At 59.1% G+C, this 209,254-nt stretch overlaps 67 protein-coding genes and 4 non-coding genes across 71 annotated transcripts; 32 read left to right on the forward strand and 39 right to left on the reverse strand.

The window, feature by feature from the left end:
- Positions 1-2,343: 2,343 nt before the first annotated feature.
- PLICBS_005556 (uncharacterized protein) lies at positions 2,344-3,696 on the forward strand (the record flags this gene model as incomplete). The annotated part of the gene is made up of 1 exon (XM_065600750.1): positions 2,344-3,696. One exon carries the CDS (start codon positions 2,344-2,346, stop codon positions 3,694-3,696), a length of 1,353 nt encoding a protein of 450 aa, XP_065456822.1.
- Positions 3,697-4,527: 831 nt separating this feature from the next.
- PLICBS_005557 (uncharacterized protein) lies at positions 4,528-6,090 on the forward strand (the record flags this gene model as incomplete). Its single annotated transcript, XM_018319243.2, has 2 exons — positions 4,528-5,118; positions 5,182-6,090. The coding sequence occupies 2 exons, from the start codon at positions 4,528-4,530 to the stop codon at positions 6,088-6,090; spliced, it is 1,500 nt and encodes a 499-aa protein (XP_018181717.2).
- Positions 6,091-6,311: 221 nt separating this feature from the next.
- On the reverse strand, positions 6,312-7,755 carry PLICBS_005558 (uncharacterized protein; the record flags this gene model as incomplete). The annotated part of the gene is made up of 4 exons (XM_065600751.1): positions 6,312-6,550; positions 6,655-6,761; positions 6,836-7,596; positions 7,669-7,755. The coding sequence occupies 4 exons, from the start codon at positions 7,753-7,755 to the stop codon at positions 6,312-6,314; spliced, it is 1,194 nt and encodes a 397-aa protein (XP_065456823.1).
- Positions 7,756-9,298: 1,543 nt separating this feature from the next.
- PLICBS_005559 (uncharacterized protein) lies at positions 9,299-12,424 on the forward strand (the record flags this gene model as incomplete). Its single annotated transcript, XM_065600752.1, has 7 exons — positions 9,299-9,520; positions 9,596-9,700; positions 10,579-10,916; positions 10,975-11,060; positions 11,122-11,132; positions 11,237-11,791; positions 11,855-12,424. 7 exons carry the CDS (start codon positions 9,299-9,301, stop codon positions 12,422-12,424), a joined length of 1,887 nt encoding a protein of 628 aa, XP_065456824.1.
- Positions 12,425-14,501: 2,077 nt separating this feature from the next.
- On the reverse strand, positions 14,502-14,600 carry PLICBS_005560. Its single transcript has one exon. It is a non-coding gene; the product is annotated as a tRNA-Ala (tRNA).
- A 703-nt stretch (positions 14,601-15,303) lies between these two features.
- On the forward strand, positions 15,304-16,478 carry PLICBS_005561 (uncharacterized protein; the record flags this gene model as incomplete). Its single annotated transcript, XM_018319246.2, has 3 exons — positions 15,304-15,347; positions 15,400-15,691; positions 15,750-16,478. The coding sequence occupies 3 exons, from the start codon at positions 15,304-15,306 to the stop codon at positions 16,476-16,478; spliced, it is 1,065 nt and encodes a 354-aa protein (XP_018181720.2).
- A 2,665-nt stretch (positions 16,479-19,143) lies between these two features.
- PLICBS_005562 (uncharacterized protein) lies at positions 19,144-19,647 on the reverse strand (the record flags this gene model as incomplete). The annotated part of the gene is made up of 2 exons (XM_065600753.1): positions 19,144-19,509; positions 19,576-19,647. 2 exons carry the CDS (start codon positions 19,645-19,647, stop codon positions 19,144-19,146), a joined length of 438 nt encoding a protein of 145 aa, XP_065456825.1.
- A 1,457-nt stretch (positions 19,648-21,104) lies between these two features.
- PLICBS_005563 (uncharacterized protein) lies at positions 21,105-23,000 on the forward strand (the record flags this gene model as incomplete). Its single annotated transcript, XM_018319248.2, has 2 exons — positions 21,105-22,597; positions 22,652-23,000. The coding sequence occupies 2 exons, from the start codon at positions 21,105-21,107 to the stop codon at positions 22,998-23,000; spliced, it is 1,842 nt and encodes a 613-aa protein (XP_018181722.1).
- Positions 23,001-26,411: 3,411 nt separating this feature from the next.
- Positions 26,412-28,833, forward strand: PLICBS_005564 (uncharacterized protein; the record flags this gene model as incomplete). The annotated part of the gene is made up of 3 exons (XM_065600754.1): positions 26,412-28,365; positions 28,420-28,663; positions 28,821-28,833. The coding sequence occupies 3 exons, from the start codon at positions 26,412-26,414 to the stop codon at positions 28,831-28,833; spliced, it is 2,211 nt and encodes a 736-aa protein (XP_065456826.1).
- A 26-nt stretch (positions 28,834-28,859) lies between these two features.
- PLICBS_005565 (uncharacterized protein) lies at positions 28,860-29,970 on the reverse strand (the record flags this gene model as incomplete). Its single annotated transcript, XM_065600755.1, has 2 exons — positions 28,860-29,561; positions 29,593-29,970. 2 exons carry the CDS (start codon positions 29,968-29,970, stop codon positions 28,860-28,862), a joined length of 1,080 nt encoding a protein of 359 aa, XP_065456827.1.
- A 3,933-nt stretch (positions 29,971-33,903) lies between these two features.
- Positions 33,904-34,777, forward strand: PLICBS_005566 (uncharacterized protein; the record flags this gene model as incomplete). Its single annotated transcript, XM_018319252.1, has 2 exons — positions 33,904-34,136; positions 34,195-34,777. 2 exons carry the CDS (start codon positions 33,904-33,906, stop codon positions 34,775-34,777), a joined length of 816 nt encoding a protein of 271 aa, XP_018181726.1.
- A 368-nt stretch (positions 34,778-35,145) lies between these two features.
- PLICBS_005567 (uncharacterized protein) lies at positions 35,146-35,669 on the reverse strand (the record flags this gene model as incomplete). The annotated part of the gene is made up of 2 exons (XM_018319253.2): positions 35,146-35,324; positions 35,438-35,669. 2 exons carry the CDS (start codon positions 35,667-35,669, stop codon positions 35,146-35,148), a joined length of 411 nt encoding a protein of 136 aa, XP_018181727.2.
- Positions 35,670-37,310: 1,641 nt separating this feature from the next.
- PLICBS_005568 (uncharacterized protein) lies at positions 37,311-39,143 on the reverse strand (the record flags this gene model as incomplete). Its single annotated transcript, XM_018319254.2, has 1 exon — positions 37,311-39,143. The coding sequence occupies one exon, from the start codon at positions 39,141-39,143 to the stop codon at positions 37,311-37,313; it is 1,833 nt and encodes a 610-aa protein (XP_018181728.2).
- A 1,169-nt stretch (positions 39,144-40,312) lies between these two features.
- PLICBS_005569 (uncharacterized protein) lies at positions 40,313-42,164 on the forward strand (the record flags this gene model as incomplete). The annotated part of the gene is made up of 2 exons (XM_018319255.2): positions 40,313-41,540; positions 41,596-42,164. 2 exons carry the CDS (start codon positions 40,313-40,315, stop codon positions 42,162-42,164), a joined length of 1,797 nt encoding a protein of 598 aa, XP_018181729.2.
- A 391-nt stretch (positions 42,165-42,555) lies between these two features.
- On the reverse strand, positions 42,556-43,206 carry PLICBS_005570 (uncharacterized protein; the record flags this gene model as incomplete). The annotated part of the gene is made up of 1 exon (XM_018319256.2): positions 42,556-43,206. The coding sequence occupies one exon, from the start codon at positions 43,204-43,206 to the stop codon at positions 42,556-42,558; it is 651 nt and encodes a 216-aa protein (XP_018181730.1).
- A 968-nt stretch (positions 43,207-44,174) lies between these two features.
- Positions 44,175-45,227, forward strand: PLICBS_005571 (uncharacterized protein; the record flags this gene model as incomplete). Its single annotated transcript, XM_018319258.2, has 2 exons — positions 44,175-44,566; positions 44,639-45,227. 2 exons carry the CDS (start codon positions 44,175-44,177, stop codon positions 45,225-45,227), a joined length of 981 nt encoding a protein of 326 aa, XP_018181732.2.
- Positions 45,228-45,533: 306 nt separating this feature from the next.
- Positions 45,534-49,516, reverse strand: PLICBS_005572 (ubiquitin-specific protease ubp2; the record flags this gene model as incomplete). The annotated part of the gene is made up of 4 exons (XM_018319259.2): positions 45,534-47,341; positions 47,392-47,764; positions 47,830-49,313; positions 49,375-49,516. The coding sequence occupies 4 exons, from the start codon at positions 49,514-49,516 to the stop codon at positions 45,534-45,536; spliced, it is 3,807 nt and encodes a 1,268-aa protein (XP_018181733.2).
- A 1,250-nt stretch (positions 49,517-50,766) lies between these two features.
- PLICBS_005573 (uncharacterized protein) lies at positions 50,767-53,816 on the forward strand (the record flags this gene model as incomplete). Its single annotated transcript, XM_065600756.1, has 2 exons — positions 50,767-52,308; positions 52,362-53,816. 2 exons carry the CDS (start codon positions 50,767-50,769, stop codon positions 53,814-53,816), a joined length of 2,997 nt encoding a protein of 998 aa, XP_065456828.1.
- Positions 53,817-54,222: 406 nt separating this feature from the next.
- Positions 54,223-56,271, forward strand: PLICBS_005574 (uncharacterized protein; the record flags this gene model as incomplete). Its single annotated transcript, XM_018319262.2, has 1 exon — positions 54,223-56,271. One exon carries the CDS (start codon positions 54,223-54,225, stop codon positions 56,269-56,271), a length of 2,049 nt encoding a protein of 682 aa, XP_018181736.2.
- Positions 56,272-56,948: 677 nt separating this feature from the next.
- On the reverse strand, positions 56,949-59,267 carry PLICBS_005575 (uncharacterized protein; the record flags this gene model as incomplete). Its single annotated transcript, XM_018319263.2, has 1 exon — positions 56,949-59,267. The coding sequence occupies one exon, from the start codon at positions 59,265-59,267 to the stop codon at positions 56,949-56,951; it is 2,319 nt and encodes a 772-aa protein (XP_018181737.2).
- Positions 59,268-60,084: 817 nt separating this feature from the next.
- PLICBS_005576 (uncharacterized protein) lies at positions 60,085-62,932 on the reverse strand (the record flags this gene model as incomplete). The annotated part of the gene is made up of 13 exons (XM_065600757.1): positions 60,085-60,688; positions 60,740-60,804; positions 60,852-60,937; positions 60,990-61,166; positions 61,222-61,287; positions 61,341-61,364; positions 61,421-61,637; positions 61,698-61,929; positions 61,988-62,081; positions 62,137-62,204; positions 62,256-62,433; positions 62,504-62,788; positions 62,839-62,932. The coding sequence occupies 13 exons, from the start codon at positions 62,930-62,932 to the stop codon at positions 60,085-60,087; spliced, it is 2,190 nt and encodes a 729-aa protein (XP_065456829.1).
- A 2,145-nt stretch (positions 62,933-65,077) lies between these two features.
- Positions 65,078-69,392, forward strand: PLICBS_005577 (superkiller protein 3; the record flags this gene model as incomplete). Its single annotated transcript, XM_018319265.2, has 2 exons — positions 65,078-65,196; positions 65,249-69,392. The coding sequence occupies 2 exons, from the start codon at positions 65,078-65,080 to the stop codon at positions 69,390-69,392; spliced, it is 4,263 nt and encodes a 1,420-aa protein (XP_018181739.2).
- Positions 69,393-69,508: 116 nt separating this feature from the next.
- On the reverse strand, positions 69,509-70,357 carry PLICBS_005578 (uncharacterized protein; the record flags this gene model as incomplete). Its single annotated transcript, XM_018319266.2, has 1 exon — positions 69,509-70,357. One exon carries the CDS (start codon positions 70,355-70,357, stop codon positions 69,509-69,511), a length of 849 nt encoding a protein of 282 aa, XP_018181740.2.
- A 645-nt stretch (positions 70,358-71,002) lies between these two features.
- PLICBS_005579 (uncharacterized protein) lies at positions 71,003-72,018 on the forward strand (the record flags this gene model as incomplete). Its single annotated transcript, XM_018319267.2, has 2 exons — positions 71,003-71,521; positions 71,614-72,018. The coding sequence occupies 2 exons, from the start codon at positions 71,003-71,005 to the stop codon at positions 72,016-72,018; spliced, it is 924 nt and encodes a 307-aa protein (XP_018181741.1).
- A 95-nt stretch (positions 72,019-72,113) lies between these two features.
- Positions 72,114-73,197, reverse strand: PLICBS_005580 (uncharacterized protein; the record flags this gene model as incomplete). The annotated part of the gene is made up of 3 exons (XM_018319268.2): positions 72,114-72,775; positions 72,838-73,001; positions 73,106-73,197. 3 exons carry the CDS (start codon positions 73,195-73,197, stop codon positions 72,114-72,116), a joined length of 918 nt encoding a protein of 305 aa, XP_018181742.2.
- Positions 73,198-75,449: 2,252 nt separating this feature from the next.
- PLICBS_005581 (uncharacterized protein) lies at positions 75,450-76,003 on the forward strand (the record flags this gene model as incomplete). The annotated part of the gene is made up of 2 exons (XM_018319269.1): positions 75,450-75,534; positions 75,753-76,003. 2 exons carry the CDS (start codon positions 75,450-75,452, stop codon positions 76,001-76,003), a joined length of 336 nt encoding a protein of 111 aa, XP_018181743.1.
- Positions 76,004-76,399: 396 nt separating this feature from the next.
- Positions 76,400-78,917, reverse strand: PLICBS_005582 (beta-adaptin; the record flags this gene model as incomplete). Its single annotated transcript, XM_065600758.1, has 5 exons — positions 76,400-77,035; positions 77,095-77,262; positions 77,313-77,881; positions 77,937-78,574; positions 78,688-78,917. The coding sequence occupies 5 exons, from the start codon at positions 78,915-78,917 to the stop codon at positions 76,400-76,402; spliced, it is 2,241 nt and encodes a 746-aa protein (XP_065456830.1).
- Positions 78,918-79,800: 883 nt separating this feature from the next.
- PLICBS_005583 (uncharacterized protein) lies at positions 79,801-82,542 on the reverse strand (the record flags this gene model as incomplete). The annotated part of the gene is made up of 3 exons (XM_065600759.1): positions 79,801-81,420; positions 81,471-81,833; positions 81,880-82,542. The coding sequence occupies 3 exons, from the start codon at positions 82,540-82,542 to the stop codon at positions 79,801-79,803; spliced, it is 2,646 nt and encodes an 881-aa protein (XP_065456831.1).
- Positions 82,543-82,950: 408 nt separating this feature from the next.
- Positions 82,951-83,851, forward strand: PLICBS_005584 (uncharacterized protein; the record flags this gene model as incomplete). The annotated part of the gene is made up of 2 exons (XM_018319270.1): positions 82,951-83,114; positions 83,317-83,851. 2 exons carry the CDS (start codon positions 82,951-82,953, stop codon positions 83,849-83,851), a joined length of 699 nt encoding a protein of 232 aa, XP_018181744.1.
- A 323-nt stretch (positions 83,852-84,174) lies between these two features.
- PLICBS_005585 (uncharacterized protein) lies at positions 84,175-85,544 on the reverse strand (the record flags this gene model as incomplete). The annotated part of the gene is made up of 2 exons (XM_065600760.1): positions 84,175-85,350; positions 85,425-85,544. 2 exons carry the CDS (start codon positions 85,542-85,544, stop codon positions 84,175-84,177), a joined length of 1,296 nt encoding a protein of 431 aa, XP_065456832.1.
- Positions 85,545-85,798: 254 nt separating this feature from the next.
- Positions 85,799-87,673, reverse strand: PLICBS_005586 (T-complex protein 1 subunit zeta; the record flags this gene model as incomplete). Its single annotated transcript, XM_018319271.2, has 5 exons — positions 85,799-86,043; positions 86,095-87,331; positions 87,398-87,419; positions 87,473-87,567; positions 87,632-87,673. 5 exons carry the CDS (start codon positions 87,671-87,673, stop codon positions 85,799-85,801), a joined length of 1,641 nt encoding a protein of 546 aa, XP_018181745.2.
- A 1,083-nt stretch (positions 87,674-88,756) lies between these two features.
- PLICBS_005587 (uncharacterized protein) lies at positions 88,757-92,466 on the reverse strand (the record flags this gene model as incomplete). Its single annotated transcript, XM_018319272.2, has 3 exons — positions 88,757-92,133; positions 92,186-92,236; positions 92,295-92,466. The coding sequence occupies 3 exons, from the start codon at positions 92,464-92,466 to the stop codon at positions 88,757-88,759; spliced, it is 3,600 nt and encodes a 1,199-aa protein (XP_018181746.2).
- An 854-nt stretch (positions 92,467-93,320) lies between these two features.
- PLICBS_005588 (metallothionein expression activator) lies at positions 93,321-95,511 on the reverse strand (the record flags this gene model as incomplete). The annotated part of the gene is made up of 2 exons (XM_018319273.2): positions 93,321-94,951; positions 95,004-95,511. The coding sequence occupies 2 exons, from the start codon at positions 95,509-95,511 to the stop codon at positions 93,321-93,323; spliced, it is 2,139 nt and encodes a 712-aa protein (XP_018181747.2).
- Positions 95,512-98,299: 2,788 nt separating this feature from the next.
- PLICBS_005589 (uncharacterized protein) lies at positions 98,300-100,438 on the forward strand (the record flags this gene model as incomplete). The annotated part of the gene is made up of 3 exons (XM_018319274.2): positions 98,300-98,473; positions 98,538-99,411; positions 99,468-100,438. 3 exons carry the CDS (start codon positions 98,300-98,302, stop codon positions 100,436-100,438), a joined length of 2,019 nt encoding a protein of 672 aa, XP_018181748.2.
- A 378-nt stretch (positions 100,439-100,816) lies between these two features.
- On the forward strand, positions 100,817-102,303 carry PLICBS_005590 (37S ribosomal protein, mitochondrial; the record flags this gene model as incomplete). Its single annotated transcript, XM_065600761.1, has 3 exons — positions 100,817-100,834; positions 100,936-101,825; positions 101,877-102,303. 3 exons carry the CDS (start codon positions 100,817-100,819, stop codon positions 102,301-102,303), a joined length of 1,335 nt encoding a protein of 444 aa, XP_065456833.1.
- A 913-nt stretch (positions 102,304-103,216) lies between these two features.
- Positions 103,217-105,346, forward strand: PLICBS_005591 (uncharacterized protein; the record flags this gene model as incomplete). The annotated part of the gene is made up of 1 exon (XM_018319276.2): positions 103,217-105,346. The coding sequence occupies one exon, from the start codon at positions 103,217-103,219 to the stop codon at positions 105,344-105,346; it is 2,130 nt and encodes a 709-aa protein (XP_018181750.2).
- Positions 105,347-105,748: 402 nt separating this feature from the next.
- On the reverse strand, positions 105,749-107,669 carry PLICBS_005592 (T-complex protein 1 subunit eta; the record flags this gene model as incomplete). The annotated part of the gene is made up of 4 exons (XM_018319277.2): positions 105,749-106,884; positions 106,957-107,278; positions 107,369-107,535; positions 107,624-107,669. 4 exons carry the CDS (start codon positions 107,667-107,669, stop codon positions 105,749-105,751), a joined length of 1,671 nt encoding a protein of 556 aa, XP_018181751.2.
- Positions 107,670-108,305: 636 nt separating this feature from the next.
- On the reverse strand, positions 108,306-108,716 carry PLICBS_005593 (uncharacterized protein; the record flags this gene model as incomplete). The annotated part of the gene is made up of 1 exon (XM_065600762.1): positions 108,306-108,716. One exon carries the CDS (start codon positions 108,714-108,716, stop codon positions 108,306-108,308), a length of 411 nt encoding a protein of 136 aa, XP_065456834.1.
- A 1,511-nt stretch (positions 108,717-110,227) lies between these two features.
- PLICBS_005594 (uncharacterized protein) lies at positions 110,228-110,853 on the reverse strand (the record flags this gene model as incomplete). The annotated part of the gene is made up of 3 exons (XM_018319278.1): positions 110,228-110,383; positions 110,475-110,615; positions 110,701-110,853. 3 exons carry the CDS (start codon positions 110,851-110,853, stop codon positions 110,228-110,230), a joined length of 450 nt encoding a protein of 149 aa, XP_018181752.1.
- Positions 110,854-114,057: 3,204 nt separating this feature from the next.
- On the forward strand, positions 114,058-116,587 carry PLICBS_005595 (uncharacterized protein; the record flags this gene model as incomplete). Its single annotated transcript, XM_018319279.2, has 2 exons — positions 114,058-115,602; positions 115,670-116,587. 2 exons carry the CDS (start codon positions 114,058-114,060, stop codon positions 116,585-116,587), a joined length of 2,463 nt encoding a protein of 820 aa, XP_018181753.2.
- A 1,524-nt stretch (positions 116,588-118,111) lies between these two features.
- Positions 118,112-119,316, forward strand: PLICBS_005596 (uncharacterized protein; the record flags this gene model as incomplete). The annotated part of the gene is made up of 3 exons (XM_018319280.2): positions 118,112-118,138; positions 118,190-118,597; positions 118,675-119,316. 3 exons carry the CDS (start codon positions 118,112-118,114, stop codon positions 119,314-119,316), a joined length of 1,077 nt encoding a protein of 358 aa, XP_018181754.2.
- A 1,868-nt stretch (positions 119,317-121,184) lies between these two features.
- PLICBS_005597 (uncharacterized protein) lies at positions 121,185-121,901 on the reverse strand (the record flags this gene model as incomplete). The annotated part of the gene is made up of 1 exon (XM_065600763.1): positions 121,185-121,901. One exon carries the CDS (start codon positions 121,899-121,901, stop codon positions 121,185-121,187), a length of 717 nt encoding a protein of 238 aa, XP_065456835.1.
- A 589-nt stretch (positions 121,902-122,490) lies between these two features.
- PLICBS_005598 (uncharacterized protein) lies at positions 122,491-124,079 on the reverse strand (the record flags this gene model as incomplete). Its single annotated transcript, XM_018319281.2, has 2 exons — positions 122,491-122,917; positions 122,989-124,079. The coding sequence occupies 2 exons, from the start codon at positions 124,077-124,079 to the stop codon at positions 122,491-122,493; spliced, it is 1,518 nt and encodes a 505-aa protein (XP_018181755.1).
- A 2,782-nt stretch (positions 124,080-126,861) lies between these two features.
- PLICBS_005599 (altered inheritance of mitochondria protein 24, mitochondrial) lies at positions 126,862-128,147 on the reverse strand (the record flags this gene model as incomplete). Its single annotated transcript, XM_018319284.2, has 3 exons — positions 126,862-127,728; positions 127,783-127,901; positions 127,970-128,147. The coding sequence occupies 3 exons, from the start codon at positions 128,145-128,147 to the stop codon at positions 126,862-126,864; spliced, it is 1,164 nt and encodes a 387-aa protein (XP_018181758.2).
- A 607-nt stretch (positions 128,148-128,754) lies between these two features.
- PLICBS_005600 (uncharacterized protein) lies at positions 128,755-130,966 on the forward strand (the record flags this gene model as incomplete). Its single annotated transcript, XM_018319285.2, has 2 exons — positions 128,755-128,965; positions 129,030-130,966. The coding sequence occupies 2 exons, from the start codon at positions 128,755-128,757 to the stop codon at positions 130,964-130,966; spliced, it is 2,148 nt and encodes a 715-aa protein (XP_018181759.2).
- A 2,398-nt stretch (positions 130,967-133,364) lies between these two features.
- Positions 133,365-133,766, reverse strand: PLICBS_005601 (uncharacterized protein; the record flags this gene model as incomplete). The annotated part of the gene is made up of 1 exon (XM_065600764.1): positions 133,365-133,766. The coding sequence occupies one exon, from the start codon at positions 133,764-133,766 to the stop codon at positions 133,365-133,367; it is 402 nt and encodes a 133-aa protein (XP_065456836.1).
- A 6,949-nt stretch (positions 133,767-140,715) lies between these two features.
- On the reverse strand, positions 140,716-142,014 carry PLICBS_005602 (uncharacterized protein; the record flags this gene model as incomplete). Its single annotated transcript, XM_065600765.1, has 2 exons — positions 140,716-141,830; positions 141,867-142,014. The coding sequence occupies 2 exons, from the start codon at positions 142,012-142,014 to the stop codon at positions 140,716-140,718; spliced, it is 1,263 nt and encodes a 420-aa protein (XP_065456837.1).
- Positions 142,015-143,163: 1,149 nt separating this feature from the next.
- On the reverse strand, positions 143,164-145,108 carry PLICBS_005603 (uncharacterized protein; the record flags this gene model as incomplete). The annotated part of the gene is made up of 4 exons (XM_018319288.1): positions 143,164-144,099; positions 144,195-144,256; positions 144,340-144,760; positions 144,917-145,108. The coding sequence occupies 4 exons, from the start codon at positions 145,106-145,108 to the stop codon at positions 143,164-143,166; spliced, it is 1,611 nt and encodes a 536-aa protein (XP_018181762.1).
- A 2,329-nt stretch (positions 145,109-147,437) lies between these two features.
- PLICBS_005604 (uncharacterized protein) lies at positions 147,438-149,305 on the reverse strand (the record flags this gene model as incomplete). The annotated part of the gene is made up of 3 exons (XM_018319289.2): positions 147,438-147,555; positions 147,647-149,139; positions 149,189-149,305. The coding sequence occupies 3 exons, from the start codon at positions 149,303-149,305 to the stop codon at positions 147,438-147,440; spliced, it is 1,728 nt and encodes a 575-aa protein (XP_018181763.2).
- An 888-nt stretch (positions 149,306-150,193) lies between these two features.
- On the reverse strand, positions 150,194-152,112 carry PLICBS_005605 (uncharacterized protein; the record flags this gene model as incomplete). Its single annotated transcript, XM_018319290.1, has 7 exons — positions 150,194-150,780; positions 150,842-151,094; positions 151,165-151,277; positions 151,343-151,467; positions 151,578-151,733; positions 151,801-151,905; positions 151,958-152,112. The coding sequence occupies 7 exons, from the start codon at positions 152,110-152,112 to the stop codon at positions 150,194-150,196; spliced, it is 1,494 nt and encodes a 497-aa protein (XP_018181764.1).
- A 2,257-nt stretch (positions 152,113-154,369) lies between these two features.
- PLICBS_005606 (MutS-like protein) lies at positions 154,370-157,265 on the forward strand (the record flags this gene model as incomplete). The annotated part of the gene is made up of 3 exons (XM_018319291.1): positions 154,370-154,393; positions 154,450-154,581; positions 154,644-157,265. 3 exons carry the CDS (start codon positions 154,370-154,372, stop codon positions 157,263-157,265), a joined length of 2,778 nt encoding a protein of 925 aa, XP_018181765.1.
- Positions 157,266-157,648: 383 nt separating this feature from the next.
- On the reverse strand, positions 157,649-158,568 carry PLICBS_005607 (uncharacterized protein; the record flags this gene model as incomplete). Its single annotated transcript, XM_018319292.1, has 4 exons — positions 157,649-157,752; positions 157,837-158,025; positions 158,098-158,217; positions 158,358-158,568. The coding sequence occupies 4 exons, from the start codon at positions 158,566-158,568 to the stop codon at positions 157,649-157,651; spliced, it is 624 nt and encodes a 207-aa protein (XP_018181766.1).
- Positions 158,569-159,105: 537 nt separating this feature from the next.
- On the forward strand, positions 159,106-160,386 carry PLICBS_005608 (tRNA (guanine(9)-N(1))-methyltransferase; the record flags this gene model as incomplete). The annotated part of the gene is made up of 1 exon (XM_018319293.2): positions 159,106-160,386. The coding sequence occupies one exon, from the start codon at positions 159,106-159,108 to the stop codon at positions 160,384-160,386; it is 1,281 nt and encodes a 426-aa protein (XP_018181767.2).
- Positions 160,387-160,515: 129 nt separating this feature from the next.
- PLICBS_005609 (uncharacterized protein) lies at positions 160,516-162,238 on the reverse strand (the record flags this gene model as incomplete). Its single annotated transcript, XM_018319294.2, has 4 exons — positions 160,516-161,140; positions 161,194-161,640; positions 161,705-161,899; positions 161,964-162,238. The coding sequence occupies 4 exons, from the start codon at positions 162,236-162,238 to the stop codon at positions 160,516-160,518; spliced, it is 1,542 nt and encodes a 513-aa protein (XP_018181768.2).
- Positions 162,239-166,138: 3,900 nt separating this feature from the next.
- On the reverse strand, positions 166,139-168,247 carry PLICBS_005610 (kinase-regulated stress-responsive transcription factor skn7; the record flags this gene model as incomplete). The annotated part of the gene is made up of 7 exons (XM_018319296.2): positions 166,139-166,530; positions 166,586-166,784; positions 166,846-167,703; positions 167,773-167,913; positions 167,973-168,045; positions 168,103-168,119; positions 168,191-168,247. The coding sequence occupies 7 exons, from the start codon at positions 168,245-168,247 to the stop codon at positions 166,139-166,141; spliced, it is 1,737 nt and encodes a 578-aa protein (XP_018181770.2).
- Positions 168,248-172,639: 4,392 nt separating this feature from the next.
- PLICBS_005611 (uncharacterized protein) lies at positions 172,640-174,980 on the forward strand (the record flags this gene model as incomplete). Its single annotated transcript, XM_018319297.2, has 3 exons — positions 172,640-172,738; positions 172,803-172,859; positions 172,923-174,980. 3 exons carry the CDS (start codon positions 172,640-172,642, stop codon positions 174,978-174,980), a joined length of 2,214 nt encoding a protein of 737 aa, XP_018181771.2.
- Positions 174,981-175,424: 444 nt separating this feature from the next.
- PLICBS_005612 (uncharacterized protein) lies at positions 175,425-177,238 on the reverse strand (the record flags this gene model as incomplete). Its single annotated transcript, XM_018319298.2, has 3 exons — positions 175,425-176,956; positions 177,028-177,075; positions 177,139-177,238. The coding sequence occupies 3 exons, from the start codon at positions 177,236-177,238 to the stop codon at positions 175,425-175,427; spliced, it is 1,680 nt and encodes a 559-aa protein (XP_018181772.2).
- An 835-nt stretch (positions 177,239-178,073) lies between these two features.
- On the forward strand, positions 178,074-178,454 carry PLICBS_005613 (uncharacterized protein; the record flags this gene model as incomplete). Its single annotated transcript, XM_065600766.1, has 1 exon — positions 178,074-178,454. One exon carries the CDS (start codon positions 178,074-178,076, stop codon positions 178,452-178,454), a length of 381 nt encoding a protein of 126 aa, XP_065456838.1.
- A 241-nt stretch (positions 178,455-178,695) lies between these two features.
- Positions 178,696-179,460, forward strand: PLICBS_005614 (uncharacterized protein; the record flags this gene model as incomplete). The annotated part of the gene is made up of 1 exon (XM_018319299.2): positions 178,696-179,460. One exon carries the CDS (start codon positions 178,696-178,698, stop codon positions 179,458-179,460), a length of 765 nt encoding a protein of 254 aa, XP_018181773.2.
- Positions 179,461-180,085: 625 nt separating this feature from the next.
- PLICBS_005615 lies at positions 180,086-180,157 on the forward strand. Its single transcript has one exon. It is a non-coding gene; the product is annotated as a tRNA-Thr (tRNA).
- A 600-nt stretch (positions 180,158-180,757) lies between these two features.
- Positions 180,758-181,867, reverse strand: PLICBS_005616 (uncharacterized protein; the record flags this gene model as incomplete). Its single annotated transcript, XM_065600767.1, has 2 exons — positions 180,758-180,860; positions 180,933-181,867. 2 exons carry the CDS (start codon positions 181,865-181,867, stop codon positions 180,758-180,760), a joined length of 1,038 nt encoding a protein of 345 aa, XP_065456839.1.
- A 1,380-nt stretch (positions 181,868-183,247) lies between these two features.
- Positions 183,248-184,315, reverse strand: PLICBS_005617 (uncharacterized protein; the record flags this gene model as incomplete). The annotated part of the gene is made up of 2 exons (XM_065600768.1): positions 183,248-183,675; positions 183,766-184,315. The coding sequence occupies 2 exons, from the start codon at positions 184,313-184,315 to the stop codon at positions 183,248-183,250; spliced, it is 978 nt and encodes a 325-aa protein (XP_065456840.1).
- A 1,191-nt stretch (positions 184,316-185,506) lies between these two features.
- On the forward strand, positions 185,507-186,322 carry PLICBS_005618 (uncharacterized protein; the record flags this gene model as incomplete). Its single annotated transcript, XM_065600769.1, has 1 exon — positions 185,507-186,322. The coding sequence occupies one exon, from the start codon at positions 185,507-185,509 to the stop codon at positions 186,320-186,322; it is 816 nt and encodes a 271-aa protein (XP_065456841.1).
- Positions 186,323-186,461: 139 nt separating this feature from the next.
- PLICBS_005619 (uncharacterized protein) lies at positions 186,462-187,668 on the reverse strand (the record flags this gene model as incomplete). The annotated part of the gene is made up of 3 exons (XM_018319302.2): positions 186,462-186,709; positions 186,778-187,535; positions 187,625-187,668. The coding sequence occupies 3 exons, from the start codon at positions 187,666-187,668 to the stop codon at positions 186,462-186,464; spliced, it is 1,050 nt and encodes a 349-aa protein (XP_018181776.1).
- Positions 187,669-189,224: 1,556 nt separating this feature from the next.
- PLICBS_005620 (uncharacterized protein) lies at positions 189,225-189,682 on the forward strand (the record flags this gene model as incomplete). The annotated part of the gene is made up of 3 exons (XM_018319304.2): positions 189,225-189,240; positions 189,301-189,435; positions 189,513-189,682. 3 exons carry the CDS (start codon positions 189,225-189,227, stop codon positions 189,680-189,682), a joined length of 321 nt encoding a protein of 106 aa, XP_018181778.1.
- A 1,998-nt stretch (positions 189,683-191,680) lies between these two features.
- Positions 191,681-193,863, reverse strand: PLICBS_005621 (uncharacterized protein; the record flags this gene model as incomplete). Its single annotated transcript, XM_018319306.1, has 7 exons — positions 191,681-192,157; positions 192,221-192,664; positions 192,730-193,019; positions 193,083-193,453; positions 193,542-193,657; positions 193,737-193,760; positions 193,831-193,863. 7 exons carry the CDS (start codon positions 193,861-193,863, stop codon positions 191,681-191,683), a joined length of 1,755 nt encoding a protein of 584 aa, XP_018181780.1.
- A 989-nt stretch (positions 193,864-194,852) lies between these two features.
- Positions 194,853-199,580, forward strand: PLICBS_005622 (uncharacterized protein; the record flags this gene model as incomplete). The annotated part of the gene is made up of 6 exons (XM_018319307.2): positions 194,853-195,926; positions 196,001-197,542; positions 197,597-198,529; positions 198,589-198,822; positions 198,883-199,112; positions 199,166-199,580. The coding sequence occupies 6 exons, from the start codon at positions 194,853-194,855 to the stop codon at positions 199,578-199,580; spliced, it is 4,428 nt and encodes a 1,475-aa protein (XP_018181781.2).
- A 425-nt stretch (positions 199,581-200,005) lies between these two features.
- On the reverse strand, positions 200,006-200,871 carry PLICBS_005623 (uncharacterized protein; the record flags this gene model as incomplete). The annotated part of the gene is made up of 3 exons (XM_018319308.1): positions 200,006-200,269; positions 200,331-200,681; positions 200,737-200,871. 3 exons carry the CDS (start codon positions 200,869-200,871, stop codon positions 200,006-200,008), a joined length of 750 nt encoding a protein of 249 aa, XP_018181782.1.
- Positions 200,872-202,242: 1,371 nt separating this feature from the next.
- PLICBS_r0011 lies at positions 202,243-202,362 on the forward strand. Its single transcript, XR_010602342.1, has one exon. It is a non-coding gene; the product is annotated as a 5S ribosomal RNA (ribosomal RNA).
- Positions 202,363-202,448: 86 nt separating this feature from the next.
- On the forward strand, positions 202,449-202,568 carry PLICBS_r0012. The gene has a single exon (XR_010602343.1). It is a non-coding gene; the product is annotated as a 5S ribosomal RNA (ribosomal RNA).
- Positions 202,569-203,262: 694 nt separating this feature from the next.
- Positions 203,263-204,074, reverse strand: PLICBS_005624 (uncharacterized protein; the record flags this gene model as incomplete). Its single annotated transcript, XM_018319309.2, has 2 exons — positions 203,263-203,831; positions 203,918-204,074. 2 exons carry the CDS (start codon positions 204,072-204,074, stop codon positions 203,263-203,265), a joined length of 726 nt encoding a protein of 241 aa, XP_018181783.2.
- Between the last annotated feature and the right edge of the window lie 5,180 nt (positions 204,075-209,254).

The raw sequence follows: 209,254 nt of genomic DNA on the forward strand, positions 1-209,254 counted from the left end.
CGTGCTGTGGCTGCTTCAGCGAAAACCTTCCCCGCAATCTGCGGCCGGTGCAAACGGTTTTGCCCGCTACGAAGCTATTCGCTCGGATCTAGGTAATTGAGAATTTGTGTAAACAGACGTTTAAAACTCATACACACGTCCGCTCTTGCGGCCAAGAAATATTGTACAGTGCATTCCTGAATTTATTCTGATAGTCGAAATCTTCAATTGCAATGGACCCCGCCGTGAGCCATACCAAGAACGAGGACAGTTGCATGCATTTGGAGCTGCAAACTGATTCAACTCACGATGCGACCATGGTCGCCGGAGAAAGCCCGTTTCCAGATGGGGGAACCAAGGCTTGGATGACGGTTCTTGGTGGCCTGATTGCATTTACCACGAGCATCGGCTATCTCAGCAGCTTCTCCATTTTCCAGGGCTACTACAGCATCGTGACGCTTCCCGACTATAGTGCGGATCAGATATCGTGGATTGGCAGCCTTCAACTCTGGGGCTGCTTCTTCTTTGGCATTTTGTCGGGTGGGATGTCTGATGCCTTTGGACCAAGAGTACCCGTCGCGCTGGGCGGGTTTCTGTTGGTGCTGGGAACCATGATGTCCTCGATATCAACCAGGTACTACCAATTTATGCTCTCGCAAGGGCTATGCACAGCAATAGGACTCGGACTCATCTTCACGCCCGCTTTATCAATTCAATCACAGTGGTTCGAAAAACGACGCGGACTGGCTGTCGGCATAGTCATGTCAGGCCAGAGCCTTGGAGGTGCGTTCATGACCGGCTCTGACCCAGGAATCATGTACTGACAACTATGGGACTTTGCAGGTGTCATCTGGCCGATAGTCGCGGATCGACTGCTTAACCTTCACGGGATTTCACTTGGGTGGATGTTTCGGGTCTTCGGCTTCGTGCAGCTTTTTCTTATGACGAGCTCGGTTCTTCTCCTTCAACGCCGTTTAGCTCGCGACACAAAAGCCGCGAAGTTCGAGATGAAGGGCTACTTCACGAATAAAAGTATGGTCATTTTTACAGCTGCCAACTTCTTCTTCTTCTTAGTACTATTTATACCCTATGTAAGTGCGCCATCTCCATGCCTGACCAGGGATGTTTCTCTAATGATGCACTCTTTTACCCTCCAGTTCTTCATTTCCCTGTACGGCTTGCAGTATGGGGCTTCTGATCACGAGGCGTTCTACCTCACAGCTATTCTCAACGGATCAGCTTTCTTGGGATGCCTTGTCCTAGGCGTCGTGGCCGATCGCAGCGTTGGTTTCTTCAACACCATCACAGCTGTTGCATTCGCATGCACGATTACAGCGGCTGCCTGGGTTGCTGCACAGAGCTTTTCAGGTGTAGTTACGTGGACCGTGGTCTACGGGTTCCTGGCTGGAGGGATCCAAGCGATCTTTTCGCCGTGTATAGCTTTGCTGGTGCCCGATCCAGAGCTTATTGGTACATGGAACGGTAAGATCTTGCATCCGGTATATCCACAGTTGTGCACGGCATTAACGACTCTGTAGGCATCAGTATGTTTGTGCTGTCTTTTCCTGTTCTCGCCAGCGGACCAGTTGCCGGGCGGATGCTTGCAAACACGGGAGGGACGGATTATGTGCCTATGCAAGCTTTCACGGGGGCATGTCTGGGCACTGCCAGTATCTTGTATCTGGTGACTCGCTACGTTGTTTCTCATAAACCCAGTGCCTAGCTGCGTCGGAGCGGGTATGGAACTCCCTGGTGCTGCTCATCACGATCATGGGTAGCTTCAGTTTGCAACAACCGAACGAGGAGACTTGATAAGCACTTCCCGGGCTAGATGAATTGTTTGCTAAACCTTGCGAGTGTCCCAATGCCTGTGAACTGCGCATCTATACTTTAATCGCCAGGGCGGTCACTCCGGACAGCCCGCCGGAGTTTGCGACGCTGGCTAACCATTCAATGTTGTGAATTGCTGGCCGCGAGACATAGGCAAGCACCGAGTTGTAGTCGATAAGCTGCGGCCCCGTGTCGCCCCGAAGCTGCCCTCTACCTATTGACTTGCCATTGTAATTCTCTTGTCTGAGCCGACGAGAGTCTAATGGCGGCGGAACTCGGTCCCGCGTGGCTCGGAACCGAGGCCACTCCGGCCTAACCCCCAAACACATCTACCTGCCTTCTAGGATCCGCCTCCGCTAGGCCGTTACATCCATTGCTTGCTCAGCAGCTGGTTAGAGCTGCGCGATATCAATGAGCGGGCTGCCGACCCCTTGGCTCATCATTGTGTGATCATATAAAGGTAGCATTCTGGCTTCCCTCGGAACAACGCGCATCATTTTTCGCTGTACGGAAATCCTGAACCTGATCATCGTCATGCAAAACTCCAAGCCAGTTATATTTATCGGGGCTGGCGACGCAATATGCGGCGAAGCGATCCGGATCTTTGCTAAAGCGAGCACCATCCCCATTGTCCTCGCAGACACTGATGAGGACGCACTTTATCGAGTTGCTGCCAGCCTTTTGCCCGATCGCCATGTCACCACAAGAAAGGTGGACCTCTTCGACCCTAATGCGCTGCGCAGCGTCATTGCCGACGCTGCCCTTGTCATTCAGGGAGCACAGCCGTACTATCGCACTTCAACGCCTGTTCTGACGGCATGCATCGACGCCAAGGTTCCTTATCTCGACTACTCCGACGACGTGCATAGCACACAAGAGTCTCTCGCTTTGCATGAGCGGGCGAAGAAGGAAGGTGTGCCTTGCTACATCAACTGCGGTTCCTCGCCTGGCATGTCCAACCTGTTGGCCCTTGAAGTTGCCAAGGAGCTCGACACCCTCCATACTTTGGACATTTGTTGGCTCGTCAGCGAAGAAGGCGGACAATTGGGCAGAGAGGTTCTGGAACACCTCGTCCATATCACCGGCGGGCCATGCTTGACCTGGGACGACGGAAAGCCAACGGTCCACGAGAACTGGGTTGAAACGGCTTATGCTCCCGTGTTGGCCGGCTCTGAGGTTCTTTTCCATGAGAGTGTTCATCCAGAGCCAGTTACTCTACCGCGCCGGTTCCCCAATGTCACTCGAATTCGGACCCTCGGTGCGCTCAACCCTGCACCATACAACGGCTTTGCACGAGGAATCGGGGCTGGTGTCCACTCCGGCGCTCTCACTATGGACGCTGCCGTCGATTTCCTCGAGCAAATGCAGAGAACTCCGTCTGCAAGCTGGAGTGAAACCTTTGGCTCAATTACTGAGGGACTCCAGGGCGGAAATGTTACGCTCAACCAGCTGCACCAGATGGCTTCTGATGGCGTTCGGTCTCTGAAACCGTGGCGTCTTGCGCTCTGGGGCATGATCGAGCAGATCAAAAATGGAGAGTGCACAACAGGCGAGGTTCTGCGCTTTTTGATCAACTCCGCGCGAGGGAAACAAGCACCCCGTCGCTCTGGTATGCTGGTCCGGGGTATTGGCACCCGCAATGGACGCCCTGCCGTGGCCATCAGGCGCACCCCACAGGGTGTAAAAGACTCACCCCTAGGTATGAGCATGGCAACGATTATAGGAGCATGCAACGCAGCCTTCGCGCTCATGGTGCTTGACATGGGGTCTCAGCAGCATCCTGGCGTATATTGCCCAGAAGATTGGGCTGGGCCGGAGCGCTTTTTTGCGTGTATGGAGAGACTCGGCTTTCCGCGGGATCAAGTTGTTGAATCGATTAAAGAATAGATACAGGGAAAGTAGTATAGAGTACCTTTCTAATGAAATGGGGTTGGCAGATGTTCTCAGACTGACGTTGCAGTCTATATCGCTGCACGCACAAAACATGTATCGACATTGACTTACCATAGCATCTGCTTAATCGCCCGCTTAATTGCTTGTTGCCAAGCACAACTAGAGCCTGTCTTCAGACCCAAAATAGCCTCAGATTCTATGAGATGCCTAGGTGGAAGAGAGTGTCGCGGCATCAACCTGCAATGAGCTTCGCACACGGGGCCCGCTTCCAGCCAGCTTAGGGTCATCGCGGAATCACGTCCCAAACACGAAGTAAAGGGCTCGGAGATTTGACCTGCTGGTGGGAATATCACTCAATGATGTTGATTCCCTTTGTGGTAGAGGTGCATCCCGAGAGCCGACCGGATCCGCTGCGCCAGCAGCAGCACTCAACTCAACCGCGGGGTAGCTTGGCTCAAAGCCACGTACCGATCCGCCACACCCATCTGTTTGCGGGCCGTTTAGCCTTGTGTACCTGGCAAACCATGGCGGCGATGGTGATTCAATGAAACGTTGCTAGAGTGCCGACGCTGCTCGGACCCGCGGTGCCGCTCGATACCGACTTCGTGGCCGATTCACATCAGTTGATCAGGAAGCTCCCCGGAACCGAAGTATTCTCCGCGTCTATCGATGCCTGATATTATGGTTGTTTTGCGTTATGAACGCTTATGGGTATCGTGAGAACATAAAAGCCATGGCACGGATCTTAGAGGACGTAACAGCCGTGGATCACACTTCGAAGTCGAACTGAATCGAACGCAACACCAACCTTACTCAAAAGCAAAGATGGCCGTCCCTGAACTTCCTCAGGCTTTGCTGGCTAAATTGGCCGGCCAAGTCGTCCAGGATCCGGGCGTTCCTCCACCGAACCCAACTGTCTCGGCCTGGCAAGAGCCGCCACATCCTTTCGCTAAGGTCCAGTCAAAAGAGTTGCCTCAGTACACGGATTTCGCCATAATTGGCTCCGGCATCACCGGCTGCAGCGCTGCAAAGACCATCCTTGAGTGCGAACTGAGCGGTGCCAAGTCCGTCACCATGTTCGAAGCTCGTTCTTTGACAACCGGCGCAACGAGCCGTAATGGAGGCTTCCTGTTGAGCCACGTTCCTCAATTCTACGGACGCTTTGTCGCTGGTTTTGGAGCAGAGGCTGCAAAGCAGATTGCCTTGTTCTGTGACCTCACATTGGATGAGATTGTAAAAGTCGCAATCGCCGAGGAGCTTGATCAAGTTAGCGAGATACGCGACGTCACGACGGTCTCCGCCTTCACAGATCAAGAAGGCTTTGAAGAAGCCAGTCGATCTGTTCGCATGTACGAAGAGGCCGTCCATGGCTCAGAACAGAAATATGCAATCGTGGACGGCGGAGCCGCAGAAAAGGTAATTTTCAGTATCGATGCGACCACACTAGATGCGCGAGCGTGCCCTGACGTTGTCCGATAGGAGTATAACTTTAGGCACTGCAAAGGAGCGTTGGTCGTTCAATCTCGCGTCTTTTGGCCTTACAAGCTTGTCACAAACTTGCTGCAGCGGCTCCTTGAGCGGTACCACGAGCGATTCTCCATCGAAACAAAGACTCCAGTGACTTCCATCACTGTCTCGCATGCTTCTGACAACGCATACCCCTACACTGTGGTCACCCCTCGCGGGACTGTGAGAGCCGCAAAGATCTTTCACTGCGTTAACGGGTTCACCGGTCATCTTCTTCCCAAGCTCAGGGGAGCTCTTTTCCCCTGCCGACTGTCTATGTCGACACAAAAGCAAGGTCCTCAATGGGGTAACCGTGCCTACTCTTGGCTGTTTCATTCGAAGCAGTCTTGGGATCCTAGCACCACTGTGGTCGAGCAAGGTCTATACTGGATGCAGCAAAACGCCAAGACCGGCGATCTCTTTGTAGGGGGAGATTTGCAGAGGTTGGATGACTTTTTGTCTTCAGATGACTCTGTCATCAGCGGTGACTCGGCGCGCAACCTCACGACCTTGCTCTCGCAGAAGCTGTTCAGTAAAGGATGGACCAATCCGATAACGAACGACACGCTATCCTCCACGCCTGCGCTTCATCGGCTTTGGTCTGGGATTCTAGGCATGACGGCTGACCAAGTCCCGATTGTGGGTGAACTGCCTGCGAGTGTAAGCGGCAGAAAACATGAGGGCGGAGAGTGGGTGGCTGCAGGCTTCAACGGATATGGCATGTGTCAGGCGTGGCTGTGTGGTCAAGCTATTGCTCGCATGGCGCTGGGAGAGTCAAAGCCCGAGTGGCTCCCAGACGTCTACCTAAGCACCGAGCAGCGCTTGACAGACGAAGCGCACATGGGCCCAGATGCAGCGCTGACGTCCTTCTTCCTCAGATAGCGCAACACATGGCCGTTCCTAACAGCCTAAAGCAGAGGACCAGGATCTTGATCGTTCAAGGAGCATGTGATATTCGCTCGTCTAGTGAAAGCAGATGATGACAAGCTTAAGTACACCATTGATACATGTACAAGCGTGACCGTGCTTCCGGAAGAGTTCCTCGCATAGCGGCTTCATGGACCGTATGAGCTCTGCTTGCTCATAAAATGGTCCACACAGCATCAAGACCGGTCTTTCTGCGCCGTCGCGAGCTCGGAGTTCAGCTCTTCACGGAAAGAACTATTCTGCAGAATATCCAACCCAGTTGCCGCCATGACTTTGGCAAAGTCGAGAGCAATAGTAAAGGAAGGCTTTGTGCCTGCTGTCTCCGCGAACTTGGGATGGTGTGGGCCGATCGATGGGTCCTCTACGTCGAGGAGGAAAATTGGGTGGATGCTTGGAACCTCGTAGCTGACATTTCCTATGCGTCAAACCCATTAGTATTCTTGTAGGGCCAAGTAATGGTACCGTGGAGATGAACTAATGTTGAGCATCTGTACTTGCCTTGGTCCGTCGAAGCGCCACTTCCTGTTGGTGCCTTTGCCATCCACGTTCGACCCTGTAGGCCGGCGTTCTTCTCAAACGTGTTCTCAATGAGGCCGCTGCATTGGAGATCTTTGTAGTGGTGATCCCTGAATAGTTTCGATCAGTGCCCGTTCATTGTTGGTCGTTCGACGAGGCAGTTGCAAGGCAAGGGGAAGTATACCACTTGAAGTCCACGGTACAACCTGTGGCGGTCGCAGCACCTTCGCAGCATGATGCAATTCGCGGGCGAGTGGCCTCCAGGTCGGCGTTAGTGGACGCTCGGACAAGAATCCTCATCTCCGTCTTGTGAGGAATGACATTTGCCCGATCGCCACCATGACTGATCACTGCATGTACTCTCTGCTCTGGAGACATCTGCTGCCGCAGCATAGAGATGTTGTTGTAAGCGCCAACGGCAGCGTCCAATGCGTTCTTTCCAAGCCAAGGCGCATTACCAGCATGGGCATTGACGCCGTTGAAGGTGACTGTAACTCCGGCGACGGCCAAGAATGGGACGTGTATGACACCATCGACAGGTGCGAGGCGAGGCCCGGGGTGTCCCATAAGGCATGCATCGACACCTTGGTAGGCCCCGGCGTCCAGCAAAGCCACCTTGCCTCCGCCTTCCTCCTCTCCGGGAGTGCCGAGAAGACGCACCCGGCCGCTGATGCTGTTTGCCTTCAGAGCCTCTGCAGTGGCCAGGAATGCCGCAATGGAGGAAGTGGCAATCAGGTTGTGTCCGCAAGCATGACCAATGCCTGGCAGGGCATCGTACTCGGCGTTGTATACTATGACTCCGCCGCCGGTGCCAGCCTCGACTTCGAATGCCGTCTTGAGGTTGTGAGCATGGCGCGTGACGTTGTAGCCAAGTGCTTCCAGCATTCCGCAGACCGTGTCGTGCGCATGTGTTTCCTCGAATGCCAGCTCTGGGTGGCTGTGAATCTGTGCCCTTGGGTTAGCTTGGAGCGTCAATGACTGGGGGCGAGAAGGTGTTGAATGTCATCGTTGACGAACCTCTTGATTCACCCTCCATAGCTCTTCTTCGTGCTTGGCCACCGTCTCAGCCAGCTGCTTGGCAATTGTCTCTTGCGTCGTCGCCATTTTCGTAGTCAGTTCCAGATTGGTATGTATTGGACACATGCAGTCACTCCTGTTCTCGATCACCCCTTCTCTCTCTCTCGCTGAAACCACGAACCGACCTCCTCGTATTTGAGCAATCACTCATGGTGGCTTATACGGCAGCTACTTGGCAAGACGGCTCCGGACTTCCGATAACCCCAACCTCTAGTTTGGCAAGTGGAGACAATTGTTGTCCTACTTTCTAGCGTTGGCGCTGCAGCCAATTGTGAGGCGAATGTCGCTAATATTCGAGCCAACCATAAGAAGCCGCCGTCGGTCCCTAGACCCCTATCCATCCCAAATCCCCTCCCCCTCCTTATCCTCCTGCAACTACGATCAATCTCGAAGCTTTCTTACTGCACGGTCACAGGATCCTGTGGAGAAGAAGCGACGAACTCTCGCGGCTCACCTTACTCACCCGTCCGATGCCAGAAGGTTCGGCTCAGCCTGGTGGCCGACCAGGCGAGAGCTTGACCCCCGGCACTGCCGAGGCGAACCCTTCGCCGCTGTCGGAGTCCATGTCGGACACTTCCTCTGATACCAAGAACACCCGGACGCGGTCCAGAACAGGTTCGTCCAATTTTGCCACGATTTTGCCCGTTTATCTCACGCAAGGTACCCCAAGGATGCTCAACCTGTCGGACCCGCAAACTCAAATGCGACGAAGCGCGGCCAGTCTGTAACCGATGTCAAGGGGCGCGGTTGCCATGCGAATGGCTTGCAGTCGCTCGTCGCCAGCCCCGGAAGCAAGCACCCGGGAGCCCGAAGAATCGTGACGGCCCGGTACATTGTCGCCTTCTACTTCCGAGGGAGCGTGACGCCCCCAATCCGATCCCCAAGCTCGCTATCCCCGACTTGAGACTACTCAGCTCCACAGGGCTTTCGTCGAAAGACCTTGAGTACCTTTCCTTTTTTCCGCACACGCTATTGATACGAGTACTGGGGAAGTCGTGGAGATGGTCCTCGTTGCACTACCTGCGTGGCCGCGTGGCATCAGGCTCCCCCGCAGCGATGAGAATGATCCTAGCCATCTCGGCCAGCGAGCTAGAGATGATGCGTTGCGCGCAGCAGCTGAAACCGAGGCCCACGCATGCCCTGCCTCGGCATGATGGCGTTGCGTACTACAGACGGGCTCTTGAAGAGTTCAGAGTCATTCTGCGTGAGCTTGACTATCGGTCGGCCAAGTGCCTGGATGAAGTCTTGGCGATTTTCTTTCTCATGGTGGTGTACGAACAGCAATTCGGCCGGCACGCATCCGGAATGGAGGCGCATTTACGGGGACTGTATGCGTTTCTGGCGACAATGTTTGCGACAAAACAGGATTTATCCTTGGCCGGGCTTCCGCTACTCGGCCAGCAGCTGCTCTTGTTCACAATGTTGGTGACCTCTGAGCCCAACTGGACAGCGTTTAGTTCTGACAAGATGACCCAGGTACATCAACTTGAACCTCAATGTTCCGATACACCAGGGTTCTCTACCAAGGCTGTGGCGCGAAGCCGGGCACAAGGAGTCGTGCGTCTCAGTAATGGATCAGCTGTTCCACAACACTCGGGATGCGCTGCGCAACATGTGGATGCCGGGATATCCGACAGAGGAGCTAGTCGATGACATCTCTGTTTCTCGACCACTACAGTTCTACCACGAGTGCTGCCTGCTCAAAGGCAAGCTCCTTGTCGCCCAGCATGACCAGTCCAATGGTGCAGGAGATGGAACTACTTGGCAGCGCGAGCTCGATCAGATTGGCAAGGTAAGCCACTTCTTATCTGCTACAGTTGTACACGGCTTCAACTTTTTCATGTGACTGACCGCGCGCATCTATCAGCGTTTCCAAGACCTCTTGGCAGTTGGCCGGAGATTTGACGTGCCTATGCGGAAGCATGAGCTGCAGGCAATTCAGTTTGCCGTGGCCGAGTATCGGAGTCTGGCGGTATACACACACAGACTCTTCTGTTCACGGCGATGCCATCGCGAGAACACGTGCTGCCAGGATCTGCTTAAAGAGACACTGACTACATTGCGTCTGGTGATCCATGACGATAAGGAGATGGCCGTACGAGTTCAGTGGCCTCTGCTTGTCTTGCGGAGATATATGGAATCGGAGGCGCATCAACTGCTACTTGGAGAAAACATCAACCAAGTGCTGGGTTCGAGAGGCCTGTTCCACCATCTGGGACACCTTTGGGATTCACGCGTTGCTTGAAGTGGGTTGGGCATCATGCATTTGGCTCAGCCTCGACCAGGCCCCGCATTATGCGACGGCAATCAGCCCCTCTTGTTGGAGATTCTTCAGTAATCGCTACAGGAATGATACAGCATCGCGAAAGGATCAACCTTCTTGATCCAAACCCCGCCCTCCACAATCTGGTGCGGCTACGCTACTTTGGCATTTTGCGGGGGTCATCTTGTTAGTGTGTCTCTTAATCTGGAACTATCCGGCCGGGGATGGAAGTTTGCCGACACAGCCAATCATAAAGCTGCGTTTGCCGGCGCAGCCAATCATCTTTCACGAGAACATGGAATGCCCGGAGTCCGGGGCCGGCCGTGATGCACCTGGATTGGGCTGGGCCAACAACTCCAGGGGAAGGCAGTCTATCGTCACGCGGGGAGCTCAAGGACAGCGGTGGCGTCCGAGGCACGAGCTTTCGATTGGCACTGGGTGGAGTGCTTTAGTCGGTGCGAGGGAGCCCTCCATGCGCAGTCGCCTCTGCACTTCGCATAATACATAAGAAGGCCTCACGACTGAACGAGTACGCGTGATGGCCCAAAGGTAACCGCGTTTCGAGCAAGCCATATCAGACAACTCAGACCTGCCGAGCCTGGAAGTTCCAGCGCGCAAACACAATGCATGTGGAGAAGCCTTCCGACTTGAACGCGGAGCACCGGCAACCCGATGAATCCGACTTTCCTTCCGATGGCAAGCCGGGCACGGGTTCGCATTTCAAGGGGGATGTCGCTCTTCAGCTCGTGGACACCTTGGTCGCTGGTGATGTCTCTCCGGAAGAGCAAAGACAGACCCTCCGACGCATAGACTGCGTCCTGATGCCTGTCATGTTCATCACATACGCTCTGCAGTACATGGACAAGTCATGCCTGACGGGAGCTGCTCTCTTCGGTATCTTGACTGACCTGGACCTGATAAAGCTGTGAGTGCTCGCGTCCGAACACCCTACAAGTAGCCTTCGATGCTAAAACCGAGTCTAGCGGCTATCAAGGGGACAAAATCGTCGTCGACTCTTCCAGATACTCCTACTGCTCTCTAATCTTCTATTGGGGATATCTCGTTGGACGTGAGTGGCCCCATAACTCCGATACCACTTTTCTTGTACATCTAAACAGAAATTTATACAGTTCTTCCGGGTGTATACTTGAGTCAGAAATTTCCGCTTGGTAGATATACTTCTGTTATTGTAAGTTACACTACTAGCCCATGTTTTGGGCAAAGTGGTAAAGCTGACACTTCAAGGTGTTTGTCTGGGGCTGTGTCACCACTTGCACGGTTGCCGTCAAGTCTTACGAGGGCCTACTTGCGCAGCGTTTCTTCCTTGGAGTCGCCGAAGCCGGCCTCGCACCCGCATTCTCCCTCATTACGGTCATGTGGTATCGACGCCGCGAGCAGCCACTTCGATACGCAATATGGTACTCAGCATCGGGAATGGGTGTGCTAATCGGCGCATTGCTCTTATATGCCATTGGCCAGATCAAGGGGCCGTTAGAGCCTTGGCGATATCAGTTCACCATCATCGGATGCGTCACGGCTGTTTGGGGCATTCTGCTCTTTTTCATACTCCCCGATAGCCCCGTCACTGCACGCTTCCTTCCCCAGAGGCTCAAGGTTGTCGCCATCGAGCGACTACGGTACGAGCAAATCGGAATCGAAAACAAGACGATCAAGCGCGAGCAAATTCGCGAGGCTTTTACCGACCCCAAGACGTATTTCTACATGGTCATGGTCTTTGCTCTCAGCCTGACCAACGGCGCCTCTACTGGCTTTGGATCGATCATCGTTCAGTCCTTTGGCGTAAGCTCTGCTCATTGACGCAGTATTGTCACTAGAGACGTTGGCTGACTCATGAATGTTTAGTATCCTCCCCTGAAGACTGTTCTCCTCCTTGGAGGAGCTGGCGCCACACTCTTTGTGTCCCTCCTCCTGTGTGGCACAGGAGCAGTCTACATCCCTCACAGCCGCTCCATATTCGGCATGGTAAGCTGTCTCCCAGTCATTGCAGGCTCCGTCATGGTATGGAAATCCGACTGGAGCACCAAGATGACACCCCTCTGGGGCTTCTACTTGACGTCGATTTTCGCCACCACCGTGGTCATGGTCCTCACACTGATGGCAGCCAACACGGCTGGTCACACCAAGAAAGCCGTCACATCGGGTCTCGTCTGGGCATCCTACTGCGCGTCCAATGGCATCGCACCGTTGACTGTGCGGACCCAGGAGAAAGATGACCATTATCCGACGGCTTGGAAGATTATTCTCTCCATGACGTCGTTGAGCTTTGTTTTGTTGGCCGTCTTCCGCTGGTACCTCCTCCATCTGAACAAGAAGAAGGACCAGGTGAAGCTTGTGAACCACGAAGAGGCTGCGCGAACCGCATTCATGGATATGACTGACCGCGCGAATGAGAATTTTCGGTACGAGGCTTGAGTACTGACGGGTGGTGTTTGGCGATCATGAAATGGAAATACAGAATCTGAAGATGTGAACATAGCAAATGAAGCATAGATATAAGACTTCGCATCCTGATGAGCCTGATGTTGAACACCCTTAAAAGCGTACATGTAGTCAAAGTGTGAGAACCACGCAATCAGCCATCGCCAGCGATAGCCAGCTCGGCCCAATCCCAAGCTAACCGAACAGCCACCCTTCTGTCGTATAGCAGGATCCCAGCATGTCAAATAACAGCGTGGAATCTAGGAATGCGAACGGAATGTCGCATCGTCGGGGGAAAGGAGACGGCTCCTCGATTGATCCTTTGGAGGATAAGCTTGGGGTCGTGGCGCCGGCACTATCGCCTCAATATCACTCCATGAATTCACCAAGCGGAGTAATCGGGCGATAGCTAATTGACCCGGATATTGCTGTCACAAGCTGTCGATTTATCCCCTTCCCGAGGCTTGTGGCAACGAACGGCGGGGGTTTGCACTCTGTCCGTCTACATAAGCCCGCCGTGGTCGACCTCCGCCCTTCCCCCTTTTCCGCAGCACATAACCTGTCATCTTTCACCTCTTCCTTGCATATCAGCCGGCACTTGCCAAACCGCACCTCATTACGACTTAGAAGGTTTTATCATCCCTTCTTGGGTACTTTCCAAAGAAGCTATGAAGCCATTTGCTGTCGCCACGCTCCTCCTGGCCCCTTGGGTCGCCGCTCAATCGCGCAGCGATATCCCGGACTGCGCCTGGCCCTGCCTGGACGCGTCCATCAAGAAAAACACCAGCTGCGCCACGGATGACTTTGCTTGCATCTGCAAGAAATTTGATACCATTCGGGGCGATTCAACGAATACGGGCTGCATCCTCAAGTCCTGCGGTCAGGATGTTGCGCTTAGTACGTGCTCGAGGCCCATTGACTTCATCACCTTGCAAGCGCTTTGAAGAGGTACTGACAAGCGCTAGACAAGGTTCTTCCCGCTACCCAGAAGCTCTGCGAGCAAGGTGGAAGTGGCGGCGGAACGGTCTCCTCCAGTCCCTCTAGCACTGCCGAGTCGGGCTCTGCCTCTCCTTCGCCTACCACGGCCGCTCAGTCCTCTACAACGGCTAGAGCCACCGCTGGAGCTGCAGGTCTCGAACGCGTCAGCGGTCCTATGTTGTTGGCTCTTGGGGCACTGATTGTCTGAGCCGCTCGACTTACCGGAGGAAACCAGGCCATGAGCACACAAGCAGAATGTTACCCTTTCTTGTCGCGCTCAGGTCGCGTCGAAGCCGCGTTTCGTTCGCATCTTGAGAAAAACACATCTTTTCTTACTCTTCGCGATGCTCCTTCCACAGCGGCTCGCTTGAGACTCCGCCAGGGGACATGAATGCACCACACATCCATCAAGTTCAAATTGTGGCACGACGTGATTGCAGGGCAAATTGGCGACGCTATGTACTCATGTGAAGAGGAGCCTGCGTGGACTTTAGAAGGGATATATGCTTTGACCACCCTGAAATTCTCAACGACGTGGAAGTCTGTTGTGAAAGGACCGTTGTCAATCGTGCGTTGTGTGTGCTAAAAGGTGTCGTAAGTCGGCCGATCCCAGCGACGTGTTCAACTTTTGTGATCACTCCGATGGAAACGATCATGAATTCGGCACGTCCACGCTAGCCGACATAAAACGACGCGGTAGTGCCTTAGCGGTAATGAAAATAGCGTCCAAGCATCAAGTGGAACGACGATGGTGCCTTGCGAAGGTATATTGATGCACGGCAGGTGCTAATTAATGTTTGTTATTCTTGATGAACTGTGTAGGGCAGGGGCCTTCCGGTTAAGAAAAAAAGGCAAGTCGTGGAGATTTCGGCGTCCCCTTATCAGCATCCTGTTGGAGTCTCCGGCCCTCGGACAGCTCATCTATGGCTCGCCATCTAGTGGCGGAGAAGCACCTAGGACGGGAGAGGAAAAAAAAATTGACCAACTGAGTGCCAAGTCAAAAATAAATGTAGCGATATACATGTACGGACCTGCCTCTAAAGGAGGATGTCGATACAAGCGACAAAAGAGAAGGTTCCGAAGAACCTATCACTGGACGAACGGGGAATCGAACCCCGGACCTCTCCCAGATGTGGCGCTTCATTAGGAATGAAGATGCTAAGGGAGAATTATACCACTAAACCATCCGCCCTGTGGTTGTTGAAAGAGCTTGCGTTATTTTTCTCTATTTGCTGCGAGAGTTGTGACTGGCTCCACAACTTCCAAGTCCCACTAGAAACCCCCTGTCCACCCCAACCCCAAAGCGGTGGTGAAGACTTGCTGGGAGGCACCCTGCTCAGTGACGAAAACCAATATGGGCTGGTATGGAGCGTTTTGCTTCTGCTCTGAACCCGCACGTGGCCATTGGCGAGACGTCGGATGTTCTCCAAAAGCGTTCGTTCGTGTCAAAGTGCCTTGAGTAAGAGAATCGACAGCCAAGACAAATAAAGGATCTCAGCAGTCACTGCTTTGTAATTGACCCGCCGAGACATCTCCGACGCTGGCGCACACTAGCTGAACGCCTGTCGTCGTGGTGATCAATCTGAACACTTCCCCCCCCGCTCGTCTCGCCCGGCAGTGTGGCACGGATCGACCAAGGTGCCGGCTGAGGAAATAACGTCAGAGCGAGGCGTGCTTGTTCCCGCGGCTTGCTTGCCGGGGGCAATTTGTAATCTTCAGCTCCAAAGTCAATTATTAATTTCTGAAAGCGTCTCGACGAGCGCGGCGGTCATGGCTTGTAACTTAAAAGATGGCTGGATCCTGACGCTCGCTTGGAGGAGCGATCCGTCGGGACCAGCATTTTCACTCCAATTGAAGCAATCTCATCGGCATTTCACCAGCTCTCGATCGGAACAATGGGCTCGACAAAGCTTCTCATCACTGGCGCGACCGGGTACATGTATGTCTCACAGCCGGCTATTGACGTTTCATGGCTGCTAACAGCGCTCCAGCGGCGGGTCGGTGCTCTCAACGCTGCTCGCGTCGTCTAACCCGCAAATCAAGGACCTGAGCATCTCGGCCCTCGTCCGCAAGCCGGAGCACGCCGAACTGCTCAAGAAAAAGGGCGTCAATGGAATCGTCTTCCCTGGGCTTGATGATTCCGAGGCCGTGAGGAAGGCGGCCAGCCAGCATGACATTGTCATTAACTCGGCGCTCGCCTTCCACCCCAAGGCGGCCGAGGCTATCATCGAAGGGCTGGCGGAGCGGCAGAAGGAGACGGGGAAGCCGGCGTACCTCATTCACGTACGTATATCCATGCGCGATGATCTGCCGGATGATACTGACGTGAACTCGGACACAGACCTCAGGAACGTCGAGCCTGGGAGACCGGCCCATCACGGGCACATACACAGAGACACACGTCTTCTCCGACGAGGCCGACGACATATATGCCTACGAGCGGCGGCGCGAGGACCTCGAAAAGTACCCGCAGCGCACGACGGACCTGGTCGTCCTCGAAAAGGGCGAGGCGGCGGGCGTCAAGACCTACATCCTCATGTCGCCGACCATCTACGGCATCGGTAGCGGGCTCTTCAACCGCACGTCAATCCAGATCGACGCCATTATGCGAGCGGCCAAGCGACAAGGCTTCACGTCGGTCATGGGCCCCGGCAAGGCTCAGTGGGACCATGTGCACATCGAGGACCTGACGCAGCTGTACGAGCTGGTGTTGGCCAAGCTGCTGCGCGGCGGCGACGAAGCGGCGGCGCTGCCGTCCAACAAGAAGGGTGTCTACTTCAACGAGACGGGCCATCATACGTGGCGCGAGGTGTCGGAGCGCGTCGCTCGCTCGGGCCGCGAGGCGGGCTTCCTGCCGACCGACGAGGTGAGAGAGCAGTCGCTGGCCGTCGCGGCCGAGGCGTTTGGCGGCAAGACGCTGCCGGCTGAGTTTGCGGAGCTGGGGTTCGCGTCGCATTCGCGGACGAGGGCGGACCTGGCGCGCAAGATTGGCTGGGCGCCAACCAAGACACGCAGGGACTTTGAGGAGAGCTTTGCCGAGGAGTGGAAGGTCATTGGCAACGAGCTGTAAAGGTGGCAACAGTCCCGTGTGGTGCCCTAGGAGGCAAAAGTGAAATGGCGAAGCGCCAGACCTGAGAAAAGCAGCTCACTACGTTCATTGCGCAAGTGAGACACAGCCCTTTGAACGCTTGCTAAGATAAATTATACACTCTGAACACGAATCCTCATGGCTTTTCGTGCACAATGCTGCTCTGGCCGCCATCCAGTTCCGAAATAATTGTGCTGCGTTTGTCCATTCCGCCAAACCCCTGAGAGTCCTGTCCTTCCAACCCTAGTACCGGACCTGATTCTTGCTGCGACGGCTCTTCTAATCGCGGCTGTTGTTGCCAATTCTCAGCTGTGCTGTTCGCTTCCCGTCGGCTCTTCCTGCGCCGCCACCACATGAAGCCCAAGCCACCCAATACGAGTATGCATCCCAACGTCACACCCACGCCAATGCCTGCCGCAGCTCCGTGTGAGAGACCAGAACTCGCCGGCTCGCTGGTCGCAGAAGGCGTAGTTGTGCTGCTTGGTACCGCAGTCGTTCCAGAGAGGGTCGTGGTCGTAGTCGTGGTAGGGAATGCGCTTGAGGCGGACGTTGGAGAGGTCGCCTGGGGTGGAAGTGACACATTGAAGTAGCTCGATGAGAACTTGACTGAACCAGAATTCACAAGCATCAGCAGCAGGTAACAAATGGCGTCTGAACCGCTTGGCACTAGGCCCTCCTCCCCGAGCACGGTCGCGTTCCAAGTAAATGTGGTCGTCGAGCTCGGTATTGAAGCTGTGCGTGATCAGAAAACATTGAAATAAAACACGCCACGACAGAGTGCCCTCAGACTGCAGGATGGCACAGCGCCATGACAGGGCAAATTGCGGATCCAGTAGGGGAGCCGTTTCATCTCATTGAAACTTACTTTTAACAAAATACAGAGCGTCATGATTCGGATCAGAGAGTTTGCGAGGGTAGTATAAGCCAAATACAAGGTCTGAGTCGTCGCCCGAAGAATCTTTCCACTCGACGGCAACATTTGAACCCCACACATATCGTGGATTGTCTTGTAATGGGTTTTGCAAGTCTGGGATCCATGGTGGTGGGTGAACAAATTCGGCTGCGGTGCGCTTTGTCCCGACGACGCCCATCAGGATGGCGACCAGAATTGCCAGGAGATTTGTCACCATGGCATCCAGTGACGGCAGCTGCTGCGCCCAATGTTTAGCAACGACAGACGGGCGAGAAACGTAAACAGGAGAATATAGGAGAATCTCATGCGATCGAATCGAGGAGGAATCGGGGTAGTCTGGCGGACATCGGAGAGTTGCGCGGTCGTCAGCGCCTCATGGGCAGATCAACGAAGCCGCGGAGAACAAAGAAAGAGAGTTTCGCAGGTGGAGGGGAGAAGACTTTCCCTCCCAAATCACATCCTCCCCCCCCTTCACAGTTACGTGAGCCATGAGGCGGCGGCAAGGTGTTAGGCTGTTGGTTCCAGGATGTTTTACTTGCAGAAGCTGGACATGGGCCATTGCCAGGTCTTTTGCATGTAGTTCCATCGGTAACCAATCATACTCAGCACTGGGCAGGGCCGCGAGCGGGAAGTTGACTCCGCTAAGACACCGGCTGCTGGGGTCTCGAGGCTAAATCTACTGAGAACGGATTAGATGTATTGACGAAACATTATAATCCCTGTCCCTGACCCTTTCCTCGGCCGACTTTTCTAGTTGTTGTCGGCCGCAAACATGAAGGGCCAATCAATCATTCTGGTTACAAGGACGGAGTGGCAAGCGCCCTGGTCGCTCCGGCGCGCCGGGCCACCCGCGCGACCTCAGGTGAGCCGATTCGCTGTGCGGCTGTGGTCGCGCAGCCAGGTGAGCCAGGTGTCTCGAGAAGTACCTCATACGGCACATTACTCCGAAGGCTAGGACCGCTGGGCCGTGTCGCTCGTGACATCCATCAATGATCGTACTTAAATAGTGACGCCGAATATTTGGCAACTGCAACGCGGAGTGCCTGGAAAATGAGTCTTACAGTTGAAAGGACTTGATCCATACCAGAATGATGAGGCCAGTGCAGCCTGCATGCATAGAAAACACCAGCCGCCCTCTGCATGTGGGATGGTCCTGGGTATTCACTCTAATTGACCTCAGAAGGACGAGACAAAGAACATGATGAGCTTGATGGCACACGGATGTGACCGCCCCGCTACAATGGTGTCAAAAGATTGCATTGCATGGTCAAGTAGAGCATGTGGCCAAGCATGCTTGCTGCGCATAGGAGGTATTGCATTGGATTTATCATGTTGGAGGCAATCCCCAAGTGGTTCCCACAGGAAGGCTACGATTAATGCCACGTCTGCTCGCGCAAGTGCTAACTCAGGTTCCCTCAAGTACGCGGTCCGCCTCGCCACGCAACAATAGCATCCCTAGCGGCCTAGCCTAAACATCACAAGTAGGAAATGGCATGTCGTTTCTCGTATTCCATGCCCCTTCGTCGGAAACACAAACAGAGGCTGATGAACGGCCAGCCCTGCACAATCACACCTATGGCCCTTCAAATCTTCGTCCGACCATATTATTCGCTGCCCCAAACCGTTCTCCTCCGAATCGGTCTTTAGGTTCCGTCGTGCGCCCCGGTGGACGCTGGGCTTTGCGTCGCAGGCAATGCAGCGCTCGCGTCAGTGTGCCCAGTGCCAGGCCTCTCTTTAGTCGCCGCCGACGCTTCTGCGGGTGCGCCGCTCGTACGAGTCAGAACAAACAAAGCACCCTCCAGCATCAGATCGAGTAATTGGAACCAGCTGCATCGACGCCGTTAGCAATTCGACCATCGAAGACAGGGATACATACAAGGCAATAAATGTAAAGGCCTCGACCGTCTTCTTCTTTGAACAACTAGCCGTGCTTGGCTGCTCGTTTGCACAAGCGGCGCCGCTCCAGACCTGCGAGGAGAAGACGAAGGCGGTGATCCACAAGTACGTGAAGATCCAGCTGACGGGGGCCATATAGCCGCGATACGACCTGGACATCGGGAAGAATATAGCGAACAGGTAGATGAACACGGTGAAGACGGACTACGTAGATAGTCAGGTTAGAGAGCCCGCAACAGCCGCATCAGTAGGACACTGGAGAGAACCTACAATGACCTCTAGGTACACAACTCTGTAACCCCGGAACGGCGACCGGTCAATGAATGACGAAACGAGGCCCATGACGATGACGGCTGACGCGAAAATTATGAAGTGGCAGAAGATAGCCCCTGCTCGCAGGGTTCCGCGGGCTTTCATCTTTGCCTGTCTCTTTGTTTCACCGTGGGCAACGGTTTCAATTATTGTCTCTGGCGTACATCCCAATGGACGATATTTTCCTCTTCGACCCGAACCACAGGAGACCGCATCGCTCCCCGCATGCTTTATAGTTACCACCATGGGTATTGAGCAAGCAGAAATGATGTAACATTGTCGTAATTGGCGGCAGGCACGGCATGCACAGCTGCTGTGTCTAGAACCGAGTCGCAGCTGAACTTCGTCGGCTTGCTCGGTGGAAAGTTTGTTTGTTGCGCCATTAGCTCAGAGCCGCCAACGGTACGTACTTGGTATGTCAAGCCAACGAGGTCGCAGCCTATCGCGGTATTCAGCCTCTCACGCGGTCCGGGTGTTCCTGAGGAACCAGGGAATTGAGGGGGTCCGTAGCCAAGCGGACCTCCAGCCTGCGACGTGGGCGTATGCATAGGCCTCAGAACTGTCTTTCTTCACAGCTTCATGCAAGGTTCGTCATTTCATATCATGCGGCAGCGACACGTGTTAGGGGCATCAATGAAATCGCGGCGGCAAGTCCACACCTTTGCTGGTATGAGCTATTGATGTTCGGTAGGGGTAGCTAACAACCCCTTGGAGCGGCTTGGGGCTGGCTTGGGCGGGCCATCAACCCGGCGCAGCCGAGTGTGGGGAGTGTTGACGGTTGATCAAGCCAAGATGTCGACAATCCACAGGTATGGAGCGGTTCGACCCGCACCCTCATCAGTGTCTTCCAGAGGCCAATTGCGACCTTGACCCAAGCGCCACAACTAGGGCATTGGCGAACGCACGCTCGGCTTAAGCCAAAGAAAGCAGAGTGAGAGCAGTGCAGCGAATAGTGTCCATTGCGAAGTCTCGCGAGTTTCATCCCGGCCGGATTTGATGATGTCCGTTGGGTCCATGGCGGACTCACATGCAGCCTCCAGTGATTCCACATGCAGCACGTCGTGCTGTCCTGGCTAAGAGCGCAGCACTCACTCTCAGAGCAACTCACCGCCTCCTTTCGTTTATTACTTCCCCAGGCAGCAGTAGCGCTGGTGCCTGTAGTAACCTTGGTTCCCTGGCACTTAGGTATCCCATCTTTGACAGTCTCCGCGTCAATTCAAGGCTCCAGCCCCCCCAATGAGGAAACCGCCGGTCGGCGGTGCCATATAAGTAGCTTCAGGAACAATGGCACTAAGAGGCACCGCAAACGCCCTTCTGGGAAACGCTGAGCCGATTCGATTCGCCACCGTAGCCCACTCGTTAGCCCCTGTCGCAACAGTAGTTGTGCGCAAACACCACGAAGCTGTCGTCGCGCGTCGTAAATCTCAATTATGTCTGGAGAACCACCACCACGGCGCGGCGATACCGAATCCCAGCAGCAGCCCGCCATGAATCCCTCACAGCTCCTCCTCCAGCTCGACCTGCTGCTCAGCAGGAACGGCACCCACATGTCCGACGAGCTGCGCCAGAACCGCATCGCTCGCAGCAACACCCCCTCGGGCGCCACGGACCACATCATGAACCTCTGCGCCTCCAAGGCCGAGGTTGACGCGAAGCTGTGGATTGTGGACCGCATCCTTGAGCCCCAGACCATTCCGCACTTCATCGAGGCCAGCATCGGGGGCCGGCTGCCGAGCGGCAGGCCGTCCGCGCTCCCGCCCCTGGACCCTGAGGTCCTCATGCTCATGCAGCAGCCCTTCAGCGAGTGGGCGCTCCCACCCCTCGACGCCAGCCATGATGTCCTCGTCACACAGGTCATGATCCGCATCGGCTCGTTCGAGGACCCGGACCGCCTCGTGAGCATCTCCAAAGAGCTGCATGCCATGAAGTCGCGCATCTGGGAAGGCATCATGCCCATCTCCGAGCGTCGCTGGCATGACCTGCGCCTCGACGACGCGGAAAACTTTCACGAGGCCTGCCAGTACATTGCTGCTGTCACAAACGTCTTTCACTACTTCAATATGCCGCCTATCAAAGCTGCCCTGCGCGAGACGTACAACCTCATCTGGGACCACCTCGACGCCTTCGAAAAGGCAGTCAATGCCAAACGCGCCATCGAGGACAAGGAGCCCGTGCTGCTCACTTCGCGATGGCATGAATTCATTTCAGATCACTTCCAGAGCATCTCCAATCGCTCCCACCATTGGGCCATCAGCCACGTCGAGCGCCTTCGCGGACCGATCCTTGAGGACCTTGCCAACCAGGCGCCCGCGCAATCGTTCATGCTATTCCCAACGTATGATGACCAAATGTGGGACCTCACAAACAAGATTCACGATTTGGTCGAGAACGCCGCCCAGGCAGACACCGCCATCTTCATCCCCATGGACGGGTACAAGGGCGGTGATCTGCCGTCGCAGGACGATGTCCCTGGGCCTGACATGAGCAATCCTTACCGCGAGGAGCCGATTCACTTCGCCGCAAACACTATGGTACGCAAAGCGGACTACTACTGTCGGCTCAAGTACCTCTCGCGGGTGGAGACGTGGACGGAGCGCAGCGACGGCGATGATCCGTTGGGAAGCAAAGAGGGACCGGCTGAATCAGCCCGCAGCCAGGTCAGGGCGCAGAACAAGGCGAGGATAGAGCTGCGAGGAAAGGCCGCGGATGAGCTCCCTGGGGAGGAGCTTTGGGTCACGAGTGCGCAGCGCGTTCTGTCCATGCCTAAGCATGAATGGGAATGGGCATACGTGGGCTACCGTCTCTCGCACGACCATACCGACGAGGAATGGGACGCATTCAAGAACAAGTTTGAGTTGGATATCTCGAACTGGGGCGCGGAGCTGGAAGGCGTCGACAAGATAAAGGGGCGTTCCAAGGTCGAGTGGCGGGACGCGAGGGACTTGGGCATCCCGGACGGCGACGTTGCCGCCGCTAGAGAGTACGTTGCGCTGCATCGTACGTGCACGCTCATCTGAGGCTAACGACTCAACAGGCACTTCCAGTCGCTGAGAGACTCCGACGCCGTCAAGGGCGCTCGCACCGATATCCTCCTGGCCGCCGACAAGGCCGTCATCGACTCCTACCTTGCCCCTCCGTCCGACCAGGGAGGCTTCGTGCTTGCCATTGACGTGGATTACGATCCAAAGGACAACGACCCCCAACGGGCTGAGGAGTCTCCGGGCTACGAGGGGACGCTGCGCATTCTTGGGAGCCTGCTTTGGGACGACGTGGGTGCGATGCTGCAGACGCAGACGCAGCACCTCGCGGACCTGTGGCCGCTGGCCATGAACGACAAGAGACGGGTGTATCAAGGGCCACTGCCCAAAGCTTCGGAAGATTAGCCTCCAAAGGCGTGCGCGTGTTCGATTGTAAGAGTATCGTTTTCTGGGGCACTGACAGGCCACCCCTATTTGACATGACCCATAATCACCCTGCCAAGCTGCGAGTTGTCGTAGCGCAACATCTGTGATGTAATAGAGTCCCCCGTAGTTGCCAACAATAGCCGTCAGAGACCTGTGTCACTAACAGGACTGCTCCCTCTCCAAACAAAGTTCTTCCTTCCTGGAACAAGCTCTCCTCCTCGCCGTTCCAGTCAAGTCAGGATGCTAACACCGCAGTCCACGGTATGACGAGCAGCCCCTTGGTCACTGACACACCTGTCCGGGTTGGCCACATCAGACGGCGCGCTTTTTGCCAAAGGTGAGCGCCCATGATATGCCAGCCGGCTTCTTTCGGGGTGCGGCGCTGGACTGTGAGGGCGCTTTATTTGCGCCGACGTTGGCGATGCTGCCGGGCATGTTCGCCTGAGGTGTTGGAAGAGCGGCGGTGGTGGCTGCGAGGAGTACGAACAGCAAAGTTCCTCGCATGTTCACAGATGTGCTGTATGGTAGGGATAAAACGAGTGTGGTCGAGATTAGAAACGAGTGAACGTGAGCCTGTAGGCTAGACTGGACTAAGGAAGCAATACAGTCAAGCTTCCGAGCGAGGGTGCAGACACGTATTTGTATCAAAATCCGCCTAGAGGACCACCAAGCGCTAGATTCCGAGATAATGCCTGTGCCTGACTCGGGAGACTGCATATGCACATGCATGCGAATACCTCAACTCCGCAGCCAAAGCTCATGTCGCCGCAGGCACGCGCACAGACTGAGGGAACTCAACCTTGGCATTTGCATTGTATTGATGGTCCGCCGGGAAAGGCCGGGAAAGGCCGGGAAACCCACGTCTAGGTCTGTCCGTCTGCCTATGATGCAGGTGTTGCTGCCGTGAGACCGCCGTGTGGAGTTTGACCTGCATGCCGGCGACTTGACTGGAGCCGCCCGACGGTCGGTGCGGGCGCGCACCGACTAGGCAGCCGGACGTCAGTTTCCCCTAGTGAGTTTTGAATAGTTGCTCAGTATATTGACCATGGCCGTACTGGAGCTCATGCTCTGCTCTGTGCTTGTCGAAATTGTCAGTGCTTGCGCGTAGCACTGAGCGCAGCGTAATGAAGTTAACATTAGACATAGCGTAGCCCCCGAACCTAGCCCAACGCCAGGGTCCCGAGGATGGTAATCAGTGGGACATCTTCCAAGTCGGCCCGACCCTCTTGTTCATTATTTTTGTGTTAGCAATGAATTGTAGTTGTCTATCTGTCAATTGCAGTTGTCTCTCTGTCATTTGGGCTGGCGGAGCTTTGCCTGGTCGTGGACTGGTGGTTCAACACAGAGAGACTGATCCTTTGACGCGCTGCCAGCAGCGACTTGCAGCACTTACATTGTTCTTGCGCCGAGGCGATGATTGAAGCATGGGTAGATTAACATGAGCAAATGTTAAAGTACAGGTCATGGTATTTTGTCCAGGCGCTTGGACATGCGAACACAGGACCACAACAAGAGTTGGGAGCGCGAATGTGGAGCATGGGTCGGGTTAGCTAGAGGAGGTCGAGTCGGGTTAGCTAGAGGAGGTCGGGTCAGGTTAACTTCTGCGCATTTTAAGCCGATCAATCAGAAGGGCCAGCGCCCTGAAACAACGACTTCACGCTGTGGAGCATGGCAAGCGGTCGACAGAAAAAGCGGCACCGCGAAACACCTTGCCCGCTCTACCACGCCTAAATTTACAGGCAAAGAATAACGAAGAAGAGGTAAATAAAGTCTTTAGAGGGACTTTATCACTCTTCTTCGAAAAGAACGTAAAGTCCTAACGAGTTTCTCGTTATTTCCGTTGCGGAATTCCCCTACGCTTCGCCTGTCTTGCCCGTAGAGCGCCATTGCGGTGCCGCTTATTCTGTCGACCGCTTGCATGGGTCGGGTTAGCTTTGAGCAAACATGAAACGTGGACGCGCTACAATGGCATTCCAAGTGACTTGGGTTTTCTGGAACCCTTTGCTCTGAACGTATCGTCTGGTCCAATTACCAGGCAGCGCAGAGGTCGACTGACAAGTCCACTATCAAGTACACGACGGTCGCCCAGCATCTTCATTTTTGCGGACAGTGATTTGCGACACCATAAGAGGTCAGGCATGATTGAAGCTCCATACCCGTGCGATGAGTTTGAGAAACCGCAGTCGCCTGGCACCGGGGCCGGCGCCTTTCCTTTCGGTCTTGGGCGACCGCGCCAGACGGTATATATTTTGGGGCGAGGCATCTACGAGCTGTGAACTGGACAATTGATGAGCCACAACCAATTCGAATTTGAATTGCCATAGCTTTGGGCCTGATGACGAGCTCGAAACACTGAACGCAATCAAGCTGGATGAAAACACCTGTTTGGACATGTCGGGCTCGTCGTCGTCGTCGTCGCGGCTTGCATTGGGCTCTACCATCAAAGCCCTAAGTTGAGAGCTGCAAGCGCATGCACCTATCCACGGCAACCGCAGCCGGCAACATTGAGCCGCAGAATCTGGCGTCGCACGGAAATGCGGCTCCGATCCAGGCCCAAGCCCTGAACCAAACAGTGGCGTGCCCAGCTGAGACATGGGGCCGGCCGGCAGCATCATCGTCACCACCTTAAAACCATCGCTGCAGATGACGACGTCGAATCAGAACATGGAACCCGCCGCCCGCCCTGGCAACGTGAACACCACGGCAGGTGACCAAGCCGCCCTGCGCGGGCATCCACGCCCGCCTCATCCGTTGGGCCAAGACGACTTTACCCGCAGATGATCACAAAACTGCCTGCATGCATGCTGGCCGGGCGGGCTTGGCCTTGTTGCGGGCACCCTTGTCCCTGTCTGGGAAACGCGCGACCCCACCACTGCAGCTTCAGTCGGTGACGATCCCACCGCTGCAAGGGTTGTTGCCGGGCGTTGCGTTGGCGGAGGGTTGGTTCGTCGTTGTCAGCACTTCAATGCTTGGCGCGCGGACCATTCTGCTTTTGCTCTCTTCCTCTGTCTCTCTCCGTCACTCTCTCTCTTCTCGTTTTTTCCCCTTCCCTCCCCGCTGCCTCCACCTCTGTTCCTTTGTTCACCAGGCAGCGTTTCTGGCTGTTTGGGCGGGCATTGGCTGTTGTGGCTGTTTCTCCTTTGTAGTAGACAACGACGACGAGCCTTGGGAGAACTCAAAGGCGTCCGTTGACGAGAATGCATCCACGCCGCGGCTCGCTGACGTTGCCCGCCCCGAAGCGTTGTCCTTCCCCTCCCCCGCCGCCGCCGCCGCACCGGCCGTTGCTCTTCCGCCCGATCCCGCTGCCGGCGCCGGCGCCACGGAGCAGCCGCAGCTCACCGACGAGGCACGGCCGCGCATCGTGATCCGCCCGGACGGAAGGGGAGCGCAATGTCCGTGGGCAGCGCCGTCCCTCCCGCGCTGACCGCCATCACCGCCTCCCTCGCCGTCGCCGCCGCGGCAGCCTCTTCCTCCTCGTCCACCGCCTCCACGTCCACCTCCTCCGCCGCGCCGCCGGCCCTCACCGTCAGCTTCCTGTCGCCCGAGGTCGGCGGCGCCACGCGCTTCTACCCGTTCCACGACCTGGAGCTGCTCGCCAGCGGGCAGGACACGACGCTCTCCAAGGCGCAGCTCATCGCCACGGGGCTCGACGGCGACCAAAACGTGCTGCTCTTCCCGACGGGCTGCCAGGTGGACGTGGACGACCCCGCGAGCGCGATCGACTGCACGCGCGCGTGCCGCAACGCCTCGTCGCTCTTCAGCTCCCTCGACACGTTTTACAACTGCGCCGCCCTCGCCAGCATCGCCTACTGGAGCCGCGACGGCAGCGGTAATGGCAACGGCAATGGAGATAGCGGCGGCGGAGGCGGACAAGGTGACCGGCACAGCGCCCGCTTCTACATCCCCGAGCAGGCCGAGCGCAACGCCAGCGCCCTCATGGGCCCCGGCGGCTCGCTCGCCGCCTTCGACGAGCGGCCCGTGCTGTCGGCGTTTGTGGCCTGCGCGCAGGCGGCCTGCGGCGAGGACGGCATCCGCACGCCCTGCAACGACTCGGTCAAGGCGCTGACGCAGCAGTCGCTCCCGGGGGACGTGTTTGACGCCCTCAACACGTTTTGCCCGGACATTGCTGCCGAGATCAACCCGGATATCTTTGGGCCCGGTGTAAGTCGAACTCACTCCCCACCCCACTCCTATCTCGTGAACAAGGACAGCAAGCTCACCGTGGGCTGTCGGCAGGTCCTCATCTCGTATGTCCTCCAGGTCTGCTTCTCCAGCATGCTGTACCTGGCCACCAGGTTCTTCACGCTGTACGTCTCCTTCTCGGAGCGCGGCCGGCTCAAGGAGGAGGAGCAGCGGCAGCAGTTGGAGGCGCAGCAACGGGAACGGCAGCAGCAGCAGTCGCAGAAGCGGCAACAGGGACGAGGAGGTGGAGGAGCAGTAGGAGCAGCAGCAGGAGGTGGAGGAGCGTTAGCACCAGCCCCTTCATCGTCTCTGCGTCTCCAGCGGCGGCTCACACGCATCGAGACGCTCATCTGGCGCGACTCGTCGGCCCTGTCGCGCACCAGCATCGCCATCGCCACCACGCTCGTCGAGTTCCAGGAGGCGCAGTGCTGGTTCGTCTTCGCCATCCAGATCGCCTCCATCCTCGCCATCGTCGTCAACTCGCAGGAGGGCACCTTCTGGGGCGAGATCATGGTCAACGCCGCCGTCGCCTTCCACGTCAGCCAGAACGGCGTGCTGCCCATGTTCCTCGTCCAGATCTGCCTGCACAACGAGGGCATCCGCAACTGGCACACGTTCCTGGGCTTCGTCGTCGAGTACCTCCTCGCCATCGTCGCCACCACCCAAAAGGTCTACTTCCGCGACGCCTTCAACCTCTTCCGCAAGGAGACTCGCATTGATGCCTGCGGCGGGAACCCGAGTCCGCGGAGCTACTGCGCTGCCATGCATGGCGTCGATGGCATCAACCTCGGCTTCTTCCCGCGCCCGCTGCTTTACAAGATGGTCTTTCTCGTGCTCGACACCTTTGCCATGGTTGTTCTCGTCGTAGATCAGATGAGCTGGACGCTGCGCACCCACCGCTGGACCAGCCACCTTCGCATCGGCCGCTACCGTGCCGGCCGCGGGCCCGCGGGACGCTACAAGGTCGCCTGGCTGCGCGCCAAGCGCTGGGTCTGGCGCCTCCTTGAGCTGGCCTACCTCGTCATCAACATCCTCTACATGGTCTCCCTCATCAAGGTCTTCAACTCGGACAGCTTCGAGGCGAGCAAGTGGTCCTACGGCCAAATCATTGCCATGACGGTCTGGGGACCCGTCATCGTCAAGCTCTTTGACTTGGTTCTATGTAAGTGACCTTGACCTCAAACGCGATTTTCTTTGTGTGCTAATGGAAAGACAGCCGGCCCGCCCAAGAACGGCACCAGCCTCAACTCGGGTCCCCCGCGCCTGCGCATCGACAACGTCATCAACCGCCGGATCGGCACGTCGGCCGACGAGGAGCTCGAGGCCAGCGGCTACGTGCCGGGCCTCGGCCGCAAGATCCCCGGGCCGCCGCCCGAGCTGGACCTCGGCCAAGCCCGCAGCCGGACGCGCGACACGGGGGACACGACCGACGACGGTCTGAGCACGGAAGTCAAGAATGTGTAAGCCGGTACAACGACGCGACGACAGCATTTATTCCTCATGATACTCATGATGTGACGCCTTACGAAACGCCTTACGAACGTCTGCATATAGCGAGCATATAGATGGAGATGCGCAAGTTTTAATCTAGACGGATATTGCTTATGCTTCAAACAGAGAGTACGAGTAGAGTATGTTCATGTGTCATGCATCGTGTTATCGCGGCACCTCCCCAGAGTGCTCGTCCGAGTCGTGCCGGCTGGGCACGTAGTCGTAGGATACGTTCTCCCTCTCGCGGAGGAACGAGTCGACTCGCTCGTCCTTGGACCTGCCTGCGGCGGCCATGCTCTCCTTCATCATCTGCCGGCCGATGGCGGCGTTGCGCTCTTGCGTGAACTCGACGAACTGGGTGCCTGACGACTCGGCACGGTTGGCCTGCGCCATGGCGCCGACCATGCACATCATGACGACGAGAGTCGCGAAAAGGCCGTTGCTCATGTACATGGGCTCGCGGCGGTGGCCCTGGCGCGCCTCGTGCCAGCGCTCCCAGTCCTCCCAGGTGGCGTTGTTGGCTGCGTTGCCGGGCTGGTGTCGCCACGCGCGGTCGGCCTCACGCAGGCTCGGGGCGCGGTGGCCGTCGGTCCAGCCGATGCCGTGGGAGTCGTATAGGCGGCGCTTGTCCGGGTCGCTGAGCAGGTTGTTGGCGGCGACGACGAGGCGGTAGCGCTCGAGGCGGGTGGCGTTGGAGAGGCTCGACGAGCCCGCAGGCGTCGACTCGCTGTGATGGTAGTGGTCGTGTGTGTCGGGGTGGTACAGCTTGACGAGCTGATAGAAGCGCCGCTTCGTGTAGGGAGACGATCGATGGATGTCGAAGATCTCGTAGGGCGTCGGGTTCGGCGAGCGCGGCCAAGCGGGGATCTCATGGTCTGCGCCATTTTGCGTCGCGTACCTCCTCAGACATCTCAAGCCAGTTTTTGGAGGTTGCAGCGTTGTGCGGCGGCGTTGTGTGAGGACCGGCGCCGCGGTCCATGTCGGCGTCGATGTTGATATCGATGACGATGCTGAGGCGGCTAGCGAGGGGGCCGCGCACGTGGTGCACAGCACGGCGGCGGAGGATTTCAACATGATGCGGTGATGCGCGGCGGGACTGACGGCGGATGATGCCTGGCGTCGAGAGGGCCGTCACATGTTTCTGAATGCGCTGTAGCCGCACGGGCGTGGATGGGGCGGATGTCGCGTGCGTGAGATGAGGCTGAATGATGATTGCGCTGGATGGAGACTGGAAGTCGAGAATGGGCGGCTCTGCGGGGCGGCGAGTTCGGCTCATGGCGGCAACAATTGCGGGGCGCTCGGGTCCGAGTTGCAGCGGGGTGGAGGATCCATGGACGGTGTTTTTTAGTGCTGGCATCTCACTGGAGCCCGGATTTACGACGGCCCCCGGGGGGTTCTGTTGGTAGCTGGTGCACAGGGCACATCTATCGGGGACGTCAGTGCAGCGAGCGCACCAGCACAGAGGCCGACATTCAGTTACAACAAATGCTAGAGATACATTGAAACTTATTGGCTTCACCAAGCCATGTTTAGTCCAGGCGTTTTAAGGTTGGCAACGGCCGTCAGGCGGCCCAATAGACTACTTTGCAATGCTATCCAGGGTAAAAGGGCCTCTTCGGCCAATACTGAAAGGGCTGTCCCCCAAAGAGTAGCGGGTTGTAGATGGCAACAAACGCTTGCTGAGAATCAAACCACCACTCAACACTTCCTTGAGTTGGTACGCATGTCCAACCTTCTCCATCATGTACATGGTCGGTGGTATCTGAAAACCTGACCTTGACCTTTCTTTCCTGTCTAATCCCCGACAGGCAGAAGCCGGACGGGCACTCTTTGGTGAGGACCTGATCCACTCCGAGCCGGCACTGTCCTAGCGCCCGGTAGGAACCGTCCTTATACTGCAGAAGAACTCCCCGTACAAACTCGGAGTCTTCTTCATAGAACGTGGTAGCCTCGGTCACTCCATCTAGACTCCCAGATGAGAATAGAGCCTTGGCAAAGGGTGGAGTGCTCAAAGGCTGTGGCGCCGAAGGTGACGGGAACTCGGTCTGTATCTGTCTTGGATACGCTCCCGCAAGGCCCAAACTTTGCATAGACACACGATTAAATCCGAAAATGAGACCATGTGGATCCTTACTCAACCATATGTCCCTCTGGGATCCAGGTCGATCAAAGGGGCCCACGATGATGTCCCCGGCTTTGGACATTCGAAACTAATGAGGCCCAATTCGGTCAGTACATGTAAATTATTTTGCACCAACCCCAGCCGACTCACCAAGAGGCATAAGCATGAAATGTCCAAGTGCTTGTCGTTGTGAGAGTTATCCCCTCCTTTGCGCAGCACCCGTAGCCCAAATTCTGCAATGTGGTCCGTGGCCGGTAGAGGGATGTAAGCCCACGCACTTTTGCGTGCATAATGACGCGATGCCAAGCGGTCAACAGTGTCCTGCGCACACGGCTCCGATGCCGTGTGAAGATGTATTGCATCCAGGCTGTAGCCAGACATGAAGAACGTGATGCCGTTGAAGGAGCCGACACGAGCAACTTTCAGAGCCGCCAGTTCCTTAGGCCAGCCTTGACGATCCGGGAATATACCAATCTGCCTCGGGTCTGGGGGGCAACGCGTATTCCATATCTTGATTCGCTGATGTTCTTTCTCTTGTGGGAATTCCAAACGAGCAGAGTTGGACTGTTTCGCCAGGTCAACTTTCAAGCACAGCCATATTGGTGAACTGGCACCCCCAGGACGGCAGCGTGCATACCTGAAACTTGACCATGACTCCGGAGAGGCTCGCGGCGTCTTCGACGACATACGCCAGGCTGTTTCCAGGCTCGTGACGCGCCTGCTCATCTGGCCAACTTTCTAACCCCTTGATCTCTCTACACCCCAGAGCGTCTATGGTGAGCTGAATAAATGGACACGATGTCGCAGGCTTGCCCAACTTGACGGGGCCGCCTCGCTTCCAGGAAAGTACATCTCTAAGGGTGCAAGATGAAGAGGGTGGGCGGCTGGTGCTTCCGTGGTGCACGTTGCCGTCTTTCAAGCTGGTGCAAAACTCGAGCGCGTTGTAATACCTGGCAAAGAGGCTGGTTTTACAATATTTCCATATGATGCCTGCAATCTCGGGTGGCAATGGAAACGTCCGGTGTGCTTTGAGAAGGGCGGTTGTCGCTAACCCGATAGCATTGACTAGGTTCACCGGGACCTCCAGGTCTAGCGGATCATGTCCTCGCCACAGAGATCGATGGATAGCCGTCTCCCAGCAGGAGTAAAGAGGAGTTTCAACATGCGTCGCGCCGTGTAAAAGAATCTGTAAGCAGTCGTTGTGCACCGTGACACTTTCCCGCGATTCCTCACACCAGCGACAATATTGGTTCAGGCAGAAGTCATACGTGTATATATCTTTCGGGAATGTGTCGACGTCACAAACCCACAATGATCCTGACTTTTGATCGCCGCCAACTATAGTGTGGGACACAAAACCAGTCATTATGCTGTCAAGAAAACAAAGACAGAAAGGGACAGATGGACGCAGCAGAGCACCAGCAAGGAGTAAAACGCATCACCTACGTGCTGTAATTGCTTCTCCAACCTGAAACCAGGCACAGCAGATGCCGCAACGATCATGGACTCGGATGTGGTCGGGGTATTTGATCTCAAGGCTCATTTTCCGTACTCTCCGGAGGCGAGAACCCACGTGGGCTTGAGAATCAATGAGCGAAGGGAAATTGAAGCCGCGCGTAATGATCCTGGCTGCCGACCCCAGCGATGGGCTCGGCCACGTGACTCGCCTGGTTGGAGGGGTAAAAGGAGCCGTTCCTTACCGGAGCTAAATCGACATCTTCCACCGAGTCAAGGGGAGCTCCGGGGACCGCATGAGGCGTGCCAGTTCGAGGCTGGTACGAAAGCTGGCAGGTAGACTTTCTCCACGGGTACTTCTTTCAGGGATGGGAATTTTACTCTGCAAGTCTCATTGCCTTGAGATCTCCGTCTGGGACATGGACTAGATCCATGTGGGAGCCTGGCGTCGTTGCCTGGCCGGCGCGTCCCGTGTCACGAAAGGGAAGGAGCATCGCCATCCCGGAAAGGAAGGGAGGCCAGAGGAGCAACGTCTCGTGATCTTTCCAGTCTCGGCCGGATGGTGTTGCTTGCTCGCTTCGACCAAAAATCTCGGGGTACCGGTCTCTGATTCTGTCTGCGACATGTGTGAGCGTCTCGATCCCTTGCCTCGATCTGCGACCGGCTTGGCTTCCACGCTTCCAAGGCTGTCTCGTCCAGCCAGGTCGCACAAATTGCCTGTCTCATTCGTGCGTCTCGGACGCCCGCTGCGCCGCCCACGTTTGCGTGCAGCCTGGCTGACGACCGAGAGCGACGACGACGACGGCTACCGCGACGGCGACAACAACGGCAACAGTAGCGGCAGCGATGCCATCGAGCAGCGGCGCTGTGGACGCAGCACCACGCAGCAGATGGATCGTCCACCCCGACCTACATGGGGGGCAATCACGCACTCCAGCATGCGCACGCCCACCATCATTCGCACATCATGCCCGCCCGCTGCCCGTCGCCGTCGTCAAGTGGCGGGGTCCGCCCCCGGCGTCATTGGCGCGCGCCGTTGACGCCGGCACTTGACGAAAACCGGGGGAAGCTTGCCCGGAGCTGTTCCCATGCCGGCAGTGGCTTGCACCAGAAACGACGTCGAAAGCTTCGTGGGTGGGTAGCCGCATCGAATCACGAAGCTACCCACGCTGCCACCCGCACGTCCGTCCATGCGCATTCGCCGGACCCCTCGGAGTCACACGCCTTCGCCGATGCCCATCTCTCCCCCGCAAACATGACATGACATGGCCCTAGTACCCTGTCTTGTGTGCTGCGCCCGTGCTGCTCGCACCAGGTAGTGGTGGTTTTACCAGGTAGCGTCGCGCGTGTGCTACACCGCGGCAAGGGAGGGCCAAGAAAGCCAATGGCCCATCGGGCAATGAGTGACAAGCCATCGGTGCTCTGCTGCTCGCCTCGATGGGATGGGATGGACGGCTAGCCTTGATCCCGCTCGAGCGGCATTGTTTTCCCGGGCTCGCACGTATAAGAGGGGGCTCGCCTCGTCTCGTCTCGACCCCTGGCGCCCAGACTCTGGCACCCGTCCCCTCGTCGCACAACATCTTTCACTGACACCATCTCCCTACCTGCTCCAGCGCCTCAACCGCATAAGCAATGGCTTCCAACGCTCCTCCTGCCACCTCGGTGGATCAGCAGGCCTACGAGAATGGCCATGCGCCCCAGGAACACGACCACGCCGCCCACGCTCCGGGTCTCAGGCCTCGACAGCTCACCGTGTCCCAGGTGTACGACCCGCAGTTCTTCAACATTGCCAACCCTGGTCCCCTCGGCCTCATCAGCTTTGCGTTGACCACTTTTGTGCTTGGCTTGTACCAATGCGGCGCAGGGTGAGTGAAGCTCCGCGAACCGTTACGAGAGGCCATGTTGCTAACGGTGACGATACAGACTTCCAAACTCAAATCCTCTCGGCAATGTCGGTCCTGACCAGGCCGTCTTCGGCCTCGCCATCTTCTTCGGCGGCGCTGCCCAGTTCATCGCCGGCATCATGCAGTTCCGCGTCGGCAACACCTTTGGTACCACGGTCCACTGCTCCTATGGCGCCTTCTGGCTCGCCTTTGCCATGTTTCTCGTGCCCTCGCTCGGCATCAAGGAGGCGTACGCCGGCAACGAGCGCGCGTACACGTTTGCACTGGGCATCTTTCTCATCCTGTGGTGCTTCCTGACGCTCATCTTCTTCATCGCCGCGCTGCGCACCAACATTGCCATCCTCGTCGTCCTCGGCTTCCTTTTCCTGTCTTTCTTCTTCCTCAGCATCGCCCAGTTCATCGCGACCTCGCATGCCACCAACGCCGTCCGCGTAAACCGCGCCGGAGGAGTGTTTGCCGTCTTTAGCGCTCTCGCTGCGTTTTATGCGGGCAGCGCGGGCCTCATGACGCCGGCCACAACCTGGGTCCGATTCCCGCTCGGCGAGTTCGACCACAAGCCAGCGACGGCGCCGACGAACGAGAAGGCCACGCACCAGGCTTGAATGCGTCAAAGACGTTGCTGTTCGGTGAGGTGATAAAAATGATTTCGGGGGTGAGGACTGTGGAGTGTGGACGTTGCTGAGGCAGCGGAGTTGCCCGCTCACTTGATACCCAACTTGCTGCTATGTTCGATTTGCGACTATTGACGCCTGCATAATATGAGTGCGGTGGCACAAAATGCGTCTGATAATTTACGATGCGGAGGATCTTTAGCATGATAGCAGTGAGAAAGTAATGCAAAGTAAGTGTCTGAATTGATCGAAATGCTCCAATACTCCATTGAATGCGTACTTTTTACATGAGAATGATGCGTGAATCATACAGTGACCTACTCCAACACAAGCTTCTTATAGCCCAACATGAGAAGCTATTACAACTTCCCCTTCACTTCCTCGGCAGCACCCTTGGCCTTGCCGGCCGCCTCATTGAAAGCGCCTTTGGCCTGACCCTTGAGCTCTTGCGCCTCACCCTTAGCCTGGCCCTTGAGCTCCTCGGCCTTGCCCTTGGCCTCGCCCGTGGTCATGTTTTGCGCAGCTTCCTTGGCCTTGGCTGTGAACGAATGCCGTCAGCGTTTGTTGCATTCCCGTGTAAGTGGGCGCGGGGTGTACAGGGCGGGGGGAAACCCGAAGCGACGCGCAGGATCACAGGGCTCAATCACGTACCAGCAGCGTCCAGGCCAGGGACGAGAATATTGTCGCTCACAGCGCGGTCCGCCTTTTTGAGGCCCTCCTTGGCGGCCTCGGTGGGCGTTTTCCTCGCGGGTGAGGTGGTGGAAAACGGGGCGGCCCGCGCGGTGCGTGAAGCCGTTGTTGTCGTCGTTCTTGACGCGGTGGCGAGGGCGACGCGCGAGGCGGGCGTGGCGATGCGGAGGAAGCGCTCGGTGAGGAAGGACATATTGACTGAAATTGACGAGTTGTTCCTTCAAGGTGGGTGAATTGAGGATTGAACGTTGACTTCTGGGGTTCGATGGTATTGTGGCAAGGGGTTTTGTGTGAGTTCGAGTAATATGTAGAACGCTTTAGATCGACGGGCACACCCAAACGATGCCGTTTTATTGTAGAAGGGGTCGATCGCTGCGGCCACAGCATGTGTCAGTATCTGAGAGAGTGTGTGTGTGTGTGTGTGTGGTGCGGTGACGCTGCTACGGCGCATGATGTCATGCCCACGACATGGTTGCATGCCCGCGGGGAGAATGCTCCTAGGGGTCCAAGCTAACCGCTTCATACATAACGGAGCCATTGCAGATGGGACGATGATGATGATGACACCGTCCCCGATCGGGCCTCTTGGCGGGGTGGCAATCGAGATCGAAAATAAGCCTGGTTTTTCTATACACACATTACTCTCCCCCCCTCCGACTCGTGCGTTGACATGACGCCTTGGTGCGAACGCGCGGGCGGGCTGGCGGGCGGGCTCGTGTCCCTCAACGATGCGTTCCATTCTCTAGCCGTGGTTTGGTGCTGGCTGGCTGGCCATTGTGGTGCCGGGGGACTTTTGACTGCCTACAGATGGTCCTGAGTCCTGAAGTCGAGTGAGGGGTGGAAGGGTTGCGCTCAATGCTTCGTCGCAATGCAACCTGCCCAGGGGAGCTTGGCCGGCGAGCGCCAGTTAGCAGTGAGGGCCGCCGGACCGACACTTGTTGCACGGCTGCGACGTTGACGGGGTGAAGGTGCTACAGTAAGAGCCCATCATGATGGCAAACGAAAACCCTTTCACTGTCGGCATACTAATCGTCTCTCATGCCGGCCGAGCCATCACATCCCGTCCAACCCACACGAACGTTCCAGCCGGGTCAAGGCCGAGGGGCATATGGCCGTGCCGCAGATCCTGTATTCCACACGCGGCTCAAGACCAAACCCGCGCGAAAACGGTAACTGATTACTCACTTTACGCAACGCAGGAATAAAGCATAGCTGCCCTGTCTAGGTTGTGTAGAGATAGAAAAATCAGCCAGACCTCCTGGAGCAGGTCCCGACAATCAAGCGTAGGGTGGCGGCCTTCCGCCCTTCCGCCAAACTCTACTTGCCTAAATAGGCAATTTTGTTCAGGGAGGCCCGGAGGTGTAGCCCCGCGATATCAGGAATGCTGGCCTCGAACGCAAGCACGGGATACAGATGATGGGATGCCATTGATTGACGTGGATTGATCAGAGTTGGATATTAGTATTCCCCCCGAAACCTGTCCAATTCGCTTGCTCCATCTACAACGCCGGGCAGAAAGCCTATGTCTCGATGCGACACCCTGACCGTCAACCTCTAGGTAAAACACCAAGCTGAAGGGAACGACACGCACAGCGTGGCATGTTCAATACATATTGTACAAGGCAGCACGTCTCCTCTACGCCAAGTGCAGTCTCACCAGGAATACATCTCCTTCGCCTCGCAAGCATGAGCTCTGAGGCTCGCAGTGCCGTGGAGCGAAACGCGCAGCAAGGTGCAGGGTAACGATTCCGCCCATTCCGGCTCGTGTGATTCAACCGCCCATGCCCGGAGGCGAAAGGCAAACATTGATTGGCGTCGGGTCCAAAGCCCACGTCTATGTCGCCCGCAGCTGCGCGACGCGGGCTCTCATTGCACTCTCGGCAGTCGCCGGGTCGATGCGCTCCGTCGGGCCGAGGCGCATCATCTTGCCCACCAACCACATCAGCTTGCCCTCGGGAAAGCGCTTGTAGTCGACAAACTCCTGCAGCACCTTGTCCTCTCCCGCAATGGCTTCTTCCACGAGGGCAGAGTACTCGTCCCGCGAAATCTCCTTGAACCAAAGGTCGTTGGCGTCGATTGCTTCGAGGACTCCGCCCTCCAGCTCGCCGAGATAGATGGCTAGGAGCAGCTCCTTGGCCACCTTGCCCGTGATGTGCTTGCAGTAGAGGTGGTACAGGAGCTGCGACAGCGCTGCGCCTGGCACCTGGGCGCACTCGCCATCCGCCGTGAACGAAAGCTCTCCAGATGCGAGCGGTCCCGCCTTGTACGTCGTCAGGCGGCCCAGCTCGTGGATGATCCAATTGCCGGCAAGCGTCGAGTAGCTCTTGAAGTCGGGCATCGTGCTCGCGGCAAACTCGGCCGCAATCATCTTCTGGATGCTGTCCAAGACCTTGTAAAAGTACTGGACGCGAGCTCCGTTATCCAGCGTGATGAGAGACAGGGCATCCTTTGCCGTCAGGCCATAGTCGTCGATGAGCTTGTCAAGTTCCGTGTCGGGCAAAACAGAAAGTGACTTTTGCAGTTGTTGGACGAGGTCATTGCCAAGCACCAGCGGGCCGATGTCAGGGTCCGGCATGTAGCGGTAGTCGACCTCGCCCTCTTTGCCGCGGAGCCGCCGCGTCTCCTTGGAGCCCAAGGTCCAGCCTCGCGTCTCGCCTGCGATGACGCCACCGGCCTCGAGCTCTCGGATCTGGCGGTCCCTTTCGGCAATGATGGCATCCTCGACGGCTTTGATGGTGCTCAAGTTTTTGATCTCAGTCCTCGTCCCCAGCCGTTGCGTTGGGTCGTCTGTCCTTCGCACGGAAACATTGACGTCGGCGCGAAGCCCGCCGGTCTCCATGCCAGAGACACAGGCGTCAACGGTGTTGAGCAGGAGCTGAATCTTGCGGACGAGAACTGCAGCCGTACGCGGATGGTGCAAGTCCGGGTCCGTGATGATTTCAATCAGAGGCACGCCGACGCGGTTAAAGTCAAGCCACGACACATTGCCCGTCTGTGCCAGCGTCTTGGCCGTGTCCTGCTCCAACTGGACCTGCTTGATGCCCACGGTGACACTCTCGCCGTCCTCTGCGGCGATGCCATCTCTTGCATACAGAGTCATGTGCCCATCTTTGGCGAGCGGTTCGTAGTACTGGGTGATTTGATACCCAGAGGGCTGGTCCCACCAAAAGTAATGTTTCCGGTCGAATCGGCTGACGCGCTGGACGTCGCAATTCAGGGCGAGAGCCGCTCGGAGGGCCGGGAGCAGGACTTCTTTTTGTACGAGCGGTTGGCTGCCGGGCATGGCCACGTCGAAGAGGGCAACATGACTGTTGGGTTCGTCATTGAACGATGTGGTGGCGGGTGAGAAGAGCTTGCGCGAGGTGTTGAGCTGGGCGTGAATTTCGATGCCGACCGTGAGCTCCCAGCCATCGACGGTCTGGGAGTCGCCCTTGGACTTTTTCTTGCCCTGCTTCTTGGCAAGCTTTGCCTCCTCCTTCAATTGCTTGCGGAGAGGCACAGCAGGGGTCTGCGAGCTCGTCGGGGCGCCGTTGGTCGCGGCGTGGAGGGCTCGAGCTGGACTGGCGCTTCGCAGCAGGTGCCCAACAGGGGCAGGCCGCGCCAGGGCCAGTCGAGCTCCGAGGCAGCCCCTATGCGATAGGCGTCCGTCGAGCAGATATTTGCTCATGGCTGCGACTGATATGCGGGCCATCTTTGCTTGGGACATGCGCGATGCAGGGGCGCGCAGGCAGCCGCATGCACGACAAGGTTCGATGGAAGGACCGGCCCGAACAGTTTCGAGTTGAAAATCGCTCACGATGTCGCAACGCGGCCGCCTCGAGTGGAACTGGAGGGTAGCCGATACTAGAGTTTGGTCGCGTGAAGGGTCGTGTGTCGGCGATGCGCGTGAAACTTGGATCGGCAGCTGCGGTCGGTCTAGCTGCGTTGAAGGGATGGAGGGCAATGTGCTTGTCGCGGCTCGGTAATTGGGGGTCAAGGCGCCATCATGTCTCTGTGCGGCAACAGCGTCCTCGGCCTGGGACCGTCAACTTCACTGAATTCGTAGGATCAGAGGTTGGACGGAAGGCCTCGAGAGTCGAGCCAGCGCGTCGTGCACTGGAAACCGGTTTGGCGCCGGCCGGCCCGCCAGAAAACCCGGGGCCGGAGGAAATCCACCAGCAGGGACCCTCAAGTCGCACTCGCAGGCCGCCCAGCACAAAACACACCACCGCCAGTGCATGCCAAGTCACCCAGACGTTGCTTTGGACCTCAGGTCATCACATCGCATTGCATCACACACGGTTGCCTCATCCACGGACGCGGGCGGCATTTCGTACACGACTTCAGCAAGACCCTGGGCGCAGGATGCACGCCGCACACCCCTCGCACGCTGTTAGTAGTCATCCCAGCACCGCGAGCCATGCGTCGGGCACCAACCTCGGCCTACCACGTCTCTCGTTGTGCCACTCGTCCGTCAGCCTGTTTCGACGGCATGCAGCTCGCCGCAGTCCCAGCGTCACCCTTCGCAGGCCGTCACGTTGGGGCAGCCAATGGGGCCCGGTGCGGACGTGGCATGTATCGGAGGCGCCTGGTACGCCTGTCTCCGGCCTGACCACAAATTCGGTTGCCTGACTTTGTAACGATGCCTATCCTGTGACACTTATTTCCTTTGACGCCCTGTGTTCCCAGTCGTGCAAGTCGACCTCGTGTGCGACGAGCAACAGCGCCGCCGTATAGTGCAACCATGTCGCAGCGTACGTCCGCGTCTTGCATCTGAGCTACTCTCCTGACCTCGACATTCTGTCGCCACGGCGTTGCCGCGTATTTTCAAGCGAGGGACACCATTTGGCGGTCGACATGACAAGCAACGTCGACCAGGCTGGGCCAGACGCTGGGCCGTCGCCAGAGGAAAAGAGGCAAGCTTCCGAAGAGTCTCTGCCACCGGACGAGGGTGCTACCCACACGGAGGACAGTGAAGTCGAGGCGAGTGCATCCCAAGAAGCCGAGCCTGCAGCCACTGCGCAGCCAGACGAGGAGTCGCCGGCCGGCCAAGACGAGAATCTCGGAGCAGGCGGCGTTCCAATATCGCCAAGTCTTTCGCCGTGGCCACTTTCTGACGAGCGAGGAGATGCTGCCCAAGGCTCGGCCGTGGAAGATGGCCCCGAAGAGAGCGACAGTTTGGCAGGTCAAGAGCGGCCGTCGTCTTCGCCCTCTGCTCCCTCCTGGGCATCCACACTCACGCCACCAACAACGTCGCAGAGCGTCAGACGGCCCGTCAAGAGCGGCGTTGCTTCTACGCCAACAAAACATGCCACGAACGGCCGAGGCGATATCCCGAGCTTTAGACGCCGGGATGACGAGCAGAGCGCCGTTTTTCACGCTCCTCGCCCGCGCCGACGACCGAGTGCGCTCGACTATCTAGTCGCCGACTCTCCGACGGGAATACCGAGAGCGGCCCTCGAAACCAAGTATCGCAGACTCGAAATGCTGGCTCATGACACGCCGGGGACCAAAAGCGCTCCGGCGCCGTCAGTCTTTCACGGACGCAGCGATAGTCTGCCGCCTCTTCCTCCGCATCCAGCGGACACGCCATCGCATGAGTACGGGTCGAGTTTCTCGTCCCTTGGGGAGCCTCTGACACCTCCAGGAGCCTATCGCCAGCCGGTGCAGGCGCTCCCTCCCGCGTTTGGGTCGCCGCCCATGACACACGGGGCGGCTGCAATGCCAGATGGCCCGCCTCAGCATGTGCGTCCTGGCATGTTCCAGCCAAACTACAGCGGCGACAAGACTCCCATGAGCGGCTACGAACTCCTCGCGGCCAAACTGGTCGGTGGTTTGGGGGGTCCACCGGTGTCGCCCATCTACCGGCGGTTCGAGGCGTTGAACCACCGGCTGTTGCTGTATCTGCAAGCCGACTTGGTTGACCTCGAGGCCGAGCTGGGCTCCCTGGACAGGAAGGATACCGTGGACCGCGGCTGCGGACTCATTCCCGCGTCGCGACGACACGAGCGCTGGTCCAACACGGCCGTGTCGCAGCAGAGGACGGAGATTCTTGGTCAGATTGGCTATAAGCTGAGCCAGTACAGTAAGCGGCAGACACGTGACGAATATCGAGGATTGTATGCTGATGGTTCACACAGACAAGCTGATCACGTCGTTTCGGCGTGTTCAGGACCTTCCTGCGGCCAATCTGGATGAGACGCAGAGCTACAGGTCCTGGCTGAACCGCAACAGGCTTATAGTTGAGGACGAGACCAAGTTCCTCGACCTCGGCGACGATCTTGTGTGCCTTATGAGAGACGGCGCCGCCGGAGATGATGGCGCACTGGATGATGGTGTGACGCCCATGCCTCGAACGGCAGAAGAACTTGCATTTCCCACCAGCGACCGCAAACCTCCCGTGTCCGACGCGGGCAGTTTTGCTTTCGACGTCAAGAGCGACCGCGGACTGCATCAGGGCGTGTTGAGGTCCAGCGTGTCGCAACTCGTGCTCTCCATTTTCATCGCGCTGTTCGTGCCCATCGCGACATTCACGGTCGTACCCACGTTCGCAGGACGTGTCGTCGTCGTGGTGCTGACGGGGACGACGGTCGCGACGGTGGAGGGCCAGTCTCTTGCGCCGTTGCTGGATGTTCGGCCATGGGACTGGGTGCTCTGCGGCGGAATCTACTGCGGCGCCATGATGCTGGTGGCGGCGGTGCTGGGGTGAGGATGGGCCTGTTTGGAGATGAAATGTATGAAGTGCTGTAGTGTAGGGACGTATGTGATGGTTTGTGGGTGATGTCGTGGCGGGCGAGTTGAGTTGGTAAGAGTGAAGCAAAAGGCATGTTCAAAAGCGGAATCGCGTTTTCTGCCCCGACTTTATGAGGAAGGTCGATCCATGATATGAATTGAGTATTCAAGTGGGATGGTGGTTCATGGCTCTCTTTACAATGGCGAACTCTGTGACAACAAGCAGCCCGCTATACCTAGGTACGTGTTGACCCTCCAACTATGCCGCCCAAAGGCAGGGATATCATGGCGAACATGTTGCTTGAAAGACATGTCCTTCAGTATCCACGACCAGACACCCTCAATGGCCATCCATTAGAGCACCAGCATCAGCACACAATCATACACATCGCGACGACGGCCGCCGCGCCAGCCATCCACGCCCCCGGCCGCACCGCCACCGCCGCCCCCTCCTTCCTTCCCACCTCATCGTCAAACTCCCCGATGACATTCCCGCGCGGCCAATACTCGCACACGAGATACCACCCACGCTCGCCACACAGCCTCCTTCCACACCCCACATCCGTAGTATTCTTCCACACCAGCTGCGTAAAGTGGCCCGTATCCTCATGGAAGCCCTGCTTGCTGAAGTCATACTCGTCGCGCTCCTCGCCCCACGCCTCGACGCTCGCCGTCGCGTTGGCGTACCCCATGGCCAGGTTCTCGCCGTAGGGCCCGCCCGAGTGCGCGAACTTGCACCCGCCCTGGCTCCCGTCGGAGGCGGGCGAGGACAGGTAGTCGGCGGCGAAGTCGGCGAGCGTGTCGTTCCATGATACGGCGCTGGCGTTGTGCTGCGCGCGGTAGAGGTTGGTGCTGTTGAGGATGGCGGACGTGAAGAGGTGCGTTGTCTTGAATTGCGGCTCGTCGGAGGGGATGGCGGGCGCGGCGGTGACGGTGACGGTCGCGGCCGTGGAGGAGCCGGCGAGGAGGAGGAGGACGACGAAGAGGACGAGGGGGAGGGAAACAGATGGAGCTTGCATGTTGATTTGGTTTCAAAGACCAACTCAGTGTCGTCGTGTGTTATCGAGATGCTTCACGCGCCAGCATGCGAAAGCCTCGCGCCTGAGACGGGAATCGCATCGACAAAGCGCTTGTCAAAATTCCAACGTCTTTCAGGAACAACAATTGCACTTGAACAAAAGAATTGGCACCCAAGGCCAGTGCGGCGCAGACGCGCCTTTGGCACACATACACGCCATGCTATGCTGTCGGCGCGTGCAAAGCAGGATTCACTGACCTGGGCGCTTATCATGACGTATGTGGTGCTGCGCCCACGAGGGCGGCCAGACATCGCGGGCGGAAGCGCGCAGGGGGTCATTAGGCGTTTCGCATGGAGGGCGAGAGGGCTGCGAGAGTGGCTGCAGAGCAGAGCGAGGCAAAGCAGGCGATGTTTGTATAAGCTAGCGCTCCATCGAATTATTTCAATATGCTCAGACGCGACCGGCTGTAGATCTTAATGGACTGTAAGGCACGTAGGGACCCTTCAATTCTTTGAGCCCCGGTTGTCGTCCATGGCATGCGAAGGTGGCCTTAATGGAAAAAGCTCACCCGGCCACAACCGTGCATGGAGGAGATGGTAAAAAGTCTGACAAAGATAGCTAGTCGAGTACCTCTCATCAATTCTCATAGTTTGGAAAAGCCCATGGACCGAAAAGCCTGGACAATGTCCACTTCCCCAAGCGGTACGTTGTACAGAGGAGCGCAGGATTTCCTAATTGGGAAATCACTGTCGACGAAACCCGGGGTGGACCGACTCAAGCCGAGAACCCCAGAACGTCACTCTTGCAGTTGAGCCGAGCAGCTCCAGCTCCAGCGCCGGCACAACCACCACCAACAACCCTTCACCCGCAAACCCGGCGCATACCTCCCCAAATTCCATTCCTTCATCCGTCACCACCACGAAATCCTCACACGCGCAACCGCCTCCCCAATCGCACGCACGCCCATCATGGCCGCCTCCCCCCGCGTGCTGCGCCTCGCCTCCTCCCGCGCCGCCGCCGCCCGGCCGTCCTTCCTACGGCGCTGCTACTCCTCCTCGACGGAGCCGCTTATCCGCGTCACCAACCTCCCCGCCGCCGGCTCCGGCCACATCCGCGTCCTCGAGCTCAACCGCCCCTCGGCCCGCAACGCCATCTCCAAGGCCCTGCTCGCCTCCCTGCGCGCAGAGGTCGACGACGTCCACGCCCAGTACGACGCCGCCTCGGGGAATGAGCTCGCCGGCAAGCACGGCGCCGGCGCGCAGCTCGGCCCTACGCGCGCCATGGTCCTCGCCAGCGCGGTAGATACCTGCTTCTGCGCGGGCGCGGACCTCAAGGAGCGCCGGGGCTTTACACCGCAAGAGTAAGTTGAGCTGTTCTCAAAACCATTGGCCTTGCGCAAGATGTGCGCGTGCTGATACAATTGTTCCCGTAGGACCGCCGAGTTCCTCACCAACCTCAACGCGACCTTCACCTCGCTCGCCGACCTCCCCATCCCCACCATCTCCGCCATCTCCTCCCTCGCCCTCGGCGGCGGCCTCGAGCTCGCCCTCTCCACGCACTTCCGCGTCCTCACCTCCAACGCCACCGTCGGCCTCCCCGAGACGCGCCTCGGCATCCTCCCCGGCGCCGGCGGCACCTACCGCCTGCCCGCCCTCGTGGGCCTCTCCCGCGCCCGCGACCTCGTCCTCACCGGCCGCCGCGTCGCCGCCCCCGAGGCCTACTTCCTCGGCATCGCGGACCGCCTCGTCGAGGTTGTCCCCGAGGACGAGCGTGACGGCGCAGGTGCAGCAGAGAATATCCTCCAGGTCGCGCGCAAGGCCGCTCTGTCCGAGGGCGTGCGCCTCGCGCAGGAAATTTGCGAAGGCGGGCCAGTGGCCATCAGGGCGGCGCTGCAGGCTGTTGCGTGGGCCCGGCCCGAGAAGGAGGCCGAGATGTACCAGCGCGTCGTCAACACCGAGGACAGGAACGAGGCCCTCAAGGCGTTCCAGGAGAAGCGCAAGCCCGTCTTCAAGGGCAGGTAGACTCGTGACAGAAACCAAATAAATATTAATGCTCGAAAGCCGTGGCCGACAACGTATGTGATGTGCAAGGAATGCACCATGGTACTTGGTTGATCGTCTACTCGCGAATTTCTATTGTTTCTGCCCCTTAAACTCCGACTCGCCATCATCATATTCATACATGCTGTCCATGGTTTACGCCCAACGAGCCCGCTCGCTCAAAGTCCCTGATGCAGTACTGAACGCATGCGTGCAAACATTTCTCGCCGAATCCTCCCTTCGCGAACCCCGCAACTCAATCCGGCACCCTCGTATCGCATCTTGTCTTTACTCGATCCTGTATTGTGGCGACGGCGTTCGCTCAGCCTCACTCCCGTCTTGTGCGCCTGCCTTTTCCGTGCCGTCAACGTTGACGTCGCCGTCCATGTCTGTGGCCGCCAGTCCTGACTGAGGCGTGTCCTCTTCGACAGATGTCGGCGTCGGCACGTGTCGTTTGGGCACGTCGACGTACTCTTCCTTGTCTTCGTCGCGGACGTAGCAAAGGTAGTAGGGCTCGCCGCTCGTGCTCAGCTTATGCAACACGTCGGCCGTATCCTTGTTTTCCTGCACAGACTCGTCGTTGTAGAACCGCCACACGCGGTCCTCGAAGTCGCAGATCCACACCCAGTAGTGCCCAGACATGAGCTGGCCCCGATGGCAGATGACAGCATGCAGGCGGTATGGGATGCTCCGCATGCTGTCCAGCCTCTCCCCTAGCACCTTCTCAAGTTGCGCCAGCTCCGACTCCATCATCTGCCGCACGGCGCCATCGGTCGCCCGGGCATCGAACGGAGTGGCTCGCTCCTTCGGGGCTGTTGTAGGCAGGTCGGTGCTGTGGGCATTGGTACGCGATACAAGCAGGAAGTCATCCTCGACCGGGCCGTCAAAGTCCCACGTCTCCTCTGTCTTGGCAACTTCGAGTTCTCCCTCATTAACCACTTTCTCTTCCAAAGTGGCACTGACATTTGCCGCATCGTCTCCGTTGACAACGCTGTTGAGAAAGTTCATGTATGTCGGGTTGGCATCGATGCCCTCAATTTGCGCCTTCAAATCCGCGATGCGGTCCGTGATTGCCCAGTCCTCGACTCGGCGCCGGAACGTGGGCGAGTCGTGCGGCGCATCCATGTACCGGTCTAGATACAGAGTCTCGGGAATGACGACGGGGTTCCCGTTCTTCCGGCCCGTCGACTGCGTTCGCTGGATGAGGACGTGCAGCACAGGCGGCAACGTCTTGATGGCGGTGTATCTCGACAGCCTGCTCTCCTCAAGTATCTGCTGGTCAAAGTTGCGGCCGAGGGCATCGTACAGCGAACATGGTCCGTCGGGGGCCGGGAACGCAGTGATGGATCGGTCGAAGCTAATCTCGTGCTGATAAGACTTGTCGTCGAATTTCTTGGTGTAGTTGACCGTGGTGACGAAAAATGTCTCCATAATCTTCTCCAGTTGGATGCCCGTCTTGGCGTCTACCGAGCTTGGGCGGATGGCAGCTTGGAGTCGGTTGATGATGCTACCCATGACCTCTTCAACGTCCTGCTGGTCGGTGCCAGATGATCGCGACTGGTGCTCCAAGGCGTTGAGCACCTTTTGATCGACCGTTTCTGGCTCGCCAGCGTCGGCCATGACGACGTCGCCGTTGTTAGTAGGCGTGTCGCCGTTAGTTTGCGAAGAGTGCCCCGCCTGTTCGTTGTTGTCGACCATCTTGACATCCTCGCTTTCTGAGACTTCGACGGCACTGTCGGCTTGATCGGCAGCTGCCGGCTCCACTCTTTCAAAGGAAAGGTCAGATCGGGCATCCTCCTGGTCAACCAACGTTCGTGAACTCGAGATGCTAGCAGTTTCCGTCGCGTCTGGCACGGTCGTCACCGTGCAAGTGACCATGTCGACATCAGGCGCCTGGCCGGTGGGGGCGGCCGGCGAGGGCCGCGCAGGCAGAGGTGGAGGCTGAGGTCCAACCTCCGGCTTCGTAGCAGACTTTTCGCTGTGTAGCAAGGTATGCGTGGACAGCAGCACAGCGTTGGCAAGTCGCTGGGATGGCCTGGTGGCAGCTTGATCCGAGGACTGTAGGTTCTGGAATAGAGTGGCCAGCTCCTGCGCGACTATGCAACTTGTCAACAACCGAAATGGAGACGGGGCTTGTGCAACTCACAAGCTTGCGCAACGACTGCCTCTCCACGGTCCATCTGCATCTTGTTCCCGCCAAGCAGGCGAGCCTTGATGCTCTCGTCGGTGAGATCAAGCCGCAGCTGATCGTAGTTGAGGACCACGTCCCGGATGGGCTTTACGGTAAAGAGGTATTGCAGGAGACTGTTGAGGTAGCAAGTGTTGCCAATGTTGTGGAGGCCAACTGGTAATGACAGGTCAGCTGGCTCTTTCGATGAGCCGCCGTAGTTCATGATGCCGCTGGAGTTGCGCATTTCCAACACTGCCTGTTTCAAAGTCGGAGAGTTGGTGTGGTCTGCTACTGCCTCCAGGGCATCCAGCACGACCTCCTTTTCTTCAGAGCTCTTGCTGTTCTCCAGCTGCGTCCAGGGTTAGCGTGAGCAAAACGGGAACAGCAAAGGCCAGAGAGTGGTCGAGGGCGTACCTTCTTCTTGGCCGCTTCAGCAGCTGTTTGCCACGGCACGTCGGCGCCTCCCAGGCCCAGGATCGCTCGGGCAGTGTCGAGTGACATCTTCGCATCAGATTCCATGAGCAACGACGCTTGGTAGATGTCGTCTGTCGACGCGCGTGCAATAATCATCAACATGGATCTCGCGTTGACAGCCTCTCCGGGATCTTGGGCAAGTTTCTGCCGGAAAGCGTCGATGATGGAGTCTGCTGAGTAGTTGTTTGGCGGCTGCAGGCCGAGGAAGTTGAGGGCCTGCGTCAATACACCGTCCTCGTCGCTTGTGCCTTGCCGCTGTAGCTGGCTCTCGAACACAGATGACTGAGTCATTGCGTAGTCCGAGAGCATCTCGTCACCGGTGTCGTTGGCCACCGCCGTCAGACCATCCACCAAAGCTCGTCGCCGGCTGGGCAGCAACTCCCACTGGCGCTTGTAGGCGTTGACAATCACTTCGCGAGTCTGACCTGGCAGAATGCCCAGTAACTTGTACCGGTCCAACTTGACCAAGGCGTTGTCGTTGACGTTGGGCACCTCGGTGCACTGAAGATCCTGGTGCAAAACGGGCGTGCAGTACGTCGGCTTCTCGGCGGCCTGTCCCGCCTTGTGAATGAGGCACTGTACCTCGGCTCTGACGTCCTCCAAGTATGCGCGGTATGTGCCGATCTCTGTCGTACCAGAGGGACCACCCGACGGCGCTGGCGGCGTGGGAGTGAACGAGCCTTCGTCTAACCCGTCACGGTCTATCACCTGCTCCGTAAACTCCAAGCGCCGAAAAATCGAGAAGCAGCGAGGCCCAAACAAAACGGCGAACCTCTTGTTACGCTTCGAGATGCTTCTGACATCCTCCGGGGTGGACTCGAGGAGATTCTTAAGGTACGTGTTGAGGTTCAGCGGAGCCTGGTTCGCCCAGTCGTCAGTGGCGCCTTCGTAGCGGCTTGGCTCGTGCTCTCTCGCCGCTCGCAGCTGCTCGCAGATGGCATCGCGATCCAGCAGGAGCTTAACCCACCATGTGCCCATCCGAGGCTCCGAGACTTCTAGCGTCATCTGGAACGTGCAAGGCGGAGCTGAGCACACAAAATACTCGCGCGCAAGGAGCGGATAGTATTTGTTCTGATCGCTCGTGATATCGGCATCCGAGGCAGAGCCAGCCCACACGAGATGGTGCCAGGGGAAGTTGTTGTCTCGCAAGGGCCATCGCGACTGGGAGCTGTGGCACAGCGAGTCGACATGGGCTGCGTCCCAAGCCATCTTGAAGACGAAATGGAAATGACAGTCTAAGCAGATGGCCGACAAAACTCGAGTCGAGGATGTCGCAAAGCTCTGGTTCCCGTTTATGACGAGCTTGTGATGGTGCTCCCAGCCATACGTACTCTCCAACTCGGCGTGCCTAGCTCTAAGGAAAACGTCGCATGCGGTAAAGTCGTTGTTGGTTAGTTCGTATATCCAGCGGCTCGGGTGGCAACCTGCATCGAAGCCGTCAGTATGGACTGCGGTCCTGTGGTCTGCCAGAGGGGCACGACGTACCAGGCACCTCCTTGCCAGGAGTAAGACGCGACTTCATCGGTGTCATGTTGTGTTGAACGAACTCGGTCTGCGCCGTGCCGGGCAGAGCGGCGTAGGAGCCCGCATCCTGGTCCTGCGTCCTCAGATCGTATCGGGCGGTCATGTTGGAGGCCGGCGGGGTGCAGTCACTGCTTCGCTCGGTATGTCGGCTGCACCAGTCGATGCCTGCGTCCCAGCACTGGCTGGTTGGCGCTCAGGGCCACTGCGAAACGATAGACGTTGTTTCTATTCGCGAGTCGCTCAGTAATGTTCGCGTCTGCTGTGCCCGGGTCGAGACGTCTCGGGAGAGCTTCGTTTGATAGGGATCGATATGTGATCTGGCCGTTGGCAGGATGCTCGGGTGTCGAATGCGTTCGAACAGAGCGGTTCTAGTCGAGTGAAAGTTGCATACCAACCGCCCTGTCTCGCTAATCACTGCTCCGATGCTCTTGGTGTCGCCGCTTGTTCACATGCTTATGCCTCGGGCGGCGAGACGTAAGATGATTGCGTAAGGAGAAGCCGCCGCGGCACGGTCGAGGGCGTGTGTGGTGGTCGTCGTGTGCCTGCGGTGGCGATGTTGCTGGGAGGGTGACGCAGCCTTGTCAGAGCTTCGAGGTTCGTCATCTGCTGCGGGTCAGCGTTGAGCGCTTGGAGGAGCTACCCTGGTTGACTGCCTAGGCAGGTCCACTCCACTGTATTACCGTCCCAGCGCTGCGTTGGCGTCACTCGTAGGCGCCCACCCACTGCCCCGGCCGTTTCATGCCGGGCGCCTGGCGTGCTCTCCTCACGGTGGTTTGCTGGGCTTACTCAGCGATCTTCTGCGCCCTGAATCTGTCCCAGCGGTTGAACTTTATTCGACGAGGTATCTACTGCCAAAACAACATCTTTTTTTGCATTCTGCCACGTTGGCCTCGTTCTTCCCGGTCGTCGCTGTATTGAGCTTATGACATGGCTTATCTCGCCGGGGCCTTATACGCCCGATTAGGTGTGAAAAGGCGGACAGTGACCGACCGTCGTCGAAGAACCAAGCCACGCTGGGAGAACTCCGACGCGTCAACGCTTTCACGACATCACTTGCAATGCTGTACACACAGGTAGATGGTTGCTGAAAAACGGCGAAGAATCGTGTGTTTCAAAGGGAGCGGATGCTCAAGCGTGGCATCAGCTGAAGCCCCTTTGAATCACACCATCGTCCGCCGCTGTTCGACGACGGATAGGCCCGCTCGGATACCGAGATCATCACCCCGCTTCCTCTCGGCCCAGGATCTAAGCTGGAGTCCTACCATCTTGAACTTGCATCTCCTCTGCTACCCACCCCTCTATCGTCCGCTCGACTATCACGTGAATCAACCCAGGATGTGTGCTGTTGAGAACATGAGACGCCTCCGGATTGGAGTCGATGTTGGCGGTACCAACACCGACGGCGTCATCCTCGATCCAGAGGCGTCATCGTCACTGGACAAGGGCATCTTGGCGTGGCACAAGGCTCCGACGACCACGAACCCAAGCGTCGGCATCAATAATGCCATCACGGCCATGTTCGAGTCGGCCAAGATCAAGCCGGAGCACGTCGCCAGTGTCACGATTGGCACGACACATTTCGTCAACGCCGTCGTCGAAAGAGACGCGTCTCGTCTATCTCCCGTAGCCGTCATCCGCCTCTGCGGCCCATTTTCCAAGCATGCGCCTCCGTGCGTGGACTGGCCGGATGACATGAGGCAGCTGATACTGGCCCATTTCGCGCTGCTAAAAGGCGGCCTGGAAGTGGACGGCACGCTCATCTCGGACATAGACGAGACAGAAATCAAGGCAGAGTGCGCAAAGATCCGCGAAAAGGGCATCCGAAGCATCGTCCTGAACGGCGTCTTCAGCCCAATCGACACTGTTGAGCGGCAGGAGGAGCGGGCGGCAGACATCATCAAGGCCGAGCTCCCTGGCTGCGACGTAGTCTGCTCCAAGGACATTGCAAACCTCGGCTTCTTGGAGCGCGAGAACGCATCTATACTCAACGCCTCTATTCTGTCGTTTGCGAGGAAGACCATCAGATCTTTCCAGGAGCCCGTCAAGAAGCTGGGCCTTGATTGCCCCGTCTTCGTAACGCAAAACGACGGCACCGTGCTTGCAGGGGAGACAGCTGCACGCCTTCCAATCCGGACCTTCTCGAGCGGCCCGACAAACAGCATGAGGGGTGCGGCGTTCCTGGCCCAGGGCGAACTGTCTGAAGCAATCATGGTCGTGGATATCGGAGGTACAACGACCGACGTCGGGCTCCTCCAGGCCAACGGTTTTCCGCGGCAACAGGCTGCGTACAGCGACCTTGCGGGCATTCGCATGAACTTTTCGTGCCCCGACGTCAAAAGCATCGGCTTGGGCGGCGGCTCCATTATCAGGACCGAGAACGGCCTCACCGTCGGCCCGGACAGTGTGGGCTACAAGCTGCAAGAGGATGCACTCGTCTTTGGCGGAAAAGTCCTCACCGCTACAGATTGTACGATTCTTGCTGATCCCAGCCTCGATATTGGGAACTCGGAGCTCGTGAAGGGGGCTCTGCTACAGGATCAGCTCGACACGTTCAAAGACATTGTCCGCGCAAAGCTGGAGAAGATTGTTGACAAAATGAAGACGTCTCCCGGAGACGTGCCCGTGTTGTTGGTCGGAGGAGGTGCAGTCATTGCTCCAGATGAGCTGACGGGGGCAAGCAGAGTACTGAAGCCCAAGTGGTCTCAGGTGGCCAACGCCATCGGTGCCGCCATTGCCCGAGTCAGCGCCGTTGTCGACATTGTCAAATCCACGGAGAACAAGTCCACGAGCGATTTGCTGCAGGAAGTGAGCCAGCAGGCAATACAAAAGACCATTGCCGCTGGCGCGCTTCCATCCTCGGTGGAGGTTGTTGAACAGGATACACTTCCGCTACAGGTAAGTCGACGACGCAACCAGCGGACCCCAAGATAATGCTGACGGGATGAAAGTATATTGCCCACAAGACTAGATTTATTGTTCGTGCAGCTGGTGACTTCGACCTGTCACAGAGTGGGATTGCCACCGTGCCACAGGAGGACCCATCTGATAACGCCCAAGACATGAGCGAATACGATAGACAGGCGAGCGGTCAACAGTCAAAGAAGAGCACCAAGGCTGATGAAGAGATAGATATTGCAGCATACAGACCTAAAGTCAAGGATCGTGTGTGGTATGTATCCGAAACTGACCTCGACTGGATCACCATCGGATGCTACATCCTCGGCACCGGAGGAGGCGGGTCGCCATATTCTCATATGGTGCGGCTTCGGTCGGACCTTCGCAAGGGCGCTATAGTCCGCGTCGTGAATCCACACGACTTGAAAGACGATGATCAGGTCGGGTGTGGTGGCGGCGTCGGCAGCCCGACGGTGGGCATCGAAAAGCTCGCTGCGGACGAGCTTATGGAGGCTCAGACGGAGCTCTATAAGGTCCACGATCGCCCGGCAACTCACATGATTGCCATCGAAATTGGCGGCGGCAACGGCCTGCAGGGCATGCAACTCGGAGCGAGCAACTACATGAATCTTCCGGCCGTCGATGGAGACTGGATGGGCCGCGCATATCCGACCAAGTGGCAGACCACCCCCGTTGTCTTCAACGAGCGAAGCCCAATCTGGTCCCCGATTGCCATGTCCGACGGAAACGGCAACGTGGTGTTGATGCCAAAGGCCAGCTCCGACCTGCAAGTAGAGCGAATCTTGCGGGCTGCACTCAGCCAAATGGGCTCGCATACAGGCTGCGCCGAGTCGCCCGTGACCGGAGCAGAGACGAAACGATGGGTCGTCGAGCACACGATATCGCAGGCGTGGAGAATCGGCCGTGGCGTCGCTCGTGCACGAAAGGAGAATCGCGTCGACAATGTGGCCGAGACGATTATCGAAGAATGCGGTGGCAAGGGCGCGGGTAAAGTGCTTTGGAAGGGGAAGATTGTCGGCATCGAGCGGAGACTCAGAGGCGGCTACGTCTACGGCGAGTGCTTCATCGAGGGTGCCAACGTCCGTGACGAAGAGGGCGTCGTGTCCACCGACGACCGCAAGGCCGCAGGCGCGTTTCGAGGCACCATAAAGATTCCGTTTAAGAACGAGAACATTGCGGCCCTCCGGGTGCGGGACGATGGGGCTGAGGAGAAGCAGGAAGATGTGCTTGCCATCGTGCCGGACCTGATCACCGTCATCGACGCGCAGAGTGGCGAAGCTATCGGAACCCCTGAGTATCGCTACGGACTGTTTGTCGTCGTGCTCGGACTTGCGGCGAGCGACAAATGGACCGGCACGGAGCGAGGCGTCAAGATAGGGGGCCCGGAGGGCTTCGGCTTCGACCATCTCACCTACACTCCCCTTGGAAAGTTCGTCAAGCCGCGGAGCGTGATAGACGAGTTTGACGAAGGACCAGGGTCGGCATGATCATGGAGAAATGTGTAGGGCAGCAGACTCCAGCACCAAGGGTACGAGTGCCTTGGTGGCGGCCCGAGCAACCAGTATATGGCACCTTCCTTGTCCGGGCAACAGTAATTCGAGGTGCAAACGTCGCGATGCCTCGACAACGGCAAGTGCGAACACAACTATCGCTGTTCTCCTTTCGTCCCTTTTTCCACATGTTCACAACGGGACCTGCCTGGCGCACTCTCGATTGATTTCGCAACTGTAAAATATCGCCTTGAGAGCGCCCTCTACCCCGACTTGTGCTGCCGCATTCCTCGCGCACCATCCGTCACTCCATCCCGTGGATAATACTTTCACAGTCACATCAGCCCTCCATCTTACATTCCCGCTGTCTCTCTTTCGCCCCCTTCAAGAAATCTCGGCCACCATGGCCCAGACTGCAAACGCCAGGAAGCGCCCGCCGTCGCGGCTCGTCACCCTCCCCTGCGAGATCAAGCTGTTCATCATGGACCCCTTGTCGCTGGCCGAGGTGGGCAGGTTATGCCGCGCCCATACGAGCTGGCGTGATATTGCTCAGTGCTGCATGTACAAAAAAGACGTCGCAGAAGATACCTCGACCGCAATACTCTGGGCAGCACTGGGTGGCCAAGACGACCCGACAGGACGCTACGAAATGCAGTGCTCTGTGCTGAAGCGATTCATGCAATGGGGCCAGGCGCGATACCACAACGATGCCGACAAGAGAGCGATTGCGCAGGCCAAGGTGAACGCCAGGTATGTCGGTGACGACGGCACATTCGCCACAGCCCTACATTTCGCCGCGGCCAAGGGTCGGCTGCCGGTGGTGAAGCAGTTGCTGGGCCACGGCGCCAGTCTCAGCGCCAAATGCTCTGGGTTTCAAGCGTTTGAAAGTAGAGGCATTCCGACGATCGATGTAACAGAGCATGAGGGCCATGGACGCTGCCGCTTTGGAAGCCTAATGCACACGGCAATTCGAAGAGCAGAGTGGCTGCCGCTCATGGCGCCGCTCCTGCTCAGACACTACGAGGTCGTCAAAGCCCTCGTGTTCTGCAAGGCGCCGGCGATACTCACCGAGCCGCCCATTACAGTCTTTCACTACGTAGCAGCCATGGGCTCCAAGGAGTTCAATGCCGAACGCGTTGAAACGGAACCGGCCCCGAGGCGACGCAGGAAGCGCAAAGCAGAAGAGGAAAGCCAAAGCCAGAACTTCACCAGTCCTATGGAGGTGCATTTGAGCTTCTTCAAGGCGTACCCGGACTATCTGGACGTTCCCTTTTCCAGAAACCAGGCCTCGGCTCTCCATATTGCGATTCAACGAGACAATGAGGAGGCCTTCAACCAACTCATCGACCACGGCGCCGACGTCAATGCTCTCACGATCCTGGATTGCTCGCCCCTCCACGAGGCTGTCAAGCGAAGCTGCGCCGCCTTTCTATCGCTCCCTCGCCCCCCGCTGCGCGCGTACATCAGCCGTCTCCTCGAGCGCGGCGCGGACCCCAACGCCGTGACAAATACCTCGCCCCCGGAGACGCCCATGATGTGCATACTGCCCGTCGACAGCATCTCCTGGGGCGCTCGCCACGCCAAGGACATGGAAGCGATCCTAGACGCCTTGATCAGGGGCGGTGCGCGGGTCGACGAGGGCCTTCATGAGGGCAGGACGATGATGCACTACATAAACGACAGGGTTCTCGACAACTTGTCGTGTGCGGGGCTGGGGTATGACGCTTGCTTTGAGAAGCTTCTCTTTTTCCTCCACGACCATCATGAAGCGAAAGTCAACGCGCGGATCCAACCTGGAAATCGCACGATCCTGGGCGAGCTGATACGCAGGATCGCACGCGACCAGCTCGACATGGCTGACACCTGGACCCCTACCAAAGCGTACTTCAAGAAACTCCTCAACATTGGGGCCCACGTCAGCGCGAGCGAGGCCGACGAGGCGTTCCGGCACTGGCTTGCCCGTCCAGCCCTGCGATCCCTCTACTCCAACATCGTCGACCACTGCAAGGGCTCCCTCTCACAGCCAGTCATCGACGAAGCCTTCACCCGCAGCATCGAGGACATTGACCTCAAGCTGTGGAAGGCCATCTGCGAACACCTCGGCCCCCCGACCAACGCATCTCAACTCGTCGCGGCGGCCTTTGATTGGCCTTTCGACTCCTTTTGGCAGCAAGTCCGCGACACGCTGCGCTTCGATGGGAAGTACGTGAGCCCGCTCGGGGAGACGTACCTCCACATGCTCGTCCGGAGGCTCAAGAGGGGTGGGTACTCGCGCACGAGGCTCGCCCTTGAGGAGGCGCACATCTTCGTGGAGAAAGGCGTGAAGATCTCGGTGCTCGACGCGAACGGCAAGATGGCGGTTCAATACCTCCGCAAAGAGGGACTGGACTTTTCCACGGAGCTGCGGGCCTATCTCATGGATGAGAGGAATAGAGAGCTGAACCTGTTCTAAGTTGCTGAGGGCTTCTCATCTTGGTCACTGATCAGAACGGGGGTAAAGAGTTGGCGCGTGTCTCGTTGCGCGCCCTGCTCACAAGAGGGTGGGTAGCCTCCAGCACATGAAGCTCTACCCGGGAAAGTAGTCTGGGAGGGCCAATTGCATGGTCTTCCAGCAGACGATTGAAAAGGAAGAAAAATCAGAATGGCAACGGAGTTTGGGGAACGGTCTACGCGGGCTTCCACCAGACGGTTGTAAGTCATTCAAAATGGCGAAGGCGTAGGGGGGAAAGAAGACGAAAACGGACAGGTTGTAAATACTGTCCGGCGATGGACAGACAGACAAAGGGGCGAAAAAATCAGGCGTGTATCTCGAGGAGTTAGACATCTGTTGAGCAGCTCACGTCTAGTGAAGAGACCTCGAACAGCCACTTCCTATCAAAATAATTGCCAACTACGAGGTATAGATGGTGCTTTTATGCAAGCTTGCTATGTTCGATGGCCCTTGCTTGGGCCCTACTGTCAATGCTTCAAACAGGAAAGATGACCACATCGCCCAAAACGCCATACATCAAGAATCCCACGGGCAGACAGACCTTCACGAACCCAAATGCTGGCAAAAGATCCACACACAACCGCCTCTGCTCTCCCAGATGTCGAAACGAGGCGAGGGAAGGAGGGGAAGAGAGCGCCTCACATGACGGAGCAGCTCCCAAAGTTGAACCCGTACCCCTCCTGACACTGCTCCAGGTACCCGGCCTCCTCGGCCGAGCCCTCAGGGACGTTGTGCTTCCTAACCACGCCGCGCACCGTGAGCGTGTGCTCGCCCTCCGGGTGCCACCAGCGGAGCCACTGCAGCAGGGGGCCGTCGTCCTCTTCGGTACTGAGCTCCCACTTGCCCGCCGAGACGGTCACTTCGGCCTGGTCCTTGGGGAAGTGGAACTCGGGCAGGAAGACGACGGTGGGGGCGTCATCGCCGGCGGGTTTCGCGGCCTTGACCTTGAGGTTGTAGGTGCACCTGCGCAGGTCGAAGCCCGTGGCTGCGACGTCTCCGGCGACGACCGTGGGGGTGGGTCGGATGAATGCTTCGGCGGCGCGGTAGCCGGGCGCGTTGGTCAGCTCGGGGTCCTTGAGCGAGGGCGTGGAGCTGATGGATGGGTTTGTGAGCGTCCGCTGGAGGTTTCCGGGTGTGACGGCCTCATCGTCGCCGCCAGGGCCACCGCCTTCCCTATTCATGGTGGAGAGCTTCAGGAGGCTCGTGGCCGACTGGTTAGGTAGAGAGGTCTTGGGGAGGGGTGACAGCGGCGGAAGCTTATCGTCTAGTGAGAAGATGGACAGGTCCTCGCCGTTCCACTGGTCGCCGCGCTCATGGTCGTTGTTCGTGCTGTATAGCCACAGGCAGTGTCCTTCTATTTGCGAGCCCTCGACGCCAAAGTAGTTGGCATCGAGCGCCGCTGACTGACTCGTGTAATCGCCCGATTTATATGCCTTCTTGTCGTCCATGTCGTAAGGAATGCCAAACTCTGTCAAGATGCACGGATGCTTGCCAATCCGATCGAGACCCTCTTGTCGCAATGTAGCCAGCTGGTCCCTGAGACAGTTGCGAATGGCCGTCTCGCCTATCTTGATGGCAAACGCTGGATGCAGGTACTTTCCTCGGAGCACGCCGACGACGTCGACGTTCCACGTGCTGTTCCAATGCTTCGTCATGAGAGTGATGCCGTCATAAAAGTGCGGCGTGAACGCCATCAGCGGGTCGTCGTCTTCGGTGCCCTTGATCTGGGGCGGCAGCTCCAGAGTCGGGTACTGCATCAACATGATGCAATCCTTGTGGTGCTTGCGACACGTGTCGCGGTACTTTCGCCAAAAGTCCATGAAGTACGTGTTGGTGAATTCAGGGTAGTCGATGGCCTTCCCGGTACGCGGGTTCCTTTGGAAGTAGTCCTTCTTGAGTAGTGTATCTGTCTCGGGATCCCAGACGCCGTGTTGCGCCCAGATGCACTCTCCGAGCCTCCAGCTGGGGTCGCGCTTCCAGCCATACTTGGAGTCGTCGTAGCCCTCCGGGAGCCACGCAATCTCGCCGTGGGGGTCGACGAGCGTGGTGCCGGTCTTGTACGGTCCGAGACCACCCATGTCCCAAGTGTCGACTTCGCAAGCTCTGCCCATGCCGGTGAGGAATGTCTGCCACATGGTCGGGCAGGTGCCCTTCTTGAGCGGGTGCTCCTTGGGGATGACCGTCAGATCGACGTAGCCGGTCATGCCGCGGTTCGGCTCGTTCATGCTCTCCCATCCCATGACGACGACGTCTTCGAGGTCGCCGGCTTCGTGTATGCGCTTGGCGAGCTGGCCGCACGCGTTGATGAAGTGGTTCTGGAGGTAGTCCTGGATGTTGACGCCGTCAATGATGCAATTGGGCGCGAAGTCTTTGCCGGCAAAGAACATTGTAAATATGGTACCGGCGGCGAGACGGTAGTAATTCGTCGACCAGATCATCTTGGGGAACGTATCGGGGTCGGGGTATGTGTTCTGGACGATGGCGGCCTCGGTGGCGGCGAAGCTCTGGGGGTTCAGGCCGCAGGCGTAAATGGTCCACATGGGGGCGCCGGAGCCGCCGGTGAAGCGCGACCAGACATCCTGGTGCGGATCCATGAAGACGTAGAAGCCATAGGACCTTGCGACGCGCAGGATCTCAATGGTGTGCTGAATCCACGTCTCGTCGTAGATTCCCGGGCCGGCGGCCTCGATGGCCTCCCAGGTGAAGACATAGCGGATGGTATTGAAGCCGTAACGGCGCAGCCTCGCAAAGTGCGTGGGCGCATCGTCCTTGGAGAAGGGCCGCTGGTGGAATGTGACGTTGTCGCCGTCGAAGAAGTCGTCGCCGACGTGGGATGGCTGGTCGGGCTCGCTGGGCAGCTTGGCGTCGCCGGCGACGTTGATGCCGCGCAGGACGACCTGGCGGCCGTGGCCGTCGCGGAACTGGCCGTCCTCGATGGTCAGGCGGAAGGACGCCATGGTGTGTCGTCGTCTATGGGCCGGCCCGGCGACTTCGCGGCGTGAGGGAGAGGGGCCGGAGGTGACAGAGGTGATGGACAGGCCGGACGTTGGAGGTTGGAGGTAGGAGGTTGAGGGGGGGACGGTCCTCCAAGTTGGCGGTCGGAGCTTAAGGGGACCCCCGTTAACGTCAAAACGGGACTGCAGCCGCTCTTTGTCGTTAGTGACGTACTAAACCTATGACGCAGTGGCCGCCTCGGGTCCCTAAATTATCGACGGCTACACCCCACAGAGCAGAGGGTAGCAGAGCGTTCCATCCCAAGTTGTGCTCCCCGGTCTGAATAAATAAATGGTCATTGATGTTTCATCCGTCTCCTGTCCACCTTTTTATACCCAGGTGACAAGGCCAGTCAACCGCTTACACCGTCTCCCAACTGGCCGCCGGCAGCGACAGTCTCGGGCTGCTGCTACCGCAGATCACGGGCCACCATCAAGCGATGCATGCACGCAGGGGGGCTAGCTGCACCTTCTCTGCGCAAAGACAGCCATCCATCAACCGATCAGCTGGGGTACAACGATGAAAGCCTCGCCGCCCCCGCGCGCGCTGCGCACCGCGACTCCACCTCGCCCTTCGCCCAGAAAGGAATCATCATGCGTCGCGACGCGCGGGATTGGCCAGCGTGGTTCGACCGCAGCTTCACCTGCGATACGCAGTCGTGCTATTCCAAGGATATATACGCCTCGCGTTACGTGTACAATGGGGCCCGACCTCATCCACCGATTACGACTTTGAGCCTCCTTCTTTTCCCTTCCTTCTCCTTCCCGTCCCGTCACTCCGTCACTCTTGCTTGCGGTAGTCGTATTTCACATCGTCGTACTGCACTTCCGGGCTGTCCGTCGGCGTATTAGGCCCCTCTTCGTTCTGGTAGCTGGGCGGGTGGCTCCCGAGCGGCGACTCGGAGCTGGCCATGGGCCTGCTGTCGCCAATCTCCACGGCGTTGGGGTTCCGCCCAACAAGACCGATCTCGTCGGTCGAGACGGGCGTGATAGGGCTCATGGCGAAGGCGATGTGAGACGGCCCGCCCTCGCTCCACGGCGACTGCGCGACCGAGTAGGACCGCACCGTCTCCACGCCGTCCAGCTCGTCCATAATGCGCGACCGGGTGTCGCCCTCGCCGCCGTACGAGCCCCAGATCAGATCCTTGTACAGCTGCGGCCGCTTGGTTCTGTTCCGTAGAAACGTCTTTCCGAGGAACCACGGTAGAATCTCCGTCATCTGGAACCGCATAAAGTCCCGCTTCGACACCGCAAAGATGTGGTCGAGGTCTTCCAAGCTGCGCCGCTTCGTCTCCTCGACCAGCAGGAACACAAGCACCAGCGCCAAGACGTTGAGCGCGGCGAACAGTCCGAGAGAGCCTGTTTGTCCGATGGCGGAATTGACGCTGTCACGTTGTCAGCTGAATGCAAAATCCCGGGCGCATGTGTTTACTCACCTTGGGAAGAACAAGGACAGAATGGCAGCAAAGAAAAAGTTGATGGAAATGGCCCACGAGGTGCCCTACAGTCATCAGCAACATGTCTAACAACCCAAGACAGGTCACCTACCGCTTCTCGATGAGACAGTGGAAAACTCTCGGAAGCGAGCGTAAACGGGATCGGACCTAGACCTGGCGAATATGCCATGGCAAACACTGTCCCGTCAGCACTTCATGCAAGGAGCCTGCGCGAGTCCTCTAGACTTACAGAACAGGAACAGAGCCGTGATCCCGACGCGCAACTTTTGGTCCTCGATAAACCCGGCCAACCCAGCCCCGAGCATGGTTATGGCCATGCACGGTAACGTCATCAACAGTAGCTTCCTTCGGCCGAGCGTATCGATATGCTTAATCGCGGGTAGCGCAAAGAGCCAGTTGATTGCACCTTGAATATTCAAGTCAGCAATGCTGCATGGTGGCAGAATACGGCAAGTACTGACCAAATCCAAGACTGTATGCCATTTCGATAAGGATGGACTGGTTTCCGACACGGCTGAACAGAGTTCCTGCTGGTCATTAGTGCGTGCAGCTTTTCAGTCCCAGGCGAGCGACGACAAACCAGAGTAGAAGGCGCACACGTTGACTGCCGACCGTTAGCTTGCTGAGACGAGTCTCGGAGCTGTCAGCTAATCCACTCACCTCCACAAAGTTGCTGTGCCAGATTGACAGTTCCCGTTGAAATCACCGCGTTGTACAACCGGCGTTGCTGGAACAGCTGCTTGTACTGCGTGAAGAAGTCCCTGATTACCCAAAAGAATCCCGGCGACAGCGCCGCGTTCTCGTCCAAGTCGCCGAAGCCGACATTTTCGAGGTCGAGCGCCTTGTGCACCACGTACAGGTCTCGTAGCGCTTGCAACTGGAAGCAGTGTCAGTCTCCATCCCAGCGACTTCGTGCCGAGATCCTCCGACCACGTACCTCAGTATTTCGAACGCGCTGCAAAATGCGATACGCCTTCTCGACGTTGTAGTTGGGTCCCTTCATGAGATGGTAGCGGGGCGACTCGGGGCAGACCCAGATGGCGATGATGAACAGGGCCAAGCTGGGCACCATGGGCGCGCCGTTGATGAGGGCAAAGACGGTGTGAGGGCTCGGTGCGGTCGTGAAAATCATGTTGAAGCCGAAGCTGGTCATGATGCCGAATGCGACCCTGCGCGACAAGGGTCGTCAGTTCGTGCGACTCGCCACCAAGATCATACATCACTCACCAGAGTTGCCATGCGAGAATCGCAGAGCCGCGCCAGAAGCCGACAGCAGTCTCAGATGCCAGAATCGGCGTGCTGACAGCCTTGATTCCCATCCCTACGCTGGTTAGTGAATGGGCTTCTCAAGCAGTCTTGGACACGACCCGACTCACCCAGCCCATTGATGATGCGAACGCACATCAAGTCAATCCACGTCTTCGCAAACACAGCCCCAACAGAGCTGCAGAATATCAATGCCGCTGCAACGGCGATTCCGCCTCTCCTGCCGTACCAATAGTTGATGGGCAGGGACAGGGGACAGCCGATGAGGGCGGCGACAAACCAAGGCGAGGCATTGGCCGCCCCGAGGCGCCAATCGTCAGATTCGCTCCGTTGGTCTGCCTCCGTCGTTGTGAGTCCCCACTGATTGTCATATAACGCGGCGCCGTTCCAAGAGGATTGGACGAAACCTAGAGTTGAATCGCTCGGTCAGGATCGGGGCATGTCCACGCAACATACAACAGCGCAACGAAGACTTACCCTGCAGCAGGGCTGCCAAGGAGACTGTGGCAATGACGGTCCACATTCCCCGTTCGCTAAAGGTGACATCTCGTTCTCTTCGCAGGGCGGTCTTCTCGTCTTCGGTAAGGGTGACTGGGAGGTGGTGGCGACTGTCAAAGCCCGGCCGTCGCGCGATTTCATCGTACATGCGGATATCCTTGGCCACCCTTGCGGCGCGCAAGATTTGCTCGTACGGAACGACGGGCAGTTTCTTCTGTGCGAATTCTTTGACATCTTCCTCCAACTCCTTGTCCGTCATGTACGCTACCCCGTGTTAGCGAAGGACTCTCGCGCGTTTTGTCGCAAGTACGTACCCAAGGGGTTCTCGATGACGGCGCCATCGTTGGTCTTCCTGGTCTGGATCTGGGCGGCGAGCCGATCCTGGAACCTGCGGTGCACGAGTGGCATTATGAGCTCTACGGTTGCATGGAGGGAGGAGACATAAGCGGCCGTCGCACGACATGAACAGCGGGGGCCAGCAACTAAAGGGCGAGAAAGAGATGCAAAGGATTGAAACGTGACAACGGGTCTGTGTACATTCTCCACAAGTCTGGGGTCGGTGGCAGTGTTATAGCCTCTCTCCGCGGCAAACCTCCTACGTGCTGTGTATACAGTATGACCGGCGAGCTTCTTTCAAAGTCTTTGTGGATTCGAACCAACATGCAGCACGGGACTCTTTGGACGCCACCGCCATCGCCGACGCGGCTTGGCTGGACCGGCATCTTCCACCGACAGAGGCACTCTTGTCTGGAAAGCAAAGAAAGCGGTTACCTGGGCAAGGCAGTCGCCATCTCAGCCCGACGTGGTGAGAATCCTGGCGTCCAGCCAGGCACACACATGCGGGCGCCGTGTGACATACCCGGAGTAGGGGGCGACGCCCGGATGAGGGCGGTGGCCAGCCGAGCCTCACGGCGTCACACAACAGACGCGCACATGGGCGCACAGCACAATACAGCACTTGCTTGTCTCTGTATGGCCGCGATGATCCCCCAAGTTCGACGACTCGACAAGCGCGGTGGTGTTGGGTGGTTAGGATGCCGGGGAGGCGTGGGGTCCTTTCAAGCCACGCAGGCAAACGCCATGCCCGGCATTCATTGGCGCTACCAGCCATCAACCCCCGGTGCTATTGTCGCGAGGAACCAACGGGCTGGGCGGATATTCATTCACCTTGTAAGTGCCGGTGACGGGCGACGGCAGCGCCTGGTCGGCAAGTCAGCGGGCGTAAGCGACAGCTCGGGGGAAGCAAGTTGACAGAGTAACGCCATGCAGCTTATAGCCCTGTCGGTATTGGATCCGTGCAGGCAGCCGTGGGCTCGCTGCAGAGCTGACGGCTGGCTAACCGGCAAGCACACGTTATCACACCCGAGAGAGCTTGGAGCTGAGGCCAGGCGCAGGCCCGACCGATGGCGCCGCGGCGCTGCCCAGGGCGGACAATGCGATCTGGTGGACTATTGAGTCATTGACGAGCAGACGGCGTCGCTTTGTTGGTCCGTGTGGCGACTCCCGCCATGAGGCGGGCTGGCCAGCGCGACGAACCGAGTGGTGGTGGTGCTTGTGGCGCTGGCAACCCGCACGCACCGATGGCGTCCTTTTTTTGTGGCGGCTGTTGGCTTCCGACGTCCCTCGTGGCCGCCATCGAGTCTGGATGCGAGGCTTCGTGCCGTCGGGCTGCGGAAGTGGTGTGCTGGATGTTGTCGCGATCCTTCAGCGCCTAGATCTCCGCTGTAGAATGGTCAAATGACTGGGACAATCAAGCCGCGGGGGGGTCGTCAAAGAGCCCTCAATGATGCGGCCTGTCGTCGAGGCAAACATGGTTGGCGCAAGGGGGCCAAGGATCGAGGCCTCCACGCGTGGCTGGCCAGAATGCGAGCTGTCGAGGGGGCGCCTCTGCTGGACGCGGCTGCGGGCTGATAGAGACATACTGCGGCGAAATGCGGCCCTCAGCCCAAAGATTGATTCGAGAAGAATGGGCGAGGTGAGCGCGAGTCTTTGACATGAATGCTGCGATGTGGAGAGGCGACGGATCGATCCGTCGGCTTGGGGATATTGGATGGAACTGGTGGCGCCAGCCCGTCACGTCCGCAATCCATGCGAGGGGTTGGCCTCCTCCATTCTAGCGCACTTGCCTACTGTGCAGGTGGGGTGAGAGCTGGAGCAGGCGGTGCTGTTGAGTTGGGCGGTGCCCTGCAGATAGGCGCCGGCCAATCCTCGGCTCAACGGCGCCCACGTCGAGAGAGCTCAGGGCACGCCGCTGCACGCATAAGCCCCGGCGCTAGAGGTACCTTACCCATTGGTGCATGACGCTGGAAAGGTGCACGACGTAACGTAGCTCAACTCAGTGACGCAGCAAACTTCCACGAGCCATCGACGTGACTCCAAGTCCCAACGTACGGCGCCGTGTACGACCACCTGGGAACCAACGAGGCCGCGTACCATTTTCGGCCATGACAGTGACCCTCACAGCTCCACGAACCCTCGCACTGTCCATTCATCTGCGTGTCGGACTGTCAGCCTCCAACTGAGTCCGGCCCTCGCCGTCACTGTCGAGCAGCCATGTCAAGCTCCAAGGCGCTGCTCAAGTCCATCAACGATGCGATTCGGCAGCAGAAGTTTGACGACGCCATCGACCAGGCTCAGGGCTACCTGAAAAAGGACCCCAAGAGCTACCAAGCGTGAGTTGCCCCCATCTCGGCTTAAGGGGCGGGCCCGACTGACCGCACCCAGCCTCATCTTCCTGGCCTTTGCCTTGGACAAGTCAAACCGCCTAGATGAGGCCGAGACCGTCTACCAAGATGCCACCGCGCTCCGCCCACAGGACGCGCAGGCCTACCAGGGCCTCATCAAGATCTATGAGAAGCAGGGCACCAAGAAGCTGGCCGAGTACCAGCGTGCCGTCGTCAGCCTGGCACACGTGTTCCGCGACGCCGACGACATGTTCAAGTGCCAGGAGGTTGTCGACAAGTTTGTCGACTTTGCCAGAGTACAGGGCGACAAACTTCAGTACGCTGATGCCCTCTGGATCCAGCTCCCGGAGAGCCCCCTCTACCCCGTCCTGGAAGGCCGCTTTCCCCATCCCGCAAGGACCTACGAAACTATTGCCCTTATCCTTGAAGAGTTTGAGAAGAAGCGCATCAACACGCTCATAGGAGAACGACGCACCCGCCTGGGCGCCACGTTGACTGATGTCACAATCGAAGTCAAGCGGGAGGTGTTCGCACTTAGCAAGCTGGAGCACGTCTATCGGCAGCTGATCAACTGGACCAGCGACGACGACGTGAGGAGGACTTACGAAGAAAAGCTCCTTCAACATTGCTACGACCGCCTGCTAGTCTCTCCTACTGCCGCGAAAGCGGAGGAGCAAGCAAAGGTGCGGGGTCTCGCAAACGACATGGTCATCATCAAGCACCCCTTCAAGCTGGCGTGGGACATTGCCATCAACTGGCAAGACCACAACGATATCAAGGACTGGGATGTGACCGTCCTGAGAGAGTACTGCGGCTTCTTCCCTGACAGCGATCTTTACAAAGTCATCACCGGCTACTTGACGAGTGTCATATCACCGTTCCCTCCGCCAGCCGAGACCGAGAAAAAGGCCGCGTCGATGGCTGGGTCTGAGGAAAGCGAGGATGACGATGAAGACGGCGGTGTTCCCACATCATTTGTCCCTCTGACAGACGACGACCGCCTCATCATGATCACAGAAGGCATAGCAGGCACCGAGTCCACGTTTGCGTACCGACTGGTCGGCCATTACTTCCTTCACTTCGGCGAGTATGAGAGCACAGTCGAGTTTATGCGCAAAGCGCAGCAGTTCACCGTCAAGGAGCGCACAAAGACGGGCCTCTCCTTTCGCAACACATATGACGCATACTCATTGTCTCTGGGCACAGCGCTGGTCTACTACCAGTCGCCGAGACACCACCAGGAAGCCAAGAATCTGTTCGACAAGGTGCTAGAGCATGACGAAACATCGACACCGGCCATGATAGGCGTAGGGCTTATCTTTGAGGAAGAGGAAGAGTATGATGAGGCCATCGACTACCTAAGCCGTGCCCTCGAGCGTGACCCATCGAACATCCGCGTCAGGTCTGAAGCGGCCTGGGTCAAGGCTTTGAAAGGGGACTGGCAGACTGCAAGGGCCGAGCTCTTGGACTGCGTCAAGCAGCTGGAGCAAAAGGGAGCCAACGACAAGGACCTACTGGCCGACACTCAATATCGTATTGGCTCCTGCATTTGGAATCTGGACTCGAGTCGGCAAGCGAGAAAGCAGCGAAAGGGCGATAGTGCATACGCATATTGGCTGGCCGCTCTCAACAACGACTTGAACCACGCTCCCACGTACACCAGCCTTGGAATATTCTACAACGACTACGCCAAAGATCGAAAGAGAGCGCGCCGGTGCTTCCAGAAGGCTCTCGAGCTCTCTTCCGCAGAAGTTGTTGCCGCGGAGCGGTTGGCCCGATCTTTTGCAGAAGACGGCGACTGGGATCGTGTGGAGCTCGTTGCGCAGCGCGTGGTAGACTCAGGCAAAGTTAAACCGCCGCCTGGGTCGAAGAGAAAGGGCATCAGCTGGCCGTTTGCCGCGCTAGGCGTGGCCGAGCTAAACAAGCAAGACGTCCACAAGGCGATTGTTTCGTTCCAGGCTGCACTCAGGCTGTCGCCCGGAGACTATCATTCCTGGGTTGGCTTGGGCGAGAGTTACCACAGCTCCGGACGGTACATTGCCGCCACAAAGGCGATACTGAACGCGCAGAGCCTTGAGACGGAGAGCAACGGCGACATATCCAGCGACAGGTGGTTCACGAAGTACATGCTTGCCAATATCAAACGAGAACTAGGCGAGTATGACGAGTCGATCACCTTGTACCAGGCCGTGTTGCAAACCCATGGTGGAGAAGAGGGTGTTATCATTGCTCTCATGCAGACTCTGGTAGACAACGCTCTGGCGTCCGTGGAAAAGGGGTTGTTTGGAAAAGCTGTCCAGCTTGCCATGGACACTATCAACTTTGCAGCCACCACGAGTGGGAGTGTTCGAGACACGTTCAACTTTTGGAAGAGCCTGGCGGACGCTTGCTCCGTGTTCTCATCTGTCCAGAGCCGTGTCGCGGACTTTCCTGTGCAGACTATCAAATCGCTTCTGGAGAGTGGAAACCAGCAGGCTTTTGAGATCTTTGGTGGCGTGGACAAGGTTGGGACTGACGTTGTGTACGCCCCCGGCACCAGCGTCAATGGAGATGGCCTAGGCGGCGGCATTACCCGATGCCTGCACGCAACTATTCTGTGCCACAAGCTGGCCATTGACGTTTCCTCGGGAGACATTCACGCCCAAGCCGTCGCACACTACAACCTGGGCTGGGCTGAGTTCCGCGCACACTCATGCCTACCGGATCAGCAGCGCAAGAAGTCGAGCAACTACATCAAGGCTGCAGTGAGGGCTTTCAAGAGAGCCATCGAGCTGGAAAGTGGCAACTCCGAGTTTTGGAACGCACTCGGAGTGGTGACGAGCGACATCAACCCGCCCGTTGCGCAGCACGCGTTCGTCAGGAGTCTGCACTTGAACGAGCGCAGCCCCGTAGCGTGGACCAACTTGGGGGCCTTGGCCTTGCTGTCTGGTGATACAAGGGTGGCAAACGAGGCATTCACTCGAGCACAGTCGGCAGACCCGGACTACGCGCACGCCTGGCTGGGGCAGGGATTTGTTGCGCTGCTTGTTGGCAATGCAAAGGAAGCCCGGGGGCTCTTCACACACGCCATGGAGATTTCTGAAGCCTCATCCGTTCCCACACGGCGGCACTACTCTGCATCCACGTTCGACCACATCCTCACTGCTCCGCCGAACATGACCGTGGCTTCTCTCATCCAACCGCTGTTTGCACTCAACCAGTTGCAAAGCCTGCGCCCGCAAGATCTGGCGTTTGGCCACTTGTCGACCATGCTCCAGGAGCGGACGAGGGAGCATGCCCCTGCTGTGCAGACGCTGGAGAAGATTTGCGATGACATCGAGGCCGACTATGAGGCCACTGAGTCTGCCGAGAGCCTTGCCAGGTTCACATTGGCAAAGACCGACTTGGCCCGGGCATATCTCGCCGCAAGGTCGTACGACCAGGCTGTGGAGTGCGGCGACATGGCCCTCGGTCTGAGTAGCGACGAGAGCGAGAGCGAGCTGACGGGCGAGCAACGGAAAAAGGCCCGGCTGTCCGCACACCTGACGGTAGGCTTGGGACAGTACTATCTGGAGCAGTACGACGAGGCGCAAAGGTGTTTCGAGGCCGCGCTGGGAGAATCAGACAACAACCCCGATGCGACCTGTCTCTTGGCACAGGTTCTCTGGGCGCAGGGCTCGGAAGACTCGCGGGATAAGGCCCGCTCGGCCCTGTTCGAGGTCATCGAGAGGCAGCCAGATCACGTCCAAAGCGTCCTTCTCCTCGGCGTCATTGCGCTCCTGGATCAGGACGAAGACAGCCTGGAGGCCGTTGTGGAGGAGCTCCAGAAGCTGCGCACAAACGAAAGCGTCACGACGACGGAGCAGTCGCACATTGGCGAAGTGCTCCGGGCCATTGCCGGCTTGGGCGACGGCCGCACGGAGCAGGACATGTTGACGCAGGTCCAGGAGGACGTGATGCTGTACCCGCATCTCCCCCATGGTTGGGCGTCCCTCGCGGAGGCGACAGGCGACCCGTACGCGTCCCAGATGGCCTTGAAGGTGGCTGTCAGGGGCATCCCGCCGCGCGGCGTGTTGGAGGCTCAGGACCTCGCCAACGCATATGCCGGAACGGGCAAGGCTGCGGACGCTCAGAGAGCTGCCATGATTGCACCTTGGGAAAAGCATGGGTGGAAGGCCCTGGAGGTGGCTACCGCAGGCGTGTAAACAGGTATTGCAGGGACACGGAGATGGGCGTGGTCGAAAAAGTGCATCATGGTCATGGCGGGGTATCTTGATAGAACTGGAAGAGCATAATGAATACAATGTGGATAAACATCGCATCAGCGAGGCCTATCGCCTCCCACTGCCTCTTTCAACCTCGCCAGGCGGCCCTGAATCCACGCCTCGTGCCACGCCTCAACCTTGCCGCCCAATATCGTGCACGTCTCCGGCGTAAGCAGCACGCTCCCTCGCGAAATCACCGTCCCCGCCCGCAGCACCATCTTCTCCCCAATGTTGGTCTTGCCCACGGCAATGCGGTCCACGCGCCGCAGCTCCACGGCGTAGATGCGGTTGCCCTGGTGGTCCTGCAGCACGAGGCGGTGCGTCGCGTTCGGTCCTGCGGCAACCGCTGGAGTCACCGCGCCGCCGCCCCCTGCGTTGGCAGTCCTGGCCTGTGCCATCGCCGTGGTCTGCGTCTGTGTCTGGCTCGCGGCTGTGCCGTCCACGACACCGTTGCTGTTGTTGTCGTCGTCGTCGTCGGCCGTCACGCGCACGACCTGCCTCCCGCGGGTGCGCTCCCCCCTCGCCACGGCCTCGAGCTCCTCGACCTGCTCCCAGCGGCTGGCGCTGAGGTTCTCGACGTCGAGGACCTGGACGTGGACGTCGCGCGGGATCCTGACCTCTTTTGCTGACGCCGCTGAGGGGTTGTTGGTGTTGTTGGTGTTGTTGTTGGTGGTGGTGTTGGTGGTGGTGGAGGAGGAGGCGGGCAGGGTGGCGAGCATCGCGCGGTCGATGGAGGTGCTGGACGTGAGGTCGCAGGCGAGGAGGCGGGCTTTGGCGGTGGCGAGCAGGGAGGGGAGCGGGGGAGGGGGCGAGCGCGTGGTGAGGAGGGAGGTGAGGAAGGGGGTGGAGGGAGGGGGGAAGGATTGCGCGAGGAGGGAGGCGCGGAGCTGGGCGGTGAGATCCATGATGTGGAGTTGGAGGAAGGTGAGATGTCGAGGTGAGGTAGTTGAGATAGGCAGACCCCGTAGTGAGTGCTTGGGCGAAAGGATGAGTGAGTGAATGAGTGGACGGCTGCTGGGTGAAGCTATCACGACGGGGTGCCTTGATGTCTGGCGTGGACCAGCCCGCTGCCTGCTACCGTCCGTCCGGGCACGGCTAAGCTGCTGGCTGTAGGTTCTGACTTCTGAGGACCCCTTATGAGGTCCTTTTGTTGAGTGATGAGCCCTTCCCCGTTCCCTCGCTAGCCGATATGTGCAGGAGACGCGTCGTAGAAACTGTACTGTTGTAGTGAAGGGAATGGAGCTTTGGAGGTTTTAACATGATCGTGGAGCCCTCCAAAGCAGCCGTCTAGAAGGCTTCCCGGCCCGGCTTAGCGCATCCGCCAGCAGACCCAAATCCACTGGCCGGAGCTACGCAACCCCTGGAGCTCCCCGCAATTTCTCCCGTCACCTTAACTCCAAGCCTGTCGACCTGTGTGACACTCCTCCATCCACGTAAACCTCATTGTCAAGTGCCCTCCCCCAAACGCCGTGCCTGCGTACGACACACATCACCACCACCCACCCGCGCGTGCCCCCATTTCGACCCCGGGCGCACGCCAACCCGAAGCCATGTCGACAATCGCCTCTCCGCGCGACTCCTCCGCCGCCCCGGGCCTGCGCCGCCTCCCCTCCGCCTCCGGCACGCCCACCTCCTCCGGCCGGCCGTCCCTCGAAGCCGCCCGCTCGGCCGTCACCTCGCCCGTCAACAACGCCAACCCCACAGCCGCCGCCGGCACCGCCAGCGCCACCTCAACAACAGCAGGAGCAGCAACGGCGGCCGCCAAGCGCTCCAACCGCGCCGCCCTCCGCGAGTACTACAACTTGCGCGCTGCTGCCGCAGCCGCCGCCGCGACGACGACACCGCGCATCGAGATACCGGATTCGGAGGTGCCGGCCAGCGACCTCGACGCGGCAGACTTCAACGCCGATGAGTACGTGGCCAGGGTCGTCGCGGAGAGCGGGCTAGAGGACCTGCTGCGGCTATACGCGCAGGTGGTGGGTGAGGTGCGGGCGCTGGACGCGGAGAAGAAGGCGCTCGTGTACGACAACTACAGCAAGCTCATTACGGCAACGGAGACGATACGAAAGGTGCGTTTTCCCTGGCGTCACATACTCTTAAGCATTCTTGCCCGAAGCTTCTGAATACGTGTGCATGTGAGGGTAAGCTGACGGGAATCTAGATGCGTGCAAACATGGACCCTCTGAATCCCATGGCCTCGACGCTCGACCCGGCCATTGCCCAAATCTACAGCCAAGCCTCGTCAATACGAGAGGCCGCGCGCGCCTCGGTACCAGCGCCAGACACGGAGCAGGGCCAGAAGAGGGAAGCGGACGCACGCAGGAGACGTACTAAGGAGCTCGCGGCGGAGGCGCTAGCCATGCCCTCGCGGCTGCAGGCCTTGGCGAGAGAGGGCAAAATGGAGGAGGCAAGGAGGAAATGGGAGCTGCCGCGGAAGCTGCTTGTGTCATGGAAAGAAAAGGGCGTCGGGGGCGATGATGTGCAGGCGCTCATTGACGAGGGCGACGCGATAGTGAGGCCGAAGAGGGAACCCCCGTCAGCCCGGACATCCACAGCCAGCCGATAAGAGCGGGAGAAGCTACGACAAAGCATCGGCTATTCAGAACCTGTTGTCATCTACTTTACAGGACCCCCGTTCAACGCCTCGCTCCCCGACACAACTCACGACAACTCGTTGAGATCCAAGATCCTGAACGGGTCCTTGTCGTTCTGACTCAATACCACCTCCGCCTCCGGCACCGTCGCACGCAGCTCCGCCTCGAGCTGCGGCCGCAGGACCTCGTTGAGGTAGCCGCGCTCCGAGTTGCTGTGGAACACCTGCACCAGCGTCCGGCCCTGCTGAATAGCCCGCAGCGCCGAGTGGTGGCTCGTCTCGCCCGTCACCAGCAGATCCACGTCGGCGTTCTTCAGCACGTCGTACCCGCTGCCTGCGCACACGCCAAAGCTGCGCACTTCGGTGGTCTTGACGTCCGCGCCGACGGGGCTCGCGATCATGATGTGCCGCAGGCCGCCCAGCTTCTCGGCCAGGCGCTTCAGGATCTCTGTCAAGGGGACGGGCTTCTGCGGATCGAAACGGCCGATAGCACCGTAGCCCGCCGGCGAGTGCGACTCCGGGGCCGCGGCGCAGGGAATGGCGACGGAGCGCTCGCTCTGGTGCGGGCCCGAGACGATGTCGGCGAGCCACGTGTTGAGGCCCTTGGGTGCCGCGTCGACGGCGGTGTGAGGGCAGTACACGGCGATGCCAGCCTGGACGAGGCGCAGGAGGGTGGTCTGCTGCGGGTCCTTGTTCGTGATGGACTTGAGGCCAGAGAAGATGAAGGGGTCTGGGGTTGTTAGAGGGAACATGCGCATATAGAGAAGAAGAAGAAGCGAGCCGGCGACGTACGATAGCTGACGATGACGGCAACGTCTTGCTCAATGGCATCCATGGCGACTTGATACGTGAGGTCGTTGGTCACGAGGACCTTTTGCTTCGAGTTTGCTCCCTCTGCATTGCCAACAAGCAAGCCGACGTTGTCCCACGAGCGATCCGCGAGCTCCTCGGGATACCTGTTAAAAGACGTCCATCAGACGCTGCACATGCCTTTACTCCCGTGAACCAATGCAGCGGGGCAGCTGAACCCCCAAGTCCTCGCGAGCGAATAACAACTTACAGCTTCTTCATGGCGTCGACGACGCGCTGCGTAAACCGCGACGGCTGGACCTGCCACGCGCCCCAGGCGCCCGATCCCGCTTCACCGGCCATCGTGCCGTTGACGTCGTGGTCGTCTGCTGGTCGTCGATGGGGAGTACACGTGCTGAACGCCTGCCGCTGCTGCCTGCGGAGATGGGACACGGCGTAGGGGTGTGATGGGCGCGCGGTGAGGGCGGGGGATTGAGGTCGAGCGGTGATGATCTGGGATGCTGCCCGAAGTTGGGAGGTGAGGAAGCGGTAGTGCGGCGGCGAGGCGTGCAGACGGATGGGCGGGAGGCGGAGACCAATTGACCTCATGTCAGGGTGTGAGGTTCTCAGATGATGCGGGTTGTCGAGCAATGCACGCGAAATAAGTGGCGGGACGTCGTGGGAGGCCGAATCACTGAGGTGATGCGCGACTGGAGTTTGTAGCGACGGAGGTGAGATGAGGTGAAGCTCTCTCTGACGGTGGAGGTGTGAAGTGGAGCTGGAACTTGGAAGCTCCCTCTCCACAGTGAGCTCATACCGTGTCGGGCCGCACTGTAACGTCAACTAACAGTGCTGTAAAATGCATGGAGCCTTCACTATGCGGCTCTGGCACACGTATATCACTGACACTGAGCGTGAAATGGAGGCGTGGAGTACGAGTGCAATGCAGCTCTTCAGTTGCCGCCCATACACATTTTCGAAAACTCCGGTCTATAAGGTTTTTTCGTCCCAAGGTTGAGGAGGCACAGTCGACTCCTCGCTGCTCGTCTGAGCTCAACGCTGGCACCCGCCCACATCGCCAATTGAACCCTTGCGCAAAGGCGCACCTATTTCCCCCCTCAACTGCACCGGACGAGGTCGAATTTTCCTGGTTCCAGTAGCATGGCGCGCCGTCCACGGGACACTTTTCCGCAACGAGGTTTTGTCGTTAGCGCATACGCTTTGGACGTCTGGGATAAGATACTTGGGGAACATAACACGCAGCAACGACAGGCAAAGTAGAGAGTCGATGTGAACCTGGCCCATACATGCGTGCTGCACACGTACCGGAAATCTCGTATCGCAAGTCATGGAGTGCCAAGCCCCCTTGTATGCCGGCTTGCCAGTGGTGGTTTGCCCGATCTTTTCGGGGACCCAGAGGCGGCACCTGTGAGAGACGCAATTCTAGTCGGTTTGGCAAACTGTCAGCGAGGCCATTGATGATAATCTGTCCAGAACGAGCAAGCCCCGCGATCAAGCACTTACACCTCTGAGGGTGGAGGGATTCTCCTCTCCCTCCAGCTGCTGCTGTTGCTGCTAGTGGCCACCGCAGGCGGCCAGAGGAGCCAAGAGCAGCAACGCGAGCCCAATGTTTATGGTGGGAGTGGGATGGATGTGTAGTCGGTCGGGGCGTTGTTGTCGCTGCTTCTACGTGACTTGAACCAGAGGGAAAATGACGGGCACAAAAACCTTTGTTGTACGAGAGAAGACTGCGGCGCTTATGTATCCCCAGGTTACGGCGAAGACATTTTTATCATTGAATGCCTCCGTGCTTGTTACGTGGGAACTATCTCGTAACGATATCTCGCAGAAGATAGCACTCGGCGAATATTGCGTCAAACACACATACAAAACAAGCATTATCGGAGAAATGACTACGGAGTATGAAAAGAGCCTGGGCTTCGTGCTGACATACTGCATTCCCACATAATGGATGCAGTATCAATCCCGACTCGCGCGTGCCCATGAAACCTGGCATGCGTCGTATCTGTCTGTGGCCCTTTCCATAGTGAGCACCGACCCGCGAGATTTAACGTTGGCTAAAGGTTTTCCGGGGCTGCATAGATTCATAGACGTTGATAACATTAGTTCCGTCCCCTAATCTGGAGCGATTTTCTTTTCTAGGACCCTTCACTCTGTGATGCTCAATAACACGGCAATTGCTCCAAGTTTGTCACTTACAGCCAAAAGACGGACTGCGTGAGTTCGGGACGTAGACTTCCTATTCTTGGGCTTTAGAAAATAAATGTATCAGAGGGCAGTCGGTTTGGTTCCAAGTAAACGCCACATGATGCGGTGTAACGAGCTTCTCCGGCACGTACGGGTCGAGATGGTATTTGCCCTGTTGGGCCTTGCGTCTTGATCCTGCACCGTCATCGGCGTCGATGGCGCTGTACCAGTGAGCGACCCCACCATGGCTTGGTGGTGGTGACCTCCCGTCTCTCCCCCGCCCCCACCATCAGATCCCTCCGTCTGTCTTATCAATCACCTTCCCTCCCTCCTACCTACAACCTTCGAACGCGAACCTCCCCCCAGCTCGTCGCCCTCCCCTCGCCCGCTGCGACTCCCCTCCGGCAATGGCGCAAATCACAGACGACAGCCTGCGCGCGGCCATCACGGAGCGCCTCCAGGCCGTGCACGTCGAGGTGACAGACATGTCCGGTACGTTTTTACCTTGCCTGGCCTCTGCCCCTCCACGACGGTGCGCCTCGCGAATGCGCTGCGCTGCCTCGGTACCGCAAGCCTCCAACGAAAGACGACGCGGCTTGCCTCCAAGCCCCATCCGACGCCGCGACCGCCCCCCTACACAGCTCCTCGAACGTGGCGAATAAAAGAGACAAGGAGATCCGTCGCTGACAGTTGATCACCTACCTGCGCAGGCGGCTGCGGCCAGGCCTTCACCACGCTCATCATCTCCCCGCAGTTCCAGGGCCTCACGTCGCTCAAGCGCCACCGCCTCGTCAACGCCGCCCTCAAGGACGAAATCGCCGCCATACACGCCTGGACCGCAAAGTGCCAGACCCCCGACGAGTGGCAGCGCGACAAGGCCAAGGCCGAGGCTGGCGGTGGTGCTGCCGGCCCGTCGCTCGCTGGCACCGTGGGTGGTCACGTCGAGGGCACTACGCAGTGATGCCGAGGCGGTGGCCTGGCCCGTGCGGCCGTGATGATGTGTATATGAATAAGAGGAGAGAAGGTCGGCGCGCAGAGAGAGCGGACTATGCAGGTACGATGGGTGACATCGAGGTCCCGTGGGGTTGGATAAGACGTGGGCGCGCAGCGGCCGGTAACAGGCTGTGCTCGACATGCTGGAACGGGATGGAGCCGGCTGCCCGAATCGATACCATAGAACGGAGAGACACTACAAGTGCAATACTTTCGACGCATGAACAGGGAAAGGGTCCATATGCTTGCAACATCAGTGGCGCCTTGTTCCATGCTTCTTTGAACACTGCCTTTCAACGGACACTTGCGTGCCCACCTGTCTTACGCTACGCCGACAGTCTCAAGCGCCGGGGACGCCATACCTCTAGAGCAAACCCAGCAAGTCATCGCTATCCTTTTTCGGGCCCTGCCCCTCGCCGCCCTGCGCGTTGTGCAGCTGCATGGCCGCGGGCAGCGGCTGGTGTGACGGCTCGCCTCCAAAGTTCATGCCCTCGAATCCACTCATCAAGTCGTTCAGACCACTTCCTCCGCTCGGAGCTGGCGTCCCGTTGCTGCTGCTACCGCTGGCCGCTGGCGCATCGAACATGCTCATCATGTCGGCCATGCCACCCGAAGGGGCACCGCCAGCGGGACTGGCCATGCGATCAGGCGTCGCCGTGGCACTCTGCTGTTCCTGCGATGCCGGGGCTGCACCGTCAAAGTCGATGTCGAGGAGGTTTTCGATGTTGTTCTGAGAGGCACCGCTGCCAGTGCCATTGGCTGCCGCTGCTGCCGCCACAGAGGCCGCAATCGGATTCTCGGCCGCATTCTGGCGCTGTTCCTGGATGGCTGCCCGCTGGATCTCGTCCGCGCCAAAGCGGCCCTTGCCGACAAACGACTCGGGAGGCTTGTGGTAAACCGACGCCAGCGTAGACAGCTCTGCAAGTAGCTGCTCAAGCAGCGCAGGCGGCAGGCTGGTCATTGTAGTAGAGATGGTGGGCTTTTGTGAGAGGATAATGCTCTGTCACCTGGTCAGTACAAGCTCGAGTCAAGATATGGGCCAAGACTTGCCTTGGCAACATCCAGGTCGCCGGAAAGTAATCGCCAATACACGTAAGCCCTGTCGCGGATATCCGGGTTGTCGTTTTCGGCCGTCGCAGCCTGCAGTACCTTTTGCACGAGGCCCTGCGTGTTGGCTGGCTTCTTCAAAAACAGCTTGACGACGGCTGTCAGGATTTGTAGTTGGGTCTGTCCATGTCAGTGGCGTCCTCCAACGCGCATAAGTGGTCATTACACACCTGAGTGAATTCCTCCATAAAGCCTTCAACAAAGCCCTCCAGGATCTGGTCAGCGTTGCTGATCTTTTCGGCGTACTCGCCAACGATCCAAATCAAGGCACCGCGGGCTTCCGGCTCGTCCAGATCCTCAATGTGCTGGCACAGCGTCGGGATGACGCCCTCGTACCCGGGGTACTTCCGCAGGATATCCTTGATGACAACCACACATTCCTGGACAACGTAGTTGACCTTTGTAGAGATGAGATCCTCCAGTGCCTGGACACACTTTGCGCTGGCGCTTTCGATCTTGATGGCGACCTGGCCGATGGCCTTGACTGCCCTCCGCACAAAGTCCATGTCGACTTCCAGCGCGTACTCCTTGAGCTCAGCGAGCAGCTGCTCGTAGTTCTTCTCGTTTGCTATCCTAACCATGATTTCGAGCTTCTGCAGCTTGACGTACGGCGGGTCGTTGTACTTGCAAAAGAACACTCGAAGCTCTTTACTGAGGATATCAGGCTTGGCCTGGAGCAGAAGATCGATGTTTCGCAGCGCAACGTATTGGACCTCGGGGGCAGAAGCAACCAATGTCACTGGCTGGGTGTTAGCACAGGACGCAATGTGTCTAAGAGGACGGTGCAAACTAACCTAGCGGAGGGGCCATCTTCTTCAGATACGATCTCACCGACTCCGGATTGAGGGCCTTCATGTGGGTAAAGACGACCTTGATCGCAGCCAAAACAACGCTCGGGTTGACGTGCTGGAACTGGGGAGTGACTCGCTCGCAGATATGCTCCGACTCCTTGGCGTCGCTGGACTGGTAGTCGGCCAACGTGCTGAGAATCGTGATCCTGCCCCACTCCGTGCACTCGTTCAGGGCCATGAGGAGCTTCTTGAGGGTCGCGGCGGTGATGACGAGAGCTCTCGTCTCGGGCGCGGTCTCGCTGATTTCCGCCAGCGCCTGCACCGAGTTTGCGACGACCATGGGGTTCGGGTCTCCAATCATCTCCTGCAGCGTCTCCAGGAAGCCGTTTTCAATGCACATGGAGGGGTTGAGGTCGAAGAGCTTGGCGACACAGATGGCGGCCGTCTTGCGCACGTACGGTGACTCGTCTCGCAACGTCTTTCGTAACGGTTCTTCCATGTAGTCCACCATCTTGTCCACGCGGATGCAGCCCATCGTACGGATTGCCAGTGCTCTTATCAGCGGGTTCGGGTCTTCCGAGTCTTGTACGAATGTGTTGACGGCGAGAATACACAGATCGGGGTGTGATTTGGCGTAGTTCCTGTCGTGTGTCAGCACAGGTGCTCAACGGTTCCCAAGGGGCTCTGAACTGCAGCCATTGTCCGCGAGCAGGCATTACTCATGGACAGGCCAGGGCTGTGTGGGGATGCTCACATCAGGTAGAGATAGACGAGCTTCTTCTGGTCGAGGTCGGCCGTGGCAATGTTCTTGAGCACGTCCGGAAACAGCGCCGAGACGTCCTTGCCCAGGGTCATGGCCATGATGGTCTTTTGGATCGACTCCTTGCGCTCGTAGGCGTACTGGGAGACCAGACCGGCGCGCAGCTCAAAGGTCTCGCCCTTGCGCGGCGCGGCGAAGGCGCCGCGGATGCGGTTTACCGCCATGGTCGTTTGGGCTCGGGGATGGAGGGGCAGCGGTGTCTGGCGGCGGCGTGGAGCCCAGGAGTCTACGACTCGGCTGGGCAGGTGGTGATGTCGTCGATGCAGTCGCTGGCCCGGGGGTATGCGTCGGAGCGCCCGTGGCGGGGAGTTGAAGCAGCGTGTCTCTGCTGAATGGGGGTGCGTGATGCTCGTCGCCAGATATGCCAAGAGCTCGCTCGAGATGGCCAGGGGGCCTTTGGGTGGGTGAGCTAGTGTCATCACCGCTGAATAGGACGGGACCTGGGGAGGTGGCCAGTCAGGTGACTGCTCCACCAACGGGCTCCATAGGCAGGCAGCCCCGGTACTTTCCAGCGTCAACCACAGTGGATCCACACCTTCAGGGAGCACTCCAGCAGCCAGCTTCATGTTTGGACGGCCAGCCAGCGTTGAAGCGCAGCTCTTGATGCTTTCCTGATTGCGTGCAATCGAAATACCCCGGCTGGCTGCCAGCCTGCCGAACTTTAATATGGTGTGTCGCACGACCTCTTTATACGCTGTGGGCGTCGCGCACTAACACGCTTCCCCAGGCCAACTTCCCCAACCTCAGGAGGCTCTTCATCGAGGCCAGGACAGACGACGAGGAGAGAGAGGTATCAAGAAAGGCCGCAAGTCCCCCTTTCATGCATTAAAGGCATCTCTCTAACCGTCTCTAGTTCTACAACGCTGTTCTTTTCATGGGATCCGTGGCAGTATTTAGCTTGATAGCCCAGAAACTCAACGCAGGCAAATAATAAGATGACGTCTAATGTCCAGACAAGATGAGGTCATGTTGATTTATTTCTATGCGCTTTGGTCACGAAGACCATGGGTATGCATGGTGCTGGGCCAAAAACCACTGCCCACCGCCTCACATCTCGTCCTCGCCCTCGTCCTCGCCCGCCGCCTTGGTATCTCTCTCGCTCACGGCCTTTGCCTCCTGCTTCCTCCAAAGTCCGGCCAAAAACTCGTTGGTGCTCGCCTCCTCGATGCCCTTGTCCTCTCGCTTCTTCAAAAACCTTGGGAATCGCAGACTCAGTCCCCTTTCGTCGCTCACCAAGCCAATCGCCGCCGTGTATGTTGGGCTCAGGGTAATGTCGGCAAACGCCATCTCCCAGACTTCTTGCGGCTCAAACCATACATCAGGACTGGGGCCGCCGTATTCTATGAAACTCGGTTTTTGGAAGCGAACGTTTTTCGGCTCTCCGCTCTCATCGCCATTGTCGTAAAATTGCTTGTTCGCCTTGTAGAACGCGTCGGTGAAGCCAGATATGCACTTGCACACCGCCTCGAACATTCCCGTCTCCTCGTTGCGCACCGCCAGCAGGATCGGCGACCACCACTTCGCCTTGCGCCCCTGCCCGTGCCAGCCGGCTATGGGGATCAAGTCCAGGGTATCGAAGCTTGAGTTGTAGTCTTTCTTGACTTTGAGCCATGAATCCAGTCGCTTGTCCGGTTCGTATGTGGCCAAGAGCGGTTTCCTCCGGGACTTGGGCTTGCCCTCCTCGCCATCGACAGCCGTTCCATTCTTGGCCTTGCCCTTCGACTTCGACTTGGACTTGGGTGTCGAGAGCTTCTCGGACGGTTCAGGTGGTTGTGGTTGCTCCGAATTCTCGCCAGCATACGGCACGTCGATCAAGTTGTCTAGGATCTTGACCATGATCCCTTCGCATTTGCTCTCGGTGGCCGACTTGAAAAAGTCCAACACGACCTCGGAGTCTCCAGATGTTGCGTCAAGACTCTTGACCCAGGTAAAATGGTGGGGCACCTCTGTGAATAGCGACCGCAGGAGCTCCCGGCGCTCACGGAACGGTCGATCAAGAAGCGGTTGTCCGTTCAGGTACATGAGATCAAACGAAAACAGGCAAACGTCGATGGTGATGCTCCCAATGTCCACATCCTTCCTCGCGCGGTTCGTCAACGCTTGGAAGTTCTTGAGCTCGCCTGTGGCTCTGTCGACGGCCACTACCTCCCCCTCCATGATGAAGCTGCTCACGCCTTCGCCACGGATCTTGGGCACCAGCTCCACAAGATCGGGGTACTTGTCCGTCATCAGTTCCAGGTGCCGCGAGAAGATGGACACCTTGCCCTTCTCATCGCAATGTACCTGGGCTCTCTGGCCGTCATACTTGAACTCGCATGCAAAGTCTCGCCCTTGCAACTTGGTCAACATCTCTGACAAGTCGCGAGTGATGCTGCCCAGCATAGGTCGTAGCGGTATGTGCAGCGTCAAGCCGCAACGAACTAGAAGCTCTTCCGTTACGCCTATCTCGAGAAGAACGGGTATCAGGTCGTTGTAGTTGGGTCGTCTTGCAAAGCATGCCTTGACAATCTCTTCGGCCTTGCCCCACACTTCGGCAAGCTCCTCCTTCTTGAGCTTGGACAGTTCTGATACTGACTTCAGGGGGAAGTCAGCATCTGCAGGGCGCGATAGCAAAAATGCTCGAGACAGAGCGATGAGCATGGTGGTCTTGACCGCGCCTATTCTTAGCTACAGGGGCGTCAGCTTAGGCTTCACATATTCGCTCGGACACCACTGACATGCTGGCAAAGAGTTCGCACGATAAATCGGCTCTCTTCACCTCCTCGGGCATCCTGTAGCAGTCGGTCCACGATACGTTGCTTCACCTCGTTGCTGCCCTGGCCTTGAGTCGTAGCGATCTTGACCAACGATTGATAGACCCCTTTGATGGTCAAGGGTTTTGGCTTTCGAAGGGTAAAGCTTTGCTTCTTCTTTGCCTCAAATGCAACATCACCAGCATCACCGTACTTGTCGTAGATGGCCTTGAGTGAGCGATTGTCAAGGCCACAGACGTTCCTTAAAGCTTTCGATATGGCTGATCCGCCCAACCCCAACTCAAGAGAAATGTAGGCCGGCGATATCGAGTTGGTTGCAAGCCAGACCTGAGAGGCGTTAGGCCCATCTTATCGTGATACGCATGCGACTTACAGCAGGGAGAAGACTCGATGAATCCCCTTCTATCAAAACCCTCAAGCAGTTGACTAGGGTGTCCACAATCTTTATACGACTCGTCGTCGCGCTGACAAGGACGAAGCACCTGGTAAGCAGCCCATACGAGGCGTGTCCTCCATCTGCTGCCCAGTGTTGCCGGAGCTGGGTCACATATTGTGAGGGGTCAAAGACAAGAGGCGACTCATCAAGTGGGATTGACGATGTCACCGCGTCTTCGGCTGTACCGGTAGACTGGAGCGTGAGTGTCTTTCCAGACTTTCCAGACTGTTCTGGAGCAGCGATTGACTCCCCGGGCGGATTCGTGGTATCCTTTGTGGGTGATGGCGTCAAAGCTTCTGTGACTGGTTCGTCTTTCTCGATGTTGTCAAAAGCTTCATCAGCTATACCAGCCTTTGGGGGCCCGCCGCCTTCCGGCGCTCCATTGGCAACTTCCAGGTCGTACTCGGCTTGGAGTTTCCGTGCTAGCTCCTCATCTGTGAGTTTTTCCGAATCATCACCCGGAGCTTCAGCCTCTGAGGGCGCTGGTCCAGGGGCCTCAGTCTGCCTCTGTTTGGAGAAAAAGTACTCTAGGCCTTTTGGCTGGGCCGTCGCAGTCTTGCTGCCATTGTTCAGCTTCCGCTTCTTGGCCGGGCTGGACATCCTTCAACGTCGACAGTCAAAGGGCAGGTGAGTCTCCTGGTCCAACTGAAGCCGAAATGTGCGGTTCATAAGAAGCTCGATTAAGCCCGCCAAGCATCCATGTTGTTCGTGAGACAGCGAAGCTTAGAGTGCGCCACGGACATGTCCTCCGCACCGCTGCGAGACGCGGCTCGATGACGATGTAAACGCGGGAGCACGTGACCTGGCCGGGTGCCACTCACCGTCGCCCGGTGCGGAAGAATGGCTAGCCCCGGACGGCGCTATTCCCCTCCGGGACGCGCACAAGCGACACCACACAATCGTGAAAACTTGCCGTAACCCCACCATCGGGAACTTCACCTCGACATCCCACCCCCCCTCTACGGACCCCCTAATCGGCATATTTCGTGCCCCCCTCCAACCGACAAGATGAACGGCGAAGACCCGCCCGAGCGGCCCGAGTACATCACCAACATCATCAATGGCCTCGAGCGCTACAACCCCGAGGCGGTCGGCTCCCTCGAGGGATACCTGACGGAGCAATGCGAGCAGAAGACGTGCGATATGAACGCCAACCGGACGCTGCTGAAGCTGTGAGTGGCCTTGTGCGCCTTGCGCGTCGGATGTATACGCTTTGGGCGGTTTTGTGATGATCAGATGTCAACGTTTCCTATTACCTGACTATTCATGAAGTCATCTTTAATATCTGTCTGACCATGCCCCATGTCGCGTCGCTATTTCTCTGCCCGTCAGTTAAAGAAGCCCCTGAACTGACCCCGAGCGCTCGCACAACAGGTACCAGCTGAACCCCGACCGGACAAAGGACGAGGTCGTCACCAACATCCTCGTCAAGGCCATGACGCTGTTCCCCTCGGCGCAGTTCTCCCTCGCCCTGCACCTCATCAACCCGTCCGCGGCCGCGACCGGCGAGCTGCACGAGGCCCTGACCAAGCTGCGCGCGCTCAACTCGCAGCTCGAGGGCGCGCAGTACGCGCAGTTCTGGGCGACGGTCGACGGCGACGACCTGTGCGCCGACCTCATCGCCGACATCTCGGGCTTCGAGGACATGATCCGGCACCGCATCGCGCAGCTCGTCTCGCAGGCCTTCCGTGAGATCAAGCTCTCGCACCTCGAGTCGTGGCTGGGCCTCGGCGAGGACGCCACCAAGAAGTTCGTCATGGAGGTCTGCGGCTGGGGCGTCGACGGCGACGGCAACATCAAGATCCCGTCGAACCCGGACAACGAGGCCAAGAAGGCCGAGATTCGCGAGGACGTCAACGTCGACCAGTTTGCGCGCGTGATTCGGCGGTCCTGGGAGGAGACGGTATGAGCGTGCTGCGTCGAGGTGCAGACAAGAGGCAGCGGTGGCAGGGCAAGGACGGAGCAGGCAACTTTGTTTACGACGGCAAAATGGTCATTTTTCATGGGATGCGAAAAAGGAAACCTACTGCCTACCAAGCATGATGGCGTGAACGTGGCTTGCCAGGGAACCAGCATCCAGTGTACTGGCGTTTTATAGGAACATGTCATTGAAACCAAGAAAAAGCGACAAACCGAGATCTAGACGCGGCATAGAACGCAATAAATCTTGAAGGTCATGGCTCAGAGACTGCTCATCGTTGTCTGTCTATCCTGCGAGGCGCGATACTGCGCTTACTTTTGCTTCGTCAACTCCTCCCACTGCACGCCCGCCCACTCCTCGAGGTATCCTGCCTCACCATTTCCCGTTTGCCGCGGCACGCAGTCCTTCTCGCACACGCCGACGATGATTGTCCCCCACTCCATACCCTCGAGGCTCAGGTCATCCGCCTCGAGCTCCGCAATGGCATTGGGCGTAAGCTGCACCTCAAACGTCCTCCTAGCGCCGCAGTTGGCGCACCCAGGAATACCTCCCGCCTTGACACCGCCACCACTACCACCGAGGATCCTCTGCCCCACGGCGTCCGTCTTGGAATATAGCAGCGGCGCACCGCCAAACTCGTACCGGATAACCTGGTCCGGGTTCTGCGCGAGGCGGTCCGCAAACTTCTGAAAGGTGGCGTCCATGGTGGACTCGAAAGCCTCGCGGTCGAGGATGGAGGGCTCGGGCGCATCGGCGTCTTCGATGCGCACGTTGGCCAGGGCGGCCTGCTCCGGCGTGGGGTCGAGCGTCTCGTAGTCGGCGTCGGCCAGGAACAGCGTCGGGTAGGGCTTCGGCTGAGATGAGGCTTCGGGCCAGGGCTCGGCCGGGGGAGGGGCTTGCTGCGACGGCGGGGGAGTGGCGTTGAGGGAGAGGGTTTCGGCAAAGGTCTTGGAGAGGGAGGATGTTGTTGACTGCTGCTGCTGTTGTTGTTGTTCTGACGGCGCGGCGTCCTTGCTCGGCCCGGAGGCAAAGGGGTTGGCGGTGGGAGCGGCTGAGCTGAAGGGATTCGACGACGACGCGGACGCACTGAACGGGTTTGCGTTGGAGGAGAAGGGGTTCCCTGCGCTGGCGCCTCCACCAAAAGTCTTTGCGCCAAAGAGCGCTTCTCCCAGGCCAGGGCCTTCGTTCTTCGCCTTGGCCTCCTCCTTTTTCGCCTCCTCTTCAGCCTGCGCCGCCGCCGCCGCAGCAGCAGCAGCAGCCGCCGCCGCCTCGTCCTCCCAAACCCTCACACCCCTTAGGACCCTCACGCTGCCATCCTTGCGCCGGCACGCCGCGCGCCTGCACGCAAACACATATAGCCTCCGCTCGTGGCCGGGGAACCGCTCCGGAAGCTCGCCATTAAGCTGCAACAGCAACACCATGAGGTCTTTGCATGCCTTGCACCGCGCGTAGGCAGCCGTCGGGGGCTTCTCGGCATCTAGCCAGTCCTGCCAGGAAGCGTCAAGTTAGACTGGTGGAACGAGATGCGCACAAGACACCGCGGGGAGGGGTTTGTTCGTACCGGAAGCCCGCCGAGCTTGCTTATTGTGTCTTCGTCGGCATCTTTGGAGGCGTATCCCAGGAGGACATTCGTCTCGGTGTAGTCGCCCTCCGTGGAGTCGGAGTCGTAGTCCATGACCATCTTGGCGGACTTGGGCTGTGAGTTGAAGATGCTTGTGATGGTGGGGTCAAGATTTTTTTTGGGCAGAAAGTTGGCGGGCACTTCAACGCGGGGCTTAGCGCGCGTCCTTCCGCAAGGAGACCGCCCAGGGTGTCGTGCATTTATCTCGTCGCCCTTTTGGGCAACGTCACATGCGAGTGTGCGAAAACAAGTCACTGATTCACAGATTAAACCGTACTTTTGGTTCTAATGTAAATCTATGCAACATTTACCCTTTACATGTGATCGTCAGGTCCGTCCATGCCCGGCCCGGGCCCGCCTTGCCTACCCATCTGCCGAGCCTTGAGCAGCTCGTCGCACAGCAACAGGTTAGAGGCGATGCCCGCGCTGGACGCGATCGAGTTTCGCAGCACGCGGAACGAATCGAACACGCCCTCCAGCTCGGGGTCCATCGGCTCGCCAGTCTCCAGGTTGAGGCCAACAACGTCGCCCTCGGCGTGCTCGTCCTGCATCGCAGCAACTGATGACAACGTTAGCACGGGATCAGGTTCGAGACGGCAGTGGCACTTACGGGCATCCTGAACGTCGTGTCCGGCGTTGGCAGCCAGGGTCTTGGGAATGACGAGAAGAGCGTCGGCAAACGCCTCGACACCCCACTTGGCCTTGCCCTTGACCGTCTTGGAAAAGGCATCGCTCTTGAGGTGAGCGGCGCAGGCGACCTGGAACGCTCCAGCGCCAGGGACGACGCTCTTGTCCACAATCATGTTGTACACGCTCCTCAGGCCGTCCCGGACAGCATCCGTCACCTGCGCAATGGTGTGCTGGTTGGGGCCCTTGATCAGGAGCGTGACCGACTTGGGGTCCTTGACTTCCTCCACAAACGTGTACTTTTCCTCGCCCAGGGTCTGCTCGTAGACGAGGCCGGCCCAGCCGAGGGCATCGGCTGTGAGGTCGTCCACGCTGTTCTGGGCGATGCCGCCGCAAATCAGCTGCAGCCGCTCCATGTTTCTCCGCTTGGCGCGGCGGAGCGCCAGGATGCCGTTCTTGGCGAGCACGTCGAGTGACAGGGGGTCGATGCCCTTCTGGTTGATGATGACAAAGTTCTTCTTGCCGTCGGTGCCGCAGAGCTCCTTCTTGAGCTCCACAATCTTCTTGAGCTTGGCGTCGATGAAGCGGCGCTCGCTCTCGACGAGCTTGTCGCGCTGCTCGGCGCTCGAGTAGAAGAAGCCCGAGTTGATCTCCGTCTTCTCGTACTCGAGGCCGACGTTGAGCGTCAGGATGTAGCAGTTCTCGAGGCGCTTCGGCATGTCCGGGTGGCGGGCGCCGTGGTCGAGGGCCAGACCGCGGATCAGCTGCGTGTCGGACGCGGTGCGGTGTTGCATCTTCATAATCTCCACCATGTGCAGATCAGGCTTCGCGGGCGCCTGGTAAATGGAGAGAACGGCGTCGACGATGTCGGGCGTCAGCTTGGCGGCGAGGGTCGCGTTGAGCTTGGTGGCCAGGGAGGTGCGGGCGACGTTGAGGAGCAGCTCGCGGTCGACCTCCTTGGGCAGCTTGAACGAGTCGAGAAACTTGAGGGCCTCGACCTTGGCGATCTCGAAGCCGTCGGTGATGATGCGCGGGTGCAGGCCCTCCGAGATGTATCGATCGGCCTGCTTCAGCAGCTCACCGACGAGCAGCACCACCGACGTGGTGCCGTCGCCGCAGATGTCGTCTTGGGCGGTCGCGGCTCGGGCAATCATGACGGCGGTCGGGTTCTGGATCTGCATCTCGCGCAGCAGCACGTTTCCGTCCTTGGTGAGCTTGATCTGTCGAGGTCGTTAGTCAAGGGTGTGCCCCCTGAGCCTGAGGGGTAGCTTCGAGGCGGCATGTACCTGTCCAGCACCGTCCACCAGCCTGGATGCTTGTTAGCGATTCGTCGTGGATAGAAAAGCGATCTGGATGCTCACATCTTGATGGTGCCCAGCGGGCCAAGGTTGGACCTAAGGACATCCTGCAAGCCCACACCTGCGTTGATGTTGACCTTGAGAGCTTCGCCCCTCCTCTGCAGCACAAGTCAGCACCCGGCAACGGCCAGGGGGGTTGTGAAATTTCGGGAGTATGCGTACTCGGGACTCGGCCTTGGGGTTGAGGAGCTGCGCGGCCGACATGGTGGCGGTTGTTGGCTCGCGGAGGGGGTCGTGATGCGGTGGTTCAGCGTCGGTTCGCTGAGGTTCGTGTGATTTCGCCGCTGGGTCTGTCTGTGACGGCGACCCGCACGAAGCGATGGTGGGCTGCGCGCTGCCTGGGCACTTTTTTCTGCCTCGCGCGCACAGGGCGGTGTGCTGTGGGGGCCTGGCCTGGCTCTGCCTGGGTCGGTGTCTCGGTGAGGAGCCAATCAGCGGTAACGTCCCCACGACAACGGTTAACGGCCGTGAGCTGCTTCGCCGGTACCTGTATATAATAGAGTAGTGCTGTTTGTAGAGCCAACTTTTGCTAGTGAGGTCGCAACGAGATCGTTCAGCACGCCAAGGTGTTTCAGTACCTCATCCACGCTTTTGTTTCTCAGAAGCAAGATCTCTCGGAAGCTCTCATCAAGGAAACAAGCTCAATCCTCGTCACTGGAGTTCAGATCATCGAACGACATGGCCACGAGATACCACCTCAGCAGTATGGCGGCAAGTATCGAACGGTCCCTGTCTGCGCAGGCAACACCAACTTCACGGTTCCCAAGTTTGTCCCTCAAAAGATGGCACAGATATGCAAAAGTCTCCAGGAGGAACTCATTTCTGCCAGAGACAAAAAGTCCATGGATCCATTCTCGCTCGCCGCAAAGTACTCATTGGAGTTTGCGCAAATTCACCCTTTCAGGGACGGCAATGGAAGAATGTGCTGTCGTTGCTGTCGTTGCTGTCGTTGCTGTCGTTGCTGTCGTTGCTGTCGTTGCTGTCGTTGCTGTCGTTGCTGTCGTTGCTGTCGTTGCTGTCGTTGCTGTCGTTGCTGTCGCTCCTATGGGCTCAATAACTAGCAAAAGTTGGCTCTACAAATAGCACCACTCTTAATGCAAAGGGTCTTCGAAACAAAAGGCACCTCATCGCGGAAGAGGTGCGAATGGTTACGGGCCGTGATGCGTGACTGCCGTGCCGTTGTCTTGAACGAAGAAACAGAGAGATGCCCTGAACCCTACGTGTACAGGTAGCTGCCGTGTAAATGAGCAAGTAATCCTCTTTCTTCTTCGGCCACAAACTATTCCATCAGCCCTCCATCTCCTTGCACTCCATGCGGTGCTTCTTCCAGTCCTTCTTCTGGCACTCGGCCGAGCAGTACTTGGCCTCCTGGCACCGCATGCACTTCTTCAGAGGGCCGCCGTCCTTGCCCTCCATCCTGCCACAGTTCCGGCAGCGCTCCTTCTCAGACATCTGGCTCGTCGCTGAGCCCATCGCCGCGGCGTCCACAACATCCTCCACAAACGGCACGGAGTAAGTCGGGCTGATTGCGACTCGTACGGCGTGAGGGGCAGCAGTGTCCCAGTCCGGCAGCGAGAGGAAGCCCTCGGGCACTTTACCATTGCCGCACGAGCAAAGGAACTTCTCGGTCGGCTCGACGCTCAGCGGGACTGCTCCTCCCTTCTTCCTGTACTCGCAGCTCGCCTTATGGGTCCAGGTTCGACATCTCTCGACCAAAGATGGGAGAACCCTCTTCCAGAGGACCAGTTCTGCGTCGTTAACGGTGATGGTGCAGCATTCTAGAGTTCTGATGAGCAGGAGAAATCCGTCCATCTTTCCCGACGTAATCAGCTCCGTCGTAAAGGGGATAACGGCGGCGTCCAAGACAACCGAAGCCGTGTCGCCGTCCAAGCGCATTGCCGATACGAATATGAGCATGTGAATACCCCCTCTTTCCGGGTGATTGATGGCAAACATGCCAGTCTGTCCACCCTGGAGGCCCGACGCCAGCATGAACATGGTGAAGAGAGACTCCTTGAAGTTGACCCGCGGGCTCTCGGCAATACCACTCTTAGTATTTACCGAGTCGCGGAGACGCTTTTCTCGGGCTGAGAATTGCAAGGAAGTCAAGGTTGTAAGCCACCTCATATCGTCTTTTTCGCTCACATCCAGGATTGGTAAGTTGTCCAGGTTGACATGGGGCGTGTTCAATGCGACGGGCAAGCCTGATGCGGACAGCTCCGTGGGGAAGATGAAGTCCGCGAGGATATCCGCATCGACCGGGTCCGCAACCGGCGCAATTACTTCCAAGTACCCCGACGTGCGAGCGACACGGCTCCTGCATCCCTCCCTCGCAACTGGCACGGGGAATCGCAGCGGGCAGACAAGATCCGAGTTTCCAAAAACTGCACGTATCACAAAGGGATCATCCTGCAACAGCTCGATCGGGGCCTTGTCCCGTAAGAGACCTTTACCCTTTGCGGAAGTGATGTCAACGTGGCCGGTGATGGTAGAGATCCGCGACTCAGATGCAGGGACCTCGGCGATCATCTTGACCGTGTGATCTTTGGGCACTTCTGCCGTGGGCGCCAGGGGCTTGACACCAGCGCCAGTTACACGATGCGATTCTTGGTTGGGCATGAACCTGGACACAAATACCCTCGTCGAGTCTCCAAGGGTCGTGTCGAAAACTGACATGGACATGCCCAGCTTAGGGCCGTACAGTTCCATGCCCTGCACCGATGGCGGGATAGCCAGGCCAATGACCGCCGTTGTTGGTTCCACTTGAAGTGCCGCTGTTGGTACCATGAATGAGGCGATGAGAGGTGAAGAGCCTGCCCATCCAAGACCATCCTGTTCAACTACCACGGGAGAGTCTTCGCTCGGCAGTCTGACCTTGACATTCCCAAACGTGATTTGAATGTCACCGTACATGTTGTGCCACTGGTTGGTGGATGTAGGCCCTGCTCGTAGCGAGGCGACGAGCGTGGGCGACGCCATCTCGTGCTCTGGAGGCAGGTCGAAAAGTCTTGTGAACGCCTGTCTGGGTACCACCATTGTGACTGCAACAGCAAGAGGGATGTTTTTCCAGCCACTCAAGGGACCCGCGCTTGGCAGACTGCTGGCTTCGTTGAGCAGCCACGACTCGGTGCTGACGCCTTGGAGGTACATCTGCACGCCCAACTCCTGCATCTGGTTGCTTGATAGGCTGAGAGTGCGGTCCTGAGCGATGGTGTCGAGCAGAGTGGAACACACCATGGACCAGTCCGTCTTGACTCGATGCATGACCACCTTCAGCAGGGCAGCAAAGCTCCCCCGGTGGACACTGGGATAGATTGCACCCCTCGAATTCGCGTTCTTCAAAATACCCGCATACTCTTCCGTATTGAACATTTCCAGGTACATCTGGAAAAGCAGCCTGGACAGAGTCGTTGCGTCCATGTGCAACGGGCCTCGGCCATTCAGCCGCCCAGAGAACTGGTCATCACGCTTCCAAGAAAGCCGGCTGTGGAGCTGCGTCTCGCCTTGGGCTTTCTCGGCGGATTCGGTCATGAGTCCGAGAAAGACCTCGTCCACGTGCGACTCGCATTTTGCGTTGGCCCAATACTGAACTGGGCTGACACCAAGGAGTAGAGACACTGTAGGTGCGTGCCCGCAAAGGAAGCCGTTCAAGGCTTCTTTCAGCGATCTGTGCTTGCTCAGCATGAGCTCGGTATGGAGAGTAGCCCACGGCGTGGCTTTCAGCAAAGGAGTCGTGGAAACCAGAATGTTAAGTGGCCCAACATGGTCGGATAGGTTGGACGTGTCAATCACGTCAAAGGCCGTCGGGCCTTTTCCGGCAGCTCCGTATACGCTGTCATCGAGACGAAGCTGCTTGAGGTCCCATTGCCGTCGGTACCAGTTTGCCGACGGCTGTCCCGTTGCGGCCGCACGCTGGAGTGTATGGCAGAAGGCGTAAACCTCTGCCACTACGAACCGAAACACGACGCCTTGTCCCACGAGCAGTCGCAGAGCAGACAGCCATTCGCGAAATTGGGCCTTGGCTGCCGCGGCAGCCTTGAACGAGTTATCCGCGCCCTCGGGTCTCAGCGGCGAATTCTTCGCCAGCGGCGCAAAGGCCGTGGCGAGATGGTACCCCAGGACAGGATCCGTCCCGTAGTGGAGAATCTCAGTTTCCGAGACGAGGCCTGCAAACATCGGGTTTGGGACGTCCACGCTTTTGGGTCTCGGCGTCACGGTACCATCCTTGGCATACTGAATGCTCGCCTTGGAGACGCTGTCCACGGCCATGAGCGATAGTGGAGATGCTGAACGGAGGCCCGAAACGCTCTGGCCACCAGCCCCGGCGGCCCGGTTGAATAAGCCCTTTGTGGTTTGCAAACATTTGGCAAAGGATTTGCGGTGGGCGGCTTCATTGCGCGACCGCGACGCCTTGAGCACGCGTTGGCAGACGCGCCGGACGTCATCTAGGGTGTCACTGTCGCAAAATCGCAGGATCTTGTGGTAAGGGCCCTTCTTCCACGCCTCAAGAGACTCCAGGAGCGAGACGAGCTTTTGCGTCTGGCCAAGGACGAGCTCCGAAGTAGCGTCATCCAAGAAAAGGTGGTAGTAAATATTCCACAGCGACTCATCCGTGACGTTTTCGTCTCGGTCCAGGACAAAGGTCAAGAAGATGATGTTTCGACCTTGTGACGGTTAGCATTGCCAGCCGTGCCACCGCTTGTGTGTGTGGCATACCGATGACTTTCTCGTCATAATCGCAGCACGAAAAGTCAAGCTTTCTGCGGGCTGGACAGCGTGTCAGAACCAAGGTCGAAATGGCCCGTCAGCAAGAGATCCACCATACCGAGGCCTTTCTCGACATATGCGGTGTATAGGATGTTTCTGAGATCGCCGCAGCCGAGGGTCAGGATGTCTGCGTCCTCGCCGTGGGGGACGCTTCGTGCGAGGTTAGTGGCCGGCGTGTTGCCCACGGCGTACAACCAGCTGAGCCGGTTGGCAATTGTCGGCGTGAGCATGGCGGCGGCCGTGGAGCGTTAGGTTTTGTTCTCTCGCTCCGTCATGCCGCGCCTCTTTGCAGGATTTCGTTGTGTTCTGCCGTTTGTTGGGATGAGTCGGCGAGTGAAGTCGGGCGGGACAGTGGGTGTGGAGGGGAAGACAGGGGCAGCTCCGGGTGAGGTGCTGCCAGCTTGCACCGTTCACTGTGGCGCCGCCCAGGCACAACCTCAGCCGTTCACACCTCATGCTCGAACAAGGCACAAACGACGCCACAGCCAACCGACACATTCACAGTCACAAAAGCAATGCAACGCACATCAGAGGCTCGTCTCAACCCAAGGTCGATTCATATTCTAGATACCAAAGCAAAATCAACTCCGCGCGGCGCAGAGACCCAGCGGCAACGGCAAGCCCAGCGGCGGCGCATCGCCGCCAGCCAGCCACTCCCGCCCCGCGCCTTGGCTCCAGAAAACATAAACCCGTTCGCCCTCAAGTCGAAACAAAAGCATTCCCAGTTTGTCTACCCTTGTGCTTATTTTCCCGTATCCTATAGTACAGAAAGGTCGATATCATGGAGCGCCATCCCCCCGTTGCCGGCGTCATGTTTCCGCGTGGTCGTCATTACATTTTCCTTGGGGGAGACCGGGGAAAGGGGGAGGGTGAGAAAGAGACGTCAGACGCTGCAGGTTGGCCGGCCTCGAGCCGGACAGCAAGCGGTCGAAAAAGAGACGTGACGAAGAGGTGGTTGTGACAGGAAGGAGGACCGGGGCTGAACGACAGCCCGAGACAAAAGACGTAACATCATGCTGAGAGTACATACAGGCATCATATATGACGGGTGGAAGATGCGGAGAGCCGCGGCGAGAGCTGGCGCTCACGAGCTACCAAAGAACATGTCGTCGTTGCCAAACATGCCGACATTGTCGAATTCGTCGTCGAATTTGCTCATCATCAGCATGTCAGCCCCGCGGTCGAGCTGGACGAGGCCCTCGTCGCTCGCGAACTGCAGCAGCAGGTCGTCGTCGTGGTCATTGATGCCAATGGTCAGGGACTCGGACATCGGGGCCGTCGTGCAGGGAGCCGACATGACGCCCAGATCGCAGGCGTCGGTGCTCGCGCTCGTGTTGGGGTCCACGTCGAAGAAGTGCGCAGGCGGCGGCGACGACGACTGCGACAGGTCGGGCGGCGTCGTGTACAGGCTCGCGACGCTCCTGGCGGGCGTGGCCGGCTTCGACAGCGTCTTCTCCATGATGGCCTCGGGTGATACGTACGAGTGGACGCTCTCGGCTTCGGGCGACATGGCCATGTCGGCCAGGTCGATGGACGGAGGGATTGCCGCCGTGGCTTGCATAAGCGGCATGGGAGCCGACGATGACGCCGACAAGCCCCTGGCCATGTCGGCAAGGTCTACGTCGTCGAGCATGTTGTACTCGGGCGAGTTCGGGGCTGAGCTGTCCGAGTAGCCCGACGCCGACGATACGGAGCTTACCGACATGTTCTTCTTGCGCTGGCGCGCTGACTTCTCGAGCCGCGTCTCCATGTCCGGGCGGTTGTTCTTCCTTGGCCTTCCACGCTTCACAACCTTGCGCACGATGCCGTCAAAAGCGCCGATGCACATGCCGCGCTGGCGGTGCCTCGTCAGCGCGTCGTGCCGCGCGAAGCTGTTGCCGCAGTCGCACGGATACGGCTTGATGCCCGTGTGGATCTTGGCGTGCCGCTTGAGGTCGTGCTGCCGCACGAAACACTTATGGCACGTCGGGCACTGGTACTGCCGGTCGTTCAGGTGCGTCTGCACGTGCGACTTGATGTTCTCCTTGCGCCCAAACATCTTGCCGCAGTCGTCGAACAAGCATGTCCACTTGCCGTCTGTCGTTTCGGGGCTGCGGATATACTGTGCAATCTCCTCCATCGTCACGCCCGTCTCCGTCTTGGTCTCCTCAATGTTGATGCTCGCGATGCTGGCCGCGCTCGTGATGCTCGCGACGGACTCAGTGCGGCGGTGCGGCGACTTGCGCCGTGACGGCGATCCCGACGGAGATTCCTCCCCGTGCGTCAGGGGCTGGAAGCCGGGCGTCTCGTCGAAGCTGCCCATGTAGTGTCCCATCTCGGCCGGCGTCGAGTGGTGCGAGGCGTCTGACGCCCCGGAGTGCATCGACTCGGGCTCCTCGTATTGCACCTGCTCGAACCCACCGTCCATCTTGGCAAACTCGTTCCTCAGCGAGCTCATTGTCATGAAGTCGGTGTTTTGCATCGGCATGCCGGCAAATGTCTTGCTCGCGGGCAAGGCACCCGACCTCGGAGGGCTGGGCACCGCCGGGGAGCGTCTCTCTGCCTGCTGCCGCATCTCCTGAAAGATGTCTTGTGTCCGCTGGCTTGACCGCGCCCGGCGCGGCTTGATCGTCTCTTCCATTGACTCGTCGTAGTCATCGCTGAACCGGTCCGGTCGTGACTCCTGCTTGACAAGGCGGTCATGTGGCGTCTCCATAGGGGTAGGGGGAAACTGGTCTGCACTGGCTTCAGCATCGCATGAACTATCCACACCGGTGTCGGAACTTACTTTGTCCATTCTGATTTGGCGGCGTCATTGGCCTCTGCAACTCCTCCATGCTCAGGTTCTCGAACTTGGTCACGCGGTCCACGATGCCGTTGCTGATCCGCCGCGAGCCCCTCCGGGAGGCGCCCTCTGAGGACCAGCCCTGCGCGGAAGGACTGTCGGGAAAGTGCATGAACGTCGGCGTGGAGAGAGCGCTGTCGTTGGTGTACAGGTCAAACTCCTTGCCGTCGGTCATGTTGCTATTGAAGCTCTCCTGATTCTTCTGCAACATGAGGTTCAGCTGGGCATCGTAGGCGCTGAATTGGCCGGCGCCGACATCGAAGCAGGTCGCCGGGTCGAACCGTTGAGACTGGGGGGTATCATGGGGAGAGATGAGGTAGTTTTCACTGTCAGACGACGCCAGCGCTGAGGCGTAGTGCTGTTGTGATGATTGTTGCTGCTGTTGCTGTTGCTGTTGCTGTTGCTGTTGCTGTTGCTGTTGGTGGTGATGCTGCTGCTGGTGCTGCAGCATTTGTGTGCCCGGGCGTGCTTGTGTGCGTTGCTGCTGCGCTTCTCGCAAAACATGATGCTGCGAGACGTGTGCTAGTCCTGTGTTGTTAGTGCTTACCTTGTAGTCCTGCTGGTGGTGTTGTCGTCGGGTGTCAAGGCTAAGGCCGCGGCGATGGTGCTGATGGCCGGCGGCCGGCCGTTGACTGCTGGGGTTGGGCAGGGCTGGCATCTTCACGCCTTCGAAGGCAGAGGGGGTCGAGTTTTGGCGGCGGTGTTGCCTCTGCCTGGCGTGAAGCCTGTTTGTCGGATGGGACAGCATTACTTCTGTCGCGAGGGGAGTCCGGAAGGGGGCTTAGTTGTCGTCGGTCGGTTGTCGTTGTCAAAAGGAACCGTTCTTGGTCCGAAACTGTTGTGCGACGCCGTCAGTTCTCGCGGGCTCAAGCGTCTCGCCGCATGGCCTGCACGCGCGGTTCTCGTCGATTGGTCCCGGCGCAGGTGGCCGAGCACAGCAGCAGCGGCAGCAGCAGCAGCGGGAGAGGGGACTTACCTCACGCAGCGCAAGCACAGAGCGCCGGGCTAGGGTGTTGTTGCGGTCGTGCTCAGTCGAGGGCGACTTCCACGATCGCTAAATATTCTGGTATATATATGCGCCTTATTCAGGCGAGAGGTAAGATGCGTGTAAGTCGTGAAGTGCGACGGGGCTCGCGCCTCTGTCTGTACGGGTTGTAGATATGTGTATATGATCCTCTCCGCCAAAGACGGGAGCGTGAAGGTGCGGGAGAAACCAATTCGTTCTCTTTGCGATGCTATAAAGAGAACGGACGGAGGATTTGGAGAGAGTGGATGCGGGACGCACGCATGGGCGGTCGGGATGTGACAGGGCACCCCAAGGTGGTCATGGAATCCGCGGTTGTTGTCGCCGTTGCCAGGGCAACCCCCCGATGCGCCGACCAGGGAGGGCCGGCTGGCCAACAGCCTCCCATCACGTCACCACGGCGCCCACGGCTGAGCACTTTGAGACACTGCGAAACCTTGCTCAGGTTCATTTGCGCTTGGCCGGCCATTCACCGGCCGCGCAGTCGAGAGATCCGAAGTCTCGTGATGCCCGCGCGCGGCGTCGTTCGCTGCGGCTTGCAGCGGCGGCGGCCCCGTGGCTTATACTTAGACGCGGCGTGCGCGGCGCGGCCCTGAGCTTCGTGCCAGTTGCCGCCGACAACCTGAGCAAGATCATGCGAGAGCCGCCGTGATGGGACAATGCCGGTTTTCGGGGCGCGTCGACTGTTTAACACAGGGTCGGAGCTAGGGCGTCTGGTCCGACATCCCTCGAAACCGTCCACGGGCCGTAGCGGCCCTGAGGCTTCACCGCACGAAATGATGCGCGTAAGACTGACTCCTCCCTTTTGTCGCGCGGCCTGGCTGCCCTTGCCATGAGGACATTGACAATGCCTTGTTGTTCGTGGGGTCAGATCGGTAAGCGCGGAAGCTTGTGCAAAAAGTAAAAGACTTGATCCACGGGGCGTTAGGCAGAGCCACCCGATCTGGGCGATGAACCCACCCAAAGTAAACAGCTCTCCCTGTGTGACCCTATCAAGAGCACGAAATAATTGTTTCTGAATCCTGACTCCGCGGCTGCATTGGTGGCGCCGTGCTGGAAGCCTCTGCGGCAGCTCGGTTCAAAAACATGCATTGCCGTGTCTGACGAGAAAGTGTAGGGTAATCGACCTGCAGCGCGACCGAGCCTCTGGATCACCAGGTCCGTGTGCGCAATCTCGTCAACGATGAAGAAAGACAGCTCGTCCACGGGACGGGGGATGCCTGCTCGAACATCTCGATCGAGGAGCATGGATCTTGCTTAGCGCGAGGCCGGCGAATGAGGCGAATGGGACGTTGCAGCTCCGCAGTGACCATCTCGTGATGCTTCCCCGGGGTGTCTCTGAACACGCCATGCTTACAGCACGGACGAGACCAACTCGGCGCACCGACGGACGGACCACGCCAAAGGGACCAAGTGAGCCGAATCCTGCGCACAAAATGGCCGCTGACAGCGTCTCCGAACACCATCAACAGCCGGCGAGGTGGAATGAAGTTCCGGCGAAAGGAGCGGGTGGGCGAGAGTGCTGATTGATTGAGGGCACAGCCACCAGTCGCCTCGACAACGTGGTCGCGCCTCTGGAAAACAGGCCGTTGGTCGTGAGGAAGTGGACGGGACGTGGATAGCCCAGGAGACGAATGGAGAGTCCCCGCGGCCTGGTGCCTCCCACGGTCCACCACCCCCGGCCTGCCGCCGCCCCCTCCAGCTCGGGCAGCCCAGGCACCTGAGGCGCCCGGAGCAGCTCCCCACCCGCGCTGAGGTGCCCAGGTCCACACCAGCTGGACACCTCTGGCAGCCCAGGCGGTCTAGGCCTCCACTGTGCCCGGTGGCGGCAGCGCTGAAGCTCGCTGGACCTTCCATCACAGAGCACCTGCTCGGGCAGTCCGCAACCTCCCGCACGGCTGCCCCTCGGACCCAAGACCCGACCCTGGTCAACAGCCGGGGCCTCGTGGACACGATAATTTGCGGAAGCGAAGCGAAACCTTTCCATTCACCTTCAACCCCGAGTTCTGCGAGAGTCGCTTGGCTTGCCTCCTCGAAAACTTTGCCATCTCCTGCCCGGTGGCATTGGCTGCTTGCACCTGCTTGCCCCATCCTGCTGCACGTCCCGCGAGCCGAAACCCAGACGCGACCCGTTTCGTGCGCGTCGCCTTGATTGACTTTCAACCAGCCCGACCTTTCCCCCAACGGCCGCCCGTCGTTGGAAATACCGCCCGTCATGTCTGGCACGATGAGGGGGACGCCCAACCGTAACCAGAGCCGGGGAGCGATTCCCTTTGCCAACAGTCCTGCCGGCGGCTCGAGCATCCCTCGCCCCGTCCTCGACAGCCAGCCGAGCGAGACCAGCTCCTCCGTCAGTGCGAGTCGGCAGAAGCAGTCTAAGCGCGATGAGGTACGGGATGCATGCCCTGCGGAACCGGGTCCGGAAGAGGACGCTGACCGTGTTGCCCTCGCAGGCCATCCGCAGGAAGCTGGAGAATGACCTCTCCAAGAAGAAGCACCTTACGAACCGGGCCCGCCATACCCGTAAAGCGCCCCCGGGCACCGTCCTGGCCTTGAAACCGAGCCCGGCCCTGCAGATCAAGCCCGCCACGACCGTATCCGAGGCCGCCCAGCTCATGGCTGCGAAGCGAGAGGACTGCGTCCTCGTCACGGACGACGATGACAGAATTGCTGGCATCTTTACCGCCAAGGATCTTGCCTTCCGCGTTGTCGGCGCCGGTCAGAAGGCTGCCAACGTAACCATCGCCGAGATCATGACCAAGAACCCCCTATGCGCCCGAACCGATACGAGTGCCACTGACGCGTTGGACCTCATGGTTCGCAAGGGCTTCCGCCACCTCCCTGTCATGGACGAGAACCAGGACATTTCCGGCGTCCTCGACATTACCAAGTGCTTCTACGACGCGATGGAGAAGCTCGAGCGTGCATATTCGTCGTCGAGGAAGCTTTACGATGCGCTTGAGGGCGTTCACTCCGAGCTTGGCTCCACCCAGCCTCAGCAGATCATTCAGTACGTCGAGGCCCTCCGCAGCAAGATGTCTGGACCTACCCTCGAGTCTGTCCTGAATGGCATCCCTCCGACGACGGTGAGCGTTCGCACGTCTGTCAAGGAGGCGGCGGCTCTGATGAAGGAGAACCACACCACGGCTGTTCTTGTCCAGGACCAGGGCGCCATCACGGGCATCTTCACAAGCAAGGATGTTGTGCTTCGGGTTATCGCCCCTGGGCTGGATCCTGCCAATTGCAGTGTGGTGCGCGTCATGACGCCTCACCCCGACTTTGCTCCAATGGACATGACCATCCAGGCGGCCCTTCGCAAGATGCACGGTAAGAGCCCCTTTAATTGAGACATGTCGACCGCCCCTGGCTAATCGGTGCTGCAGATGGGCACTACCTCAACCTCCCGGTTATGAACGACGGCGGCGAAATCGTGGGCATGGTCGACGTGCTCAAGCTGACGTATGCGACTCTCGAGCAGATCAACACCATGTCTAGTGGCGACGGAGAGGGTCCTGCTTGGAACAAGTTTTGGCTTTCGATTGACCACGAGACCGAGTCTATGATGTCGGGCGACGGCAGCCAGAGCCACCACCACACGAACCTCGGTTCACGCGTCATGTCTCCCGACGTTACGCGCGACCGCCTTGGGGACAGCGTTGCCCCCGGTGACTCTGCTTCGCATGCCGGCGCAGAGTCTCCCCCACGGTCGATCGCTCCAGATACTCCCGAGATTGTGAGCCCTGCGGAAACCCCATTTCCCTTCAAGTTCAAGGCGCCGTCCGGGCGCGTTCATCGCCTGCAAGTGACGGCGGCACAGGGCATGGAGGCCTTCGTCGCGGCTGTTGCCTCTAAGCTTGGCAACGAGGTGGACGGAATCGGCGGCGCGCCCGTTGTCGAGGACGGCAAGATGAGCGGCGCTGGGTTTGCCCTCAGCTACATGGACGATGAGGGTGATACTGTCTCCATCACGACCGACAACGACCTGCTCGAGGCCATCGTGCTCGCTCGTCAGCGTCACCGCGAAAAGGTCGACCTGTTTGTGCACGATCCCGAGAAGCCCCCCGTTGCTCCCGCGCCCGTCCCTGAGCCCGTGGCGATCCCTACTCCGCCTACCTCCACGGCCTCTGGCCTGCGTGAGCGCCGGAGAGCTCGCGATGACGACGACGAGGAGGACGAAGACGAGGAAGAGGAGGAGTTGGCTACCGGGCGCCGCACGCGGAGATCGCGGTCCTCGCAGGTCCAGGAGCAGCTCATTGCCGGAGTTCCCAACGACCTGCTGCTCCCTGGCGCCATTGTCACCTTGGCCGTCGTCATTGTTGGCGTCTTCACCATTGCTAGAGCGACCAGCCGATAAGTGGACCTGCTGTAGCTCGTGTAACGACATTACGAAGTCTGCTGTCGGAGACTGTAAATAAAGTACCGTGTCTTGATAGAGTTTCTCATTTGTCATTAATGCCAATTCTTCTCCCATCACAACCTCCTTTTCCCCCCCTCGCCGGCAATGGCATTGCGATATGTGATGGTCTGATCGGTTCATAGTGCGGACGGGTGAAGGTCCAATTAGTGAGTTGCGCGGGTGGCGGGCCGGAAAATACTTGATTCCGGAGAGTGCTCAGTAGCACCCCTGCGCCGGCTGGTCTGGCACTCAAGCTGATCTAAAATTTGGAGACTCAACGACCAGCGACAACGCGTTCCCGAAAGCTGGCATTGGACGCCGCGATGATAATAAGAAATGTCGCAGTGCGGCATGGTAAGTGCTTTGACTCCGCGCTACTCACCCGATTGATTGCTCATTCATGCTCAGGCCGCCGTGCCCTTGCACCGGCTGTCACGCGATGCGCTCTCCGACAGCTCTCTACCGAAACAAAGACCGACAACAGCACCAATGCCGCAAACCAGGCGTGGCCGACGCCGCAGGCCGCCGTAGCGCCGCCGAAGCTGTCGACATCATCGAAGAAGAAGAAGCAAAAGATTGTACAAGAGGTCATCATGAGCCTGGGCGCCGACTCGTCTCAGGAGCATCAGGGGGCTGCGTGGACAAAGCCACATCAAGTTGGCTCCGAGGTCATGACGCCGGCGCAGCAGTTTGCCGAGTTCCAGCGCATCCAAAAGAACACGCGAAGCCTGGGCTCGCGCGTCGAGCGGCGATATGTCCCGACGGAGCTCATCAGCAACCCGCCAGCGCCCGAAGACGTGACTCTGGAGCTGCTCATGGCGTCGCAGACGCACATGGGCCACAACACGTCGCTGTGGAACCCGGCAAACTCGCGGTACATCTACGGTGTGCGCCAGGGAATTCATGTCATTTCCCTGGAGACGACAGCGGCGCATCTGCGGCGGGCGGCCCGCGTGGTCGAGGAGGTTGCTTACCGGGGCGGCGTTACCCTCTTCGTCGGCACGCGAAAGGGCCAGATGGAGATTGTGACCAAGGCGGCTGAGATGGCTGGCGCGTGCCACTTGTTCACTAAGTGGACGCCGGGCGCGATCACGAATCGAGACGTGATCCTCAAGACGCAGGGCACAAAGGTGGTGGACCACCTGGACGGCGAACTCGACGGGTTCGACATGTACAAGGGCATGGCGAGGCCGCTGCTGCCGGACCTTGTGGTGTGCCTGAACCCGCTCGAGAACTACACGATGCTTTACGAGTGCGGTCTCAAGAACATTCCCACGATCGGCGTCATCGACACCAACGTTGATCCGTCTTGGGTCACGTACACGATCCCTGCCAACGACGACAGGTAAGCCAGAACAACTCTGCAAGAGTTATCAAATGCTGACACCTTTCATAGTCTGCGAGCCATGGCCGTTGTGGCTGGAGTTCTCGGCAGGGCTGGCGAGAAGGGCCAGAAGAGGAGGTTGGCCGACGCCGCTCGGGGTAGCGTCTCGTGGAGCACGTCGCCCGAGCTGACGCGGCACATGAAGAAGGAGGTGCAGGCGGCGGTGCTGAAGCGCAAGGAGGTCATGGGCCGGATGCAGTCCGATATCCAAGGGTTCACGGAGGAGGAGCAGAACATCCTGCGGTCCCAGTACAAGGGTGTCGAGCTGGACGTGACCGAGGACGAGATGGTGCAGATGATGGGCGAGGCGGTGGATGCGCCACCAGCACGACAAGCCGAGATCAAGGCCGACCCGCGACTGGACGAGATTGAAGCTCAGCTCCACGGCGTGCGGGAGAAGACGGCCGACATTGAGGCGGCTGTCAAGGGGGACCAGTAGTTGTCGTGGTGAAGTGGGGGAACCACGAATATACAAATAGCAGATATAGTCTAGAGCGAAGGGCTGTACCATCTATAGGATTTCCAGCATTGCATTCCATTTAACGGGGCGCGCTTGTCGTGTTGTACAGATCAGTGGAAGCGCGCCTTTGAACAGGCCATACCGCACTGGTGGTTGCACGCATCCACAATCCGCATGTCGGAGCGGATAAACGCCCGCGCCGGGTCAGATGCAGCGGGTCCGGCGCAGGTGGACGACGGCGGGCGGTTGGCTGCCGCGCCAGATTAATGCAGCGGCCCGACAGGCCGGGCTGGAAACTTCGCCCTGGCTGCGAATTTCCCCTCACCACGCACAACACCTCACGACCGACCGAACATTTCAGCACAGCAGACCGGGGAGCACACGCACCACCCCCGCCGCCCGCCCGTCCTTAGCACACAGCCAGCAAGCCAGCGCAAGTGGATGCGCGCCTCTGGTGGCGAAACGAGAGCCCGTTGTCTGGCTTCGGTTTTAGGCGAGCCCGGGTCGTGCCGTCGGTGCGGTGCGGTGCAGTGCAGTGCATCGCAGTGCAGGCCCGCAACCGTGGCCGCTGCGAGACACTGGACGAGACTCGGTCAGGGTACGTGGACAATCTGTACCCGGCCCTCTCTTGCGGCATTGCGTTGCAGTGCGTTTTATGCTCTGCATCCTGGCGGGTGGTCTCATGCCCGCATGGGTGATGATGGATCATGAGTCACAATCGCCGCGCGTGAAGGAGTTGGCATAGTGTGTGCAAAGCCGGGGACTGACGGATTTGATAAACAGCTCTCAGCGGATCTGCTCGCTTGCTTTGACGCCTGGTGTCGAGTAGGGCAACCCGGAGCGGGCGCACGGCCGGAGGAGTCGGTCGAGTGGCCTCGCCCAGCCGGAAAAGATGCCTGCCGTCATGGAAGACCCGAGCGGCCCCACCATCTACCGGGTCTCGGGCCAGGCGCCGTTCCCGGACCCCAACGACCCGGGGCTGCCGCCGGACATTGTCCCGCGCCAGGTCACGCTGCGCGATCGCCAGACCGTCGCGACCATCGTGCCCTTTGCGTCGCGGCACCGCGTCCCGCCCTCGCTGCTGGCCTACCTGAGTGACCAGCTCAACCGCGAGATCGACAGCGGCGACACCTACCCCATGACGGAGCCCTTTACCGCCGACGCCTTCGCCGACTACTGGTTCCAGACGTTTGGGGCCGTCATGCTTCTCGGGAGCATCGACTCTGCCGACGACGTGGTCGAGGGCCGGGACTGGGCACGCGAGTGTCTGGGCAGCTTCTTCATCAAGCCCAACTACCCTGGTCGTAGCAGCCACGTCTGCAACGGGAGCTTCATCGTGACGGACGGGTCGCGCAATCGTGGCGTAGGTCGCCTCATGGGCGAAGCGTACATAGACTGGGCACCGCGGCTGGGCTACACCTACAGCGTCTTCAACCTCGTGTACGAGACCAACGTCGCCTCGTGTCGCATATGGGACGCCCTGGGCTTCAAGCGCATCGGTCGAGTCAAGGCGTGCGGCAACCTGCGCAGCCACCCTGACCGGCTCATCGACGCCATCATATACGGCCGCGACCTGCCGCAAGGGGGCATCAGCAACGGCAACGGAAACGGCGACGAGCTGATCAGCGAGGAGCGCTTTGACAAGATCCGCTACTATCTCAAGACGGGCAAATATCCCAACGGGGCGGACCGCGCCGAGAAGAGCCGCCTGCGCAGCGCAGCCACGCACTACAAGCTACTCGCGGGGGACAAACTCATGCTCAAGGACAAGGAGGTCATTTCCGACCCGGCGCGGCAGTATGAGATTGCGCGGGGCGTGCACGCGCTGCACCACGGCGGCATCAACAAGACGACGGCAACCATCGCCGAGCGCTACCACTGGAGCAGGATCAAGGAGACGGTGAGCGACGTGATCCGGGCCTGCAGCGAGTGCAAGGAGCTGGGCAAGTCTGTGCCCGGCAGCAACGGGGCCAACGGCGGCGGCTTGTCAGCGAGCACGAGCCGGCGGGCCGGGAGCAGCAGCGCGGCCACGACGCCGGTTGCGACTACGACGACGAGCACCACGACGGCGACAACACCAAGCCTCGTGGACGGTGCAGCGGGTGCCGGCGCTCTGACAGACGCTCATCACCACCACCACCACCAAAACGAGCCCCTCGACGCCGCCGAGAGGGTCCTCGCGCTGCAGCAGAACCACCATGGCCTCATGTCCGCCTTCTCGCAGCCCAGCCCAACAACCAGCCCGGGCAGCGCCTACGCCAACCCCAGCGACATCTCCGTCCTGCCCTCGCACACATCCTCGGACCAAACCCTGCACCACGCTCACCACGGCCACGCACCGCACCATCATCACCATCACCACCACCACAACCCCATGCTGCAAGACCAGCCGACGGGCCACCACCACGCCTCTCCAGACGTATACCAGCCCATCGACCCGCAAATCATCAACCATCACCAAGTCCACCACCACCATCACCACAACCACCTCCACCACGGCGGCGGGTCACACACCGACGACGGCTCCAACGCCCACACGCACGCCGACGCTCACAGCGCACCCGAGGACAGCAGCCCCTTCGACCACTACCACCAGCACGCAGACTTCCAGGCCCTCCTCAACGCCACCGAGGACGACGACGTAGGCGTCGGCGTGGACGTAGACGTCGATGTCAGCGGCGTGGTGCCCGGCCATCAGACAGACGCGGATGCAGACCCCTCGGCCGTGGACCGCGACCTCGACATGCTCATCGAGCAAGACGACGTCGACGTTGGTGTCGGCGTGGGCGTGGGCGTCGACGATGCGGACGTCGTCACTGGCGGAGCACCACCCGGCGGGGCATCCAGCGCACCACCCGGCAGCGGCGGCAACGGCGACACGGACATGGGCGACTCTCTGGACGACGTGGTCGGTGACGCCGCCGACGACGATGATGATCACGGCTTGCACGGCGGCGGGCGGAGAGCCGGCGAAGCAGCAGACAGGGGGCTGTACGACGTCAACTTCGACGGATCGGAGTAGGACTCATGAATTGTTTGGCCTTGACAGCACGGAGTTGGACTCTGGCTTTGTTTGGCTTTGAGGGCACGGAGGAGCAGCACTCTTGAAATTTTTTTCCATTTTCTTCTACTCATGGAAGAAACGTTTCTGCATTCTTGAATACAGCGGTCTGGCATATCAATGGGGGTGGGATGGACGCCTCAGCGGCGTCCGGATTAATGCATGCTTTCACGCTTGATGTCTTATCGAGGCGTTTTGGGAGGGAAACATGGCCGTGAGGGAAAGGGGGAGCGGGAAGCGACAAATGTCCAGTCTAGAGGTGGTCGTCGTTTTTTCTTTACCCATATCTAAGGTATCATACAGATTCATTCCCGTATTAAAAAAAAGACTCTTTTCAACCACTTCCATCATTTTTACTTTGCTTTACCTGCGAGGCATGCCCCGTCCCCTGCCGCGGACCGCCCTCTGGGCCGCGCCGGGGGGCAGCTGCCCAGGAGCCTGGGGCTTGGCGCTCTCCTCGTTGCGGATGGTCTCGTCGACGCCGAGGATGAGGCAGCTGGCCTCGGTGGCGGCCTGGAGGGCGTTGACCTTGACGAGGGCGGGCTCCCAGACGAAGCGCTCCATCATGTCGGCGACGCCCTCGTTCTTGAAGTCGACGCCGGCCCAGGTGCTGCCCTTGCGGTGCTCGACGCGCAGCTTGTTGAGGATGTCGGTGGCGTCGAAGCCGGCGTTGTCGCACAGCTGGCGGGGGATGACCTCGAGGGCCTTGGCGAAGGACTTGATGATGGCTTGTTGCTTGTGGGGGATGTTCTTGTCGGCGAAGCGGTGCAGGTAGGCCGAGATCTCCATCTCGACGGCGCCGCCGCCGCCGACGATGAGGTGGTTCTTGATGGCCCGCTTGACGATCATGATGGCGTCGTGCAGCGAGCGCTCCACCTCGGCGATGAACTGCTCGGCGCCGCCGCGCAGCACCAGCGTGCACGTCTTGGCCTCGGGGCACTCCTCGAAGAAGTTGAAGCGCTCGCCGCCAATCTGCCGCTCCTCAAAGGTGCCGCACGTGCCGAGGTGCTCGGGCAGGATGTCGGAACACGTCGACTGGATGGTGGCGCCCGTGGCTTGCACGACGCGCTCCATGTCCTCGGAGGCGACGCGGCCAGCGCAGAAGACATCCCGGTCGGCAAAGTACTGGGTGGCCAGGTCGCCAATGGGCAGCTTGCTAAGCACGACCTTGGCGCCCGTCTTGGAGATGGCCTCGAGCTTCTTGTAGATGATCTGCCACTCGGCGTCGACGATGGCCTGGTACTCGGACACCTGCTCGACGCGCACCTCGGCGTTGTCCTTTTCGGCCTTGAGCTCGAGCTCGACGTTGAGGCAGACAATCTTGGGCTTCTTGAACGACTTGGGTTGTTGCTCGAAGCCGGCGTAGGAAAACGTCTTCTTGAAGGCGACGCCGTTGACGTAGCGCGACTCGGTGAGGGACCCGCCGGGGATCTTCTTGATGCCGATGAGCTTCTCGTTGAGGTCGTCTTGGTCGAGTGACAGGACGGCGTCGACAACCACTGCAGGCGGAGGGTTAGCATCGGCGACGGCAGGTCAAGGTCCGAGCAGCACGGCAGGGGTAGGGGACGCACTCTTTGTGAAGAACTCGGTGTTTCGCTTAATCAGCTTGCTCGTCATGGCGGTGGCGGCCAGCTTGGACAGGGTCTCGCGGCGGTTGCCCTCGTCGGTGCTGATGGCAATCTCCTTGATCTTGTTGACGGCCATCTGGGAGGCTTTCCGCAGGCCCTTGATGATGATCTGGGAGCTGACGCCCTGCTCGACGTGGTCCTTGACCTCCTTGAGGATCTCGCCGGCGAGGACAACGACCGAAGTGGTGCCGTCACCAACCTCGGCGTCTTGGGATCGCGCGATGTCGACGAGGATGCGGGCGGCGGGGTGGACAATGTCGAGGAGCTGTTTTCGGGGGTCAGCGCTTTGCTTTGGCTCTCGAGCGCGGCGCCGAGGGAAAGCAGGTCAAGGCAGGGCAGGGCAGGGCGCTCGAACCTTCATGACGGTGGCGCCGTCGTTGGTGATGGTCTGCTTGCCATTCTCGTCCACCATGAGCAGGTCACCGCCGTAGGGGCCTAGCGTGGGCTTTATCGTGGCCTGGACGGCCAGGCAGGCATTGATGTTGGAGATGATTTGGCCCTTGCCCTGGGAAGTGTCGGTCCCTGGCGGCGGGCGTCAGTGGCACGCGGCTCAAGCAGCTTTCGCTTCATCAGGGGGTCGCCCGCGCGGGCGGTGGGGTAGCTCGCTTACCTTCCTTGAGGACGATGATGGTGGGCGTCTGCCCGCCGAACGACATGATGGGCGGTGGTGGTGCGTGCTGCTGCCGTGACCCGTCGGCGAGATGCTGCGATGAGGAGGAGGACGACGACGAGGTTTCGGGCGTGGACGGGTCCAAGGGCGATGCTGCGAGTGGTCTGGTGGGCGTGTCGTCGTCGAGGTCGAGCAGCTCCAGCGTCCAAGGCGGCGTCCAAAAAATGTTGCAGCCTCTGGCCGGCGTGCACGGACCACCTTTGGGGGCTTTCCCTGCGCGAGCGAGGTACGTACCCTGAAGTTGGTGCCTTCTGCGACGTTCTGCCCCTCCATGCAGTGCCTGCCTGTCCACCGCGGCACCGTCTTTTTGCCCAGGCCAGGGCTCCCGCTGCGCGCGGATGTGGGCTGCCCCACCATAAACTGATGTCCGTCTAATCCACCCACCCACTCATTCATCTACACTCGCACCTTGTCCGTTATGCACTCCAACTTCCATCGCGTTTCGACAGCGACGGTGACGACGGACTACAATAAAAAGCAGCGGAGAAAGCATAGTTCCAGCATCAGGGGTCTCGGGATTCACCGGAACCGCACGCAGACACGCACAGCCAGGCGAAGATGTCGTCGCTCTTGATCAAATCCTCATCCATTGACCGCGCGATGCTGAACCCCGAACGCTGTGCTAACAACATGCATAGCCTCGGAACAAGAGAGGAGTAGTGTCTCTATCCTCTCTGTCCTGCTTCTCCACCGCGTCTATAAATGCCCCCAGCTCGCCCTTGAGCGTCACGAGCTTGTACCAGTCTTCGCCCTCCTCGTCAGGGATCCGGCCTGGGCTGCGTTTCCGCAGGTCGTGTATCACCTCCGTCGGCCGCTTCATGATTATCCTTATGATGGTGCTGATGCACACCGACAATTGAGCCCGTCTCCAGGGTGTGTCCTCCATGTCGAACCCCCCCTTCAACCGCCGCTGGCAGAGGGGCCTGAGCCTGCGCAGCAACTCCGCCACCTTCTTCCCCTCCGTGTAGAACTTGTGTGTCCCGTCCCTGTAGTCCGCGCGGTTGGGGATGTGCTCGTCGAGGGCCTTGGCCATGGCAGTTTCGTCCCACAGATCGCCTCGGTTTTCCACAGGAACACATTCTACCGCCGAGAACAGCGGCATTGACCCGTCCAGGATCTTCTGGAGCTCGGGCAGGAGTTGGGGAATAAATACGCCTCTTCTTCGTCGTGCCGCCGCCCTGCCGTTCACGCCACGAGGTGCCGGTCTTGGGCTGAAGGCCGGGCTCGGGCTTTGGGCCAGGCGTGGGCTTGGACGTTCTGGGCGAGGCTGTTAGCGGGATGTGCTCCCATTCAACCCCGATACGCCGGTGTATACCCTCCGAGAAATGAATTATCAACGGCTCCGGGATGCTGGGCCGGGTGGAAGCCAGCGCGTCGAGCTCGACGCGGCTCGGACTCCCCAATTTCACCGCCTGGTACCGATGTGCCCAACGTTTCTGCCTCCTCTCCGCGATACTCGAGCGGTGTCGACGGTTGCCAGGATGGTTACTTTTGTGATTGTCCGGATTGCAGATGAGGCTCAAAGCAGGACGCCTCCCCCGGCAGTTGCCAGCATGGCTGTTGTGATTGTCTCCCGGACTACTGATGGTGCTCATCGTAGGACGTCGGTCCCCACGCTGCGACGGCATTTTGTCTGATGTATACACGGGATGACACTGCTTGGTGCTTAAGGAGAGTTGGGCTGACCGAGAACTTCGTGATGTTGGAGATCTCGGGAGTGCGTGTGTAGGAAGAAAGGAGGGACGACGAAGAGTGGAAGGCGGGCTCACTGGGAAAAATTAATTTATATAGACTGGCTCAATGAGAGAAAGCGTCCATTGTGAAAGTGAATTGAAGAGTGACTACAATTACTATTGTGTTCGCGGCTGAATGAGTGACTGCTCCCGCAACTGGGCGACGCGGCCTGTTTTGTTCCAGCACCCCTTTGCCAGGCGGTTCGCATAGCTATGTTCAGGCGCCTTTCACCGGCACGACGCAAGTACAGTGCTTTCAATCTACTTTCAAGTAGCCCTGGCAGTACCTAGCCTTGGCGACTGGTAGACAAAGGCGCGAATTCGTGGTACGGTGCGGCCATGGTGGGTTTTCCGCAAGTTGCCCGCGACTAATTGCCACGACTGTTAAACCATGGCAACGTGCACGTCATGAACCAATGTGTCGTCTGGAGAGGAGACGGCAGCAAGGCACTATATCGCACTTTTTTTTTTTTTTTAAAAAAAAAAGTCCCGTTCGAATTGGCGGGAATATGGCCGTTGCTGCGGCATACAGTGCCCAGAGCCTCCCTTTCAGGGTAGCTTCACGACACACCAAAAGTCCTTTGACGTTTGGAGTTGCAAAGCAGCAACGGGTCAGCCAGCGACTGCGTGCACGGAGATTTTCTTTTGCAAGCCATTCCATCACTGTGCGTATACAGTACTATCCATATTCATCCTACACTTGACATTAATCGACTTGAATGAGCACGAAGCCCCATTCCTGAGCGTTTCACCACCGCTCACGACAGCCCGGGTATCTCGCCGCCAAAACACTCGTGCGCAAATCCAGCGCCTACGCCTTGGACGCAGCGCCCGGCGGCTGCGCCTTTCCCCTTCCCGGCGCGCTCTCGAACTTGGCCTGCCAGCGCTCCTCCTGCTTGAACATGGCGACGCACTGCAGCGCGCTGGGGTTGCCGTAGTCGGGGTCCGCGCCACCTTCGAGCAGAGCCTATGAGTCCGGAACCTCAGCAATCGTTTCCCCTAATAGGCCAGCGGCCAAAGCAGGTTGCGCTGGAGAATGGTGAAGCTTCACGACTTACCTCGATGACATCGTCTTCCTTCTTAAAGACGGCGCCGGCCAGGGGACTCTGACCCCGGTCGTTGAGGCGGTTCGGGTCCGCGCCGTGCTGGACGAGGAGCCGGACGAGGTCCGCGTGGCCGTGGTAAGCAGCGAGCATGAGCTGCATGAGGAAAAGACGAACACAGTCAGCATTTTGAGTGTTCACACCCGGGTTAAGGGGCGATATCCTGGTATGTATGACGTACCAGGGTGTCGCCCTTGTCGTTGGTCATGTTGGGCGGCAGACCCGCGGGCAGGGCCTGCTCGAAGATGGGCATGTCGCCGCTGCGCGCCGAGTCGAACATGCGCGCGGCGAGGGCGACTGCCTCGGGCGACAGGGAGCTGCCGGAGCCGTCCATGGTGGCGGATGGGCGATAATTTGCGTTGCGGGATGAGTGAGTGAGTGAGTTGGTGAGTGAGTTGGTGCCCGAGTGAGGTGCGACGTCAGGATGGGTGAGGTCGGATTGGAGGTTTATGTGGGGGTGGAGCAACTGAAGTCAAGTATTAAGTGAGCGCATGAGTGAGTGAGCACCATTAGCTGATGAGGTACTGAGATCACATTGACTGGTCATTATGCATCGGAGGACTTCTGTTTGTTTTTGAACAAAGCAACGACGAGCGCAACGACTAAATCTGCTGTGAGTTGACAGCCCGCGCTCGGGAGACGGGCTCTCGGAGGCGAGTCGTAACGCCGTGCAACGCGCCTAAGCTCAGGGTGGTAGCGTATCGCGGTGGTAGCGACTTTACAACAAATCATCACCAGCATTTCGTTCAGGCAGCGCTGACGTCGGGCTCACCACTGTTACAGGAGAACTGGAACGTCTGAGCCCGAGCACGGCGGAAGCGGCGGGCTGCGCTGCGCTGACCGCGCCGGCACGGACGGCCGACTCGGCGCTGAGGGAAATCATTCCGCGGAGACCAGCATTGAGCCATGATGTCCATGCTCATGCTTTCAATTTGGTCATATTCCTTCGTACACGACGCGGGAACCGGCCACGTCTGTCTTGGGGCCTGTTTTCCCTTCTTCATGTCCATCGCCGTCGCACACACAGTGGCCTGCCTATCCTGTGCTGTGTCGTGCTGTGCCCTCCGAGTCAACCATTTCAATCTACCGGGTATCGCCGTCTCGGTCTCGTCAAGTAGCTGCTCCTGCAACCGCAATCATGAACATGCTACAAGAGAAAGGGCAGCGCCATCCAGGGCGCGCGCGGTAGCAATGACAGCGCCTCGCCTCGCCGTCAGTAGTCGGCCGGGCCGTCCTGGCCGCCCGCACCACCGCCGCCGCCGCCGGACCCGGACCCGGACCCGGACCCGGCGCCAGAGGGTCCCCCGGTGCCAGTGCCCGGCAGCGAGGGCACCGTGGGCGGATCCGGGTCCTGAGGCGTCTCAGGCCTGTGCGTGTGGTGGTCCATCTGCTGCTGCGCTGCCGTCGTTTATTTTCTGGGCTGCTTGCAGGTCTCGTCGTCGATGGTGTCTCGCGCCGTGTCTCAGATGCTTCCGCTAAAGACGGGCGGGCGGGCGGGCCTAAGGAAAAGGCTGTCTGGGGGCACGGCAGGGGGGTTCGGCTTCGTGTGCCGGTGCGGCTCTATTTTTCTGTCTCTCTCTTGGCCAGTGAACTCGGACGGATGGTGGGACTATCGTTTGTGTGTGCTTGTGCGTGTGTGTGTGTGTGCGCCGGAAAAAGGAGAACAAGAGAAGAGAAAACGGGCACAGAAGGGACGCCGCCAGCAAACACAAAAGCGAACCGCCCGCTGTCCTGTCAGACAGGAACAGCCCTGGCTGGATTGACAGGCGAGGAGAGGCGAGGAGAAAGAAGAGGGGTGGAAACGTGGGTGGCCTGCCCGCCCATGTCTCGTCACCTTGACGTCAGATGGTGAGAGCCGCCAGAGCCTGCCCGGTCACAGCACGAAGGCATGTGCTCGGTGAGCCACATCATCCCACCCGTCAGGACAGGACGGGCTCTCACCACGCTGCGTGGTTTTATCTCGTCGCCCCTGGACGAACAAAAAAAAATCATACGTATCACATTGTTTGTTTGTTGTTGGGCGGCGCCGCCCCCCCTCCAAACCCTCCAGCTCCGCCGCCTCGACGACGACGACGAATTCAACCGGGGGGGGGGTAAGGGGAGCTCCGTCGTCAGATTGTGCAGCACATGGCGCTGATCACGGCAAAAATAATATGCATGCAGTGGCCATGCCGTGCCAATGCACATACCGTCCGACTTGGATGCACCCCAGGCGACGGATGCATGCAGGCTGCGCCCCGTTCGACGGCGGGCGGCTCGCTGGCCCCGACCGACGACGCACGATGCAGGCAAGTCAAAGCAGGCGGACGACGACGACGGACGACGACAGCTGCCAGAATCACAAGTAACCCAACATTCCAGGCCTCGACCAAGCCCCTTCCGGCCCGCCAAGCAGGCCGCCGGGCGGCCAATCACCCGGGCTGGCCGCCTGGCGTGCATGCAGCCCAGGACGACGAGCCAGATCAGCCCGGCCAGACAATTAACTTTTTCGCCGCGCGGGCGCCGTCAGCTGCGGGAGGTGGCATCATGTCCGTCGGTGGTGGTGGCGCCCCATGGGCCGATTTGCCTGCGGATGGATCCCTGCGCTAGTTATCTGGCAGGCCGGGCTGGCGGGCTGTCACAAACGGGTGACGGGGGCGACGTGCGTGCCAGCGAGCCAGCGAGCCAGCGAGCGAGGTACCTACCTACCGCGGCGGGCGCCCCCATCTGTTAGCCGTTACCTGGCGGTTCGCGCGCGCCGCCCCGCACCCGGCAGGTCGCGCCCCATCTAAGACAGTCGAGGACGTCAACCACCTGCTCCACCTGCTGCCACTGCCCACTGCCCCCGTCCCTCGTCCGCCCCAAACCTGGCATCCATCCTGGCTGCTTTCGACCGCCGCGAGCAATTGTTTGCCCATGGCCTGATGCGCCCATCCGGGACAATCCCAGGGAGGGCCGATTACCTCGGACGGCAGGCACCCGGCCGCGGGCACCTGGACGAGCCGTCGCGGAAGCTCCATTGAAACCATGAACCATGATCCGAGTCTTCCGTGTCCACACCTCCAACTCCCCTTGTCATCCATCTCTCGCTCTCTCTCTCTCTTGTCCGTCCGTCCACCCATCCACGCCATGCCATGGCCGTGCCATAGCTCCATCCCACACGAGCAATGCTCTCACACACCGCACCCCTCCCACCCCCCTCGTCTGGGGGGGGCTGCATTCGGCGTCCTGCAAGTGACGTGTTGACTGCGCGATCTGGCGTACGAGCCATGCTCGCGGTGGCCCGGCCGGCCTCGAATAAGCTTTTGGACGGACGCCCGTGGCCCGAATCGGCGATGCTGCGACTCTGCTATATATCGTAGAGCTGCGAGGGCGACCTCGCCTCGCCTCGCTTCCGTCCCCTTCTCGTCCCGCTTCTTGCCCTACATCTCCCCCCCTTCATCTTGAAGCTCCCTCCCCTCCTCCCCTCCACCTTCGCTGCAACCGCCCTCGTCCAGGTGACAACAAGACCAGGTTCCCTGCAGCAGCAGAAGCAGCAGCTCGATCACCCGGCAGCAACATGGGCGACGACGTCAAGTCTCTCTCGGCCTTTGGCCCGGCCCGCTCGACCATCAAGGGCAATCCCCTCTCCAAGGAGGAGATCGAGGTCTACAATGACTTCTTCAACGCCAGCTGCTACCTCGCCCTGGGCATGATCTACCTGAAGGAGAACCCGCTGCTGCGCGAGCCCCTCAAGAAGGAACACCTCAAAGCCCGCCTGCTCGGCCACTACGGCTCCGCCCCCGGCCAGATCTTCACCTACATGCACATGAACCGCCTCATCAAGAAGTACGACCTCGATGCCTTCTTCGTCTCCGGCCCCGGCCACGGCGCCCCCGCCGTCCTCGCCCAGTCGTACCTCGAGGGCGTCTACTCCGAGGTCTACCCGGACAAGTCGCTCGACATCGAGGGCATGCAGCGCTTCTTCAAGTGGTTCTCCTTCCCCGGCGGTATCGGCTCCCACGCCACGCCCGAGACGCCCGGCTCCATCCACGAGGGCGGCGAGCTGGGATACTCGGTCTCGCACGCCTTCGGCGCCGTCTACGACCACCCGGACCTCATCGCCCTGACCTCGGTTGGCGACGGCGAGGCCGAGACGGGCCCCCTGGCCACGGCCTGGCACAGCACCAAGTTCCTCAACCCCATCACCGACGGCGCCGTCCTGCCCGTCATCAACCTCAACGGCTACAAGATCAACAACCCCACCATCCTGGCCCGCATCACCCACGACGAGATCCGCGACCTCTTCGTCGGCTACGGCTGGGAGCCGCTCTTCGTCGAGGGCGACGACCTGCCCACCATGCACCAGGCCATGGCCGCCACCATGGAGTACGCCGTCTGCAAGATCCGCAAGATCCAGAAGGAGGCCCGCGAGACCGGCAAGGCCACCCGCCCGCGCTGGCCCATGATCGTCCTGCGCACCCCCAAGGGCTGGAGCGCCCCGCGCAAGGTCGACGGCCAGTACCTCGAGGGCTTCTGGCGCGCCCACCAGGTGCCCATCTCGGGCGCCGCCTCCAACCCGGAGCACCTCAAGATCCTCGAGCAGTGGATGCGCAGCTACGAGCCCGACCGCCTGTTCGACAAGCACGGCGCCCCGGACAAGGCCCTGCAGGCCCTCTGCCCCAAGGGCGTCCGCCGCATGAGCGCCAACCCCGTCGCCAACGGCGGCATCATCAAGAAGCCCCTCAAGATGCCCGACTTCCGCAAGTACGCCATCACCTTTGACCGCCCGGCCACCTACCAGAGCAGCAGCATGAAGAACATGGCGCTCTTCCTGCGCGACATCATGGCCAAGAACCCCCAGAACTTCCGCCTCTTCGGCCCCGACGAGACCGAGTCCAACAAGCTCGGCGCCGTCTACGAGGTCACCAAGAAGGTCTGGATGGGCGAGTACTTTGACGAGGACAAGGACGGCGGCAACCTGGCCCCGGCCGGCCGCGTCATGGAGATGCTGTCGGAGCACACGGTCGAGGGCTGGCTCGAGGGCTACATCCTCAGCGGTCGCCACGGCCTGCTCAACAGCTACGAGCCCTTTATCCACGTCATTGACTCGATGGTTGGTCAGGTAAGCTAGAAAATCACTCTATATACTACTCGTGGGATCAATGGCCAGAGCTGACTTTCCATCACAGCACTGCAAGTGGATCGAAAAGGCCCTCGAGGTCGAGTGGCGCGACAAGGTCGCCTCGCTCAACATCCTCCTGACCTCGGTCGTCTGGCGACAGGACCACAACGGCTTCTCGCACCAGGACCCCGGCTTCCTCGACCTGGTGGCCAACAAGAGCCCCGAGGTGGTGCGCATCTACCTGCCCCCCGACGGCAACTGCCTGCTGTCCGTCATGGACCACTGCCTGCGGTCCGTCAACTACGTCAACGTCATCGTCTCGGACAAGCAGGACCACCTGCAGTACCTGGACATGGACGAGGCCATCGCGCACTGCACCAAGGGCGCCAGCATCTGGCCCAAGTTCAGCACCGACGCCGGCCAGAACCCCGACGTGGTCATGGCCTCGTGCGGCGACATCAGCACGCACGAGACGCTCGCGGCCATCGACCTGCTGCTGCAGCACTTCCCCGACCTCAAGATCCGCTACGTCAACGTCGTCGACCTCTTCGTGCTCATCCACCCCTCGGAGCACCCCCACGGCATGTCGGACCGCGAGTGGATCAGCCTCTTCACCGAGGACACGCCCATCGTTTTCAACTTCCACAGCTACCCGTGGATGGTGCACCGCCTCACGTATAAGCGCCCCGGCAGCTCCAACATCCACGTCCGCGGCTACACGGAGAAGGGCAACATCGACACGCCCCTCGAGCTGGCCATCCGCAACCGCACCGACCGCTTCAGCCTCGCCATCGACGCCATCGACCGCATGGCCCACCTGCAAAACCGCGGCGCCACCGCCCGCCAGGCCTTCCTCGACGAGCAGATCAAGGCCTCCAACGAGGCCTTTGAGACGGGCATCGACCCCCCGTACCTGTCCAAGTGGACGTGGCCCCGCAACGGCCTGTGGCAGAAGGCCGCCGAGAAGCTCCCCCTCCGCTCTTAGAATAAGCAAAAGAAGATGCAGCAGCAGTAGATACAGTTGGATTTCGGAAGTGGCATTCTTGGGTGTATTCAATCGAATTAATGTTGATACCTACGTCTGAGTGTCCTTGGTGACTCGTGCCTCCAGTGACTGTTAGTGACTACGAATTCAGAGCACAGCTGCGTGGCTCTGGTTGTTGTTCTCACTCCTTGCCATGTGAAACTGCCACCCCGATGAGGTGGCGGCAGGCAATCAGCTGCAAGAGGCCTCGAATAAAAAACCAACCGACTATGAAGTCAATTTGTTGCATGAAAGTCGGCGTTGACTCAAATGAAGCGCCCATCACCAGGCTAACCCACAGGCTTGGTAGGCATCCCTGGCGCTTAGCTGAACTCGCTGCGCTTTACACTAGGTAATTCTCGTAACTCGTTTCTGTACACCCTCCCGACGCGTAGTCTCGGCCAGGCACCCGCGCAATGTCCTCAAAACATCACCTCACGAAAGAGCCCGCAAAATGTCAAGGTTTGCCAATAGCCATGGTTCCTTGTCTACGCACATTCGAGCAACGCCTTAACAAGCCGCTCAACATTCGGACTGAGAGTATCGCCACGCCGTGGCACGTCACAGCAAATGTCGCAGCCACGGCGCAAGCGGTCCCGTCCGGGAGCTTTGAAGGCACGCACCGCTCATGATACAACTACCGCGGTGGACGGCAGGGTCTTCTCTCGGCCGTGCGCGCATCTGGGCCTCAGGGCGCCGTGCTGCGTGCTGTGCCGGCACCACATCTTGCGCGGCGAGACAGTCGCCGCCGGTACGGTCTCTTAAGGTCCATATACGATTCTTCCGGTAGGCTAACATCGCATGAAAGTGCTTGGCAGTGGAAAGGAGCGCCGCTTTACAGGCTACACACTGAGCTTCCGGCTCCCCGCCTTGGACTGCGAGTTTGCGCACCAGACAGTGCATGAGCGCTGTCGGACGAGCCTCTGGCGTATGTGCAGAGGATGTCTCGGCACGGAGGACACTTTTGTCTATCACGTGGACTGCTTCCATGCGATTGAGCGACATTATGGAAGGCGACTAAGTCTGGACGATTTGTGGGAGATGAGCGTGTGGACGCAAGGGCTGCCGCGAACGCCGGTCATGAACGCCTCACGACCCCGAGCCGGCGCGCGTCTCGAGGTCGATGGCACCAAAACCAACGATACTTGGATCAGAATTCTGGGGGCTTTGCCACAAGAGCTTCTAGATCAGATACGTGGCATGTGCCCCGAGTCTTGCCTCTGGCGCTACTTCTCTGCGCTTGAGAGATTTCCACACTTGGAGCCGTTGCTGGACCGCGACACGGGGACACGGTGGTTGTCATTTGAGGAACTGGGCTATTGGAATCGCTGGGATGGCGTGATGTCCACATCTGGATCCGCAGATCTCGTGAGGTTAAGTCTAGATGACTTGGGGATCAGGTCTGTGGAACATAAGTCCGCTACCGACGGGGAGGGGACATCGCCAGACAGCGGAATAGGGTATGTTGTCGAGCACGTCGACACAATGAAAAGCTTCAAATACGCAATCAAGGTACGTGAATTTGATCATAAACTCGACACGGGGCGCTCATGCATGAAGCAGGGCCAATTCATAAGGCTGCTGCCGGTGGACGACCGTCCACCAGCGACCACATGTACCGAGGGACTGAGGATCTGGGATATCCCGAATCCCCCGCCGGTGAAGACTATAACTTGGTTTTCAGAACGACTCAAACCGGCCAAAGTGAGCTGCCTTAAGCTCCAAGGCCTCCGTGGCCTGACAGTCTTTTGCTCACAGGGCGCCATCTACGCGATCCGCCCTCACTACACCTGGGGCATTAGCGCTGCTCCTGCTCCGTCACAGGCCAACCTGCACCCAGCTGAGCGCAAGCGGCTTACCCCAATATTCTTCCCCTTGAGAGATGGCGAGAAGATTAGCGAGATCTGGGTTCGAGACTGTACTTGCGCTGCGAGTGTGTGCCGGAAAACGATTCACAATGAGGCCTTGGCGGTACGTCCCTGCTACCGTCTCTTTGTGTTTCTGGAAAAGTCGACCTAGAGCAGATTGTACTGACGTATATATCCAAGATCGTTACCAGCGAAGGCAGGTTTCAGCTTTTTGGACGATACATCAGCCCGCGCGCCGAGGCCAGTAACCCGCACAGTGGTCTTCGATGGAAGCAGATCGGCAACGCGACGACTACACACCTACTCTACACCAACCCCATGTTCCAGTCACCACACACAGACCTCGGTGCCGCTTCCACAACGGCGCAAACCCAAATCTCAGAAAAGAAGCCAGCCCCTCCCGCACCCCTCGTCAAATGTCGGGGCTGGGCCATCGCCGCACACTTTGGCTACATGTCGGTGGCGTCTCTCCGCGGCGTCAACCAGCTCAAGCTGTTCCACGTCAGGGGCTCGCGCCGAGACGTACCGGATAACCCTTGCCAAGGGCTTCTGCTCGGTTATGAAGACGGGTCCCTGGCTGCGCTGGGGAACTGCTCAGAGGAGGGGGCGGACATCGAAGGGGACGTGTACCACGACCCTCTGGCGCTGTATCACAGGATCAACAAGAAGGGTGGCTATGAGATTGTGCGGTCTTATTCGCTCACGGATAGCAAGGAGCCGGACTTGGACTATGACTACGAGTGGGAAGAGATTCCCATGGAGGGGGAGTTGTACTGGTGGTTTGACGACCATCGGACGCTCTTTATTCGCCATCAGCCGTGATGTACTCGAGCGAACTGTGCTACCAGACATTGATGACAGTATCTAGATTAGAAGTTGTGCGGCGACTCTCTCACAAATTCGCTTCGCATGTCGTGCGACACCCCGCACTGAAGGCAAGCAGGGCTCGTGCTGCGCGCCCTGGCCGGGAGATGGAGGCTCCCGCAACGTCAATGCAACCAATTTGGTCCCGGCATTCAATATTACGGCAAACTTAACAAGACCAGGCCTTGCGAAACATGCTCCATGTTTACCTATATAAGTGATGAGACTCCAGTCGTGCCAGTGCAATGTGATCCTGGGGGCGGTATGTTCGCATAGAGGCCCTGGCACGGCTCGACGACATCGGCTATGTCTCAAGTTTCCGTCAATATAGTTCCAGAAGGCGCGAAACTCTTGGATAAAGTCAGTGCGCTTTGCGCACGTGAACAACGCTTCATCAGGCTCCATGGCTGATTCCAGTCGCACGATGTAGTCATCACCTCTATACGTGACGTAAAGTCGGCGTTTCAAGAGGATCGCGCATTGTATCGTTGCAGAATCCTTCTTCTATTTGTCACCGCACGGGCATTCTGTCTGGGTAGGCCACTATCAACACTCTGCTGCTACTGCCCAAAAGTAAGAACGAAGTTGGTCCCGCACGCTGCACATATAGTCAGCCAGCCTGTGAACAGTTCTCTTCCAAAAACGTTTCTCTCTTCTGTGCCAATTCGCACCCAGCTCTGTAGCACTGGCCATTCGGAAAGGCAAGGCTTTATCAATCTCTCATATCAAGTACCAGTACCACAGTTGCCGCATCCAGGCATTACGTACTTATAAAACAGGCCCCTTCGCGCAATCTGTAACTTAACCTTGCTTTGCCGTCGATAGCCACAGACCTATGCAACATTGAAGTGACAGCTCGTGGACGTATTTAATCGCTGCCCACCGTTGTTCGCTGTCACTTTATCCCTCATCCATTCCTTGAGGAAAATTGGAATTGTAGCTCGGCACTTTTGCCGTCCAAGAGGAGGTATCAACGAATTGAACCGAACCTGGCGCAACAGCTATCTGTGCATCCTGCTCGAACTCAGTCGGAGAGACTCGCCACTCCTTTTCCTCTTCTCCCCTTCTTACAATGGTGTCCCGGCTTGTCCTCGCCCTCGCCACCGTGGGCGGTGTCTTTCACAACTTAGGCTCAGTCGCCACGCCGGTGCGAGGTGCTCACCCCCCGAAGGCAGGCGAATCCTACTACGCATACCGAGGCGTGAGTACATGTGATCGACATGTTGCCCCGGGAGAATACTAGTTCACTGACACTCGGAGAAAACGCGTACAGACGTGCGACTCGCATTTCAACACGTGTACCTTGGCGACCAAAGACTTCATGGTCAACGACTGCGTATCTCACAGTGAGCCGCTGGCGGCGACGTCGGTCAAGTGGTGCGATATATACGGCGTCAACGGAGCCCCAATATTTGAAGTGAGTAAACTCCGCCTTTCTCTAATCGCTGGCTCGACGTGGCCGCCAGATCAATGGATGCTGACTCGCGCCTTGCTGTAGTGCACAGCGGATGGGAACCCGTGTACGTGGTTTGAGTGGGAGGACAATGCGCAGTGTTCGTGAGCGATTTTGTGGGTGATGCTGAGCTTCGGAGGTCGAAATAGGCTGTTTAGGTCTGACCTGGGCAAGGAGGAGACGGAAAGCATCACGGCTTATACTGCGCCAAGGCCAGGGAGAATATCTCACGCTGTCGAAATGGGTCGTACCCCGTCAACCATTCTCAATATTGCCTGAGAGCTCACTCCCGAGAGCCAATTCGGTTGTGCATGCCAAACCTTGAATATACCGCATCTCATGCCAGCAACCTCCCTCGACGCGCCTTAGTCTCTCACCTCCTACTTTCAGGCTCCCGCAGCATGTGGTGCTCAACAATGTCCCCAAACTCAGACCGCTCCACAGCCACGAAGCCAAACCTGTCATACAGCGACTTCCCCTCCGGCGAGGCATTGACGTAGGCGACCCAGCCGTCGCGGTCGGCACGCTCCAGCCCGTAACGCAGCAGCGCGGTGCCGACGCCCCGGCGCTGGTGCTCGCGCGGCACGACGAGCATGGACAGGAACCAGACGCTGCGGCCCTCGGTCGCCCGCATGAGCGCATCGTAGTTGGCCTGGAACACGCGCGCCGCGAGCGCCGCATCGCCACCCGCCGGATACATGTCCGGTGTAAATACCATGCGCGGTGGAGGAGGCGGCGGCTGTGATGACGGGTCCAGGACCGGAGCCGGACTCGGGGCGGGGCGGCGCACCCACCGGGCGAAGCCGGCGACAGGGCGAGGAGGTTCGGCATCCGCTCCGGTGCCCGCAGACGACGCGGAGGGCAGAGGCCGTGGCGGAGCAGTGTCGCGCTCGGCGATAATCATGTGCGACTCTGGGTCCGCGAGGTTCTTGTCAACCCATTGCACGAGCGACTCTCGCGATGCCGGGTCCGAGGTCGGGAAGCAGCGCTGGTGAAAGAGGCTGTCCCGGAATGCATCATGCATGGTTGCAACAACAGCGGGCGCATCGCTGGCGAGCGCCGGGCGCAGCCGAATAGCTAGAGCGGCCATGTCGTTGTCGATTGTCTCTGCAGATGGCGAGGCTGGTGAGCAGTCACGTCGATCTATCAAGCTATCACAGGATGAATGTGAATGACTTATGTGACTTGTTCAAACCAAGAGAAACGATGGTACCAATTATGAGTCAATTGCCAGACCGTAAGCAGCGCGTGCCCTGGATCGACGTTGCACCGACTCGAGGCGTTTTTCGGCCCAAAATTGCCGAGTTGTTGGCTCCCAAACAATGTCTCGATTTTCCTCGCCTGGGACAAGCAGAGGTGAATCGGACCAACCAGCGAAAGCGATCAGGCCCGATCGGGGCATGGACGCCGTGTTGGTTGCTGGCTTCTCTACTGCAGGGCATAGGATGACGCAGAACGAGTTGAATGGGCGGCCACTGGCAGTACATGTAAAAGTTGGGTATTATATGTATGTACGTACAGAGTCTATTCTATGCATTGTATGTCTTCTTGTTTCCTCGCAAGACAGCCGTGACGAACCGTCATGTGCCCACGGATATGTGTATCGACTCAACGAGTCCAACCCACCGTAAACGCCCTTTCAACCTTGTCATGAGTGCATCCCCCGTGCTTGAAGGTGCCTACACTTTGACCAGCTTCAGGCCGACCTGCGTGAACCGCGCGCCGAGCAGGACAATCGACCCCGCCAGCATGGAGAAGCCGCAGAACAGCTGCAGTCCCAGGTAGCTGCCGTGCTGGGCCTGGACGATGGCGCCAGCGATGGGGCTGCCGGTCAGGGCGCCAAAGGACTGGATGGCGAAGGCTGTGCCGACGCGGGTGCCGATCTCGCGGATGTCGGAGATTTGGGCGATGCACGTCGGGCCCAGCGAGATGAAGCCGCCCGACGAGAAGCCAAAGATGATCATGAAGACGAGGATGCCCGCCGTGTTCTTGACGGGCGTCCACACGGCCAGGCAGAAGAGGGCCGAGATGAAGGTGATGATGACCATGACGTTGTAGCGGCCCAGCTTGTCCGCGACGATGCCGGGGATGATGCGCCCAAAGATGCTGCACAACATAGTTAGCGAATCAGCTCTGACAAAGGGCGCTTGCTGGAGGAAGATGGTATTGAGACGTACCTCACGGCATTGAGAATGGGCAGCAGGTACGGGATCAGGGTCGGCGACGTGCCCGCCGCCTCAGCCTGCAGCAGGACGTAGTTGAAGGGCAGGAACATGCCCCACATGAAGAAGAAGAAGCCGATGATGGTGACGAGCAGGCGCACGTCCCTCAAGTTGTTGACATACTCCATGAGCTTAAAGGGGCGCGGCTTGGGCGGCAGCCTGGCCTTGACGGTGAGGGAAGCAAAGATGAGCAGGCCGAGAAACATGAAGGCCATGGCGCGCATCATCCAGGGGAAGCCGATGCGCTCAATCAGCTTGTTCATCATGATGGGCAGGACCACGCCGCCGACGGACGAGCCCGAGACCATGACGCCAAACGCGGCGGAGCGGTTCTTGGAGAACCAGCTGACGAGCGAGGACATGCAGGCGTTGAAGACGGCGCTGGAGCCCACGGACGAGACGACGGCCTGCGCCAGGAAGAACTGGTAGTACTCGCTCGACAGCGACACCATCATGAGCCCGAAGACGTAGGCCACGGTGCCGCCCCAGAGCAGCCACCGCGGGCCGTAGTTGTCGAAGAGCCGCCCGAAGACGGTCCCGCTGAACACCATGGTCCAGACCTGCACCGACAGGATCCAGCTGACCGTCGAGCTCGAGTACTGTCGCAGCGGGCCGTTGACGTAGTACTGCTCGAAGACGCCCACGCAGTTGACCAGCCCGAACGTGCAGAAGAGCGCGCACCACCCGCCCAGCACCACGAGCCATGCCTCGACCCCGCCGTCCGGGAAGTCCGCGCCGGGCGGGCCGCCGGCCGGAGGTGGTGGGCCCTGTCCGGGCTTGGCATCGCCGGGCTGCTGCACCGCCGCCCCGGCCGGCCGCTTTTCTGAGGAGCTGTAGTTGTCGTCCTCGTCGACTGCGGCGACGACGGCCCCGCGCTCCAGATCCCGCTCCGAGCTGGTGTAGTAGGGCAGGGCCTCGGCGGCCTTGGAGCTCTGCGAGGCGCTGCGGGAGGGCCTGTACTGGTTCTTCTCGTCTGTGCCTGCTGAAGGCGCGGGTGCCTTTTCGTGCACGGTGGACGAGGAGAGGGAGTGCGTTGAGCCGGGCATCGTGGGCTATCGCTCGCTGCTGGCCCGTGGACTGACTAGAGGTAGAGAGACAGGTTATGGGGGGAGGCGACTCCAAGGTCCAAGGAAGGAACACCGGGCTGTCGTGTTGTAGGCTGTGTTCCCGGAAGTGCCACCATGCGCGGGAAAGATTATGTATACGTTTTCGTTGATGATATCGGTGAGGCGGTTGTAAGTGTAAGCCTCAAGGGGGACTCAAGGTCCGTAGGGCTCACGAGCCAGGATTTGCGACTCGCGCCCAGGTCAGTCGAGCTTCACCGCGACTCCAACACTGTCGTGAATAGGGCTAGATGTAGATGGCAGACTGTTGACAAGCTTGGATCCTTGTCAGAACAATGTAGTACAAACGCCGTGCAGAGCCGCTTTGCTTGTATAATGTACGTTTTGTTAGGTCGACGCGGAACACGGCACATGGAGGGGCGGCAATGTATTTATCTTGTCGGGCCCGAGTCGATGTCAAAACCACCAAACCACCACCACCAGGGGGGGGAGGGGCGTGAACAAGTCCCTTGACTTCTCGGGGGGGCAGATCTTCAATCCACAACCCGCTAGCTCTGGCTATTTCGCTGCGTGAACGCCAGCAGGCCCATCCATGTCCCGCCGCCGCCCATGCGGTGTGAAAGCAAGCACGCAAGCCAGCACGGCAGGCAAGGCAAGGTAAGGCAAGGCCCGAAAAGAATCACCCATCCCACACACACATCCCACCCGTCATCCCACACACACCCCGGGAGCAAGCGCCGGCCATTGCACCATGTGGACTGGGGCCGGGTTTGGGGCTGGGCTGGGCTGGCTTCGGTCTCCGACTCCGGGATTTGAGCCGCGAAGGAAGAGACAGCCAGTTACCAATTCTCCACCTGGGTTGCTCGCGTCTTGCGCGCGGCCGGCCGGCTGGAGGGGGAAGCCCCCAGGCTCAAAGTGGAAAGGAAGGCGTACCCTTCTGCTAGCTTGCCTGCCTGCCCGCGCGCGCGAGCGACCGGCATGTGCTTTTTGGGGGGGCCAGGGGGGCGGGAAGGGGAGCGAGAGAAGGATGGCCTCGGGCTTTGCGTACTTCGGTTGTCGGATTTAACTGGGGAAAAGAGAAAGACTTGGCTTTTTCGCCTTTCCCTTATCCCCATTCCCCACCACGCGCTACGGGCCAGAGGATTACCCCGTTGAGCCAAGCTCACGAAATCGACGTTTGAGAATAGTAATGATCCGTGGTCGAGATCCGAGATGCGTAAGAAAGAAAAGAAAAAAAGGCCCGTGATGGTGTTGGGTCGGCACCAGTGTGGCAACGGGAAGAAGCCGTCTCAAGAGCGATACTTCGTTCTTAGTATTATGTATTATGTACGAATCGAGAACTGCGTAAAGCTCTGGGCGATGATGATGTCGTCCCTTCAATCTGACATCTTGAATCGTGCAGGTCGCACAACATGCTCACAGGGGTCCGTGCCGTTCCGGGGGAAAGGTTGGGTGTCCAGACAGCCCAACAATGAGCCCAAGGAGGAGGAGGAGGAGGCTCGGCGGTGTCAAATCGCGAACCCCCCCGGACGCGCAACCAACAATCTTCAGCGGATGCAATGCCGCAGGTCCCAATCGACTGGTCCGATGCGCCGTCCCAACAACACGAAAGCCGTTCATCCGAGTTGATCGTTACACGCCGCCCGCGTTTCAGCTCGCCCGTTGACGATGCTACACCCAATTCCCGTTCTAACTCAGTGTGCGTGCGTGTGCCACGGGTTACCAAACCTGGCACACCTTGTTCAGGTTCGCCCTGGAAGAGAAGAGCTTGAGCCAAATGGCAGGCTTCAATCCTTGAAAGCACTGCTGCAACAGAAGCACGTTGCCGGACAGCCTACATACTCGGCCCAAGCCGGCGCTGCTTAACCCCGGAGACGGCACCAGCCAGACAGCTCCACCCGGACCAGCTCCAACGAAGCTCATCATTGCTGCCCCTGGCCTTGCCTGCCTGCCTGCCTTGTGGTCCTCGCTTGCCCTCCATGCTCGCCAGCCAGCTACTAGCTCTGTCCACCATCCATCCATCCATCCACCCACCAGCCAGTGACCGACCACCCCTCGCGTTTAAGACTTTCACGCGAGCTCCGATGATCCAGGCAAGGGCCCCACACCTATCCCGTCCCAGACTCCCCTCCCCCCTTGCAACGACCTCCAAACTCCAGCAAGCAAGCAGGCTGGAAAGGCGCGAAGGCGCGACATGTGTGCACTCATCAGCAGATTTGGAGACACAGAGGGAGGGGAGGTTACAAAGCCAAACAGCACTTGTAAACTCCGTGGAGCTCCTGCTGACTGATTAACCTTGAACACGGCGTGACTAACTCGCCGTCGCCTTCGGCTCCCAGCATGGCATGGGGCTCAGGTCCAAGGATGTCGCGAGATGATCGTCCACCAGATGAGATGAAGCTGTTCGAGCGAGCGAGCGAGAGGAGAAGACCATGCGCTCGCCGCCATCAGTCCGTCAGCACGGGCGACGGAACAGGCAGCGGAGACCGAAGCAAGCCTGACCAAGGCGACGTGGCGCGCCCGTGGCTTCGTATTCTTCCCACTCGGAGCCGAATCTTTGGTTACTCTACTGTACAATACCGTGTGTGTCTTTGCTTCTTTTCAACGGACAATTCATCACCACCTGTCTTCGGTCTTTTGCCGCCCCACGCGCCGGTTGTCGCCACGCCGCTGGGTCTCGCCCGCATCCACCGAACCCGCATAGAAGTACTAGGTAGGCAATCTTGAACGCCTAATTGTGCTGCGCCGCCGGCAATGCGCTTCGTTACCGCACGAATTCCTTGAGGTCCTTGGTGTCCTCAAACGTCACCTTGCCGTCGCGTCGCACCGACGCCACGTGTAATGCGCTCGGCGGCTGCTCCGTCGTCGTCGCCGGTGCCGCCGCGCCGTCGGTAATCTCCTTCGTCTTGTCCTTGCCTTGCAGCTCCAGGGCTTGCGGTAAAACGCCCGCGGGCGCGTCGGCAATCTCGTTGACCTGCTCGCTCGACAGCACGTCGGCAACGCGCACGCCACGGCTCGACATCAGCAGTGTAGCTGGGCCCTTGAACTGCAGGAAGAGCCTGTCGCCCCAGATTGTGCGCCGTGCCGTCGTGCGCAGGTTGAAGAGCGTGCGCGCCAGGAACTTGTACGTGTCGGTCTTGCGCATGTTTTTGAGGAACTCGGACTCGGGGATCCACGACGTCAGCGACGGCACCTGAAGACGCAGGCTCGAGCTCTTGAACCGGAACGGCTGGGGCGCGTTCCGTGACACCGCATAGGCAACCACGCTGCCGGGATGTGCGACAAACTCCTCGCCCTCGGCCAGCGTCAGCTGGTAGATTTGGCCGGGTGCAGAGAGCGCTGCCAGGCCGCGGCCCGTCAAGTGCGTGCTGCCCCAATGCGCCACCGAGAGGCTGCGCTGGATGCGCGACGAGAGGGACAGCGTGTGACCCGTCCACGCAAGCAGCGCGTTCCGTTGCGAGACCATCCAGTCCGTGGTTCCGTCAAGGTGCAGCACCGTAAATGTCGTCGTCGGCGATTTCGTCGAGATGAGCGCTGTGATGGGAGTCGTAGCGGAGATGCGCTGATACAGGAAGGGGACGCCGAAGAAGGCGCGCGAGAGCGGGTTGAGCAGTGAGAGCGTCGATTGCGCCTAGCATGTCGGTCAGCAACGAGTTTTACCCTCCATGCAGTCGACAGGTTGTACATTGTCTGGCTTCCCCGCCACGGCAACGAGAGTGCCCCTCCTGGTGTAGAGCTTCTGAGATGCCGAGAGCGTGACCGAGAGCATCGAGTACGGTGCGCCGAGGACTTCGAACCGCGCGTCTAGACCCAATTGACTGTCAGTACCGCCCAGACAACGCACCTTCGTGCGGGCGCTCCATTGCACGCACCTGCCATGTCTCTGGCCGTCTCAATGGGAGCTCCAAAGGCATCCCCGCCAACCCGGGGCCCGTCGGTGCTCGGCGCGGCGCTGATCTGGATGGCCCGGCACTGGCGGCACACAAACGTCGCCGGATGCTGAAGGCGCATTCGCCGGGCGGCGCCCAGCAGCGGCGAGGGGCGTCGCATCTTGACGTGAGTGATGCGACGATCGGTGGTGCCGGTGGTGTGGTTTCTCGGTTTTCGGAAGCGAGCTTCTGACGTCGCAGCAGCTCGAAAAGACGGGAATTGGGACCTTGGAAGCGCATGGCGGGCCGCCCGGCGGCTTTTTCCGGTCCCGGGCACAGACAGGCCAGAGCGGGTCTCACGGCCCAGTGTAAGCTGGGCCACTTCGCTGGGCGTCAATGCTGGACCTGTCTGGCGCCTGCCCAAGCCACTGAAGGGCGGTTATGCGTGGCGCCACATCCGCTGCAACGCGCCCCGTTGCTGGGCCGACCCCAGTGGTCTCCCGCGGGCACTGTTGTGAACCCGCGCCACACCCGCGAATTAGCAGGAACCCGCCGCCAATCTGCGATCCTGGTCCGTAACTTTAGTGCCAACCGTTAACCCTACCTTGCCTTACCTTACCTTTGACTTCCCTGTCGCCGGCAGAGCACAGATGCATCCCTAGCATCGTCCCAGTCGCTTCAGGTCGCGTTCGAGCAGGCGGGGTATCTCGTTTCCTTTGTGCGTCGTCGCGTGCGTTCGTTTCTTCGCGTCGCTCTTCTCCTTTTGTTGTTCGCTGCCAGTTGCAACAATGTCGGTCCGCGTCGTCGCGAGGATACGCCCGCTCCTCGAGAAGGAGCTGGACAAGGACGTGATTGTGCGCGCCGATGGCGTAGAGCCCGGCAAGCCCAGCACCGTCGTCAAGATCCCGAACCCCAAGAACGAGGCCGAGGAGTTCTCCTTTGCCTTCAATGGCGTCTACGACCAGGCCACGTCCCAGGAGGCCTTGTTCACCGCCGAAGGTAGCCCAGCCCAGCCCCGTCCAGGGTCCGAGGAGCTTTTCCCATGGCTAATCACATCCCACAGTGCAACCGCTTCTCAAGTCGCTGTTCCAGGGCTACGATCTCACCATCTTCGCGTACGGCGTCACCGGTACCGGCAAGACGCACACGATGCGAGGCGGCCTCAAGCTGGCCGACCGAGGGGTGATACCTCGGCTGCTGAGCGGCGTCTTTCGCCGGGGCAAGAAGATTATGAAGGACACGGAGGGCGACACGACGGTTCGCGTCACCCTGTCGTACTACGAGATCTACAACGACAAGGTGTACGACCTCCTCGAGCCGCCCGAGAAGCGAACGCCGTCGGGGCTGCCCCTGCGCGCCGAGGCCAACGGCAGGACCGTCGTCGCCGGCCTGTCGGAGCGGGCCTGCGGGGACCTCAAGGACTTTGAGAAGATGTACATTGAGGCCAACAACAACCGCGTCACGGCCGCGACCAAGCTCAACGCCCACAGCAGCCGCAGTCACGCGATCCTGCGCGTCAAGCTGACGCAGACGACGGGCACCACGGTGCGCGAAAGCACCGCGTCCGCCATCGATCTCGCGGGCTCCGAGGACAACCGCCGCACCGACAACGACAAGGAGAGGCTGGTCGAGTCGGCGGCCATCAACAAGAGCCTCTTTGTTCTCAGCCAGTGCATCGAGGCCATTGGCAGGGGCGACAAGCGGATACCGTACCGCGAGTCCAAGATGACGCGCATCCTCTCGCTCGGCCAGAACAAGGGCATCACCGTCATGATCCTGAATCTGGCGCCACTGCGGAGCTACCACCTCGACACCCTGAGCAGTTTAAACGTTAGCACCCGGGCGAAGCGGATCGAGGTTCGCGAGATTGAGAACGAGGTCGTGTTCAAGCAGGTTCCTAGGACGAACTCAGGCTCCGGCACGGCCATCGCGCGCCAACCGCTGCGGCCGCTCGCGAATGCGCACAACGCGCACAACGTCCACAACGGCAACATTGCTGCCAAGGCTGCCGCCGCCGACTCGTCCAAGCCGGTTAAGGCATTCAGCGTGTACACGGACAAGGCGAAGCCGTCGGCCATAGCGCGGCCCGCGGTCGCCGTGAGCCTCGTGCCGCGCCGAAGCTCCCAAAAGCGCCCGTCTGACCACGAGGTCGTCCCGCGACCTACCAAGATTGCCAAGCCAGCAGCCGAAGAGTCGGTGACGGTGTCTGCGGCACAGATCGAGGCCATGGTGGAGAAGAAGGTCAGCGAGATCCTGGCGGCGAGGACTGCTGCCGAAAAGGCGAGCGCGGCGCCGCCGCCGCCTGTCCAACCCGGTCTCAGCGAGGCCGTGCAAAGACGTCTCGACGCGCTCGAAAGACGAATCGAGAGTGAGGACTGGCGCGAAGACTCCAAGTCGGACGGTCTCCGCTACCTGCTGGCGGCCCGGCAGCACAAGGAGAGGGGCGAGGAGGCGGCCGCGCTCAAGGCGTACGAGATGGCCCTGCCGTACTTTCCCGGCCAGGCCAAGCTGCTTGGAAAGATTGAGCGCCTGCGAATCCGCTTGGGGATGTCCAGCGCATCCACAATCGACCACCGAAGCCCGGCAAACTCGGCGAAGAAGAGGCAGAGACGCCGTATTGTCACAGACGATGACCGCGAATACAACGACGCCGACGCCGACGGCGAGGAAGGTCGCCTCTCCAGCCCAGCCAAGAGCAAGCCACGCAAGAGTCGGGCCCCGTCGAGGCCGACCATGTACATCAACGACGAGTACTCGGGGCCCCCGTCGCCGCGCACGTCGCAGCTGCTGGACGTGGTCAACTCGCGCGACCTGACGCGGATACGCGGCCTCGTCGGCTTCGGGGCCAAGAGGGCGCGCGACCTGGTCGACTACCTGGAGCTGGCCGCCATGGAGGACGAGGCGGGCGCGCGCATCGAGAACCTGACGCAGCTGCGGGCGCTCCCTGGCATGGGCGGACGGACCGTAGAGCGGGCCTACGAAGGCCTCATGATGGCGTAGAAGCATGGGATCATTTTCTTTGTCTCTGCATCGCATCGCATAGTAGACCGGAGTAGAGGAGACGGGGACTGCATGAGGAGGATGAGAAGGAAGGATGAGGTGCATACCTCTTTGTTTGCGGTGCCGATTTATTAGGCGCAGACAAGAGCAGAGAGTGAGGAGTCTTGGGCGTTCGAAGGTGTCGCAGCGCCGGAGGTTTACGGCGAGGGCGAGGGCGTGTTCGTCTTTTTTTGCTCATCCCCGGCTACGAGTTAGTTACAACGTAGTACTTTGTAAGGGGAGGCTTGTCGTTTTGCTTTGTCGGCGACGGGCGTGGGGCTTGTTTTGCTGCTGTCGAGTTGGATTCTTTGTCGTATACAGTACTGTAGCTGTTGCATACCCAAATGAACTTGCCGTCTTAGCCATTAACTAACCGACGCTTTATTATCTGCATTGATGTTCCTTGCTTGCTTGGCTGTCTCAAGTGTCTCGCGTACAAATGTACTAACGTCACATGTGTCTCGCTGCTGGAGAGGCGACTTACCCGGGACGCGCTCCGTTGCGTCGGCCGGCTCACGCCATGGATCGCTTTTCTGGACTGGGAGTGCATATTATATGACGAATTTGAAGGTATATTGCTGCATGGTCCTGATAGGGACGAGGAGTGTGAATGACGGCTGCGTGGGTTGCGATGCGCGATGTGCCTCAGGAGTAACAGGTTGTGGAGTTGGCTCGTGTAAGTCAGCTTCCTTTGCAGACTGAATGTTCCAGGCCACCATCATGTAAACTCTCATTCTCCCACACTCACCCAAACAGGCACAACAAAGCGCACGCACGCGCCGTCGGCCACGATTCTCCTTCCCAAGCGCACATTTGTCACAATTGTACCATGCCATCTTCGCCTCTTCCAATCCATTTCCCTCCCGTGGCCGCCCAGATATCCCCGACAAAGCCTGGGCCAGCAGATAGCCAACTTCAGAGAGTCCCATCGCCGTGGCGGGTGTATCAGGTGATTCGTCCCTCCTAGCTTTCCTACCAATAAGTCGTGTCAAGAGGCATAAGACACGGGACCAACCCCCCGCATCCAGACGTGGGCCGCACGCCAAACGTCACCGCAACCTATGCTCTCCATACTATGGCCCCCTTCCAAAACGTCCCCGGTCGCAGGTTACGCCCAACCCTACCCTACCCGCTCCGGTTCCGGTTCCGCCTCCGCTTCGGCTCCGACACTCGAGCACGTAGTGGTAAGGTGGGGAGGCGCCGGGCGCTTTTCCCGACGTCGCACGACCACCATCCATTCGATTCGCAGGAGGAAAGGCAGGCAGGCAGAGATAGAGACAGCAGCCGCGTGCCCACCCCGCGTGCCGAAAACGTGCCGTGTGCGTGCCATGATCCTGCGCGTGGGGCGGCGGATGGTCAGTGGTCGGTGATCGGAGGGGGCCCCAAGAGAACGAGGAAAATGCGCGTGTGCGTGCGCGTGCGCGCGTGGAGGGGGGGGGGGGGGGGGGGGGGGGGGGGGGCGGCGCGGGAGAGGCGAGGAGGGGAGCCCGAGGCCGAGACATGGACTGCTCCGTGTCGTCCGAACGGCGGGGTGGGAATGCAAAACATGGCGAGACAAAAATGGTGCTACAACTACGTACATAATACGCACGTACGCAGTTCGAGGGGCAGCAACGTTAAAAGACACGACCGACGACCTTCGTTGTGACTATGTACAAGATATACCAGCCGAACCCAGCGAGCGTGGTCACGGTGCACGACAGTAGCGGCGGCGGCGGCGGCGGCACGGCAGGACAAGACGGGCAAGGCACGCACCCAGATAACCGCCCACGTTACACGAGACGTTAGCCGTCAAAGACCCTGTCAGCCATGCATTGCATCCTATATATGTACAGTGCTCCTGCGCCTCATGCGGTGCTCCGCCAGCATGGACGGCAGCATCCCGGGCAAGCGGCCGAGGGGTCAGTCAGGGCCCGTCCGCCTTGCCCTGCCCTGCCCTATTCCTCGCTCGGACCACGGGCTGCGCTGACCACCCGAGCTCTGCCTGCGGTCAAGTGGCCCAAAGCAGAACGTCATGTCGTCCCCTCGTGAGGATGTCCAAATGCCCTTGCCACCAAAGATCCCGTACCCGTTGTCCAGAGCAGGAAGGGTGCCGATATGACCGATCCAGGCAAAGACCAAAACACCAAGAATTGAACCCCTCGCATTAAAAGAAAAAGTGAATTGCAAATGTTCGTAAGAGAAGGACTCGAAATCGTTATGTACGCGGTCGGGGCAAAAGTCATGACGCCGACGACTTCCTTTTTGTTGCTGTCTAGGCTGGGGAGCCACGGGCTGGCCCAGCCGTTGTCGCGATGCCGTATGCTCAAGCGAGGGGCGGGGATTCGCCGTATTCTTTGTTCTAGGTGGAACCTGTCGTCTATCTGATCATGCTGGTGCGGCGCTCCACAACCTTTGGTCTATCCTTGTTGCCGCCGCCAAAGGCGCCGCCGAAGCTGGGGATGGAGCTGAACCGGTTCAATCGCTTGCGCTCCGCGGTAGGAATCTCGGTGGTGACGGTGGTGGTGTTGGCGGCCATCTGGGCCGTGTGCTTGGCGGCGGAGACGGCAATGGCCCTCTCGCCGTGCAGAGCGTCGACGCGGGTGGCGCTCGAGTCGGTCGAGGAGCCGGTGCTGTTGGGCGTCTGGTAGATGTATTCGCCGTCGACATAGATGGCGTTGGAGACGAAGGTGGAGCGGCGATGACGGCGGCGCGTGTAGCGCTGCTCCAGGCGGAAGAGCTCCAGCTTGGCCTGGATGCGGTCGATGATGCTTTGGCCCATGTTGGCGGCGTAGTAGTAGTGGTGGTGGTAGGGAGCGTGCGGTGCTTGCTGTCGTGGGCGATGGACAGGGTCGTCGTGAAGCCGGGCGGCGAAGCAAGCGAGCGAGCGAGCAAGCGAGTGACCGAGGACGGGGATGGGGATGGGCCGATGGTAAATCGACGCAGATGTTGCCGCACTTTGTTTCGACGGCCCGGGGCTGGTATTTGAGAGGCTGGTTGCAGCGACGGCGGTCGGATTGGAGCGGCTGCAGTATGAGAGTTTGTGTCTCTGCCTCAGGGCTGGGTCGACGATACGGGGGGGAGCAGAGGGGGCGAGGAGGAGACCTGGGTAAGGTAGACAGAGGCAGGCAAGGCGAGGTAGGCAGGTGGCTAGCCGGCTGGCGGGTAAAAACGAAGGTATTTGGCAAGGTTGACGGAAAGTCGCCGGGAGTTTCGTCTCGATGCCGGGGGAATTGGGGGAGGGGACGACGCCTCGGAGGGGGGAGGGAATAAGGAGTGACAGGCAGTTTGGGGGTTGAGGGGGATTGGGATTGGAAAAGGAGGAAAGGGTTTCGATAACGCAAGCCGCCGGGAGAGGAGGATGGGAGTGAACCTGACTGGGGGGAGGAGGGAGCAGACGACGGAGCAGCAGAGCAGCGGCAACGACAGCGGCAGCAGCACCAGAACCAGCATCAGCAGCAGCATGGAGGTGGAGGTGGATGTGGAGGTTGCGAGGGCCATTGGATGGGGTTGGCTCGATGCTTGCAGCGAAGTGGAAGCCACCACCACCATCGCCACGGACCAGCCAGCCCAGCCAGCCCGCTGGAGCCCATCGCGGGGGCATTCATCCAATGCAAGCCCGCCCAGGGCGACAGGGGGGCGGCGGACAGGGGGGGGAGGCCAGTGGAGGGGAGGGGGATGGAGGAGGGCTTCCATGAACTGTCCAGGCTTGCCAGACGCTCTCCCAGGCGCCTTCAGCCAGGCCTGGCCCGGCACCCTGGTCCGCCTGGAAGTGGACGGCTGCTAAGCCGGCGACGGGGGGGGACGGGTCGCTGTACCTGATTGACCGGCCCCTGTGCCTGATCAACAGGCACCGCTCCCACCGTTGGTTCGGGTGGGGACCCGAGTCGCGTGGGAGTAGCGGCCGGGGCAGGCACTAACAGACATGGGAGGGCACCGAGCCCAGTGGTTTTTCTGCACTCAAGCTGGTCTCGCGGCCGTCATTAGCCACGCAGACAGGCCCCTGGCAAGCCCTGGGACCTGGTACGTAAAAGCCCCTGGCTGCGAACGTGGAAAAGCAGGTTGGTTCCTGGCCCAGGGGCCGGGGAAGCACCCAAGGTCGACGCGAGCAACAAGAAATAATGTCAGTGCGTCTCGTCCATTGATCAGGTCGATTCGATTCATTGGGCGGCGGCGTGCCAGGCCGCTGACTCGGGGGGTGCTTGGGCGGCCGAAATGGGCCAAATGGGCTGGCCTGGCTGGCCGGCCGTGAAGTGGCAGCATCCATGTCAAGTCAGGATGCGGTGGTCTCTCTTCATCCATCCATGCCATGCCATGCCATGCCATTGCCAATCCACCAGCACCACCACCCACTTCTGAAGGATCCGGCGAGGCATGGGTGTCGCGTGCATTGGGGCCTGCATTGGCGCGAGTCGCCAACCACACGAACAAGAGCCTGGAACCCTTCCCGACGAACGGGTGGAAAAGAAAAGAAAAGAAACTCTTCACGGGGGAGGGAGGGGAACAGGGCTGGCTGCCACTCACTCACTCTTCGTTCGCTTCCGTCTGTCAAGCACCCCATCTGCCGCGCATATCGACAGCGCGCCAGCCCGGCCGGCCTGAGCACAGAGGCGACGCAAACCCCGTCTGTGCGCCGTCTGCGTCAGGGGGGAACACCGGGCCGTTGGACCTGTCAATTCATTGTCACTGTGCGTGCGTGCGTGCCGGATACGAGCACGGGACCTGCTCACTTTTGCATATGGGACGGACAAGACAGACAGACAGGACGGGCAGAATAGACTCCAACTGCCGTGCGCGCGGCCGCGCCGGATCTGCAGCCCGCGCGTGCGTCACCCGTCGACCGTCGAGACGCCAATTGAGAGGCCATCGCCATCCGCGGACCAGACGCGCTCCGTACATACGAGTGAGCAAAATAAAAAAAGAATACGAAGCGCCGTGCTCGTGTTGTGGATGCGTGGAGGCGCGCTGGCGCTGGCGCTGCTGGTGCTGGAGCTGCTGCCGCTGCCGCCTCCACTGGGCACTGCAACGGACTGGTACACAGCGGCCAGTTCCATTGGGGGCGGGCCGCCCGGATGCTCGACGCAGGGGGTGGCAGGCGGGTGGCCGAGGAAGGCGCGCGAGGACCATCCGTCCTTCCCATCCATCCATCCATCCTTCCGTCGCTGTCCATCATCGTGTGTTGGCCGCCGCCGCCGCCGCCACGACGGCGCAAACCGATCATCATGCATGGCGCGCGGCATCGCTTGCAATTGCATCTGCATCTGCAGACGACACGACGGTCAAAATTATGGAGCCTCGGAGCACCGAGCGGGTACAACGCACCACGAGCCCACGACCACGGCCACGACTATGCACGCAAGCACGATGCTCGTCAGGCAATCAGTCGGGCAAAGGCGCCCAAGCTCCTGATTCAAGCTCCCACTGCCTCCCCGCCGCCGCCGCCTCCCGACCAACAAAAACGATCTCGCCAGAGCTCCCCGATGCAACGCCATTGCTGTGGCTTTTTTTTTTCCCTCCTCTCGAGCCGGGGCCCACGGATGTGGAAACCATCGCTCCCAATTCCACGGTTCTCGTTCACCTCCCAAACCCGAACCGTGGAGAAGAGGCACAGATGGCAAAACGACGGCGCCTTTTCCTACCCCTGCACCGTCGCCGGCTGCGCCTTGTTAACTGGCAACGGGCGTCAGCGCTCGATGCGTAACCCCCGGCAGAGGAACCATCGAGGTGCCTGCCTCCTCGCATCCATGACCGCCCCGCGGTTGAAAGCACCCTGGCACACCGCGTGGGTAAAACACGTGGATGCGCGGCAAACCCACTCCCCTCCCTCATCGATCGCGATCTCCTCCATCCCTTGCATTCTCTCCTCCTCTGCATAACAGCAGGTAGTGACAACGCCTCGACAAGTCGACTCCATGCTGGCGTCGCGGTTGCACCGAGTCGTGCCCTCTCATGCCCGCAAATAGATCAATTAAAAGCGCGGCGCCGGCCTCCTCAACTCAATGCCGCCACTCGCCAGCCACGCGCGCTTGGCCGCCTATTCGCGAAGCCAAATCATCAAGAGACACGCGCTCTTGAGTCCGCCGAGCTCCACAGGTCGCATTGCCATTCGTTGCGGCGACGCCCGACCACGATTGAGTCGATACGTACGTAGATGGCACACACAGTCGTGTGCGCGCCATGAGAAACGTCATGACTTCGTGAAACCTGGTAATGCATCTCACCGGTCCCCGATGTGCAAAGTAGCTGAACCGCACAAACCGTCGCGAAATGCCACCTCTACTAGGTATCTAGTGAGGTGCAAGTGAGAGCACCGACGGTACCCTGAGATGACAACTCCTCAGCAGCTGCTCTAAACGGTGTACCAAAACCTCAACGTTGCCTACAACATAGAGTACGCCGGGATGGCGGAATGTCTCTATAATTCGCGTCCCTATCGCCCGGGGGTAAAGACTTAAGATTCGATATATCGGTAGTACAGGATGTGCCAACAGCGATATAGTGACGAGACCTTCTTGCACGCCGCCGTCAGAGAGCCCTTGACGAACTGGCCCATAGACCACAAGACCTGCGACGCGAACGCTTAATGACACTGATGACAGCGTAGAAACGCATCCAGGTGAATCACGGGGCCTTCACGCTGGCGCGCCGAGACCCCCAAATCTATGTTCACGCCGCAACGATCGTTGCTGTTGAGTTGCCCATGGCCCCTCCGGTTATCTCCCTCCGACGAAGGTATCATGAAGCTCGACAGGTATAAAATGCGACACGACAGGCTTCGTGTCGAGGACTTTGCACACATTCACTCATCGCCTGAATATCAACCATCGTCCATTGCAAGTCAGCTCTGCAGTTCACTTCTTGGCTCCATCTTGAATCATCGTCGACATGAAGACCATTCTCGCCCTGCTCGTCTCGGCGCTCCAATTAGGCACTACCTCATCCTCGCCCATCAGCAACGCCACCGAGCTGTGCGGTGCCTTAGGCGTCATGAAGCTCGACATGGCCACACTCCCCGAGGGCGTCGACCCCGGCGCGATCCGCGCCTGCGCAGAGCACCCACTGGCTCTGTCTTCCAGCCCCATCCAGAAACGCAGGTGCTGGCGCGGCCAAAAAGGCGGCTGCTCTCACGGCTACTGCTACAGGCGCTGTGGAGAAGGCGGCGAGTGGTGCTGGACTGCCCGCAATAGGGGCGTGGGAGCCTGGATCAGTTGCAAGAGTGACGATGGGTGCCGCGGAGAGGAGGCCTGCGCAGCGGGCACTTGTGCATCGTGTGGGTGTGGCTGTTAGTTGGCTGATTGTAGGCCGCGCACAGTCGCTTTGCAAGTCTGCGAGGCGCACGTGTAGACGGCCTTCAATGAATGTTCGCTACATGTTCTGGGAAAACCGGCCCTCCCTCCTCCTGTGAGGAAAGGCTTTCGCAGTCGAGACTTTCAACAAGGTAGCGCCCCGGGCAGTTGGCTACGTCTGGTGCTTCATAGACTTTGACACGCCCCGTTACCCTGCTCCCAGCACACAGGTTTCACGTCATGCTTTTGAGAGAGCGCGCATGGTGCTTACAAGACGTCAACGATACTGTTTTCCGTATGCGTTTCCATTCTACGAGACTGCGAAACCTTGGTATTAAGACCATCTCGGCAGGTGGCCGTTTGCCGTTGACGCTCAATGCCGCTTCTCATCAATTGATCCAATTTGGCTGGCAAGGTTTTCCTCGCGCCGTAACAGCATGGCGTCGAATAGGGGAGACTCCTTTTAAGTAGCAACTTTAATGCTGGATTCGAACTCTCTGGCTTGATTTCACCCAATAAAATCGCATCCAAGCCCGCGCACAGCAGGCACTGAAGTTTGCAATATTCAACTCTTGGCTCTCCCCATGCCACCACACAGGCATGTATATACCTCGGTCGATATAGACCGTGCTCTAGCGCGATCAACCTCTACGTGGTGGAGATTGGTGCGTAAAAGTTAAATCGACCACGCGGATCATACTTCTTCAGATCCCGCAACTTCTTCAGACGCCCAAGGCTCATGCCCGTGAATAGATGCCTCAAAAAGTCCCGGCGCCGCCTAGTCGATGCAGCCACTCACCGCCACCAATACGCAGAGCCAAATCATCGAGAGGCACGAGCTCTTGAGAACCTGCGAGACTCCGCAGAGAGCGTGCCATTCGTTGCCGCGCCGCTCTTGCCAGCCACATCTGAGTCGACAGATGGCCGAAGATCATATGCACATTGACGGCAATAAAGCATTGCTCGACGCTGTACGGACTGGAGGAGGCGGCCATTGCGCACTGAGAGTAGCTTGTCGCGTGACCTCGGCATGCGCCAACTGCCGCGTTGCGGCTCCCGTCCAGCCCGAGCTGCTTCTCATCGGCCCCGGTGTAATGTGGCTGTCCAACTTGGACGTCTAATGCCACGAGTGAGGAACCAGGAGAGGACTACTGAGGTTGCCAGGGAGTAAGAATGCTCTTCATATGCCATTGATTAAGACTCGTCGTCTGTCGCCGTCCATTGCTGAATATTGTAGAACGCGCTTCTCATAATGTGCCTTTCCCTCACGCCACCAGGATGGCCCCAATCCCAGACGCCAAAGGCGGCGAACAGGAATTCCGATAAGCCGACAGTGCACTAGCACGCAGTGAGGGTGACGGTAGTATCCTAAGAGGATGGTATGCATACTACTCGGGTACTTCTTCGGGATAGGACGATGCATTCGTTTCGTCGCTGTTGCCCTTACACGATGCAACATCGCTGAATATCGGGCCCTCTGGTATTTACCAGAGGCTTTAATGTAGCGGCCCGAGGACCATAACGCCTACGACGCGAGACTTCATGCTATGGTAGCGCAATAAGGCGTATATGCCACGGGACCCTCACTGACGCTGAACATTGAAGGCCTTGTTTTCGGCCTTGCTCCCATTGTTGATGTCGCTGATGAGGGGCCTAATTAGCATCTAACAGCTTGATACTTAAAGAAGAGCAGACGCCTTGCTTCCTCGCAGAATTTTGTAGCATTCATCGGTCCTGTAGATGTCCATAATCACAGCAAATCAGCTCTGTGATCCTCTCTCAGACCTACTCCTCCTCTATCGTTAGTATGAAGACCAATCACGCCCTGCTCGTCACTGCGCTCGGGTTAATGAGCACCGCCTCCTCCTCTACCGTCAACGACACCGGCACCGCCAGCACATGCGGCGCGCTGGGCGTGATGAAAGTCGACAAGGCCACACTCCCCGATGGCGTCGACGCGAACGCGATCCGCGACTGCGCAGAGCACCCGCTGGCCTTATCCGCGAGCCGCCTCCACAAGCGCAGGTGCTACACCGGCGACCAGCACTTTGGCTGCCATCGCCGCAACTGCTGGAAACGCTGCGACGCCGCTGGCAAGTGGTGCTGGACGGCGGCGAACAACGGGTTTGGGAGCTGGATCTCGTGCAAGAAGGACTGCGACTGCAACGACCGTCAAAGTTGCGGAAAGGGGAACTGCCACTGGTGTGGCTGTAGCTGTTGAGAGCCTGGTACACGCATGCAGTCGAAGGCTTGGTGTGCCGTCACTAGTTTCATGGCTTCGTTGGCACTCTGCTCTTCAGACCTTTATACACTGCAATGTCGCTTTCATGCCAATAACACGGAGAATTATTGTATATATCGTTTCTTAAGAGGACCTGAGCTCGTCAATGCTCCATGTCGGCTTGGTGCGCAATATACCTCAGCGGCTATACACAAATCAAGCCTTTACGCAACAATTGGCGCGTAAAAGTTGAATCGGCCATGCGGATCATACTTTCTCTTGAGATCCCGCAGCTTCTTCAGACGCCAAGGCTCATGCCCGTACATCTGCTGCACCGTCTCCACGCCCGCCGCGTAGTTGACGTACGTGTCCATCTCCTTCCGCCCGCTCGCCTGATGCAGTATTTCCCGAAGGCGGGTGCCCAGCTGAATCGCTTCCCTGTCAATATCGGGCCCGGCTGGGGTGTACTTTATCTCGGGCGAGACGATCAAGTTGTTTGCCCTGAACGGGTACGCCGTCGATTCGCTGCCGACTGCTCTCACGCCTTGCACGGAGTAGCCCTCGAAAAGGAGACTGGAGGCGTTGAGTGCGGGAATCTTGCGAGTCGCGGAGGCGAAGAGGTCGTATATTTGGCGTTGGCCCGCTGGGCTGTAGACTTGGAGGTCGAGCGGGAAGTGCATCTTGACCTGCTCGGTTTTCTGGCACGTCGGGCCATCTGTGGATATGCCGATCCATGAGGGTATATCCAGGTAGGTCCCTTGATTCGTGCCTGATATGAGGGGCTTCAAGGCAGTGAACGGCGCAGTGTACGAGGGGTCTACCTCGGACGCACCCTCTTGCATGACGAAGAACAGTACCATCGGCTGGCTCTTATTAGCACGGCACATTCTCACGACACAGACACCATATGTACGGACCTTGTCAGGATCGACTTCCGGATTGTTGATAAAGACCGAGAAGTCCAGGACGTCGACGGGCCGGGTGCCATTCTTGAGGAGGTGCTCGTTGATCGCGTCGTAAAGCTGTTCAACTTTGCTGCCATCAAAAATGAAGCTAGCAGCAGCCCAGTCGCGATGCTTAATGTCATAGATCTTGGACGTGACCGAGGTGACGATGCCAAAGTTGTGCCCGGCGCCCTGCATGGCCCACCACAGATCCGAGCCCGCGTCGATGGTGCGCAGCGACCCGTCCGCGAGCACAACGTCCATGGCCACGAACTGGTCCGACACGAGGCCGTAGCGCCCTTGCAGGAACCCGTGGCCGCCGCCGAGGCCCGGTCCGAGCAGGCTCACGCACTCGCAGCTCCCAGTCACTTCTCCATGCTTAGCCCACTGATGACCTGGATGTACAACTCAAGTGCTTGAGAACGACTCACCTGCCTGCTTGCCTGCGGCCCAAAGAGCTTCCTTGGCTTCCTTGTTCAGAATGCCCCCGCCGAAGCGGGCAGTCTTTCCATCGGGCGCAATGTCGACGCTGTTCAGCTGCTCGAGCCAAATCTCGATGCCGCCACGCATCTTTGCCATTGAAGTGATCGTGCCGTGATTGCCGCTGATGGCAAGGAAAGGCACATGCTTCTCGTTGGCGTATTTGACCTGCCCCGTGCTCCGTGAGCATTACATGGCGCCGACAGAACATGTGGTGATGTGGAACAAACCCACCGTCTCGGCAACATCGTCTCCTGTGCTGGGGACAACCACAATATTTGCTTCGGGAGCGTATCCTGCCGACCATCGCCATGTTGCCCTGGCGAATCCCTCTGCTCCAGGTAGATGGATCTTTGCTCCCGCGGAGAGTCGTGCGTTGAGCAGGGAAATGTCATGGCGGTACTGTTGTGGACAGAGCGCGCTCAGCCAACTCGTAGCGGGGACCGTGTTGCAGGTAGAGGCAAGCGCCCACGAACCCACCGCCGCGATGACCTCCATGTTGGGTGAATGTGGACTCGAAATTCGTCTCACGAAGAGAAGAAATGCGCGGCCGCGAGGTGTTGTTTATACTCAAATCAACTCACACGCCTCGAGGTCACGGCGCTTCACGCGCCCGCGCCGTCAAAAGTCCAGCGTCGCTTGATGGTTCATCGATCAAGATGTGAGCCTTGGCACACCACGTCATCCCAAGTTCGCCACGAAATGTATAAGTTATCGAATTGGTGAGATGCAGCGCTCCAGCATCTCGGTGTGGCAGCACCGGCGCCCTGGAATAGGCAATCAGCCCAGCGATCATGCCCGATGTGAGACAGCCACACTAGATTCAAATGGAGGCAAATCGGGCGCTTCCGTTGAACATAAGTTGCGCGACACCAAAATGAACGGCGAGACGAAACAGCAGTCTCTGGCAGTGCGATGGCTGCGCCTTTGGACTGGCAGGCGATCTGCCACCTGACAAGTCAACATCTCACTGCTCGGTCTTTTCGAGCCGTTGGCTAAACCAGCTTCCCTTCTTAAATGTATTCCAGTGGTTTCTAAAATTGTAGCGACAAGGCCATTTTTGTACAGGCAATATCTAAATCTTTGAGAAATGGGCCTCCCCTCTGAAGGCTCGCGCAACTGCTACCAGTCGAGATAAAGGCCGATGCCCCCTTTGGCCTGGGTGTCGTCTCAGGACATCAAACATAGCCTTGGCCGGACACACAGCTGCTACCGAGCATTTCAGCCCGGCGGAACCAAGGAATGAATTTAGCTCGGGACGGGAGCGCGGTCAAGCTTAAAGTGACCGGGCTGCAGGGTCTGGAAAACGGCCTTGGGGTCGTACTGCTTGGCAATGTCGCGGAGCTTGTTGACATTGTCCGCGCCGTAGCCAGCAATGACGTTCTGGAACTTGCTCCCGTAGTTCATGTAGATGTAGTCGTTCTGGACGCCCAGCGCCGTCGCCTCGGCCGTGATGCGGTCCATGACCTTGCGGGTGAAGGCGTAGATGGCATTGTCGTCGGCCTCCTTGTTCCACCAGCAGGCAATCTGGATGAGGTACAGCGGGCCGTTCTGGTAGTCGAGCCCCACGGCGTTGCCGCCGTTCTTGCTCATGTGCTTCATCTGGCCCTCGGTGATGCCCTGGAAGACGAGCACGGGGCTGGCGCCCTCGAGGGTAGCGATCGCGGGCCGCTCCTCGTAGTAGATGTCGCGGGCGATGTGCGCGATGCGCGCGTCCGCCTTGACCGTTATGTCCCAGTAGACCTCGCGCAGGCCGTACGGGTTCGTCTTCTGCTGCGCCTCCGAGTACTCGCTGACGTTGCGGTTCTGCGTGCTGTCGGCAATGGGCGTCATGGCCTTGAAGTCGTTGAAGATGGTGGCGTTGGCGCCGTCGGGCTTCGCGTACCACAGCTCCGTCGCGGCCATCTTCAGGCCGTACTTGAGGATCCACGCGACCCAGAGGCCGGCGTTGGGGTCCGACGGCGAGTTGGAGACCACGCCGGCAAAGGCGTCCACAACGCCCTTGAAGTTGGACTCGAGGTATGTCCTGGTGCCACCCCACATCTGTCCCTTGGGTAGGGGAATCGCCTCAAACGTAAACGAAGTCACGATGCCAAAGTTGTTGCCGCCGCCCCTGAGCGCCCAGTAAAGCTTAGGGAACGCGGTAGGCGTCGCGTGGACAATGCGTCCCGACGCAGTGACGACCTGGAAATAGTTTCAGCCGATTGAACAAAGCTCAGAGCAGCCCATTCCGCCTCTATCGAGTCGAGACTGAGCAGCAAAGGGGCTCAAATACACACCTCGTACGAAAGAACATTGTCGCAAGCCCAGCCGTAGATGTTTGAGAAGTAGGAAATACCACCTGTACACGCCATGTTAGCCCAAGAGACTCCCTTGGCAACCCCATGATGTGCCATGAACAACTGGAAAAGGCCTTCCACTTACCTCCCAGCGTCAAGCCACCAGTGCCCACGCGTGCGACGCGGCCACCAGTAACAGTAATGTCCTGCGGGTCCAACACCTTGTAGACGTCGACCCAGCTGTTGCCAGGCTGGATCTTGACCGTCTTCTTGTCCCGCGACACAGTAACGTCCTTGAAGTTCTCAAGGGACACGGTGATGCCGCCCTCGATGCTGGACGCGCCGGCAAAGGCAGCGTGGCCGCCGCTCTTGAACGCAAATGGGCACTGCGTCAGGCGGGCGAGCAGCACGAGCACGGAAATGTCCGCGGCCTTGGACGGCTTGAAGATGCAGAGAGGGTGGAGCGCCGACTGGATCGACGACCAGTACGCGCCCGTGAAGTCACTGTATACGGTTGTGTTTTGGGCGAAGACGCTGCTGCCGTAGAGGTCGGAGAGCGACTTGCACTGCAAGGGGAGTCAGTGAGCCATTCACTGAGCAATTGATACCACACTAGCATGTAATGTCCATGTTTGCAATTCTCGGCTCGGTTCCCTCACACAAGTGACCGTTGAAGAGAATTGAAAGGGGCCAAGCAGCGACAGGAGACGGAACAAACTCACAGCTGCGGCGCAAGGCGCGGCGTCATCACGCTCAGCCAGCCCCGAGAGATCAGGGAGCGCATTGACGTCGACCCCCAGGGTCAAGAGCTCGCTCGTGACATTAAAGTCGGCAGGCTCAAAGTTGTCCTGCGCGGCCGCGGTGCCGCCCAGGCCCCCGAGGACGAAAGCGGAAAGTAACACGCCGGCAATCATGGCGAGACGCGGATTTGATCTCGGGCGCACAGCAGCAGCAGCCTTGCAGCTTTTGACGCGCGCGAAAATCCTGGGGCAAGGATTGTAGTAACACAGCACTCCCTCAATTGGCACAACGTGGGGGACGATCCAGCCGCGCGCGCCTCGGGCACATGCAATGGACCAAAAAAGAACGATGTGACGATCCGCTTCCTCGAGAGGGCATCCCCGGACTTATGACTGCTATTGACATCGGGCTCTCTCCCCTACCGGTCCATGCTCTACTAACGCGAGCCGCACAGGCCATTGACCGCGACGAGTCTTCCTCTCTCTCTCCTCTCTCTCTGTCTTCCCCCGATGCATGCATGCACGGGATCGCGGCTAGCCCGTGCACCCAGTTGGTGGACAACCAGGCTTGCCCAGGCGGCGGGACAAGCTCGTCTGGACTCTGTTAGGCATGGTCCATGGTCGAGGTCGAACGAGGGCACATGGGTTCCCGTTGCTTATGTTGCTTCTGTTGCGCCGAACACTCATCAGAGGCAGCGCCAACCTCGCTAGTGAGGGAAAAAAAAAAACAGGCCCAGCCCGCTTACCCCGGCGACTTTATCTGGGCTCCGTGGCTCGTATGCACAGGTGATTGCGATCGCCAAGACCTCCGTGCTGGGCAGCCGTGCCTGGCCAAGACGGCTCTGCTAGTATATAAATCTTGGCATCGGCATCTGACATCTCTTCCTCTATTGGAGTCTCTTTCTCTCGCTGCCATGCTCCATGGCACCTGGTCGCCGCAACAAGGCTTACATCGTCCTGCAGTAAAACGCGCAAGACGACCGGAGAATGCCGAGACTAATGCCGCCTTGCTGCGTTGGCTTTCATGTTGGTGGAATGAAGCTCGCTCCCGCGCAGCAAACTCCGCAGCTCCGGAAGCTCAGCCGTCCAAAAGCCCAATTGCTGCACCCAGTTTTTTTTCCCCCTTGTGCCAGTACGTATGTGGCGTCATTAAGCTTAGCTGCCGCGCTCTCAGCCTCTCAGGTACCGAGTGCACGGCCAACAAATGCCACAAGCATTGGCGTGGGGAGTCCGTTGGAAGGTCAACTTCCTTGTCCGCTTCGTTGGTTGTTGCGCGCCAGAAGGCCTCCACCAACAATTTCTACTCTCAGCTTAGGCTTAGGCTACTGCTCTGTAGCTGTTGGGAAGGGCCTTCGGAGCCAACCCAGTGGCTTCGTATCCGCCCTTGCCGGCATGGTTGGTTGCCAAAGTCCTCCACCAACGGACAGTTACCGTTTACACGCTGGGCTACTGCAAGTACTGCACTCCAGTTTACCTGTTGGCGGGGTCTCTTGTAAGCCAACTCACCTGGCCGCGTAGTCGGTTGCCAGCGGCCTCGCTCCACCAACCGTCAGTTGAAGTTCCAGGTCGGGCTATCCGTACCTCGCATCGCGAGGGTCAACCAACCGACGTACCCACCTTTGCCCCAGGCCCCTGAGAGTGACTGCAGGATGCTTTGCTTACATCCATCGCGTCTGCCTGCAAGGCGTCGGATGGTCAACGCTGCTGTTCCCCATGATGCAAGCCACATCTCTTGTACGGCTTCATCCTCCTGTACAATTCCCCAGTACAGTACAGTACTGTTCTGTTCAGGAACGATAGTCCGCCTGTCTGTTGCAAGCATCCAGCATGGTACCCGTGCTTGATTGCCGCCCAGAATGCTGCAGCGCGGCGTTGCACATCTCCAAAGGCTCCGACACGGACCTGGACGCATTGCAACAAGATGTTGGCGGCAGCTCAGCACATGTCCGGAGCACCCCCTTGTACGCTTCGGAGGCCAAGTAATGAGCCAGGACGAAGGGCCGCACCAATAGGTATGCAGTTGGACACGCGTTCGCATTGGTGTCCTGCTCAACTCGTTGAGGGCAGAAGGGGTCACTGCTCGTGAACGTCGCGTCATTGCGCGTGAGCAGGCGACAAGGCTCTGCGGCATGCCCTTGAAATGCCGCTGGCTATATCGGCTCACTTCACAAGCAGCCCTTGACTACTGTGCATCAAGGGTCATTGCCGCCCGTTATACATACGTCCTTGCAATCGAGAAACACTCTTTCAGGCCGAAAGCCGCAATTTAGTGTAGCCTACTTCTCTCAAAGATCTGGCCTGTTGATCGTCTTTTCGTGCCTCTGGTGCCACCGGCGAACTGAGCAGTGCGTGTACAGTAAGTGGTTTGTCTCCCACGGGGCCTCTACTTGGATGCAAATCTGGATATCAAGGGATGCACTCGAGCCACAATCAAGCGTTGCCAATTTATAACGATGTTTGTGTATTTCTTGTCTTAGGATGCACAGCAGGCTTCTTTTTCGTCTCAGTGAGACACACCGCCGTAGGGAATGCAAAGCTCGCCTGCCTCGTCTCCTTTAATCCAGATCTTGCCGCCATACAGGAACTTGCCATGGTCGTGCTTAGGGGGCTCGAACGTAATCCTGCACCCGGATTAGCATTAATGTGTGAAAATGATGAATCGCTGCTTGCAACCAACGATCACCTAACAGCTCCAAGGCAACGGAAACTTACGTGAACTGGGCGTTTCCCCCCCCCTCAATACGCTGCGACTGAGGGAGATGGACATTCAGCGGGACCTCAACCGAGCGAGGTTCTCCTGACTCGAGAGCGTGAAGTTCAACTGCTGCATGAGCCTGGTGAGAGAACTTATATTTGACTTTTTTGGCGCTTTGGTTGATGATGGTGAATGTCCAGTTTGGTTGGAAGTGCTCCTCGTCGAGCAAGGCGAAGGGCTCAAACTTCAATAGCGTTTTGGAAGTCAACACTTTGTGCGCGTCTACCAGGCCGGTTCCCACGAGGAATGGGGGCGCGAGGGCGTCGTCGGGCCCCCAATGAACGTTCTGGCCGCCTGAAATGACTCTTGCTGCGAAGTCCGTTGCCCAGCTGGATGGAGCCAAATGTTGTCCGCCAAGTTGGCTATGGTAGAGAGCAGCGATGCCTGCAACGTATGGTGCGGCCATTGCAGTGCCGCTGGGAAGGCTGAAGCCTCGGTCATACTGCTCAATCCCGATGTCAACCCCTGGCGCGCCGATGTCTGGTTTCAGGAGCAGATCCTTCATGGAGCCCCATGATGTGAAGGCGGCTGGGCGTGGCTTTAGCTTATCATCGTTCCACGTCATGTTGATGGCTGCCACGGACAAGATGCCAAAGCCTTCGGCTCCGGAGCGAGAGTTGGCGAAGAAAGATTTTGTGCCCTTGTCCCCTGCACCGAGGACCACAGCTACCCCGTTGTAAGTGAGAAGGTTTGCCACTGTTCCCCATGCGGATTCTCCAAGGTGTGGCGGCTCGAGCTTCGAGGTCGAAGCGATGTTTGGACTCAGAATGACGCTGGCACCGTCCCTGTAGGCATCACAAAAAGCTTGAATGACTACTTCCTCAGAAGTGGTGGTCCCGTTTTCCGCGAATACTTTGTATGCCAGGAGATCCGCAGAAGGCGCGACACCTAGATCATGCATCCAGATGTGTCGGCCAGCGGCGATGCTCGCAGCCTGGGTTCCGAGACTGAAGAAGGACAAAGGATCGGCACCGGGGACTCTCGGCTTCTCATGCTCGTTCTCTGGGTCCCACGATTGTCCAACGAGATCACGTCCGCCGACGACCTTGCACTGCGGGCCGAAACACCCACCGAGGTCCAACCTGGTGTAGTCGATACCGCTGTCAATGATGGCAATCTTGGTCCCTAGGCCGTAGTTGGAGTCTTTGTGTATCTTTGTGACGCCGGTCAAATCGTGAGTCGGTTTCTTTTCACGCCTTTCGGAGTAACAGTTGCATGCGGCGTCTCCGGAGGTGCAGCAGGATGCGGTATCCCGGTAGAGGGGCTGGGCTGGCCAAGCATGGACCACACCATCGATGGCTTTGATCTCTTGTGCAGTGATGGGCGACTTCACCACGAGGCCCCTGAAAATGTCGCCGCAGTCGATGGGCTCGTATTTCCCCGGAACTCCTAGGGGGAGGAGGTCGGCATGACGTGCAATCGTCTCGGTCACAGTCTCCGGGTTGACGCCCTGGTGCTCTTGTCAGAGATTGTGCCACGTAATGAAGAGCCAGACACACCTCTTTGGTCATGACAATGTACTTTGTGGCCGACTTGCCTCCACTGCGGTTCTCACCTCGGGCCAGCCGAGTGCCGAGCAGCAGGGTAGCGAGAGACTCCGAGCTGAGACGGACCATTGCGGCGGTGTCCCAAGATGCAGGGGCGGCAGTGAGCGGGCAGCCGAATGTGTTCAACAGAGAAACGAGGCGGGCGGCAGTGCAGGATGTAGAGATGGATTGCAGCGAGTTGGGCGAGCTCTGGCAGAATGGGAAAAATGCTTGAAGCAGCGGTTGGGTAACGAAATGCAGTTGGCGTAACGATGAAGCTGGATGGATGCGTGTTGAGAGAGAGATGAAATGGGAGAGATCAGGAAGACAGCGCGGAGGCTTTTATTTGGTTGCGCGGTGCAGCGCGAGTGCCGTTCTTGCTTGTTGATGGTGAACAGCCAGAGCTTGCTCCTGCCTGCCGAGCCCTTCACACCGAGTACAAGTAGCAGGCTGGAACACCTACACACTGAGAGATGCTGCCGGGAAGATCGCACGACACGTCAGCTAAGCGAATTGCACCCCCTCTGGTTGCAAGAGCTCACCACGGCGATGCAGGACGGGCCACGTTCTTGCAAGTCAGGCCGATCCCAACCTTCCTGCTCACTGGCATAGCCGGTCCCCAAAGCGTGCAGCTGCGGGCAATCCGCAAAATGAGAGCCAGCGACGAAGTGAACCAAAGGAAAGTCCATCCTTTCCCTCACTGAACGCGAGGGCAGAGCAGTGAGGCGCAGCTGCAAGGCCATCTTGGTCCGAATCCCTTGTTTCTATACAGCTACATCTGACGTATATGAATCGTGCCTGCTAAATACTGCTGATGCTGTCCAGAGCAATGAACGTGTTCTATCCAGCCCGCGTGGCCATCGCACATGGCCAGAAGGTCCTGCCTGTCCCGTCCGCCTGTTCCATCACCATTGCTAAAGTGGGTATCAACTGTCACGGTCAACAACAACTCATGATTCCAGCCTCCCGTGGGCCGCTCTATGCCCACTTCCCGAGTAGACTCATCAGCGCCATGCCGGCGACGAGGGCAAAGCCCGCGAGGCCGACCGTCAAGAGGTTCGCGTCGGCGAGCTCCGGCCTCTTGCCGTGGGCGCCCGTCATCCAGTCGGCGGCCCACATCTCGACGAGGCCGACCCAGACGAGGATGCCGGCGGAGAGTGCGTCAAGGGTGCCGATAGCAAGGAGGGTGGAGCGGTCTTTGCCGTTGAACTTGTGCAGGACGCCGATGCCAATGGCCATGCCGATCGGAGTGATGAAGGCAAAGAGAGAGGCGAGGCCGAGCTTCTTCTTCATGGAGAGGCCCGCGTGAGCCGTGGCGCCTTCGGAAGACGATGGGATCCGCATCGTCTCCGCCGTGGGGGAGTTGGCCGACTTGTCGGTGTCCTGGGCCGCGGACCCATTGTTAAAGACACCGTGCCCGTGGGTGAGTTGGGAGTCGGCCGCGGTGCCGATCGTGGCAATACGCGAGCCAAGGGCGAGACCCTCAAACACTTGGTGGAAGAGGATGACCACGAAAAGGGTGAGAAAGAAGGAATCGCCCGCAACAACCAGAGTGAGGCCAATGACTAGACGGTGCAAGTCAGCACACAAGCAGCTCATGGAAAGGCACGCAGCTAGGGTGCTTACGCAGAGAGTGGAACAGGATGCCGGCCTCCATGACGAGGATGGAGACGACCTCGCTTGACAGCACGGCGCGCGCGCGATCCTCAAAGGAGAGCGAGGCGGCACGGCGCGTCTTGGCGAGCACGACGCGGTGGCCGATGAATTCGACGATGAAGGAGAGAAAGATGCCCGCCATGACGATAGCAGACGTAACGGCCTCATATCCCAAGTCGCCAATGCACTTGTTGCCGAACATGAGCGACGCATGGGTGTAGAGCTGTAGAGGTCAGCACACCGCAGAGCTAACATGGCTTGAGATTGAAGGGCAAGTCGTCGCGGTGTCTTACATGGACAAAGGCTGTGGAGATGATGATGCCGGTGCCAAACTGCTTCAAGACCGTGAAGGCAACGTTGAGCTTGTTGGGGAGCAGCCTGGTAAGGAGGATCGGCCCAAAGACACCTGCGACGCGACGTGTAAGTATGATGGCAACATCGGCTGCTGAGCGTCAGTGGGGTCGGACATACCGAGGGCGCTCGTAGCAAGGATCGCAAAGAGGAGACCGACTCGAAGCGGCACGTTGTAGTCTCGCGTCACCTTGTCGCATTGAGCCTGGCCGCCGCTCTCGCTTTCGCCGTCGCCAACGCAGTGCCTGTCAAGCATGTCATCAGCCTTTGGTTCGCGATTGTGTCTCGCGGTTACCAGGGGTGTTCCCCGTCACGGATCATGAAAATCGCTGCACGACATGGAAGGAGCGCTTACTCGACGCCGGCGTGGAAGTGACAGTGCTTGTTTCCTGATGAACCACTTCCACTCCCGCTCCCGCTATCGTGGTCGTGGTCGTGGTCGCCGCCTTCCGTGCCTTCATCCGTCTGAGGGTCGACCTCGACATCGTCGCCGTTTGGACCAATACAATACCTGAGTCAATCCTCAGTCAGTCTGCCATATAAGAACCTCTATCGAGTAGGGGCTAGAAATATCTCACATTTCAGCGCCATGGTGGTGGCAGCCTGTAAATTGAGCGGGAATGTCGGTCGTCTGCGTGGGCGTTGTCTTGACCTGGAACTCTGTCGTCCCGGCCATACAGAACCTGCCGTCGCAAGTCAGTTTCCAATTACAACTGCACTACAGGCATCGCGCACATTTGTGATCCATGAAAGTGGCAGCTGGAAATGGCTGTGACTTCGGGAGCGCTGCTCGCGGTTGTCGACGGAGCCGCCGTCTGTCTGGGGACGACGCCTCCTGAGGCGGCAGCGACACCGCACAGGGCGAGGCTTGTGTATAGTTTGGCATGCATGATTGCTCTTGTGCTCGACGACACCAAAGAATGGAATGTGCCGCGTTTGCCGGGTGAATAAACCGTTTGTGTGGCGGGAGAATGTGCCGTGATAGCCGTCGTGTTGCAGCGGCCGTGTTTAAAATAAGCTTAAATCAGACTTCTGCGGCGTTCGTCGGCTAGCCCGTCGCTCTGCGACCAACCTTCTTTTCTTCGAGAAAGAAGAAAAGGTTCAACAGAGAGACAATCGGTGACCGAACGGACGGAGGCTGAGTTGCTGATGATATGTAGAACGGCACAACCCCGTCTCTGGCACTACACTCTATTATAGCCTCACCCGTGGCCACCGACCGGACGACGTCCTCGCACATTTTTCAAGCGGCATGGCGACCCCTCCCCATGTCGCGCGGTATAAACACTGGGCCCAGAGGTGATGGCGCTGCGTAGAGTTGGTCTTGGCGAACGGTCAGCATCGTGGTGGGAGAACCCGGATGGCCATGCGCTGAATGTGGGCTTCAACCTTGATGGTCGCCCGGCCCACGATGGGCTCATGCAGCCAAGCCGCGACGCCCTCTTTCGCGCAATCAAAGTACAGTTCAGGCGTCTATGCGAGCGGGATGCAGCAGAGCGGTCTTTTCAGTTGTTGCCTGCTCTCTGGATCATGGAGCGTATCATGAGTATGGGCGCGGGATGGTCTCTCAGGGTTCATGTCGAACAATTGCAAGAGTGCCACGACGAGGCAGTGCTTCGTTCTATCCGATCCATCGCGCAGGTCAGGTCTTCCAAGGCAGTGCGACGGTTCGCTTCGGCGGTCGCTTCGGGCGGATCGTCGCGGTGCAGCCGATTCGTGCATGCTTAAGCATATACTACCACGTCAAAGTAAGCATGAAACAAGGTTCCGTAGCATATGCATGGGCGTTTGCCGCCGTCCCGCGACCGCTTCCGCCCGTGTGCACCTCTTCACGCTCATGAAAGAGCTGTAAAGCCGAAGAGTGCAATGGTTGTGTTCCTGGACTCGCGAGCAAAGTCGGCCAAAGAACCAGCAGTGTAGCGATTCCAGCAGGCGACTTTCCTACCTACTGACACGGCAGCGCGGTATCATGCCCTTGATTTGGAACGTGCACAACGGTCCAGCAAGGTTTCGGGAATTATCTCACGCATGCCTATTGCCGCGAAAGCATTGGTCCGGATGTTGGGCGAAACGCTCCGTCCGTGACGTCTGATTGCTGCTTCGCCTGTTGGCCCCCTGTCTACAACGGCCCGCGGGGCACGGCTCGGCGTCCAAGCTTGCCTGCATGCCCTTCAATCCACTCGGCCTCAGCTCATACGGCCGAAAACGGCCTTCGGTTGTTGCAGCCGTCCGTCAAAAGGTCCTTGCTGAAGGTCACCGTCGCCGGTTGTGCAGCTGTGGGACCTGGAAGCGTCCACTGCGGCGCCGTACGGGGCCCGCGGTTGCAAAGCGGCAACTCTGGAGGGCCATGCGAAGTACCGGACGGAACCTGTGGCGGGACGGCGGGGGGCATCGGTCTGAACTATTGGTGATTACGCTGCTGCGAAACAGTACGTCAGGGTCGTTTCTCTGACACACTTCCCTGGCGCAATTGGCCCGAAGGAGATCTCCAGGCCAGTGGGCGATGAGACAGATGCTGCGATGCTGTACGTTGTCACGAGTAGACCAGCTCTGCTTGCATGATTTGGGGTCTGGCTTGCTTCTCACACATCCCGGTGAGCTATGACAGCTTCCTCGACGAGGAGAAACCTGCGTGCGTGCTTATTTGAAGGCTAACCGCGATGGCTTCGGGCGACCAGAACGGGATTGACAGGCGATATAGGAGACTCAGGTGGCGGCAGACCTCTCCACGGCGGCGATGGAGCCCCGGCTGCGCGATGTGACCGTTGAGCGGGAGAGCTGGGGGTGAGGTTTGGATTGTCCTCTCAGGCATGGAAAGTGCGCGCTGCGTGAGAAACAACCAATGGAACTTGGGACTCTTCCAGGGGATGAAGCCGCTGTGCACCTCCAGCTGCATCTCCCGAGTTCAGCCACTGATAGGGGCCTGAGCCACACACCCGGCACGTGCTGTGGGACGTCCCAGCCTGGAAGACGCAACGCGGCAGTCTCGTGCCGCCACTTTAATTGACGGGCAAGCCAAAAACGCGTGGCGGGGGCCAAGGCGCGTCTCCCCAGCTTCACCTCCTGTTGCCACTGCACGTTGCGCAACAGCCAGCAGCGCCTTGAGATTGATTGCCAGCACAGCGCTCAATCAAACTTGACACAACCATGGCGTCACGACCAGAGCTCAAGGTATGCATGAACCGCACTCACCATTGTTTGACATGGCTGACGTTCGTCCGGCGAAGCTCGATGACGAGGGCGGCTTCATCCGCTTCTTCAAGTCCCTTCCCGCCGTCGGCGACGACACCATACGCATCTTCGATCGAGGCGATTGGTACACGTCTCACGGCCAGGATGCTATGTTCATTGCGAAGACCGTAAGCTACCCGTGCTGCTTGAGCTCCTGAAGGAAGGAGTTGCAAGTCTGACTGTTGGACAGGTCTACAAGACGACGTCCGTCGTGCGACAGCTCGGCCGCAACGACCACACCGGTCTCCCCTCCGTCACAATGACCATCACCGTCTTCCGACAGTTTTTGCGAGAGGCCCTCTTCAAGCTTGGCAAGCGCATCGAGATCTGGGAGAGCCCCAGCGGCCGCATGAACTGGAAGTGCGTGAAGCAGGCATCCCCGGGAAACCTGCAGGATGTCGAGGACGACCTCGGCGGCCAGATTGATTCTGCTCCCATGATCATGGCCGTCAAGATCTCCGCCAAAGCATCCGAGGCGCGCAATGTCGGTGTCTGTTTCGCCGACGCCAGCGTCCGAGAGCTCGGCGTCAGCGAATTCCTCGACAACGACCTCTACTCCAACTTCGAATCTCTCCTCATCCAACTCGGCGTTCGCGAGTGCATCATCCAGCTCGACAGAGGAGAAAAGGACAAGGACCCCGAACTGGCTAAGCTGAGGCAGATCATCGACAACTGTGGCGTCGCGATTGCCGAGCGACCCGCGGGAGACTTTGGCACCAGGGACATTGAGCAAGACCTTGCCCGGCTGCTCAAGGATGAAAAGTCGGCAACCCTTCTCCCGCAAACAGACCTGAAGCTGGCCATGGGCTCGGCCGCGTCCCTCATCAAGTACTTGGGGGTCTTGCAGGATCCCTCCAACTTCGGCCAGTACCAGCTGTACCAGCACGATCTGGCTCAGTTCATGAAGCTCGACGCGGCAGCACTCAAGGCTCTCAATCTCATGCCCGGCCCGCGCGACGGATCCAAGACGATGAGCATCTTTGGCGTGCTGAATCACTGCAAGACCCCTGTTGGCAGTCGATTGCTCGCCCAGTGGCTCAAACAGCCGCTCATGAGCAAGCAGGAGATAGAAAAGAGACAACAGCTGGTCGAAGCCTTCTTCAGCGACACCGAGCTGCGCCAGACCATGCAGGAGGAGCACTTGCGGTCCGTCCCTGACCTCTACCGTCTGTCTAAGCGGTTTCAGCGGGGCAAGGCGAATCTCGAAGACGTTGTGCGAGCCTATCAAGTGGTCATCCGCTTGCCCGGCTTCATCGGCACGTTTGAGGGGGTCATGGACGAGGCATACCGTGATCCATTGGATGAGGCGTACACATCGAAGCTACGCGACCTCTCCGACAGCCTCGGCAAGCTGCAGGACATGGTCGAGCAGACAGTTGACCTCGATGCCCTCGACCGACACGAGTACATTATCAAGTCTGAATACGATCAGAGCCTGCGAATCATTCGCCGGAAGCTGGACCAGCTTGACCGGGACATCAGGGAAGAGTTCCACGAGGCAGCAAGAGATCTGGGCCAGGAGGCAGACAAGAAAATCTTCCTCGAGACGAACCACAAGGTCCACGGCGTCTGCATGCGACTGACGAGGCAGGAGGCCGGTTGCATCAGGAATAAGTCAAAGTACCAGGAATGCTCAACGCAAAAGAATGGCGTCTACTTCACGACCAAGAAGATGCAAGGTTACCGCCGCGAGTACGACCAGCTGTCGCAAAACTACAACCGCACCCAGAGCAGCCTGGTCAACGAGGTCGTTCAAGTTGCGTCGTCTTACTGCCCCGTCTTGGAAAGGCTAGCAGGTGTCCTGGCGCACCTCGATGTCATCGTCTCGTTGGCGCATTGCTCCGTCCACGCGCCGGAGGCCTACGTCCGGCCCAAGATTCACCCTCGTGGTGAGGGCCAAACCAAGCTTGTCGGGGCCCGGCATCCGTGCATGGAGCTGCAAGACGACGTGCAGTTCATTACAAACGACGTTGACTTGACGCGGGACAAGTCATCGTTTCTCATCATCACCGGCCCCAACATGGGCGGCAAGTCAACGTATATTCGTCAGGCCGGCGTGATTGCGCTCATGGCTCAGGTTGGCTGCTTCGTTCCTTGTCAGGAAGCCGAGCTTACCATCTTCGACTCCATCCTCGCCCGTGTCGGCGCGAGCGACTCTCAGCTCAAGGGCGTGTCGACGTTCATGGCTGAGATGCTGGAGACGGCCAACATTCTCAAATCCGCCACGGCCGAGTCGCTCATCATCATCGACGAGCTGGGGCGCGGGACATCGACATATGACGGCTTTGGCCTGGCGTGGGCCATCTCGGAGCACATTGTTAAGGAAATTGGCTGCTTCGCCATGTTCGCCACGCACTTCCACGAGCTCACCGCCCTGGCGGACCAGTACCCCCAGGTGCGCAACCTGCACGTCACGGCGCACATCGGTGGCACCGGCAGCGACGCCAGCGCCAACGCCAAGCGTGAGGTGACGCTGCTGTACAAGGTCGAGCCGGGCATCTGCGACCAGAGCTTCGGCATCCACGTCGCCGAGCTGGTGCGCTTCCCGGACAAGGTGGTGCGCATGGCCAAGCGCAAGGCCGACGAGCTCGAGGACTTTACCACCAAGCATGAGGACGCGGCGCTGAGCTACAGCAAGGCGGACGTCGAGGAGGGCAGCGCCATGCTCAAGCAGCTGCTCGTGCAGTGGAAGGACCAGGTCCGCGCCGGGGACATGACAAAGGAGGAGCAGGTGGCGAAGCTCAAGGAGCTGGTGGCCGCGGACGCGAAGCTGCAGGCGAATCCCTTTTTTCAGTCGGTCAAGGCCCTGTAGGTGACGCATCAAGAGGATGTCATTTATTGAGAGGCCTGGAGCAAGGACTGGGATGTATATTAGAATGTAAGCGGGCGTTTCTGGTAATCCAACAGCCAATATCAATGGGAACAATTGGCGATCCGGTATCTTGAAAGCCTTCTCTATGGAAGATGCGCCGTTCACACAGGCTACCAGTGTTACGCAGGCTGTTCGACACCCCTAGCCACCCATCATCACGCGCGATGGCCGAGGTTCAAACAAAGAAACTCCATTTCTCTAGTGGTGGCATTCCGCTTCCCTCTCCCCCGGGAAGGGCTCGGTGGTAATAGTAGTATGTACACGCATCCGACTGGTACAAAAATCGGACAGCTTTCCCTCTCCCTTGGCGGCGTTTTTCAACTCTATTGGCTGCCCTCGACGGTGGCGTTGACCGGGTTGACCTCGAATCCGTACTTTTCCTTGATGAGCTCCCTCCTCCGCTCCTCGTAGCCGGGGGCACGGATGCCTGGGAAGTCATCGTTAGTTAGCATACACTCCATCTCCGCAGGGGAAACAAGTATAGAGATGGGGAGGTGGGGTTCCAACGCACCTCGTCCCTCGCCGACCTCGGAAATCGTCTGCTCGATGGGCACCCGCGTCGTCCGCCGGACCGTCTCCTTGCGCGCAAACTCGTCGTCCTCCTTCTTGAAGCTGTCGATACGGGCGCCGAACAGGTGGAGGGTGCCCTGGAGACCACCGATCAGGGCGCCGATACCCATGACAACGGGCATACGGCGAGCTGGTGTATATCGTTAGTCGCTAGTCACGCGGTGTCCCGCAGGACGCATGGAGTTGGCGCATGGGAACGTACATGGCAGACCGAGGACACCACCGCACATGAAACCACCAAAGGCCGCGGCCCAGGCATCGTCCTTTTCGCGCAGGTTCATCATCGTTCGGGAGAAGAAGGCGTAGGCACCGGGGCCGGCAGCTGCGCGTTGCGTTAGCCCACGTCCACTGCGTCTCCGACAGAATCCCAGCGGCGCCCAAGCCGGGCAATCGCGCCGCCGCTTGTCCCCGAATTGGGGCCATTCCTTCGACATCATAACTGGGAAGGGCGTGTCGTCGTACCGCAGATGCCAATGATGGGTGCGCCACGGGTAAAGACGCTCATGGCGCCGACGTTGCGCTTCGACATGGCGTTCCGGATGGCGGCGAGGAAGAAGCCGCTGCCGAGGCCGACGAGCGCCGTCTTGGCCGTCTCGTCGAGGACATCGTGGGGCTTGTACGGCTGCTCGGGCTCCAGGAGCGCCTTGGGGCTGATGCTCGCTTCGCGTTCCATGGCGTCGGGGAGGCGGGGCGGGCGCGGAGGAACGACGTCGTTGATGGGGGGGAGGAGAGCTGTTTGTTGCCCGTACGGCCGTCGGTCGTTGGAGTCTCAATTCAAAGCTGGGAGTGGCCCGCTGAGGTAAGGCCCGCCGGCGCTTCACGTGACTAATCCCCAATTGGGGCGAGCGGATTGGCTGTGTGCCTTGATGGCCTGGGGGGGGCTCCACCCTGGACCTCGAAAGGCACTAACAATTAATTTCTGGCGCAGCTGCGACGTGTGTCAACACCATCGAGTTGAATGACATCTCATGTCACTCATACTCATTTCAATATTCTCTCCAGCAAAGCACAGGATCTTCGCTCCTTTGAACCCATCTTGAGTGGCCGAATGTCGCCTTAAGATCGCGGCCTCCTATTTGCATTTGTGAGAACCGAAACTTGCATCGTCTCAATTCTCCAAACTATCACCAACGATCACCAACGCCAATTGCTTCGTCGGGATTCGGTCGCCGATTGTAAGGGAAGACAACAATAAGCAGGGTGCATCAACATGAGCTCCACGGAGGGAGTCGTTGACGTGCCCGCGCAGGCCGCTCCCAGCCAGCCTGCGCCACAACCTGAGGGCACCAGCGCAAACACCACAACACAAACACATCCCGCGCCCACAAATGAAGCCGCAAGCACCCACGACAATGCGCCATCCAACACCGCCGCCGCCGGAGTACCTACCGGGACGGAACCTGCCGCCCCTCCTCCCATGTCCAAAAACGCCCTCAAGCGCCTCCGCCGCGCCCAAGAGTGGGAAGACGGCAAAGACGACCGCCGCAAGCGCCGCAAGGAGAAGCGGCAGACGCGGCGCGAGCGCCAACGCGAGGAGCGCGCCGCCCTCGTCGCGCAGGGCGTGGACCCCAAATCTCTCGCCCCGCCCCCGCGGCCGCCCTCGGCGCTCGTCCCCGTGGCGCTCATCGTCGACTGCGACTTCGAGCGCTACATGACGGACAAGGAGCGCGTGTCGCTCTCCAGCCAGGTGACGCGCTGCTACGCCGACAACCGCGCCGCGCGGTACCGCTCGCACCTCTGGCTCGCGGGCTGGGGCGGCGCCATCGAGCGCCGCTTCAACGACGTGCTCGGGCGCCAGCAGGACCACTGGAAGGGCGTGGGCTTCGCGCCGGGCGACTTTCTCGCGTGCGCGGAGCTGGCACGTGAAAAGATGCGCGGTGGCAGTGGTGCGCAGGCGGCTGGTGAGATGATACCCGCGCTGCAGCGCAGCGTCGACGAGCCCGTGTCGTGGGACGTCGCCGAGCGGGAGCCCTTCCCGCTGCCGGACCCGGCCCAGCCGCTCGACGAGCGCTACCGCGACGTCGTGTACCTGACGTCCGAGTCGCCATACACGCTGCAGCGGCTGGAGCCGCACACGAGCTACGTCATCGGCGGGCTGGTGGACAAGAACCGCGAGAAGGGGCTATGCTACCGGCGGGCGCGGGAGAAGGGGATCCGCACCGCGCGGCTGCCCATCGGCGAGTTCATGGTCCTCAAGAGCCGGCAGATCCTCGCCACCAACCACGTCGTCGAGATTATGCTCAAGTGGCTCGAGTGCGAGGACTGGGGCGAGGCGTTCATGGCGGTGATTCCGAAGCGCAAGGGCGGGAAACTCATCGGCGAGGAGGGTGAGGAGGGCGTCGAGGAGGGTGCGTCGGAGGTTGTTGAGGACGAAGACGTAGGCGACGATGTTCAGGAGGTAGACGACGAAGCAGCGGAATCTGCCGAGGCTGGCGACACTGGAGAAGGCATTGGCGAAGGTGGGGATGACGCAAAGCAGGAGACTCAATGACACCCGTCGTGATAGACTACCCATACGCCAGCCGGGATATCCTTTCCAGAGCGGAACAAAACGAAGAACATCCATGTACACCATCATGTGCATCCCATAATACACGGCCCGAGCGGCTACTTGACCCCTCTAAAACTCCATCGATTCGTCATCTCGTTCCCTCTTAACGCGCGTGTCCTTCTCGTCCTTGAGGATACCCGCGACAAACGTCCTAAAGTAATCCACGTACGGCTTCAAGCTCGTCTTCTCCCAGTCCGCCAGCGCCTTGCCCTTGTCGTCTCCTTCGCCGTCGCCATCGTCCCTCCAGGCATCAATCTCAGCGAGCAAGCTCTGCACCGTGGGCACGCCCAGGGGGTCGAACGCCTCGAGGTCGCGCGTATCGATGGGCACGCAGACGCGGCCGGTGCCGGGATGGACGACAAAGGGACTCTTCAGCAAGTGGTTGAGTTTCTTGCTAACCTCGATATCCAGCCGCGGGTACGTGTACTCGAGGACGATGTCCTGCTTGGCTTCGAGAAGGGCCTTGGAGTCGAGGTGCTTGCTCGCGCCCGTCTTGGCCATGGCATCGATGTCCGCCCATTTGGACGTCGAGGCGCGTCCCGGGGCTGCGTCCCACTTGCGCCGCAGCGAGTCGTTGAGGGTCTTGTCGGGCAGGAGCTGAAGCAGCTTCTCGGCGCGTTCCGCTGTGCCCCAGGGGTCCTGGCCTTCGAGCACATCGTCCTGGAAGTGTGACTTGAGAATATCCAGGCTCCGGCTATTATGGTCAGCATCATGGTAAAGGGGGCAGGCGGAGTTCAAGGCACGTACGAGAGATGTGGGTGCAGTGGCCGCCGCACATTCACCTTCTTACCGCCTTGCGCACCACCCTTTACCACCTCAAGGTAACCGGCAATAGCCCTTCTCTTCTGGTCGTCCAAGCTGCGGACCTTCTTGTCGCACACCCAGGCGTGTGCACCTCGGCGACCGGAGTAAACCCACATGATGTGCTTGAAGCCAAAGTCGTCTCGCAGCGACGCGTCGACGACCTTGATCGCCATGGTCATGAATGTCCAGCACTTGTTGCAGATGTTGGCCTTGTCGCAGCAGGTACGAATGTCGTCGTAGTCCGTCAAGTCGATATCGAAGCACAGCTCCTTGGCGAGGGGCTTGAAGGCGGACGAGTTGCGGAGCGTCTTGCGGTCGCGCGGGTTGGTGGTGTAGACGGGGCCGATTTCGAAACGCGACGGCATGAGGCGGAGGACATCTTTGCGCAGGCTAGCCGTGGCAAACATTAGCAAACCATCTCTTGAAGTGGCCGTCTTGGGGACTCGACGCGTACAGGTCTGCTGTGGCAAAGGACTGGTATCGCAGGTAGGCGTCGTTTTGCAGGGTAAAGGCAAACTCTCGGTTGCCAAAGTCGTTTGTGGGCGTGGGGCTGTGGTTGAGCCACTGGAACAGCTGCCGCCAGGGGAAGAGTCGCTGGTAGAAGCTGCGCATGACCTCGGGGTCGGATGCCTTGAGCGAGGCGACGTCACTGTTGCGGCGTTAGATGCCGTACGACTTGTCACGGAGTGCATGTGTGCGGATCGGGGACGAACACTGGGGACGCGGGCGCTCTCGCGGGCGGGCTAGAAGGTTGCTCCTTGACGGGCGCAGAGCTGGGAAACTCGTCATCGGAATCGTCGTCAAACATGTTTTCCAGCTGGACCTCCTTCTTGACGGGCTGGGGCGCGGCAGCAGCGGCCTCGGGGGCCTGCATGTTGACATCGCCATCGGCGTCCGGGGCGCTGCTGGGGATGCCCGCGTCGTCCATGGGCTCGTCCTTGACGGCGCCCTGGGGCGACTGGGGCCCTCCTTCGACCGAGTGCGGCATGGCTGGGTTGAGGTTGGCGATGTCGGGTTGCGCGGTCGGGATGGCAGTCGGCGCTTGACGAATTGGCGGTGCGGCGACTGCGATGCGGTCGGGTGGGTTGAAGGCGACGGGACGCGTTGAGTGAGGGTGAGACGCGTCTGGTGGTGGGCGAGCGCGTAAAGCCGTTCCCACGGCGGTGCGGCTAGCGGGACATGATCCACTGTCGTGGATGGCCGCTGGCCGCCGACTCGAGGTCACTCCAGCAGTGCTGGCAACGCTGGCAGGCGCCGCGTTCCTCCACGCCAGGGCGAGGGATTGCTGGCTGGCGACACCCGACCTTGGTACCTAGCACAATTCCTCACTCCAGCCCGACTCTCCTTCGTCGATGCCGGGCTCCACGACTCTTCCATCTAAAGGTGCCTGGTCCTTCCTTGCCGACAGGACAGGCCCCGACAGCTCGACGCCTCGGGACCTTCCATTGAAACTCGTACCACCTCGCATGCACCCTGCCTGCTCGAACCCGGATAGACCCCGTCGCTGCCGGGCGCACAAACCTGATTCAGCAAAAACCACCTCATACCCGGTCGCGGCGGCTTTCGTGTTGGCCCCCTGCACGGCCAAGATTGTTTGTACTCCGAAGGCAACCAACAACACGCTCGCAATGTGCCAAGGCCGTGTCCGACCTCACGCAAAACACACGTGCCGGGCCGCCGTCGCCGCCCGCCGCCCGCCGCCGACGCTGCTGCTGCCCGTCAGTGCAGTGCACTGCGAGCAACTCACCCGACCAACAACGGGCGCGAATGAATGAGTCGAGAACCAGCTCACGATACGTATTGCCTAGTACAGCGTTGCCACTGATATTCGTAGGTCATGCGATGATGCGTAACCGTGCGGTGGGCGGTGCTCTTCGCGACTATGAAAAGCCAACGCCCTGTGATCCCTGGCTTCTACATACTGTACCTTATGAAACGAGGTCTGTTTTCGGTCGTGGACTCGTGATGATACGGGGCAGCATCAGGGTTCGTGAAGCACAACACGGCACACCGCTGCGCGCAACTCGGCACCTCATGCAGCCAGATAAACCGTTCGTCGCTGCATTTTGAGTGCCGTTACACACAAGCCCACCCGTTCCGTCGCATCAAATCCACCCATCCCGGCCCGGGCTCGTGCAAGCCCAGAACGGGCACGTCTTTTCCACTTCATAATCATCCCTCCCCGTCTCACACCACCCTCCCCCCACGCGCGCCCCACGCGGTGCCAGGGCACGCACGCACGGCCACCAGCGTCATTGTCGTCGTCGTCGGTCACCGCACCTCTCCCGTGCTTGCTTGCCTGCCTGCTCCTTGGCTTCCCGATTCGAGCCCTCCTCGCACCCCGGTCTCGCAACCCGAGATGCCTTTCTGCCGGGGCCACAGGGGGGTCCGCGCCTTTTTGACGGGCGGCCTGGGGATGGCATGGCATGGCATGGCAGGGAGGGATGGGAGGGCGCGACCCGGCCTGGCCTGGGCCAGGCTCGGCCAGGCTGGGCTCTCGGCCTCGGGGGGGCTTGGGGCTGGGCTGATGTCGGGTCTCGCCCTGAAGGCTTGGCTGGGCCGGGCTGGGCCAGTCCATTAGTTACCCTCCGTTTTTTCCTTGGTTCGCTTGGTCGTTGAATCGGATGTGAAGCAAGCAGCATGTCCGCGGGGATGCCAGATGCGGCGGCAATGGTGCTGCTTTCGGGTCGTGCCCGAGAAGCGAACAAGGGGGGCCACGAAGCAACAACAGGCAGGCAGGCAGGCAGGGTGTTATTACTCGTACGAGCACGGAGTAGTAGTACATGTATGTATGTGCAACGTCTTGTGCTTCATACGCATGTAAGCCAACGTCAGACAGGGACCATTGGCGGTTTTGTGCCCCCAGCCGCAGGCCTCCAGTCCGTCCATCGTCTCCAGCTCCGGCCACGCTCGCTTACACGCTTTCCGAGCGTGTGTCGCGAGACCATGAATGCACCTCATTTCGTAGACTGTAGGTAGCACCGCGTCATATCTGCCCGTCTACGCAGCATGCTCCATCAACCATCATCACACTGCCTCGCGATTCAATTCCAAAGGCTACTTACCTACGAACATTCTACCTGCGGCTCGCACATCATCCGGTGCAGGGGCCCGCTTCGGCGCGAGTCCGCCCCCCCGGGCGCTTGACGCCAGCGGTAGCTCGCTTTTTCACAACTGCCGAGAGGCATGGAAGCAACCTTGGAAATCCTGCCGTGATGCCCTGTCCTGTGCTTTCCCGCGTCCTGTTTGCTGCTGCTACATCCTAGTTTGCCGTATTACTCGCCATGCATGCACTGATAGCCACCGTCACGCATGGACCCTCGCGATCAACATCCCACACCTCCTCTTCCACCCCCAAACGCAGCAGCATGCCTTATCTTCACCCACGCCGCATCACGTCGCATCAACGTACGCTCTCTGCGGCACACGTTCGTCGCGGCCCCGACAATGACAGGCCCTTTGCTCTGCAGCGGCACGTCAGCCGACTCGCTCACTCGGCCGGTTGGACCCCATCCGGCGGGCCCGCTGCCCTGCGTGTGTTGCTGCTTGCTTGCCTGCGACCAGGGCTTCGCGGCCGTCGTCCCGATCCAGGAAGAATGGTCCGGATGTTATAAGAGGGTGTCCCCGTCGCAGGCATCTCGACTCTTGAGCCTCCCCGAAGAGCCGCCGTCTCGCCAGGTAGGTTGGTATCACATACCTGCCTCACGTCCAGAGGACAAGGCGCCTCGGTGCAACCCTCCCCCAATCTGCCCTTGCGTGCCTTTCTCTGCATGCTTGCTTGCTTCCATTGCTTTCATTGCTTCCTTGCTTCCTTCCTTGCTAGCTTGCCCTGCTCGTCCGCTCCCCTTTCCCGTCTCTGCGAGGCCGTCCGTCCATCCATCCATTCATCTACCTACCCACTCACTCCTAGTCACGACGCATTCAATGTCAACCCATAAAGCTCTTGTCCGTCCCGCATGTCGTTCATCCCATCATCCCACAGCCCGGCCGACTCCATTGATGCTGCCTGCTCCAAACCCCCCACCACCACATCCCTCCCCTTCCCTTTCTCCACCACGCTCGGCCGCACGCCGAAGCTCCGATGCCCCAGAACCCCGCCCGAGGCCCGGTCGAGACCTCGATGGACTCTCAGCCCGGGGCCGGGGTCCGGGCCCAGGAGGCGCGCGCCACGTCAAAAGGGCACTCCCGCAGCCCCGACCGCTACTATTGCCAGGGCCAAGCAAGAGCATGCCTTGCTTCTTATATGAGCCGTTTTCCCGCCGCCCGGCCCTGTGCTCGAGCGCATCATCGTCTCCGGCCTACTCGTCGCCGTTCGGTCTGCCTGTAAGGCACTGGCACGCGCACGTCACCCATCTTCACGCATGCTCTCACGCGACGCCGGCGCATGCCGGCCCCCTCGTCGTCACGGGAAGTCACGTCTTCTTACTGCGCTTTTAGCCTTTGAAGATTGCGTGCCCTCGTAAAGGCCCCTACAGTCTGACCGCCAGATCCCCGTGTCATGGTCGCAATACGCCCACCGTCAAACCCTCGCTCCGCCCATTGGGTAACAGAGCCCGACAGATATCCAGAAATCCCAGCACCCACCGTGCGATCCGACCCTCGAACGGGCCCGTGGCATCGCGACCCGCTTGGTGCCTCCCGTCCCGACGAAGCCAGCTTCTTTTGTGAAACCCTGGCTGGCTAATACCGAAGCCGGTTCCTGAGAACAACTGCGCAGCTCGTCCACGCAGCTCATGGTCGCCCCGCATCGCAGGGGCGCATCGCACCCCGAGACGAAAAGAAATCGTCGCCAGCGAGCTGTCACCGGCCGCTGCTCGCTCGCTCGTCGCTCGCTCGAGTTGTCCGTCCATCGATACCGCGCCCTTTGCCCCTCACGACCCGCCCTCTCTCAGCCATAATTCCCTTGGTTCAAACGCTGTCGCTTTTCGGGCGGGCTGTCGTGGTCCGATATGCGCCCCGACGTCGAGTCCATGGCTGTACCGTAGCCATGACGGCCCATGCCGTACTGATTCCCTCCGTTCATGAAGCCGCCCCACTGGTCTGTGCTACCTTGTGCCATGTGACCCGGGGACCAGCCCGAGCCCGAGGCCCCAGGTGGAGGCGGCGTCGACGTCTCGAATTTCATCGAGTTCCCCATGAACGGGACCCCGCCCATCATATATCCCGATCCGTCCCCCTCGTTCTGGGGGGGTGGGTTCTTGAGGAGATGGGCCATGTGAGTCTTGATCGACTTGAGCATGCCTTCTTTGGTGAATGGCTTAGCCAGCACACCGTTCATGCCTAAATGCCATTAGAACTCCGGCCCTTCGATCGCGAGAAAACAGTGGGCACTCACCGTGCTCAAAATAGCTGTTGACCTCGTCCGGTCTGATGTTGGATGTCATGGCAATGATTGGTGTGGACGGACAGTGCTGGCGAATGTACATGGTCGCCGAGACACCATCCAGTCGAGGCATGATGATGTCCATGAACATCATGTCAAAATGGTCGCGTCCGACCGTGCTAACTCTGTTGAAGGCATCCGCGCCGTTTTGCTACGCTGATGTCAGGGCCAGTCGCCATGAGACGCATTGGGCGGGGGGAGGTGTCACATACCGCGTGTTCAACGTCGCATCCCATCGACTTGAGGAACTTGATTCCTATCTTGGCGCAAGTCGGATCGTCCTCGACCAGGAACACCAATGGCTTCTTCGATCCCCACAGTGATGTCGACTTGTCAGCAGCGGGCGCAGGCGCAGGCGCAGGCGCTGCCGGTGCGGGTGCTGTCGCTTGCGCCGATGTAGTCGGCGGCTCGGAGACGCCCATGGACGCGCCTTCATTTGGCATGGCGTATGGGATCTTGTGGATGTGATCGGACGAAAACGGGTCGATGCCGACCGTCTGTCCTACCGGATATACGGGATACCGGCTCAGATCGGTCATCGGATCGTGCATCATCGGCATCGACACGGGCGTGATGATGGTGGCCGAGTCTGTTGGGGACCCATACATGCCTTGGAGGCGCTCCAGCTCCCGATCGGCAACCGAGTCCGTCGTCACACTAGAGAGCAGCTCCCGGGCCCGGCGAAGCTCTGGGACCGCGTCGTCCACGTCCGCCGTACCGTTGGAGCTGATCGGCTGGTTGACAAGTGTCCGGTTACGGTTGTCGTTGTACGGTGAGAGGTAGTTGAGAAGCTCATACTGCGCCTGTTTCTGGGCGTTGAGCATCTTCTGTAGGGTCAGCACCTCATTGACGAGCAGTCTGTTGGTCTGCGACACGTCGGCATACAGCTCCTGCAGTTGCTGCACTTGTTGCTGCGTAGCCGTCAGCTGCTCCGAGATGACGCTGACATGCTGGCTAGTGGTAAAATCCTCGGCAGCCGGCTGTTTTCTCGGCGCAGGCGCCTTGCGGCGGATGTTGTCGAGGCCATCCTTGCTGTCGGCCCTAAAATAGGGGTGTTTAAATTCGAGAATCTGGCGGCATATACGTCAGCTTGCGACCCATTAACGGCGGCTGCAGTAGTGCCGTGGGGTCGAGCATACATTGCCATTGGGATTTGAAGAGTCGCTGTCGCTGGACGGCTTCACTTTATGAAAGTCGTATTTATTCAGCTGCCGGATGAAACTGGACATGTTGCTGTGCTTGAAGTGCTTCGGCAAGATGGATCTTGTGAACTTTTCACCCTATGTGCAAGTTAGCATGACGCGCGATGCTCGGCTCCAAAGACGCTGACAAGCCGCACCTCCACGACAACGAAACTGTCGCCATCCTTCCCCCACCTCGCGACGTCTTGATGCGAGGGATCCTCGAGCATGCTATTCAGGGCGCGTCAGTCATCGCGATTCAGGCCGGCAGTCGTCGTGCAGCGTTACCGGAACAATTTGCGAACCTGCCGCACGGTTAGCTACCTCGTGGCCCTCGGCAGATACGGCGGGCCGCATCAGAGACTCGAAGACTTACAAACTCGCTCGCGTTGTTGCCGCCGCCCGGGGCGGCGGCCATTTCCGTCCCCGACATGATGTCCTCGAGCGCTGTTGTCGCCGCCGGGCTGGAGCAACGGGAGGGGTCGGCGTTCGGGCTCGAGGCCGGTTCAGCCGACGTCTGCCTGGCAGGCTAGCAACGGGCAAGCCCCAACGGTGACTGCCTCGCAGGGCCGGCGGCGTGTCCAATGGCGCCGGGTGAAGCGTTCTGTCCCTTCAACAGACGGCAGCGGTCGCAGCGTCAAACTGGTTGGTGTAGACGGCAGAAATCTGCCGGCGAGAGCGGAGGCAGACCGGTGCTGCAGATTCTGTCGTCGCCAGTGGCGCAGATGGAGTGCTCGGGGCTCGCGTTGTCGACGGCCACGATGGCGCAAACAATTGATGCGGGCGCGGTCGGGTTGGAGAGACGGTCTGGCTTGCAAGTTCTGGGTTGGACGGCTGGGCAGATGGTGGATGGATGGATGGGAAGGCAAGGCAAGGTAAGGTATGGAACGCCAGCCGGGGGGTGGACCGGGGTGGGAGCGGGCGATCAGGTGAATGACGGCGAGCGTGCACTCCTGGGCCAGGGGAGGGGGAGTGCTGGCGGGGGTGAGAGTGGAGGGCAGGGCAGCCCGGCCCAGTTGCAGGTGCGGTGCTGGCGGGCTGGGGGGTCACCTCAGTCAGTGGAGGGCCCGAGGCGGATGGATGGATGGACGGGCCTCGTCAGGGCTGGAGACTGCCGCACTGGTTAAATGGACCACCGGGGCACCTGGGGCACCTCCTCGTCTGCGCTCCCGTCAGTGTCGACGGCCTCGTCCCATTGACTCGACTCGACGGCGGCGCCCACAGCCACGGCCGGCACGATCGAGTATTGAACGTTGTGACTACATATGTTGCGTCTACCTCGGGCAAAGCAGTATTCACTTTGCCGAATCTTGCCACTGCTACCCTCGGAGCAGAGCAAGAGGGTCAGCAGCCTTTGGCGCAACGAGCCCTCTACCTCGCTCATGCCTCCAGACCTATGGTCTCGCGACTTGTGTGAAGGAATCCCCGCTGGATGAAAAGGGGCCTCGGGCGCCAGACTGCAAAGAAAGCCAGCCCCCCGTCACGATCGGCCCTCTCCCAAGACTCGCGCGCCTCGCTTCGTCGTCGCGCATCCACCGCATCCGGGCTCTCCACAAGGAGGCCACCATCACCTCTTGTCGTGGTACGGTGCGGCAGCACTCACAGATCGCTGGCGCAAGGTAATGGGCGGCTGCTGGCGGCGCATTAGCGACTTGAGCCGGGCCTGCGGGGCCATCAGCAGCCGGCGGCTCCCCAGCCCAGCCCGGCCCAGCCCAGTACCAGTCCAGCAGGTCGTCGCCGTCGACAGGACGGGGGCCACCTGGACGGTACCGAGAAGAACCACAACTGCCTCACAAACGGGTGTGGAAGCAGGGCAATGCAGGCAGGGCACTTGCTGATTGAGTTGAGGCAAGGTGAGAAAGAATGGTTGCCGGGTACCTGCCAGCGGATACCGCGCCAGGTCACTCGGACAGCCCGTGGGCGCTGCCATGGTACGGAGGGGCTAATCTGGACCGGCCTCTCTCTTCAGTGGGCACGTCACCCATGCCATGCTTCATTCAGCAATTTTCCCGGGCCGTGTGGCGCATTCCGCTGCGCACAGTGGGGCGGCGGGCTAGCTCGCTGGCTTGGCCCCAATGGCCGCGCTGCAGTAGCAGAGCACTAACGCACTACGAACCGGGCAAGGCTGGCTCGCGGCCCCTGGCGATGCCCTGCTGCAGCCATTGACGTCCTGCCCACCTCACTCTCACGCACATTTACCCTCATCCATGCATCTTCGTCGCCGTCCTGGTACTGTACGACGTGCTCGAACGGGGATGGGATGTGATGCTCTGGCCCCTCCCTCCCCCGGCGCCCCACGAACCGATGGACAGGACGGCTTCCCGCGCACACACATCTGGTGCAGACGCACGTTCACGCCGCCAGCAGCCCAAACGTCCCGTCGTGCCACGGCCGCCCACCTCCCGTTCTACTGCTCGTCCGACGGGGCGTCGCCCTCGATCAATGGACGCAAATAGCGTCGACGGCATCGCGTCCACGAGAGACGGCCCCCATCCAACGAAGCCGCAGCTGGGCGCCACCTGAGCCAAGGTCATCCGACGCCCGCCTCCGATGGTGCCCTACTGCAGCCGATGCCCCTGCCTCGCCGCCGGATGTGCCGTCCGTTTATTTGAAAGCCGCGTCCATTGGCGCGCGCCAGGCGGACTCAATTTGCGTGCGCGTTGCTTCTTCGAGGGCGACCAACGACCCTTGTCACGATATCCTGTCCAGCTGAGCAGTCGCAACTCAGGTATCGCTCGGACGCAGAGGGCCGGCATCCCAAACCGCCAAATAACGATAGTCAAAATGATGGCATCTCAAACCAAGGCAATTCCAGGCGTCAGGGACGACGGCTTTCCTTTGTCCCGTTGACATGCTGCCAGGATCCCGAGTGCGAGCCACGACTCTCGCTTTGTTTCTGGTCAAGTAAACCGGTTCAACAGACTCTCTGCCCAAGCCACGTCGCGCTAGACGCCCAGGTAGCTTTCCGGAACTTGTCGAATCCCATGCCACATTCTGCCCCTTGATGCGGCAGGTTCCTCTCGGTCCAAGGAATCCGGCTTCTCGGTCTGTCTCATCGGTGCTCGCGGAAGGACAGGGCCCGTTGGTTCTCGATTGCGTCCGAGTTGCGGGACCGGATCGAATGGTCAGGCAAAGCCAAGACTTGTCCACCCGCCCGCTGATGAAGTGCCATGCCTTTGGCGGAGGCGCACCCGCCTGGATCTGGTCAGGGCATGCCAACTGCCGGCCTGATTCTTGGCGAGGCTGATACAGTCTGCCACCAACAGCGGGTGGCAACGCGGACAGTGGCACGCATTGGGTGCAAGTGCCTCCTATTTGTCGAGCCTGGATCGCAGGTGTTTGTGGCATCTGCAAGGACGCCATGCCACACAGACGGGGGCCGCGAATCGGACCTCGATTCCCATGAGGAACGTGGCGAGTGAAACCTGCGCAGGCGAGTAAGACGACTGAGAAAAGACAGGGAGGAATGCATGTCACTTGGGCGGTCCATGGCGGCCGACTGTCCAACTGAGCCAACGGATCTAACCGCAACAAGGTTGCTGAGAGAAATAAGGGCTAAGCCACCGGCTGTCAACCACGACGGGGCGCCTCTCAGCCTCACATGCGAGGGATGTCTGCACTGGCCCATGTAGCAGCGGCATATGAGGTACTTGCGCGTTTACAGTGATGACGTTGACGGTGGTATCGCACTTTGGCGCACACGGCGACACCGGCGGGAGGAAACCCTCTTGAAGCGAACATGGCCCGCAGCTCCACGAGCCGCTCGAGATGAGTCGGGACAAGAATGAAGTGGTGACAGCCTTGGAGGTGGTTGCCGACGTCTTCCAAACAATGAGTGTACCCTATCCTTGTCGCGTTTTGCTGCACTGTACGGCTACTTCCGCCGCGACATCCCAGGTTCACAACAGAACGCATTCGAACCGAAACATTGGGCGCCCGAGAAAATTCGCACGCCAGTCCGGTGTTTCTGGAAGCCGGTCCGCCTGCCTCGAGTTTCTAAATTTAACGTCGATTGGGCAAGAGTTTCAAGCCGCCTGGAGGCTGTCAAGCTTTTTGGGAACAAGCTTCCTCAACTGGCGATTGATGGCCTGCTTGAACGGGCTTGGGCTTGGCAGCCAACACCATCGATCCTCATTTTACCGCGTTAGCCAAACGCTGGATGATCTGCGCCCCTTTTGCGCGTGCAGTATGTATTTGCCAGCCAATGGCTGGTGTTGACGGAGGCTCATGGATCGTCAGCAACGTAATACTTTAGACGCTTGAGACGTGCATGGAGCAGGCCAAGCGTGCTGGGCGTCGAGGCAGCTAAATACCCGAGTATCCCCGGTTCGCGTCTGCAGTCCGCGAGGCTGACTGCTTTTGTAAAAGATCTGCGCAATCTCGCCGATGGGTAGGTGCTCGCTTCCGTTCTGAGGTCCGTGGGATCTACATCAGTTACCCGTTGGCGGCCGGCTAACTTGAGAAAAGAATACATTGTGCTTTGACAAGATACGGCACGCAGGAGCCATCAATGGCAATGAGGCATTCAACAAAAGTAAGCGCAATCGAGGTCTAGCACATGACGAACAACCACTCTGCTCTGCAAACCCTACTCTACTAGTAGAAATGTTATGGTGCACAATGTCATCATTGCAATGAAAGGTCGGGTACAGGGTAGCCGGAACACACACATGGGGAGCGAGCTCACCGACGGTGAGTGTCGGTGAGAAATTTAGACTCCGACTCTTGAGTCACCTTAGCTTTCCTTGGGCTCAGGGTCCGTGTCCCACCGCTTTCCTTCCACAACAAACAACCTCGACGCACCGCTCTTCCCGCGCCTGACGACATGTCGCAAAAAGGGAAGAAGAGCGCTGGCCCGGCCAAGGGCAAGAAGCCCGCCAAGGCCGGCGGCGAGAGCAAGACCGAGGAGGTTTTGCAGGCCGTGGTATGTGTGTCATGGCGGGGCATCGACTGCGCCTGGAGTTCACATCACTGACTGCGTGCGATAGGTCCTCGCCGACTCGTTCCAAGACCGATTCAAGCCCTTTACCGTCGAGAAGCCGAGAGTGTGTCAATGTCCATGTGCCCGCGGCGCGTCGCGACTGTTTGCTGACTGACTGATCCCGCAGTGCCTTCTGCCCCTCGCCAATACCCCCCTCATCGACTACACGCTCGAGTTCCTGGCCATGAATGGCGTTGACGAGGTGTACATCTACTGCGGCGCGCACACCGACCAGGTCGAAGATTATATCAATCGCTCGCGGTGGTCGACGTCCTCGCGATCGTGCCCATTTTCCGTTGTGCAGTTCGTCAGGGTATCCGATGCGCGGTCGGTCGGCGACGTCCTGCGCGACATGGACAAGCGCTCCCTTGTCGACGGCGACTTCATCCTTGTACACGGCGATCTCGTGTCAAACATCATCCTGGACAAAGCCCTCGCGGCGCATCGGAAGCGGAGAGAGACCAGCGCCGCCAACATCATGACGACGGTCCTCCGCAGCGGCGGCCCGGGCGAACACCGAACCAAGACGAACGGCATTACGCCAATATTTGTCGTCGACTCCAAGACCAAGCGGCTGCTTCATTACGACGAGATGCACCCCCTGCAGAGCGACCACTACCTGGCCCTCGACCCCTTGATCGCCGACGAGCTGTCTACCGAGTTTGAGGTGCGGTCGGACTTGATCGACGCGCAGGTCGACATCTGCACAGCCGAGGTGCTGGCCCTGTGGTCCGAAAGCTTCGACTACGAGCTTCCGCGGAGGAATTTCCTGCATGGCGTCCTGAAAGACTGGGAGCTGAACGGCAAGATGATCTACGCCGAGATTCTGGAAGACGGATACGCCGCCCGGGCCAGCAACCTCCAGCAGTACGATGCCATCAGCCGCGACGTTCTCGGCCGGTGGGCGGCCCCCTTCATCCCGGAGGACAACTTGGTGCCCAAGCAGACCTACCAGCGACACGCCAACGGCCTCGTGATGGAGGAGAGCGTTTCACATGCGCACGACGCCCGGTTGACCGACGCCATCATCGGGAGACACACAACCATCGGCTCTGGGAGCAGCATCTCAAGTAGCGTCATTGGCAAGGGCTGCAAGATTGGCGCGAACGTTGTGGTGGAGAACTCGTACATCTGGGACAATGCCACAATCGAGGACGGCGCCAGGATATCATCATCCATCCTGGCAGACTCCGTCACTGTCGGCAAGAACTGCTCCATCCCCAGCGGATCTCTCATCTCCCACAAGGTGCAAATAAGCGACGGCATCTCACTGGATAAGGCAGCCGTGCTCTCGACAGTCACTGCCGAAGGGGAAGCCGTCGAAAAGGATACCGCTCTCCTCGGTCCGAGCACCAACGCCGCGCCCTTCTTCGACCCTGAAGACGACGAGCTGGACGAGGAGGACCCAGCCCGCCTCCAAAAGTCGCTGCTCTACTCGCTCGTGGAATTCAACCTCTCCACGTCCTCCATCTCGACGCTGTCCTCGGACGTTCTCACCGACGACGAGGACGACCCCAACTTCCTAGGCGTCGGCGGCGGTGCCGGCTCTTCGCGCTCGCGCCTCTCCTCCTTCGCGTCGGACGACTCGGGCGGCCGGCTCTCCTTCCACGCCGACGCCGTGCACGGGCTTGTCGACGCCTTGCGCGCCGACTCGGGCGACTTCGACTCGGCCAAGCTCGAGTTCATGGGCCTGCGCCTCGCCAACAACGCGTCGGACGCCATGATGCGCAAGGCCGTCGCCACGGCCTTTGCCCGCCGCGCCGCCGAGCTGCTCACCCCGGAGCACGGCGGCCTCGAGCCCAGCAAGGCCGCCGAGCGCGCCCTCACCGCCAGCAAGGGCGCCACCAAGTTCATCGCCGAGGTGGGCGTCGGCGGTGGCGAGCCCGAGCAGGTCGAGTTCGCGCTCGCCCTCCAGCGCGCCCTGCAGAGCCAGGTCGCCAAGAGCGCCGGCACTGCCACGGACCAGGCCGGCCGGACGGGCACGCTGCTCGCCGCGCTCCTGCAGCAGCTCTACTCGCTCGACATCCTCGAGGAGGAGGGTATCCTCGGCTGGTGGGAGGACGAGCGGGCCGTCGACGGCGAGGGCATGGCTGCGCTCAAGGAGAAGTGCAGGGTGCTGGTGGAGTGGCTGGAGAACGCCGAAGAGGAGGACGACAGCGACGAGGAGGAGAGCGACGACGAGTAGTTACCTTTGCTAGATGGCAGTCGACCTCGAGCGTAGACTCATAATGGCCTGGCAAGCTAGATGAAGAATAAAAACAAGTAAAGTTAACCTAACCACGCTGGGATGCAACATGGTATTCTTTCTTGGATGTGCTATGGTATCTTGACGTATTTCTCGCCTCGAACTCTTCATTGCATTCAGCGCCCAAGCAGCTTGCGCCCCGTCCAAGTCACCAGACATCATCCCCAGCACGTTTGTGGCCCTTCCAAACGATCAAAACCAGTTCTGCAGTTTATAAGCAGTACGCATGATCGGTAACAGACCCCCATGCTTGTTCAAATCCCTACAGATAATCAGACCAAAATTCCGCCTTCCCAACTCCGTAGCGCCGTACGCTCCCCTCAAGCAGGTAATGCATCAGTAAACGAGGTCGGAGCCTGCTACCTCAGCAGGATATCACTCCTTCTAGTAGTAAGTCTGCAGGTCGGCGGCATTCCCGGCCTGTCCGCCCGAGGCGGCGGCCTGCTGCGCGGCGACGTAGCCGCGCGGTCCCGTCGGAACGTTGCTCAGCGGTGGGTAGGAATCGTCATAATCAACCTGAGGACCATAACCGCCTTGATCGTTCTTAGGTTCGACGTCGTCGAGTGACCGGTAGTTGTGGAAGCCGCCGCCTCGACCGCGTCCACCTCTGCCGCCCCCTCTCGGGTTGTTTCGGTGGCCACGGTTTGGGGCGCCGCCTCTACCGCGGCCGCCTCCCCGACCCGTGTGGTAGCCTCTCGACTCGTTTCGGCCGCCGTATTGGCCGTGCGTGTGCCGCGGAGTCCAGTCATCATCGCCAGCATGCTTGCGTTTCGAAGCCTTGTTGGCAAACAGGCTTTCGTACTCATCCTCCTTGGGATCCTCGCGTTCGACTCGCAGGATGATCTTCTCTCCAACTGTACTCTCAAAGACGAACGAGCTGTTTGCATGAATAGGATCCCACTTCGTGATCCGCCCAGCATCCACCGGCCTCGCACCTTTCCTGAGTGCCAGGACAACGAGCGGCACGGGGTTGTCCGTGTGATAGACTGCGGTAGCTGGGACCGGACGGACCCGGGCGGCCCACAGGTTGTTGTCGAGACACGCAGTCCCCGTCACCTCCCACAGCATCTTGCTGCCCATGCCGCCGACCTTTTCGAGGATGCTCGCGGGACACGGGCGAGGGCAAATGAGGATGCTATTCCCAAGATGCCTCAGGTCCTGGACGCCCGGAGGGTACTGAACGAGCTCCTCAAGTTTCTTGGCATCGTCGGGATTGATCATGTAGCTCGTGAAGAAGACGGTCTTCTTGATGCGCAGGCGCTTGTGCCGCAAGTCATTCGGCTTCTTGGCCAGGGCTTGGTTGTGCAGGTTGATCATGTTTTGCACCTCGGCCACCTCCACCACGGGGTCCAACGTCGTCGACTGGTCAGCGACCTGGATCACCTCGGCATCGATCTCACCACGCGTGCGCGCATAGCCCTGGCGCCTGTTGAACTCGGCGAAGAATTCGCGGAAGCCCTTGGTATGCTTTGGGCGGTCCTCGTAGACCTTGATGACGCTCGCCTGCTTGTACGTCTCCATGAGGGCATTGAGAAACAGCTGCTTGAAATGCATGGTGCTCTGAAACTTTTGGTTCGTGGGGCTGACCTGCGGCTTCAGGCCGACAATGTCAAAGTCGAGGCCCTTGGCCGCCACCATTCTCTTGACGAGCTCGGCGAAGCCACTCTCGGAGCGGCCCGTCAGCAGGACGCACAGGGCATCGGGCTGCTTGATGGTGAGCTTGACGAGGTCCACGACGGTCTCATTCCACCATCCCTGCCACGCGCGCGGCTCTTCTATGTCTAGGCCTTGGCCGGTCGCGGCGAGGATCTTGTTGTCGTGCCACCATCCGCCGTTGACAAAGACGTCTTGGCTGGCGAGGGTCCCTAGGGTCTGGCCGTTCCAGATGGCGGGATTGGGCAGCGGCGTCTTGAACACTGGCAGCGCGGTCGCGTCAGTCTCGTCCGGGCAAGGCTGGGGTGCAGCACAGGAGGGAGGGAATACGCACGGGTGTTGTCAAAGTCGTAGACGTGCAAAGCCTTGATCTTGTCCGCCGCTGTACTCGTCGCGTCGGGTAAGCGCTATGCCACAGCGGCGGGCGTGGCACGGGAGCACTCACGCGGCAGCTGCTTGGAGATGCTGGACCAGCGGCCCAAAGCCGTGATGGTGAACTGGGAGGCGCTGGCGGCGCCATGGTACGCGCTGTACGCCGATGCCATGGCGCTCGGGGAGAGGGGGGAGCGGAGGCGTCGGGCAGCGAGCATGCAGATGGGAGACTGCAGCAGCGGCGTGGAGTGGGTGCGCGAGGGTCGAAGCGGCGACGGCGGCGACGGCGATGATGTCGATGTCGATGTCGCTGCAAGGCGGCGGATGAAGTTTGGGCGCCTGCAAGGATTGTGTTGGAGCCAGGAGCGGGTGATGGTGCCGGCACCCGGGGCGGCAGGAGGGGCCCGGGCAGGTCCAGCTGCTCCAGGTCGCGGCTGCTGCAACGGCTCTGGGGCTCGGGGGAGACACAGGCGCCGGTGCAGGTGCTGGAGCCCGGAACGGCGGGGCAGCGCCAGTGACAGCTGTAGCGGTAGCGAGCGCCCACGAGATGCAGCAGGCCTGGTCGACACTGCCGTTGAGCAACCGGACGCAGCCGCTGAATGCACTGATGCAGCGGCGCTCAGGCGGCGCCGGGCAGGAACATCAGAGAAGACGAGGCGGAGGGGGCACGCGACATCAAGCCCGCGGCGAGGGACACCGGAAAGGAAGCCCATCGCGCGCGACTCGCAGTCTTGGAGCTCCCGCGCAGCAGGGGCATTTTGGGTTCCAGATTCGATCGAGGCGCCGCATTAAATATGATGAAGATTGGCTGGCGGGTTTGGAACACCTCCTCCACCCACATCATATCTGCGCCCAACTGCAACTGCGACTGCAACAGTGCTCTCCTCGGTAGGTAAGCGGGCTACCTTGCCTAGGTTTGAGACTATTGCACGCCCTCGCATGTGAGTGCCACACAGCGCTGCCCGCGCCCCTCGATTGATAGACACTCGGATTCCCACATCCGCCTCGATGGCATCCCTCTCTGGCGCCGCCGCAGCCGTGCGTTTCGTCGCCGGCGGCGGGGGCAGCAAGGCACCCCGCGTCGGCTCGCTGCGCCTGCAGCTGCGCGTCAAGCCCGGCGCCAGCAAGCAGCGCGAGGGCATCTCGTCCGTCACGGACGACCGCATTGAGCTCTGCGTCGCCGCCCAGCCCCGGGACGGCGAGGCCAACGAGGCCGTCGTGCGGCTGCTCAGCGAGACCATTGGCCTGCCAAAGACGCGTCTGCTCCTGGTCCACGGCGCCAGGTCGAGGGACAAGACGGCCGTGCTGCGCGACGTTGCCGAGGATGGGGCCAGCGAATATGCGGCGACGGTGCTCGACTTGCTGCGAAAGGCAAGTCGTTCGTCTTAGCCTCTTCATCCTCCCGCGCCGTCGCGATGGGACAATGCTGCCGCCCCGAGTAGCGCCAATCCGGCGTCAGCGCTGCCGGGTGACTCAGTACGCCGACGGTCCCTGATTATAAAGGTGATTGAGCTTCTGCAGGTCGCGGCTTTTGTTACCGGCAGCGTCGTTGCGCAACCCACGCGGCCGTTCAATTGAAGCCCTCCAGTCACGTCAGCGCCTCGTGCCAGACACGCCGACACGCAACGCCATGGCAAAGCCGCGCCACAGGATCCAAGCCCTCACGCTCGACGACGTGCCCGCCGTGGCCCAGCTGTGCGGCGATGCCTTCGAGACGGACCGGCAGACCGAGATGAAGGGCCTCGGCAAGGAGCCCTTTGACATGAAAAAGTACACCCTCGAGAGCCTGCCCGGCCTGCTAAAGAACCCGCGCATCGTCGTCCTCAAGGTCGTGGACGACGAGTCGGGCGACGTCATGGGCTACTGCACCTGGGGGTTCCGCGGCTTTCCCCCGGACGACATGCCCGTCCTCGAGGGTCGTACGCAGCCGCCAGCCAACCCTCCCGCCCCGGCGGCGAGCGGCGATAACAACAACAAGGAGTCTGCGCAAAAGGACGAAGCGAAGCCGGAGCCGGAGCCGGAAACGGACCCCATCAAGCGCCTCGAGGCCCTCACCAACGCCGACATGAACGCCTGGATGGACGAGGTCATGCCCGAGGGCACGCGCTGCATCTTCGTCGTCGGCCTGTCCGTGTCGCCCAAGTACCAGGGCCGCGGCGTCGGCTCGGCACTCTTGAGCTGGGGCACCAACTTTTGCGACGAGAAAGGAGTCTTTGCCTGGGTGCACTCTTCGGAGCCGGCGTGGAAGATGTACGAGAAGTCGGGCTTCCGCGTCATTCGCTCACTGGACGTCGATCTGGACGAGTACGCGCCGATGCCGCCGCCCAATGAAGGGCCCGACGCGAAATGGGGACATTACGTGTTTCGCTACATGAAGTATTTCCCGAAGAGTTGAATATATATCATGGGAAGCGACTTGTGTGTTTTCTCTGGGTGTCTGGCCGTGCCACAACTCACGCCCCCTTTGCATGCTCGTCCCCGGAGCCGTCTGGTCGAAGGGCTCAACTCACTTCGAGTCAACGAGACAATCCACTGTATACCCAAGATCCCTCTATTCGACCACTTCTTGAACAGCGAAACACGGAAATCGAAGATGTCCTACTTTTTGGGCGAGGCCTGGTAGCTCCATGTCCAGGTCCCTCTGGCCCCATGTCTTCTCCTGGTTAGTGCAACGCCTTCATTGCTCTCGCGCGACCCCGCGCTGGGCCAGCGCCTCCTTTGTCCTGCGAGTCCGCGATGCTTTCTGTGACCGTTCTCGCCACCAGCGACAGGAGAGCCGTTGCGTGGGCGTCTCTCCATGACAGCATAATATAGAGACATCAGGTCTAGCAATCCGAACTTTCAATCTCAACGAGCACTGTCCAATTCCTAGCGTCGACCACCCACGAAGTTCACATCCCAGACGAGCAGGTGCAGAGTCCAGACCGGGGTCTGCTCGCGGCCCCGCTAGGGCTCCATCCCACAACTCCGGCTTCATATCCCACATTTGGTTGCGTCCCACTCCAACAAGTACACAAGATGCCTCCTTGGCTCAGTGGTAGAGCGTGTCACTAGTAATGACAAGGTCATAGGTTCGACTCCTGTAGGAGGCATTCGGAGTTCAGATCATCTTGATCTGTTCATTTTTTGCTCTTTGCGGCGATTGTGAGATGGTGGTGGTGAGGGCCAGCTGGTTTGGCGGGCAAGGGAAGTGGGCGCGAATTTTTTGGGTTGGCTTTTCAGGGACGTTGACGGAAGGCGGGACAAAGCAATGCTATGGACAGGGATAGAACGTGGCAATTGATGCGAGTGCGAATGTGACAACAGCAATGTTGATGGACGTTGGGCGACTTCACGCAACATGGTGCGTCGACCGGGGCTGGGGACCGGAGGACGCCGGTCGGCCGCCGGGCCAGGCGCTGACTAAATGTCCGGAATGCCGCCCGGGTGTCCGGTTGCCTGTTCGGGCAGCCGTTGAATGTTTGAGACGATCACTTTACTTTGCCGTTGCAATGCAAATGGATGTGAGTCTGGGATCGACGCTGGAGAGGATCAAACTGGACCCTTGATCAAAGTCGTGTAAGTCGACCCCTGCAACGGCGCAGGCCAGCTCCACGCACGCCCAACCACGAGGACTATCCGACGATGTATTCATTACTGACATGATAGCGATGCATTTCGACTAGGTCATGAGACAGAAGAGTCATGGCATTTTAACAATAATTCGTCCCATACTTGGACTGCCCGCCTACCACGTCGATAAAGTTGGAAGCAATAATCTCCTCCATCCTTTGCGACGGGTGCAGCTCGTCGTACCTGCGCCCACTTGTCAGTTACTTTTGTTCACGGAGGGCAAACTTAACAGAGCGGAGTCGTCGTTTTTCTTACCACATGAAGCTGGACAACGGGTTCGGCGAAAACACGCAGCCGTTTAGGCAGTTGCGATATGCGCCGTCAGTGTTTGCGGGCGCGCTCAGATACTGGCCCGGGTCGGCCCTGACGTCGAGCCACAGCTGGTGCGTGTCGAAGATGGCCAGCGTGGCGCCTTTCCAGCGCTTCTGCGCCCGCGTGAAATGCGTGGCGGCGCCGGACTTGAAGGCCGAGTTGACGTACGCGATGGAGTCCTTGAGCTTGTCGAGGTACGCCGTGACGTCGTAGTGCGACGGGTCGGCCCAGTAGCGGTCGTTGCCCCGGCCGTAGACCGAGGGCTGCGCGTACATGGGCGCCGTCTCGAGCGGCAGCTCGGTCAGCAGGACGAAGCGCCGCCCGCCCGTCTGGTAGATGCGGTCGAAGACGCTCCAGATGCAGTCGACGAAGGAGTCGAGCGTCTGGTCGCCGTTCTCGCGGTCGCCCAGGAAGCCGTCGATGCCGAGGTCGTTGGTGCCGATCCAGAGCGCGTACACGGTGTTGTCGTCGCGCCGGTTGGGGTACAGCGAGGTGTATTTCAGGCCCTCCTCAAAGGCCGTCATCTCGTAGTTCAGCACGCTGGGGAACGGCGCCTGGATCTCGTTGAGCCACCGCGGGACGAGCGTGTCGGCGCACATGCCCCCCGCGACGGCGTAGTCGTAGTATGTCGCCCCGGTGCGGTTCGCAACGTAGCGGCCCCAGGCGTAGCCGCCGCTCCACGTGGTGTTGCTCGCGGGCAGCATGGAATCAACAGGGGGCAGCCTCTTGTTCTGGACCATGTACGTGTAGCGACCCTCGTCGGTGTAGCTATCACCGAATGTGACCAGGTTCTCGAGCTTGGGGCCCTGCAGTATCCCCAGCGGGAGGGACGCGGCCCAAGCCGCCGGGGCGAGCAGCAACAACGATGCGAGAACCATTGCGGCTTCCTGTCGCAAGGAACAATGAGTGGTCACAGATTCGATAAAACCTTCAAACCACAGCGACTGCAGCCAGCGAACAGTATGGTAGCTCGCGCTCGCTCACGGGCCCGGATAGCTACTTTATACTTTATACGAGGCCGAGGCGGAGAAGAGGATGCCTCAGATGCCACGACAGTGACAACACCCTTCATGCACGCGCCATGATGCGCCGGCGCCATATCTAGCCGGTGGAAAAAATAAAAGCGAGTGCCCCCTCACTAGCCTTGCGTCACAAGACATGATGCTCCGGTCGCCTTCCGCTCATGCGAGCTGCGCGCGGTGACTCCGCAGCGAACGACTGGACGTTGCACTCGGCCGTCGCCATCTCGGCCCTCGATGCCTCCAGTCTGGTCTTGACTCTTCACCGTCTCCCCAGTCTCCACTGCCGCCGTCGATATTCCTACATCGATGCCCCAAAGACCGGCGACTGGCCCGCGTGCAGGACTATTGATGACGCACCACCACCTATTGTTCCTTTCCCGGGCCAGCGACTCGTGCGCGACAAGGACGAGCGGGCACGCTCCCCCCCCAAATGACTGACAAGTCGAGCTGGAGCGGGGTGGAGGGCTGCCTCATCGCAGGGACGATAAGCGGGCGAATGCGAACGAGCACACGGCCGGGCATCCTTTCGAGCGATTCGCCCATCGACGGGGCCTGCACGTACAGCAATGTACGGCACGGGAGTGGTTACTGTAAGGGAGAGAGCGAGAGAGCCGGACGCAGCGGCACTAAGAAGGCGCCGATCTGCGGGGAGACGCTTGGGCCGGCAAGCGGCCTGTGCATGACCAAATGCCGGGATATGCACCCGACCATCCTCTCTGTAAGACTTGGCGAAACCCTCTCTGACGCTGTGTAATCGCCGAGGTTTATGCCTGCGCGGGAAACCAAAAAAAAGGGTCTAGCTATACGAAGTATAGGTAGTCCGCGTGAGCGGCCCATGCGGGTTGGGGGACCACGACGCGTGCAGCAAGGCAGCCCAACCGGCGGGGGAAGGGAGAGAGAGACAGAGAGAAAGAGCGAAAAGAGGAAGAAAGCTCTTTTCCCTGTCGTCGTTCGTTCGTTCGTGTTCTAGACACCTTCTGGATGAGACGTAGGCCCGTCCCGCCACCTCATCGTTGGACGACGTTCCGGTGAAGGGGGGCAAAAGCAAGCACGCCAAGGTGGCTGGCGGTTTCCTCGGCGAGACAGCAGCACGATTTTGACCTTTTGACAAGTCTTGGCTGCCGCGTCGGCTCATCGTTGTGAAAGGGCAATGTCTTCCGCGTCCCCCGTTGGGCTCTGGTAGTTGTGCCTGTGGCGACACTGCAACTCCGACTCTTTTCGAGCGGAAACACCCTGTCAGTTACTATGCTGTACTATGCCTCGGGTTTTGGGAGGGGTCGGCCTGGGTGGAGGGAGGAGGATTTCCCAAGGGCCACATTGGGCTGCCAGTAGCGACTCACCGTCTTCCGGGTCGAAGGCGTGCTCGTCTGCGGCGGTCTGCATGATGGCCTTGGAGGCCGTGAAGAAGACGCTGAAGAGCTGGCCCAGGGCGATGACGAAGGGCATGAACTGCCCGGGGCTGTTGAGCGAGTGCACGCCCTGGATGTCGTTCCACTTGAGCGACACCTCGACGTACACGATGGCGCTGACGTTGACGAAGATGTCGAGCGTGGCTCGCCTCGGGCTCCACTCCTCTTCTTCCTTGTCGTCCTTCTCTGACGGGCCATTCTCCTCCCGGCGCGCGATGAACCGATAAATGGCGTATCCCAGGTTGAACATCATGACTGGTGCGCTTCGTCAGCCATCCTTGCCTTCATGTTGGTGCAAGTCTCGACGAGGCCTATGAAAGTCAAAAACCCATTTGGAGCACTTACATCCGCCGTATACAACGAGCGTTACTGCCGTACCAACGGCGGCAAACACCGAGCCCACCTTGTTAAAGGTGCGGAACCAATTCCAGATACTCACCTTTGCGAAGAAGAACGCCTTGTCGTCCGGGCACGACCTCGGCAGGAGGTCCATGCCGTGCCACCAGAACCAGCCAAACAGCACCGTCAGGCCGACGAGCTCGGCCATCCAGATGAGCATGACGGTCTTGTTCTTCTGCGAGACGCGGCAGACGCCCATCTGGAGCAGCAGCAGCGTCAGCATGGGGAACACCTCGACGGGCTGCAGCGGGCGGTCGAGGTTCTCGTGCTGCCCGACGGTGGCGTTGAGCAGCCGCACGAGCACAATGGCCGCCGACATGACGAAGACGATGGTGCCCTGGCCGATGTGGTCCTCGATGGGGAACGCCTCGCTGAGGACGCCCGACAGCTGCACCGTCAGCATCTGGATGTAGATGCCGATGCGGATGCCCAGCCCGTAGAGGTCCGCGTTGCCCTCGACGGGGCAGGTGAGGTTTGCGACCGTCTCGTTGAACATGGCGGCTTGTGGTGGTCCGTTGGCGTTGAGAGACGCAGGTCGCGACTTGCGGTGCTGTATTATTGTATGGCGCAAGAATCGAGGCTGGGACAGGAGAACGAGACAGCGCTCTTGTCGGACGAACAGGCGACAGCGGCGGTGCACAACGATGGCGAGACCTACGCAGAGCTGCTGGTTATCCGTCGTGCGTCCCCCCGGGGCCGTATCACGAGGTTATGAACGGTGCCGCGTGCGTGCGTCGTCGCTCCGGTCCGAGGTGCAGTGATAGTCCTGCAGTACCATCAAATAATGACCCAAGTGCCGCGGGAGAGGCTGAATCCGCCCCAATGCTGTCGCTATCGTGGCTGTGGTAGCGCACCCCTTGTGATCCCTAGCCGAACGCCTCATTGTGTCGCGATGGACAGGCTCCAGGGGCACGGCACTGCCACCAACGCGCCTTGAATGAGCCCGCCATTGGATGGTGTCCGGAGCTGAAAGCTGATATGCGGCTCAGCGGAGGCAGCCAGGGTGGTGGCCCGGGGGGATGTGGCGGGGGCTTTTTCCCGGCGACGACTGTAGCGATGCCTCGACTGAATTGTGAGCGGCGGGCGGGATCACAAGATCAGGCGGCTCTGTTTGAGGCTGGGTCGATAGTTTCGCTCCGTGCTGTGGTCTGGGCTGCCATCGACCTGGCTTCCGCCTCCAGCTGGTCCCGCGATAGTGTCGCAGAACAGCGACTATTGTTGCGCGTTGCCGCCGGTGCGTCAAGAAAGCTCTGCGCTGAATGCGCAAATAACGCGTCTGCGAGACTCTTGCTTGAGTTGTGAGGCCCCTGGCGTTTCTGGCTGGGGCGTCGTTCCCAGATCGCTGAAAGTTGTTCTATCTCGACCGCACTACCGTCTGTCTTGCCCAGGCTGACTCTAGAGTCCATTGTCGGGACGGGTTCTGCGCCACGATCGGCAGCGGGCCTTCCCGCATGGAGCCTTGATTCCCATTTGCAACCTTATTTATTCATTACTGGCGCTGGGCGCGCAACCCCCCCAACGGCTCGTCAGTGATCACAGCTCGCGGTTGAACGAAAGAGTCGTGCCACGCTCGCCCCCAACGCTGGCCGACCTCTTGTCGCAAGACTTGAAAACAACGCACATACACTCTATTTCATCAAAGTCAATCCACTGTTTTGCCCGGCCGGGCGCACATCTCCCCTCCAGCATGACCGTCCCCCCCGAGTGCGCCTTCGACGGCAACACCGACTTATACGGGCTCGGCGTGCGGCTCGGCGTCTACGGGCAGTGGATCGCCACGCTCATCACCACGGTCCTCGACCCGGAGAACGAGGCCTCCTTCCGGCTCCTCAACCTCATCGTCCAGGCCTCCATCTTCCTCGGCCTCTGCACCGAGTCGCGCCCGGGCAACCCCGCCGCCGGGTCCGTCATCACGCAGTTCCTGCTGTGCGGCTCGCTGTCGAGCGTCACGGGCGACGGCATCAGCCACTTCGGCCACGCATCGGGCATCCTGCGCACCGTCTTCTACACGGCCTTTTCGGCCTACGGCATCTGGTTCTGGTTCGTCGGCGTGGACGCCATGGAGAGCTGCGGCGGCAGTGCCGTTGCCTTCTTCGGGCCCTCGAGGATCACGGGCTGGTTTCGCTCGCTCGGCAAGGCGCTGTCCGTCATTGGGCTCGTCGGGTGCATCGGCGTCGCGGCTTTCAGCTTGTACGCCGCGAGGCGGCGGTTCAAGAGCGGCTTCAGACAGGGCTTTGCGCGCCAGGGCAGATGGCATCCCCAGGTGGAGCTGTCGCTCATGGTGGCCTCGATGGGACTCATCGCACTGTCTATCACCGTCGTGGAGTACCTTATCACGCAAAACAACGTGGGCGCTGTTGGTGCTGACAGGATCGACAGCGTTGCCCAGCTTATTCCGTTGCTGGCTGGCGCTGTCGCTTGCTTCCTGTCGCTCTGGAAGGTGACGACCAAGGGGCTGCTGTTTAAGAGACGGTGCTGGTTGCTGTTTGGGTGGCATTTGTGACAAAAGAACTTGTAGCGCAGACAATACAAAACTTTTAGCTATGACATTAGATGCAGGGTATTTTCAGCTTCCTTCCCCGGGTGAACCAATGCATGTACTCGTATCTCAGCTCCTACTCCGTGCATCAACCTCGGGCCCTTCAACCTTCAACAGCCTGCTCGGCGTCATTCAAGTTGGCGCCCGCATTATCCTCGTTGCGCAGCTTCGCCGCCTTCTTTTTCTTTGCCCGCGATTTTCTCTTTGCCGACTTTTTTGATGGACCGTTCTTGGCGTCGCCGCCTTCTCCTTCGCCATGAGCAGGTGTCGCCGAAAGCGAGGCTGGTAGATCAGAGAGGTGCATGTCCGAGACGGCCGGGGCGAGGGTCGTGTCATTGTCTTCGAGAGGAACTGCAGTTTGTCAGATCAATGACGGGCTCACCGCGCGACAAGCGAGACGGCACTCTCTATGCACTCACCACTTCCAGAGGTTGGTGTTGCGGCCATCGCGACTCCGTTGGCGAGCCCTTTTGACGCCTTCTTCGGCTTCTTGTAGACAGGAGTGTCGAATTGCTGGATGCCCATCTCGGAGGCGAGGTTCACCTCGTCCGCCCACTCCCGCGTCGTTCTTTCCTGCACCGGCGCGCCCTTGGCTTGGTTGCAGTAGACAAAATTCTCCGCGATGCTGCTCAGCAGCATCTTGCTCATGGTGAGAGGCTGTCCAATCTCCTCCAGGGCGTCCGCCGCGCTGGCCATGGTAAGGCCATCGTGGAACGCCTCCATCTGCGACCGCAGGTACTCGGGGAACCACTCGTCCTCCAGAGGCACCGCCGGGTATCCCTCCTCAACGGCATCGACCATGCGCGGTATGCTTATCTTGCCGCCGAGCCACTTGATCTCATTTTTGGCAAGGTCCCTGAGCGCCTTCATGTCGTGCTGCCGGCAGACCGCGTAGACGCGCAGGGCGGTGGTAAAGTCCTGTGCCGTGGACTCGTCGGGCGACACGCCCTCGGCCTTGAGGCAGTCGTAGCAGCCCGTCACGAGGTAGTGCACGAGCACGTGTCCGACGTGATGTGAGATGTGCTTGAGGTTCAGCTCAGGGAACTTGCGCGAGCGGGACGCTTGATCCTCCTCGGCCAACTTCTTGACGAGCCACGGCTCTTTGGCCAGAAACTGCTCATGGATCTTTAATGTCATGCCATCAAAGACAAGGTTGATCACGCGGCTTGCGTATGGCCTTGGGAAAAGTGTCAATAATTATTCTCATGCTTGGAAGTCAGGGACGTTTGACTGGACGCGTCTGGGTCAACGCAGGACGGAGCTTACGAGGTGGGTAGCGTCGCCGCCGCGACAGCTACTTGCGACTTCATTGCGAAGGCTGTGATGGATGAATGCACGTAAAAAGCTCGGCGTTGAAAGTGTCTTGGAAACAGAAGTCGCAATTCATGAACAATTTTGAGAACGTCGAGCTGTGAGCTTTCGACGGAGCGCAGATTTTGGACACCCCTGTAAAGGGCCTTATTCTGGTGTCACCCAGCCGCGCCCCCAAAAGAGTGGGGGCCTTTTGATGAAATGGATGCCTGTCGACAGACTCTCCAGCCCGTGCTTGCTGCCTGGGAAACATGAAGGTTTTGTCAGAGGCGATGCGTGAAGAAAACCATTGGAAAAGTAGTACCAGGACTGGAGGCTGATGCAGGTATTTGCGCTCGCGCCAATTTGACGAGTTATGGACGTCCCAACTGTGACAGGAAATGGCTGAACGTTTGGCTACAATGTTGTATTCCGTGGCTTACACTGCGAGTCTGCGAACAAGAGCTGACCGAAGAGCGTGATTGTATTCCGGTCTTCGTACACCCAATCACTGCTGCACAACAGGCTGCCAAACGACTATACCACCTCCAGAAGCTCAACAAACAAGTGCTGACGCCAGGCTTTCGCGAGTCCCATTGGAAAGTCTGAACGAATGACCAGGGCGCTCAGAAGAGGCTTCCCTGCATGTTGAAACCATATGATCCACTTGACCGGATCGTGTGTTCCTACCAGGGCTGCCCCAGCACAATACCCGGCCTTCTGTCAAGTCCCGGCCTGCTCTGAGAACTCCCGAAATCGGCAATTGCTGACTCGCTGCATGGCGTATCAATGCCGCCCTTTTGATCAAACATCCTTGTCGCCGACTCCGATTGCCCGGCGTTGGACAGTCTGCGTATGTACGACCCAAACCTGGCATCAACCACGGCAAACTCAGATTGATGAACAGCATATCCTTTGTTTTGGTGCTTGTTTTCGCGACGATCCTTGGGCGGTCGTAGCACGAGGCCCTCAGGTCTCGGGTGATGTTTTCTCATGTGCTGTCTACAAGATGATGTGATTGCGTGGTATAAACGAAGGCAGCCGGCCGGACGTCTGGTATAAACATGACCGTGCTGCGCGACTACTGGTTCTCAATTCAAGCACACAAGAAACACCCGAGAGCACACTCACAGCCCCTCGAGCACATCGAAGAAGGGTGTGGAGAATGTGTAAAAGGCGAGGGGGTCGGCGTATCACCCCGGACGCCCCAGCGCCTTGGGAGCCAGGACCCTGAGATCAAATGGAGCTTGGCCAGAGCCGCCGAGGCTTGGCTCCAGGTCCTGCCCTGGGACTCCTTGCCATGGATTACTGCGGCACGGTGGACTTGCGATGAATCCTTGACCCACGGGGCGCCCCAATCCAGGCACTGGACACACCGCATCATTGGCCTCTCGCCCTTCAGCACATGAGACGAGGACGTCATGCCCCTCGTTACAGTGTCCCCTCCCCGCGGCTCTCTCCTGGACCCTGGTGGTCCTGACCGACGCGTATATATACCTCGGGGTCCTCCCCTAAGTCGAGGTTCAGCAAACACCATCCTTCGAACACATCTACACTTCTTCTCACATACGTCACAATGGGCTGGTTCGACAGTACGTCAAGCTTCCAGCCATCCACGCACCGGCCGCTGACTGACTGACCTTGACGATTAGACGACTCCGATCAGGCTCAGGCCTACGACCAGGTCGTCAACCGACCCCACGAGGCCAAGTGGTCGCACGAGCTCATCGGCGGCGCCGCTGCCTTTGAGGCCGCCAAGGCATACGAGGACCACGTCGCCCGCAACGGTCAGTCTTTCTCCGAACACATATCCACCTTCAATCACAGCCCGCCGATTGCTGACGAGAGATATGTGTCTGATCAGGCCACCCCGACGAGCACTCCACGGCCAAGGAGATCCTCGCGGGCGTCATCGGCGCGTTCGTCGACCGCGAGGTCGAGACCAAGGGCCTCGACTTCATTGACCGCGAGAAGGCCAAGCGCCACGCCCAGCAGCAGGCGGAGGAGCAGCTGTCCCAGGAGGGCCGCTGGTAGAGGGAGGCAACGGAGGCTCTTCGGGTGTCCATACAACCAGGAAGGTTGATACAATAGAATGATCAATTGAAGGCCCCCTTTCGCCGCCCGCTGTCACCTTTCGTCGGCTGATGCATGCAGCATGCACGCGTGCGGTGTATGCGAGCCCCTCCTCCCAAAGCCCAGCCAGTACTTACACGCGTTGCCGCGTCTTCGCGAGTCGTGACACATGAGCTGAGGCATTGCGCAAGTCGGTTTTCTCCACAGGAAACAGGAATCCCCGCCCTGTTGCCGCAGCTGGAGCCCCTGCGGCCGGGCTGCAAAAACGGAGAATGGGCAGCTTTCACGACGGCATCACGACGAGCAGACGAAAGGTCGTTGGCTGAGCCCGGAAGACGATTGCCGATTAGCGTGTCAGAGACGGACCCAGTTCTTCGCGGCTTTGCCGTGTAGCCGATCCCCGCCCTGGGGGGTGCGGCAAAGGGGGAGCTCCAACAGGGTCCACGCCGTGAGCACTGCCACCTTGGATCCTGGGCTGTGATGCAAGCACGGCGTGCCGGCCTGTGCTCTACGGGGTCTGACCGTGGCGCTCTGATTCGGCTGTCAGGGATATTGACTGCGTGCTGTACTGTAGGCGGGTGTATGGGAGTGGCAGGTGTCAAGAGGAGTGCAGCAACAAAGAGCTGAGCTTGTAGCAGCGGGCGGGACTATCCGTATCATTCATGCTGCTATACCTGTGCCTGTGCCTGTGCCTGTGCCTGCCCCCTTCGTAACGTGCGGTATAATGTAAGGAGTCACCAAACTTGAGCTCCCCCTTTCCTGTGTACTACATGTACTGTACTCTGACCTTGCGCAGACGCCCAGACTTCACCATGCGCCCTCCACCCTCCTCCTCGCTTCGAAAACGGCGACTAATGCACCGCCCGGCTTGGCCCTGATCAGCACCAGCCTGCGCCAACCTAGCAACACCTAATGGATTCGATGCGACAAAAGTCCAGGAAAAGCCCGCAGACGTTCTCGCGGTGTGGGCCCTAAGTACATGTAGAGTTCAGCTTCGCGCCTCGACGGAACGGGAGACTGGCTGTTCGACTTACATCTCCCTCGCCACCACCGCCTCTTAGTCTTGGACTCGCCTCCATTGGTTGGGCGGGGAGCTGGATTTGTTGAAACGGCCATGTTAGCTGCGCTCGACGTTTCCCCTGTTTCTGCTCTTCCCCTCCACTGCCAGCATTATTTCACACCCCGCCATCAATAACACCGCGAGGTGCCATGTGGCCGGCTCCGCCGCCGGCGGGGCAGGCTGACGAGGGGTTCGCTGTAGAAGCCATGACGTACCGGCTCTTGAGTCAATATTTGGGACAGGATCTGCCCATCTGTCGGCGGGTCACCGGACGGAGGTTGCGACGGCGCGGGCATTGATGTTCAACGAAACGACGGGCCGAGCGCACGTCAGCTTCGCGAGGATTGCCAGTTGCAAGAGCGAGAGAGAGACGCGGTCGTGCCAGGAAATAAGACGACATATGATCCCGCAATATCCATTCGGCGGGGTGGCTGTGCATCCCGCCCGGCCGCCGTCGTGAAGCGTCGGGTCGCACAGCCACGAATTGTCGACGACTCGACGTTGAGATGATCGGCCATTGCCTAATTGAGCAAGCAAACTCCGACGTCATGGCTTCGTTTAGCCAGCTTGCACTGAGCATCCACGTTTTGATCACACAGCTCTGCGATGTCCTCGAGCATTCAATGGCCTCTCGGTAAAGACTGAGACCAAACTGAAGCTGGCCTCATCGTGATCAATTACCTGCTTCTTGGCAAAGTATGAAGATGCGAACCGGCGGCGTCATCATGTCGCTTCGAATCTACTCTGTGGGCAAAGTTGAGATGTATCGTACAATTCTCATGTCCAGAACAACGTCCCAACCCGTAACCAAACGCCTACACTTCCCTCTATTATTGCGCCTTCCATCCTCTCACCCCAAAGGACGTAGTAAATGTTGTACACCGACACACCCAGTCGCATCAAGCCCTCGTCTCCTCGCACTTCTTCTTCACGTCCGCATTCAACGTGTTCATCGCCCTCACAAACGGATACAGCTCCCTCCTGCCGCGCGAGATGGAGCACACGAGCGACGAGAACCTGTCCAGCACCTCCATGTCGTGCGCGTGCGCCCGCGCGTCCTCGGCGCGCAGCACCTCGCGGTACAGGCACGCCGCGGGTATGTACGCCCCGTACGCGCCGAGCACGGCCGACATGGTCTCCGGGTTCGAGTAGATGGCCAGGATGTGGTTCGCCACGCGGATGATGTGCCGCGCCGCCACCAGCACCAGCGGGTGCGTCGGCAGGTCGGCGTCTCGAGCGACAAGTATGGGCGAGTCGGTCCCCAGGACGTCGATCTTGCGGAGCATGAAGATGATGCACGTGTAGCCCGTGATGAGGCAGTCGGCGACGACCCACGTGTCCTCTTCCTTTTCAGACGTCAATGTAGAAAAGTCATGCTGCGAAAGGTGATGAGTCTTTGAGCTTGAGGTTCCAACGCATTCATGCTGGGGATTTCATACCGCTTGCCAGTCAACATACAACTGCTCAATCTCCTCGCACAAGTGCTCTGTTTCTCGTCGCAGCTCGCTCCTGGTCCGGCGCGCCGTGTCGTCGATGAGCGCGAAGAAGCGCATAAGTATCATGGTGATGCGCGACAAGATGAGGAAAGCGATGGCCTGGAAGCCCTCCGGCGGGGCCTGCGAGTTGTCCAGCCAAGGAAGGTTGACGTTCCACGCGTCGTTGGTGATGACGGGCGGCTTGTCCATGAGGAGGCGAATGTACAGGTCGACCTGGATGAGCTGCCAGAAGCCTCTGCGGTCGTCGTCCGACCGTCCGCTGTCGTTGATGCCCGCGTAGTCGCCTCCGTCCAGGTTATGCAAGTTCAGCGCTCGGGCAAACTCGCTCGCGAGCTGGTGCATCTTCCAGGCGAGGTCGTAGTCGAAACACTCGGCGGCAACGCGTGTCTACCGATAGGTTAGCCTTGGTTCATACTCGGGGTGAATGGCCGATCCTCGCCACGGCGACATACCATGAGAATGCCGGCGACAAAGTCCGTCGCCGAGCCTGTAGCCTCTCTTTTCCATTGCGGAAGAGCTCGCAGGGCCCCTAGGTAGCAGGACTTGGCGTAGTCCTGCCCGCGAATCCTGGTGGTGTTGCTGACGTTGAGCGTGGCTCCGTGGAAGAGGATGGCATAGTACAGGACTTGGACGGAGAAGTCGAGATGAACGTGAGGTAGGTCTATTATGTCGGGGATAAGTTGAATCAGCCGCCGGTTGACGAGACTGAGAAACATGTCGGTTGCCATGTGCGTGAAGTAGTCTATCGATGCACCTGTTAGCGAGTCTTGATCACGGCTCGTCCGAGGTGAGGCGGTGAACGAACTCTCTATCCATGCTTTGGCAAGCTCTCTGGGTATCTCAACCTTCTCAGTTATGACCGATCGAGCATAGCCTTCAAGCTTCAGCTTTTGGACCTGGTCAATGGCATGCTTGAGCGTCGCGGTGGAATCGACCTCGGACGGCTGCAGACCAGTGCTGCCGTGTGGAGACGCGGACACGGGTGACAGCTCCGTGATGGCACCGCTTGGATACGGCGTCGTGAGCGCCGGCGAAGACGACGCCGACGGGTGAAGAACGGCGTGATGGCCATCTCTGACGGAATATGGCGGCGAGATCAGGCTCTGCTGCTCAAGTCGGTGGAGCCGGTCGAGGATGGTGTTGAGGGCCGTCGGCTCATCGCCCGCGCGGTGAGAACTGCAATCATGTCACTATAAGCTTCACGATCATCGGAAGGGCGGAAGACAATGGGTCGGAAACGGTTTCTCCGCCTCGGACGACGTACGTGGGGTGCTCCGGAGGGGGCCGTTGGGGCCGCCGCTTGGCCCGCTCGGGGTACACGCATTCCGCATCGTGAGTGATACAGCGGTCGCAGCGCGGCAAGACGCGATTGCAGCGGACCTGCAGAGACGAATAACCAACATCAGCCCTGCCAAGCCGAGAAGCGAGACAGGGGGGTCTTTGTGGGTGGCAGACATACCTTGCGTTCTTTACATCGGGTGCACTGCCGGATGGTCTGGTGTCAGTCAAGCTCAACTCCATGTCGATACGAGCCTCAGACGAGATGGACTCACCGAAAGACGATGCAGCTGCACGGCTTCAGTCATGGCCGCCAGCGGACCGTGAACTCACGGTCCTCCCCCACGCAGGAGCTTTTATGAGTCCTTTTGGGGCAACTCGTGAGGATTGACCGGGAGCTCGGGGCGCCTGACGCTGCACGTGCGATCCCGGGTCGCACATCAGCTCACTTACTGTTTTGTCGTTTGGGGTGCCAGAAGTCCGAGCAGCCGGACGTTCGGTGGATGAGTGTCCGCTCTTTAGAAGCAAGCAAAGAAAAAGGGCCGCAGGGGGGGCAGTCGGGGCACGTCGTACTTCGTACGCGTCCCGCCAAGACCGTCCGGGCACTCGAGCGGTGGTTCGGCGGCCGCGGACTTCTGTCACGACATTTGCGCGTGCCCGCAGTACGAGTATGACGACGGGGCTGAGCGAGGCGCAGCTGCTTGAAGAATGGCCTGGAGTCAAAGTGCCGAGATGGATCCCCCCGCGGGAGCTGCCTGCGGGTGATTGAGGCGAAAGGCCGCATCTGGGCCGGGTTGATGTGGAGCCTCAACCGCCGCGACAACGCCCTCAAGACCGAAAGACCGAAAGACCGAAAGACCGAGCGCTCCAACGCCAGGGTTAGGGTTGTCGCGTCCGAACAGTGGTCCAACAGCTCGGACAAGGCCGGAATCGCCAAGACTCCACTCTCCGAAACTCAATCGAATCTCCAGGCACGGCATGTCGCGACAGGGTCATCGGCAGAAAGGCGCAGATGCCTTGCAGAAAAAAAGTCTCTTTTAGTGCCCGGCTGTGTAGTTGCAGTGGTAATAAATATAACGTACGCATTTACATCATGGCTTGGCGCAACGTTGGCATGCAAGATCGTTGTACGACTGCAACCTTAAAAGTTAAGCTTCTGCCGCCGTTTACTTGGCCAGCTTGTTGTTCATGACTGCCGGACAACTTACAAGTTTTTACACGTTTCTTCCCTCCACGACTCATCAGAATACACTGGCTCCATAAGTTTCAACAAGACGTTGTGCCAGCTTGACCACACATGCAACGGACCAGCACCAACGGGGCCACGGGGCTCGGGGGCGGCTGGACGGCCCCCCTCGACCTCGGGCGCTTCTTACCGGCCTCAGAGGCCACCGACACCGACGAGTACATTTCCGAGGACCCCGCGGAGCGAGAAGAGCGCATCAATGAAGATGTTCACCGGCTTGCCCGTCAGCTCACTTCGCAATCCCATGGAGCTCCCGGCGCCCTCTTCCCCGTTCCCGCCGATGGACCCTTAAATCCCGAGAGCCCAGACTTCAACGCGAGAAAGTGGGCAAAGGCCTTTTACAACCTCCGCAAGGATGCGCTGGAAGGCAACTCCCCCAAGACGACAGGCGTCGCCTTTAAGAACCTCAGCGCGTACGGGTTCGGCACCGAGACCGACTTCCAAAAGAGCGTCGGCAACATCTTCCTCGAGGCCGGCACCATTCTCAAAAAGTTTGTCCGCGGGAGCACCCGGCGCATAGACATCTTGAGGGACCTTGAGGGCGTCGTCACCGAAGGCGAAATGGTCGCGGTGCTGGGCCCCCCTGGCTCTGGCTGCTCGACCTTTCTCAAGACCATCGCCGGAGAGACACACGGCTTTCACATCTCCAATAACGCGACTATAAACTATGAAGGAATCAAGCCGAAGCAAATGAAGTCTGCGTTCCGCGGCGAAGCCATCTACGCCGCCGAGGTCGACGAGCACTTTCCGTATCTCACCGTCGGCGACACCCTCGCCTTTGCCGCCTGGGCGCGCTGCCCCAAGACCATCCCCGACGGCGTCTCGCAACGGGAGTACATCGAGCATGTCCGTGATGTCACCATGAACATCCTAGGAATATCGCATACGAAGAACACGCGCGTCGGCAACGACTTTGTCCGCGGCGTGAGCGGCGGCGAGAGGAAGCGCGTCACCATTGCCGAGGCCGCTCTCAGCTACTCGCCCCTCCAGTGCTGGGATAACAGCACGCGAGGTCTGGACAGCGCCAACGCCATCGAGTTCTGCAAAACGCTGCGGACCCAGGCCGATGTTATGGGGACCACATCATTCGTCGCCATCTATCAAGCGCCCCAAGCCGCCTATGACGTGCGTACTTACACGAAGCCCCCTAACTGAATCTGATTGCTCGAAAGAGACCGCTGACATTTTCCTGCCTGTAGCTCTTTGACAAGGTCATGGTCCTTTACGAAGGACGGCAAATCTTCTTTGGCAAGGCAACTGATGCCAGGGCCTACTTTGAGGACCTCGGCTTCGAATGCCCCGAGCAGCAGACGACCGCGGACTTCTTGACCTCCATGACCAGCGCCTCCGAGCGTGTAATCCGGTCCGGCTGGGAAGGGAAAACGCCTCGATCCCCCGACGAGTTTGCGGCAGCGTGGAAAGAGAGCAAGTCCCGGGCGCGTGTCCTTTCCGAATGCGACGACTACATGGCCGCCCACCCTTTCAACAGCGAGGATCTCGAGGAGTTCTCTGCGACCCGAGCCATGGTCAAGTCTCCCTCGCAGCGCCTCAAGTCGCCATACACACTCTCCTATATCAAGCAGCTGAGAATCAACATGTGGCGAGCATGGGTCATGTTGAAGACGGACCCGAGCATGACGCTTACCATGCTCATCACCAACACATTCGAAGCCCTCATCATCAGCAGCATTTTCTACAACCTACCCGCCAACACGAGCAGCTTCGACAAGCGCGGTCTCCTCATTTTCTTCATTATCCTCATGAACGCATTCAGCAGTATCCTCGAGATCTTGACTCTCTACTCAAAGCGAAAGATTGTTGAGAAGCACAGTCGCTACGCTCTGTACCACCCCAGCGCCGAGGCACTGGCCTCCATCGTCGTCGATATGCCCTACAAAATCACCAATGCCATTCTCATGAATACGACTCTGTATTTTATGTGCAATCTGCGCAGAGAGCCAGGGCCGTTCTTCTTTTTCCTCCTCTTCAGCTTCACCACGACTCTCACCATGTCCATGTTCTTTCGCCTCATCGGATCGACGACAAAATCCATCGCTCAGGCGCTGGCGCCCGCGTCCATCATGTTGCTCGGGCTGGTGCTCTACACGGGCTTCACAATCCCAGTGCAGTACATGCGCGGCTGGATCGGATGGTGCCGATGGGCCAACCCCATCTACTACAGCCTCGAGTCCGCAACACTCAACGAGTTTGTCGGCCGCGACTTTCCCTGCTCGAGCTTTGTGCCCCAGGGACCGGGATACGACGATGCCCCTCTGAGCTCTCGCGCGTGTTCGGTTCAGGGCGCTGTCCCTGGTCAGGAGACGGTATCTGGCGCAGCATACCTCAAGGCGGCATTCGAGTACGACAACTCGCATCGATGGCGCAACTTCGGAATTCTCATCGCTTTCCTCGTTGGCTACCTGGCTCTCCACTTGCTCGCCACTGAGTATATTGCCTCTGAGAGGTCCAAGGGCGAAGTCCTAGTCTTCAGTCACCGGGGCATGAAGCGGCACAAGCGGCAGGCTGCGACCGGAGAGAAGTCAGACATGGAGAATGGCACGGTGTCCAATGTCCACCAAGGCGCTGTCTCAACTGATGACGAGGTGGCCAACGTTGAGAAGCAGACCTCCATCTTCCATTGGAAAAATGTATGCTACGACATCAAGATCAAGGGCAATCCTCGACGCATTCTCGACCACGTGGACGGCTGGGTAAAGCCGGGAACACTGACCGCTCTCATGGTACGTTAGAACCATTCCATGCCCAGGCCGAGAAACCAGCTAACATGCCATTAGGGAGCCTCGGGAGCCGGAAAGACTACACTTCTGGACGTGCTCGCAAGCCGAGTCACAATGGGAGTGGTCACAGGAGAGATGCTTGTGGACGGCAAGCTGCGAGACGAGTCGTTCCAGAGAAAGACGGGCTACGTGCAGCAGCAAGATCTTCACTTAGAGACGTCGACCGTACGAGAGGCCCTCACCTTTAGCGCCTTACTTCGCCAACCTCCCAAGTACACCCGCCAAGAGAAGATCGACTACGTGGACACTGTGATTAGCCTGCTGAACATGGAGGAGTACGCCGAAGCCATTATCGGCGTGCCAGGCGAGGGTCTCAACGTCGAGCAACGAAAGCGTCTGACCATCGGCGTCGAGCTCGCCGCGCGGCCTCAATTACTGCTCTTCTTGGATGAGCCGACCTCGGGCCTGGACAGTCAAACATCATGGTCTATTCTCGATCTCTTGGAAAAGCTCACCAACAACGGACAAGCAATCCTCTGCACAATCCACCAGCCATCCGCCATGCTCTTCCAACGCTTCAACCGACTCCTGTTACTCTCCAAGGGCCGCACAATCTACTTTGGCGACGTCGGCAAGAACTCTCACATCCTCGTGGACTACTTCACCCGCAACGGCGCATCGCCGCTGCCGCAAGGGGCCAACCCGGCCGAGTACATGCTCGAGGTTATCGGAGCCGCTCCCGGCGCGCACACCGATATCGATTGGCCTGAGGTCTGGCAGAACAGCCCTGAGCGAAGCAGCGTGCAAGCAGAGCTGGAGAATCTGGCGTCTTTGCAAAAGTCGACAACTGCGCACGACGAGCCGTCTACCCACGGCGAGTTTGCGGCGTCTCGCAAGGAGCAGTTCCTGCAGGTGACGAAGCGAGTGTTCCAGCAGTACTGGCGCAGCCCATCTTACATCTACTCGAAGGCCCTCCTCGCCATTGGTTCGGTAAGTAGAACATGCTTGTACCTGCCGAACTTTACCTGGTGCTGACTCTAACATTACAGACACTCTTCATTGGGCTTTCGTTCATCAACGGCGAAAACACCCAGCGCGGCCTCCGGAACCAGATGTTCGGCGTGTACATCTTCCTCAGCATCTTCCCCCAGCTGGTCAACCAGATCATGCCCTTGTTCGTCTCTCAGCGTACCATGTACGAGGCGCGCGAGAGACCGTCCAAGGCATACTCGTGGAAGGCCTTTTTGGTTGCCAACATTGTCGTCGAGATAGTTTGGAACTCCGTATGTGTGCCCAACTTCAACGTGGCTCAATCAAATCACTTGCTAACATAGTGTATGCAGCTCCTGGGCGTCTTCTGCTTCGTCTGCTGGTACTTCCCTATCGGGCTGTACCGCAACGCGGAGTGGACCGACCAGGTCAACTCTCGAGGCATCACCATGTTCTTGCAAGTGTGGATCTTTTTCATCTTTACCAGCACCTTCGCAAACATGATCATCGCGGCAATCCAGACGGCTGAGGTGGCAGGAGGTATCGTCAACTTGTTGATGATTATGATGTTTGCTTTTTGCGGGTAAGTCCCTACACCTGTTATCCACGAAAAGATTGCGTCTAACAATCTGCCAGTGTCCTCGCCGGGCCAACAGATCTCCCCGGGTTCTGGATCTTCATGTACCGGGTCAACCCATTTACGTACGTGTTGGAGGCCTTCCTGGGAACAAGTCTTGCGAACGCCCCGATGCACTGCGAAAACAACGAATACGTGCCCTTTGAAGCCCCCAACGGGTTGACCTGCGGCGAGTACATGTCCGGCTTCATCGACGCCGTGGGCGGATCCCTTCGAGATCCGAACGCTTCGAATTGCGAATACTGTGCCATGTCCAACACCAACGAGTTCCTGGCGAGTATTAATATCTACTGGAGCCACAGGTGGAGGAACTTCGGCTTCATGTGGATTTACTGTGTTTTCAACATAGCGGCAGCGGTTCTGCTTTACTGGCTCTTCCGAGTGCCCAAGGGCAAGAAGTCCAAGAACGTATAGTGGTATCAAGATGCTTTGGGGTATAGAAGATAGACTTCCATTAATGATATAGAGTTATGTAAAGAGTGCTTGTAAAGAAGCCCGTGCTTCAGCACTTTGTACAAGTCTCGCGACGCGACATCATTCATAACACGGGTTAGAGCGCCGATTGATAGGCCGAAACGCTCACTGCTCATCGTTCGTGGTCCTTGACCGTAGGGTCACCCCTAGAATAGACACGCCGCGTCTTGCATTTGATGCATGCTCGGAGCAATCGACGCCTGACATTCTCGCTTACGCAGTTGAGCTCAGACTCTTGTCTTCCGATATAGTGTATTATACACGCTCTATGTCTATGTTCTATTTCTATCTGTTTCTCCGTCTATTAATCAAACACAGGAGCCAAGTTGCCACGCTGGAGAGTCGTCGCGATGTGAGTCCAAGGACTATGCGCAAAAGCCGCCGTCCACACCAATGACAGAGCCCGTCATGTACGGAGACTCCAGAATGTAGCTCACAGTCCGAGCAATGTCTTCAGGGTCTCCCATGCGCTTCTCAGGAAACATGGCCGCGATGCTCTCCTCATCGTACTTGCCAGCCTGGATTGCATCGTTCAGGATCTTCGTCTTGATGGCACCAGGGGCAATGGCGTTGACTGTAATGCCCTTGGTTGCATACTCGATTGCGGCGGTTTCAGTCATTCCAATGACCTATTTCGACAGCATTAGCTCTCTGCGCAAAGCGAGAGTAGAGGTGATGGTGGATGCTTACCGCGTGCTTGGTGGCGACGTACGATCCTTGGTAGAGGATGCCCCGCCGACCAGCGATTGAGGCCAAGTTGATGATGCGCCCAAATCCTCGGGACTCCATGTGCCTCAGCTGGTGCTGCATGGACCAGAAGACGCCCATGACATTGAGCTCAAGCATTTGTCGAAAGTTTTCCGTCTTGAGATCAGCGAAAAGGGCAGCATCGTTTGAGATGCCAGCATTGTTGACCGCGGCATCGAGGTGGCCCCAGGCTGCAATGGCCTTCTCATGAAGCTCCTTGACGGAATCTTCATCCGCCACGTCGCCGTGGATGTAGATGGCCTCTCCTCCTTCGGCTGTAATCTGTTGCGCTTGCTGTCGAGTTGTTAGTCGCCACTTCTAACGGATCTTTTGCTTTGGCAATGCGCACCTCCTCGCCGTCTGCATCGCGGCGCCCAGACAGAATGACACGCCATCCTTGACGAGCCAACATGCGCGCCGTCTCCAGACCAATGCCAGAGGTGGCGCCGGTGATCAGAATGACTTTCTTGCCAGACTCCTGCATGTTGCCGGTATTGACACGTGAGAGGGTCGTATGTTTGAGTAGGGAGAAACTTGTTGATAAAAGTTCAGGTAGCCTTCGGGTTCTTTGGCGTTGCAATCAGATGATGGCGATTGTTTGTGAGTTGAAAGCGCTGTTCGTTTAGGTGAGTGCTTGTTGAGCTTGAAATTGCTTGTGTATTGTGGTGCAGGACGTGGTCCAAAGCTGGGGATGTCGCATGCTTTTATCCTGCTTCGCAGCCTCCATCGTGACCTCAATTCGTGGGTTTATCCTGTATGACGCAACTGTCGCAACCAAGCAAGTCCGCACGACGCCCTGCCCGCGCTATCGTGATGTAGCTCAACTCCTAAGCCCGAATGTCGGCAGCGCGATGCATTGCAGAACATAGCTTGTCATACCAAGCAAAGGTTGCGGCTGAGGTTTGCGGGGCCCCATGCAGGTCCCTGGAGGTAAGGCAAGCCTCCGACCCGGAACAAGGCGCTTGCTTCTCTTCCGGAACTCCGCCAAAGCGGGTGATGTGGAATCCGCAGCCTGCAGATGCTGGGCTGGTGCGGAGCTGCCGGCCGCCGGGGTTAACGCCTTCCCCGGCCGGCATCATAGTGCTTATGTCCAGCGCCACCACATCGCGCATGCGGCCGATGAAGCAAAAATGGTAACAGGCGCACACTGCTGATGTAAGGGAAACGGGCGAAAAAAATGAGTATGCAAAGAAAGAAGCCATTCAAGACAGAGTTTCGAAGTTCTATTGGCTCCAATTTCGAGGAGGATCTCCTCTACCGCTTTAGCAGGTGGTTGGCATGGTAGGCTGCTGACCGTGGAAGCTCTCATTTGATAGCGCCTGATGGGAAATCGGGCGGAACGCGGTCGCGAGTGAGAGCTTCCAGCCGCCGTGTTCTTTAAATAGCCAGAGCACCTGTAGTCTCTTAGGATAATGGGCTTCAACAGAATCTCTGCCGAGCTGTGCTCAACTAGGGACATGGAAACAGGATCTGCTGGGCAGGGTCTCTTCGCAAAGCGCTGCATTCGATGACCATGATGCTAACAGCACACCGTAACACGAGACTGAATCGCCACCGAGAGAGGATGTACTACCCAAAGCCATGTTTGGTGAATAAGTGAATCATTGGGATATGCCACAGCGCTGTGTTCGTGTATACCATAGACAGGATGGAAACTGCCCAAGAGGAGGGAAGTAGATGGCTGATGCTTGCGAGCCAGGAGATTTGACGAGGCTACGTGCATGCTACTGCCGGCATACAAACGGCCGAAATGCGCAATAAGACTGCAGTTTAAAAGTTGTTATGCTCGTCCGTCAGTCAAGCTTCACCACCGATTTCTTGGCTCCTTATGAGACGATCTTGCTCAGAACCAAGCACATACGACCATACCTACTAGAAAGCACGGGATCCCGTCCGCTCTCCCATAGTTAAGCTGGTAAGGGGCAGATTAGTAGTTGGGTCGGTGACGACCAGCGAACACCGGCTGTTGTATGTCTTTTTTTGCCTTGTAGGGCAATTTTTTAGCGTTATGTGTGGTGGAGGATGAAGCGGCTATAAGTGGATTTGCCTCGTCTCACCAGCACATACGACCATAGCCACAAGAGAACTCGGGATCCCGTCCGCTCTCCCATAGATAAGCTCGTGAGCGGTTGATTAGTAGTTGGGTCGGTGACGACCAGCGAATACCAGCTGTTGTATGTTTTTCTCTTTTTGCCCTTCTTGCGTATCAATTTTTTTGGGCTGGCGATGCATTGTGAGGTTTGGAAGTTGGAAGTGCGCGGGAGTCAGCAGATGTGGGGCAGTTGGACCTCACCCCTACCTTCCATTTTGGGCCGGCCCCCGTTCAGCCATTGGAGAGCATGTTTGACCGTTCGGCCTCTCTCACTCGGGCAGCATCAGTGACCACAACCGGATTGAGATGAGTGGTCTCGACGCCACTGTTCCTTTTTGATGAGTAGATTTGGGCACATCTCGGGGTGCAGATTCCATGGACATGCTGTTCAATCCTTTGCCTCTGCTGCTCCAACACCCAGCGTGCCTCTCTTGACCCGTTGGATACACGCCACATAACACAAGTAATCAGGATGGGGCGATGTGAACACGGAGGGTATAAGAGGCTTGAGAGCGACCGGAGGCAATGGCGACGAAACTACGATGAAGATGCACTACTGGGTGGATTTGACGCTTCGTTTGCAAGCAGAGATTGTTATGCAAGTACTCCGTAGTGATCATCTAAACGACATGTCGAGAGACGCCTCAAAAGTCAACTAGCACGCCCCAAGACGGCACTTACTGGACCGCACTCGAGTCCAACTGGTTCCCTATTACGAATCAAAAGGCTTGTCGACATATCAAAGCTTTGACCTTTCCAGCCCATACTTCCAGTATCTCAATCTCATGATGGTTCCGCCTTGGCACCTCCCGCCCGCCTACTCACGGCAGGCATCTTCCTAATCCACTGTGCCTTGCCATCCTCCACAGCATCGACCAGCCATCGCGTCAGCGCCGCCCTGTTCTGGCTAGCGCTCCAGCCCATTTGCCCGATCCAACCCTCGTACACCTCGCCGTCCTCTCTGCCCGTCTTCCAGGAGTCTTCGTCGCTGCCCCCCTCGATGCCGGCGATGCGAAACACCGTCCAGTCGAGGCCTGCGGCGTGCTCTTCAAACACCCGCCCGATGCCTCGCGCGGTTCGCCAGCCGAAGTGGGCCACGAAGAACACGAGCGCGACGAGGAGCCAGCGGATCGCGGAGAATCGGTCGTTGGGCTGTGCGTATGAGAGCGTGCTCATGGCGAAGATGCGACGCACGCCGTGCGTCCGCATTGTTTCGAAGAGCGTCTCGTAGAAGCCGGTGAAGGTTGCTGGGTTGATATAGCGGAGCGTGTTAGGCCCGAGGAGGGACACAACAACGCTGCACTCTGAGACTGCAGCCTCGAGGGCATTCTTGTCTGATAATTCTCCCTTAACTACCTGCAGAGGCCATTCATGTCAACAAGATGTCCATGCTTAACAGCTCAGCCTTAGCTACCTGTCTAGTAATGTCATGATTTACTTGCCTTGAGGAGAGGATTCGACATCAAGTCGTCTGGGATCTTTGCAGGATCCCTCGCAAACGCCACCACAGCATGCTTGCGCCAGAGAAGTTCCCTTAACAAGCAAATCCCAGCAGGTCCAGTGCCACCTAATACTAGGACCTTGGATCCAGCCATTGTGTTTTCTGTTGCGAGGGTCAGGACCTGATCAACAGTTCAGCGACCTGAGATGTTTTGACATCAATATCCAGCATCACACCGCAAGGTGCGGAGGTCGCAGCCTTTACAATAAGTCATATATCAAAAAGCCGCCATGTGTGGCTGTCGGGGCTGTATCGTGCAGCACCAAGCAAAGTCCGCAGAGTCCGCAGCCATGGCGTTCAACTCCGCAAGCATCGCGCGTCACGGTGCCATTTTCGTCCGGTATTACTTCTGAGTTCGAAGTCCTCACTGGATGTCAAGGTCGGGCCGTGTGCAAAGATGTCATGTGTTGGGACATCTTTTGCAATATTGGGTGTGGAGGATGGCCGTGGGTTGCACTGTTGCTGTTGGAGTGCGGTCCAGACGTGCGAGGGCCATGTGTGGGTGGTTGCATGATACGGCAACACGAATCAAGACGCCAAAATTAAGTCACTCTAATATTTGTGTATATACTTTCCATTCTCTAGCGTCTGGTTTCCTCTCGTTTTCATGTTACGGCACGCCCCAGATACACGAAACTAGGCACCGGGCACGACACTAATCCGGACAGCAGGGCAAGCCCATTGCGAGCCACTGGTCTGCTTTCAAAGGACTTTCACTTTTCTCGGTCATCCAACTTAATCGCCAGAAGCTGAAGGCCATGCGATTGCCCACCTGCGGTGGCTGATACACGAGCCAGCCCGCGACCGTCGGATATACTCATGCGTGGTACCTTGTCCCCTGCGAGGTGTATTGGTGCAGGATCCTCAGGCTACTAACGGTCAGTCCTCACGCCACAGTAATTTACACCCAATGTTCTATATTCCGCATTAGTAGCTGTTGATGTCAGGTACCATGCTAACTCCGGGACTGCCGGAGGACGCCATGTCAGGGGGATGTCCTCGTGGACTATTGATACTGCGGTGTCCACATCGCGCTGCACAAAAGCTTGACTTTTCCCGAACCCGAGGTCCCGGGAAGCTACCTGGTTACTACTACCGCGGTCTCGGGTCCGTGGTGTCGGCTTTCGGGAGTTGGTATTCTAGGTTATTACATCCTCTTTGAGATAGCTCGGCCCACACTGTCAGAAAGTCAATTGCGACGACCGGCAAATAGCAGATCGCGTGCTTGCAGTACAAGCGTAGCATTTCAATGCCAGATGTGGACGTCCATGCGCCGACTCACAGACGAACCCCGTACCTGCATGAACTCCTCGAGTAACACACGGGGGGTGTCTCCGAGCGCTTGTCTGCCTCCAACCCCCCCTCGGCTCCGAGTTAGAGGATCTGGAGTCCGGTCAAGGTTTGATGATCGGCGAGGCAGCGTGGGGATGTGGGGATTCGTGATATCTCGAGGCGGTGACAGAAATTCGCCATGGTCCTGGCCGGCGATGGACTTTCAGAGATGATTGCAATCATGGCCCTGGAGATTGTTAGGACATGGTCTGCCGTCAGAGCCTTTGCTTTCTGCTGCTATTTGAGCTTGGGGGCTGGATTTCAGTGTAGCTGATACTGCCCTTTTGGCGAGCCAGCTTACAATCTGCAACAGATATGTCGGTGTACCCGATGTCGGCTTTCGGACCCCGGATCGGGTAATCCATAGCGTCTCCATTGGCTCCGCTGGTTTGAAAGCATTGTTCTCAAGATTAGGGATCTAGGGTCGGATCGGCCAACTTTGAGAAACTCGACGGCGCAAACTCAAAATGGCTCCTTGACTCCTTGAGTGGCCTACCGGGCCAGGGCCCCATGCGGCCTGATCAATGTCTGGACCCGTAAAGGACTCGAATGACTTAATCTTTGTGTGTATCAAGCAGAATTAATCGGCATCCATGGTTAGCTGAGGTCATGCATGCGGATGATTGATCATTCAAGCTGTGGTAGGTAATTTGAAATGCTGCGCTCGGTGCGCTGGCCAGGCATGTCAACTGCCAACATCTTTGGAAAGGCGCACTTGTGCCATTCCACGTGGCGAGACACACTGGCGTCTTCGCTCGCTCAGTGACCGTTACTATGGGCCAATGCAGAGTCAAAGCTTCGCCCCGTGGTTGTGTCGCATTGGGAGTGGCGACAAAGAAGTCGCGGAGCATTTCGCTGTCAGTCGCGTGGCCGACTGGCGGAGTGGCTGCGCAGAGAGTCCGGCGGCAGCACTGGAGCTCGGGCACCGGGCATGTGTACATGCTACTGCACCCGCGCTACGAGATCGAGAGGCTGAGAGTATGCTTGCGGCCATGGAGTCGGACAGGGCGAGGTGGCTGGGCAAACGCTGTGATTGCCGCAGGCAGCGCTGAGGTGACGACGGTGCCTTAGGCAGTACCAGAACAGAGGCCTCAGGCGCCTCGCTGGGCGTCCACCAGCTGCTGTCAACCACCTGGCACTTCTTGCTGTTGACGGAACCAGTTGATCCGCGCAACATAAGCACTCCGTCCAGCAGGCAACAGTGGACGGGGGCACCTGCCAGTGCAAGGCCTGCCACCTCCCAGATGTACGTGCCAAGGTATGTACCTGCTCATCGACGGCCTCAGGCCACCACCGTGTGCCACCAAGGCCGACTCTTTCTCACGCAAAGTCGAGGTTCTCTCTGCCGTATGTGCAGCCCACTCTCAGTTCGGTGAAGCGACTGCAAGGCTGGTCGGATTCCGCGTGCAGTCTCGCGCAACCGCCGTGAATCAATCTCGCGACACGGCGACCTACCTTGGCGTCAGCTCGAGCGTCTCACCAGCACCGAGCGTCTCACCGCCTTTGCCCAGCCAGCGGCCGCCACGCGTCTGACTACGGCGGCGCAGGGTCTCGAAGGCAGGTGACTCGTCGCGCATGGAACCGCTCGATGCATTAACGGCGCTGATGCGCAGCAGGACATGCACATGACGAGCTGCCGTGCAGCAGATCGGCCAACTGTAAGCCGCTTGCAGACGCAGATGGGGAACAGGCAAGCTGAGCAGCAGGCAACTCACTTACTAGGATATTGCTGCCAACTGCATGTTGCACCGGACGCCGGCCGTGGGTCGACGTCGTTGCTTGTACACACGCAACGCGGCTGTGGCTCAGTCGATGCGCCGCCGGCCCGCCGCCTCTTGACTCTCGAGTCTCGACGACGGACCAAATCCGCACCACTCGTGGCCCCCCGACCCCTCCCGGTTCGACACAGGAGGCAGAGCACATATCCAATAGCGCGTCGCCGGGGCACGGCATGGGAAGGCTTTGTATGTGGGATCCCCCGCCCTGGCGAATCCCATGGGCTGGCCTCGTGCGTTTCCCCTCTCCCTCCGACACGCGCGCATTGGCGTTTGTGCCTCATTCGCCGCCGGCCAGTGGTTGCTGACACGACAACTCCGTTGTTTGTACATGGTCGTACCACGGACGTTGTGCGGGTTTCAGTACTGCCGCTGTTGCTGCCGTTGCCGCTGCCGCTGCCCGCCGGTGCTGCCTGTCGCCCGCACGCCAATGCGCGATCCCTGCAAATGTCTCACACGCACGGCCATCATTCCCCATGTGCTGCCCGGCTCATATCCGGTGAGCCACACGTCGACTCACAAGCCACAGAAAAGACCGCGTTTTGTTGTAAGTACCTCTGGAACAGCGCCGGAACGCGCAAGCACTCGCCACAGTTGGAGCGCTGGTCGGATCCGTGGATGGCTATCCGCACCCCCTCCCTGGCCTCTGGGCGCTGCAAGTGAGTGCTGGAGACTCGGCTCAGGCGACCACAGGTTCCGCGCCAGCGTGCGGCGCCGTGCTGTGGCTGGTGGCTACAAGACTGCCATAGGGGAGTTTCTGCCTACCGGCGTGCCTGCAATTCAACGTCGAGAGCTACCAGCTCAGGCACTACCATGCCCCCGTCAACGCTTGACCAGGAGCCTTGCAACCCGGAGCAAATCTGCGCATCAAGCCACAAGTGGCGAGTGGAGGGCAATGGACATGACGACCACCATGAGCTAATGGGGTGGCTTGCGCGAACCGCTGGCAGATGAAAGGACTGAGCGCGCCCAATCTTGTCAACGCCGCTGGCTGCCGGACACGCTGAGCGTCGCTCTAAACTCCGAGCAAATGCGCGGCGTTGTTCTCTTGGGCATGGCAACATGTCGGAGAAGCTGCGAGTGTTGCAGTACAATCCGCTCGTCCCCGGTCAGACGCCAATGGACGGAAACGGCGCGCGCCCCCTCCTTCAATCTCTGAGGCGCGCTCTTGCACGGATGCACGTACAAGTATACTGCGAGAACAGCGCCCACGTACCGCGAGCCAAGCATCGAGGCAACAACCTGGGCAAGGTGATGAGGCGCCCGGCTCATCTCCGTTCGTCCAGCACTAAAATACTAATTCGGGCGGCCAGGCGTCCTTCATTCGCATGCCACCTGCCGTACTGCGGTTGTGCCACGACAGAAGTGCACGCAGCACGACAACAAATTCCCGCTTTGGACGTTTCGAAACCGCATCCACCCCAGAGGCAAGCCACAACCCTCAAATCAAACTCAGACTCAGCTCCATGCCAGTGCCACGCCATCCCACTCGCTCCCACGCGGCGCCCCGAGGCGACCAGGGTTCGCCGCGCCGTGTCCCGCATGGCACGGGCGAGTATCCACATGCGCAGAACCGCCTACCCCTGTCCCCAGCCCATCGACTGGTCCGATTCAGCGCCTGGGCTGCCACGCTGTCGGGCCGGGGCTCCCCAAGCTGTCTTGGCTTCCTCGGGGCGCCTCTTTGGACTGGCGCGCCGCGCTCGTCGTCTTGCACGCCCGTCTCATGTCTTGCGACTCCACCTCCAAATCCCCACCCAAATCCGCTATCTCGATCGAGCTCGCACTGCGTCGACGCCTGGTCCGCGATGACTACAATCACCACAATGTACCTACCAGGCGGCGCCTTCGGTTCCGCAGTCGTCGAGTTATTCTCCTCTGCCCCCCGGAAACCCGCTGCCGGCGCGAAATTGCCATGCTGGACCCGCGCCTGCGCGCACGCCCTCACCCCTTCCTCCCCTTCTCCATGGTTAAAGTGCGATGCATGTATGTACTTTGCTGTTCCAGGCCCAGGCCCGCCACGCCCTCCATGCCTATCCCCTCCACCTTGTACCTGCTCTGCTCTGCCTGGTGCTCAACTCGGCTCTCGATGTGCCGCGATGCGCCTCGATGCCCGCCCCAAATGGGTCGGTGACCTCCTCGCGTGGCCGTGCTCCCAGGCCATGGCTAA

Source organism: Purpureocillium lilacinum (assembly GCF_023168085.1).
Source record: "Purpureocillium lilacinum CBS 284.36 DNA, scaffold_4, whole genome shotgun sequence".
NCBI classification, from domain to species: Eukaryota; Fungi; Ascomycota; class Sordariomycetes; order Hypocreales; family Ophiocordycipitaceae; genus Purpureocillium; species Purpureocillium lilacinum.